This window comes from Micromys minutus (assembly GCF_963924665.1).
Source record: "Micromys minutus genome assembly, chromosome: 7".
NCBI lineage: Eukaryota > Metazoa > Chordata > Mammalia > Rodentia > Muridae > Micromys > Micromys minutus.
In genome coordinates, this window is record NC_137976.1 from 31705801 (window position 1) to 31994158 (window position 288358).

At 38.8% G+C, this 288358-nt stretch overlaps 4 protein-coding genes across 4 annotated transcripts; 2 read left to right on the forward strand and 2 right to left on the reverse strand.

Annotated features, from left to right (window-relative positions):
• Positions 1 to 7868: 7868 nt before the first annotated feature.
• PROS1 (protein S) lies at positions 7869 to 73531 on the reverse strand. Its single transcript, XM_080919028.1, has 15 exons — positions 73369 to 73531; positions 50414 to 50571; positions 47735 to 47759; positions 38606 to 38692; positions 37156 to 37278; positions 36894 to 37025; positions 33779 to 33904; positions 29827 to 29948; positions 27733 to 27848; positions 24502 to 24691; positions 20767 to 20934; positions 19359 to 19527; positions 14001 to 14149; positions 11811 to 12036; positions 7869 to 10096 (listed from the first exon to the last, which is right to left on the reverse strand). Exons 1-15 carry the CDS (start codon positions 73442 to 73444, stop codon positions 9936 to 9938), a joined length of 2028 nt encoding a protein of 675 aa, XP_080775154.1. The 5' UTR covers positions 73445 to 73531; the 3' UTR covers positions 7869 to 9935.
• Positions 73532 to 81812: 8281 nt separating this feature from the next.
• ARL13B (ARF like GTPase 13B) lies at positions 81813 to 140824 on the forward strand (the record flags this gene model as incomplete). The annotated part of the gene is made up of 10 exons (XM_080919147.1): positions 81813 to 81871; positions 101713 to 101783; positions 106376 to 106625; positions 120762 to 120867; positions 121977 to 122179; positions 128690 to 128795; positions 131240 to 131465; positions 132316 to 132432; positions 133324 to 133392; positions 138938 to 140824. The coding sequence occupies 10 exons, from the start codon at positions 81813 to 81815 to the stop codon at positions 139012 to 139014; spliced, it is 1284 nt and encodes a 427-aa protein (XP_080775273.1). The 3' UTR covers positions 139015 to 140824.
• On the reverse strand, positions 111884 to 112762 carry STX19 (syntaxin 19; the record flags this gene model as incomplete). The annotated part of the gene is made up of 1 exon (XM_080918997.1): positions 111884 to 112762. One exon carries the CDS (start codon positions 112760 to 112762, stop codon positions 111884 to 111886), a length of 879 nt encoding a protein of 292 aa, XP_080775123.1.
• A 10696-nt stretch (positions 140825 to 151520) lies between the features above and the next one.
• On the forward strand, positions 151521 to 209733 carry NSUN3 (NOP2/Sun RNA methyltransferase 3). Its single transcript, XM_080919655.1, has 6 exons — positions 151521 to 151642; positions 152440 to 152549; positions 162552 to 162895; positions 169840 to 169994; positions 171211 to 171332; positions 207050 to 209733. The coding sequence occupies exons 1-6, from the start codon at positions 151631 to 151633 to the stop codon at positions 207339 to 207341; spliced, it is 1035 nt and encodes a 344-aa protein (XP_080775781.1). The 5' UTR covers positions 151521 to 151630; the 3' UTR covers positions 207342 to 209733.
• The last annotated feature ends 78625 nt before the right edge of the window (positions 209734 to 288358 follow it).

Genomic DNA, 288358 nt, shown 5'->3' on the forward strand with positions numbered 1-288358 from the left:
TTAAGTTAACTTATTTATATAAATTTCAAGTAATAAATTGTGTATTTTGTTATTGTACCTATATAACTACACTATTAAACATGAAAGTAACAATAAAAATATAACCTATGGAGAGAGTCCCTGGGAAATACAGCATAGGATATATTGTGTACAAAAGTTTTTAAGTGATGTAAAGGAGAATAGACTTGGTTTGGGATGAATCTAAATAATGGTAGAGATGGCTGTTCTACTGGCATGAAAGATATACATAAAGTTTGATAGTGTGACCATGCTTATAATCTTGCTACTTGAGAGGATCACAAGTTCAAAGCCAACTTGAGCCATATAATAAGATAGTGTCTCAAACAAACACACAAATCAGCTTAATAAGCACAAGTAAGTTAAGACATGTGGACTGAAGGATACCCGGAAAGAACTACAACATAACGAAGTTAGTAAAGGAAAATCCCTGGTCTGGGAAAGTAAGCAGGAATATAACCAAGGTCATCAGAAACCCACCAGAGAGTGTGGGTGTAAAGCAGAGTGATTGGTGGCTGGGAAAACAGTGAACTTCTCAAATCTTGGACTGCAGGGCTAGCCCAGTTCTTTCTTGTGATGAGGACTTACCTTAATGACAAGAGAAGCTTCCCAGGTAATGGTAAAGGAAAACAACTGAGGGGATATAGCAGGATCTCACATTTGTCTGACTTATGCAGTAAATGAAGGAGGAAGTAGGAAGCCAGTGGATATACAACAGGGCTTTAAGATCAAAGTTATTCTTGTCATGATTCTCCAGGGACCGTAGGTAACCAATAGGAAATGACAGAGAAGGATGAGGGGAGATAGATGATAGTAAGATGGAAGTTGGATAAAAATGATATGTAGAGATAGATAGATGGACAAATAGATGGATGGATGGATAGATAGATAGATAGATAGATAGATAGATAGATAGATAGATAGATAGATAGATAGATGATAGATAGACAGAAGATGTATAGATGATAGAAGTTAGATAGATAACAGGCGATACATAAGTGGTAGGTAGACAAATAGATGATAAAAAGGAAGGAGAGAAAGAAGGAAGGAAGAAAGAAACAAAGAAAGAAGCCAAGTAAGAAAGATAGATTGTGAGAATTACCCCCATGAGATTAGGGAGGCTAAAGTGTTTCACTACTGTAATTGACCCTTGAGCACCAGTCAGTGTAGGTATCTCGAATGGTAATATAGAAATTAAAGGACAAGGATAGAGAAGAATGGAGCCAAGACAAAGTTCTGATCAAGGCTCAACTTTATTGCAAAGCAACAGGTTTATAGAGGCAAAAACCATAAGCCCAACCCCTAGAACTGACTGATGACATAAATCACCTCATGCAGGCAGCCAATGACGTAGGTTTCCATTTCTTAGCACTGGTCTCTCTTATTAGACCAAAAGCAGAAATCCCAACTTAGGGGTGGGGCGGGGAATCTCCACCAAGTGCTGTGATAACAAAAACAGCTGATGTGGCAACTCCTGATATGCAGGTGAGGGCAGAACCTCTACACACTACAGGTTCTCTGACAGCTTAAAAAAACGGGGTTATAGATTACCTCAAATAGAAAAGCCTCCAAACCAAGGAAGCCAATGGGCTCACTATCAGTCTGAGGTCAAAAGCCTTAGTCCTTGAGGGTCACTGGTAAATGTATCGAATCTAAATATCAGAAAATCAAAGCTCTGGCATCTAAAAGTCAGAGAAGAGTGTCCTAGCTGTAGAAAACAAAAACAAAAACAAAAAAAAAAAAAAAAAACAGAAACAAAAAACAAGCAAATGACAAAAAAACCCAAACTGACCTTCCTTTGCCTTTACCTCGTAGGATTTGCATGTTCACTGTCTACATTGGATAACAACAGATTTTCCTTATTCAGTTTACTAGTTTAAACTTCTGTATCTTCCAGAAATACCTTCACAGTTAGACTCAGCAATAATGTTCTCCACCTAATGATGGACCCTTTAGTTCACTCAAGGTGACAACTAAAACTAGCCATAACCTTCTATAAAAACCAATGAAGAGCACCTGTTCAAATTCACAAACACTCCTTCTATTTCTGAATAGTCACCTAAAGAGAGCAATCGGGGGACCTAGAAAAAGTATTAAGTGTGATATGTTTTTATAACTTTACTCATCATAAAATGGGACTATTTTTCAAGGGCTAATGGTCTGATACCTTCTAGTTCCTACTCAGTTTAATTAAATATAAGTAACAATAGACAACAGAAGTGGTTTCAAAATCCAGAAGTGATGGCACACTTTTTTAATACCTCACTCTCAGGTTGAGACAGGATGCATAGGAGAGCTTATCTCAAAAACAAGCCAACTGCAGCATTAACCACATAAGCATACCAACGTCCTAAATATCGTGTATTAATTGAAGATCATTTTGTTCTTATTTAGTAATTTTGTTGTTTAATAGTCTTTATTCTGCCCACTATAAAAGGCATCCTAAAGAAAAAACACAGCATTTTAGAATATCTGCTCTTAAGTCACTAGATCATGAAGTATAAATTTTATTCAAATAAATCTCAAAATAAAGCCCAAGTTGAATATAAAATTATATAAAATAACAACAGTAAATCAGTGCTTTAAAGTAATTCTTTCACAAAGCAATAAAGATGTCTTAATGCTTTCAGAAGAAACACATCTAAACAAGTTACACAAGTGCATCACTTCTTATTGTCTTAGTTAGAGTTTCTATTACTATGAAGAAACACCACAACCATGGCAACTCTTATATAGAAATATACTCAAGTGGGGCTAGCTTACAGTTCAGAGATTTAGTCCATTGCCATTTTGGCAGAAAGCATAGATGCAAGCAGACATACTGATGGAGAGTAACTGAGAGTTCTGCAAGAAGAAAGAGACACTGGACCTAGCTGAAGCCTCTGAAATCTCAAAGCCCACCCCCACTGGCACCCTTCCTCCAACAAAGCATCTATTCCAAATAGACCACATTATGCCACTCCCTGGTGACCAAGCATTCAAATCTATGAGGCTATGAGCTGGAGCCATGGGTCACTCCATGTGTACGTTTTTGCTTCTTAGTTTAGTCCCTGGGAGCTCTGGGGGGTCTGGTTGGTTGATAATATTGTTCTTTCTGTGGGGTAGTTTACTTGTTATTGTCTCTACTCATGTTATGCTAGTTTGAGGGACAGACACTTTTTGAATTGGGCTTAATTCAGTATGACTAGTGTCTATATAAGAATGGAGGGAATATGGAGGCACACAGCACAGGGAGGAGCTTGTGATGACAAGTAAATCCAAGTAATTACACACTGGGAGGAGAGACTTAAAGGAGCATTCCTCGGAGTGCTCAGAAGAGTCAACCCTCACTCAGATCTCAATTTTGGATTTTGAACCTCCAGAAACGCAAGTTCATAAATTTTGTTGCTTAAGTCATCTCGTTAATGGTTTTACGTATTACACACAAAATAGAGCTTCTCTAATTTACACAAGTTGATACCTGTTCACTCATTCCTTTATCTCTTCTTTCTTAGATATTGTTTGTGTCTCTTCCCTGGTCTTGATTTTAAAAAGGATTTTGTCTGACCCTCAAACTAACATAACATGAGTAGAGACAATAACAAGTAAACACAGTCTAGATTCCTAAAACTTATTATAAAACTACCAGAATGTACTTTAAATTGGAAATAGTTTAAGGAATTAATAGAAGAAGCTTTGTAAGTTACTTGTGTACGTTGAAGTAGAGAACATGCCCTCAATGGCCACTGACCACATCTATGATAAACTGAAAGTGATTCATGCTTTGTAAAACATAGAAAAGTAAAAATTAATGACAAATTTAAATATAAAGCACTAAGTTATGTTTTTTTAAACCAATAATAAAATTTACCTAATGAAGAATCATAAAAACAAATACTATAAAACTGAAGAAAAAAATGTTAGGATTATTATAATATTGTGAAAATCCTGGCCAATATAATAAGTAAAATAAATGAGGTACAGGTAAAAAATTACTAGTATCTTAATAAAAATGTGTTTCCTGGTCACTAAAGAAACCAAATGAATAATATTCCAATTAAATGGAACATAGTGTGAGGTGCCAAATTATAACATAAATAACAGAGGATAGCCGATATTTATAAGACAGAAAATTTTCTATAGCTTCAATAAGAAATGCAAAATATCCGATAGCAAAATGTACAGAGAAAATAAAAATTCTGAAAATGATGTACAATTCACCTAAATTGTAATAAATGGCTAAGTTGTAGCACAGTTATTGGAGTTCTTGTCTACCATGTATAACATCCAATGTTCTATCCTCAGTACCAACACAAACAAAACATCCTTCTCTCTCAAAATAGAGTCTTTCTGGAGTTTGGGATTTTGACATATGGATATGAATGTGACTTAGTTCAGAAAATACTATATACTGTGTACTCACTTTACATGTGCTTCTTTTCTGTTCTAAACCAGGTACTAAATAGATGGATACTTTCACAAACTAAGAGTGTGGAACGAGAGAAGGAAAAAGTAGCCACACATAGCTTGTGAGATCTTCTCAGTGAAGATCTCACTCCATTCCTGAGGTTCCTATTAAAACACAGACCCACAAAATTTCCTCCATCCTTCCATCCTTTTCTCCTTTCTTCTTCCTTCCTCCTTCCTTCCTCCTTCCTTCTTCTCCCACTTTCTTCCTTCTATCTTCTTTTCAGACTCCTTACTTTCAGGTTTGATTTTTTGATTTTGTTTGTTCTTTTTTTTTTCTTTTTTTTTTGAAACAGGGTTTCTCTGTGTAGCTCTGGCTATCCTGGAACTCACTCTGTAGACCAAAGAGGCCTTGAATTCAGAAATGTCCACCTGCCTCGGCCATTTTAGTGACAGAATTAAAGGTACATGCCATCACAGTCAGTCATATTTATTTTTTAAACAGTGACTCTGTGCTTTGTCAAGGCTGGCTTGAACTTCTGATAGTCTTACCTCTGCCTCCCTCTAGAGTCTAAAGCCAAGTACCAACAGACCCTGCTCACAAAATTTCTTTTCACTTAACTTTTATTGTCAACTTGACAAAACCTAGAGTCACATGGAGTAACTCAGATGAAGAACTGCCTAGTTCAGATTGGCATTCAGGCCTGTCTGTAGGGCATTGTCTTGTTTCCTAATTGATGCAGATGAGCTCAGCCTACTGTGAGCACTGTCATTTCCTGAAGAAGTGGTCTGCCTGTAAAAGAAAGCTAGCTAAGTGTGAGGCTGTGAGAAAGCAAGTAGCATTTCTCTACGGTTCTTGCCTCCAGGTTCCTATTTTGAGTTTCTGCCTTCAATTCCATCAGGGATGGATTGTGACAAAGATATATTGTAAGCCAAAACATCCTTTCCTCCTCTAAGTTGCTTTTGGCTATCCTGTTTTTCCACAGCAATAAATAAAAATAAGAGAGTCATACAGACGCAGCTGAGCATGTTTGAAGCTAACCATCCGACTGAACACCGGGACCCCAATGAAGGGCTAAAGAAAGAACTGAAGAAGCTGGAAGAGGTTGCAACCTCATGGGAAGAACATTATCAACCAACCAAATTCTCCAGAACTTCCAGAGACTAAAACACCAACCAATGAGCACACATTGAGAGACCTATGGCTCCAGTTGCAGATGTAGCTGAAGATAGCAGTGTCTGGCATCAATGTGAGAAGAAGCCTTTGATTCAGTGAAGTTTTCCCAATGTAGGGGAATGCCAATGGAATGGGGTGGAGAGGGTGATAAGGAGCTAGTGCACCTTTGTGAAGACAAGTGGATGGGGAGGGGGGATGGGAATTCACTTCTCCCTTCTTAATTCTCCTCTTCAAGGATAACATTCTCTGGCATTAATGGGAAGAGAGGCCTTTACAAGAAAAAGGCTTGTTTTCTTATTGTAGGGGAATGCCAATATGCTGAGGTAGAAGAGGGTGGTTGGGAGAAGGAGCACACTTATAGAGGCAATGGGAAGAGAGGGGATGGGATTGTGGGAAAGGGATAACAACTGAAATGTAAATGCAGAGAATTTCCAATTAAAAAATGAAACAAAATTAAAGAAAATATTTTGGAACACAAAAACAACCGTAACTCACATAAACAAATGTGTGTAACTTCCTGTAGAAAGGTCAGTTGCTTAAATAGTTTTTGAGGGAAGTAATTGATTTTTCTTGACAGATTTGGCAAAAATAATGAAGTCTTAACTGTCTTATCTGAAAGTCATGTTCTTCTCAGGAATCATCAGTGAACAACACACATTAAGTTGAATGCAAGCTGCCCTGTGATTCTTTTAACTGTGTGGATGCAATATGCAACCAAATGGTTTTAATAACACATACTAGCCACAGCAATAAACTGTAAGCCAACAATATATATCTATATGTGTGTATGTATTTCTATAAACATATAACAAAAGAGAAATGAGATATTTTAATAGGAGAAATAAGTCAGATAGTAAGACACACATTAACAATATTTTCCTTAGGGGCTGGAGAGATTTAAGATCATTAGCTGCTCTTTCAAAGGACCCAAGTTAAATTCCAAGTACAATGGGGAGGCTCATACCATTTGTAAATTTATTTCAGATCCGATGCTTGATTTTGACCTTCTCAAAAAGCAGGCATTCTTTACACAATGGAGTACTACTCAGCTATCAGAAACAATGACTTTATGAAATTCTTAAGAAAATGGATGCATCTAGAGAATATCATTCTGAGTGAGATAACCCAGTCACAAAAGAACAGACATAATATGCAGTCACTGATAATTGGATACTAACCCCAGAAATCTCTGAACACCCCAGAAACAACTCACAGGCTATATGAAGTTCAAGAAAAAGAAAAGAAAATAAAAGAAAATGAAAAACCATTTTAAAACCATACTTAATCTTTACACACCAAGAAAACTTTGACTAATTCCAGGTTACATCTTGTTTTACATGTACTTCATGCTCATCGTAACTAGTAAGATCTTAATGCACACTATCAAACCTTTAAAAAAAACCAAGTACTGACAAAAATGTATTCATATACTTTTTTGCAAAAATGCTTAAAATCTGTACATTTATCTTTGTTTTTTAAAATAAAGTTGTTCAATTAAAAAAAGAAGGCATTCATGTAGTGCAGAGACACACATGCAGGCACAATGTTCATACATACAAAATAAAATACAATAAAAAGAATGTCTCTCCTGACTTCCTAATTCATAAAACTTTTTTCATCCATTATGATTTTTGAAAATTTGAGACATGAAGTGTTTCTGGTATGCAGTAGAACAACGGATCCTGTTTTCACATTCATTCTGTTGGCCTGAGTCTTTTATTGTGGAATAAAGTTGAGATATATTAATGATCAAAAAAGAGATAAATAACATAAAAAAAATAATAGCCCTCCACAAAGGTTGAATTCTCTGCTACTGACCTCACCAAACTCAGACACATATGAGAATCACTTGTGCATGAGTCTGCTCCTCTGGACTACATACACCATAGCAGGAGTGTATTCTCAACTGTTTCTCTAGACAGTCTCTAGCTCAACTTTCAATTTACATAAGCAAGATAATGATGCAATTTGCTTAATTCAATTAAGTATTATCTGGGTTATATTAATATGTATCAACTTCTCACAGGACTCTGGCCCAGATAAGTCCACCCTACCATTATACTCTGAAAACACAAGCACAAAGTAGGTAGACACTGCTACTTCCGTAGTCAATCCAGTTTTCAAAGGTAAGGTCTCTGGAAGTCTGAATGCTGCTACATCAGGTAAGCTATGTGAACGATCATCAAAGCAGTCTTGTTAAGGACTGATATGGGAACCCTGAACAGAAGCTACACTGTTTTCATTTCCTAGGACAGCCTGAAAAAAATAAGAATTGAAACTCCAGTGACTGAAAACCAGAGGGCTGTTTAGCAAGCCCTGATAAGGGTCATTTCCTATGCACACAAATGGAGTTCTTCACTCCTTCTACCTCCACCAAGTTATTAAAACTCGATATTCCTATTCCAAAGCAAATATCTAATTTTATGGCCAAATCAACTATTCTAACTGAAAGTCTAGAACCTTTCTCTCTAGGTTCATGTGAATATCTCAAAATAGATGAAATTTAAAGTTTTTTGATCTCCTATGTACCTCACTGTGCATTTTCTTGTGCCTTCATTAAATTAGCATATTTAACTATTATGAATAATTCTGTGTTTTTTACATGTTGCACATGTGCATAATGCATTTTGATCATATTCACCATTTTCTTCCTCAGTGTTGAGCACATATCTGTGCCTGGTGGGTGGGGTCATGCAAATGTGGAGACACTGAGTCCCTTTCTTGATTGCCCGACATCTTAATTTTTGAGATACTATTTCTTACCGGACCTTGAGCTAATTTCTGCTGGATTGGCAGCCTTTGAGCCCCTGTAATCTACCCATTTTTGCTTCTCTCCACCAATTCTGTGTGTTGAAATATAAGGCACCACACCTGGTATTTTGTGAGTGTCAAGGACCCTAATGCAATTGGTCCACTTGCCTGTATGACAGCCACTTTATCCTCTGAGATGTCATCTCAGTCCTATCCTTCTCTCTTACACCAGCATAATCAGCAGTCTCCTATTCTTCATTGCCTATCGCACGTATCAGGAGGAAAGTTACACCCCGCAGTGACCTACACGATATCCAACAGGCAAAAGGTGCTCAGTGTGTGTTACTCTTGCTCTCCTCCCCTTTCTGAGCCCTGCTCTACAACCAACACAACCATCCACCAAGGATTTCTGATGTCCGGTCTTTCAGCTGGGGAGTTCTACGCTTCGTGAAGGCTTAAGCATCCTATAAGTTGTTTAAATAAAGAATGTGCTCATGTATTTTAAAAATATGTATCATTTTATTTTGTTTCATGTGATGCAAAATATCTACAGTAAAACAAAATTCGATTTCTCAAATGGCAGCAACGTGTCTGATGCACACCTGAAATGGTCCTCGATTCAGGAACAGCAAAGCAGCCTGCCACTTGCAATCCCCTTTCAGCAAATATTTGGCAAGTTTACCGCTGTACTTCTCTCTTTACAAAGACAGAGCATGTAACATTATCCAGCATCCCTCTTCTCATCAGCCTTTTGCTAAAAAAAAATCTACTCTACTTTCATCACTTTTTTAACTTCAACAATCACATTCAGGCCACCTACAGTAATTAAAAGCCAGTGTGAAGGACAGTTATGAATTTCCTGATGTGTTCTCCTTCCCACCAAGGACAGCTGCCTTTCTCACTCTGACCTTATGTGCTTTAAACAGCCTAGATTGAGTGATGTGTCCACCCAGTGATGCCCCTTACATCGTAACTTGATGTCTCTGATAGAAACCAAGGCCTCTGAGACTGCATTTATGTGCTCCTCCTGTGAAAATCTGCCCTTGTTCTCTAATTCGGTGAAGGTGTTGTCTCAAGCGTCGAGCCTGGTAAAAGAAAAACGAAGCCTAAACTAGGTGCTCCCCGCTCTCCCACTCCAAGGAGTTACTGTGAAATAAAGCTTTGCGAACTTCCGTTCAACTCTCATGCAGTAAGCATCAACTCTGCCGTTTTCATGGGCAAAAAGCAGCAACAAAAATACAGTGTCTCTCCGAAACTGTTAGCTTTTAGTCACATGAGCTTGTGCTTGGGTTTGACTGATTGGTCTTCCGAGAAAAAAAGGGGGCATTTAAATACTATTTCCATGTATTAAAATAAAAGACTAAAGCAGTGTCATTTACTAGGCAATACATTGAAATTTAAATGTTTCATGTGTTTTCATTATGTAATGTCTAGACAGCAATGAGTGCAAGACTTTTCAAAAATGTGACTTATAGAATAAAAATCTGAAGTACCACATTGTATTTAAACATTGCACATCACAGGTAACACCTGCCCGCTAGTGAGAGTAACATGAGGATAAGTACAGTAAGAAAAGAGAGGTGGTAAGCACAGGAGACGGACTTTAGAAGTTCTTCTGGATCTTCCTCACTGACGGGCACGAGTGAGCTCTAATGTCGTTATGTTTCGAAATGGCTTCATCCAGATCCAGCTGCACGCCGTTGATGGTCACTTCCATGCAGCCACTGTAAAAAGCGTTCACTGGGGTGGCACTGAAGGAAATATCTGTGGAAACAGTGTCTGACTATTAGTCTTATATCTCAGCGTCTTATTAATGGACAGTTAGAAGGATTACTCAGACTTCATAATTCCAAACAAATTCCTACAGGAAAAAAATAAAATAAAATCTCTCATGTGACTCTCTTCAGCAAACATGTTCTGTTGGGTGTGGAGCTTCTGATTTCAGAAATGCAATCATTGCCACCCAAACAGAAGGAAACTGTTCACACTTAAAGAGGAGAAGGAGCGTATGCTTATGATGTTCCACATTTACTGTAAAGTAATCTATGTTGATTTCTCTTAAAACTTGAGCAACCTTTCTGTGTGATTTCATCACCATCTTAACTTGAAATTGTGGTGTCTTAGAAATACTTTTTAAATGCCATGGCAAACACACCCTTGTAAAATTCCTGAAATAAAAACTGGTTTTTATATTTCCCAAGAAATAGTTTCTGGCTGAGCATAAAAGCAAGTCATAATAAGGGACTGACTTTTATGTGATAATATTGTCCCACAAAGTTTTGGATAGTTCCTTGGTGAGTCATTTGTGGCCATTGGTGCCTGTGGGCTTTGCTGCTCTGCACTCCCAACACCAAGGTTTGTTCTAGTTGTTTATGTAGCTTCCTTGTCTCTTAAAAAACTACATCTCCAAGACACATTCCTCTCTTTTAGCATTTCTTCTTCATAGATTTGAATTTTCAGTGGACATCTCTTGTGCTTCCTTCTCAAAACAGAGTACGCCAAAAATAGATACTTCAAAATTTCTACCTTCAGCTTTCCAAAACAGTAATGAAATCTGTATCTAGGAGCTAAATACATATTTTAGAAATCCTCTTCCAGTCTGGCCAATGTCACTGACAAATTTTCTCTTAATTTTCATCTATAAAAAGGGATTTAAACAATATTAGTTTGTAAATAAGTAATTTATGCAAGCAGTGGTGGCGCATGACTTTAACCCCAGTACTTAGGAAGTGAATGCAGGTGGATCTCTGAGATCAAAGCCAGCTTTGTCTACAGGATGAGTTCCAGGACAGTCAGGGCTACATAGAGAAACTTGTCTTGAAAAACCAAGTTTACAAAAGGAAGAAGAAATAACTTATTTATTTGGGAGTTTATATTCTTAAATATTTCAATTTCAGTCTCCTCTCAAGTTTACCTCATTTTCTTTAAATTCAACTACTGTTAGTGTTATTACAAATTTTATATTATTATATCTTTTTAATAAGAAAAGCAGTCAGTGCTCTTAAGCACTAAGCCATCACTGCAGCCCCTGGGAATATGTTCTTAATTGATGAATTTAATATAGAGTAAACAAACATTGGATTAGTGATGAATAAACTCAATTAAGTGTTTATCTTACAAGGTTATCATGAGACTGAAATTAAAAGACATTTGCCTTGGTATAGATGACCAAATTCAGCAAAAGTCTCACATTACTACTAAAATTATACATATTGATAAAATGCTGGTAATGCCTCCAAAACAAGTATAAAGGATATTGGCAGTTTGTCTTTACTTTCAATGCCTAGTTACTAAAATTCTGTGTTTAAGATATTATTGATTTGATTGGGCATGCCTCTAATTCCAGCACTCAAGAAGCAGAAGTAGGTGGATCTCCAAATTCAAAGCCAGTCTGGTCTAAATAGTGAGTTATGGGACAGCCAGACCTATATACAAGATATTAGATTCAAAACCCATTTGTAGAACTGAAAAAAAATACCTGGAATGCCACCCAGGTAAGTGGATACGGTTCCTTTCATTGCTTTGTCCAAGACGTCGAGTTGCCTTTGAAGATCTTTAGAGTAAATGACATCTTTTCTAAGTGGGGTCCAAAGTTCCAGTCCATTTCTGTTAACGTTACATTTCAGTTGGGATTGCTGCTCCGAGCACAAAGGTATGGCCTCTAATCGAGCCACCACTGAATTTTCAACAAAGACCAGAATATCCTAAACAGTAGAGCAAAAACTTTAAATAAACAACACTGAGGGCAAAGGCACTTAGGAATGACTTTGTGCTTTTGAAACTCAAACCTAAATTTCAACAATAGAAAAAAAAAATGATAGAGACTCTACATTTAAATTTAAAGTTTCTTACATTTTAACATTTGTTTTCAAGCATGGATTAGTTTTTTGAGCTCCAGGTTTAATTAAGATGCAATATGTACTGATTTCTGAAGATTCAGTTACATCAACTGAGTTGTCCAAATAAAAGAAAGTAACATGATGTGCTATGTACTGGCTGGTTTTGTGTCAACTTGACACAACCTGGAGTTAATCACAGAGAAAGGAGCCTCAGTTGAGGAAATGACTCTATGAGATCCAGCTGTAAGGCATTTTCTCAACTAGTGATCAAGGGGGGAGGGCTTAGCCCATTGTGGGTGGTGCCATCTCTGGGCTGGTAAACCTGGGTTCTATATAAGAAAGCAAGCTGATCAAGCCAGGGGAAGCAAGCCAGTAAGTAACATCCCTCCATGGCCTCTACATCACCTTCTGCTTCCTGACCTGCTTGAGTTCCAGTCCTGACTTCCTCTGGTGATGAACAGTGATATGGAAGTGTAAGCTGAATAAACCCTTTCCTCCCCAACTTGCTTTTTGGTCATGATGTTTGTGCAGGAATAGAAACCCTGACTAAGACAGCTTAAGTCATACTTTTGTCTCCAAGTCTCCCTAATTTCAAAAGTTGCATATGAAACAAAGAGAGCAAAAATTGTGTTGGGGAAAAGTTGAGTGCTTTAGTACACATTGAAGCTGAAAAGTTCCTCTCTGTTATCCAAGTAGTCACATAGAACAGGGACAATCTGGGGAACGAGGTCTGAGAAAGAGACCAGCATTGTGAGCAACTCTTACAGTGGGCAGCTGAAAAGTCTCAAAAAAGAGAAGTGTTTTATTTTGCTGGAATTTTCAAGATATTCAACTTGTGGGGAGTGCCCTCTGCTGCTATCGTATAGATGGTAAGGAGGAAATTAAACCAAAATAGATAGAGCTGCTATTGTGCTTCCCATACAGTAAATGGAGCCTGGAATGGCCCATTAGGTTAAGATATTTATGGTGAGGGGGAAAGTCTATACTTCCTGACTGCAGATTACTTAAGGAAATCTTTAACTTTACAAGTATTCATATCCTTAACTTATTAAAAGAGAAAGTCAAGTGGGGAATTTGGTGAATTCCTTTAATCCTTGCACTCTGCAATTGGGAGGCAGAAAGCAAGTGAGTCTAGCCGGCCTGACCTACAAAATGAGTTTCAGGTTAGCCAGGGATTCATAGAGACTGGTGGTATGGGTTGGAGTGGAGGCTACTTAATGGAAACTCACTTCAAATTCTAATTTGCAAAATGAATCCACTGTTTTTGTTGGTTACAGTGAAAACAAGGAATCCAATCTTGGCATAAATTTAAGCTGTTTTTAAAAAGTCACTGCAATGCATATGTGCAGGACATAAACAGGAAGCTATTGGCTATTAGCAGTACTGGAATGGCATAGGTCAAAGAAAGTTTGTTTTTCTTTGTATCAAACACCCTCCTGTTCTTCCTAACTTCAAACTGGAGTTAGCAAAAAGAACTCAAGCGGGCAGTTTCGGTTTTCTCTGCCTTTTTTTTTTTCCTGATTCACTCATAGGGTAAAAGATTAACAGGTGCGAAAGAGAACAGTTACAACTGTAAACAGTGCAGGGTGAGTGGAGTGTTAGCACATCCTTACTTTGTGTGCGGATGAATTCCTGTACTACCTACAGACTCTGTGTAAGGGTAGAGTTCCCTGTACTCTGTCATGTCTCCAAGCAGCCTGTGTATGTGTCTACGTATCCAAAGCTCCAGACGCAAAGGTTCCTCAGTACCCCACTATCGTCTACTACTTCAAAATCAGCCAACCAGTCAGGAAATGAAAGAGGTTCATCTAGGCTGGAAATAAGGTTACCTGAGAAGTTCCAGAGCCAGAATCCACCAAGGACAAGGCAAGGGGCACAGTGTCCCCAGAAACCAAAGCAAGCATGACTCCAGTGCCAGTGGACGGGCGAATATTCAAGGTCACATTTATTTGCCAACCCTCTGCAATAGTTTCATTATCTATTCAAGAGGATAAACAAAGTGGGACAGAAAATAATTGTTGCGATGACAATCAAGACAATAATTATTAACCATAATCTGGTAAATATTCAAAGGCACTTTCTGAAGCACTAAAAACTTTAACGCTTTCTGTCAATGACATGCATTACTTAAGCAAACCAAACATGGTCATTTCATTTGTGCAATGCAAGTGGTGTCCCCACATTTCCATTCTACCAAGAGACAAATTCTGTGCTGTGATAAGCAACAATCCACACTGCCATTTCCCTTAAACTACTCTTCGTCTCATGCAAATTCACTCTTCTTTCTGATAAAGAATTAGGAATAAACTCCTTCATCACTCATTCTAAAGCAATGGGAAATATATGTATATTCCCATATATATATATATGGAAAGGTATATAGTCTTACAGAAATACCATGAAGTCCACAGTTAGTTTTCAAATCAGGTTGGGGACCTTTGCTCTGTGATCACCTTGTTTTAATCTTTTAATCCTTTAAATGACTTGGCTAGTTATCTACCAAAGTGGAGTGCAAGCAATCAGATGTACGTGTTTCTATCATCGCTCTGTTTTTCAAAGAAGACAACAAATATTCACTGAATTTGTGTTTTCAAAGTACAGTCATGCACCACATAATTATAATCTGGCCAATGATGAAGACAGATATAAGTCTGTTTTGTGATGTTCACCAAATGCTGAAAGTGCTTGGAAATACTGAGATGCTTAGCTTTAATCATCACCTTGACATAACCTAGAATTAACTGGGAGAATTTATTTTTTATTTTAAACCATTTTAGTTGTGTGTGTGTCCTTTTTTTTTTTTTTCCTGCCTTCTTTTTATTTTTTAGTGAATATTTACTTTACTTACACTTCAAATGTTATTTCCTTTCCCGGTTCCCCTCTCAAATCCCACTATTCCATCCCCCTCCACCTGCCTCTATGAGAGTGCTCCCCCACCCACCCAACCACCCCTTCCCACATCCCTGCTCTGGCATTCCCGTACACTGGGGCACTGAGCCTTCACAGGACCAAGCGCCTCTCTTCCCACTGATGCCCAATCCTCTACTACATAAGCAACTGGAGCCATGGGTCCCTCCATGTGTACTCTTTGGTTGGTGATTTAGTCCCTGGGAGCTCTGGGGGTTCTGGTTGGTTGATATTGTTGTTCTCCCTGTGGGGTTGCAAACCCCTTCAGCTCCTTCAGTCCTTTCCCTAACTCCTCCATTAGGGACCCAGTTCTCAGTCCAATGGTTGGCTTTGAGCATCCACCTCTGTATTTTTCAGGCTCTGGCATATCCTCTCAGGAGACAGCTATATCAGGCTCCAGTTGGCATGCATTTCTTGGCATCCACAATATTGTCTAGGTTTGGTGACTGTATATGGGATGGATGACCAGATGGGGTATAACCAATCTGGAAATCAGTCAGGTGGTTCCTGAGAAAATTGGACATAGTACTACCGAAGGACCTAGCTATACCACCCCTGTGCATATACCCAAAAGATGCTCTAACATATAAAAAGCATGCATGCTCCACTACTATGACCTGGCACTGTAAGCTGAAGGAAAACCCTTTCTCTTCTAAGTTGCTTCTGGAATGAAATGAGGACAAACACATTTTTCAGGACATAGTCACTCATTAAAGATTACAAGTAACTACCTAAATTAACCTCACTTTTAAAAATTAATCTATAATAATAATTAAGTCTTCCTCATTTTTAGTGAAGTAATAAATATGTAACAAATTTCATATACTATTTGGATATACTCCATATGCTTTGAAAGGGTAAAATGAATGAGGGAATGTTTTCTTTGGCTAAATATTCTTTTATTTAACTATGTATAAAGAGAACATACTTCTCATTTTAACTCTTTCCCAAAAAGAACATATGGAATTACTGGGAAATAAATAAAGTATTTCAAATTCATATTAAAATGAATATTAAAATGTGAGGAAGTTATGACATTAAACATTAGTTATGAAGTTAAGTTGGCTTCAAATTATCAACAAAATAACTTATGAGAATATTTTTTAGCTACAATTTAACTTATTTAAATTTCTTCTTCTGGGAAATTTTCTTTAGCAAATCAGATTCTGGGAAGGGGCCCTCCAGGGATCATTTCTGCTTTGCTTTTTCCCTATAACGCCAAATAAAGAAGCTGGAAGCCAGAACTCACATAAAGCCCCAGAGCTACAGTTAATGACAGTTAATGTCCTACTCACGCAGATGCGCCTAAAATGAAATAGAGGACCTGCCTACTTTTCCTTGGGGCATTAGAAAGGATATCACCCTATTCAAACTGCACCTAGAATATAGCTTTTCTAACAATTACAAAAATAATACAAAGAAAACTCAATTATCATTATTATTAATGCTAAAACTAATTTGAATTCTAATTAGCAAGATTTCTAGTATTGGAGGCTAGGCAATTTGACCTCTAGTGACTAGAGTCTAGTTAAAGTTGCTGAGTTCTCCCTTATTTCCCTCCCTGTCTTGAACAAAAGGCCTATCACTTTAATCCCTGCCAGACTAACCAAATGCCAGCACAGGCTATATAAAACATTGATACTTTTAGGATAACTGCACAACAACTGAAGGTAATTGCTTAGCTCTGGATAGTCAGGCTCCCCTACCAGGACTGTTTTGCTATCACAGTCCTCTGTGAATGACCCTCTGGATGATCCTCTAATGATTTCCACTTAGACTAGAGTAGGGGCACTGACCCTGGACAGCCTACCAGAAAAACTTTGAAGGCAGGTACTAAAGAGCCAAACGCTGTGGTTGGTGGGAAGGTGTCTACTGTGGCTGTAAGTGCAGGCTGTTTGGCTCACTATGCTATCTCCTCTGGTGTTGGAACAAAAGGACTAGCAACAGACTATTCTGAAGTGGTCTTTCCTTGCCTACGCTTACCATCATGGGCTGAACTGGTATTATGAATAAAGAAGCATTGCAAACAACAAGGCCACCAGGCAGAGGTTGCTGAACTACAGTGGCCACAGGAACAACAGAAAAGTTGCCAGCAGGCTTAGCTGGAACAGCAGCTGCTTAACAGCTGACAAAGGAGCTGAGCAGTTAGCCTGTAGCAGCGAGGAGGGGCAACAGAAAATGGCAGATACAGAGAGGGTAGATAACTAAGAATGAAGATTAAAGGTTGTGAAGAGCCAAAAAAGAAGCCCTGTAGGCCATAGTTGCTGGAAAAGTTACAAAAGCTGTACTACCCTTAGGGACAAAGGTTTTCTGATAGCCCAGAGCCAGGAATTATAACAACATCACCTGCTGTTAAGGGTTGTGGAATTGTGAGATTTCAACTTCCTGGGCTGTGACACAGAACTAAGGTTCCTAGTTCTCAAAGCCTACAGAAGAGCTGTAATGCTAAAGGGTGCTACCCGCTGTGCTCCGTCTGCCACCGTTTACTATTGTCAAACACTACTGGATGAAAAGCTTCCTTGATGTCTATGCAGGTAGAACAAAGATCTAGGATAGTTGGTTGCTAATAAGATCTGCCTGCCAGGTACCTGCTTTATCCCAAGTATCTGAAGTATAAGCTGATCAGGAGTAATCCATCAACCACTGAGAATAAACATTACACAAACTGGTCCAGACATTCTATATATGTTTGAATTCCTAATTTGTACAAAAAGACCTCAACAGGAATTTCAGGCAAGAATCTTTCCTATACCAATAGACCTACCTATTCCTTTGTTCTGAGGGCTGCTACCTGGTTCAGTGATGGTCAGAATTGCATCTTCCATCCAGCTACACAGACATCCTGACAACACCTTAGTGTCCAGACTCCTATTTATTGGCCCTGGACCCAAGAACCTGATTAAGTCACTACTAATATATGAAAAGGTGTTCAACCTAAGCAGCAATTAGGAAAGTAATATTTGAAATGAAAAAATTTAAATTTGATCAGATTGGGAAACCATTTTGAGCATGAACTTTCTGCTTTTAGTAATTTTCACAATTAAAAATCTTTAGAAGAAAATATAGAAAGTCAGGTACAAGTAATATATCTGCAAGATCTTTGACAGAGAAAATTTAATTCTCTCATACAAACAAAGTGTAGGATATGCATGCACTCAGAGATGTTCACAGCAGGTGATTTGTAAAGGTGCACAAAGACTACACAGTGACCCCAATCTGATAAGACTTTCAACTCTATTGACAGAAATAAAAATAAATAAATACGTACATACATAAATAAAAATCTAAGCTCTAGTGAAGCAGCCCCGAACCAAACAAAACTGAAATTGTATTAGCACAATTTCCAAAGCTATTAAAAAAAATAATATGTGAAGCTGGGTGATATATTTTAAGCAGCAATTTATTTGGCTCACAGTTGTAAAGGTTGACCATCTAAATAGCATGAAGGTGGCTCTTGAGAGGCTTAGGGTAGTTGGTGGACCCATTATATGGGGGAAGATCTCAGGAAGGGAATGAATGTAGGAAACAGGGTCCTTCGTGAAAGGTTTCGCTTTATTATAAAATATACTCCTCAAGTAATAATTCAACAAATGCCTCGAATCCTCACTAAATTCAGCAAAATCCCTCCATATCCAAAGGAGAGCTGTACCTATTTCCAGACACAAGTAGTGTTCATTTCAGTATCTACTATTGCATATAAAATAGCCACCCCTGAACCAAAACATTACAGGACAGTCAAAGATGCATGAGAAAACAAAATAAGGAAGCACCATGACCAAGCTCACATGAAAACAGATGCTGCAGAAAGGATAGATAGATGATATTGATAATATTTTTAATAAATAAATTTATAATTATGAGGCTCAGAGTGAGCTATACAACATGTAAATACATAGGCAATCTCCTCAAAGCCAGAAATTTTTAACACAAATCAATAGAAATGATAGACATGAAAACCTTTGCCTTCTGTGCCTTGATTAGTAAACTCAAACCAACTGCAAAAAGCAGTGAACTTTAAAACGGGTCAATGAAATCTACCCCCAACGAACCAGGCTATATGCCAGTAAGCTTTAAATAATGATAAGCATATTTAACAGTCCATATAGTTTCCCTTAAAATACCTGAAAATTTTATAAGTAGCTAAGCACACAAATTGGATAATTCCTGTCTGTCCTAACAGCTACTCGCCGGGCAATGCTAACAGAATAAATCATCGCAGTTTTTCCAGGGATGTATTTACTGACTAATGAGAAAGGCAGAACATAGCAGAAATCACTTACTGTAGTCTATGCTGAACTGAGCAATTCCCGAACCAGGGTAGTAGGAGCCCTTCTCCACAGTGAGGAAGCAATGTTTATTTTGTTTTCCTTCAATTATTTCCTTCGCACCTAAAGCTCCTTGTTTCATAAGATTCCAGCCTCGTATACATCCATCCAGACGAGGGTTAATCTAATGCAACAAGATATAAGCCAAGAAGTAGATTTTAAACTTATACAGAAATGAAAAAGGGCTTTAACTGATTCTCAGTATAGGTTGCACTCAGAAGGAAACCCCTTTCTTTGATACCTTATTAAAATGCTTTTAATTGGATCTAATTTTTTCTTTCTGATAGACAGTACCTGTCAGTAAAATAGACCATATTGCTACAGGCTTGAAGTTGGGTCCTGATGTTTACAATGAGTTCCAACCTTCAGCCAGATCTAGCAGTAGTTTCTCTCTGCTTCTGGAGTGGTCCTATGCTCTGAGCTGCTTCCTGATTTTTTGGTTGTGCATTTACAATCAAGGTTCCAGTGACCCAGGAAGATTGCTTTGAAGCATTCTTTAGGCTTCACATCAAGGCAACCAGGCAAGTTTGAGATGTGTGATAGCCATTTTATAAATGGTTGGTTCTTCTTGAGTAATTTTCTTTCTCATTAAAGTAGTGTAATTTATCAGTTTCAGAAATTTGGAATATTCATCCTGGCATGGTTTAGCTAATCCAATTTAATACTACATAGAAATTTATTAAAAGTTACAGCAACTGCAAGTTGTGAAGACAGAAGGGTAAATAGATATAAAGTAGTAAATATTTAAATTAAATCAACTGGTTCATCTAGCAGGACCATGGATTCAGGTGACATTTTAAAACTCTTCAACGATGGGGATCAATTTCTTGAACTCTATTCAATGGTTATTTGAGAAGCATTGTATTCAGAACATTGTATTCATCTGCTGTTAACAAATATTTCTTATAAAGTGTGATTAATCCACCCTATGTGCTTGCTAGGCTTAATCCCCAAATTTATGTCTTAAATAAAGCTAAGAAACATGTTTGGCTTCTATTAAATTGTGTGTGTGTGTGTGTGTGTGTGTGTGTGTGTGTGTGTGTGTGTGATTAAATGTATGGTTTTGTATCCTCAGTGACTGAGTGTACAAAATTGTAATGAACCCTGAGCTGACAACTTGAGAATTTAGCACACCCACTGCTCAATGAACAATGCAACAATTTAAATGGACACAAACCACAAGGCTCATTTTCTTCTTTCCTTTCTATATTTCCAGTGGCCTAAAGTTCTCTCCCATGTTCAATACAAGTTATCACACCTGGTATGTTTAGCAAAATGACTTTCTATCAAGTGTCATGAAAACACGAACTTATGACAGGTAAAGGAACCCAGCCAAGATGAGAGGAGCAAACGTCATCATTACCGGTTTAATGAGGGCACTTTCCACCTTCCGAGGTAATCCTGCAAAGTATATTTTGGTGTCCAGAAACCCATCGGTGGGCTTAAAAAGACTCCCGAGTTTATTTATATTCATCACGGCCTCCTTAGCTATTTTAATGCTAACGCTGTCGTCTAATTCTTCCACAGACACCTACAATTAAAAAGGCAGAGCAAGCATCAGTGCACGGCCACAAGACATACTGGGAACTCATAGTATTCCATTACGTAATTTTATATAACAACTAATGTAATATGATCGATAGTGTGTTCAATCTCTCGTGGAGAGCATAATTGTGATAACTGTGATAAAAAAAACACATTTTAAGGTGATAGAACTTGATCTCAAATTAAAACTACATCTTACTTTAAAAAAAGAACTTTCTTAATTATAATCCCATATGCAATAAAGTAAACAGTTTCAAGAAAAAAAAATAACCCAAACAAACCATGAATCTCTTTACCTGAGGAAAAATTTAAGTACTTTTATTTTGTAACTGATGTTGAAAAATACATTGTACATATAGAATCAATAAAATAGCAAGTTTGTAATATAAATCACAAGAACTCAGTAATGTCCAGCATTCTGAGTAGCATATACAAATTGTATTTTTTTCAAAATAGAAAACTAGTTCTTAAAAATCAAATGCTTCTTTCCATTCATTTGTCTGGACCTCTGGAGTTCTCTTCTGTCTTCCCTTATATGTGGGAGACCTCTAGAAAGTCTCAGAGACCTCAGATGTGACAGGTACCTGGAACTCAATGGGGATGACCATAGGCATATGGAACGTGAGGAGATCACCTTTAGTAGATAGACAGGGTCCCCAGTGGAAGAAGGAGACACCAACCCACCTTCAAATTTTTTGATCTAGAATTGTTCCTGTCCAGAAGAAATGCAGGGACAAAAATGGAGCAGAGACTAAAGGAAAGGCCATCCAGTGACTGGCCCAGCTTGAGATCCATCCCACAGTTGGGCATCAAACTCTGACACTATTACTGATGCTGTGTTGTGTTTGCAGACAGGAGCCTAGCAGGACTGTATTCTAAGGGGCTCTACCCAGCAGCTGACTGAGACAGATGCAGATATGCACAGCCAACCATTGGACTAAAGTCAGGACCCCTATGGAAGACTTAGAGGAAGGACTGAGGAGCTGAACGGAATGGCAAACCAATAGGAAGATCAACCATATTAACTAACCTGGACCCCTAGGTGCTCCAAGAGATGTGTGACAGCTACAGGACTCGAGTGGCTAGCAATTAATTCCTAAAAAAATCAATGCAAGCTAAAGAGCAATGGAACAGTTTGATACTGTACTGTGTCCACATGCTATGCATTGCTTTCTGTTATTGATTAGTAAGCCTTTGCACCCCAAGTGCGGTTGTTATAAGCAACTTTTGGTTTCTGAGGTATGTAAACCACTTCAATATTTTCAAGATGTAACTTTGCATTTCTGTGTTTTTAAAAAGGAGTTGGATTATAACACGGAACACATGCTTCTAAGTCCTGTACCTGCACACGTGCCCCCTGTAAGTTGAAATTTGCATGCACAAGCTGGATGCACCTGTAACTAGTCAGACACTTTCTATGTCAAGTTATTGAAATAATTTTAAAACACAAACAGAATTTTAAATAAAGACGTACAATAAAAATTGTCCCCAGAATATGCCCACTGTTTCCCACACCGTGATGAGCACCCCCAGACAAAGCTACAGTCTTCTTTGCTCTGGGTAGCTGCAATGCTCTCCCAACCTCTGCCCTACTATCCACTGACTGGTTTCCAAAAGCCATCAGATTTTGATCAGCACCATTCTTTACAATGTAAATCCCATTCTGTCACTTTTCCCAACTATTGAGGAACTTCCCACAGAGCATAAAATCTAAGTCTTCACTATGGTACCCAGAGATCTCTTTCCAGATGGTCATGTATAGACCTCACTTCTGACTTTATGGTCTTTTTTAAACTCTTCTCTTCCATTCCCACACATCTCACTCATCTTCATGCTGTTGGGTCAAACACCCCGAACACATCTTACCACTTGATGCTGGGAACTTGTGGTTTATATTGCACAGAATCATTGTAGAATCACCCATATTTTTCACAGCTTGTTCTATCCAGCCTCTGCCTAGATGTAACCTTCTCAGGTTTGACCCTCTGATTTCACAAGCTCACTGATTATGTGCACACTAAGTATCACACCACTGCCTTGTCTTGATTTCCTCTTTCTTCACAGCATCAATATGCACTGGACATAATTTATGTTAGAATGTAAGCTTCATGTGAGCAATGACTGCTTCATACATCATTGTAGGCTTTCTAGGTAGGATAAGGATTAACAAATATAGGACTCAATAGTATCCACTGAACAAGGTATGATACCAGTACTGGGATTGTACAAAAGAGATGACAAGAATCACTTATAAAGCAACATTATTTCCTTAAGTTTTAGCCATGAGAGCTCTTTAATCACTACACAGCCTATGTAGTTCTTATAAATCATAAAACAATTCTGGACCATGTGTTAATTTTAATTTGTTTTTAAAATATATTTTGAAACTTAGAAATAATTTAAAATTAAGGAAGCAAATGCTATGGAATAAATATTCAGCTTGTAGACTAATTTAAATGAATATTTTTAAGTTAAAGTGACACACAAGAATGAGCGCCTCGGTTTCTTTCCCTAACACTACTGGTTAACATAATGAACACCAATGATTCCGGAGACAGACAGATGCCTGGAATTTGATTTGGCAGTTAGTCTTGCCAAATCAGTGGGCTCCAAGTGAGAGATCCCTGTCTCAAAAAATAATATACAAAGCAAGCGTAAGACACCAGACTCCAGACTAAACACCTATGCGGTAGGTTAATACACATGTACACACACACAAACATAGGTACACACAGGCAGGCGTGCACACACACACACACACACACACACATACTCACATATTATATAAACCTTATATAGGGTGATTTAAATTAAAGCATGAACATTTCACTAAATACTTGTTCAACAATGATCATATATACTGAATACAAATCAGGGAACTGCAGCTACTGCCCACCATCTATATTCATATCTCCAAGAGCCTCCCACCCCCGTATTTAAGTGGAGACTCTTGAAGGAGGGGCAGGACTCTGAAGAAGCTGTGGCTCTCCTACACTTCTCCCACTGTCAAAAAGGGGCAATCTTTTCTTCCAGAAAAGTCCCATTCTTAGTTAAACTGATTACAAAGATTAAGTCAATGATTAATAGAAAAGATATTGATAATATTATATGAAAATGTTAAAGTTCTCTAGTTACTAAATCTCCTAAGTATAAGCTACTTGTTCAACACTGGCTACTTGTCTGTACAGAAACTTCAAATTGAATTAACCTCTTTGTGTTGCTACTATATGCATTTCTCTAATTTAAAAAGTTCTCATGACAACTCAGAATGTTTTTTTTCATCAGGTATGCATTTATATTAACTATACCTGTTAAATGATTCCTGACCTACAATGGAGACCCAATAATTCAACCAAAATACAACTAGTAAAAAGAATAAAAATTTAAAAACAGAGCAGTTCAAATACATAACAGAACAATTTCTCAGATCATTTTCAAGATTAACTAACTGTGTAACATAGCAAGGGGGGTTTGCTCCCACTTGACAATCAGATTATAATTCTACAAAAAGTACATCAAAATGAAGAGATCAATTCTGAAATCCCAAACATACCATATTCCATATACCATTGTTAATAGCATTGCCTCCAGTTGTGATTTGGGTTGAAAAGTCATTCTTAAACTGAACTTCAATCTTTCCACCACGAAGTGCAATCAGAAGCCAATTTGAGTGATCGAGAGATTCTGCATACAGTATGATGCCCTCTGAATCATATGTCCGAAAATCAAATTCAGCTGCAAACCTAAACGAAAAGAAGGTCAATGGCTCCCCCAACATACACACCTTGGACTCACAAACAGTACTACACTAAAAGAGAGAGAAAACAAGGTTGTTTAAAAAGATATTTAAAGGAGCAGCATTAAATTGTTCACAGATACATATTTCAAAACCTAGTTATTTTGTTTTTCTTGTTTATTCTTGTAGTCTTTTTCTCAATGAATCAAAACTTTGCTAGCTTTTTTTTTTTTTGTTCATTCATGGAGTGTCTTTTAAAGGCATGTTTCAGATACTGATACATGTGTGCAGGAATATTTATACACTCTACAGATTAGAAGAAGGTGTGTGTGTGTGTGTGTGTGTGTGTGTGTGTGTGTGTGTGTGTGTACTGCATCCATGGGGAAAAGATATAAAAGATATTACAATGACATTCTTGGTTTATCTAGCAAAAGTGATATGCTTCCTATGACTTGACATAGACCAGAGAAGGATCACTCACAGGCTCCTCAAGACAGCTTTTAGATGTTTAAAAAAATATAAGTAACCTTTCCTGTAATCATTAAAAAGGAGCATCATGGCTCTGCCTTACCTCAGCACAGAACTGTGAGCCTCAAGGGTTGACAACAGAGAACCATTATAGGTGCCCTGAACAGTTTACACAACACACCAAGCTCATGAGAGACATGATCAGAGTGCCCTGTGACTTTGTTCCTTCAAAGAAGTATACTGCTGTGTCTCGAAAGGTTTCCAGAGACAATAAAACCCATGAGTTCATGAGAAAGAAGAGTGTAGGAACATATTGTGATGTCAAAAGGAAGCTAGAAGATCTAAGTACAGGCTTAGCCACTATTAGGAAAATGGCTGCCAGGAAAGTCTGTCCTTCCCCTCCTTTCAAGTGCATAAAAGGTTTCACAGAAAGGAACTGAAGGAGTGAAGGTGGGAAAATGAAGAGAGAAAGGAAGAAAGGCATTCCAAAGCTTTCCAAATGGTGAGATAGCATAAATCACTGAGGTAGGATGGAGGAGAGCTTAGCTGAAAAAATGTAGCCTAGCTAGTTCTTGGGGGACAGTGTACGGTAATAATGCTTGATATTCTCAAGATCTGGGCATGTGTCAAGTACAGCTATTACAGGAAAGGACAATCTTAGGGATGCTGTGTGTTGACTGCCTTAGAATGTGTTCCTGAGAATCAGCACGAAGGTCCTCAAGGCACTGGCTAATAAAGATTTGTTTTTAAACAAAGACAAATGGGAAAAAAGAAAAATAGTTGTGTAATGATTTATCATGTAACTAAGTAAAATAATTTGAGTTAAAGACTCAGGACTTTTCAATGTTCATAAGTCAACAACAACAACAAAATAATCCTAGATAAATATCCCATCAGCATGCATCAATAGTCCCAAAGGCAAGATTTGTAATGAAGACAGACTTTCTCAAAGGAAACAAAGAAAAGAAGGCAGAACAAATATTCCCTGTTGCTTAAACTTCTAAGAAAATAGCTGAAGGAGCTAGATTGTGAACTGTGTTGGATGCATAACACTATAACAGGAATACACTGGCCTGTTCATAATTATTTTTCTTAAAAAAGAACTATTTGCTTTGGCATAAGGACTTATGTCCTTCCGCACAATTGTCTAAGCATTTGGCTGATGGGAAAAATGAAGTATCTTGCCAAAAATTAAATCTGTGTTTGATCACGATCTTCCAGAAGTTGATCCTATTATGGAGATCATTTTCTTTTCCTTGAAAAATAAAGCTAAATGGTATTTCAGAGAGTCATGATCTGCATATGTTCTTTCTGGAATATATCACTGCATCCTGACTCATTACATTGGGGATAGATTTATTCTGTTTCAAAAGTATTGTAGAGTTGAAAAAAGACAGAATTTGTCAACATTTGGCAAGGCAAAAGGAAGCAGTTGGTTATGGAAAACAGAGGTGAAGAGATTTGCTTTAAGCAAACCACTTTATAAATATTCATCAAGCTGTGCCTTTAATATGTAATGTATAAAAGATATTACACTTCTGAAAGTGCAAAGTAAATAAATCAAGGAAGAAACTAAGAATACTGGGAAAATTGTTTTGCCAATACTAATCCAATGTTAGATATCAACTTAGAATGAGTTGTCATAAAAAAATAAATAATGACAAAGTAAATACAGATATATTTTTTAACTATTTTCCCCCTTTATCTCCTTGTTCTTATAGCAAAGTAGGATTTCCGATAACCTCAATCACTAGAAATAATACTTTGTGAAATGTTTGGGGTGAAACCAGATATTCAGGAAAATGAGATATCCAAGAAACTCATCCACTTAAGTGAATCTTAGAAAAAGGTTTAATGCTTGTTTGTGCTCAGACTTCTACACATTCTGTTAAATTGATTGGTGAGCAATCAATGTTTAATGAAACTTTAACATGCATGACTATATAATTAATAGAAATATACTTCGAAATTTAAGCTCTAAACTCAACTTTAAAAAAAAATTTCCTTCTCTTTATCACAACAAAATTCTAATTTACTGCTTAGACTTTGAACATGTATGCATTAAGATGTTAACATGTATGTATTTGACAAGTTAGAGTCATGACTGAGAAGTACTCACAAAAACACTCTCCCTAATGTTAATCGAACTAAAAGAACAAAAGTTGAGGCAATCTAATTGCCAAACTAAGTAACTATTTCTTTAGTCTATTATTCAAGCCATCTTGCTAATGTTTCTTATTACTTTTGAATGTAATGGTACTCCACCAATACAGTGATTTCTTCACTTATAGTGTATAAAAAAAGAATGAGCATTTCACAAGCATTTCTCAGCTTCTTAATCAGTATGTAACCACTGGGAAATAGAACCTGACTGAATAAAGGAAGTTTGCACTAGCTACGTCAGCCTGGGCAGATTTGAAAAGGCTCTAGTGTGAAAGCTGCATATGTGAAGATCATCTAAGTGGTAATATTCCCAAGTTATCACATTGATAGCAAATCTACAGCTGTCTTCTGCCTTCTGCCTTCTTTTATACTCGACTGTTAAATCTGCACACATTCCCGCCGACATTGGTTCCTTACCTGGTGATATCTGGCAATCGAAATTTCAGATATAAGACAACTCCTGCAAACTGCTCTGCCAAGTATAATAATTCATAATTTTTGTCCAGGTCTAAGGAAAGGCACACGGGAATACCCTAGAGAAAGCAAAAGGTATGGATTAATGTGTGCTGTTCAACTTCTCTCTTTAGCTCACAAACACTAAAATGGCTCTGCAACAGCAATGACCATCTTCCATTTCCTTGTAAACCTCATGGGCTAAGCCTCCAGAACACATGTTTGTGGCTTTAGATCTTCTGTATTACTTCTCTCACACACCTCAGTGCTACACACACTCTTTCTCCAGGTTCCAGCAGGTATATCTTCAATAGACTACAATGCCTTGCATTAATTATACCTACAAGCTATTCATTTGGTTATTAAAAGACTACAGTGAGGGGAAAATGTGAAATCTAGATACTCAAGAGAAGACTAACAACTCTGGAGGAAGGAAAACTAAGTTAGCAACTCAATCTCTGAGAAATTTACATGAAAATGACTTGAAGTCGTGTGATCTTTTAGCATGTATTTGTTTCTTAAAGCTCTATAGGAAAATTAACATAGAAAGTTAAGGAGATGAGAGTTTGGATACAGTGATGGGCTTTTACAGCTAATTCTGCAGTTATTAAACAGAGCCATTCCCAGGGGACTTCATACCCATTCCAATGTGAATGGTATCTTCTACAGGACATATGGAAATAAAAAGGAATTAAGCCGTAAAATAAGAAATCCTACCTCATAGCCTTTCCAGTAGCCCCAGAATTACTACTTAAATCCATAAACCTCCTGATCTTTCTCAATCTTTTCTCACATAGATAGTGTAATTTTAAAAATTTTTTCTGAGTATATATATACTGACTCATTTTTGTTTTGTGTGTGTGTGTGTGTGTATGTGTGTGTGTGTGTGTGTGTGTGTGTGTGGTGTGTATTTGTTCATGTGCTTGTGTGTATATATACATGTAGTTATATTTAGTTTTAGTTATACTCACTGAAATCAGTCTTTTAGGTATTTTAAACAGTCTGTCTCACAACCATATATAATTTCACCTTTACATATTTTAAAATGCATGAATAAAAAGAATCAGTAGCTCGTGTGCCTTATTATTTCTAAAAGAAATAAAAAGGAGGAAGATGAGGAGGATCAAATGCTGACTTATTTATTCAATAAGGAAAAAATTAAAACCTTCCCACCAACTGATTTCTTGGGTCGATTATGCATTAAACAGAAGTGTTGAAAAGTGTATTTGAGTGGGACTAGAGGACACTAGAGATGGACACCTTTATAATCAGCCCCTTGTAAAACCAGAGTCCCACTGTCAGACCTTAACTACCGGTCAGAGAAATGAGACCTGAATCCTATCTTTGAGACTGGGAGGAGAGACATGTCACACTGAGATGCAGAGAGCTCATTAATGGATAACTATCTACAGTGTAAGTGTTAAGGTTCCAGGATCTGAACACTTCATAATAGATAACTACCTGGCTTTCTGACAAAGAACAAAGGCATACCATTGCCCTCTCAAGTGACAGTTAACTGGATAGGCCTGTCAATCATGTGGGCAGGAAAATGACACTCAGGAGAGCTGTCCTAGAGATATTATAAGTCTTTAAAAGGATACAGAAGAAGAGAACGAGGAAGAATAAACTACATAATTGTCCATTCTCACCTTGTGAGAATGTTCTTCATCCTTATCCCTTGAGAGCCATCAGCACTGCAATGTTTTCTCCGGCTACTTAGAGCTTTTACCCTATGTGAGTATGTTTCCCTATTCTACAGTGAACTCACCAATCTTCCACACTGTGTTCTATATTTCAACTGAATCCTTTCAATAAAAATCATTAGGAAGGCCAAGGGCTAGAGATCTCAGTAACACCTGGATCTCGTTTCCGAAAACAGGGAAGAAGTTTGGGATTGTTTTCTTCTCACTTCTCTGTGTAGCTTGGCCGTCCTGGAACTTGCTCTTTAGACCAGGTTAACCTCAGAGATCCTCCTGCCTCTGCCTCCCAGGAGCTACGATTAAAAGCCTGCACCACCATTCCCAGTTTGGTAAGAAGTTTTGGATTTAGTAGGTTTACCTCACAACTCTTCTGATCTTGGGCAAGTTTGAATCCTTTCTTCCCATCACAGTAACAAGAGTAGCCTCCGGGGTAATTGACACACAGTTGAGCACACATGTTCTCAGAGCATTCGTCAACATCTGGGATAAAAAGAGAGAAACCCTTCAGTTCCCTAGAAAACAGAATAGTCACGACAGCATATGTGCACATTTGACCTAAAAATTTCATGGAGCTCCAAGTGCCATTTTTATGTATATATTTCAAACAAGTATTTGTATCATTTTCAATGATTAGTAATAGTGAAGTAATTATGCTAATTTACTGATTCTCAACTTAGGGTCTCCACTGTCATTTGTGATTAGAAGAATTTCATTAAAATCGTTTCCCAATTCTTTGTTTTGAAAATAAGGAATAAAAGAGAAGAAATGAGGAGGATAAAGTGAGGATGGGGAAGAAGAGGTAGAGAAGGAAGGAAAGCTGAGCTTAGTAAACTGAAAGTTAAATCTGTAGATAAACTGACTATAACAAATCATCAGACTCTTTCTAATATTATAATAAAGCAACAACAAATACTGGGCATATTTTTTTTTCTATTTAAAAGAGATAAGGGATTGTCTATATTCTAATCAAATAAGAGTAATATTGTCCCAGGACACAGATTATATGAGCATAAATCCCAGGTTCCAACATAGAAGCAATTTTACAGTTTTTATAGTAAGAGAACAAGGTACATGTTAAATACACTAGTGAAAACATTAAGGAGCTAAAGTAAAGTGGATAGGCATCAGATGTCTCTTTTTGTTTGTCAAAAACCAGGATTTCGTTCAGTTAATAAATTTCCATCTGTTAGTCACTGGATATTTAGTCTAACTCAGAGGTAGCTATTTAGAGAACCCGCCCAAGATAAACTGTAGTTAGGCTCTGGACCTGCAACAATTAGAACTCTTCATAGTCATTGCCATCTCCATTCATGGTTGCAGCTTCTGTCTGATAAGTCAGATCCACGGCGCTATCTTCCATACATATCTAGACAGAATTCTCTACCCATCCATTTGCTATCTGGTCATCCTCATGACTTTTGCCACTGACCTCTGACTTTCAGGTTCAGTGTCCTTCTATATAACCGATCAATGCATTTTCCTTATGAGCCTTCCTCTTCCTGGTGATTATGTTCTCATAGACAGCCTTTCTCGAACTCACGTCTCTTCCTCACCGAGATGCTTTGGCAAAACCACCTCTATCTCTCTCAGAAGTCCTTCATCTCCCAAAAAATTAATCTTTTTTTTTTTTGTTTTAGACTAACTATATTTTACTCTCTTACCAACTCAGACTAGAGATCATATCACATATTAATATGTGTTGACTTAATCTTGTGTCACCAGTTGGAATTTCTAAGTGGACAGAGTGTTGACATTTGACTTCTCATTTTGTTTCCTCTGTAGAATATGGCCATAAATAATGAATATTTTTCATGACCATGTTGGGTGATATTAAGAACTTTTGGCCACAAATTTAATGACATATATTAATGCTCTTTTTGTTTTTCAAACTTCAGTGTGCTATTATTTTCCATAATTTGAAATATTTTAACTAATCTATCCCCAACTCTCCACTTTGGAATAACATGTCTAAGCTAAAGACTGTTTGAGAGCTATAGAAAGTCCTTGAAATTACATTTCATATGCCCTATTATAAATTTATGGAGTTCTTATTAATGTAATCATGTAATACATGCTCTTCAAATACTTTATGATACATTTCCAGAGTTAATCATACTTTAAATGCATTAAAATTATATGATATAATATTAAAATAAGATTATATATGTGCCCATTTATAAAACATTTAAAAATCTGTCCTTTAGCAAATGAACTACTGGGCGATGAACCGCCTAATAATAATGAGGAGAGCAGACAACAGAAGCTACTCAGGTAGTTTAGGGACAAGAATTTTGATCCTTAGCCTTGGCCAGAGGCTGGAAATGTTCATGATTTGTCATTGTTGGAGGAACCAGAAATGCCAGTGTTTGGGAGTTTTGGTTTCCAGTCTGATGTCTTTATCTTGCCTATCCTTTTACATAGTTTGTGAGAAGCTATATCTGAGCGTGTGACCAAAACTGTATCTCTGATACCTGAAACAGACACTGAGACAGGTGACTAGGCTGATACATGAATCCCATTCCTCAACACTTTCTGCCAGAAGTCCTCCATTAAGCTCCTAAACAAGCATCTCAGTGGTACCCCAACTCTGGAGTGGCTGCTAGCTCATGGAGGCTCTGCTCATTTCCATCCGCTTAAACACCACCTAAGAGCTCATCATAAGTTCCTTTCTAAAATTTAACTTTTCTGTGGTCCATCTTTGTTAGGGTTAGAGTCAGGGATAAGGTTAGGGTTAGGGTTAGCATTAGGACTAGGGCTTGGGCTTGGGCTTGGGCTAGGGCTAGGGCTAGGGCTAGGGCTAGGGCTAGGGTTAGTGTCAAGGTGAAGACTAGGGCTAGGGTTAGGGCTAGATTTAGGGTTAATTAACAAGACAAGGACCTGACTTGTGGAGGGTCTGTGAATAGAAACTAAGACCCTATCTGTTTCATTAAACCAAATGAATTTAGAAAACCTCTGTTGTAATCAGGACTCTGTGTATCTCGGTTTCAGTTAGTTTGGAACTCCTAGGTTTCCTACAGAAATTGCCATGAGGAATAGTAGAAAGCAAAAGTGTATGAGTGTGGACGAAGAGAGAAGAAAACTGTCTACATTTCAACAGCACTATAAACAATTATAGGAAAATAACATATAAAATCACCATCGATTTATATAAATTTCAAGACAGAACAGGTTATTAGAGTAACAGATTGTCTGTAATAAGAAACCCATTAAGAGAGATTTCATATTCATTGGCATTTGGGGTGATAGAAAAGTTTTGAAAGCAGACAAGTGTTCTGTGGAGGCTGCAGAGGTATGGTGATTGATTAGTATCTCTGAGCTCTCAGCTTTAACATCATTACAAGCATACATTATGTTTTATTATCATGGATGTGATTAGTTTTAGTCATGCTAATAATTTGATTTGAAATTTTAATAAAACAGTTAAAGAAATATGTGAGGAAATTCTAAAGCAAAAGCAGACAGAATAATACATTTAAGCTACCCAAAGCATCCACGTTGATACTATGGCAACCTTAAAGAGAGAGCAGCATCTATAAGGGACTGGGCAAACCATAGGTCCTGGCATCAGGAAGATCAGCAATCCTCAGCTTTCCAGAGCTCCCTTATCACATCAATCAAGATAATAAATCTCTCACTTCAACGTTCTTCTTATTATTTACCTTATTTTAATTTATATGCATGTGTGTACACCGGAATGCATGTATGTATGTATACCATGTTTGTACAGGTGTCAGAAAACGTCAGACGAGGGGGTCAGACCCACTGGAACTGAAGTGACTGGTAGTTGGGTCATGGGCTCTGGGAACTGAATACAGATCCTCTGCAAGAGCCTCTGCAATGCTCTTAACTGCCGAGCCAAATGCTGAGCCATCTCACCAACCCCAGTTTTCTATGTTAAAATGACCTATGCATGCACTGAAAAAATATGGAATAAAACTTAAGGTGCTAAGAAGGCTCATGCTTTCAGTCCCACAATTAAAGCGTGTGCCATTTCTCCTGGTCTACATGGATTTCTCCTTTCAAATTTAAATTTTCTTTTAAGGCTTTCTGTAGGCTATAAAACTGTGTTCATCTTGCTTTTATGACAAGGGAGGATCTAGTTTTTATAAAGGTTGCTAGATTAAATGGGATGAGTAATATTAAACTGCACAGGACCATGAGTCTTACTTGGTACTTCTATAAGAAAGCCTGCCATCACCAAATCAACCAAGCCACATCAGGAGTCAGCGGAAGCACTGCTTTGTCTGGTATCAACTCAAGGTTCAGACCTGTCATCTCTACCATGAACAGTGACAGCGTGATCAGTCTACCTTTACAAGATTTTGATGAGGGGTCATATCTGTAGCCATCGGGACATTCACATTCGAAGTCTCCTGGAATGTTCTTGCACACGGCTGTGCCACAGACACTGGGCTTTAGAGAGCACTCATCCATATCTACAAATAAAATCAATATGTTGAAGTTTTCCAGTATCAAATAACTGCTTATTTGGCTTTTCAATCATATTTGATATTTATATCAACAGCCTTGGAACACCAAAATAATCACTTTATCACCATATTTGAGTTCCCTACATATGACTTTGGCATGAGTCATGGGAAATTTGCCTGATATTCCTTTATAGGAATAAAACAAAAAGAATTTTTTTAGTGATTTCTTTTTTTTTTTTTATCTACCAGGGAGAAGTATAAAAATGCATGAAAGAATTGGCTCGATTATATTCTCAATATTCTTTAAATATACTTCTAAATTTAGATTTCTGAAATTGGTTGAAATGTAGATTGACTGAATGCCTCAGTATAAATATTTAATAAATGTGAACTCATCTGTTTTATTTTTTATCTCCTTTTTCTACTTGGAAGTAGACAAATACCTAATTTTTTACCTGTCTTGCCTATAGTAATCAATAATCAAGATTTAAGGTAGAACTGGATAAAGTCTAAAAGCATTTCTAAAACTTCATTTATTCTAGTATCCTTTTTTTAAAATATTCTAGAAACTTCAGATGCATTTGCTGTGTTATTCTGTATAGTGGGAAGCAAAAGACAGGTTGCTAGGAGCAGAAGGTAACAATTCCAAGCAAACAAACAGAAGCGAGAGACAGTTCTACATAGACACAATGATTGTTCAGTTTTGATCATGTAGGTCAATGCAGACACACAAAGTCAAACACGAAATGCATTTCCAACTTTGAAAATTGGTGTGTTTATTTGGGCATATGAACAGATCAAATGTAGGCATCGCTGTGTTTCAACTAACTCACTCCCAAGTAATAAATTTAATCCCTATGATAAGAAAATGTTTCTACTTCCTAAGTATGTCTATGCCTGAGTTCTAAATGCAGATAGAATCTTACAAGAACTATGTTAATACTACTAATTAGGGAAACCACCTAATACTTATGATCTCTAATATTCCATAAAACTTAATTTGAATCCTTCAGTTAGTTAAAGAAAAATTAGGTAACATAAAGCCATTTAAAAGTCTCTGTGTAGAAGAAAATAAAACTGTGTTACTTAAATTACTTGGCTTTAGGCAGATTTGTAGAGAAATACATAGCTCTTGAGAATTAGGTGCAGTATGTTGACTCTGTATCCACATCTAATGTCTTCTGAGGTTTTAGACTTTCATATTTAGTCAATAACTGGCAACTGATTCCATGTTTTCCCATAGCATGGCCAAGGTCCTACTGTTAAAGCTTTCTAAATAATTTTCTGTAAATTGTGTATTCTGCTGAATATCTCAGATAAATCTCTATGTAAAGAAAGAGCTAGAAGCATATGTTCTGATCTGCAGAAACATTCTGGTGGTTGTTTAGTAGCACTGAGAAATGTACCCAGGGCTTCCATGTGCCAAGTGTGCACTCCACCAATGAACTATATTCCCAGCAAACAAACAAACAAACAAAAGCTTATTTATAATAACTGTACATGCATGTATTAACTCAATGTGAATATAAAAAAAATCCACAAAATTTGAATAAGGGTATTATTAAAGTAAGAACATTAAAGAATATTAAAATAGGAATGGGTACTGTCTGTATAATATATGTGGTATTGTGAATTATAATGGCTTCCTGTAACTACTTTTCTAATTATACCTCTGCTCTAATAGCCAAACTAAAACCTTTAAAGAGACAGACAAGAGAATTGTATAGTCACAGATTGGATAATGGCTTGGAAAAGACTGTTCGTAAATGCATTTCATTTCAGACTCATCCCACGGCACTTTAAATTACACTGCCATGTGTACTACATGATACTGAATACTACCAAGCCAATGAAAAGTTCCTGACACATGAAATCAGATGGGGGATTTTCTTTTTTTGTTGTTGTTTGTTTTTTTTTAAAGATTTATTTATTTATTTCATATATGCGAGTACATTGTTGCTCTCTTAAGACACACCAGAAAAGGGCATCAAATTCCATTACAGATGGTTGTGAGCCACCATGTGGTTACTGGAATTTGAACTCAGGTCCTCTGGAAGAGCAGTCAGTGCTCTTAACCACTGAGCCACCTCTCCAGCCCAAGATGGGGGATTTTCTAAGGCACAAATAACAGCTTACACAATGAAACTTCACACGTGATCTGATGAATTTTTAACCTCGTAACTCAACAAAGGAGGAAGAACAAAATCTTCTTTAAGGGTGTCTGCCTTGAAGAAAGATTTCACATCAGGATTAGAATTCTGGCTTGAGATGTATGTTTTCTCCTAGCGTCAATATCTGTAGATTTCTTACAGTAACTGGAGCAGTCCAATGACGTAGGATGTGCAAGGAGAGAAAAAGGAAAACAAAGATTCATAGAGAAAGCCAAAAGAAATACACTAGCTACATATAAAAAGATAACCTGACAGATGATTTAAATCCAAAGAAAAAAGAGTTAAGAGCAATAGTGATATAGTTAGGTATACAGAGAGTGAAAAGCAGAGTCTCCATCTCTCTCATAACCGTGATGGGAAATGGGCTTCAAAATAATGGGTTTATTTTGGAAATCAGAAAGATGGTTCTGAAAAGCAAAGATAAGATATAATAGTGAGGTTATCCAGCGCTGCAGGAGTCTTTGTGCAGCTGCTTTTCTTAAGGAGTAACAGAAGGAAGGTGCTGATTCTGAATACAGAACAATGTCTTTGGAAAGTCGCTAGCACCAAAGCCTCTCTTTTTAATAAACTACCTTTATTTATAACTAAATGGATCCTTGAAATATGCACTTGGGCATATGCACACACAAAAAGAGTGTGAGATACTCTTGTCATTGGTATGATAAACTGAGTCAGAATTGTACAGTATCACAAGGCTCCTGGACATAGAAGCACATTTACTGCAAGTGCTTTGAAACCAGAGTCTTTCGCAGGGCTTTCCCAGGGAAATTCCTCTACTGGCCTCACACAGCCGATACATTTGTACTCAGTTTCTGGGCTCTTACCTTTGCAGTCTTTCTTATTTGGGAGCATAGCAAAGCCACTTTTACAGGAGCAGTGGTAACTTCCAGGAGTGTTTTCACAAATCTGGCTACAGCCTCCATTGACATTTGAGGGATCTTTACATTCATTGACATCTACAGTGGAAAGACAAGTTAGTTTTAAAGAAATATGACCTTCAGATAAGTCGTCATGCAGCCATTCCAGAAAAGTTGGGGAAGGGGTGGGGGGGGGGAAGTTGGGAGGTGTGGATATTTTTATACATACCAAGCTGACACCTGTCTCCTTGCCAGCCTGGTTTACAGGTGCAAGTAAAAGCAGCTTGGCCATCTTTGCAGCTCAGATACCCATCTTCATTGCATGGCATAGGGTCACATTGGTCTGGGATGGCTAAAGGAAACAGAGCTCTATTTAATTTTTACCCCGGCAAAGGAAAGTGAATAGCAGACCTGGAAACGTACAACTGCCTAAAACCAATAGAGTAGGCTGCATTCTTCCGAGTGCTTTCAGTGCTTGCTCATTGGAAATGGAGAGCAGCCCGAGCGTGTAGCTCAGCTAGTGGAGTTGCTGTCTAGCACGTGTGGATTACTGGGTTTGATACCAACTACTGCAAATACTTGATGGTGTAGGCTCATGCCTGCGATCCCAGCACTCAGGAAGTGGAGAGGGAGATCATGAGTTGAAGGCCATCTTTGGCTGTACAGTCAGTTCAAGGCCAGCCTGGACTACATAAGACATTATCTAAAAAAAAAGAAAAGAAAGAAAAGGAAAGGAAAGGAAAGGAAAAGGAAAAGGAAAGGAAAGGAAAAGGAAAAGGAAAGGAAAAGAAAGAAAAGAAAAGAAAAGAAAGAAAAAAAACGAAGTTTAAATATGGAAGAAATTAAAAAGTGAGACAAGGCTCTGACTGTCCTCAAATTTACTATGTAGACCAGGCTGGCCTCGAACTCACAGAGATCTGGCTGCCTCTGCCTCCCAAGTGATGGGATCAAAGGTGTGTCCCAGCAAGTCAGGAAAATATTTCATTTGATTTAAGCCTTAAAACAACTCCATGAGGAAGACAGACGATATAATTTGATGATTCCAACTTGAAGCAAGATGAAATAAAAGGGACCTTCTTGCCTAAAATAAGTGGAATTCTTATTACAGTACATGAAACAAAGGTTTTAAAACACTGGAGAATGAGTATCAGAAAAATGAGAGAAAATGAGACCAACTAGCAAATGGTGATCACTGTAGGCTCTATACAAACTTCAGAGAATAAAGGTTGTTAACGTACACACATTTTCATATTTACATCATCAGTAAAAGAATGTGCACGGCTCTCCTCCGACCTACCAGTTAACCATAACATTCGCTTATACTATGTGATTATACAATTCCAGCCAAAATAAAGATGCTAGAAATAATATTTCTGATAGCCAGTAACTTGAAGCCTACTACCACTGATCACCACTCAGATGAAATGTTAGGGGAATTTTTTATTTTAAGTATAACAGAATGCATTTGCAATAGAAAATTAATTATGCTTCTCTATGCAGTTCAAAAATGCATTTCTGCTTGGCATAGCCCCCTTCAGGAGCTCACTTATTGCTTTTTAAACATCAGTTTTTATCAACACTGTGTATTTAACTTACAAAACTTCTATGGTTTTCTTGTTTGTTTGTTTTTTTTTTTTTTCTTTTTCTTTTTTCTATGTTGTTTATAAACAGCAGCTTACCATTGACACAGCTCCTGAGGTCAGGGTAAGCACTAGTTGACTGCCTCGCAGCACTGAATGAGCCAACTCGGAATGCGCCCAGACAACCTATGAGAAAAAAGATGTCATTGTATCAGAACAGCCTTGATCTGAACTCACAGTACCCTAAAGTCAGAATATTTCCATCCCTACTGCTTCACAAAAAAAATTAGTACCAATGGACCGCCCTAAAAGTTTCCACCTCTGCTTTTATTGTCAAAGTTCAAGACAACTTCTCAATTAAACCTAAGACACGATGTGCACCAGCTTGGGAGCACAGCAGGTTTAAGCTGCTGTGTTGTTAACAAGACAAAGAAAAAAGTCTTTTTATGGTTCCAGTACCCATTTTCCTCTTCCCCTTGAGTAACAGTATTTTATCTAAAGGATACTTTGGTATTGAGTTGTAAATGTTATATATAAATGAATTGGCAGATGTGAAGCAAATACAACATCAGTAGTATGAGGGATATGTTTTCTTAAAGGCATTTATTTAGTGTGTATGCAAGCTCATGTTTGCACACTCCTTACTAGGACAGAGAGAGAGAGAGATCAATCAGAGCACGTTTTAGGAGCCAGTCCTTTCCTCCTGGTGTTTGAGGCAAGAGATCTTGTTCTTTCTCCTGCTGTGATAATTTCTGAGTTTCTGCCAGTTCTCCTGTCTGTGTCTCATCTCCCTCTAGGAGTGCTGGGATTGCAGACATGACCCAGCAAGTCTCCCTGGGTTCTGGGCAAGACACTCAAGTCATCAGGGTAGCACACAAGCTCTTTGATCTGTCCAGCTATTCAACTGACTCGTGGATGCAGTGAGAGAAAAAGAAAAATTCTCGTTGGTCTCTCTTTAGGAGCCACACAGGTAAAAACAGTGACTGGGTGGCCACAAAAGACACGCACATGGCATGTTCTTCATTTATCCTCTCCTCTTGAGAGAAGGGATTACTGCTGTCTAGATCGAATCAAAAGAAGGGGAACTTTGGATCCTGACTATGATGGTGTTTTGTGCCGGTACATATTTGTAGGGATACTCATGAAAATACTCGGCTGCAATTAATAATTTTGTTCCAGAATGTTCCCTTGACAGCATCTGAAACTTGTTAGTATTGTATTGATGTAATCTGCTACAGCTAGGATAGGCAAATTTATTCTTTTGCCATGTAAACAACCCATCTCAAAACTTATCTCATTTGTATCATGGCTTATTATTTTGATCTGATTAAACTTTGTGATCCGGGACACTGAGCATTTAATGTGCCGGCTCTGTTCAGTAAAAATTGAGAATAAGTCCACTTAACACTTTTCCCTTTTATTTTTATTTAAAAGTTTTATATGACATGTTCACCCCGGGATACTCTGAGAATCAACTTTTTTTCGTGGCATGGCTTGGGTTGAAAAGCCCAGTGAAGCAGTTCTAAGCCATGGCATTGCTAATACAGCTGTTCTAAATCTGATCTAAAAATAAATTATATTTTTATGACTCTATTAAGAATTTCATGATTTTTCTTGAATACATTCTCTTTGCACTCACCCCAATTCCAGATCCACGTCATTTGTCTCAACATTATGTCCTTTTTAAATTCATTTTTTAAAAATCTTAAATGAAAATATAATTACACCTTTTTCCTCTTCTTACTCCAATACCTTCTATGTGGCTCAAACCTTCCCATTGGTTCCCTCTCAACATTATGCCCTAGATACATAAATATAGCCTACTTATCTGAGGTAATGTGACTTAGATGTATATAGTTTCAGGGCTGACCACTTGGAATTGGGTAATCAACTAAAGATTTTATCTCTGAAGACTTTTTTTCCCCCTCTCAGCATTTGCCAGTTGCTTTCAGTTCTTTGTCTATGAGTAGGGCAGGCCCTGTGAGATTGCCCTCTTCTACATTAGTATGTCTGTTGATGTTGTAAGTCTCCGGGTCTTGCTCTTCTACGTTAATATGTCTGTTGATGTTATATGTCTCCGGGTCTTATGCAGGCAGCCATTATGCTGAAGTGTCATGTATGAAAGTTCTCTAACTTCAGTTTGTTCTATCCATATTTGCCTTAGCGTGGGGCTAATCAATCTTTCTCCCTCTGTCTCCGTCTCCCTCTCTCTCCTTCCCCATACCATCATCTGTCCATACCTCCCTAGCTACAGGTGAGATCCTTTCCCCCCTTCACACTAGAACTGAGAGATTATTGGCTGGCTGTTTTTATACAGACATCCATAACTGCTGTGAATGTGTACATCACTCATGTCATGTACTCTGGTACTCCCCTGCCTCTCTGACTTTAACAATCTTCCCACCCCTCTTTGGGTGTGGGCCTTGATCCTCAGAAAGGGGATATAATAAAAAAAATAATAACCAACTGCCACTTCTGGCTGGCTGGGTCCCCCTCTTATCCTCTGTACTCTGAGTGGTTGTGTTTTCGAATTTATCACCATCCACTGCACACAGAAACTTCTGCTTAGGACTGAGAGCTGCTGGAAACTACAGGTAGAGAGAGCCGAGTTCAGAGGGCAGTTTGATACCACATCACTATATCAGAATACTAGTGGTAAGCTCACTCCTAGGGAGGATGAGCTCCCCAACTATGGGTTCCTCACTTGATTTACAGCACAAGGCACACGTTTCTTTCCATAGAACAAGAACTCTGAGTCTTTGACCAAGACGTTCTGAACACACACCCCGGAAGAGGCCAGCATGACGTAACTGAACTGTCAACTGTAAAATCTCCAGCACCAAACATTCTGTTGGCTCCCCTGGGCATCACAAAGACTGCCACCATTGTATCCTCCGAGTCGTACCTCTATGTGGTTAGTAGCTTCAACCCTGCAGTTTGTGGTCTGCCTGAGTTTACTTTCTATACTCAAATCTGTACATTTATTCTACCAAGGCAGGAGGACAGAAGTGAAATGAACAGAGAGTATCATGTGCTCCGTCAACACAGCAGTTCTCAACCTGTGGATCTCACAGATCTTTTTCTGAGAGAACTTTTTGCTGTCTTAACATCATTTGTTGATTCACTCTGTTTTACCTGCCAGTGTGCTTAGATCTGCTCAGACTATAGAACATTTGGCTTGTACTTCCTATCTGAAAATTAACTCTGTTCCAAAATCCATCCAGGTTTCCTTTATAATCATTCAGCCGCTATTGCAATTGCTTAGCCTTTCCTTCCTGAGGTTTTGACAACTGTTGTGTGAATACAGTTTTTGACATCACCTGGAATACCCAATTCTAGCTCCCCGTCTTACTCATAGTCACCTAAGTCAATGTTTGAGCCCCTAAAAGATAACTCTGATATGAAGCACATCATTCTGTGGTAAAGCCATCTGACCTTCCTTTATTTCACAGGATGGAACTTTTTTTATTCGAAGGCTATTGGAATTTCTAAGCAACCGTTTGATTTTTGACTTCCGGCCAATTCTTCACACCAAAGTGTTCAAGCAGTGGATCTCAACCTTCCTAATGCTGAGATCCTTTCATACAGTTCCTCATGTTGTGTTGACCCTCAACCGTCAAAGCATTTTCATTACTATTTCATAACTGTAATTTTGCTATTGTTACAAATCATAATGCAAATATCTGTGTTTTCCAGTGGTCTTACACAGCCCCTGTGTAGGGGGTCACTCCACTGCTATATTAAAGAACCACATCATCTTACTTTCACTGCACTGTCCTGGTTGGACACATTTTCAGATTGGTTCCTAAGTTTCCTTCAGTGTTTAACTTCTATTTGTTGTGAGCTTTTCTGCTTTCCAGGAGACATCAATTCTTTTTTTAAATAGGCAGAGTGCCTGGCAGGAAAGCATAAATGTGTATTACACTTTGAACAGTGTATATATGCAAATGTGTCAAGAACATGGAGATGATTGTGGGACTGGCTGTTGTTACTGAGCAGGTCTTCAAACTATCTAGACACTCTGGATGGAAAGGAATTCTTCCCTGAGATGTACAGTGTGTGCCTTAGATAAGCTTTATTTACTTTTATTTTTAAGACTTATTTTTACTTTTTAAATGTGTGTATATATTTGGGTGGGAATGTATAGGTGTCTGGAGGGTTTATAGGTATTCGATTCCCTAAACTCTGAACTGAACCTAGGTCCTTTGCAAGAGCAGGTAATGGTCTTAACTTCTGAGCCATCTCTCCAACCCTCTACTATTTATCCCATGTAGTATAGTTTGGCTTTGAACTCATGAAACTCCTGCCTCAGCCTCATTAATACTGAGGGATTCCAGGCATGCAAACACCACATCTGTTCTAAACCTAAACTTTCCATTTCAGATAAGATACCAAGACAACACATCCATTTGCTGTACTGGTTTGTGGATCAAAAAATTTTTCTACGATATCAATCTTAAAAAGAAATGAACTGGCCAGGTTATGTTCCCATTCCTTGTCAAGTCTTCCTTTGCCTGGTATTTTCTTTCTGTCTCATTAGCATTAGCATCTCTCACAACTAGCTTTTCTTTGTAGTACACTTATCTCTATGAAAAGGTAAAAATCTACAAGCCAGCTTTTGAGAAATAAGAGAGTCATAAAAAATAAGTTTATAAATGCTTCTTTTTGTGGAGAAGAACTTTAATCTGAAAAAAGCAATTACAAAAAACAGGACATGAGATTAGAAGAGAAATATGCACTGTCACATAAATTTGGTGTATGTTTGTTTGTTGTAGCAAATTCAAACCTGCAGACTGGATGAGAACCTGACTTAATGAGCATGAATAATTAAGTCAATAGGGGTCACTGTGTCTGGTTGGGGCAGGCAACTTCCAGGTCTCCTAGTGTTGCAGAGACTGACACAATAATATTTGTATAATTCCTTAATATCACAGAATGGCTGACCCTCTCCTTTTGTTCCTGACTACAAATCTATGAAAGTGATGACTTAAATGGCTAGCAGATTAAGAAATAACAGATGCCATAAAAACAGATAAAACATGCAGAGATTTTAATGTTATTAACAGTTCTTCAAACTTATGTCCTAACTGACATAAGTGACATGTATTACTTCTTTGCTCGGATACTCAGTCATTAGTTGCCTTCTGTAGAAGAGCAAGCCATCTCCACAATTCCTAGTTTAACTAATAGCTATTTAAAGTTGATTTGGGGGTCAAATATCTGAGAAGCAATCAATTCACCAAAGTAAAGATGTCTGTGACATAGGGAGTCAACCGGAGCACTAAATTGGAAGATAAGCCATTCCAACATGAGCCATGACAGCTCATGCTGTCTGACACCCACCTCCACTGGTCTATAAAATGTTACATGTAAGATTCTATTCATGGGACTGAGTTTTCTTCACTATGGCCCTTATTGCATAGCAGCTAGCATCCAAGTAAAAAGCAGAAATTGCAAGACCTTGGAAGGGATACCGTACTGCTGTCACCATGTATTATGATGTAAGCAATTCAAGGATCCACCCAAGGATGTGTGGGCATGGAAGACAGTGTCTACCTCCTGCTAAGAGAGTGGGGAAAATGACATATCAGAGGGTATGGCGAGCAGGAGACACTTCTGTGCCATCTTTGGAAAATGTAGTCAATCACAGAGAGATGGAAATGCCCACTGGAAGTCACTCTAGGCTTCAAATTTCTTGTTACTATAGGGACCCACAGACCTTTTCAAAGTATAAATTTTGCTTTTATCAATCTTCTTTGCTGTTTTCTATTTCACCTATTTCTATCTACATGTTATGACTTGCTATTTGGAGCTTACTCTATGGTGCTTTAATTTTTTTCATTTGAATACTTAGGCCTTTTTCAAGCCTTGCAGCTTGAATTCTGGCTGCTTCCCCAGCACTTAGTGACTGCAGCTCAGCCTCTTAAGACTTCAGGCTACTTCCTGTTTTAGGTTTTTCTTAACATTAGTGCCAAGATTCCTAGTGTTTCTTTAGAGATGATTTGAAAAGATGAAGTAATAAGACATTTGGCTAAATTCACTAGTATGGCAAGACCTGCAAGCTAAAGTGTGTTTGTTTGTTTGTTTGTTTGTTTTCTGTGTGTGTTTTGTGTGTGTGTGTGTGTGTGTGTGTGTGTGTGTGTGTGTGTGTAGTTTTAGCAATTAAACCTAAGGTCTTATGTTCTAACAATGAGCTGCATCTCCAGCCCTAAAGAATGATTTCTAATATTTACATTTAGGCTCACAGTTTACCATTCTCCAGAAAATTTATTCCCTATGAACAAAGTCATTTACTTTTCTGAGTGATGCTTTCCTAAAGCCTATATAGATGTTAAGCTTATTTATCCTATTTCCTGGGGGGGGGGCAATTTAAGTTACAATGACATCCTGTGGTTATAACTCAGTGGCAAAGTACAACCTAGAACATATAAGTACTGAGTTCAATCTCTAGCAGTTCATAAAAAGTTTATGAACTTGATTTTATAAGTTTATATGGAAACACATGTTTGTTTCATAAAACTTCTTTTTAAAAGTTCTTTGCAACCATTAATTGTTTTCATTTCTTGAAACAAACTAATGACATCAATTATGTCCATCTATGTGATAAATGTCAGTAAACCCAGGGTAATTCTGTTCTAAATTGCATGTTCTAAGGGCAGCAGATGGCAAGGATAACTACATGAAGTTCTTTATATGGTCCTGAAAATTTAAGTCTAGACACTGTCCAAAAAGTATTGACATCTGTGATCTAATCTGAATAACCTTCTCTCTTTATAAGGACAACCCAGCATAAATTGTGCATGATTAAATTACTATTATGTTCATTGTGAATGAAAATACACATTGCATTTTCTAGTGAGGACCATGGCCCCTCTGCATATCCAATGACAGAATATCTAACTTTGATAAGGGATTTTCTTTTTCTCTTTCAACATTGAAACTCACCACTTATACATACAAAACAAAGTATAAGATTTAAATCAAAAGCATTTTTGTTTCATCTAATGGATTAAAATAATAACACCTTCCATTAGAAGAAAGACTGACAATAAATCTATTATCTATCTCCTTAACAATCCAAGAAATCTAAAGTTAGAAAGTCTAGTGATATTCTGCATATAGTAAATATAAACTCTTCAAAGAGTTAAAAACAATAACAAAAGCAAAAATGAAAACATGTTGCCAGCTAAGAGTTATTCTGAAACAGAAACGCTCATCTCAGATTCCAAGTTTTGTTTGTATTTTAGACCTCTACGATGCTGCCAAGGTAGTCATAGAAAGAGCAGAGAAAAATGGATGGATTCAGAAGAAAAATTAGAAGAGATAGAAAGATAAAATTGTTATTTAAGGAACCTCTCTCAAACACATATTCTATATTTAAAAATTACTTATATTTTCTCAAGTATACTGTGATCAAAGAATGTTTATTATCGATGGTTTGTCCTGCGCAGTACCCCTCATTACATGGCCTCAAGAAACAAGGCTAATATAACCTTATAATTTTAGTTGCTTAGAAGTATCTCCTTTTATTATTAAACATTTAAATTGCCCTCTAAATATGAGAGGCTAGAATATGCTTGATAACTCATCCTTTCTCAATTATTTCTACAATGCAAATCCTTGGCTTCTGTTTTAGAAAGTGGTGACTCATAATGTATACAAAAATAGATGCTTTTCCTGGTTGAATGCTTTTATCCATTCTCTACCCTTTTAAATGTAAAGGCAAAGGGTTTTACTACTCATGGTGTACTACTGAAAGAAAACATTCAACACTGGTATTAGAGAAGGAAAGAAAGGAGTTGGCCTTACCACCCTGAATGTATCCCATCTCATCTGATCAGGGAAGTTAAAAAGGATCCAGCCTGGGTAAAACTTGGAAGGAAGAGAAAGAAGCAAATAGAAATTGCTCATCAGGAGAGAAACATGAAGAAGACAAAAGGAAATACATTTTATTAAGTGCTTTGGAATCTTGCTGAAAACCCACCTAAAGAGGTAACAAATGGGCTCATATGCATTGGGAATCTGAGATCTTGCTGTGCTCTCCAGAGAGCTACTATAGAATTTATCAGTGTCTTACAGGTGGTGAGAGGAGGATAAACTACATACATACAGTAGGGTCAAGTCACCAACTCAGCAGGTGGCACAAATAAAGGATCCCAACCATCATGTACACCAAGAACTCTGAAGAGCAGTCATGGACCTGTTTCACAAAGATCCTGTACCCAGTGGTCTTGGACTTTTAACCTACTAATTATCCTATAAGATAAATACAAATCCATGCCAATTTTTTGTATTTTTCCCTTAAGGTCCAAAGAATAAATAGTCTTCCCATAAATGTCTCTGGAATTGCTCCAAAAGCACACAGAGTAATATATAAAACATATAAAATAACTATACTCAAATTCCCAGAGTAATGAGCTTAATGGCTTAATCATTTGTAAGACTATATTAAAAATATAAAAGTTCATTTCTATATTTTCCCAAAGATTTCCTTTCTATTTCTAGTTGGCTAGAGGTAATAGGGTGAAACCAAGCATAGATAAGTGGTATTCTAAAAGAAAATGTGGGGAAAGGAGCATAATTCTGTTGTAAACATGGAGAATCACAAGAAACAGATGCAGCAATTAGAAACCCTAATATATGTAACCAGAACGACATTCCCAAGTAATATTAATATGAAACATTTCTACATTTGCTTTAAGAAAATAAGCCTTGTTACTTTGAAGTAGTATTTAGTTGAAGTCACGTAACATACAGGGGTGTCCAAATATTACCACATTGAGAGCCCAGCATCCAAAAGAGCAGGAACTGTAGACTGCAGGAAGTGAAGAGGTGACGTCACAGAGAGGATCTGTGAATGACTTTTACAAATTGGTGAAGGATAACTGTACATCATGTTATTGATGAGCTTAGAAATCTTTCATTCTGTGAAAGACAGCCCATGAAAACATATTTGTACACAGTGTCTGGGTGTCTGAAGATAATTGGCATCAGTCTAAAGATATTTTAGCAGAAAGACATGGAAAACTACCAGTGACAGTTCAGCATAGTAAAGAGGCAATCTAAATCAGTTGACGTGACTTTAAATACAAGAGCATCATAGCTCTTGTGTCTTCCCAAGGGTCGTAAGTTAGAATTGGATGGGTATACAGGCAGAAGGTGAAGTTTGAACATTTCTAGGTTCCCCTCAATTTCCAAGATTTTATGCTTCAGTTGCTTAAAACTTACCTAAATATTTTGGATAAAAATAATCCTAGAAAAAAAAATAGATATATTAGCAAACCTAAATTTTACTGCAGAGTTAAAGATTAATGTGTTAGTTATTTTCATACTAACATGGGAATAAATTACATGTTGTGTGTTTTTACATTCTAATTTTTCTATATGAAAATATTTCAAGAAAAGATAGGCAATACTTGAGATATATCTATATCATCTATATCTATATCAATCTATATCTATGGGCTTAAAACACCACTGGATATACTGTAACTCACTATGTAGCTCAGGTCCACCACAGACTCACAGTAATTCACATGCACCTTCCTCCTAAGTGCTGAGATTAACAGTGTGTGTCACCACATCTGGCCTTCATTTGATATATTTGTATATCATTATGATCAGCTACATTGTGGTCACAATGAAATAATTTGACAGGAACTAAACTGAGCACTTACCTTATTTTCATCTAATGCACACATACCACCTTCCTTATAAACTGGTGGGTACCAAAAAAATTAACATAAGGGGGAGAAAGAAATGTATTTTATGAAAGTGAACAGGTTATAAATTTCTGACAGTAAACTTGTAATATATCTCATATGTAGCATAAATAACACAAGAATATTTCATGCAAAACTAAAATATTCAAAGTTCTGGCTCAGACAGCAGGGAAGATGGCTTTTTCCAAGTCAACGTCCTCACTTTTTCCCACTACACAAAACCCTGCACCACAGGTTTCTCCTACCTTCTGAGAAAGGGGTCTGACACTGACTCATTCAGAAAACATTGCTGTTTATAGCAAAACCAAACAATAATGAGCAACAAATGGGGTTCAAGAATTTATGTTATGCTAATGACAAGAGTATCTTGAGAACTGGTGAGCAAGAGGGTAAACACCTGGAGTAGGAGCTAAGGGTATGAGGGGTACAGACAGGGAGTGGGTGGAGTGTCGACAAAACCAGTGGAGAAGGTCAAGAAACAGGAATGAGTCTTCCTTCTCTGGCTTCTTCCCACTTCCCTCCTTTGCTCTCCCTTTCCAATTACTCTTTGAAGTCTGACCTCAGAACATAAGTAAATTGCAGAACTATACAGTTAAGTATTTATTAATGACATAATCATATGACATGAATGCTCAAAGCATTCTCCCAAAGCCATCGAGTAGATATAGGGGACAGGCCAAATAAAATGGAAGACTTAATCATTATAGGAAGTAGGTGGTGTGTTTAGGGTTTATTGTATTATTCTTTCTACTTTAAAAAATTTTTCATAATGGAAAGGAATATATGAATCTATCTAATATATACTATAATTATATAAAATTATATATACATTCCTTTTTATTATAAAAATTTTAAACATGAAACTTTATATATATATATATATGTATGTATGTATATATATATATATATATATATATATGTATGGTATATATATATATACCATAAGGAAGTTTACTATATTGTATAGGATAGAAATTTTTGTATTACTATTGTTTATGTTGACTAATTTTATGTCAACTTGACACAAACTAGAATCATCTGGAAAGAAAACTCAATTGAGAAACTGCTTCTGTAAGATTGAGTTGTAAGCAGAACTGTAGGGCAGTTTTAGTGACTGATGGAGGAGGTCCAGACCACTGTAGGTGATGGTATCATTGGGATGATGGTCCTGGATTCTATAGCAAATCTGGCTAGCTAAGCAGGCCATGAGGAGCAGGCCAATAAGCAGCCCTCCTTCATGCCCTCTGCATTAGCTCCTCCGTCTGGGTTCCCACCTGGTTTGAATCTCTTACAGCTTTCCCTCAATGAACCTAAATTCAGGATATATGAGCCAAATAAACCCTTTAATCTCCATGTTGCTTTTGCTCTTGAAGTTTTTTCACACTTTGGTCCCAATCATAAGCAGATTAAAAACTAATTGTTGGGTATTTGTAGAAAACTTTCTTCTTCAAACCTATCAGAACATGTAGAGATTAAAGGGCTACAAGAACAGCCACAGAGGACAGGAGTGGCTACAGTTTGGGACAGATCTTCTAACTAGAAACAGTGTTCTTGCTCATTATCACTCAGCTACTGTCATGCTGGGAGCTGTAGGAGAAGCACAGGAGGACCCTTATACACACTGTCTCCCTTTTTTCTTCAGATTGTACAATTAGGAAAGACATCTGAAGAAACCCTTAAGGGTATGAGCTCTAAAGGTGAAGCTTATACCACTTGGTGACATGCATGGTGGTACACACCAACGTATAATCGCAGTATTTGGGAGGCTGAAGCAAAGGCAGGAAAGGAGTGAGTTTCAGGGTAGTTGGGACTACAAGTGAGACTATCTCAAATACAAGCAATCAACAAAAGCAAAACAAACAAGAAACACAGTGATAGAAATACCCACGGTCACATTTCACACACATCTTCTCTTGGAGTCTCAATGCTATCAAATTTGGGTTAGGATAAAATCACTACAAATCACAAAGTCAACACTAGTTGTTGACAAAGACTTAAAAGAAATCTAGTTATACCAGAGCACCTGTCCCTGGCAGTTTTCCTGAAATGACAGGGCAATACATAGAAAGTGGTCTACAGAATCATTAGCTTTCAAATGAAGCCAAAGAAACACAGCTGACAATGTTCTGTCTGTAACTGTATACCTAGGTGCGTGGACTCAACAGTTTGTTCCATGACTTCTTACCGTTTCAGGATGATTTTCAAAGACCTCCCTGGCCTCCTCCTTATTGCAGAGCTCTTCAATGCACTCCCTTTCAAGGTTGCCCTTTTTAGCTTCTTCAAGCATGCCATTTGCACGGCGTTTCCTCACCAGAACTTGTGAAGCACGCTCTTTTGACAAGACTGTAGAAACACAAGCTTATATAAATAAAACTTTTCATTTTTCCCAGAAGGTATATCACGTTACTAAATAATATAAGCTGAAATAATTTTCTGCCTATGAAAATGCAAGATATTTTAAATCAACAGGCTTTAAATAAGGAAATCCAGGACACAATGAAAAGACCGAATCTGAGGATAATAGGCATAGAAGAGAACAAAGATTGCCAACATCAAGGGCCAGTAAATATCTTCAGAAAAACTATAGAAGAAAACTTCCCTAACCTAACGAACAACATGTGTGTAAATATATAAAAAAAACCTACAAAACTCCAAATAGATTGGAGCAGAAAAGAAATTGTCATATCACATAATTGTCAAACAACAAATGCAAAATACAAAGAAAGAATATTAAAAGCAGTAGGGGAGGTCAAGTAACCTATGAAAGCAGACCTAACAGAATCATACCACACTTCTCAACAGAGACTATGAAATCTACAAAATCCTGGGCAGTTGTCATACAGATCCTAAGAGAATACAAATGCCAGCCCAGGCTACTATATCCAACCAAACTCTCAATTAACATAAATGGAGAGACCAAGATATTCCATGACAAAACTAAATGTACACAATATCTTTTTACAAATCCAGGCCTACAAAAAATAATAGGTGGAAAACTCTAACACAAAGAGAAAAACTAAACACTAGAAAAAAAAAATTAAAGTAATCTTCTTTCAACTAACCCAAAACAAGACAGCTACACAAAAATAATTTCACCTCGCATAACAAAAATAACAGGAAATAAAAAGCATTGGTCCTTAATATCTCTCAACATCAATGGACTCAATTCCCCAATAAAAAGACATAGACTAACAGGCTGGATACACAAGGAGGATTCAACATTGATCCTTTCTCATTGCCCTGTACAAAGCTCAAGTGGATCAAGAGCCTCCACTTAAAACCAGATACACTGAAGCTAATAGAATAGAAAATGGGGAAGAGCCTTGAACACATCAGCATTGAAAAAAAAATTTCTGACCAGAATACCAATGGTTTATGCTATAAGATAAAAAAATTGATAAATGGGACCTCATAAAATTGGAAAGCTTCTGTAAGACAAAGGATGCTGTCATTAGAACAAAATGGCAACAACAAAATAGGGAAAAGATCTTTGTCAATCCTGAATCTTATAGAGGGCTAATAACCACTATATACAAAGAACTCAAGAAGTTAGACTTCACATAATCAAATAACACTATTAAACAAGGGGGACTAGAGCTAAACAAATAATTCTCAACTGAGGATTATTGAATGGCTGAGAAGCATGTAAAGAAATGTTCAACAACCTTAGTCATCAGGGAAATGCAAATCAAAATAACCCTGAGATTCCACCTCACACCAGTCAGAACGGCTAAGGTCAAAAACTCAGGTGACAGAAGATGCTGGTGAGAATGTAGGGAAAGAGAAACACTCCTCCATCATTGGTGGGATTGCAAGATGGTATAACCACTCTGAAAATCAGTCTTGTGGTTCCTCAGAAAATTGGCCATAGTACCTCCTGAGGACCCAGCTATACCACTCTTGGACATATACCCAAAAGATGCTCCAATATATAACAAGGACACATGTTCCACCATGTTCATAGCAGCCTTATTTATAATAGCCAGAAGCTGAAAAGAACCCAGATGCTCTTCAACAGAGGAATGGATACAGAAAATGTAGTACATTTACACAATGGAGTACTACCCAGCTATTAAAAACAATGACTTCATGAAAGTTTTAGGCAAATGGATGGAACTAGAAAATACCATCCTTAGTGAGGTAACTCAGTCACAAAAAAAAAAAAAAAAAAAAAAAAAAAACAACATATGAGATGTACTCACTGCTAAGTAGATATTAGGCCAAAAGCTCAGATTACCCAAGATATAATTTACAGACCACATGAAGCTCGAGAAGAAGGAATACTAAGTCCTTCTTAGAAGGGGGAACAAAAATATTCACAGAAGGAAATATGGAGACAAAGTTTAAAGCAGAGAGAGACTAGAGCAAAGGCTATCCAGAGACTGCCCCACCTGGAAATCCAGCCCAAATACATCCAGGAAACCCAGACAATATTGCTGATGCCAAGAAGTATATTCTGACGGGAGCCTGATATAGCTGTCTCCCGAGAGGCTTTACAAGATCTTGGCAAATACAGAGGCAGATGCTCACAGACAACCACTGAACTAAGAACAGTGTTCCTAATGGAGGAGTTAGAGAAAGGATTGAAGGAGTTGAAGGAAGGAGTTTGCAACCTCACAAGAACAATAATACCAACTAGCCAGAGCTTCCATATACTAAACCACTATACAACGAGTACAAATGGCCATACCCATAGCTCAAGCTGCATATGTAGCAGAGGATGGCCTTTTGGGCATCAGTGGGAAGAGAAGCCCTTGGTCCTGCTAAAGCTAGATGTCCCACTGTAGGGGAATGTCAGGGCAGGGAGGCAGGATGGAATGGGCTGGTAGTGGGGCACCCCAATAGAAGCAGTGGTAGGGGAAATGGGATGAGGATTTATGGAGAAGAAATTGGAAAGGGGATAACTTTTGAAATGTAAATAAAATATATCCAATAAGTTACATCAAATTAAAAGTCATATTGAAAAAATACATAGAAAAAAATTGAAAATATTTTTAAACTGCTATTACCAATGAGATTTGAAAAATAATGAAAATGTAAACTATAATATAATATAATATAATATAATATAATATAGTATAGTATAGTATAGTATAATATAATATATAGACTGGATGATAATTTTTAGACTAAAAATTTTAAGCGTAAGTAAAATCTAGATTTTTTAGATTGTATGCATTAATAATTCTGTTTGCTATGAAGAAAAGAAAGTCTACAAACACGGGTTTATTTCATGTCTGTGTATCATAATTATATTAAGCAATATATTCTCAAAGCTTGAGAAAAGGATGGGTAAGGGGAAAAAGGTGGATTGATAAAGTCTGCGTGAACCACTGAAACTCTTTCAAAGGTGAAATATGTCAGGGGGATAGCAGGGAATACACAATTTAATTGGGTGAAGGTAAAAAGAGGGGGACCTCTGATTAGGAATAGGGGAGTGAGACGAACACAGGAGAGAAAATTAGTGAGGATGTCTGAAGCAGTCATAAGCATCATATTATTTACTATCTACCTAAAGGAGGTACTATAGTAGGTAAAACCATATAACAAGTAAAAATATATTACATATATATGTATATATACATATGTACATATACATACATACACACACACATATATATATGTATATGATACCAGAAAGTGAAATACAATTTTCCAAAGGAGAGAAGTAATCAAAAGTCCTACCCAACTATGATGTCTATGAACCACAACAACAACCACCATGGCAGGTTAACTCTAAGAGTAGACCAGTGACAAGGATACTTTTGCACTAATGAACAGCTCTCTAACTGGATTTCTTCAACAAAACAGAAACAAAACTTGGTTCTGGTAATCCAGCCAATTACCCAGGGCTAGCAAAGCCATGGATCTTGAAAGACAGCCTACAACCACCATTTTACTAAACCAGCACAGTCCATAAATACGATCTAAATATTTGTCCTTATGCACACAAGATAGTCTTCACCCCTCATCAAAGAAGTGCCTCACTGCAACAGATAGAGTCTATTACAGAAAATTATAACTAATCAAAATGTAGAACATGTGGAACCGGATCCCAGTGGATACACCAAACAAACTTCAGCACCCAAGGCTCAGAGAATATTGTGGGAGATGGTATGCAAAAGCCAGAGGATCAGAGAGACTGCTGTGAGATTGTGTCTCCTAGCAATGTCAGAAAACACATCGATAAAATCTCATCAACATGACTGCCTAAACATGAACCTAACAAGGACAACAATAGCCATGCCAAAGTAGACAGGGGAAGAGAGCCAAGACACCTTAACCCTCCATAAAGAGCTACGGTCAACTAAGAAGTGCTGAGACGGATGAAAATACTCTGCATCGTCAAAGAGCACACTAATTGGTTATCCAAAACAGTAAGCACTGAAACATACACACAGACCAGACTGGTTATACTTAGGAATATGTAGATATATACATGGGATAATCTTTAATAGAAGGGAGGTTATGAATTTGAAAGAGAAGAGTATATGGGAATGTTAGGAGGGAGAAAAAAAGGGGTAAGTTGTTTTATTATATTATAATCTCGCAAATAAGGAAATATTAAAAAATAACTGAAATAAGTAATACTGCTGTAGATCTCTTTCTGAAAGAGAAATGTTTGATGGCTGAGTAAATAGTTGTATTTATAACTCTTATCTCTGGTCATTTAATCACTGCTCATTAAAAGTAAAGACTCAAGGCTCTGTGTGCACAAAGGACAAGGATGAACGTGCTACCTGCCAACTGGATCACTGCCTGATAAACGGCAGCAATGTCAATAATGCCTGCCCTACATGAGCAGCCGTTTCATTACTTGGAAGTGTTTAACAATGCTATTTTGTAATACATTTCACACAAACGTTGAATTTTTGAACTTCAAAGCACATATGTAATTCGATCTGAGCAAAATGGTAACACAGAACAATAAAAATATTGGCTCAATAACAGCAACAAACATCAAGGTTAAATCCATTTTTAAATAACGTATTCACTTTCCAGCAGTTCTTCCGTTAAAAATACTAAGCTTATGCTTGCAGACGGGAGTCTTGTATGGCTGTCTTCTTTGAGGCTTCCACCCAGTAGCTGATTCATACAGATGCAGATACCCACAGTAGACGGTGCATGGAGACTTTTATGGAAGACAGGAGGAAGGATTGTGGTCACTAAGGGGACAGGAACCCCACAGGAAGTTAACTAATGTGGGCCTTTGGGGCTCTGAAAGACTGAACCTCTGACCAAAGAGCAAACATGGACTGGAACTAGGCCTCTCTTCACATATGTAGCAGATGTGCAGCTTGGTCTTCATGTGGGTCTCGAACAACTGGAGTAGGGGCTGTCCCGAAAGCTGTGGCCTGTACATGAGATGTATTCTAGCTGGGTTGCATTATTTGGCCTCAGTGGGAGAAGAAGCACTCACAGGAACTTGATATGCACAAACATTTGGGTGGGGGAACCCTACCTGCTTCCAGGAGAAGATGAGGGAAGCTGGGGAGAAGGATTGTGGGAGGCGGTGACCAGGAGGTGACCATTCTGCAGTGAGCAGAATGAAAAGTGAATAAGTATAACAACAACAACAACAACAATAAAAGTAAATTAAATTTGAAAACATATATTAAACTTGTATGTCATCCAATAAGATGGCTCAGAGAATACAAGGACTTTATATGGAAGTCTGATTATGTTATTTGACACTTCTCCCCGCCACCAGAATCTTGAAGGCAGTAGGAAAGAAGACTCAACATGTGTGCTGGCCAAACACACACAGATAATAAACAGTCACATGTACACACAATCACAATAATTTTTTTGAAAGATACTGATTTTGGGCTCAGCGAATGTCTCAGAAGATAAGGGCAGAATGAATTTACAAGAATAACCTTGGGGAGAAGGGCTATAAAATTCTAACTCAAGAGCAAGGCATGGGGGCTGGAGAGATGGCTCAGCTCTTCCAGTGGTCCTGCGTTCAAATCCCAGAAACCACATAGGGACTCACAACCATCTGTAATGAGATGTGATGCTTTCTCCTGGTGTGTCTGAAGACACCAACACTGTACTCATCCATAAAATACATACATCTTTAACAACAACAACAAAAAAGAGCACAGCATGAGCAAGGCACCCAGTAGTAGTATATATAGGATATTGTTCTATATGACAATCCAATAACAGTCAACTTCAGCTGTGCCCTCTTGCAAAACTTATCACAAGTGGGTTTGTTGACGAGCTTGAGGTATTTCCATACCCTACTGTATGTAATTCTCTCCAGACAGCTCTTGACCTTGGGGAAGAGCTAGAGTGTACAGGTCAGAAAGGGAATTGGGGCTCCATCTATAAGGCTACAGGAAAGTCATTATCCAAGTTGGGTAAAAATTTTTAGGGGAAATATTCACAGTATTACTGGTACTGTGCCTTATCAGTGAAGCTGATAAACTCATTGGTTCTCCCAATGAACTTTGATGGGATCATGCCTGTTTATCCTGGGAAACTTAGGATGAATAGACACTGACTGATTAAGTCTCCCAGAAATAAGAAATTTTTGTAATAGGTCTAAAGAAGATTGAGCTCTTATTTGGACCTCCTTGGACCATGCTGTCCGGTAGAGCTTTTGGCAGCCAATAGGGAGAGGAAGTCATTGTCTTCTATGCTGAATCAACTGATGATGGTTCTGTGCATTGCTCTTCATCTGTTTTTACAAGGAGCAGCCATAAGTAAACCCAGCAAGAGATGAAGAAAAGGGAAAGAGATAAAAGCAGAACAGAGACTTGCTAGGAGGAAGGTGAGAGGGAGATTGGGAAGTGGCAATGGATTAAGAGACAGTGAGGGACAAGTGTAACCAAGTGTCTTATGTATATGCATGAAACTGTGAAAGAATAAGTTAACTTAAAAAATATTAAGTTCGACCGTGAAGACTTTGATGGGAATGTGTCAAGAAGAATGTGGTTAAAGTGATTTTTTAGTATTTTCAAAGTCTTTCCACCCAAAACATACTCAATAGTCAGGAGGAGGTAACAGAATGGTGGAAGAGATTCCAACTTGTAGAGCACTTCATCTTCTACAGCTTTTCCACCTTGACACCTGGTCTTTATCAAAGACAGCTGTCTATTCCTTCTACCAAGCTGGTTTCTTATTTAGGTTTGCTTTCTGTCCTTCTCCCTGAGTCCTTTTTACTGGGCATCCCAAGAATTAAAAACTTCTTGTGAAAGAACGTGTGTAAGAGGAGAATCTTGGCAGTGTTGATGTCTGTGTTTGTGATTTGGTGTCTCGTGCAGGAGGGAAATGCCTTTCACCATGCAAGCAGACCAGCTCTTCTCATGGCTCAATGGCTGAAGTAGCTGGCTTTCCTAAAAGCTTATGAAAACCAAAACTGCATTAGCACACAACAATCTTGAGTTAACGATGAGGAATAGATGCGGAATTTTTCACTTAAAATAATTAGATTTTAATCTCTAAATATTTGGCAGTGTAGGGAACATTTTGAAACTGTGGCTTTTGTGGGAATGAAAAAAAAAATCCAAAGATAGACATTCTTAAGTGGGTTCTTCATCCCTTTAAATTATGACCAAATTCTGGGAAGGTTTGTTCCTCGTCCACAGTACAATGCTAGGTCTGTATGTATTTTGTGTTTTATTCTTGGCAATGACAGTATTTTCTTTGACTGAGGGGCATCGTACTTACTTTTGCCTAAACTTTATAACTTGTTTAATATTTTGCACCGTGGTGCTGGGATACCATTTTTTATGCCCCTATGCTAAAGGTTAGACAATGGTTAAAGAGTATTTTTAGAAATGTGAACTATAAACAAGGGCTTCCAAAGGATTAAACCATAAGCACGTTGATGAGAAATGTTTTTTAAAGGGTTAAGGATCATAGGATGGGTTTGGGTTAGGATTTGAATCTGGGATGTGGAGGAGAAATAATTACGTGTGATGTGCAAAAGTAACACTGCACCATATGAAATCAGTGAGACTGGGGTTCATTTAGAAGTAGAGGCACCACTGGTGTCGTTGAATAATTTGACCACTGACCTTCACTCTGGGACAATTCAGTTGCTGAACAGAAAAACAACCCTCTGGACTGTTTATCTACAACAAGAAGTGAGGTGGGCCTCTCCTGACTCCAGGATTTAATTACAGCTTTAATTTACAGCCCCTATTCTAGAGGGAAACAGAATAGACCACTGTCTTCCCAAGGTTGGAGCCTTTGATTTAGTCAGAGAAAGAAGAAGCAGTAAAGGTTATTTAAATCCAAAGTGGCAAACTTACCACCCCCCAAAAAAAAATCCCACAAAAATAAAAACAACTTAATGTCATCTTTTTCTTTAATTTGTTTCTTTTAGCAAAGACACACATGGAGATTCTTTATTGGACAAGGCTTGATTGAGGTTTGATATATGAAGTTCGATATTTGGCAAGGTAAGACAGAAAGATTTTCTAGGCCTTGCTGTTCTCCCAGTTGCTATACTATATAACTCTGTGAAGTTACACCAGGGGCCCCTTTCTCAGCTAGAGTAAGATATTTACACAGTCAGCTTCCCGCTCATTCTAATCTGCCCATCGGGAACACCAAATCATAACCTGAATTTGACGTCATGTACCAAGGAATGAATGCAAAAAAAAAAATTGTCTTTGTTCACTTTGACCTATTTTGTTAAGATGGCATCAGCGCTAATAGTTCACTGGCCTGTGTCTGTGCTTATGTCTGGAAAAATAACTGGCTGGCTGTCTGGGGACAGCAACACTGAAGAGCTGGCCTCATTCAGTAATGTCCCCCCTCCTTGCAGTCTCCCCCAGACCTCTGAAATCAACAAAGTGGAAGTGAGTTTAGAGGCTTGCAGTGGCTTATGGAGCTGCGGGAGGCCCAGCATGCCCTTAGCAGTGACATGTCCTCCTGAGTCCACTCCCCAGACCAGCTCATGAAAGAGAACTCCAACCTAACATGCAGTCTCTGAGCTCTGTGAGCGACCAAAGTACATACACAAAAAGAGATTATGAAAAAAAGAACTACAGCGTTCAGTCGGTTCCCCTTTGACTCAACATATTCTCGGCTGCTTAAGATGTGTATATGCAAGTAAAGTTTTCAGGATACTGATGGGTCATGTGCTACAGGTTTACTCTTCACTATTAATTTGTATCAGCCTCTCAGAAATCTTTGTGGGATGGCCAAAGTCTAATATAAGTAACGATAGAATCAGATGAAAACTTATTAGAGAAAGAAAGGGGGAAGATCGGGTTAAACGTTCAGAGAGAGGGGCTGGAGAGATGGCGTAAGAGCACTACTTGCTCTACAGAGGTCTTGAGTTCAAATCCCGACAACCCTGTGGTGGTTCACAACCATCTGTAATGAGATCTGATGCCCTTTTCTGGGGTGTCTGAAGACAGCTATGGTGTACTTAATATGTAATAAATTAACAAATCTTTTATAAAGGGAAAAAAGTTTCAGAGAGAAAGTCCAGTGCAAGCTTTTTATCCACTTGTAAATAGAGGTAAGATCACAAATTTGGCCTACCCTGCACCACATATTGATACCTGATCTCAAATAAAGTAAAATGAAAGGAAAATAAGGAAACATCAAGAAAACTGACTTGATCTGGAAAAACAGATACTTTCCAGAACTTAAAAAAAAAATTAAAGGTAATGAACATCATCAAAATGACTTAACAAGGTAATACATTTATGGGGGGTGGGGGAACCAAACATACAACCAAGTAAAATACAAAAACCTACAACAAAATTACCAAAACAGAAAAGTGCTAAAACAAAAATTAAAAATATTTTCTAGGACCTACCTAAAATAAAATTTTACAGACAGAACATTCAGAGATCAGAACCTGCGAAGGATTCACTCTTTAGACTACCGGTAAGAGAGAGGAGAGAAGAACGGAAGTCATCATAACAGTTCACACAGAGACACTGGGTGATAACTCAGCTGCAGGGTTCGTAACATGTAAGTATAAGATTTCCAGCATGAGGAGAAACACTATGATTCATATAAAGACAGAAAAAGCAACGAAGACATCATATGATGGTCTAATCTGGAGATAATAAAAGTAGGCATTGACCTTAGATGTGAAGGCAAATTCCTCCCAAGCACTGGAGAAGTTGAGGCAGAGGACCCAGGAATTTGAGGCCAGTCTAGGCAACATATTTCCTTTCCTAAGGAAAAAAAATATAACTATGTAATTATCAAGTTATTAAGATGATTGTGTGCAGAATAACAAACAGGTTGGGTTCTACCTTTCATCTTTCGATCCAGTGGCCTGAAGATGAGCATGTCCCCAGCCCTGTGTCGGTATAATTATGAGCAAAACCAAAATATCCTTGCAATAACATGAGTGATTACCAGGAATATCCAAAGAAAAAGACTGAAAGCTAATTAGTGCTAATGACAATAGTCTAAAAATTCTAGACAGAATATAATCCTTTAAAAGAATCCTAAATGAGCGATCTTCATCAAATCCCTTCCCTCAATGTGTGTCTTGCTTTGGATCAACCTATGTTCACTGGACCAAACTCAAGTTCACTCCTGTCATTCAGACTAAAATGTCATGTGTTCACCAAAACGCATGATCTGTTTCAGTAAAACAAAACATCTCATTGTGATGTGTATGTGTGTGTGTGTGTGTGTGATGTGTACGTTCTGGATTGTGTATGTATTGTATGTGGGTGTTATGTAAGTTGTGTTTGTGTGAGAGAGAGATGTGTATTGAATGTGTGGTATGAGGGCTGTGGTGCTCTGGATCAAATAAGTTCACTGGATTGTGTGTGGTGTGGTGTGTGTGTGTGTGTGTGTGTGTGTGTGTGTGTGTGTGTGTGATGTGTGTTGAATGTGTGGTATGAGGGCTGTGTTGCTCTGGATCAAACTAAGTTCACTGGAACAACCACAGTTGAGTTCTGTCATTTAATCATCTGCCAGTTGGTGCTATTGATTTCTGTAACATCGTGGGTTTCTACTGTTTTACCACAGCATTTTCCCAAGTCTCTATTTTATTGAAGTATGGGGTATCCTTTTATAACTCAAATCCAAACCAAAATGGGAAGCCATATAAACATAGAGTTGGCTTATAAATCCTAAAATGCCTGTTCACTAAAACACAGAGGCTGTTTCAGTAAAGCAAAACTAAACAAGCCCCAGGGATGTGGGGAAACAAACCTTGCAGGGAGGAAGGATAAGCTACGGTGATGCTGGAGCACTTGGGGGCGGGGAGGGGAATCAGAGCTTCACTTACATCAATGAAATTGTCAAAGAGCAAGTGGCATAAAAGTTCACAGAAAGCCAAGATGCAAACTCGGAAAAAGCAATGAAAAGGGCTTGAACATCTTAACATATAAATAGAACTTACACATTCATAAGAAGAAGAATATAAACTGAAACAGCAATAGGCATTTTAAAATAGATAACACAGGACCAACACAAAAATGAAGTTGAAAGCAAATGTTATCAGAATTCCTGAATCCTCCCCAGGAAGAGGATAAACTGAAAGGCTACATTACCAAACATAGTTGAATAGTGATTAAAAAGAAGTTTAAAGTCAAGTTAGGATTAAAATTCTATCTATTCCTCTACTTCCCCCGAAATCATCTCCTCTTATTGTTCAATTACTGCATGTCCAAAGATTTTCCTTACGTTAATGTTTATTGTTGGCAACTATGAAGGCAATATCTGCTATTTAAAGCAGATTTCCCAGGAGAGATTCACAATTTGTATCTGAAACCTTCCAAACAGACATACTATTTAGATATTCAGCTGACAATTCTATTCCCAGGAAATCAAGCCCATGAAATTAATACGGTCATATTTTTAAAAATGTCATGAAAATGTGTCTCTCAGTATCATTGAGATAGGCAAGAGGTTGGAAGCATGCTAAATATTCCCAAATACTCTTCTTGCTAGATAATTACAATGAACACAAAGTAAGAAAAAAAAGTTAATTGTATAGTTTGTTGTATCTAAAACAAATAACATTTAAAATTTTTGTTTTTATTTTGTTATTTATACTCATGTGTCTGTGTGTCTGTAAAAGACCAAAGATGTCAGGTGCTTTGGAGCTGGAATGGAGCTGGTGTTTGCCATCTGAGGTGGGTGCGGGGAACTAAACTCTAGTTAACTGCATGACTAGTACCTGCTCGTAACTACCCAGCATCTCTCCAGCCCCATGTATCAAATAAGCATCATTTGTTTATGTTTTGAATATCTCAAAATGCATATTGAGAAAATTATGGAACAAATGTTACATTATTGTTGGGTTAGGTATTTTCTTGATGAGAATGTAGATTACTTTGGAGAGAAAGTTTAGGCTTATGAAGTTGCTGGCTGCCAAGACTGAGGACCCAGTTTTCTCTCTAGGACCCACGTGAAGAATAGAAGCAACTCCACAAAGTTGTCCTTTAACCACTACAACTGTACTGCATAGGACACACACTCACACATAAGGACTTGTGCACCACACAAAAGTAAAATATAATAATAAATAAAACCTTGGAATCTCTAAAAAGAAGTTTAAGCAAGTAAGCTGACCAGTTCCAAAGGAAGCCCCATGTTATTAATGGCATACTGAGTTTTTAAAAAAATATTTAAAAAGAATTTTAAATGCTCTCACCACAAAGAAATGAGAATCACTAAAATCCATGATTTAGTCATTTCTTGAGTATATATGCACTAAAACACACTGTGCTTTCCAAATAAATGATTGCTAATTTAAAAAAAAAAAAAAAAAAACAGTACCTTGGTGAAGCCTACCATGAAAGATAAAGAGAAGGTCTAAAAATGCAGAAACTTAATAGCTGAGCGTGTACACACAACAGCAAAAACTGAACCATGAGTACATTTGTCTGTGTACTTAGAGACACAGCGGTGTGGAGAGATTTGGGGGCCTTTCTAGGAATTTGGCAGGAATTTGACTTTGGGTTAGAAGTAGGGTCAAGATGAATAAAAGCTTCGGAATGTGTTCTTTGTATCTTGATGAGTCTTGTTAAGACCCGAGAAGACAGTAATCATGGGAGCTTTGTTTACGCTTTGTTTGTTCCTTAACTACTGTTTATACCTTAGGACTGACCACAGCCTTTCTATGCACCTAGAATGATAGAAAACAGACTGGAAAAGCTTCAGCTTCAGAACTGGCTGGAGTCCTGTTACAAGGTTGTCCAATTGTCCTTTTCCTGTCCATCCACATTCCTCCCCAGGCGACCCTGTTGACTTACTGAGCTGCCTTGGTCACAGGGGGAAATAAATGTTTGGCCAAGAGACAATTTTATTGTATTTTGTTATGTTTCATATTTTTTTTTTTGTCTTGACAAAGCCTCACAGTATAGCGGAAGCTCCCCTGGAAGTCTCAACAATCCTTCTACCTTGGGTTCCCTGAGTCCTGGAAATAGCAGGTAGGAACCATAATGTTTAACTGATGAAATCATTTTAGAGAGAGTAGCAATCTAGAAAGTGCCAAAAAATTATTTTACTTTTAAAATACAAGAAATTATCTTAAAAAGATTAACAGTGTAGAAAGTACCAAAAAATATTTTATTTTTAAAGTACAAGGAGTATTTATGTTAACATGGGATAATTGTAAACCACACCTATTATTACTACCAATGGGGAAGGGAGAAGAGAAGCCAGAGTTCTCATTATAAGAATAACTTCAAAATCAGCTGTTTTGTGAATTCATTCTGCCATATCAACACAAACTCAGTGTAACGACTCTTAAGTCCCCATCTGGTGTTTGTTCTGGACACAGTTAATTATTCTGTCTACCACAAATTATAAGCAGATAGTTAAATGGTTTCAACTCTGTATAAAATGCTGACAAAGGTTGAGTAGGTAATGGGTACTCATACTCAGGCAAAGAGGCATCATCACTTTTAACCTGAGAGGGAAAGTGGATCTGACAGAGAGTTGACAAAGTTCACGAAATATGACTGGAACTTCCTTGGAGTGGAACTGTTTGAATAAAAAGAAAAATGTGACTTGTTACTTCTCCGCTAAGGAAGGCACCACCTCCATTGCACACCTCACACAAGTATGTTGGACTTCATGTGACCCGATGGGATAAGAGAGTTACATAAAACACAGCGGACTTTATGTGAGAATCTGTGTACTTTGTCTTTGGTCAGAATCCTTGAATTTTTATTGCTGCATCTGTCAAAGGCATTAGTTTAAAGTTTTATAACCTTCTCTTGAGATCGGATTGGCTACGGAATCATAACAGTCACTCCAAAATCTCCAAATAATCTCCAAATATCTAATTGTAAGTGTTTTAGAGTTTGTTTGTTTCTGTTTTTCCTACATAATATTTTCGTTGATTCTTTGGGAATTTCACATCATGCAAACTGTCACATTCATTTCCCAGTCCTCCCATGTCTGCCTCCACCACCCTCATGACCTCCCCTGCCTCCCCCAAATTATAATTAAATTTTTTTTAAAGAAAAAGAAAAACAAATACAATTTGTGTTAGCCCTATGCTTCATAAACAGAAGGAAGTGGTTCCCTCATCAGAAGCCGTCAACTGTGGAGCGCTAACTTCAGCATCCCTTTCTCACTTTATAAGAGTTCACTCCAGTGGCTTCCTGTTTAGGCTGCTACTTTTTGGAGACAGAAGTGATGAGTTACCATGTGCCTTTTTCTCAACTGTGGGTCTACAATCGTATCACTGCAAAAGCAGTTTTCTCGTTCTTTACCCTCAGAGCGAGCATGGATCATAGGCTTCCACATGGTTTGTGGCAACAGGACAGAAGACCAACATGGCTCCTGGGTGCGGCAGGACCATGAGCCTAGACCTGGCCTCAAGTGGCAGAGCAGCAGCTGCAAAGCCCATGGACATTAACATGGCTTCATGCTGAAGCAAAGACCATCTACATGGCCTATCACACACTGATACCAGCACAGACACTGGCAAAGTCCATCAAAAGGCATGCTAATGGGAGAATACATACACACACACACACACACACACACACACACACACACACATGCACGTAATCACACCTGCAATAATAATAATAATAATAATAATAATAATAATATAATAATAATAATAATATAACTTTAAAGGCAAAAGACGGGCAGAAGACAGTCACAAACATAATGATGGTGACATAGAAACACTGCCATGTAAGCTTTTGTACATCGAGGCTCACACAGAAATAAAAACACTAATGTCACCAACAAGGCCTAGTATTCTTTATGCATTTGCAAATTAAAGATAATGCAATCAGCAGATTGTTGATAAGAACCGAGGTTCTTCTGCTGTGGACAATTAATAGCTTATACCCAGAGACATTTATTTTGGTTTATTTTATCCATTATCACCAGTTTTAATAGACTTAATCAGTGTCCTATACTCATATAACATTAACTCTAACTGAAGAATAACACCAATATCAATGGGAAATTTTCATAGTTTTCACTGTTCTTATTGTATACTCAAATACTGAGGAAGTAGCCTTATAGAGTGATTGATTGATCTAATATTGGGATCCCAAATAACTGGGAGTCCAATTTCTAAGTAGTTACCAGATAAGAGTAAGACGTTATGCCCACCTAAACTCATCCTGCTGGGACAAGGAAAGTTAGTGTAGCCCCTAGTGCATGGAACATACTCCAGTGGACAACACACAAGAGTATATGTTTAACACAAAATGGATTTCATGGGTTTTTCTGTTTTGTTTTGTTTATTTGTTTGTTTTAAAGAAACACAAAGTTAGGTGGGTATGGAGGTGGGTGGATCTTGGAGGAATTTGAAGAGGGGTATAAATATGACCAAAATACACTGTATGAGATTCTCAGTGAACTAACAAATCATTATTTGCTTGTGTTTTTGAGACAGGATCCCTTTACATAGAGCCCCAACAGCCCTAGAACTCATTATACAGACCAGGCTGGCCACAAGCTCAGAGATCTGGCAGCCTCTGCTTCCTGAGAGCTGGTGCTAAAGGAGTGTGCTACCACACCTGCCCTAGTAACAATAATTTTCAAACCACAGTCTAAAATTCTCAAAGAATTTTAAATGTGTGTGTTAAAGTTAATATACTTTGTGCATCAATAATTATTACTAGATATTGCTTCTTCCAGCAGCAGATAGGAGCCGATACAGAGACCCCATAGCCAGACATTATGGAAACAGAGTCTAAATTGGAGGTTTCGTCAGGTGCCTCCTCTCAGAACCCAGGGACCCCTGTAGAAGTGGAAGAGGAAAAATTGCAGGAGTAAGAAGGGATAGAGGGCACCAGGAGAACATGACCCACCAAATCAACTAAGCAGGGTTCACATGGGCTCACAGAGACCGAAGAGCCAAGTACTGGCCAGATGGGTCTACACCAGGTAATCTGCATATATGTTATGGTTGTTAGCTTAGAGTTTGGGGGGGTTGTTTGTTTGTTTGGATGGATGGTTGGTTGGTTTTGTTTTTTTGGGGGGGTTGGGTTGGATTCATACAAGTAGAAGTAGGCGTGTCTCTGACTGTTTGGCCTGTCCTTGGAACTATTTCCCTCCTATTGGGCTATTTTGTCAGCCTTTTTGTGAGCACTTCTACCTTGTCACATTTTCTCCTGTTTTTGTCATGTTTGGTTATCATCTCTTGGAAGCCAGGTCTTTTCTGAAAAGAAACAGAAGGGAAGTGGATTTAGGGAAGAGGGGAGAGAGGAACCCTAGGATGAGTGGAGGGAAGGGAAACTGTGTTCTGTGCTGGGGATGTTTCTGATGAGAGAAAAAAATATCTTCAATTTAGATAGAGTAAAGAGAAAACGACAATACCAAATACAAAAATATGTGTTCCATGACAAAGACTGCACCGGAGACCTTGCTGACAAGTAGAAGCATGCCAGAGACGCCTGATGAACAGATAAAGTGCTTTATGTGCACAGAAAGGGACTGGAAATGGCCTGGGGGAACTTTAAAGAACGTGTTCAGACAAGTCTACTCAATTGCTAATCAGCTGCTTTTCTTTCCCACTTTTATTGAAATGGATACCGATAATGCCTCCCATTTATTTTATTGCTGAGGTCTTTTGTTCAGGAAACATAATATTTGCTCACTCTGTAATATCACAAAATTAAAATGTCTATTTTCCATTGTATTAACTTGCAATAAAATTCCAATTCAATGATGAAAAAAAGGTGCTATACTATTTGTATCAGCAACTGTTAGTAGATATTGCTGCTTTACTACAGTTAAACAATTTAGATCAAGAATTAAGGAGAAAGAGATGCAGTGATGTAATATTTTGTGACTACTAAAGCCCCATTTCTCCACTCCCATAAATATTTACTGGTTTAGAAACAGGGTTTTAGTAGATGATCATACTAAAATAAGGCCACTAAGGCTATAACTCATCACCAGTAATATTATTTTTAAAAAGGACTGTGGAGGAAGAGAAATGCACAGATGTGAATGTGAAAACATAAGAAGAAAGCAAGGGACACCTGAGGCTATGTGTTACTAAGTAAAAGCATGGAACAAATCTTCTTGCATACTTTGAAGAAGAAAGAATTTGATTTGAGACTTATACTCCAGATTCTTAGGACTATAAATGTCTTTTGTTCAAGTCTTATAACTTGAGGGACAAATTAGTTAGGACAGTACTGGGAAACTCATACAGAGACTTGTTTTTATGTTTTTGCTTTGTTTTCCTATACCTAGGTTTTACTCACACAGAAATTTGGAGACTTGGAAGAAACACTTTCGCAAGAGAACCTAACTATCCTTTCCCCCTTATTAAATCTAGGACTAGAGTATGGTCACCTGATGTTCGTACTACTTGGGAGAGAAAAACATCATTATGCTGAAGTCAAGACAGCAAACAAGAAAAATAGTGCCTTTGCAACATAAAAGTCAGGGTTACAAGAAGATGGCTCACCCACAGGCAGGGAGGCATAGACACAGGAAGTGTAGAATTGTTCTTACTGAAACAAACACTGAAAAAATATCCTGACAACAAGACTGATTTAAAAAAAAAGTGCCATAATGGCATGTTTACCAAGTTCTACCCACTAAGCAAGAGAGATTCAAAAGAGGCTTAAAGTCACTGCCTGTACTCCATTGTGTACCTTTCTTTGGAAAGAAGGCAGCATACTGCGGCAGAAAGTACTTTTCTTCCATCTGCTTTCTGCCTCAGTAGCCTTTCCCTGGGAGAACCATTCTTCTGATGCTCTCTGTGACTCGATGCAAGCTGTCAATCATAGAGCTTCAGAGCCAAGCTAAGCCAAGACCTGATTGAGGTCCCCCAGGCATTTAAACCATAAGACTAGATATTGCTCCTTTGCTACAGCTACAAGACTCAGGTGAAGAATGAAGGAAAAGGAAAAGCACCTGTGATGTGGTGATATTCTGTGACTGTTGTGGTCCTACCTCTCTCAGCTCCTGTGAATTCTGACTGAGCTGAAAGAAAGGTTTCAGCAGATGATCAAAGTATCATCATGTGAATATCAAATGACTACATTACTCCTATATTTTAATAAGGTAAAAGGTAGTAGTTTCTCTTGAGTGCATTCCTTATAAGTCTCAATATTTCTGTACGAGCAGAACCTAGCTATAGGACAACAAAGCAAAAATGTAAAAACAAATCCCTGTATGAGTTTCCCAGGATTGTCCTAACTAAAGTGCCTCAAGCTATATGACTTGATATGACTAGAAGCCATGCGACTTCTAGTTGTCACACAGGACTAAAGACAAATAAATTTAGTCCTCTTAAGGCACTCTCTGAGGAAGAGTCACATGAGTTCCTCTGTATAGATTAACTAAATGCTCGTGGCTTTGCTTTCCCTATCTGTGGCTGATCATAAACCATTCTTTGGTTCAATCTATATCATTTTCCTAACCTCCTCTCTAACTTCTTCTTTGTTATGGATTAACTCTCAAGTATACTAAAGAAACTCAAATGTTGACAGTTCCATCCCCAAAGCAACAATGTTCAGGGTGGAGTCTATAGTAAGTGGTTTGGAGAGAGAGTGTTCTGTCTTCATCAAAGGAGTAGCCATAAGATGGATTGAGAGGGAGGGGGCAATGTATGAAAAACAAGCACTTTCTTCTGCTTTGTAACCTCAGTAAGGTAAGAGAACAGTGCTTCTGTAAGATAGCAATAGCATATGGCTGTACGCACAGAAGTCACACCAGTGACCAGACTAAAAAAAGCCTGAAACCAGGAGCCCAACTAAATCTTTTCTTGTCTTGACTGACTTTCTTGAATATTTTTTCCAAAGTAGTGTCAAGATGACAAGAAACTTGACATTGGGATTGGCTATTTCTGTGATTTTTAAATGATGCAGTTTAGAACGGTTTGAAGTAGTCTTGGGAAGCAGGCTAGAAATGTCGTACAACGCTTTCAGTGGAGCTTAATGGGTGATTCTGGAAGACCCTTAAAATATTGGAGCACTCATCTAATGTAATGACAATACTAGAGAAGTTTTAAATGAAAGTAAAGACTGTTTTGGGAACTGGACTAAAGGCTATATATACTGTAGCCAGACAAATAACTTGTTTACATTTTCTTCATATTTTATAACTATATGTGAGGGGAGGCTTTAAAAGTGATATACATGGTAGCCCTTTGGAAAAAATTCCAAGGTATCATACCATCCAAATGTGGCTTCAACTTTGCTGTTTGATCTTAGCTAGATTTACAGAAAGAATTGGGAAGAAAAGTCAGAGCAGAAAGACTGGAGAAATTTGCTGTTTAGCCAACAAAGAAAAGTCTGTAAGGTTAGGTTCATGCCCATGCGGACACCGATAGAACTGGTAATACACAAAGACTCATAAATATGGGCTAGGGAATTCTGATGCATTCTGCATTGTGAGGAGGGCTTGCATCTTTGAGGCCCTGGAAGACAGTTATATTTCAGCTGTCAAATGTCCTTAAAAAGCTCATGCATTGAGTACTTAGGCATTCTATGGCTTTCCAAATCCAAAGTCCCGAATTCCACATTCATCCAAACAAAAACATGGTTAAGTCTATTACAGAAACATCCCACTCCTGGTACCAACTTTCATCTTAGTTAGGGTTTCCATTGCTATGAAGAGACATGATGACCAAGGCATTTAATTGGATCTGGCTTACAGATTATATGCTTGGCCTAGGGAGTAGCACTGTTAGGAGGTGAGTTCTTGTTGAAGTGTGTATGGCCTTGTTAGAGGAAGTGTGTCACTGTGGTGGTGGGCTTTAAAACCCTCTTGCTAGCTGCCTAGAAGATAATAGTGTCCTGTTTGCCTTCAGAACAAGATATAGAACTCTCAGCTCCTTTTCCAGCACCTTCCTGCCTAGATGCTGCTTTGTTTCCCACCTAATTGATAATGGACTGAACCTCTAAACCTGAAGCCGGCACAATTAAATGTCCTTTATAAGAATTTCCTCCTTATAAAGACCTTCATGGTGTCTCTTCACAGCAATGGAAACCCTATCTAAGATGCCTGGCTATAGTATTCCTTCCTTTCCTTAGTGTGCAAAAATTCATTATTGTTATTCTTAGATAAATCTTAGATAAAGAGTATATATTCTCTAAATATACTTGCATATATTAAATTTCATATATATAAATATATATATATTTATGTGCATATAAATATACAAAGTGCATTTATGATCTGAAATATACCATTCTCTTCCTGGGCCTCAAAGGTTATAGCCATCTTACAATGCATTTAATAATTAATGTATATATAGAATTTTCATATAATTTAAAAGCTGACATATTTAAATAGTTCCCTCAAAATGAAATGAAGATATGGAACTTAGTGGACAGAAAATGTCCATGTAAAGAACATGCCTGCACTTGCTGGCATGGAGTTTCTGGCAGAGGAATATACCATAAACTTCATTATTGTCATTGCTATATAAGAAACTAACTCTTACAGCACAAGCCCTAAATGTAAGCTAGCCATTTGAAAATCGCCCCAACAGTGTAGCAGTGTAGATTTTAAAGCTTAAAAAGAAAGAAAGAAAGACAGACAGAAAGAAAGAAAGAAAGAAAGAAAGAAAGAAAGAAAGAAAGAAAAGTGCTTAAGGAAACTTAAGGAAAGACAAGGATAAACTCAGGGCAAAGGGGAGAGTTAGGAAAGACCAGAGCAGATACAAACCATATACTAAAGAAGGGTCAATGAAGTACAGAGAAGACTGTTCCACCCAAAAGGGAAGTCTGGATAAGGCCAAATGAGCCTACCCAAAATAGATATCCTCCTCTTCCCTTTTCCCTCTACACCACACGCTCTGATGAGTGATTAGCAATAAATGCAAGTTTGTTGCGTGTATGATCCTTACTTTTTTTTATTTTTTGTGGTTTTTATTTATGCAAATCCATTTGGCAAGTCAGTTGATAACTGAATACTTTCTTGCTAAAGGAAGCACATGAAAGTCAGGCATGGTAGCACATGCACGTGATCCCATCACTTAGAAGGTCAAGGCAGAGGAAGCCTACATGCCAGTCAGAGCTACAGATCGGGACTCTGGCTCTTGGTCGTGGTGGTGTTTGGTCTTGTTCATGCATCTTCTCAAAAAAATGTTCTGGAAAGGTTTCCCTTATTCCAGTATATTTCTAGGACCATATAATTGATTATGCATGAGGTGTTTAAAATTCTAGTCATATCCTAAATGTCAATTCTTCTGTAGCTGGGAGTTTGGGAATGTAGCTCACTGGCCTAGCATGCACCAACTCCCTGAGTTTCAATTCTCAGTACCACAATGAAACCCCATGACAACTAAGACCCAAAAACACAAAGTCAAAATTTTAGGGAAGAGGAACAGCGCATAGGTGTCTGTTTCTTCATCAATAATCCATAGATAATTTTTAATCCAGGTAACAAGAAAGGATATGGCCATCATACATTCTGTAATGTCCTTGTGGAATGAACGAGTCTAGTCTCCGTGTGGCCAGCCAGCCACTCTTGTCTCTTGCTTTATTCCCAAACTCCATCTTGCTTTGTTTTCTGTTGTGGTTTTTTGTTGTTTTGTTTTGCTTCGTTTTGAGACAGGGTTTCTCAGTGTAGCTGGGCTGTTCTGGAACAGTCGAATAGGTTGGCCTTGAGCTCAGAGATACGCTCACCTCTGCTTAGCTAGCAAGTGCTGGGATCAAAGACACCGCCCTGCTGCTGTGCGACAACTTTGGATTGTCCTAAAGAACAAGATAGATCATGTGCAAGTCACATGCATCTTTGTTATAGAAACTTGAGGGTAGTTTTGTAACTGTAACTTCTTTATCTTCAACATAAAACAAACAAGTTACAGTCTGGTCTTTAAGTTAGTTATAATTAAAAAAATACCTGCCTCTCCTTATCTCCTTATTAATAAAAATTTGGAATTCTAGCAAACGCCTATCTTATTACCATCCTTGAAAGGTTTCTTTGGTGCTCTTAGTAGCCTAAATGTTATTTGTTATTATTGCCTCATGCCCGTTTCTGGGAATCCAACAGAGCAGAAGAAAGCACTGTTGGTTACGAACATATTTAAACTTTTGAAAACAATTTAGTTGACAGTTAAGACTTACCAAACCTTTGTTATTCTATATATATATATATATATATATATATATATATATATATATATATATATATATATATATATTCCTAAGAGAAAACTCGATAGTCTCCCTGAAATCTGGGAATGAAAGAGGAAAAAAAAAATCAAGAAACACAAAAATAAGGTGCCACCACCTCAGATCAGTGGCAGCCAGAATCCTCAGTACAAAACGATCCTCGCTACAAGATAATGTCCAACAGCAACTTCTTACGCCAAGGTTAGTGAATGATAAGTAAAACCTCAATAATCCTCAAACAGTTCATCAATGTGAAACAAGCCGATCAAGTGCAAAGTCCAAAAGTTGCAAAAGGAAGGTTAACTGTAAGAGGTTGCAGGATAGGACCGGAGGGAATCAAGGGTTGACTTAGTTTTTCTACCAATGTTTACAACTATGTTCATCCAATTCCTGTGTCCACTTAGTGTCACCCAAGGTTCTGGCATCAGTCCTGTGGACAATGACTCTCAAAGCAAGGCAAGCTTTTTGATCTTGTCCCACCTTTACTCAGTGTGCCAGACTAAGGCTGGCGCCACTCTCTGAGCCGCTGGGTACTTACTGGAAACTTAGGAGGCAACAAGCAGCCTAGGAGAAAATTCTACCAGCCAGGACACGAAAGGACTGGAGAAGCGCGAAGGTATGGATTACTTACAGTTTGTCTCTGAGACAGGGAGCACCAGGGCGAGGCAGGCCAATAGCACCCGAAAGCGCGCGCTCAGGACCCTCATTGCTGAGCGGGCGGCCGGGGGTCAGGGCTGTCGCAGCGGGGACCGTGCGGTCACTCGGCGGAGGGGAGCTGCGAGCCCGGGCTCTGCTCTCCCGGCTCTGCTCTCCCAGCTCTGCCGCGGCCCAGCCCGAGCGCGGGCGGAGCAGCCAGAGGCGGAGGGGACGGTCCGCTCCCAGCCCCCAGCCCTGGAGGGGAAGCGGTGACTGGGACATTTCCTGGAAGCTCTTCGCGCAGCTGGGGGTGGGGTGCGGAGAGAGGTCAGAGGCCTAGGAAAGCTTATCTGAGGTCCTTTGTCAGTGTCCCCAGCCCTGCATCATTCACTTCGTTTCTTTAGAAAGTAAAGTTTTTAAATATTATGTCTCTCTCTCTCTCTCCATTCCTCTCTCTCTCTCTCTCTCTCTCTCTCTCTCTCTCTCTCTCTCTCTCTCTCTCTCTCTCTCTCTCTCTCTCTCTCTCTCTCCCTCTCTCTCCCCCCCCTCTTCCTCCCTTCCCCCCTCTCTGTCTCTCCCTCCCTCCCCCTTCCTCCTCCCCCTCCCCTCTACTCCTACCTTCTCTCCATCCCCTTTCCTCCTCTACTCGCCCCTTTTCTCCAAATCAAGAGACTGTCAGCTAAGAAGATGTCAGGATGTCAAATTAAACTGAAAACTGAAGCCAACTTGGACTTTAGAAAGAAGAGTGCTCAAAACCAGAAATAACGGGAAGAAAGAAAATTGAATGGTTTTATCTCACACCATGTATTTATTTCCTCCCAATAGCTTGTTTTGGTGGCAGTTACCCACTACTTTTTTTTTTTTTTCTTTTTGGTCAGGCATATATGTGTAAATCAGGTTAGTGTTGTTACTAGAAACTAAACTGCCTGAGTTGAAAATAGTACTTGCTCTTAACACAGCAGTGTAACTTTAAGAAAAGAGCTTACTTTGAAATGTAAATAAATAAAAATATCCAATAAAATATTATTTAAATTAAAAAAAGAAAAGAGATTACACTTTTAAGCCCTAGACATATCATCTGTAACAGATAACAGAATTTTTCTCTCTCTTTTTTTTAAAGATTTATTTATTCATTTAATGCATATGAGTACACTGTAGCTGTCTTCAGACACACCAGAAGAGGGCATCAGATCCCATTACAGATGGTTGTGAGCCACCATGTGGTTGCTGGAGATTGAACTCAGGTCCTCTGGAAGAGCAGTCAGTGCTCTTAACCACTGAGCCACCTCTCCAGTCTGGACAACAGTTTTCCTAGGTTGACGTGAGACTCTATAGATGGAGTAATAAGTCCATATCAGCTAGTAGCACTCAAGGCACCTATAGTATTGATCAGTTTCTTGCCCAATTAAGACATTAATTGATTTTATTTTTATGTGTGTGAATGAAACTTACTAGACAGAATCATATTTTAGGGATCACTTTTTTTCTCTCACTTTATTATTATTATTTTTTTAATGATTGTGTGATCCAGCTGGATGCAAGATGACTAAGATTGGAGTCAGTATTTTTTTCTGATAAAAAATTGTTTTGGGAAATTTCCATTCACTCAGTAGAAGGAAAACTTTATCCTTCTATGTTCTGTGCTGTGGCAGTAAATATTAAAAAATAGAAATCGGTTTATCTCTTTACCGGCCCTGAGGTCTCACTCCTCAGGCTGACCCTGATACAGAGCCCCACACACCTCTGGAGCCCAGTCTGAGCCACCAACATGGCTCATCAACACGCCAGCTCATCCGCACAACTCCCTTCCTTTGGCGGTACTACCGCCTGTTCTCCGCCTCTGTCCCTGGGTATTTCTGTACCTCAAAGTTCCACACAAACACAACTCTACAGCCCGATAGCTTTTCATACAGGTTTATATATTCAACTCCCACTGTGCCTTGCTAAATTAGTGTATGAAGAGAAAATAATTAATCACATGCATATACAGGGGAATCTCACCAATTTATGAGATTCAAGGAGATGGCCAGATGACTGAGACATATAGTAACTTAAACTAAGGAAAAGGAGTTTGATGCTTACAGCCAAGGGGTTGAATGTGGGGAGAAGAGAAGTTAAGAAGAGACAAGGAGTAAAAATATATAGTTAAAGGGGGTTGTTTGCCTTATTGTCTCTCCTGGGCCACTAAAGTTGTCTCTAGGGCTGGTTCTTTCTAGTATGGTAGAAATGTTACTAATCAAAATAATTGATGGGTATAAATTTCTGTTGGACCTTGAGCCTTTCTTAGGATTACTTTTAAAATATTTATTTTAATGCATGAGCTTTGCCTGTAGATGTGCCAGCAGAGGTCCACTGAGCTCCCTGAACTGGGGTTACAGAGGTTTTAGGTTACTGGGTGAGTACTGGGAATTGTACCCAGGTCCTCCGGAGGAACAAGTACTCTAACACTGAGCATCTTTCCAGCACCTAAAGCTCCAGTCTCAGCTATTTCTCAAAGGTTCCTGTGTTAAGTTGTCATCGGCCTGTGGTAGTGTTAGAGGTAAAAACACCAGGACTTGGGACCTAATGGAACTCTCTCTCCTCTCCTCCCTCCCCCTCCCTCCTCTCTCTCCTCCCTCCTGCTCCCTCCTCCTCCTCTCTCTCTCTCTCTCTCTCTCTCTCTCTCTCTCTCTTGCTTTGTGTGTGTGTGTGTGTGTGCCTATCTCTGTCTCTTACCTTAGTAGCCAAGTAACCAGTAACTAGAGGCTGAGCAGCCCTTATAGGCTCTTCCTTCCAGCCCAGCACGTACATCTTCCAGTATGCACTGTGCCATCACAAGGGCTACATTATAGAAACAACTAAAGCCATACGGACATTTGCATCATTGACATTTATCCTCAGATTTTTTGTTTGTTTGTTTGTTTGTTACTTTTTTCCAATTAGGGCAGAAATCTGACTGACACAATTTCCTTTCCAAACTTGGGAGCCTGTCTTTTAATTGAGGCAGTTGATATAGAATGAAGAGCCCACTACTTCTGCTGGAGATGATTCGCTTTGGTTTGAAGTGTCCCAAATACCACCAGCGTCCATTGAAAACACCTGCAGGCCTGGGCTGCAGCCATAGATGGGATTCCTCACTACAGCTTGAACACCTTCGGTTCAACACCTACTGCTCCAGTCTGTGTAAGGCCCACAGACACTCAGTGTCACATGTTTTGTCTTCTGGCTTCTGTAAGGACCCCTTCATCTTTTCACAAGGTCCACTAGAACTGCAGGCCATGGTTGGGAAGATGGTAGCACTCAGCTATTCACATTTTCAATTAACATTTTTAAACTGAAATATACATTCATTATATGGCAAACTAGTAAATGTTGGTGTATCATGTCCTAAATCCTTCAGTCTATTAGACTAAGAACTATCCAGTTTGTCTGCCGCCCCTCCCCCTTTTAAAATATTTTCTTCCCTAGAAAGGGGGAAGGTTTGTAAGATCCAGAGGGGTCAAAGGCACCACAAGAAAACCCACAGAATCAAAGAACCTGGGCCCATAGGGGCTCACAGAGAATATGCATAGGACAGACAGACATCGGCCCTGTGCACATTTGTTACAGTTTTGTAGCTGGGTCTTCATGTGAGACTCCTAAAGTGAGAGCAAGGGCTGTCTCTGCCTGTTACTTGCCTCTGAGACTCTTTCCCCTACTGGGTTGCTTTGTCTAGCCTCAACAAAAGAGGAGGTACCTAGTCTTACTGCAACTTGATATTCCCCTGCTCACTGAGGCTAGCTCTTTTCTGAAGAGAAATTCTGGAGGAGTGCAGGGTGGTTGGGTGGGTGAATGGGTAGTGACTGGAAGAAGGGGAAGGGGAAACCAGTTGGGATGTAAAATAAATAAAATTAAAAAATAGATTCTCTTCCTTTTTGGATAAATCTAAACCCTTAGGACTGTTTGGATGATATAAAACAAAAGTAGTTTAACTACTATATTTAATCTTCAGTGTGTTAATGCACATGTGCCACAGGTCTTCAGTGAACAGCTCCATTTGCGAATCTCTTCATGCTTGAGGAGAAATTTTAAGGTTATTTGAGGTTTCAAAATTTCTCATGGAGGGAAAGTTTCTAAGTTAAAAATCAACAGCATGTTGTACCATTTCATCTTCAATACAGACGACAACAACAGAGAGATCATGAGAAGGGACCATTAAAGAAACAGAGGCATTTCCAGCCTGGTTTCCGTAGTGTCAGAGTAACCGTGGAATAACTGCCTTCATCACTGTAAAGTCACACTTAATGACGTCTGAAATGCTCTAGAAGCAAATTGGAAACTTATAAGTTCCGTCCATTTTCACTCAATATTAATATCTGGGTTTGACTAAATATTAACACTTTGATAGATTTAGGCAGCTAAAATATGATTTGTGTATACTTCAATATATACAAACAAAACTTACCCAAATTTCAGTGTATTATCTAATCCTATTATCATACCGTTATACATTTCTCTGTATCATCTTTTACTAATAAAGGTACTAATACATTGAATAACCATGATTTCTATGTACTATCTTTTCTGAACAATAAAACTTATGAGGGCAAGATTGTTTTCTAATGTTTGATTCACTGGTAGATGTCCATGGGTAGTCAAATGAACAGTTGGAGCCTGGGAATATTGCTGGTAGTATCAAAGGTGATCATGAAGTGACAAATGCTTTTTTAGTGATATTTTTGCTTGCTTATTTGTTTATAGTGCTAAAAATTGAACTCTAACAAACACACATACTAGGAAAATGCTTTACCACTTAGCCTCACCACCAGACCTCTTTTCTTTCTTTCCTTCTTCTTCCTTCCTTCCTTCCTTCCTTCATTTCTCTTTTTCTTTCTTTCTTCCTTCCTTCCTTCCTTCCTTCCTTCCTTCCTTCCTTTCTTTCTTTCTTTCTTTCTTTCTTTCTTTCTTTCTTTTCCTTATTGATGGGATCTCCATGTGCAGCCGTGGATACTCTGGAACTCTCTGTAGACAAAGCTGACCTTAGATTCATAGAGCTCACCAGCCTGCTTATGCTTTCTGGATGCTACGATATTAGCCCTGTGATCTGAGTCTTATTTAGGATGATAGTAGTGTACTGGCTGGTTTGTGTCAACTTGACTCAAGCTGGAGTTATCACAGAGAAAGGAACCTCCCTTGAGAAAATGCTTCCATTCGATCCAGCTGTAAGGCACTTTCTCAACTAGTGATCAAGTGGGGAGGGCCCAGCCCTTTGTGGGTGGGGCCATCCCTGGGCTGGTAGACCTGGGTTCTATAAGAAAGCAGGTTGAGCAAACCAGGGGGAGCAAACCAGTAAGTAATCTCCCTCCATGGCCTCTGCATCAGCTCCTGCTTCCTGACCTGCTTGGGTTCTAGCCCTGACTTTCTTTGGTAATGAACAGCAATGTGGGACTGTATGTTAAATAAATCCTTTCCTCCCCAACTTGCTTCTTGGTCATGATGTTTTATGCAGGAATAAAAACCCTGATGAGGACAAGTAGCGATACTATTTTGTTCACTCACTTTGCTAAAATATTCACCAAACCTCAGTGATTGACTTTTTGGTTACAGGAAATCTGAGTCTGCATGACTTTCCATGTAGAGGTACTCCATGTTGGCAGAACATGCTAACAGCCTCTTACAACTGCTTGCAAAGGAAGGAAGAGCAGAGCCCGTTGAGAGTCATGTTTAATAAATGACCAGCTGTACAAATATATCATTATCAGAACTGAGGAAGGTATGAAGTGGGGCTAGTGTGGAGGAGTACGGTTTTGAAACAAGTGGGGTTGTATATGGTTTCTGAAACGCTAAAGGAACACACCCACAGCAAGTGTCTTCAGGCACAGAGGGAACAATTCAGTTTTCAAAGAGTATGTTTTTAAAAAGATTTATTTATTTATTATATATAAGTACACTGTAGCTGTCATCAGACACATCAAAAGAGGGCATCAGATCTCATTATAGTTGGTTGTGAGCCACCATGTGGTTGCTGGGATTTGAACTCAAGAACCTCTGGAAGAGCAGTCAGTGCTCTTAGCCAGTGAGTCATCTCTCCAGCCCAAGAGTATGGTTTTAAAAATGAAAGCAGAAGGTTAGGGGACTCTTAGAAACATGGGAAGAATTTTCAGGGAGAGAGGGAGAAAAAAAAAAAAGAATAGTATACAGCCAAAAAAAGCAGAGGACAGGACAGAGAAGGGTTTTTAAAAGCATTAAAAGTGGATGAAACGCATTGAGAACTGTAGAAGAGTTGCTTCCTCCTCTATAGTAACTGCCACTTCTTTAGTGGCATTAGGGCTCCTCTCTGGCTTCTGGTTCACCAGTATAATAAAAAATAATTATTGAAAGAGCACCATGGGTGACCAATAGGGTCTATGATCCCAGTGCCAGGCAGTGCTGCAAAGAAAATAAATGCATAGCTCATGTGCATAAATAAAACCTCAAAAAGGAGGGGAGGGAAAGGGGTGGAGACAGAGAGGAGAGGAGAATTGGAACGAGATAGGTTGCCTGGTTTGATGGGGTAGAGGAGAGGGGAAGGGGTAGAGGCAGAGAAGAGAGAAGAATTGGAACAAGGTAGGTTGCATGGTTTGATGGGATAGAAACTCATAGACTGGATGAAAGTACCGACATCTACAGAGTGATTTGTAAAATTGTTCAACCCCAAGTTACAGATCGTGGATGTGAACACTGAGTGTGCAACAGCCTTGGTAAAGTGACTGATAGTTAAGGAAGACCCTTCTCCTTATCCATCTCTGACCTTCCATACCACTCCATGGATAAGAAGATAGGTGGTTATGGTGTCGCATAAAGGCTTATGAGACAGGTGACAGTAACTTTAAATCAGGCCATTGCTTATCAGAAACTGCCTTGAGCTTTATCTCTCTCACTATCTCAGTAATCTTGTGAAAGGAAAATGTTTTTATTTCCATTTTAAGGAAAGGCTATAGAGATTCTGAATCAGCATGCTCTTGGATTAAAAAATAACTACTTTAAAATTCCCATCAATCTTAGTTCTAGACTAACATTTTCCTTAAAAACTGTGACTTTCCAGTGTTCTCTTCTACTATGAACTGAAAAGTCTTTTTCATCTATCTATCTATCTATCTATCTATCTATCTGTCTGTCTGTCTGTCTGTCTGTCTGTCCATCCATCCATCCATCCATCCATCATCCATCCATCATCCATTCATCTATCATCCATCCATCCATCCAACCATTATCCATCCACCATCCATCCATCCATCCATCCATCCATCCATCCATCCATCCATTCACCTTTTAATCAAAAATTGAATAGATAAAAGCGACTGTATATATTATTGCACTCATTTTGGGTGAGGTATTTGCCATTTTTCCTGAATAAATATATTATAAAGTAGTCATTAAATACCTCTTTTAAAATAAAACATTATAAAACATTCAAAATCTTCAAAAATCAAATGATCATGATTTTATATAGGTGAAAGTCCCAGAAAAAAAAAAAAACACATTAAAACAACACTACTTTTTATTTTGAGTGGCAAGTGCACAATGCTTTCATCTTGTTCCTATTCTGTTGGCAAATTCCTCCACAACTACATATTTCTTTTGTAATTGTAACATTTTCTTATAAGAAATATAATTGCCGTTCACGTTTTTACAGATTAAAATAGCATTCTCATTTGAACTGTTGAAACAACTCAGCAAACGAGTTTTCCTCGTTTGTTTTTGATTTATAATTGCCTCAGTGTGTTGTTCATGAGTCTTTGAGCCTAAGTTGGCCTGAACCCAAGAGGATCACCATCCCAACTACATAACAAAACAGAACAAAACAAAACAAAACCCGCAGACGATCAGAGGTCTTTAGGTCTCATCTGAGGTACTGGAGATTAATAGGATACAGAAGGGTTGGCAGGCAATGCAATTTGATTGTGTATAGACAGGGGATTGCATGAGATCTCTCTGGGAACCGAGGATTTAACTACAGACGCTTCGGTTGCCTAGCTACCCCAGCCCTCTTCCGCGAACTCCGCCCAGTTCCTCTAGAACACGCCCACTTCCTTTTTCCGCCCTTTGACAGGGGGCGGGGAGTAAGGAGTCTTCGGCCAGTCAGAAGGCCCTAATGTAGGTCTTCAGCCTCTGATTGGAGAAGCGTGTGGTAGGCGGTTCCAAGGGCGGGCCTTCGGAGCTTCAGGAACGTCAGCACGTCGACGCGGGGGTTTTCTCTGGAGTCCCACTAACGCCACTCCGGGGTTCCTGAGCCTTAGTACCGGCTGTCCGGGGCGGCGGGCGGACACGGTTAGGGGCCGGACCCTGCGATCCGTCCCGGTCACTGCCCTCCCGGCCTGCCCTTTGTCCAGTCCACCCTAGGGGAGCCTGAGGACGTGGGGCCCCTGAGCCGGGCCGGGGAGCTCGGGACTCATCCCTTCCCGAAGCTCGGATGGGAGGTGGCGGGAGGAGAGACCTGGGATGTTCAGTCTGATGGCCAACTGCTGCAACTTGTTCAAGCGGTGGCGGGAGCCTGTCAGGTAGGCTAGGGCGCGGGCCCGCTGCCCAGAGGGATGGGGACGACCGCGCCCCTGGGCCTGGCCGGGCGCCGCCTTTTCCCTAGGCGTGGGAGGAGTCGGTCAGGTCTGGGGGGGATGCCGCCCTTCCCCGATGGGACTGTCCCTGGCTGGAGTGAGAGCTCAAAACTTCTAGCCCCTCTCATGTCTGCTCGACTAAGTTTTTATCTTAGGCTTATACAAGTAGTACGAATAGCTTCACATTTCTTAGAAAGATGTGTGTGGGAGCGTGTCTGTGTGGAGAGGGGAGGGAGGGAGATAATTATCCCTTGTAGTTTTCTTCAAAGGCTTTGTAGTAGAAAGTTTTTGAAGAGAGGTGTGAAGTACAGCTTTCCTAATAAACACACATCCCATTGTATGTCTCTCCATCCCATCTCTTTTGTACACATCTGGGAACACAACCGTACTTTATTTTGTTTGGCTTTTTGGCTCTATTCCTTACTAATTATATGATTCAACCACATTTGGCCCACCTTCCTTATTTATTAAATGAGGATAATATCTGTGCCTAAGAAGTGTTGGAATCAATTAGAGTGTGTGAAGGGAAGTGTTTTCTTAGCTGTAATTTCGCTGCAGTTTTCATGTACACTCTAGTGACACCTCATTGAAAGGTCTCTTCGTGTTTTTTTTTTTTTTTTTTTTTTTTTTTTTTTTTTTTTTTTTGCATCAGTACCTGTATGAATGGCCAGTGCATATTACTTGGTGAGTTATTCAATAAATGCTGTCAAGAAATATATACCAGGTACCGTGCTAGGATGGAGTCAGGGAAATTGATGCTTCTGAAACCCAGAAGCCCAAACTAGAGTGTGTTTCTGTTTGTAACTATTGACTTTTCCTACTTATGCCTTGGAATTTGACCACAGGCAAAATCAAGGAAAGTGGTTTTTAAAACCCCAGACTTCACAGATATGTGTCATAAAAGTGAGCAGGTCTTTAAAGAATGACCAGAAAGGCTACACTTCATGCATTTATAGGGAAAAAAAATGTGCTTTAAACAAAACTTGGACTCTTCCCCACCTCCTTCAACTCTGGCTTTGGATGTTTTAAGAGTAGGCAATGGAATCACCTGTAGGAACCAAAGGTGTGTTCCACACTGTGATCTGAGTTTTACTATTTTGACTGGCTTTACTATTTTGACTGATTTTATAGCTGCTACTCAGACTTGAAAACCATGTCGTTTTCCCCATTCATACTTTCCTCAGCTGACCTTTAAAGAACGGTTTTTGTAGGAACATATTGGAGTATGAGTATAATCAGATGTTTGAAGTTCATCCTTTGTAGTAGTTGTCACTTTCTCGAAGTAATGGCAGCATAGTCATTGAGCTTTGTTTAAAGAACAAACCGTTTAGAGAGGGAAAGACACTGAATTTTAAGTACAAGAGGTGACTGGATTCTTCACGAAGACTCAGCCTTATAAGTCAGGTGGGTTATCTTAATAAGCAGCACTTGGATCTGTGCTGCCTAAATTGAGGTGCTGCAAGTGAAGAGGTGTATGGAGCCTGGGAGGTTTTGTGGTGCTCTTTAAAGAGCACTGCACTGCACGTGGGTAACTCTTGCATTACCAAGTTAAGCAGTTACACCCCCATCCCCTCATGGGCATTAGATAATTTAAACAGTTTAAGACCCGCATTATCTGTCTGTCATCCCATGCTACTCTAGCTTGTATCTCCATCTGTCTCTCAACTGTGAAGAGCATGAGCGAGCTCTACGGCTATTTAAAGTGAACTTAGATTATGGCTAAGTTCAGCATCATTGCCAAATGCCTGATTCCCAGTGGTGGCTTAAGAGATGCGTACCAAATGTTTTCTACAACTTGCTTGTCTGTTGCCATTAGCTAGGTTTACATAAATAATCTTACCATGAGTTCTATAGGAGAAGCAAGTGAACTAGTTATAAAAATTAATATGCGTTGCTTTTATGACTTACAGTAATTCATGGGAGATTGGTTCTATTATGCTTATGTTTCCTTTTTAGTCTTTTAAGTTTTAGATGTGCTACTTGATGTTGAGGTGCTTTATATAATTCTCAAAATACATTTGCAAACGTGAGAGGAAAGTGTCATGATTATTAATATTCAGAAAATGCAGAATAACAGATTCTGTACTCTTCACTGGAAGTTCTCTCCTAAAGCTCATTTCTTTATTTGTTTGATGATAACCCACGGTTCTCTGAGTGAATTGGATTTACTTGATATGTAGCAGGCAGGAGGCTGAGACCCATTATTAAGGCACCCGTCTGGATTAGTAATGAGGCCCAGGAACCCAGCCAGTTTTCAAAGGATACTTACCCTACCGTACGAGTCAGAACCTGAACCTAGGCTTTCAAGCTGCATAAATCAATGTTCAGTTGACTATAGTATGGGACCCACAGACTTGCCCCATTAGAAACTGTATAGTACAATGTTGTATTTTTCATTTCAATGTGCCTGAGATTTAGAACAAACAAGAAAACAATATTAGTGTAATACTGTTAACTAAACTGTGTATTGTAGTTCAAAAGTGCCTGCTTTCCCACATATAGTCTTCATCGTTTTTGTGGTGTATGTGTGTGTGTTTAGGGTCCAGTATAGTGTTCCACACACTACATTTGCTCTGATTCTTTCACCTTCCTCAGTCTCCAAGAGTCAGCATCTTAGAGGTTCCTTTGGAAACCATTGCTTAGGGCTTTTGAGGTTGTGGTTGCTTGCAGAATACCCCTTAATTTGCTTTTTAGTTCCTCATAATTTGTGTTAGGTGGTGCATCTTGGGGAAGAATACTGCAGAGACAGTATGTCGTTCATCATAGGCAAGTCACTCTACAGTGCACATAATCACAGCACATCATATCAAGTGTGTGGGTAGTGCCAGTGCGTTTATTGCTAGGAAAGTAAGGTTAACCTTGACACTTGGTCAAGTTGTGTCTTCCTCGTTTTCTCGGTATAGTGTTTGAGTTTGATAGATTAGACTTGGAATCCTAAAAGTCTTAGCATTTTCCCATGTCCAAGTTGTTGATGATATATTTGTCACAGTATCTTAAGAGAGAAAAATCTGTGCAAGAAGTTGAAGCATAGCTGCTGAGGTTATTTTTTCCATTGCTGTTGTCAAAACCCAGCAGACAAGAGGAATTTATCTGGGTCCAAGTTTTAGGAGAACACCATTCCAGGGAGGAAGGCAATCAGAGTTGGTGGTGGAGGGAGTCTGCAGCCAGAGTGCCCATATCTGAGGAGTCAGGAAGCAGTGAACAGAGAATGCTGCGCTTCAGACGCTTTTCTCTTTCCCCCTCCTATTTAGAATGCCTAGTTTCATTCATATTCAGGGTTGTGAAATCTGCTTGGGGCATCCTCACAGAACACACTCAGTGGTGTGTCTCCTAGGTGATTCCAAATTCTGTCAGGTTGACAATGAAGAATTCCTATCACAATGGTGCCAAGCTGTCACTCGGCAAACTACTACCCCCCTGAATGGCACACACTTGATATTAATATACCCTCCTCTGTTGATAGCTGATGTTTTCAGGATATAGCTTTCTCTTTCCCACCTATTGTGTTGAAAAAGAGCATTCTATTTGTACCCGAGGTTATTTCCTATGCCTGTGCCATTCCTGGCTTCTCCTTACTCTGGTCGTTCTACCTGAGAGTTCTTCCCTCAGTGCCCTTTCTCTATGCCACAGATGGGGCTGGTGGGATGAACGTGTGTAACTCTTGCTGTGAAAACCGGAAGTTGTTTTTCTCTTTAGTCTTTTGAGTTTCTAATACATCCTTTTATAAAGAATAAGCTTTCAGGCTTTTCTTGCCTAACCAAAGAAACTCAGCGTATTACTTTCCTGTGGTTGCTGTAGCACATCTGTAAGGGGAGTAGCTAGAAACAATACAACATTATTACCATTATTTTCTAAGATCAGAAGTTAAAATTGTTCTGTTGAGTTGTATACCTTCTAGAAGCTCTAGGGGAAGAATCTACTTTCTATTGCTCTTTTCCACCTCAAGAGGTTACCTGAATTCTTTGGTTCATGGTCCTGTTCTTCCCCCTTTAAAGCTTGTAGCATAACCAATTACAATACTATGTTCCAATGTTCTTATATGGATCCTGTGAGCTCATCAGACCTCCTTGTACAGTCAAAGGCATACCCGCCATCATTAATCATGTCCAAAATTACCTCCTCGTAAGTAACTGCACATAGAGGTTAGGCTGAGGACATCCTTGGGAAGAGAGTGTTCTCTACCATCCTCTACAACCCTCTAACCTTGCAGCCACTAGTGTCTTTTTCTTTTACCCTGAGATTCTCAGTTCATAGTGGGTTATGGTACTGTTCCCACATCCTTCTCGCTCATGGATTCCATAACTCACTGTATAGAGGACTTCTGCCCCGTCCACTTGAGAGTTCTAAAACCAGTTGGTCCTCATTACTAAATGGTTCCGTTTTGACTTTTGCCTGAAATGGACTCTTATCATCTTTTGAAGCTTAAACCACTTTTAAAATTTTCAGAATATTCTTTTCCTATTGCCTGCTTCCTCGATCTTACTTTACCATCTTTGCTCACCTTTATCTGTCTTCTAAAGTTTCCCCAAGGTTTTCTTCTCTTTTCTGTAACATGTCCTCACTATATATTCAACCAGATGTTTTGTTAGCCTTTCAGCTACACACTGACCATATTCCTGGTCCAGAGGGACTTGTCCTCTGCAGAATTCTGAGTCTTGGCACATCCATGATTGAGCCTGTGCCCTGCGTTGTTTCCCAATCACAAGTTCCTATTGAATCACCTGTATCTCATGTTAGTGAATTTATTTTGTTGTCTTCTTACCCAAATTAGAAGCAAAGAGTAATTCTAAATACTAAGTTATATTTTGTTCTCCTATGCTGGTTGGTCCTGGAAGGCTCTCTAATAGAATATTTCTCAGGTATTAGTAAGGGATACTTTCAGAGACCCCTTGTGATGTCTGAAACTGAATAATACTGAAACCCCGTATAAACTGTAATATACAGTGCTACACACACAGACATGCACACACATGAACACACACACACACACACACACACACACACACACACCCCAATCATAAGGTTTAACTTTTAGATTTGGCATTGTAACTAATGATGAAATGGACTGATTATGCCAAGGTACTGTAATGATAAGACAGGTATGGATGCCCTTCTACTTTGGGACTTCTATTAAGTAAGATGAGAGTGACTTGAAAAAGAGCAGCTAACTGACAAGGTTACCAGATAGCTAATGAATGGGTAGTGGATGTTCTGAATAAACACATGGCGTGATTCCTATGATTCACACCCAGGCATGACAGAGGGAGTGATGCCTTCATTGTACCAGGAGGACACACAATAGAAGAGTTAGGATTCCACTGTAGAACTTTTTAGTAAGTTTTGAGCACAGTTAATCACATGCTGTGGTGTGGCTGATTGCCCCACAGTGTTCTGCATGCTAAAGGCTTCATCCCTAACATGGTGGCAATCAGTAGGTGGTTGAAATTTAGAGATGAAACCTAATGGGAGAGGGTTAGGTCACCAGGTATGTGGCTTCAGAGAACACTGTGGAACCCAGTCCCTTCTTTCTACTTTTCTAGCTTAGATGTAAGTGCTTTTCCTCTGGGTGCGTGCCCACCATGATATATTGCCTTTCAATAATAAGGACTTAGAAGCTGCTTTTGTTTCAAGGTACTGAATATTTGGGGCCCATTTTAGTTGCCCTGTGGGTAATTAAAAGTGGGAGTGAAGAGTAAAAGGTTGTCAAAGGACACTGATTCCTTGCCCTAGGGATTTCCTCTGCCGCTCCCAGGAAATCCCACTTTCTTGAGATTTGAGTTCCCAAAATACCACAGAAGGTCCGGATGACCTCTGTGGAATGTTCCAACGCCCTAGGTGTGCCTGGGGGTGTACTGATAAAAAAAATGTATGATTCTTCCCCTTATGAATTTCCTCATTCCCCCTGTCCTCCCCCTCCTTTGTGATTTTTGCCTTTATAAGCCTGTTACAAGTTCAGGCCGGGGTCGAACTCCTCTACCCCTGCGTGGTGTATGAGTCTCGACCCCAGCATGCTGGTCTGAGATCTCACTCTTTCACTTTCAATAAACTTCCTCATGCGATTGCAGCAAGTCTGGTCTCGGTGCCTCGCTGGGTGCACGCCTCTCCTGAGATTTGAGTGAGGGTCTCCCTTCGGAGGTCTTTCATTTGGGGGCTCGTCCGGGATTTGCGCGACCACCCAGGGGCCCTAGACCTACTTGGAGGTAAGGATTTTCTTTCCTTTCTTTCTTTGTTGTCCTGTTGTGACTCTGTGTTTGTGGATTGTCCAGATTGTGATTCTGTGTTTGTGGATTGTCCAGATTGTGATTCTGTGTTTGTGATTTGTTCAGAGGTCTGGTGCGATCGCAGTTCGGTATTTGCAAACGCTCTAACCGAGTCTGCTCTTCCAAGGGAGGAGTGGAGTGGACGGGGATAGACGTGTCCAGGGTCCACCGTTTGCTCGCCCTGGGAGACGTCCCAGGAGGACAGGGGGAGGACCAGGGACGCCTGGTGGACCCCCACGGGAAAAGTCGGGAGATCAGTTTTTCTCCTTGACGATCTGTGTCAGAGGGCCAATTGTGGGCCATCTGGCTCTTTTCGGGATTTCAGGTCGACTCGAGGTCGGCGACTGACTTTGTCTCTCTGTTTTGTAGTATCTGTGAGTGTTTTGTGTGTGTGTGTCAGAACTAGAAATGGGCCAGACTGTGACAACCCCACTAACACTGACTTTGAACCATTGGACGGACGTTAAGACAAGGGCCCATAATCTTTCTGTTGAAGTCAGGAAAGGACCGTGGCAAACTTTCTGCTCCTCTGAATGGCCGAGTTTTGGCGTAGGATGGCCTTCGGAGGGAACTTTTAATCTATCTCTTATCTCCGCTGTTAAGCGAATTGTTTTTCAGGCTTCAGGGGGACACCCCAATCAGGTTCCATACATCATCGTGTGGGAGGACCTGGTCCAAAACCCGACATCCTGGGTGAGACCCTGGACAGCGGGGGCAGAAACGGCAACGGTGGCCGTGGCCTCCAACAAGCTGGCACCTGCTCCATCGGCCCCCATGCAGATCTATCCTGAAATTGATGATGGTTTTCTTCTCCTCGATAACCCTCCACCCCCATACCCTCAACCGGCTTCTCATGCAAGTCCCCCACAGGCGCCGACTCCCACTGACTCCCAGACGGCCTCTGAAACAGGACCAGCGGCCGGGACCCGAAGCCCCCGGGTTCGAAGCCCAGGGGGAGATGGCGCGGGGCTTGGCTCTGCTATTGCCCTACCATTACAGGCTTATGGACCCGCCCCAGCTCCGGGAGAACTAGTCCCGCTACAGTATTGGCCGTTTTCATCAGCCGATATGTATAACTGGAAAACTAACCACCCCTCTTTTTCAGAGGACCCCTCGGGCCTGACGGGACTCCTTGAGTCCCTGATGTTTTCTCATCAGCCCACTTGGGACAACTACCAGCAGCTTTTGCAGGTCCTCTTTACTACGGAAGAGAGGGAGAGGATCCTCCTGGAAGCTAGAAAAAATGTTCCAGGACCAGATGGGACCCCCACCAATCTCCCTAATCTTATAGATGCAGTTTTTCCCTTGACCCGCCCTGACTAGGATTACAACTCTGCAGAAGGTAAGGAGCGTCTCAAGGTCTACCGCCGGGCTCTAGTGGCAGGTCTCAAGGGAGCCGCAAGGCGACCCACGAATTTGGCTAAGGTAAGAGAGGTTCTTCAGGGACCTGTTGAACCGCCGTCTGTGTTTCTTGACAGGGGTTATACCTTGACCCAACCTCTGAGGGTCAGCAGGCAGAGGTGGCTATGGCCTTTATACAGCAGTCAGCATCAGATATTAAGAGAAAGTTACAATGGCTAGAAGGGTTCCAAAACTATACCTTGCAGGATTTGGTGAAGGAATCAGAGAAAGTGTTTCATAAGGAGGAGACTGAGGAAGAGAAGCGAGAAAGAGAGAAGCAGAAGGCAGAGGAAAGAGAGGACCGGAGGGTAGTAGACAAAAAAGGAATTTGTAGGATTTTGGCCACAGTAGTGAAGGGCCAGGGAGTTAGGAATCAAGTCTGGCACTAGGAGGGAGCCTCTTGGCAAAGGTCAATGTGCTTACTATAAAGAAGAAGGCCACTGAGACAAAAATTGCCCCAACAAGAAAAAAAGGGGACACCAGCAACAGAAGCCCCGGACATGTGGCTCCAAAGTTTTAAATATTTATGGACTACCCGAAGATCTGTGGATCTCGGAGTGGGCCGGGTATCCCACTTATTCATTGTAATGCCAGACTGTCCCTGCACCCTGTTGGGGAGAGACCTCCTGACTAAGATGGGGCACAGATTCACTTCCACTCTGATGGACCACAGGTTAGAGGTCCAGAAGGGGAGCCTGTGCAGGTTCTAACCATCCAGTTGGAGGACGAGTACCAACTCTAAACAGCCTGCCTCAGATCAGACGGACTGGTGGCTGCAGGCATATCCACAGGCCTGGGCGGAGACTTCAGGAATGAGGAAGGCTAAGAACCAGCCCCTGCCCATATGGAGCTGAAAGTACAGGCTAGTGGTGCGTTAGTACCCCATATCAAAGGAGGCATGTGACGGGATCAAGACACTCATCATTCAGTTACTCCAACAACTTCGTATGTGTCCATCATCCTGAGGTGTGCCTCTCCTACTGGTGCAGAAACATGGAACCAACGACTGCTGGACAGTTCAAGATCTCTGAGAGGTAAACAAATTGGTGGCAGAACTCCACCTCACAGTACTTAACCCCTATAACCTGTTGAGCTCATTGCCCTATCCAGGACCTGGTGTACAGCACTGGACTTGAAGAAAATGCATCAATGGACTCATCTAGAGGTAGACAAACTTGTAAAGACTGTCTTGAGGTCAAATTCTTTTGTGCCAGATTTGACTAGATAACTGTGTGCCATGTTAGAAAGCAAATGTATGTAGAAGGCTGGGAGGAGAGAAGATAGACCTGAGGTTTACTGAGAAGTGGATTTTACAGAACTGAGCCAAGAAGATATAGATATATAAGTATCTATTAGTCTTTATAGATACATTTTCTGGGTGGGTAAAAGCCTCCCCACAAAGAGAGAAATGGCAGCAGCGGTCATAGCTAAGAAGATTCCAGAAGAGATCTTCCCTAGGTTTGGCACCCCTAAGGTAATTGGATCAGACAATGGGCCATCTGTGTTGCCCAGGTAAGTTAGATATTAGCTTGTTTATTGGGGACTTATTGGAAATTACATTGTGCTTACAGACCCCAGAGCTCAGGATAGGTAGAAAAAATGAATAGAACTCTAAAAGAGACCCTTACTAAATTAGCTATTGAGACCGGCGGTAAAGACTGGGTGACCCTCCTCCCCTTTGCGCTTCTTAGAGTCCGAAACTCGCCGGGGCGTTTCGGCCTTACCCCTTATGAAATCCTACATGGGGGACTGCCCCCCTTAACGGAGTCATGCGGGATATTGGATCCTGGCACTAACTCCTCCTCCTCCTCTGCTCTATTTGCCCACTTAAAGGCCTTAGAAGTTATTAAAACACAGATCTGGAGTCAAATAAAAGAAGCCTACACTCCAGGAACCACCGCGGTGCCCCACAGGTTCCAGGTCGGAGACTCAGTCCTGGTCAGACGACATCGCGCTGGCATGCTTGAGCCCCGGTGGAAGGGACACTACCTGGTGCTGTTGACTACCCCCTTGGCAGTCAAGGTCAACAGGATTGCTGCTTGGGTACAGTGGCTGCTGGTGACAATTCTCTTAAGCTGTGCCTTCGTCGTAGCCCCAACCTTGGGTAATAACCCTCATTCCCTTCAAAAATTAACCTGGGAAGTGCTTAATGAAGTGGGCGACGTCGTGTGGTCAACTACCGCAGTGCACCCCCCTTGGACTTGGTGGCCTGATCTTGCACCCGATGTCTGTAAGTTAGCAGCCGGCTCTATGGCCTGGGATCTTTCCAGTTATACCAATTTAGAAAAGCCACCCCCAGAAGAACAGTGTGTCCCTCATGGCATAGGGATCACATTGGGGTGTTCAGGACAGTTTTACCAAGCCAACCTTCAGGCAGCAGACTTCTATGTCTGCCCCGGACAGGGACACACCAGGGAAATGAAGAGAGGGGCCTCAGACTATTTTTGTAGTAAATGGGGATGTGAGACCACGGGAGAAGCCTACTGGAACCCTTCCTCCACTTGGGATCTAATTATAGTTAAAAAGGGTCATAGGCCAGGGGAGCTAGAGAAAGGGGAAAGAGATCCATCCAAATACCTGGCTTATAGGACTGGGTGTGCCTCTGAAAGCTCCGCTAGCCCTCAGGGACCGTGCAAAGACAGTTATTGTAACCCTCTAAATATCAGCTTCACCCCACAGGGAAAACAAGATCGTCAGTGGGTAAGAGGAAACCGTTGAGGATGGAGAGTCTATACTGGCAGAGGGGACCCTAGATTCATTTTTTGTTATTAAGATAAAGATAGAGAGTCCACCCACATGACCCGTAGGCCCCAATTCGGTGCGTGATAACCCTGCACCCAGGCCTGAGAGTCCTCCTTGTCTCACTCTGTCACCAAAGGAGGACTCGTATCCCCTTGTGACCACACCCTCCTATCTCCCTATGAGAACTGAGGACCGCCTGTTCAATCTGCTTGATAGTGCATTTGTTGTTTTAAACTGCCGCTACTTTGACCTTAGCTGTCTTGTTAGGACTTGGAGTGGCAGCAGGAATTGGAACAGGAGCAGCTGCCCTCATCCAACAACCTTACTACTATAATGAACTCAGAGCAGCTATGGATGCGGACCTGGGAGCATTAGAACAGTCCATAACCAAACTAGAAGAGTCATTGACTTCATTATCAGAGGTAGTGCTACAGAACAGGAGGGGATTAGATCTGCTTTTTCTAAAGGAAGGAGGGCTCTGTGCTGCCCTAAAAGAAGAATGTTGCTTTTACGTAGATCATTCTGGTGTCATAAGAGATTCTATGGCAAAGCTTAGAGAAAGACTAGAAAACAGAAAAAAAGAAAGAGAAACATACCAAGGATGGTATGAAAATTGGTTTAACTGGTCACCCTGGTTCTCTATGCTAGTCTCTGCTTTGGTCGGGCCTTTACTCATTTTAATGCTAATCCTAACCTTTGGGCCATGCATCCTCAATAGACTGGTGACTTTTATAAAAGAAAGGGTGAGTGCTGTACAGGTAATGGTCCTAAGACAACAATACCAGATATTACAAGAAGCTGAGGGATCGCTCTAAGATTAGAGCTTTTTACAAAAAGAAAAACGGGGGAATGAAGAGTAAAAGGTTGTCAAAGGACACTGATTCCTTGCCCTAGGGATTTCCTCTGCCGCTCCCAGGAAATCCCACTTTCTTGAGATTTGAGTTCCCAAAATACCACAGAAGGTCCGGATGACCTCTGTGGAATGTTCCAACGCCCTAGGTGTGCCTGGGGGTGTACTGATAAAAAAAATGTATGATTCTTCCCCTTATGAATTTCCTCATTCCCCCTGTCCTCCCCCTCCTTTGTGATTTTTGCCTTTATAAGCCTGTTACAAGTTCAGGCCGGGGTCGAACTCCTCTACCCCTGCGTGGTGTATGAGTCTCGACCCCAGCATGCTGGTCTGAGATCTCACTCTTTCACTTTCAATAAACTTCCTCATGCGATTGCAGCAAGTCTGGTCTCGGTGCCTCGCTGGGTGCACGCCTCTCCTGAGATTTGAGTGAGGGTCTCCCTTCGGAGGTCTTTCAGGAGAAAAGTATGTTATCTCTGCCTTCATTTTGTTTGTGTCAGATTCCACCATTTACAACCTCAAACTCCTGCCTGTCAGGGCAGGAAAGAGACGGCTGGGTTTAGAAGAGAGGCTTGCCATTTTATTGGTATATAAAGAAATATAGATGCCTTATGCTTTTTATGAGTCTAATATCAAGAAGGGCCCAGTTAAAATTAGAAAAGTAACACTAATTTAACAAAATCATCTTGACACTAAAAGTTATATAAAATAACAAACAATTGTTATTTTAAATCTGAAAACCCAAGTACATGGATCAGCTGCTCAAGATTTTCAGATAGTTGCCTTTGGTAACACACAGAAGTTTTAATCTCAGAGACATAGGGTCACTCATTCTTAAGTGTCCTGCACGTCCTGTTCATCTCCCTTCACTTCTCCCACAGGTCCTTGTTACTGGATAATAATTTCTCTCCCATCTTGACTTTTAGAAGCTTCATTTTCCAAAGCCCTATTCCAAATGTTTGAGTCAACTGCTGCTCACGAGCCCATCCAGACAGGAGACTTTCAGGGAGCACACAGAATGCATCTCACTGCATCTCTATACCAGTGTCCAGGAAAGCTGATTGGGGCCTGCTTTGTCTTGCATGCTGTCTTTGTTTCCCTGGAGGGAAGAGATCCCTCCTGTCACATTATTTTTTATCCAAATGAATGTAAATAAATCTAGGCCATTTATAGAAGTTGCTGAGTTCTTAATTTCTTAGTTAAGCTTTACATACAGATTAGCAAGGATTATCTAGTGTGCTGCCTGCTAAACTCAAGTGTCTAACATTCTTTTTGCCTGTGTGCTTCTTGTTTATACTTAATAAAAGAAGTGGGATTTTGGATTTTAAAAAAGTACCAGAGATATATTTGTATTTATGTTCAAGTTTTAGAACTTGCTGTATGAAGTTTAAAATATTTTTAGTAATGTAGTTGTAGTGTGTCCCGCTTTGTCCTTCAGTTTTTAAGTAAACGATTATATCTTTGAAATGTATAATATTTGTAACATTAGAAATCTTTTTTATGTAATTATTTCAGTTTAAGTATTATCTTAAGTTGACAGATGTATTCATTCTATGACAGTTTCATAATACACAATATATCTTAATTATATCTATAACTTGAGTTCAAGTTATAGGTGGTTTTGACATAGTTGATGTGGGTGTTTTGAATCTAATCTGACTCCATGTGCTCTTAAGTGCTAAACTATCTCTCCAGGCTCCCTGGTATTATTTTTGACATATGTTAGATAAAAAGGAACCCTCAAGTAAGATGTCTTCATGTACTCAATTTGGGAGTAACATCAAATATTGGTGCTCTCACTGCAGAAGTCTTCACCTTGAGGCAAATACCTTGAGAGATGTATAACCAGGCTTTTAGTGTCTCCATCACTTCCTTTTGTTTCCTGATTCCTAAGAATTGCTTTAATTTTAAAATATTTCTGTTTTTTACCTTTTGTCCATGAACATGAACTTTTTCCATTAATTTTTAGTCAGTTGGACATGGAATATACAATTAACTGATGAAAAGGTGTCTATGAACTAAGTTCAGGACAGTACTTTCACTTGCAATCTTTTGCATTAGCTTCACTTCTTCAGTATAGAAGAAATAGGAAAGTAGGCTTGTGAATTAATGACGACAGTCTGGCACCGTCCTCACAGGTGCTGTCCAGTTGATGAGGACAAGGTCTAGCTGAAAAGACTATGAGGGCTGCTTGGGGTGACCATGTGGGGCAGAAGGTGTTGTGGCCATTGTACTTGGGGATGGCAGGAAGAAACTACCAAGCTTGAACTTGATTCTGTGTTTTCAACCAGAAAATACCCTGGTTAGATTTAAAATAAATAAATAAATAAATAAATAAATAAATAAGTTTTTGTTGTTGTTGTTTTGTTTTGTTTGTTTTGTTTTGTTGTTTTAGGGTTTTTTTGGCTTTTTTTTGCTTGTTTGTTTTGTTTGTTTTTTGTTTTTGGCCTCTAGAAGGAAGGTTGAGACAGTGTCTCACTATATAGCTTTGGCTGGACTAGACCTTTTTATATGGCTGGCTGAAAACTCAGAGAGCCACCTTTCTCTGCCTTCCAAGGGCTGGGATTAAAGCCCAGCCACAGATGCAGGAGCTAAGGTGTGAGGGTGCTGGGTAAAGGAATGGGGGAAAATTCAGGCTGTATTTGTGAAAAGGAGCCTTTGTTCCTGGCTTCCTAACTTGGAATGCATTTGCAAAAGTGGGTAGATAATTAGGATAAATGTGGTTCAGGTTACTCTGTAATGCAGTAGTGTCTGCTCTTGTTTTGATAATACTGTGTGATAAATATTCCCTTGAAACTGCTGTGGGCTAACTTCTTATTAGCCTAGAGTGTCCTGTACCTCCCTTGCTCCAGGCACAGCATGAAGATAAATGATAGAAACACCTTTGAACTTCGGAGACCTGGCATTTAAGTCAAAGCCTTAGTTATTGCAAAGCTGAGATGAATGGAGACCATTCAGTTCTGAGGTACTTAATTCCAGGTAGTGAGTATCAAGACACCGTATTTCCTTCTTTCTTTACTGAGTACCAAGATACCTCCCTTTCTTCTTTCTTTATTGAGATAACTTCTCACAAGTACCCTAGGCTGGACTCCACTAATCTCCTGCTTAGTGTCCCTAAGACTGTGATCACATGTGTCTGTTACTGCTCCTGGTGACCCACTGAGAGTCACAGAATTTTGCAGCATTTGATACTGTTTCTCTCCTAACTTCTCTAGAAACTTTTTTCATTTCTCCCACGCCATCCCAAGTTTAAAGTGTTCTTATCTTTCTTGTCTTCTGGCCTGTCTCTTGTGCATTTCCTGGGTTGTTGTGATGGGTTACGCTGTCACTTATGTGACTGAAATACCTAGTCAATATCTCTCAATTTCAGACGTCGGCCATGAGAGCAAGCACCTGTCAACATGTGCATGTGGAACTACTTACCCCTCCTAAAGAATATGGACCAGTTGGAGGTTTCCTGGCCTGGTGCTCAGGCCTGTGTTGAGAATGGCTTCAGACGGAGCATCTATTGTGTGCTGTGGTCATGCACAGACTATTTGCATAGTATAATTTAAATTTCACCTTATTCACAGGCATGGTTGTTGTACACATTGTATTTTATTGATGAAATTATGATCAGTAATATGTACAAGGTCATACTGTGTGGAAATTGCAGAATTAGGACTTAACTGCAGGCCTCTATGACACATTGGTGCCGACTTATCTGAGTGCCTTGAACCTTGTTGTGTGTGTGTATTAATAGTATAAAGATACCTAGAGCCGAGTGATTATATATATTGGGGATTGGTCAGATGATCTTTAATGTAGTCAGTTCTCCATCTCTAGGTGGGTGGCAGGGATTGAACTCATGTCACCAGGCTTATGCAGCAAGCACATTTATTTACCCCAGAGCATCTTATGAGCTGGTGATCTTTTTTTTTTTCTTTTTGTTCCCCAAGACAGGGTCTTACTATATATTTCTGGCTGACCTGGAACTCAGTATGTAGATCAGGCTGGCCTTGAACTCACAGAGAACCACCTGCCTCTGCCTCCCAAGTGTGTGCCACCTATGTCTGGCTTTTTTCTTTTTTTTTTTTAATATGAAAATTTCACTGCATTTTTTATTCTGAGATGTGTTAGTTAATGCTTTGCTTTGTTTCTTTGTTTTCAACTACAGAGCTTAGGATGCCCTCTCATGCTGCCACCAGTCTGTAATCTTTAACTTGCTCCCCTACACTCCCCTCCCCATGCTTGGCACTCTCCGCTTTCACAGTCTAGCCCAGGCAGAACGTGGTTTAAGGACATTCTTTTACCCTCATCTCTGTGGGCTGTATAAGGCCCCTTTGCTCAGTCTATCTGTCTGTCTGTCTGTCCCTTTGTTTCTCTCATTAAGCATTTGATTTTATTATTCATATTTCATCTTTTAAGTTATAAGGGATCAAATTGTGATTCATTACAGAACCTGGTATGTATTAAGGACCTAATTCACATTAGCAATTAGAGAATCATAAAAGAAGTCAATGAACATTCAAGTTATCATAGTGCCCCGGGATAGGAATATTAATGCTTTTGTCATTGTCACTGGAGAAGCATTATATTTAGGGTAGAAATCTTGTTTGGACAGTTTTATGTCCTTAATGCCTAATGATCTTATTGAGCTCTTGTCTGAACAAATGACAAAATGATTGATCTTGTTGCCTGTGGCAGCTTTCCTGGACTCTGCCGGTGCAGAGTGCTGAGTGCTGTGTTCTCCTGGGTAGAAAGCTGGGCATATGGCCAGTGCGATCCCAAGGCCATATTAAAGATGATCCTTAATTTCCTTCTTGTCATACAGCACCACAGCCAAACTGTCCCAGTGATAATTTACCATATTTTAAAAAGCTATAGTAACATGTGCTTTTTAAAGTGCAAAGTACTGTGTCCCTTCATTATTCTAAAAAGTTGCAGAGACTTTCATTTTAGATAGCTGTTAACCTTTAAAGAAATCCCAAAAACCACCAAATGTTACGGTCAACTCATGCTATGATTCTTATCTGTATTAACACTTATTTTATTCACCATGTCTTCAGGGAAGCCTCTTTTCAAGTATCTTAAATCATAATCTTAAGAATTTCAAGCGTACTCCTAAGTGAAAATAGAATGTCATAGAGGATTATTTTGTGCCTGGCTGAGTATTATATTTTCTAAAATGTTTTTTTGAGAAGGACACTTTGGTTGTTTGTCTTGAATAGATTTATAATGTACAGGAGTCACAGGACAGCGAGTGTAGCACAGTGTAGTGCTTGTCCAGCATATATAGGCTTCTATGTTTGATTCCGCATTTCCCTCCCAGTGAGTACCGTTCATAGGTGTATGGCTAGTTTGAATTGTCTAGTGGCAGAATGTAGACATCCTCTGCCTGTGAGATGGACACCTCATTGGGCAGGAGCCGGTTATCTTGACTGCACTGATTAAATGCAGTTATATTAGTAAGGCTGTGTGGCCAAGTATCATAAAAATCACTTAAGAGGGAGCATTATTTATTTTGGCTTAGGATATCGGAGGCTTTATACACAGTTTCATGGTCTCAAACGTGTGAACAGAAAAGGGTGACTTTGTGCTTAATTGCAGCTCATGTAAAAAAGACTAGGATTCTTGGCTAGCAAGGGAAACTAACATACAGAATAAATTCATTTTAGCCATGTAAGAGCCAGTTTTGTTAGAGCCCATCGACCGTATGGAATCTGACTTCTGATCAGTCCCTGACCTGTTGTCCTTTTTCTGTCCTTTGCAGTGTAAATTTACCTTGTAGCCTTCCCACACAGTCTATTAGCTGCTGTCTTTACACCAGCTGTGGTTGCTTGTGGGGACATGTGTGTAGCTAAACATTTCAAGGCCTTGCTTCTATCTTACCTTCTTATGCCTTGATCACTCTGTGTGACACCTTCCCGACCTCCATCTTCCACTCTTGGGTCACATTTTCTTCATCTATGTTATTCTTTTTCCCCATAATAGTTAACAACTTTCTAACATACTACATAATTCATACCTATTCAGTTTATTATACTATTTTTCTTGCCATAAAATGTAAACTTAAAAAGAAAAATGTTATTTATGTGTGTTTGTAGTTTGTTATGGTGAAAGTTGATAAATAGGTTTATTTTAAATACCTCAACATTCATGATTAATGCATAGAATCATATCAATGGTTTTATGATAATTGACCAGCTTGCCTTTCGGAAGACTTAGCCTGTGATCTCTTCCACAAATGCCTGACCCCTTCACCTCTGTCCTTTGAGTGGGGGGGGGGTGAGTACTGACTGTGCACTGTGAATATATCTAGGATTTGAGAGAGGGCAAAAATAAAAGTACAGATCCAACAGAGCCACACATAGAAATTAAAGAACACCATTGGCTGTTATCTTAATTCTGATTTTAAGCATCCTTTAAGATCGTTGTCAGTGAGAATTGCATACACCTGCATTCCTTCCTAATCCAGGCAATGCCTGGGTTTCCTTTGGCCTACTTGGGGAGTCTGGGCAGGCAGCTGCAGTGTGCTTTGACGCAGGCCTTTGAGTGCCAAGTGCACTCAAGCTAGGATAGACTCAGAGATGTATAGATCCAAGTGCTAAGAATGAGGAGATTAGGACTCCAGGAGCCAGAGACCAGTTAGTAACAGCCCTAGACACTGAGATTGGAGGTGTTGCCCTGAGCGGTAGTGCCTAGGCAGCTAGTGTAATTCTTAGCTTTGGACAGCAGATGGCAGTAGTAGATGTAAAGGCTTGCTAGCCAAAGGTCCCAAACCACGTCCTAGGACTCACCTGTCGCCACGCTGTGGCCCCTGTACTGAGATCTCTGGCCTTTACAGTGGCTAGTAGTGTTTGGAGCATTGGTAACTTCAACTCTTAGGGATTGGGAGGTTCCTAGAACTCTTCTAGAAACGGCCTTCATCTATGTCTACCTACTTTCGGCTTCCTTCATCCTCTGGTGCCCATCCCTGCTGGCCTTTCTACATGTTCTGAGCTTTAGCCTGCTATACTTTTATCAAAGAAAACACTATCTGAAGAAGCTGTTGATTGGGTCCTCCCAGTGGACTCAGAAATCGACCAAAATACTGTGACTATATAGCTGGGACCAGGGTGTGGCATGGGTGTGGAATACAAACAAAAGGCTCTATCTGCAGCAGAGCCTACACAGACCTTGTATAAGCAATTGTACAAGTCCCACAGTGTACCAGTCACTGGGATCTTGCTGAGTTACCCAGGAAGTCCCCCCCATCCACCCACATGTCTTAGGAAGAATAGCTTTATGATCATCCAAAGTACCCTGAGGCTTGTCTAGCTTGCAATGCCTTCTCAGGCCAGTAGAGGGTGTCTGGAGCTCTTCCATGTTCCGTATATGGCATGTATACATAAAGAATTACAAGTCAAAACTAACATTGCGGGCAGCATTAATAATGTTTTGCCTCTGTATCTGTGCCCTCCAGAGCTCTGAATTCCTCCAGTCTTGCTCATGTTATGTTCTATCCTGTGGTCTCAATGTGACAGACATGCTATGCTGTAATTTTTTTCTCTGTGTTCTCCAAGCAGCTTCACGCCTAGATCCACAATGGTGATGGGCTGTTCCATACTTTACATTGTGCAGAGATCACCCTGGCCAGGGATAAGCTTTACTAGGGGCCTGAATCTCCATGTCAGTAGGACCAGGATATACCTTCCCCAGGTTTATGAAGTTACTAGAAGTTAGTATTAGGTGTTGGGTGTGACTGCCTAACAGATTCATGGCGTTCGTGATCTTTGACCAATTATGTGCTTTTATGGGCTCCACTGCCTCCACCTGTGAAGCTGAACTAGAGGTTTGTTGTTCTCTTCATTCTAGGGAAGGCAAATGTTTTATCCTTTGTAACATTAGAAAGCTTCTTCCTAAATATGTTAATAGTTCAGTTAGTAAGCATGCTATTATGTTGTGTTTAAGATTTTATCTGACATGGCCCTGAAATCTCAGAGATGAGAATTCTTCATGTGTTTTGTAAGACAGACAAATGGCAGAAATTCCTGGTTCACTCACTAGATAGCTGAGTCCTTTATGCTGATTGGCCACTCCCTTTTCATTCTTTCCTTTGTTTCTTCCTTATCTCCTAGACATATATTTTATAATATCTGCATAGAGGACAATAGAAAGATATTGTGGCATCTTCATAAACTCTGTTTTGAAACATTAATCTAGTCATTCTAGCCTCTAGAACAGGAGTTCTCAACCTGTGGGTTGCAACCCTGTTGGGTGGGTGGGTCAAAAGACATTTTCACTGGGGTCATAAATCAAATATCCTGCATATCAGAGAATTACATTATGATTCATATCACTGTCAAAATTATACTTATAATGGAGCAATGAAAATAATTTTGGTTGTGGGTCTTCACAACATGAGGAGCTGTATTAAAGGGTCACTGCATTATGATGGTTGAGAACTGCTATTGTCTGGTATATAGTATATACTCATTAAATTTTGCTTGAATGAATAAACACTTCACACAAAATGAACAAAGAAAATGATCTTAAATTTTTATTATTTTAAGAAAGGTGACACTTGTGATGGTCGGACTTGATAATGCTGGTAAAACAGCCACAGCAAAGGGAATCCAAGGAGGTGAGTAGAAAATATTTGCTTTCGGAAGTCTACATTTTCCAAGTTGTTTATGTTAAATTGCTTTATTGCATGTTAATTAGATGGAGACAGTACACTTCTTTTTCTTGTTAATATATATATGCTATGGATAGACTCAGGCTTCCCAGTGCCCCTCTACTCCCAAAATCCAGATTAGAATAGGTGTAGTTTCTTTGATGTTGATGATCAGCAGGAGACGGGATGTAACCCAAGCTCGCCTTGAACTAGCACTCCTCTGCCTTAGCATCTCAGTTGCTAGGATTACACACTTGAGCCACTAAAGACTCATTTTTGCCTTGTAGACTTCTCTTCCGTAAACACTGTTCTCCGCCATGACCGAGAATGAACAGGGTGTAAATGCACAGTCTCCTTTGGGGCCCACTTCTACTAGTACCTAGCACGTCTCTGAGTTCTGGTTTATCTGCTTCTTCAGCCTCTGGGTCCTTTGAGGGCGCTTTCACTCATTTGGGTGTCCCAGTTGTAAAAACCACACTTCTTGGGAACAGTAGACAGCCTCTGAAAACTGCCCTTCCATGACGCCTACTTTACTCTCTCTGCTCATCTCCCGTTTTACTTTTCTTTCCTTTTCTTTTCTTTTTTCTTTTTGAATTTGCTAGCTTTTTAAAAAATACACTGACTTCCTCTATATAGCTATTTCTCAAATCCATACCCCATTGTTTTTCATCTATTATGTCATGAAGGCTTCTAAAAGTCTCTTTCCTGTTATGAATGTTGCTTTTTTTCCCCACTGGGCTGTTGTTAATCTTCCTGACCATCAAAACGATTCGTTCATTGGAAATAGGTCTGACTGGTGCAACAGATCTGAAGTCATAGTGGTCGACAAAATTGAAATTTATTTCCCTTTTTGCATACAAACGTCATCTAGGTCTGGGATGGCATTCCATGATACGAGGGATTCAGCACTTCTCCCCATCAACTTTGGCATCCCTACTGTTTTCTTTCCCCTACTTAGCTTCAGATAGCTCTGTGTAGCTTGATTTGCGCTGGAAGGAAGTGGTAGAAGAGAAGGGGAGGACATTCTTTTCTCCCTTAGGACCATGGACCAGAAGCTGATGCATCATTTGGTTCACACGCCGTTGCCAAGAAGCAGTGGTGTTCTGGATCCCACTAATGCTTCTGTATAGTAAACCAGACACAGTAGCAAGAGACAGTGTCTTCTGTCTGCCCAGTTCTCCTCCTGGGTCTCTTCCTAGTAGCTAGAATTGGTTTGGAATCAGTCATAGTGGGAATTTTTTCATTATGGAGATGGGCAAATAATAGATGTTAAGAGTTCTCCCACTACTTCCCGGTAAGTTGTTAAGTACTTAACAAACCACCACTCCTTAGTCTACATGCTCCTCTCATGGCCAAGTAGCTGCCACTGAGGTTGGGAATCAGTGTCTTTTGTAAACATCCATATGCCCAGTCTAAAATAGATTCCTAGGAATTTCTATCCAATACTGTTTTCTTATAGCAAACTATGTTATGTTGAGTAGCAAGTTTCATTTTCCTGTGGTTTATCTCTTGCTGTGTATGGTATTAAGATATCTACACTATATTAGAGTCACATATTATATACACATATGCGTATGTATATGATTGATACAATAGGTCAAGCACTGTACAGATCAGAGGAGAAATCTGATGAATAATTATTTGGCTTATATCTTGCATATGATTTGATATGTAAGAAACACCATTTGTGTTTTGTCTTTTACTTACTGGGTCTTAACATACATGTTACTGTAGTCTAAAGACTGAGGGCCACGTGTGTCGATCTGTAACAGCTCACCAGTCAGTGATTACAGAGATGGATAGACTGTACTGTGTGCTAAGCATTACAGCTGCACAGACATTGATCCACCTCCTGGGACGATGTAGAAGATAGGCTGTAATGCTAGATGGTGAAGCTGGTATAGGGAATGACGAGAAACCATTAGAAAAGGATTTGTCGGGAGAAATGTATTTGAATATTGTGTTGTATTAAAGCACAAATCTTTTTTTTATTGAAGATTGCATTTAATATACCTGTGTACATATTTAAAATTTTACTTCAAAATCAAATTTGAAAACTAGTGCTAGGATAGCAGTTGATAAAAGAATTTTTTATTTCTGAAAGAGAGAGCAGAGTTAAATGGAAGTCAGTCTTTGCTGGTATAGTGATTGTAAAGAGGTTAAAGCACAAATCTTGAGTTAGGGAGTTCCTTGCCCTGGATATCCTTTCCGGCTTTGTAGTCCTGAAAGTCTAATTTCATAAGTCAAAACTTTTAAAGTGCTGAAGGCTCAGATTAGGGTCCAGGCTCCACTTGCCCTATAACATTGGACATGCTTTGTTGTTTCTCTCTTTGACATAGGGCTGGTCTGAAGCTCATGATCTCCCTGCCTCACCCTCCTTGATGTTTGGAATATAGGTATGCATTACTCTGCTGAAATAACCATGAAAACAGTTTTCCTGCTCCCACTCCTTTCCCCCTTCTTCCTTTCTTCCTCTTTGCAACCCTCTTTTCCTCTTCCACCCCCATCTCCCATTTTCCTTCTCTCCCTCCAAATGGAGTCTCACACATGCCAGGCAAGTGCTCTACCACTTAGCTGCAGCCTCGGCCCAAACGATTACTAATACTGACTAGTTTCTAGGGCTGTTCCCACCACTGTCTCTGCTTACTTCATTCTCTGCTGAGAACAGTGCTCTCGCTCTCCCTTCTGTGCCACTCCCCATACTCTCCTCTTACTCTCCTTAGTCTCTGAAACTGCTCTTGACCTACTTTTTCCTTCATCTTTTTTTCTGAGTTCCCTCATAGGATCTCCTCAGTCTTCTCACAGGACATAGATATTCCGTGTGATCTGTCTATATTTTTTAACAATTAATTTTGCCTGGTGCCCACAGAGTCTAGAACAATGCATCGGGAGTTCTAGAACGAAAGTCAGTGATAACTGTGAGCTGCTGGCTTCATGCTGGAAGCAAACCCTGCTCCTCTGGAAGAGCAGTTGGTAATTTTAACCCCTGAGCCATCTCTCCAGATCCATGACTTCTGTGTTTTTCACTGTCTGTTCTCTGATGATGGTAACCATAACTCTATCTTTGTACCTTGGTCCCTAATAAAGTTATTTCATCACCTTAGCATTTGCTCCAGTCTTAGTTCCCTGGCCCATGCTCCACCATAGTGACTTTGCTTCCACTGCTAATTTCCTGGGGTGTCTTTTAGTTCATACTTAAAGACAGCAGTTTTTTTCTGGCTGTGACTTGCCCCATCATCACCATCATCATCGTCGTCATCGTCATTGCCTTTATTAATTCTCCTGCCTATGCCTCCAAAATGCTAAGATTATATTCAAATGACACTGTGCCTGATTTATGTAGTGGTGTGGCGCTTACTCAAGCTGCAAGGCAGGGACTCTGCCATTGCTTCAGGACCCTGTTCAATCTGGCCTCTACCTGTATTCACTGAAGCCATTTGCTAGGCATGGTAGTGAATCCTTGATGTTTAGGCAATGGGAAGACTGAAGCAGGAGAACCACAAATCGGAGGCCAACCTAGGGTGCAAAAGAGAACTTGTCTCAAATGCATATTGAAACTGAATAAAAACTGTTGGGAATTTGATCCAGTGTAAATGGTCAATGTCTTTTTGCCTGTTTGATTTCTCACTTGTCTTGCTTAGGTGTCCTTGCTCCCAGCCTTGACCTAACCCATCAGCTGTAGCAAGTCTTTGGTGTTTCTCTGGGCTCTTTAAGTCTCTTGTGATCATTGCCGCTCCTTGGCCCGTATGGCAATGTGTCCTATAGTTTGTGCTTTCAGATACACAATTCCTCTTTTCATCCCAAACCCTTCAATTATAAATGTATTACAACATAGAAGTGATATCTTTCTAAAAAAGTGAATTTGAAATCTCTTTGCTGGATGCCCTTAAAAGTATCTTTATAACAATTGTAGCTTTAATTTACCTGATTTGAAAATAATTGTCTTATTCTTTGCAGCTTTTTCCATTTTTGATTTTTCAAATTTCTTTTTTTCTAAATATTCCTGACTTCCCTTATTCTTCTGTAGAATTTGTAATAGATCCCTTGATTGTCATGATGTTGAAAGATTAAACTGATTGGAAAATAGAGAAGTTTATCATAAGAACTCATCCATTCCACATGTAACTGTTAAGTGCCTATTTTATGTTAGTTGCTAAGATTATAGAAATTAAATAAAACAAACAGCTGGGCAGTGGTGGAACATGCCTGTAATCCCAGCACGCAGGAGGCCTGTGGATCTCTGAGTTCTAGACCAGCCTGGTTCACATACCAAGTTCCAGGGCCACCTGTGCTACACAGAGAAACCCTATCTTGAAAAACAACAACAAACAATAGTACAGACAAAGAAGACCCAAATTCCTAACTGTGTGTAGTGAAACTTGTCATTAGCCCTTCTCTCACAGAAGTGTGTTCAGAAGTAGTGTTTATTGCATCAGCAAGTGATCTTTCCATTTTATAAGGCCATGAATAAGTCTTGTTAGGGGATTTCTGTAGTTGAGATAAATTGATGCTATTAAAGCCTAAAGATTCTTTTTTTCTTTTTGTATCATTTGCAACAGAGCATCCTGAAGACGTGGCTCCCACTGTTGGATTTTCTAAAATCGATCTGAGACAAGGAAAATTTGAAGTTACCATCTTTGACTTAGGAGGTGGAAAACGAATTCGGGGAATTTGGAAGAATTATTATGCTGAATCCTATGGGGTAATATTTGTTGTGGATTCCAGTGATGAAGAGAGAATGGAAGAAACAAAGGAGACAATGTCAGAAGTGCTAAGACACCCTAGGATATCAGGAAAGCCTATATTGGTGTAAGTAAGAGTGCTGCTGGAAACGCAGACAGGAGCATTAGCCAAGAGCTCTTTGTCTTCTAAGTGAGCCTAGGTGGTCACCTATTAGTATAATAAATATGTACAGTTGCTTGTAGTTAAATTATTGTGTTGCTTTTGGTCGGGAGTAGAGAATGAGGCTGTGTTATGAGCAAACTTCTAAATTTGCTCAGCGGTATCTGCATGACTCTGGCAGAGCCTCTAAGGAGGCATCCATATCAGGCACCTGCCAATAAGCACTTCTTGGTATCAGCAATCGTGCATGGGTTTGGTGGCTGCATGTAGGATGGATCCCCAGGTGAGGCAGTCTCTGGATGACTTTTCTTCAGTCCCTGCTCCTCTATTTGTCCCTGTATTTCCTCCTTTCTGAGCCTTCTTTTGTTCTTAAGCCTGAACATTTCTAGACACAGAGAAGGGACTTTGGTGTTCATAGCATTTGTGCACCATGAACACCAGGTGGTGCTATAATGTGAGACAAAGCCAACAAAAGTCCATCGACTCAGATTGTGCTTCAGGGCAAGTTACTATTTGCTCCCATTCCTGTAATTCATTATTAAGTACAAAAAACATCAAGCCAACATGGTTACATTGCAAAAAATAGGAGTTTCTTTCCTGTGCTTCTCAATAGTAGATGAAGATTTTTAAAGCAGATAATTTAAAGCTTTGATTATAACAGTTGCAGTTTTATTGGGTCATTTATGGGTGAAGCTTATGCTTGTAAACGTTTAAATGTTTGAATTAAGAAGTTACCTCACCTCTAAAGCTGAGTCTCACTGTTATTGAGACTGAAGTAAAATGTTAACACACGTATATATGAAAGGGAACCTTGGTGAACCCTACAGGCTAAAGTAGTCTTTGAAAAAGTTTTAAGCAGAAACTGAGCAGTTCTAAAGTAAAAATAAAAGAATAATTAGTTATCATGGCGGGGGAAGTTCATGTCTTTTTATCCAAATGGTCGTGTATCTGTTTTTCTTTGGTTTTTTTTTTTTTTTTTTTTTTTTTTTTTGATTTTGTTCATCTATATATCTATGCTTATATTAATGGTATAAGACACTATTTGGTTCCCTATGAAATAAACTGAATGAAAAAGTTTATTACAAAACCTAATATACTGACATTTTCGTCAGCCCTAGTTCATAGCAATGTCTTCAGAAGACAGATACTGTTTGTGGACATCCTTTCTCTTGTGCAGTCTTAAAAGTTATTTTTAGAGAGTTAATAAATTACCCAGTCCATCACCTTTTTGAAGTTTGGTTGAGTAATCTAATACTTTTTATCCAGAATAACTCTGGAGCTACTGTGTAAAATTTCTTTTCAGAATAGTAAGAATTGTACCTGGGTTAATCTAGTTTAGAATAGTGAGCTGTTATACAGTAAGGAGTCTTTACTGCAGTAGAAACTCCTGAGTCGCATAACCAGCCATATCTTAGACATGGATGTGGTTGTCTTGACTAGCTTTATCCTGAGTGCTCTACTGATGGGCATTATTGGGGCTACTGCCATCAGCTCTGTCTTGCAGTATATCCCTCTCAGCTGCCATTGTCATTACTTCCACTGAGGTCTTACACTCCCAGCTTTCTCCAGCTGTATGTCACAGACTTCTGTTCCTACCACACTCTTGAAAACTTAGAACAAATACTCGGCCGTGTTACTAGGCATTAACATGTTGCCATGAATCTTTGGTATCACTGTTTTTATGGCAGACCTCCAATATTTTGATGAGACCGTTGGAATCGGATAGTCCAGAAGAAGGTCCAGTCTCCTCCCCTTTGCCCTTTCTTTTCTGTCACCTCATTTCCATTCAATTCCCTTCTTACTCTTCCTTCCTTTGTTTCCTTGGGACAAGGTCTCACACTGTAGCCTAGGCTGACTTTGAACTCGCAGCAATCTTCTAGCATAGAATGGGGATTACAGATGTGCAGCCACCACAGTCCTGTTATTGCTTCTTGTAACTCCGCTTGAAGATGAGGATTTGATGCTGTGCCGGCTGTGAATTCAGATAATGGAAGCATGGTGTGCAGAGTGTTCCTAATGTTCTGTGAATGGACTGGAATAGTATTGCCAATGACATCATGTTTCCAAGTGTTACATGAATTCAAACCACTTAAACCAGCTTAGTGATATTGGCATGCACCAAAATGTCCTTAATAGTTTTCTTCCATTTGTTATGTTTGCCTTCTGTTTGCAAGCTAGCAGTTTTCCAAGATTATTCCATTAACTCTTTCAAAAATTAGATTTCTCTTTCAGATAGTTATATTAAGAAAAAATGTATTGCTTTTACTTTGTTGAAGTATGGAAATAAAGTAGGCAATATTCAACAATTGATTAAACATGTTGTGCTTGTTGCTTAGGTTAGGATAATACTAAGCAATTGAATATATAGCTGTATGACATTTATCATAGCATGTTATGGCATGAACCCAGGCGTCCACCAATACAGAGCTATGGATAACACAATCAAGTCATTTGGAAAAAAATGGTATAAGTAAGTGTCAGCAGGTTAAGTGACATTATCCAGAGACAGAAAGCAAAGATTATTTTTCTCTTGTATGTAGAATCTAAAATCTAAGGTGGGACCCAGGATGTGGGGTGGGCAGCGGGGACAATGACCTAAGAGTAGTTAAAGAGCTACCAGAGAAAGGTAAGAGAGACAAAAAATGTCAGTATGCTCACGCACAAAAATGCATGTGTGGTAATTTCATTGTTGAACCTATCAATATGTACAGCATACTAATATGATGAAAAGAAAATGTGGCAATGAAAGATATTATTATTCACTGCTTTTCAACAAGTCTGTCCTTAATTTTTACTTTAAGAGCATGATAAAATGCTAACCAAAGAAACTTTTATAGATTCATCTGGGTATAATTGAATTAATGCATATTAAATAGTACTTAACAGTCTTAGTTTTCATTATGAATAACTTATGAACAGCTGTAACCAAATATCAGTAAAACTAAATAAAGATGTCAAAGGAACAGTGGAGAAAATTGACATAATTATCTAGTCAGCTGTTGAATTTATCATTCATCTTAAATGAACCTTTTTTATAATATGCTCCTTTAAGCATTTTAAACTAGAATATGAAGCATCTTTTCCACATTGGATGCTTGATAACTGGCATAGTAGAAAACAATTCAACTTATAGTTTAAATTAAAATTACTTTACAGCACTTATGACATCATGTAACATGACATTTTAATCCTTTGAAGTTCCCCAGCTCCCTCAACATACATTTGGCCATTCCACAGGACGAGCCACTGCCCAGAGCAGACAGGCATCCCCACAATCTCTGCGAGCAGTCAAGCTGCTGGACATTACTAGGTTAGAAGCACGTGAGTGTACTGATCACATTAATGTTATCCCAGCACATTTCCCGTGGGCCTGGAGGGCTTCCTGGCTATCAGCCCGGCATCTCTCAGGGCATTTTAACCCTTCTCTCTTATCTCATAGTTTCAGTTCATCTTCTTCCTCCCCTAACTCTGCTCTTCTTAAGTGACAGTTCTGTCTTCGGGTTCTTTAAGGAATTAGACATTGCCACACAAGATTTCTCTCACTTTTTCTACCATCCTAGCCGAGAGTTTGAACAGGTAGAGCCCTCCAGTGCGGAGTCCTGAAGCGATGTGGAATGAAAGGATTCTAGGATACCTAATAGCAAGAAACACAGAACTCTGCGCTAAAGGCACTGGCCCACAAGAGGAACTCTTTATATACCGCAAAGAGATGGAAAAAGTGCAACAGTAAGGGCCAGGATGTGCGGGACAATGGAGGTGCCTGGGTTGGAGCAGAACGGCTGCCTCCCATCCTCAAGGAGGCAGGCAGGGCATACAAATCAAAACTGAGAAAGTCTGGGGTAGGAAAAAGCACTGTCACAGACTATGGATGTTGGCTGCACTCGCACAGCAAATCAATCAGAAACTTGCACTCTGGCACATAAAGCATGTGATAAGCAGATTCGTAAGATGGTTTAGTCCAGCTGACACTTACAGTAAGGCCGATGAGACGAGACAGTCTCAGGATTGCTAGGATGAACAGTGGGGAAGGACTTCTCAAAGGCGATTATCTTTTTCTAACAACAGCAGTGGCACACATCTACTGGAGAGAAATATTACTCTATAATAGCAATAGAAACAAAAACATATGATTACCATGCTGCTTTCATAGGTGAGAAATGATTAAGTTTACTAAAAACAAAGCCAAAAGAGCATAAAGTAATGAAGAAGCATGGTATTCTTGAGTAGGAAACCTAAATAACTTTTTGGTGTCTAACCCCAACCCACTGACCCTTGGCAATGTTCAAGTGAACATAAAATTGGTGACAATAAGAATAGGTTATTTCAGCATAAGAAGCAGAGTTTAGAAACTCCAGAAAGAGTGACCTACTCCACCAAAGAAACCAACAGTACAGCTGGGGCACAGAGAGCAAAACCAAGCAGTGAAATAAAGATGGGGCTTAAACAACCAAGGGGCAGACGGGCTCGGACGTGCATCCTGTGTATTTCCAAGCACTCTGGAGACTGAGTCAGGCGGAGGTCACACGGCTGAACACAGCTTAGGCCTCTTTATTAAGTTATACTTCCTTTTTTCTTTAGTGCTTGCTTTATCATAAAGTACTATTGCATATTCGAGAACACAGTTGCCTTTTTCTTTGACTTTCTCAAGCCCTTTCTCTGATCTATATGTAATTCAGTTTCTTGTCCAGATCCAAGTTCACAACAAGCACTGTCTTACCTCACCTTAGGTCTTACATCTGATGCTCCCCAGTTAGATTCTTCACCAAGTTTATAACTGAGTTTTCCCAAGCCCCAGTGGTCACCAAGTTTACTCACCTATCTGGGTATAAAACCATTTGGTTTCATTGTGATGCATTGTGGCATCTTTTGAGGTCTTATTTTATACAACTCTTAATTACCAAAATATTGTCAAGTAAGCCAGGTTAATAAAATAGTTATCACTTGGTTGAATATTTATCTTAAGAGTACAGAAATGCCCAATAGAAGTTGATATTTTTCCAGAGATGTAAGACCTTTCACCTTTCACTTAAAGCAGTAAATCTGTCTTGTGTCATTGGCTTCAGCAGGTCCTGTAATGTCAGTGGGTAAATATTGGGGGGTAAAACGACCATTTTAGCAATGATAAAACATATGTGCCTGGACTCATGAAATGAAGACAACTAAGTCAAGACTCTGAAATGTGGACACCTTATCCCTAAACTCTGAGAGTTTTTCAAATAGCATCTTTATTTGGAGCCACAGCATGGGCAGCAGCAACAGCACAGGGCCCGGCAGGGGTTTCTTCTCTTGTATTTCACAGCGAGTCCAAATTTCTCTTTGGTGTTGTTAACATAATCTTTTGTGCTGTTCACCATTACCTCGATGTTGTTGATGCACTCTCCTTGTTCCTCCACCAGAAGAGATATCTGAATGAAAAGGTCCCGGAGGTCCTTCACTTGGTTCTCCAAATTCACAAGTTCCTTGTGTCTCTGTTCAATCTCTGAGAGCTGTCCTTTAGTGATACTGGTCTCTGTAAGTAAGCTTTCATTGAAAACTTCCCATTTGCCATGGTGAAGCATGTCGTTCACTTCCTCCTCAGAAACTTCTCTTCCCGCCACTTCAAGCTGACGGACAATAAATGTTTTGCACTTTTCTTGCTTTAAAGCTATTGTGTCGTTGTACAGAAACATGGTTTGCTGGAAGCGGCGGAACATCGCAGCATACTGTGTCTTCAGTATCCTTGTGATCACCGATGATGGACCATTTTCAACCTCTGACCTTCTCACTTCTTTGACTACATCACCCAGTGCTCTGTTTATCTGTTCTGCTTGGATCTTTATCTCCTTTGCAATGGTAGAGTCTCTTTTAAGTAGACTAAACCTTCTCATGGAAGCCACTAGACTTTTCTGTTGCTGTCCAAATCGTTGAACATCATCCACAAAGCTGTTAATATTCTCCTGTAGTTTTTGGATCTCATGTAGGTGCCTCTCAGCCACAGGCTCTCTCTCATAAATCACAGCCTGCTGGATGAGCACCCCTTGCTCCTCCTCCGAAAACACCCGACTGTCCCGAGAGAGCTCTATTTCCTTGGTTTTCTGTTTTAACTCTTGAAGTCGGTCTTTCATCTTCCTTTGCCCCCTAAGAAACAGAAGCAGTGGAATTGAACAAAGGCGTTGCTGTTTTTCCCAGTTGGCAGTTAGGGTGAGAGAGCTATGTGTCTCTTAGCAAAAGTTGTTCTAACTTTCTAACAAGAAATTTTTACAATTAGGATAATGCCAATATGTGATGGCTAAGGCAAGAGTACATATGGCAAAGTCTAGGCTATCCTAGGCTACATATGACATTTGAAGCTAACCTGAACTATATAATAAGAACTTGGCCAAAAAGAGAAAACAAGGAAAATAAAAAACAATTTCCTCATAGACATTACCAAAATAGGGAAACTAATGTAAGATGATTTAGGAATTATTTTGGATGGTTGCTCCTGCTGCGCATCATTTGAGTGTAGTAGCCGAGGAAGCAATGGTGAGGGTACAGTTTCCCTCAGATAACTTCATCTGTGTCATCGTATTGTCTGCAACATGATTTTCTCTTAGAGAAGTTGCCTTGATTGTACTGTCAGTTTTAGGGCTGACCCTTACCCCCCGAAAATTCCATTGGTAATGATAGCTTTCTTACTTAATTTAGTGTATGTCATGTTTGAAATAGATGCATTTTTTTTCTGGGATTGGGGATGTGGTTCAACAGTTGGAACACGTGCTGCTCTTGCAAGGACCAGGACTAGGTTGCTCCTTTCCCAGCAAGCATATGGCAGCTCGCAACCATATGTAACTTCAGTTCCAGGGGATTGGTGCCCTCTTCTTGTCTTTGTGGGGACCGGGTATGTATGCATATGGTATACGTGCATACATTTAGACAAAACACATATATACATAAAATCTTTAGATATATTCATTTTGCTAAATATGCATACTTCAATTAAAATCAACATAATGACAGAACAAGTTTTATATGGATTTTAAGCAGCATATATAAAATTAGATTTTTGAACTAGCATATTTTATATAGCCTTGTTTTCTATCTGTTACATATATAAAAAATACTGTTGATTTGATTATGCCTTCCTCTCATTCCTAGTTGTTTTCAAGGATCTCAAAATTTCTAGGGCAGAATGTGCAGGAATCACCTTTAGATACTTGAGAACATGTTTATAAATAGTTGTACCTGAGAATGCTGATTATATGTTAAAATAAAATTTACATTTTCACCTAGTGCTCCTAATTGTCCACAGCATCACATCAAGTGAATATGTTATATAATGATAAGGTAATAATAAACACGCACACACAATTAAATGAATCAAAGCTCTTGTTAATAAACCACTAAATTATTTTCCTAATTCTAGAACTTAGAAAGGTACGTAATGCTGTCATGGTTTTGAGAAGGCAGAGTGGAAATATAAAGAGCTCACTGATCGCTAGGCATTTTCTTAATATTGAATAGGTAAAGCTCTCATAGGATATGCCACTGTGAGACTCAGTGTTTATACAGTTTTTTTTTAATCAACAATTTGGATCTTTTCACATGCACATATAGTTATCGGATATATTCATGATGCTTAATGCAGAATTATTTTTAGTCTCTGAAACTGTGCGGAGATTCAGACATTAAATTAACACCAAGTATGTACTAAATGTAAAAGTAAAAAAATATATTCTTGAAAGCATTTGAAATATCAAGTACTTTAGAAAGCATCTTTATATCTACAAAACAGACTTGGCTGCACAGCAGTGATCTATGACAAAATGTTGGCTTTCAATCCATGCTTTTAATCAGAGCCACCGGCATAGTACTAGTATAATAAGCCAAGAAACATATTTGTACCATGTAAGTTATGCTATCTGTGGCACATTGAGTATAGAATGCTATGTGATGGAAACACATAACTTAGGAATTCCCAGCGGAACACAGAGTGTAAATAGAGAAACATACAAAGAGGAAAATCATTGAAATAGATTGAAATCATTGCTCTGTGTAATAAAAGAGCTCTTTCTAGTAAGTATATTTATAATTTTTATCTTGAGTCACACTATAGAATTAACATATATTTTATTTACATGCAGGTCCAGTAAAACCTGAAATTTAGTAGAATAGGCATAACAATGTTCTCCATCAATTTTTAAATTGGATTTATTGGTATTGTTATTTCTCTGTGTGGCTGTCTCTGTTTCTCTCTCTCTCTCTCTCTCTCTCTCTCTGTCTTTCTCTCGGTCTCTGTCTCTGTTTCTCTGTCTCTCCCTCCCTCCCTACTCCCTCCTTCCCTCTCTCTCCCTCTCTCTCTCTTTCTCTTTGTGTTATTGATGCATGCCACAGAGGTCAGAAGACCATGTACAAGATTAACGCTCTGTCCCCAAAACTTAGGTCTCAGAGAATGAACTCAGGTCATCAAGGTTGGCATGTGCCTAATTTACCAACTGAACCATGTCGCCAGCTCCTCCATCAATTTTGAAATTTAACAATAGGACAGAAAAATCTTAGTAGGATTTAATAAAATTTTTTAAAAAATCTTCAAGAAGGAAGTGGTTTTTGGACAGCTCAGCAGGGAAAGGCATTTCTAAGCAGGTCAGGGAATCTTTGTTCAACTCTGGAATTCCGGAATGAAAGTCTGTCCATACAACATGGTTAAACATAGCATCATTTTAAAGATCTTTAGTGGGGAGCATACAGGAGGAGTGTTAATCTCTGATATATATACACGAAACAAATTGGGTAAAAGCTGAGGACATGGTTCAGTGAGAGCACTTACTATAGAAGCATGAAACCCCAGTGCTGGGGAGGAGGTGAGAACGGGAGGCTCACTGGGGTTGGTCAGCTCGCCAGTCTAGCCACAAGCCAATTAACTCTTGTTCACTGAGAGACCGAGACCCTGTCTCAATAGGGTGAAGAGTGACAGAAGGAAACACCCAATACATTTCTTTGGCTTCTTTAAGTGCAGAGGGGTATGCAAATGGACACATATGTATACTCATGTGTCAAGTGTCCATATAAAATGCACATAAATATTAGAATATTTCTCTTTATCACCATGTTATTGGTGTGAAAATGCAAGCATGTCAATAGAATTAGGTTTCTTCTTGCTGCTCAGTGCCAGGACATGCATAAAAGTAGATGATGTTTATGTGGTCAGCTATAATGTACATATGGTGTGCATCATTGCTGTTGGATACTGTTATAGCTTGTATATGCTCAACCCAGGGAGTCACGTTATTAGAAGGTGTGGCCCTGTTGGAGTATTGCTGGCCTTGTTGGAGTATGTCTGTCACGGTGTATGGGCTTTAAGACCCTCATCCTAGCTGCCTAGAAGTCAGTATCTACTAGCAGCCTTCAGATGAAGATGTAGAACTCTCAGCTCCTCCTACATCATACCTGCCTAGATGCTGCCATGTTCCCAGATTGATGATAGTGGACTTAATCTCTGCACCTATACGCCAGCCCCAATTAAATGTTGTTCTTATAAGAGTTACCTTGGTCATGGTGTCTCTTCACAGCAGTGAAACTCTAACTAAGACGAATAGTATAGTGTCAAATTATTTCCTTGGGATATTGAATATGTACATTAAAATTCTTTATATTATTAGGTTATCTTTCTTGGTAATAAGTTTTTTCTCTCAGGTGGTCATTAACTTTTGTCTATATTCTTGAAGGTAGACAAGTATATTTATTGTGCCATTTGGAGTATTAAATAATTTGGAATGCCTTTAGTGTCCGATTATGGATTCATTTTAATGTTGTTTGGTTGTTCCCATGTGGAGCCCATGGGGTTTGTCCACTATTGTCCAGGTAGTAGATGTTCAGATCCAGAGGCTGAAAACTTTGCTCTATGCTAGAAATGCATGCTACTCTATAGCATTACAAACAGACACAGCAACATATGCATTTGTGTTTATGTGTAGATAAGTAGGTAGTTAGGTAGAGAGAGAGAGAGAGAGAGAGAGGTCTCAGTTTTCTGTGTTTTTTTGCATGTCCAGATATAATCCTGGGCAAATTAAAATTGATATTTCTATGTCTGTACAGAATATGTTTTGTTTTTAGTTCATCTAGGAAATTTAGTCTTATTTCCTGTAATATCTGAACCCTAAGTCCTAGCCTCTAAGATAGACTATTTTCTTCTAGTCCAGTGTATTTGTTTTTAATTCCTGCATGTAACTGTGTCTGTTGTCCCTCTGGAGTTGTAGAACTGGTACTTTGTGCTATTGTAAAAACTATTGGTATAGTTTTAAATTGATATTTTCTTTTTTTGCTTGCCTGCTTGAGACTGGGTTTCCCTGTTTACCACTGGTTTCTGGCACTAGCTCTGCACACCAGGCAGGTCTTGGACTCAGAAATCCACCTGCCTCAGCCTCCCGGTGCTGAGATTAAACGCATGGGCAGCTATGCCTTAAATTGATAGTTTTAAAGTTAAGGTTATACCCAATGTTCCTCTGTATTTCAGAAAGAATGGAGTCATTTCTAAAATGGCTGTGTGCCTTGATGAACCATAGTGGTGACCTTGGCAGTGGTAACATATTTAGCATTCTCTTCCCGTTCTTGTGTCTGCCTAAAAGCTCACGTAATGAAAGTGCTCAGCTGCACTGCCATGCTGACTGTGCATTTCTAGCAGGTGATGCTCATAACTATATGTATCTCTGTGTCCTGTTTCATTTTACATCCACCAGTTAGAATCTAAGCACACTTGAATTTAAATTTTGAGTGTAGTTCAAGAAAGTATAAAGTATGAAACTCATAAGAATATTAATTGGCTAGGCTAGATGAAATTTATGAGATCATTATTTCATGGAGTTTTCTTAGTGTGGTAGCAGTCTGTCCATGGAAGGTAAGATTATCTCTGATTATATTTAATTAACTATCGTATGGTTTTGAATTTGCTGTGTGTTTTGAATTTGACCCATAATGTTGTATATCTGAGAGCTTAAACATAGGTTTGAATAAAGGAAAAAAAATAGTGTGATGTGGATACATATGGAAATAACTGGTAGTAGTTTCTTGTGAAAGAGAAAAGCAAACTGGAGAAACTCTTTCCACCCTGTTACTGAGAATGCAGATTCCTAGAGACATACATGAACATTCATTACCTAGAGCCTTTACAAATATACTGTTAGTATATGCCTTTAATCCCAACACTGAGGGTTGGGGAGATGCAGGCTCTCTGTAAGGTCAGAGTAAATTTTTCTTTCTGTAGTTACTATGAGTAATCACTTTAGCAAATGCATTTTCTTTCTGTCCATAAAGGCAACATTCATCAGTTGCCTAGCTCAAGGTTAAATGAGGAATTTTACTATATATATTCTCTAAGTTTGAATTAGCTTACATTCTCAATAATATATTCTTTTAGTAATCTTCAGATTCAGTGTAGATGTGTTGTCTTGTTGAACTAAGTTGTTTTGTAAAACCATTTCTCTTTTTATTGAGTTTTAAAATAAAACAACTTTTGCTTATCTGATTCAGGTAAGTTGAGTGTATATGAAGTAATCTTCATATTAAATTTCAAAGTGCAAAGTCTTGAGGAGAGATCCAGTTATAAAAGTTATATTAATTTGAATTGGTATTTATTAAATTCAAATATGGTAACAATTACAACTTAGGAAAATATATTTCATTTAAATTGGGCCTGTATAAATGTTAAGCTGGTCTAATAGCTTGAAAAACTATAAGTTTTATAATTTCAGTACTTTCAATAAACTGTCTGCAGCATTAAAATGCTTGAGGGCTTTTGTATTTTACAGTAGTCCCAACCAAACTATTTTATAATTTCTTCAAATTAGTTTTAGCAGATCCTGGGAAATAAGAATGAAGAAATCAATATTTTTCTGTCAAATTTGGGTTCAAAGTTCAATATTAAGTTTGAAAGTCCTGTCTAAAATAAGCATAGTCTCATTAATTTATTGTCTATAAAGAAAGAATTTTAGGTTTGTTTCCATGGGATCTGTTTTCTAATTTTTCTAAAACAAGTTGTTTTTAGAGATTAAAAAGTAGTGATTTTGTTTATGGTTGGTAACTATACCTCACTTCTCTTCAGTTCAGCACAGCAAGAACAGATCAGCTGCTTGTAGCTCTGTTCTGATCTAAACAAGAAAGGAACTAAACCACCAGAATTATTCTTTCCTGTCACAAAATTGCGGTTTCAGTTAGTTTACCATTTCTACTTAAACAGCATACACACACACACACACACACACACACAGAGACACACACACAGACACACACACACACACACACATAACACACACACAAAGAGAGAGACAGAGAGACAGAGACAGACAGACAGAGTCAGAGACAGAGAGACAGACACAGAGAGAGAGAGAGAGAGAGAGAGAGAGAGAGAGAGGGAGAGGGAGGGAGGGAGAGAGAGAGAGAGAGAGAGAGAGAGAGAGAGAGAGAGAGAGAGAGAGTGAGAGAGAATAGCTCACTTAATTCATTTACCTTGGTTTCTTGTTCTTGTTGTTTTCCCACCTGGGGTGTTAGAGTTCTTAGTCTGAGAGAAAGTCCAAGTGCCATGGAGTGTAATTCTTGATCAAATGTTGGGTCACTCTAAGCCACAGGCTCTCTTTATGGTTCTCATACAGTTAATTGAAAGCCAAACAGTGAAGTCAAATAAGTTGTAGATAAAGTACATTTGCTGTAACTATCAAATGAGAAGGGCAGATTGCTTACTTCACACCTGGAGAATCTGGTTCTGCCTGTTCCTCATCTGTTCCTTAGATTAAAGGAAGATCATTTTCACTGCAGCTCCATGGTAACAGGAAGTCCTTGTTAAATTGTCCACACAGAGGTTGAGTATATTCCCTGTCCCCAGTCTATATTACCTTCAGAATGCCTTACTTGCAAATAATGCTGCCGTATCCAGACAGAGGTTTGTTTGCAGATTTTAAGACTTAAAAGCACAGGATGAAGTAGCCATATGTAGAAATGAACAGAAGCATAATGTACAGATGTTTACATTCCTATTATGATTAAACTCTCTTCTGTTTGAAAATCCAATAGAGCTTAACTCACAAAATTAAGGAGGATTGGAAAAAGAACAGTCAAAGAGGACTTGAGCCTCCTACCTCACTCTGTTTGTATACTGTTAGTTTTACTTTGAGTAAGTTTCTCTAATTTCCATTGTAGAATCGCAAAGTTATACAGTACTTTTCTTCTATTTATTATACCAATATAGAAATAGAAAATCAATTCAGACCAAGAAGAAATACTTATAAGGAAACTTGGGAATAAAAGTTCTTTCTTAGAATCCACTTTCTAAACATAGTTTTTTTTTATGTTGCCACGCCCACTGTGGATAGTGCTTCAAGGTAGGATGAACATAGCAGTAATCAAAGTGAAATTTGGATTGACTCCTTGAGTCTGCTCCTTTCCTCCTCCCTCTCCTTCCCCACTGAGAATGCCTGCTTCACAGTAGGAGAGCATTGCTCTGTGAGAGCCAGGAACAACCCCTGCACTGCTAGATTCCTGAAAGAATGTGGACCAGCTTTGTGATGAGTCCTTTTGCAGCTTCCAGTGAACTCTGTAGATTTCTTACCAAGTGTCAAGATCATCCTTTCAGGATTGATTCTGTGTTAAAAAGATCATGGCACAAAAGATACATGGTATCCATAGCAGGCAGTTGTAAACTTTGAAGTGCTGCCTACACATATGCCTGTTGGTATTTTAAAGGGAGCAGTATGAACCTGAACTGAGCGATAATGAAATGATGGTGCATACAAAGACGGGTGGAATAGGAGAGACCTCTCCACACTGATTTCCACAGTTGCACCCCCAGCATTGCTTTTAAGGAGAAGGCCCAGGTTTTCTCTTCAGTCCTCTGAAGGAGGCCTGCTTCTTCTTCTCTGGGTAGTTTTCATTACTGGTCTCTTGGTTGCTTGTACTTTCTTGCTGGTAGCTTTTTCTTTTAGGTAGCAAGTTCTTCCACACTAGATTTTAGAACAGTAACTCTGTAAAATTATAACGTCTCCAGTATTCCCTGAACTGGCCTGTTGTAGAACCAGTGGGAACAGACGACCCTGCCTAAGACAGATCAGATGCCATATGACTGTATTCGCTGTACAAACACTTCATTTGTCCTCCTAGGTTGGCAAATAAACAAGACAAGGAGGGGGCTTTAGGAGAAGCTGATGTGATTGAGTGTCTCTCTCTGGAAAAGCTGGTCAACGAGCACAAGTGCCTGTGTCAGATTGTAAGTTGTATTGTCATTATCATTACCACTTCTACGTTTTTATTATTGCTTCTCTAAGTTTGTTCAGAAAACTTGGCTTCTAATAAAGTGATAGTCGATTAGAAAATAATTCTCAGGAGCCTGGCTTGTCATCACTCTGCCTGACAGCTGTGCAGTCCCTGGGATCCGTATGGTAGGAGGCAGCAGACTCCTGCAGGTTTTCTGCTGACTTCTTGTATTGCTCATGTTTGCTGCACACCCCATATTAATAAATAAATGTGAGAGATAATGAAAAAGATCTCAGAATCATTTTTACTCTATACTGTCTCTTGATTTTTTTGGTTTTCTTTTTTGTTTGTTTTTCTCTAACCTTCAGAAACTTTCTACATGGTTTCAAAGATTTTATGTTTACTCTTTGTTTTAGTTACTGCTGATTAAATCAGTTTTCAGGTTACAAACTTTGGAAATTAGAAAGAAAAAGAACTATACAATTTTAGCTTAAGAGACTTAATATGATTTTTTAAGTTATAAAATTATGTTAAAATTATAGTGTGAATCATCATACAGTTTAAGGAATGTGGCAGAGAATTTATTCAAACTTCAGAAAAAGATCATTACGTTGTAAGAATTATATGAGTGTCTGCTGCTGTAAATTTATTGGCATCAGAATTTAAAACTTTCTACTTCCCTCTGGTATTTATTTATTATTTATTTACTTATTTAATTTTGACAAAAAATTAAATACTTATTTATTTTAGTTCTGTCTCTGTCACCCTGGCTAGCTTCAGACTCTTGAGAGGTTTACCTGCCTCTCCTTCCAGAGTGCTGGAAATAAAGACTTGTGCCGTGCCTGGTCTTTCCAGGTGCTCTTGATAAATACAAGTACTTTTCCCCAGCCAGGTCAGTTTGTCTTCCAGTAGATTTATATAGAACTTTATCTGAAGTTTTCATATATAATGTAATATAGCATGTATAATTTTTTCAACTTCTGGTAATACTAAATTTAGTTATTGCAAAATATTACAAAAGGCTATGTTTTGCTTTTCCAAATAATTTTATATAATGGTTAATGGCTATGTTTGTGTAGAGAAGTTTTATTCCTAATCATTGAATCAACTGATTTATTTTAGGAACCTTGTTCAGCAGTCTTGGGATATGGAAAGAAAATTGACAAGTCCATTAAAAAGGGGCTTTATTGGCTACTGCATATCATTGCAAAAGACTTTGATGCCTTAAGTGAACGCATCCAGAAAGACACAACTGAACAGCGAGCTCTTGAGGAACAAGAGAAACTCGAGAGGGCTGAGCGAGTCCGGAAGTTGCGGGAAGAAAGGTAAATAGACTAAACTCACCACACAGTTCATTTGAATACCAGCGAGGGCAGCTTTAGCCTGTTTGTTTTGCTTATTGGTCTATATATTCAGTTTTATCTCTTTCTGCGTGAAGAAAGATTTTATGTACGTTTCCTATTTCTATGAATCTATGTACAGACATGTAGAATGTACTTTATTTTGTGGTGCTAGAAATTCAACTCTGAGCTTCGTGTATACTACTAGCCAAGCAGTCTACCATGGAGCCCTATCACGAACACTTATATTTATTAAAGTGTTGCATTGTCTTGAGGTGCTCTTTTTATAGATTGACTTTATTACATACATGTGACATACATGTGTGTATCTTTGTGGGATTGTACGCAGGAGTGCAGGTGTCCAGGGAGGACAGCAGCCTGGAATCCCCTGGACTGCACTTACATGGGTGATGAGAAATGAACTTGGGTGTTCTGAAGGACCTTACTCAGACTTTTTAACCACCAGACTGTCTCTCCAGGCCCTAGCATGAGTTCTTAGTCTCTTACTATCTTTCTACTGTATTTTGTCCAACCATCTCTGGGTCTTGGCATTAGGAGGTATCATATAGATGTCCTGTTGAAAGTTGTGTGTTCCACATGTGGCAAATGTACAGCTTGTGGGTCCCCCAACGACTAGATCAGGAGCTGTCTCTGACTCCTGTTTGCTTGTCTGTGGTTCCTGTTACCTAACTGGGCTGGAGTATCTGGCCTGAGTGAGAGAGGATGTAGCTAATCCTATAGTTGGTAGGATTAGTTGGTACCCTGTTGGGCCTCCCCCTTCTCAGAGGATTATTGGAGGAAGGATGAAGGGAGGGGCTGTATGAGGTTGGACTGGGAAGAGAAGAGGGACTGAGATCAGGATGTAAAATGAATAAATGAATAAATAAATAAATGCAGAAAAGATATATTAAAATGCTCAGTCTGAAGGAGGAAACATTTAAACTAAATTCATCAAGTTGGAAAATGATTGCAGAAATACTATTTCCCAATCATTTATAAATTAACTTAATGCTATAAGAAAGTGCTGAGATTATTTTTCGAGGCTTGCATTACTTTTGATGTTTTCTCGACTACTTCAGTTTGAATATTGTGCACTTCATACCCTTCATGGTCATTAAAATACTCTACAACATTTTAAGCTGCAGGTAATTGCTAGCAATGAAAAATAATTTTCGTCTTTGCATTTGCAGATAAATTCTGTCATGCAGAGATTCAATTGACCTGTTTGCTCTGTTCTGGAGAAGATCTGTTTCATGCCATTTATAAATTAATTTCAGAATTTCTGTTCCCAAGTTTCTCTTAATTTTTTTTTTCTTTATATTGTTCATGATATTTCCTTGATCCTTTTCTTGGTGAAGTAGTTAATAGAATGCTGAACCCATCAACATCACAATTAACAATAATCTTGGTAAAACTGAGTAAACTAAAAAAAGTTAATGCTAAATTCAGTTTGTAGTTTCATGTTTAGAAATTGTATTAGATATTAAGTGAAAGCAAACTGTCTATGGGTTTAATTTAGACTTTGATTCTTATATGCCCCTTCTATTTATTTTATCTCATTTTTGATTTGCTTTATTTCCCTCTAGATAAACAATTGTAGGACATATAATTTAACGAGAGCTGTGAAATTTTACCTCCCAAGCACTGTTTGGATTTTGCAGAATGTTTAGACTTCTTGTTTCTACTCTCTGTAGAACTGTGCAGAGGGGCAGGACATGCCAGGACTCCATCTTAAGTAAAATGCTGAGATTTTAATAGAGTTACTTGTAGTACTCAATCTTAAGTTTATTACATTTTGATTCATGTGGAAATAGGAGAAAATGAGAAAGAAAAAATTTTAACATAAACTCTTACAAGACTTATAGTTGAGCTGCCTTTGTAATATAGGTTTTACAAGCTACCTCTAAGTTGTCCCCTACTCTTAAGACTTTGGGAGGCCTTGTTAACATTGTATAGGAAGCACTCTGGTGGTACCTTTCATATATTTCAGAGACTTATAAGGGAGAAATACGTGTGGAAATTACTCTCCAACCACCAAATTCCAAGTGACATAATGACACCTTTTCTAGGTTTCTCCTGATACCAGAAAATGGGATGAATGGTCTTTTTTATGTTTTTCTTGTTTTTAAAATTACTTCTTTTGAGAGTTTTTTCCAACTTATTTTGATCTTCTTCACCCACCTCTTGAATGGCGTGGTTAGGTATCTACCTGGGTCTTCAAGCTCTGTGCTGGATGCCTGAGGAGCCTATGTAGTTTTCTGAGCTGCACGCAGGATGAGTAGGAGGACTTCCTGGGTATCTGCTACATGCAGTGGGACCAGATCCTGATGAGAGAGTGTGTGGGAAACTGTTGGTATTTTTATTAAGGAGTAGAATATAGTATTTTAATATGAAATGGGATGCTATTATTTTAAACTTACAATTGTTACTAATGGACGAGTAACAGCAGTGACTGTTTTATAAGTATGCTCATTTACAGAGCATGTTCAGATGAACTACTTTCTCTGGTATTGAAAAATCCCTATGAAATGTCTGTTGTAATCTCACTTGCAGGAAAGCTGAGGCTCAGAGTTCTAGGTTAAAAGTCATAAAAGGTAGCAAAACTAAAATCTCTGTAGCTTGACTTTCTAGGTTCAGGATGAAAAGGTAGACTTTTTCACCATGGAATATAGCTAATTAATATAGCAATGAACTGTACTCTATGTACAGGCTGACTGGAGAACCATTTCTTACTCTTATAATTATTAGAACATATGAGTGGGTTTTGAGACATTTCCATGCACACATGTAATGTGCTTTGATCATATCCACCCTTCTTGATAATCTCTTTTGTCCTGTTCCCTTATCTTTCCTGGTCTTCCATAATACTTCTTTGGTTTTCTGATTGATAGCCCTCTTCCCTTCATTTCTTCCCAACATATTACAGAAAGTATGAAATCTCTTACTTTCTCTAATTGGTTTTATTCATTGTTTTTCAAATGGCATAATTTCTTTTATGGATGAATAAAACATTACTGTATATATGTGTTCATGCAGAATACAGTATAGATAAAACCTTTATTATTCTGGTGATGAGCATCTAGGCTGATTCTATAACTTGGTGAATCTGAACAGTGTTGCAGTAAACTTGGGTCTGCAAGTGGATCTTTTGCGTGCACATTTTCTCTAGGTATATATTCAGTGATATAGCTGGATCATATGGTATTTTTAGTTTTAGGGGGTTTTTGTTTTGTATTAATAACTCCCATATTGGTTTCCACTGTGATTATACAGATTTGCATTCCTTCCAGCTAGAAGTATTTCTTGTTCTCTCACCTCTCATATCCTTGCCGGCCACCATTTTCTTTGTTTTATGATGGTAACTATCCCAACTGTAGTGAGATAGAACTTTAGCATAGCACTCATAGTCCTGGTGTATATTTCTGTGAGCATTGAATATCTCAGTACTTTATTTGTATATTTGCACATTAGAGAAGTAACTGGTCTGAGAGTTTGCCTGTCTGTTTGTCTAGTAGATCACTATTACTGTTTTTGTTTCCATTTTGAGTTCTTGGATACCAGCCTTCTGTCAGATAAAGGCTGTCAGGGTAATGATTCTCTCCAGTTCTGCACATTTTCCTTCCACGTTGTTTATTGCTTTCTTTCATCTGTACAACTTTGATGTAATCCTCTTTGCAAATTCTTGCTTTCATTCTCTAAAACATTGGGATCCTGTTTGGGAAACTGCTTACCTAAGACCTTGAAACATTCTCCTGTGACTGCCTAAAGTGGTTTCTATTTTTTTTCAAAGTGATTACTAAATCTTTAGATTTTTTAAAAATCACAATCAGATAGTAGTAGAGGCATAGACTTGTTTTTGAGTGGTCTACACTGTCCTGGGGCTCACGTGCTTGTTTACTATGGTATACTCTCTGTCTGTTTTTCTATGTCACTTGAATTCATTTTGAAATTCTGTGTTATAAAACAGCTAGAACTATTCCTCTTGACTTTGGTTTCTCTGGCTATTCTGGATCTTTATGCTTTTGCGTTGATTTGAGGTTTCTTCTAGTTCTGTGTTTGAGTATTGATGGGGGATTGTGCTGACTCCGTAGCCTGTACTCCACGGTATGGACATTGTCACATCATTCCAGCAGTCTCTGAGTATTGAAGCTCCTTCTCCTTGGATTACTTCTACAGCTTCCTTCTTCAGTGTGATTTTCACTGGAGCGCTTTCCTGCTGACCTACTGTTGGCTTTAAAGGTCCCTTTCCCAATCTTCATGGTTATATAGTAGCTTCTTTACATTTTTTTCTTTTTATATCTAGTTATTCTGTTATCTTTCCATATGCATTCACAGGTAGAATATTATTCAGTCATGAATGAAAGAAATCATGTCACCTTTGCAAAATGAAATAGATGGTCATTGTGCTAAGAGAAATATGCCCAATCCAGTCAGTTAAGGACTGTGTATTTCCTTGCATATGTGAGTCCTAAATAAAAAAGAAAAGCTGATCTATCTGAAAGTCAAAGACGGACTTAGAGATGTGTGACAAGGACTGAAGCGGTTAGTAGGAAGGGTGGAAATCATCAAACACACTACACGTGTGACACTTGGGAATCTCACAGCAAAACCCATTAATGCTTGTGATAACACAAAGAAATGCTTCGTCAGTCCATGTGTGAGTAAATGTGGGAAAGCAGTGTTCATTACTGTGACAGTTATTAATCCTGTCCTACTGTGGACATTATGTCTTTGGAAAAATGTACCCTGGCATCTGCTCTGCTGACACAAAGACCTATTCTTGAACCTAGTGTTGTCCCTGAGCAGCCTCTGAGCGCAGGACTTACATGCTCTGTCTTACTGGCTTTGAATGACAGGCTCTTACAAAAGCCTTTGGCCTTGTTTTTCATAGTTATATATATATTTCTGTGTTGAAATTGTTGTATTTGTTTTCATGGAAGTATATTAGCCAGTTGGAAGGAACAACTACCCTAATAATGGGAACACCAAAAGAGGAAAGTAGTATAAACTAAAAGGTTAATGATTAATAGACGTGAAGGTGCTGCAAGTAGTGGAGGATTAAAGATTTTAAAAAGGAAAAAACATAGATGAGAAAAAGAAAAAAAGACCCAGTTAAAGAATACCACAGTAAGCTAACGTAATTAGAAAAGGAGAAAACCTAACAGGCCTCTTAGCCAGTCCTGGGATTGGAACTGACTCCCTGTGGGGTATGCTAATGGAGTCCACCAGGTGTGAAGGGCCAGGGAGTTGTAGCTGAAACCAGTTGTCAGTCCTCACTGCTTCTGCCCTAACAATTTAGGTCAGTATTCAGGCTGCTCCCCAGCTGGTTCCTGCCACACAGGTTAATTAGTGGTGACTCTAAAGGGCTTATTGTATGCATAGCAGAGGTGTGGCCAAAGTCTGGCTGCCAAGAGCACTTACAGCACATGGGTCCTCAGCATTATGTGGAATGGCCAGGCAGTACGTGCTGCCTTCACAGGCCCTCAGCCTGCAAGCCTGCAGGGCATGGCAAATGCCCAAGCTGTGGTGGTTTTGGAATGTCCCTTGGCAGTGAAGGAAACAGTGAATTCTGTGAAACAGAACAAGGCAGCCTAGGATTGCTTCATCTAGTTTCATCCCTCACAAAGTGGGGTCATCCTACTGAGCATCTTCCTCCCTGCTTAAACCTCAGAGGTGATTTGTCACAGATACCCTGAGTACAAGTGTTGTCTGTGGTGCCCCATCTCATCACTGTTACATAGGGTTCTTAGGACCCTCAGCCGTGATCCTTCACTTTTTTTTTTGGGGGGGGGGCTGCTAGATCAGTTTAGTTCCTAGAAATAGAACATTTCTCTTAGTGGCTTCTGGTTGGAGCCATTGGAGTGTTTGCGGAGCTGAGCAATAGGCACAATTTCCCTGATAGTAGGGTTTGGGGTATTTTTAGGGACCAGTGTTACATTGAGACCGAACTCTCCTCTGGATTCACAGCTGGAGAAGCTTGGGTCTCTCCTGTAGTGAGAACTTCCAGTCGCCTGCTAGTCTGTGTGTTGTGGGTAGAACTAAAGTCAGCTGCTGTTACATGTGTAAGTGCCTTCACACCCTATGGTTGCAGCTTCTAGCATGGTGTTCTCTTCCCACTAGAGCCAGCGAAGGTTGACATCCAGAACAGTTCTGTGCTTGTCTGAGCCCTTTCCACTTCATATTGGTTTGCTTTCTCCTCATGCCCTGCTGCTTCCCAGCATCTTCCCTGGCCTTGTGTCCTTGGAGTGGCCGTTCTTTGTTGCACCGACTTCTCACTCAGACTCTGAGAGGCCACTCTGTTTAGCCAGGGTTCTTCCTCCTCTGAGGATTTCTTTTATAATTCAAGTGGTTCATTTTTATAGAAGCATGGCATCCTATTATCAGCATGTCTTCTCGACATGCTGCTCTAATTAAAAGCCACGAGTAGATATTTGAAGTAAAAAATGGTTCCGCACTTTTTCAAAAGGAATTTTTATTTTTTCCTCCCACAAACAGAGATCGAGAGCAGACCGAACTTGATGGGACCAGTGATCTGGCTGAGATGGACTCAGGACCAGTTCTTGCAAATCCTTTCCAGCCCATAGCAGCTGTCATCATTGAGGTAGAAGTTGTGGCAAGTGGGATTTCTTTGTGTTAAATAATAAAGCTAGAACTTAGGCAAGGTGGTGGTTAGGTGTTGGGTCAACAGGCAGGGCAATTGAGGACTCGTCCAGGGAGCTCTTCCAATGAAGTTCAAAGGCATGCAGATGCATGCACAGTGACCGCGTTCCACTCATGCTTCATACTGGGAGCTCGGGAATGGAGCACAGTGACAGCTTATGCTACACTTACATGACCACTTGTAAAAAGAGAAATGACTTCAGAAGATCCAGAATAAAAATAGAAGCTGAATATGTCATAGTTACTGTTTTTGATAACATCTATTTTGCCAGAATTTTTATAGTTGTAACATTAGCTCTTTTTTGAAGCAGTATTAATGTTATTTTTTTCTTTGTGATCATAGAAAATAGAATTTAATGTTTATATTTTAAATTATTATTGCACTCATATATTATATATTGATATAACTTTATAATGCAAACCACTCAAGCTACAAACTATAAAGTGAAAAATAGCTGTTATTACGTGTATATTTAGAAACAGTTAAAATGCACAATGGAAACTATAACTAATTAAGGAAGTAAATAAATAAGTAAACCCTAATGTGAAGAGACACACCAGACGCACAGTTCTGCGACTATTTACTAGTACTAAAAATTCCTATGAGAACAAAAATCCTGGGCATTGAACTACTGAAGGAAGCACTTGATTCCCAAAGGTGGAATGTCCATAAGGTGTTTAATAAACTTATTTACTAATAACAAAAGTATAGTCATGTCAAAGCGTGTTTGTTATATAACTGAGCAGGGGCGGGCTAAGGCTTGCACAGGAACAGGAAGCAACTTCACTGCATACTGCCAAGCAGGGAGGCAGGGTTAGCTACTCTCAGGGGCAGTCTCTGTAGGGAGCAGTCTCCCAATCAGAAACAGGGCAGGAGACCTGGCATGTACATTTTCTGTACACACTGTCAACATTCTTGTTTGGACCCTGAGGAAGGCTTTTCCATCCCTCTGAATCTCTGGCTAAGAAGGTGATAGGGTGGGGCCAGGGTGTCCTTTTGTCATTCTATAGTCTGAAGTACTCAGTCCTGACATGGCCATGTCAACAATAGACATTCACTCTCTTTCTACAGTGATACAGCCATTGAAAATTTAATATAACCAGGGGATTAGGGAGAGAGCTCGGGATAAATTAACTTATCTAGAAGCATAAGGACCTACGTTTAAATCCATAGAACCACGTAAAAAGCTGGGCGAAGAGGAACGTGCCTGTGACCTACGTGCTGGGAGCTATGGAGACAGAGGACCTGGGGTGCTCATTAGCCAGCTGTATAGCCCAGTTGAGCTTTAGGGTCACTTAGAGACTGTCTCAAGCCTGCTGTTGCCAGTCCCTAGACTCCACAAACACTTGTACTCACACACACATTAATAAATATATATGTATAACATTTGTAATAATATATGACATATATATGTAGTATTATGTGTGATATTATATACAATGTTATATGTATGTGTCATTAATATCAATATTATATATTTGTAATGTATGTCACAAACACACAGAGAAATGTTAATTAAGTTGATAAAAACAGTAGGAACATATATTTGTGCAGATATGGTTCCATTTTCCTCCTCTGCCCTCCAGACACTGCTGCACATGAGGCTGGGAAGGCTGAAGCAAAGTCTAGACTGGGTCTAGTTGGTCAGCAGGATCCCTATGGAGGCAGGGTTGGGCTTCTCTGAGGACTTTAGTGTTTCTGCTCTCTTGCATTTAAGGAAGCAGCTCTCTTAAAGGAGGTTCAATGAAACAGCTTGTGGGCATGCCGTTGGTTCTTCAGGGGAAATCAATAGCTATGCATGGAGAGTGGGAAGGGGTTCTTCTTAGGGTGCAGTTTCACTGACTGAAGTGTAAGTTTCTTGGGATACCTCATTTGCATGGAGAGGCATTCTGGGAAATCAAAGCTATAATTTTTTTTCCAAGGATTCCATGGCATTTCTCAGGTAGAAGATTGGGGGTTGGGATCTCCAGATCAGGCAGATAAGGAAGCCATGCTACAAAAGGCAATGAATCAACTAGGCTCCGAGCTCAGGAAAACTGTTCAGACATGGTTGACCACAACCTTAGTAGTGAGGTATAACATACAGAGTCGCATTCATGTATGTATGTTGGTGTGTGTCTTTATGGATATGGGAGAAGCTGAAAACATCTCAAAATGTCAATGGAATATGATCATTTCTAGATTACAAAACTACTGTATTTTTATATAGACCTTTTTGTCTGTAGTAAATATTTAGCAATTAATATGTTTTAATGATAAAGTCCCAGTTCGGTGTACAAATGACAGTGACAACTGAATTACCAAAACTCTAGCTTAATTGTTTTCCTTGCAATGATCTTAAATGCCACTGTTGTGTAAAGATAAGTGCACTTAATTTCTGTTAGAATGAAAAGAAGCAGGAGAAGGAGAAAAAGAAGCAGACTGCGGAGAAGGACAGTGAGGTCGGCTACCCAGAACATAAAGCAGAGCAGGAGGGAGCAGAGTCTCAGAGGGAGGCAAGTGGCAGCCTCGGAACACCTGGCGGGGATGTGGTGGACAGGTACAAGGAGCCACTGTCACAGCAGCTAGACAACGAGGAAGAGCAAGAGCAGCGAGCGTCAGAGTCAGGTGGTAAGTCTGTCATTTCATACTTTCCATGTGGACAGGAAACTTGTACTTGATTTCCTTTTTATCATGTTCACAGATATGTATTTAATGGGATGCATGTATATTTAAACATGAAATAAATTTTCTGATTTTATAATTTTAACTAAAATATTTTTATAGCTATGTTCTAAACTTGTTTAATATACTGTAAAATTTTGCTTTTATATTATTAGAATTTATACATTGGTAGCCTTAAAATGTTGATACATATTTCTGTGAGAGTCTGTAATGTTTCTTTTTTTGTTTTTTTAGGAATAAAAATTCTCCTAGCTCTACCAATGTGATATTGGTTACATATATTGAACAAATATTATGTAGGGTTTATTTAATGAGTACTGTTTTTAGATCTGATTAGACTTTTAGTCATATTTCAAATGGTTATTTTGGAGCATTTTTCCTTAGAATCACTCATTCTGCATATCTTTCCTGAGGAGAGTTACTGTCTTTCTCTATTTTGTACACCTTTCTGAGTTTTATGGAAATTCCTATACTTAGACAGTTATAGTTGTTTAAACTGAAGTAGAGTTTGGAATAAATATCAGCTAATTTTGGAACTGAAGACCTCTCATGTTGAAATTGAAACAGGCTTTTGGCTGTCTGTGTTTCATTTATAAATCATATACATATTCTGTCTGCATTGTAAGTGTATTCTTAGTATATGGAACTTCATTTTCTGTTGTTGATAGTAATTCCCAAAGTTGAGTAGAAGCAGTTATGGTGGTAATACTGCCAATACTCTCATTTTATTGTTTATTTTTACATGATAGAAGTTCACGTTTTCATGGTATAATGTACCATATGTATATTCTTCTAGATAACAGTAAGAAGAAAGCCAAGAAACTAAGAATGAAAAGGAGTCATCGGGTCGAACCGGTTAATACAGATGAGTCTGCTCCTAAGAGTCCCACACCACCTCCGCCACCCCCTCCTGGTGAGTACAGCCATCCTGACACTGCAAATACAAACACTGCTTTAAGCATGACAGAGGAAAGAGAAAAAGGAAAAAGAAATTAGCTGGCTTTCAGTTAGCATTTTCATTTTTTGTCAGGTTGTGAGAAAGAATCTTTTACTGTCCATGTTGTACAAAGTTTGCTAACATTTCAGTGTTATTTTAAGAATGAAATGGTAAGATGTATTACATAGCTTTATACAAGAATTCCTAGATGTGATCAGAGTCTCTGTATTTCACATTGTATTGAAGTTTAGTGGATCTTTAATCATTTAATGCTAAAAGTTCTATGAGTATGTGATTTTCTCAATATAAACCCAGTATGCATATCTACCACCTACAGTGTTGCAGGGTTAATACATGTAAAGCTGTGGGTTACAACTACACAGAAACTGTAAGTAGCATTCAGCACTGAGCAGAGTGTCCAAGTTTAGAGTTGTTGGTAAATACGTGTCAACTAAAGAATAAATACATGCATTCATAATCCCCTTGAAGTATTGTTGCCAAAGCTTTACATGGTAACAGTTGTGATTATGAACTTTTACAAGATGCATTTCTAGTGTTCCTTTTAACAACACAATTCTTTTAGTCTCTGCTAAGCATTAGAATGGCAGTCAATAGACATTTGTCGTGGTAACAAGAGGGGTGAGCTTGCAATTAAGAGTGTGTTAAGAGTTAAGGTGCATGTTTGCTAAAGCCCATGTTAGCATCCAATAGTAAGATGGTGCATGGAAAGACAACGGAAAATGTATACATGACTTGTGCACTGACATGGAATGGTAAATATATTTTCTGTCAATGGAGGGAATCCTCTGAAAAGACCTTTACAAGTATTCATTTAACAGAGCTTCTAAATGTTTTTCTTTCCTTTAGTTGGCTGGGGAACCCCCAAAGTCACTAGACTTCCAAAACTTGAGCTTCTTGGTGAAACACGTCATAATGGTAATGCAAAAGGATCAGTTTTCAAATGTCATCTGTGCATGTCACACCCACTTTTCTTTATCTTGTAGCTTCAAGTTTTCAGTATTTATTTTTGGTAGCTTTCAGATCCACTGCCATCTTTTCCATTATACTTTTAACTTTCATTTTACCTTATTTTTTAATTTTTAAATGTACCTTACACCTATATAATTTGATTTTTAAATCTCAGTACAAATATATGAAGATTCATTCTTGTGTTTATTCATGATAATCTTTTATAGAACCAAGTATGAGAAAAGCTTTCCAGCAACTGCAGTTTTACTTCCTATGCGAGGAAACTGGCAGGCCATGCCTATGTTCAGTACGCTGTGATGATGAACATAATTGCTTTCTTTGCTCATAACAAAATGTCCAGTTACTAAACATTAAAATGAAGTCTACATCAATACAATGTATAAAATAAGAGACCAAATTAGTAAACCAAATAAAATTAGGCTAAACAAATTCTCCTGAAGGCTTTATTGAATCTAGATAACACTTCTGATGAAATCATTGTAGCTGTAATCCATTCAGTGCATTGCATTAGAACCCCAAGAAATAAAGCCTGGGAAAGGTAGTTGGACTCACAGGTAGGTGTCATATCTGACCAGACATCGAGGTTTTTGTTTTGTACCTAGAGTACATAAGGATAAGTCTGGTTGTAGCTCCATGCACTTGCTCATTGAGAACATCAGAACACTTCATCTGCTAACTTAATAGAACTTGTTTCCTAAAAAGATTACTTAGAAAAAAACACTCAGTCCTTAGGAAAAGCATTGCCAAAATCTCTGCTCCATGTTAAACTGAAACATAGTATTCAAAAGAACACTGTGCAGGTCACTAATGGTTCTACTTAATCATCAGTGGATGTTAGAAAATGTGCGTTTATAGATGGGTCTCCTCTTAACCTGTATGAGAGTGCCTGTTTCTATTTTATTTACTGATTTTTACTCTGTAATATTTTTTTAAATAGTAGGCTAGATCCTATTTTATTAGATAATCTGACTTTAGTCATATTAAAATACACTATCAATTTACATATTAAGTATTAGAAAATAGTATTAGAGCTTTTTTCACTTATATGCATTAATATATGTATATAGTAAAATTTTTCACAAGACCAGTATTTTTTTCTTACTGAATTAAAATTTTAAGCACTTTTCTTAGTCATGATTCCCAGCGCTATGACAGAATACCAGGCAAACAGCTTACGAGAAGAAACCGTACTTTGATTATGGCTATGAAGGATTTTTCCCCATTGGTGGCAAGTCATAGCAGAATGACTCAGTCTGTGGAGTAGAGAGCTGGCACTGCAACCTGACGGCGTGGCAGCAGACATTGAACAAAGATGGCTCGATCAAGAACCAGATCAGAGGTGGCCTTCAGAAGCTGTCCCTAGTCACTTACTCCATCTCCTGATGGTGCTAAAACAGTGTCACTGGCAGGGGTCCATGGACCCAGGCACATAAGGGCAGTTCTGAGTGCTGCTTCTGGACCTTGCTAGTTCATGTCCGTCTCTGCAGATACACTCCTCTAACTTGAACAGTCGATATAGTCTGACAAGTCCCAGCACTATGCAGATTCCACAGTTCATAGTTTCTTATGAAATACAAGACAGTCTCGTAGTTGTGAGCCATCAAAAATACAAAAGAAAGATACATATTTCCACTATAAGATAGCAGAGAATAAACATTCCTTTCCCAGATGGATCTGAAGCAAGAACAAAGCCTAGTAGGGCAAATACAAAATCCTTCAGGTTCCTGTACATCATTCAGAACACACACTCTGGTAACATGGCAGCTCCACTGGTCCTGCTCCTCCCTGTACTTTGGCTTTGCCATTTGCAGCAAGTATGACCTTTGTCTTGAGGTAGGTCCCCAATGTCTGCAGTGTTGTTCAACAGACATCCTGTGTTCTAGCATTTCAGTGTAGCAGCCGAGGCTTCGCCTTCATGGCTTTGTGCTCCACACTGTCAGAAAATCTGCCATTGCTAAACATGCTCTTGCCTCAGGCTGTTCTCTGCACTTCCACAGAGCCTTCAATGATCCAGTAACTCTTGCATCCTGTATGCCTGTAGTACCTTTACTACAAGGATAGTGACAAGTTCCGTCTGTTGCCATCTGAGACAGTGGACTTTTATACACTAGGACTGTAGTACTCAGAGTGTCTCTGCCTTGCTACAAAATGTTTCTGAAGGTGGCTTTTAACTGTAGGTCACCTTTTCTGTTCTCCTCTGTAAATGAAATTCTTTCAAGTAAGTTTGCCCTTTTACATTCTAGGACCTTCTGTATAGCTATTGGCAGCAGTTCACCCTTTCTATTGTTATAGTGCAGTGTATGAAGTGTATAGCTTCTCTTTCATGGTCCTAATCCCTTTAGCAGTCAGGCCTACAGTGTGTACACTTGCTCTGTGTTAAAAGCACTCCTTTCCTCCTCCAGGCCAAACTGCTGCTTCTGTCTTTCTGTTCCACTCTGCTCTCTGTTCTTATATAAACTGGCTGGAAGCATCTAACAATAACCGTTTCTGAGTCTGAATGTTAAACAGCAAATACATTAGTCTATTATGAATTCAAGATGAAGAGGATGTGGTCAGATTCTTTGCTTGTTTCTGCTGAACCCCCATGCCCGTGGCCTTCATGGAATGCATCATTGTTGCATTATTCCAGATGTTTTCCTCACCTTGCTGATGTCTAGCAGAATCTCCATTGATCTGTATTTATATTATTCTAGGGTTTCTTTAGCCAGTAGATTCCAACTCTTTTGCGTCGATCCTAAAAATTAAATATAAAGGCCTAAGAACTAGATAATCATACTCATCACAGCAAGGACTCCATTTCACTGTTAATAATTTTCTATATGTTCCAGAGCCTTAAAACGGCAGTACCACTGGTCCATGACTAATACATTGAAACAAATGAGCTGGGGCAGGGCAGGGTTGTCATTTCAGACCTAAACTATAATAGTGCATATTTTATATTTCACATCAGCTAAAATGTCCTATGTCAAGATGAATAAGATATGCACTTTAACCAATTTAATATAAAAAACAGACCTCTGATATACTGCAGTAGCCATTTAGTACAGAATTCAAGTCATATTCAGAAGCTCATGAGCAGTTATGGAACATGGCATAAGAGCTGGGAATTCAAAGAGTAAGAAGGGCAAGGAGAGATGGGATTCCAAGTAAGCACACCTATAATTCTAGTACCACTGAAGCACAGTTCCAGGTCAGCTTAAGCTACATGAGAACCTGTCTAAAGAAGAGAGGCCACCACAACAAAACAGATAGAAAAGAACAATAGTTTGTTTGAAAATGGCTTAAAGCTACTTAATGGGCAAGAAGGGAAATTTTAAATGGTAGAAAACATTGAAAATGGAATTTTGGCCTTTGGCTAAATACTGAAAGTCTTTAAAATATTAAGGCTTACTATTAGGAAATTTTCAATAGCTAATATTTATTTACTACATGGGAAAAAATGTTCCCTTGATGTAATTTATAAAGCAAGTACTTTATGTGTATGAGTGCTTTGCCTGCAAGTATGCCTGTGTACCGTGTGTGCGCCTCTGGTAGTCAGCAGAGGGCGTCAGATTCCCTAGAATTGCAGTTACAGGGGTTTGTTGTGAGCATTCTTATGGTTACTAGAAAATGAACCCCAGTCCTTTGGAGGAACATCTACTGATCTGAGCCTCAGAGCCATCTCCCCAGCCCCTCTTCTTTTTATTAACATTGAACACATTTCTTTTCCCACTCTATATAGAAGGATGTGGACAAAAGCCTGATCAGATACACAGTAGCTATGTGATAAGTGGTGATGAGCTAGTGAATGATTAAAATCAAGTGCCCGTAGTTTGTGAGTTCAACTTTACTGACTTGAACAAATTGCCATAATCAGGCTGAAAGCAGTGTGAGGAAGATTCTAACTTTGATTATAGTCATCTGCTTTGGAGGAGCTGGATTGTTTCTATATCACTTTGATCACTTACAAAGCTTTCTTTGTGTAACAGGTAGGACAGAGGCATCTAAGCAGACATGAAATGAGAATCTGTGTTTGTTTTGTAAACACTGTATTTTATCAATGTGTTATATATGCTTTATGAAAAATGAATCAGTTTCTGGTGGCCAAAAATATCAGCTATTATGAATTAAAGAATATTCTCAAAGTTTTAAATTCTGAAGGATAATTTTTAAAAAATGTATAATTCTTTTACCACTTTCCAAATTTCATTGTAAAAGCATTTGATGGCTACTATAAAAATGCTTAGGTAATCAAAATCCCCTGTCATGCAGAATGATTCTGATTAGGCAAGAGCCGAAGCTTTTGTGCCACTAAGCTACAGAATTAAGATGTGAACTTAGGACTGCCTGTGGTCTTGAATCTGTACCTTTAAGTTATTACAGATAAAATATTGCATTCTTATTGGTTTAGGGACCATAGCAGCTTAATTTTTGTTTGGAATTTACAATTGTCTAGAAAAGGATTCTCCCATTATGTTCTTTAATGTGCTTCTAAAGTAATTTGAACGTAATACACTAGAAACTTTATGATGACTTAAATGTGACGTTAGGATTATAATCTAATTTGTGGCATAGTAAGAGATAGAAATTTGAGCCCACGAGTTGTCTTAGCTTGTTAAGTTATATTATGCTGTCAAGCCTAAAGATCTGAGTTTGATCCCCAGGACCAATACAGTTGAAGGAGAGAACCAATTTCAACAAGTTGTTCATATACAAAATAAATAACTGTAATAGTTTTGAAAGACTATAAATTATTGGGCTGGAGAGATGGCTCAGTGGTTAAGAGCACTGACTGCTCTTCCAGAGGTCCTGGGTTCAATTCCCAGCAACCACATGGTGGCTCACAACCATCTATAATGGGATCACATGCCCTCTTCTGGTATGTCTGAAGCCAGCTACAGTGTATTCGTATAAAATAAATAAATTCTTTTAAAAATGAAGAATATAAATTATTATAAATGAAAGGAGAGTGTCTGGGAATATGGCTCCATAATAAGAATGCTTACCTAGTATACACAAGGCTCTGAATTCATTTCCTAGTATTTCACATACTCAAAAGGAAAGACCATTTTATACAACATAGTTACCAAACCACAGAACTGTACAAGTATTAGGTATAGAAGGCCAGCTTGTTTCTGATAAATATGTAGATGTAATGACCACTACAAAGAATACCTGGTATGTACTAATAGTGACTGACGAGGTCTTAGCAGCAGATGGTGTAGAGCCTCAGTATTTTATATTTCTTTTCTAATGAGAATGTATAATAAAAAAACTATGCCTATTTGGTACAACATTTTACCTGTCATTTAGAATTTACTCTGGTTATGCTTTGAATTTGTTCAAATGTTCTTGTATTTAGTTTGTTTCTGTTTTCTGTCTTCCCACCTATCTACTCACTTGAGAATTGCCCGACTCTCATTCTTTGAAAGATGATGGATGGAACAGAACTAGCAGTGAAAACCTTGAGTACCATACTGTCTCACATGTCTCATTTTCCCTCTCTGTGTAGATTTCTATGGGAAGCCGCTGCCTCCCCTGGCTGTGCGACAGAGACCTAATGGTGATGCTCAGGACATAATCTCATAACCAAGTTGGATGGGTTGGTCATTTTAATATCAGTCAGGTGAACCGAGACCTTTCCCCAAAGCAGAAAATCCCTGAATGCTGATGCAAGACAACCATCATGATTCCAGGGAGGAAAGAATACCCAAGAACTTGACCTGATAATTTACTTCTCCATGTTCTGTGATAAAGCAGAAAGGAAACAAAATGACCAGTAGCTGACAAGAACATCTGGCCAGGCTAACAAGTCATGGTAATACTGGTTCTTTGGTTTACACATCCCACTTTCGGACATACTCCTGAAGAAACACCTCGGAAGTTGAGCCAATGGACTCTACATACCTGATTATTTAATAATCTGTATTTCTATGCATTAAACATGTTTTATAAGGTACATGTATATGAAAGGGGAATTCCTGGGAATTTATAATCTAAATTTTAACTATTTTTATATTTTTTCTAAACCTTTTGTTTAAGTTTGCTATTTTATTGACTGCGCACTTTCTACAGATGCTCTGTTTAAACTCTCTAGATAGAAAGTTGATTTACTGAACACACATGAAGTGTACAAGCAGGTATGGTTTGTGATAACACTGTTTCTAAAATGTACACTCTATCTTATGTAATTTTACAGTAGTTACTGTTTTAAAAAACAAATTCTCAGATCTTTAATCCACCATATTACATGATTTGAAAGTGGCACCAATGGAGAGAATTTAGTTCTGTTACCACTGTTTGTTTTCCTTAGTGATGATCTCAGTGTGTGTTAAGACCTGTGAGATACCTTCAAGAAAACAGCTTAACTTGTTACATTAGTACGAATGTGTCCTGAGAGATATGATTCAAAGTCCTGATAGAGACCACGAGGGACTAGACATTTGCTGTTACAGCTTTATTGACGGCTTTGGGTTGTTTCCCTTTGTCCGTGCCTTGAAATTAAAAGGGAGCAGACTGTAAAGGCTCCTGCAGGTCTAGAGACTTCAGGTTTACAGCCAGTACAGCTGTGCGAATGCAAATGTTGGCTCAAGTCCTTTCATAAAGAACTAGTTCTAACGTGACTTCTTAATTATAGATGACAATACTTGTTCAGCTCTTTAGGGCCATTCACGACACTCTCTTTCCATCTACCCTTTACCGGATTTGTAGAGATAGTTTAGTGATGCGTTTGTAATGGACTGTTCAATGGAAGGCATGCCTTTAAGTCAAGGTGAAAATAACAAAGATGAAGTCCCTTATGACCCTGTTAGGATTGGTACCACACAGGCAATGGACATACATTGGTTTCTGAGTAAGTCCACCTACAGCAGGTATATCTGATCATTTGCCTCTGAAATGTTTGTGATCTATTGTGTTCACATTTTAGTTCTTTGGACCCGGACCAGTCAGGTCACATGATGCTATTCAGCACTGGTAGAGTTTCTGAGTTTGTGCATGGCACCTACCTCTCACACTGAGGAAAAAAAGGTTGAATTTCTATGCAAAGCCCATATGCAGAGTTAGCAGGTGGCTCAGACAGGAGAATCACAAGACAGGATGTATATTCTAAACTGCATTTTACATGAAAAAGTGCTCATCTTCTTGTTTCATGTTGTAATATTTAAATTCCCTTTTAAAACTAAATGTATACTTTTGCTATCTTTTAATGCTAATCTGGTTTGAAGATATTCTTGCTTCCTACCAGTGTTTACTGTAAAGTACAGTAATTACCGACTCCATTTCGTGATAACAGTTTTGAAATTGAATGTAACATAAACTGGAATTGATGTTTTCTATGGCACTCTCAAAAAATTAATATGTTTTCTTAAAGTTGTGTAAAAACTCCTTTAAAAACGTTTTATAAATCCTGTCAGATTTTAATATTTCACTGATTATTTTGTTATATTACACATTTTAATTCTTATTCATCATGAATTATAACATTTCACACAATAAAACTATTTACAACAGTGTACCACTTTTCTATTTTTTAAAGATTTATTTATTTTACATATATATTTATATGAATACACTGTAGCTGTCTTTAGACATATCGGGAGAGGGTATCTGATCTCATTACAAATGGTTGTAATGTGGTTGCTGGGAATTGAACTCAGGACCTCTGGAAGAGCAGTCAGTGTTCTTAACTGCAGAGCCATCTCTCCAGCCCTCCATTTCTCTTTTGATTTGGTTCTTTTAAGTGGTTTTCTTTAGCTAATCAGATAATTTTTTTTTTGTTATTACTGTGGAAATAGTTAAATTGGTACATTTAAGTAGCATACTTTTTCTCATTTTATATGAAAGCTATTTAAAAGATGTATGAAACAACATTGTGTTTTGTTTTTATTGCTAGTTTTTGTCAACCCTACTGCCCAAAAGATACATTTGAACTTATTTACAAGGCAATTCCATGCCCTCTTCCTGGGTAATCCATGTATGTGTACTGCATATATAATATTGTATGTAACTAGTGTCAAGTATGGAACTGTGTGGAGTGTGTGGTGATTTGACTATGCTTGACTCAGAAAGTGGCACTGTTAGGAGGTGTGGCCTTGGTAAGGAAAACTGTCGCTGTGAGGGTGGGCTTTGAGACCCTCATCCTCCTAGCAGCCTGAGAACAATCTGCTCCTGGCTTCCTTTGGATAAAGACACAGAATTCTCAGCTCCTCAGGCACCATGCCTGCCTAGATGCTGCCATGCCTCCTTGCCATGATGATAATGAATCCCTCTGATCCTGGAAGCCAGCCCAATTGAATGTTGCTCCTTATAAGAGTTGCTTTGGTCATGGTGTCTGTTCACAGCAGTAAAACCCAAACAAAACACAGTGCTAACTGAAATTTCAAGAGATCTTGTGGTTTATGTTTTCCTTGATTTTCAACTCTTTTTGTACCAAGGAAAGTAAATTTATAATTTTTATGAATTAAGTACTGTTTTCTTTTTAAATTTTAATTTTTTATCTGTATGAGTATTTTGCTTGCATTGAGTTCTTTGGAATTAGAATTACAGATGGTCATGAGTTGCTGTGTGTGCACTTAGACTCAAACTCAGGAACTATGAAAGAGCAACTAATGCACTTTTTAAAAATTAATGATTTTATATATTTGCACCCCAAATATTATTCCTCTCTTGGTCCCCTCTGGAAAATTTGCCCATCCCCTTTGCCTCTGAGAGGGAATCCTTCTTTACCCTGCTACCCTAGGGCATCAAGTCTCTACAGGATTAGGTGCATCCTCTCCCACTGAGGCCAGACAAAGCAGACTTCAGCAACATATGTGCCCAGGGTCTTTGACCAACCCATGTATACTCTTTGATTGGTGTCTTAGTCTCTGGGAGCTCCCTTGGGTCCTGGTTAGTTATCACTGTTGGTCTTACTATGGGGTTGCAATCCCCTTCAGTTCCTTTAATTCTTTCTCTACTTCTTCCTTGTGGGTCCCTGACCTCCATCCAGTGATTGGCCTGTATCTGTATCTGTCTCAGTCAGTGACTGGTAGAGCTTCTCAGATGACAGCCACACTAACCTTCTGTCTGCAAGCACAATATGGCATCAGTAATAGTGTCAGGGTTTGGTGCCTGCCTGTAGGATGGATCCCAAGTTAGCTGGTTACTGGATGGCCTTTCCTTCAGTTTCTACTCCATTTTTGTTCCTGCATTCCTTTCAGACAGGAACAATTCTGGGCCAAAAATTTGAAGGTGGGTGGGTTGGTGCCCCTGTCCCTCCACTGTGGGCCCTGTCTACTTACTGGAAGTGGACTCTTCAGGTCCCATCTCCCACTGTTGGGCATTTTGGCTAAGGCCATCCAACTATTGAGTCCTGGGAGCGTCTTGCAACCCAGATCTCTGGGGCTTTCTAGTTCTCCCCACCCCTGGGCAGCTGCATATTTCCATTCATTCTATTGGCCTTCTTGACCATTCTCTGGTCTCTCCCATACTTGAGCCTGCCCTGCTTCTCCCCACCCTCGGTTCTCTCCCACACACTTCCTTCCCTCTTCCTCCCATAATTATTTTATTCCAACTTTCAATTGGAATTTAAGCATCCTCACTTGGATCTTCTTGCTTAACTTTTTAAGGTCTGTGGAATAGACCATGGGTTTTCAGTATGTTTTGGCTAATATCCACTTATCAGTGAGTATATACCATGTATGTCCTTTTGGGTCTGTGTTACCCTATTCAGGATGATATTTTTTAGTTCCATCCATTTGCCTGCAAAATTCATGATGTCCTTGTTTCTAGTAGTTAAATAGTATTTCATTGTGTAAATGAACCATGTTTTCTGTATCCATTCTTCCATTGAGGGATATCTGGGTTGCTTCCAGTTTCTGGCTGTCAGGAGTAAGGCTGTTATGAACATAATGGGTCATGTGTCCTTGTGATATGGTGGAGTTTCTTTTGGGTATATGTCCAGGAGTTGTATAGTTGTGTCTTCAGGTAGACCTTTTTCCAGTTTTCTGAGGAACTATTTGATTGATTTCTAGAGTAGTTGAATAAATTTGCTGTCTGACTCACAATAGAGACCGTGGGAAATAGCCTTGAACACATTGGTACAGGAAAAAATTTCCAGAACAAAATACCAATGCCTGAACAAAGCACCAATGGCTTAAGGCTCTATGATCAACAATTATAAAATGGGACCTCTTGAAACTAAAAAGCTTCTGTAAGGCAGTGGACGCTGTCAGCGAGACAAAGAGTAGGCTACAGATTATGAAAAAAAATCTTCACTAACACTACATCCAATAAAGGGCTAAGCTTATAGGAAAAGACATAACTCAAGAAGTTAAAATCCAAAATAATAATGACTCAATTTTAAAAATTGGTTGCAGAGCTAAACAGAATTGTCAACAGAGAAATATAGAAAGGCCGATGAGCACTTAAGGAAAATGTTCAACATCCTTAGTCATCATAGAAATGCAAATCAAAACGACCCTGAGATTATACCTCACACTAATCAGAATGGCTAGGATCAAAAACTCAAGAGACAGACAGTACATGCTGGCGAGGATGTAAGGGAAATGGAACACTTCCATTGCAACTCATGCTCTTTACCACCAGCTTGCTTCCATCCCTCCAACCCCATGCCACGTTTTCTTCAAGCAGAAAAAAATACATACTTTTTATTGGACGTTTAGAATTTACTAAACCTCCAAATACCCTAGGAAAGTTCACCTATTGAATATTTTATCATACTACATGGTCTCTTAAGTATGAAAATATTTTGGGTTCTTGGAGATTGTTCAGAGGTTTGGAATATGTACTGATTTTACAGAAACCTGTGTTCTGTTCTCATCTTCTATGCAGACAGTTCATAACCGGCTGTAACTCCAATTCCAGTGATCTGACACCCTCTCTAGCTTCTGAGGGCTCCACACTGCTCTCTCTCTCTCTCTCTCTCTCTCTCTCTCTCTCTCTCTCTCTCTCTCTCTCTCTCTCTCTGTGTGTGTGTGTATGTGTGTGTGTGTGTGTGCACGTGTGTGCGCATAGTGGTTTTCAAAAGTTATTGTGAAAACAACTGGTTACCCGCTATTATTATTGGATTAACTACTCAAGAGTTAAGTATTTTGCTTTAAGCCCTGCAAATTTAAACATTCTACAAAAATTTAAACAGCTGACGCAGAAAGAGAATTGGTGCAGGTACAATAGAGATTACAACAGGCATATGTGGACAGATTAGACCCTAAACATGACTATTTTAGCTAGTTTAACCTTCACTCATTCTTATATTGGAATAGTTCATGAATATAATATTTTAGAATGGATTTATTAGCGTAAAAGCAGACTAAAAGATTAAAAACCTACATAGAAAAGGTTTCTGAACTATTAAAGGCAGAATAAGACTTTGTCAGGTAACAGGAATTCATCCAACAGAGATTATACTCCCATATGCAAAGGCTCAAATTACACAGTTATGATGATTGATGAAAACTGGCAGTTTGCAGTAATTACTAAGGAAAAATTAACAATAACTAGACTTCAATTTATAACAAGAACATAGTGGATTTTCCCACAGATAGTTAAAAACAAATCACCAAATCCTTTGAGCTTTAACATTTAACACTAATCCAAATAAATTAGGAATGGCAGGTTATAAATCAGGAATCATAATTAAGGTAATTCAAAGTCTCTATTCTGTTCAAAATCAGAATTATACAAAATTCTTATAATATTAAAATTTCCTCAAACTCTCAATATGAGAGATAATTGTTTTACATATAAAAGCTACTGAATATTTTTCTGATAACTCAGAATTAACCTTATTATTTATGGAATTGCAACAGGCAATTAGAGACAGAAATTACCCATTGTATATAACACATACACACTCTCATACTTGAATGCTCAGATCAGTGATATATATGAAACATTAATTATTAACAGAAATATATCTGATACACTGACATTACATGAAATGCACAACATTAATAGTAAAGATTTAAATACAGTTTCTCAGTAACATGCAAAAAGCTAAAGAAATTATTTTTTAAACTCTGTCCTAACCATTCCTTTTATAATCAGATTCTTCTACCTTCAGGCAGTAATCTTTATAATCAATCAAGAACAAAGAAATGAAATTTTGCAAATGGATGTATTCCATTTAACAGAATTTGGGGAGCTAAAAACATACATTGTACTACTGACACTTATTTAAGTTTTCAATGGGCAACTGCCTTAAGCTCTGAAAGGGAAGATTCTATAATCACACATTTATTAGAAATGATAGATATCATGGGATACCATTATAAATTAAAACTAATAATGCAGCAGCTGAGATTTCTTTTAAGAAGCTTTTACATGCTATAAAACATATTACAGTTATTCCTCATAATCCTACAGGACAAGCAGTTGTGGAAAGATCTAATTAAATGTGATGCTTTTAAAACCAAAAGGGGGAAAGATAAAGACTCCCAGAGATAGACTGAACAATGCCTTATGACCTTTAAATTTTTAAATGCTAAGGAAACAGGAACTGCTGCTGAAACACATTGGATTATAGAAAAACAAAATTGCTTAATTAAATCATCCTGTATAGTACAAGGATGTCTTCAATCAGAATGGAAAGATGTCATCGAGGTTATGTTTTGTTTCTACAGGAGAGGAAAAATTCTGAATCCCACCAAAACTAATTAAAATTCAACCCAAGCAAGAGAACCTGCTTGGCTATTGACATGAATAGCATCAGAGGTAGTCATGGAGTTTTGGAGAGAGTTGGTCATGAGAGTGTGTGTGTGTGACAGAGAGGAGATAGTTTGGCTTTGGTTATGTTTTGTAATTAGGAGTGCAGGATTTGTTGATACTATGTAATGTTGAGGATTTCAGGACAGTTAATGGATTCATAAGGAATCAGATGGCGTTGGATGTGTGACAGGCATTTGGACAGAATAAAAGAAGGAATGTGAAAGGAGAGATGAGATTTGTGGAGAACCAGTCATCTTGAGAGAACAGGAACCAGAGGATGAGGATGAGTATGAAAAGTAGGGTGGCAGCTCAACAGTCTGTCATGATGATGTGACTTGTCTTTGCTGAGAATGGAAGGCTCTGTTGATGTCCAGATTCTGTGGGATCATTTAATGCTAAAGAAAAACAAAACAAAATTTGAAGCAGGTCGTTCATGCTCCTCCTACGTGGTGCTGCTGTAAAACCACGAGGAGTCTTAGCTCAGGAGCACAACCCTCGGAACACAATTAGACAATAGACCACTGTAATAATGAGACGTTTTTATTCCATGTACATGGGGTTGTTCATCCTCGTAGGGAGAGTCAACCCTGAAGTCAAAAAGTATACATCTTCTATACTTTTTGTGAGGAGGATGAACTACTATTTTACTATTGCTCAGCAGTATAATTTTCAAAAAAAGAGAGGAAGGGGGGAGGAAAGGGAGGTGAAACTTTGGCAGTAAGAAGGTTGACAATTTGCATTCTCCTTGAAATTCAGTACAGGGAGGGGTAGGGGAGCTGTTCCTAAAGCAGCCATTTTTGTTTTAGCTTAACTTAGCTTGGCCAGTATCATTTGACCTGTCTACTAAAACTTTGCTTTTACATTTTCAGAACCTTGTTTATATATTTTAAAACTTGAAGGGTTTTGTCTTTGTTTTGCTTCTCAGAATTGGGTGATTAGAACATGAGTTAACTATGAGTTAACTATGACATGCATTAGGACCCTATCTAGGGCTTTCTAGGGGGCCAGGTGGCTATCAGTCAATACAATCTGTGGTTTTTGTTTGTTTGTTTTTTGAATTACTTTGGGCCATTGTTTTTATTTGTCAGGGACAGGTGGGATCTCATAGCCTCTGGATGGCTGGAAAATCTCTGAGTCTGATTTTAACGATATCTGTGTCTTTAGGGTCTCACATTCTAAGAATGGGGTGTTTTGGAAAAGTCTCAGAGCCCCTAAAACTTTGTCTTTTTACATCAGGACAGCTTAAAAAATTGGCTGAGGAAGGAGAAAAATAGTTTGAGTGTCTGGAAAATTTCTGAACACTTCTTGTTTCTTATCATACTATGTGTAATAACTGTACATGTATGGACAAATCATACTTATTGGGATTGTATTGTTCATCCTCCAATTAATGTAGAAGTAAGTTGGGGAGACATTGATATTCCTGTGGTGGTCAATAACTCTTCTTGGCTACCTGGTCCTTATTAACATCATGGATCTAATCAACCTGCACAGGAGGGTAAGGAAATTGTAAATTATACTGTGAGAATAAAAGAAATTCCTATCTCTATGGGTAATGAAATTTATTGCTTAAGTATAACTTCTTGATTTGGTTATCTAGAATTGATCATAGTATTACCTGTAATTCTTAAAGAAAACTACATGTGCTTCCTGCATTTAGATTTGAGGGACAAAAGATTAATGCCACTGGTTCCATAAATTTACCATCTTCCAGATTGTGGATTACTAACAAGGAGTCTGATTGGCTATATTGGTGGCCATGTACAGACAAGAATTCTTGTGTGCTTGTTAAGCAAGAAGTCATTGACTGGAGCCCTTATAGATTCCCTTGAGGACTAGATTCTCACTCAGAATTGAAATGGCAGTGGTCCATCTCAAACAAAACTGTGAAAGTTGTCTCTGCTTTTAGAGCCTCTAATGAGCTGCATGAAGATGGTTATGTCAGACCCTCTATCACACTTTTGTCATTCTAATCAGACCAGTTTGTGGAAATCGGCCAGTGCCCTTCACTGGTTCAAAGCATGGCATGGAAAGTTGAAACTTTAATAAAAATAAATTTCATCTGTCCTTTAAATTAGAACCTTTATGTCGTACCTTTATGGCTTGTGTGCCATTAACTTATCTGTCACTGAAAGGACCTGTGCATGTTTCCCTAGTGATTATAGCATTCCTAAGCAGGATCTGCTCTCTGCACATGTGTGGAAGCTAGCACATCTTCACACCTTACCTTTGAAAGCTTAGATGCTGTCAGAGCAGGGCCTGCTGTCTGGATTCCACTGAGGTCAAGACCATGGTAAGACTCACCTCTGATGGCACTAATACGGAAGCGTCCTGTAAGAATGTTAAGAATTCAGATGGTTGGGTTGATAATTTCCGTAGTCCTGGGAATCATCACATCAGCCACGTCTGGATTTGCTCTTCACATAGAAGTTCAAGCTGCTTATTTTATTAAAGATTGGCATATGAATTCTCATAAACTTTGGACTCAAAAAAAAAAAAAAGAGATAGACCAGGAAATAGTTGAATTGAATCAAGCTCTGATGCTCTTTGGAGCTCAGTAAGAACTATTGAGAAAAAATGAACTTGAATATGATTGGAATATTTCTTCTTATTATATATGCCTTTCAGATTTAATGAAAAAAGATGTGATTGGAGAAAGGTTAAAATGCATTTGTTAGGGGTCCCTCCAGTCCTTCTCAGGTGACTTATGGTTTACAGCAAAAAAATTGTAGAAACGTTTTCGAAGAAGCTGCCTGATGTGACAGGAACGGGTGGTACAGGTCTCACATATGTTGTAGATTCATTTATTCACATAAACCATTTTAATATGTTTCTCGCTCTTGTGAATTTTATAATCGCTTTGTTGTAATGGCTTTACACATGCATGAATGCTGATTTACTTACATAAAACTGTTGCACAGCTACATAGACAAAGGCCATGTTTATAACTCCATAATCCCGACATTAATTGTTTTCTCTAAAGATAGGGGTGATGCAGTGATATGTCTACTAAGGCCTTTGTATCTGGCTTTGAGTGACGTGTTTTACCAGTGCCTTTGCTATGTTTAGACTAATCAGTGGAGGCTGTAAAATTGTTTTGAGACTATTTGAACCTTGAAGAAATTTTGTCTCCCTGGAAATTCTGCATATACGTACATATGTGATCTGCACGTGACATATTTTATGTCCCCCATAAGGGAAGTTTAAGACAAGAAAAGTAATAAAAATAGAAGTCATATCTACTTGATCAAGCAGTGGATTGTTGGCTTGAATTTTATCTATACATTCCTGGAGGCCCCTGAACTAATGGAGTCGCACCTGGACTGATATACCATAATTGCCTGAACTGTTTGCTAGTCTTGATACTGGGCATCTCTACGGTTGTTTTTATTTGTTTTTGCCATTTGTCCTAAGGAATGAAGAGCTCTCACAATATCAGACAGATTTTAATACCCAGGGATCTTTACCATTTTGACAACATAAAGAAGAGGCGTTTGTGACATGGTTTTATAAATATGAAAATACATAAAATTGCTAGAATTTAAGAAATGGACTACATAGTATATCCAAACCACTTCCTATATAAAATAACTCAATGACAAAAAAATCCTACCTAGAGGAAAGTTATTAGTCTTTTAATTTATTAATCAAGTTTTTTACACTATTTTTGAAAAAAAAAAAATACCAGGGCTGGAGTTCAGTTCTTTTGGTGTACTGTTTGCTTAGCATTCACAAGGTCCTGGGTTCAATCCCTGGAAACCCCATAAATTAGACATGAAAACATACCACAGATACTCTCAGTACCTTTGAGGTAGAGGCAGGGGGAGCAGTTTAGGTCATCCTTCACTACATGGTGACTTGGAGGCCATTTTGAGCTACCTGAGATGCTACTTCACAACACTATTAACAAAGATACAACAAAGTGCATTCTCATATTTAGTGTAGGTTGTTTCTTATGCCATCAGTATCTCAAAATGAGTTACTGATAGATCTGACCTTTTGAAGTTTAACATCCTAATATGAGTCTACCTTCTATTTTCTAGGTCTTCCTTCATTGCAAATATAGAACTAGTACATTTACTACTTGGGGCATTTTATAATGAACATAGAAAACACACAAAATGTCTATTACAGCTGAAGTGTAAATGAATTACTTTCCCCCCAAATATAGAACAGGTGTGTATTCATGTAGTCATTTGCATATTGATTATTGTATTTTATTTTGTACTGAATCAAAATTCTAACACGATACTTCATAGATTAAAAGTAACAAAAGAAAAAAAAAAAACCATACTAAGCTTTAAGTCACAGTGTAGAAGACCTTTTCTTTGCATAGGATTTACAGAGACCAGCACCTACTTATCATATATCCTATACTGATATTTTGAGCATTGAGTGCCACCTCACCATGGGGATGTCTATTACAGGAGACCAAATCTTCTCTGAGAAATGTCTGATTACCAGAGAACAAGGCAAATGCCAATGATTGGTTACTCCTAACAATGTCAACGTTGATGCTTGTTGAAGTAGGCTGGGGGCTTGGTGGGTCCTAGTCCTTGGAAGTGTGGTCTTGGTGGTTGATGAAAACAGGCATTATTCGAGTACCAATGATGTACCAGTTATTATGTCAAGTCCAGCCATCTATAATTAATAAACCTATTAAAAAATTAAAATGGGAAGCAGAAAAAGGTGGTTTATTCAATGTGACCATATTGGGAAGAAGAACAAAGACACTCAGTGGAACCCCTTACCCAACCGCCACCCATGTCTGTCTTTGGGGTCCTGATGAAGTCTGTGGTCCCTGGGACTAATTGGCCATCATCATCCGGGTTCAATCTCATCCTGTTAGGAGATGCTCTGACATTTTAAGACTGTTGGAAATCTCTTTCTATAAGACAAGTTTCCCTTATGGCTGCCCCCCTTTCCTTCTATCAGCCTGATACTCGTGGCGAAATTCCATTTCAGAGGTTGATGCCTATAGACATAAGCATCCCTGGAAATATCTTCATACCTGTCGGGCTGGATACAAAACCTGCTAACCGCCAGCTTTCAGCATATGCCCTGTAGTCTCTATTAAGAGCTCTAGTGTTAAATGTTACACATTATCTCAGGCAATGCTAAGGAAAGGCGTAATTTAATCTTTTTTCTTTTTTACCGGTTTTCTCAACGTGATTTGTAAATCAGCTTTGCCTCTGGTTATAAAGCACTGTATAATAATGATACAGATCTTGTCTCGAGCATATAGTCAGACCCAGACTGACTCCTAAGATGGGGGAATGCACACAGCAGCTCCAGAGCAGACAGAGCGCTTCGGTTCGGCTTCTCGCGGGAACTGAGGCTCCGGCGAGATTTCGGTAGCTAACTACAATCTCGCGAGAACAGAGAAAAGGAAATGTGAGGCAGCGGGTGACCTCCTAGAAGGACCCCAGAGTATGGCGTTTGTGTTCCTTGGCGAACTCTTAAGGAAGAGCTGTAGTTTGCGAGCTCAGGCGGGACCATGCTAACTCGGGTGAGGCCCTCGGCGGTCGAGCGCCCGGGACTGAAGCCGCGGAGAGACAGGGCGGAACTGGGGTGGGACCCACACTGCCCAAAGCCCGGAACCATGCTGAGTGTGTTCCTGGTGTTTCTTCTGTCCATCCGTTTTCACTGGAGGGCCAGGCCCCGGGGGTCGGTGCTGAGATACCAGCGACATTGTTACTGCAAACTTTCTCGGCTCTGGGTGCACCCGGCTGATGAAGGGAGATCCAGAAAGTTTGGGCGATGCTTCTTTTCGTAAATAAACTTTAGAATACTTTTTTACGTTGACTCCAAGGTTGCCGAGGTGTTAAGGTTACTTAAAATTTTTATGGCTTCTGAGTTTCCCTTAGCATAGATTCACCTCTAACCTGTGCTTTACACTTGGCTAATTACCACTTCATAGAAACGCCGGTGGCGGGGGATTGTTAGAAGTAAGGAATTGCTCCCAAAGCAGGAAGCCCCACTCCTAATTAGCTAGCTATTGGCAGTAGCTGGCAGGGGCATCGGGAGAGTTAGTTCTCTTTGGGATCTGGCTCCACACACCCATGTCCTTAATGACTACAATAACTGGTCTGAGTGGATCTTATAAAAGGACTTGAAGTTTGAAGGGGAAATCACTTGGGGAGTCAGGGCGGAGTTGGAGTGGCGTAGGGGCGTGGTTATCAAAGTGCATTGTATCTAAGTATGAACTTCTCAACGAATGCTGATGTAAAGAACATTTTAATGTCACATTTCAATAAACTTGTGATATCACAGTATGTTGTGAGCAACTTTTTCTTATCATCTTAGCTGAAAACAAAATCAGAGGGGAAGCTTGCAAAACAGCTATGCAGAGTTGTGTTGGATCAGTTTGACAAACAGTATTCGAAAGAACTTGGGGATTACTGGAATACCGTAAGGTCAGTATGATTCATCCCTTGATATTTTGTGAGAGAACGGTGGAAGAACGTAGTAAATGTCCCCTTGATAAGAGCAGCAAGAGTTTAGTATATGTTTTAGACATGAAAGAATCCCTCTCCTGCTTGAGCTGTAGAGATGAGAGATGAATTGATAAAGAAAACATTATAGTGAGAGTAAAATTGGATGCCTTCTCAAGCAGTTACTTTTATTTGTAAAATTGGAAGTCACTACATTTTTAAACAATACTGTAATAAAAATCCTAAGTTTGAAAAAATATAACTTTCTGAAATTCAGAAAATAACAAGTCCGTAAAGTCAGTGTCCCTCTACTTAGCTAAAGTTATGCTTTATTTGGCAATTATAGCCACATCTGTAAAAGCAGAAAAGGGGCAAAGTGGCCTTCCTGATGCTGTAGTTGAAATGGCAGGTGGGGAAGGCACTTGACATTAATTTTGGCAACCAGAGTTTGGGGGTTGTCTTTTGACCTTCATGCTTAGCCATACTCTATCCTTGAAATAAATTCGATAACATTTTTAAGTGACAAATACGATTTGTGTTTTGGTGAGTTTTTGCTGTTGATTGGCATGGTAGTGAATGGCTTTTGTGTGGGTTTGCATGCTTGGGATATATGGTGCCCTGTAAAATACAAAGAGCAATATAGCCCTGTTTAGTTCACATGACTATTGATGAGAGAGGTAAATGGGAGGGGCACCTTAAACATTACAGAAACATTCATCAACAGTAGGGCATTTTCTTTTTTTCCAGTGTGTGGGTGCCAGTAAAAGCCACTGGTGACTTTGGAAATAAACGTGGCAAAAGGAGCCAGACATTCAGGGCTGAGTGAAGGTGGCCAACCTATTTTGCACAGCAGAGATGAAAAAGTGGTATGACTGGATAGTTTGGAAACTGAGCTCAGACAGCAGTGTCTCATGATTGTTTTCTACCATCTCTTCTGAGATGAGCTCAGTGTGTATATATTTTCATACAATAACTTTAAGCACATTTTGGAACAAAGATGAAGTCTTATTAATAAAGATAAACTGAAGTAGGTCAAAGATGATTTTAGGACATTAAGATACTTAGGAAACATTATAAAACTAAAAAGGCAACTGTTATTTCAGCAATGCTACATTTTATGAGTTTTCGGTCAAAACATGAATAGTGACATATAATGAATTCATGAGGATTTTAGTATGCAAAGGTATTTGTTCATAGGAATACCGAAAGAACCACATACTTGTAGGTAGGTATTGTGTTCAAATAATACCTACTTAAGTACTTTGTGTTTCTTCTGAGGCTATAGCATAGAGGTGAAGTAATTTGCCTAAATTCATTTAGCTGGTTAGTAAGTAGAGTTGAACTTTTGCCTAGTCTGTCTAGTCCGATTTTCCCGCTACTGACAGCGCTGTGCCTTATACCTGGGGTGTAGTTAGCATACTTGGATGATTTAAAACAAAAGATTTACAAGAAGTATTTTGTCCGAAGGCTTCTTAGTAACTTGGATATTCAAAACCTGTAATGAGTTGATTTTCTACTTGGTATACCCAGAAAGATTTATAAATTACTATTTGATTCTGAACAAAATGAGCAGTGAACCCAAATCCATGTAATTAGCTGTGTCTTCTGCTCTATCTACATTTTTGGTAGGATTTCATGATAATTTAAGTTTTGCATATACATGTACTAAATGTGCCATAGGCAAAATAAAAGCTTTCTTAGAAAGGCAGACTATGGAAGGTAGCCTAGGGAAGGAAGAGCAGTATTTTGTTTGTTTTATAGCCGTCTGCAAACTAATGTTACACTTCATTTAAGTACTTTTATTATCAGCATTCTTCTCTCCTGCTCATCTAGAAAGGAATTCACTCTCAGATTTCTGTGGCAGTGGGGAAGGCTTGGTTTCAAGGTTTCCATAATTGAGCTTTTGCTGTACTTGCTTTCAGCTTGTTCCCTTCAGGGAAGTGTGTAGCAGAACTTTACATTTGCATTCCTGTGATGTCATCTTACACTATGTAATTCCTTACCAGCCGGTGTGTATTGCTTCTGTTTCTGAGCAATTACTCTTAGTTCTCCCAATTAGGATACATCAGTGCATGTTATTATTGTCTTAAACCCAGGATTTACTTGGGTTCTCTCCTTTGGATGCATCAGTATGAGTCTCCTTTCTTTACTCCATTAGTATCTTTGTAATAAAGAAACTTTACTGGGAAGTAGGTCTGGTTTTCTCTCACCCCCTTAAAGGTGATCTTTGAGTCCTTGAAATGTACTGATAATACCCTGATAAGAGGTTTACCTGAGGATTTGTGCTGCACCTACTAGTCTAACAAGGAAGCCGTAGACCACAAATAAGGGAACCTTCAAGGAAGGGTTGGGGTGTAATTGAAGTTGGCTGTATGAACAGTTAAGTTCTATGACAATCTCCAAAAAGAGTTGGGTACCTAGATTTTGTGAGCATCCTTGCTTGGCAGTATTACCTCACATTACTGAAAACTGTGTTCCCCAGTGTCACGGCACTTTGTTCCCTCCCTTCATGGCGTTGTGTTCCAGGTGATTCATCATTTTAAAACCAACATCAACCCTCTGTGCAGCCCCGTGAGGTACCGTAATTTCCACTCCCAGATAGTAGATGGAGATGCACAGAGGTCAGCTAACTTGTGAATGAGTACGTATATATCTGGGGAAGGCTTGTGGATTATTCTTCATCTCTGTTATGTTGCCTCTCAGTGCTGCCATGCTTCCCATGGTGTGTCCACCCTGGGCTCCCTTCCATCGTCTTTCTAAGGAAGGTTCAGTAATATGAGCAGTGTTACACCTGAACCAAGAGTCTAAGAAGTGAAGAGGATCCTCTGTGCCTTTGGTATTAGATATTCTGCCCCCTCCTTCTTTATAGTAGTTAAGAGTCTGGGTTCAAATCTTTCAGCATCTTGTAGCATATAACCTCGGTAAGTTATTGAAAATCTCTACCATACTGTCCTGATCTGTAAAACAAGCAAAATAGTATATATTCCATATAGTTATTTCAGAAGAGACTATACATTTCTGTAAATACACTAGTTCTCAACCTTCCTACTGCTGTGACCTTTCTAATACAGTTTCTCATGTTGTAATGAATCTTAACCATAAAGTTACTTTGTTGCTACTTTATAACTGTAGTTTTGCTACTGTTAAAGATGATAATGTAAATATCTGTATTTTCCAATGGTCTGAGGCAACCCCTGTGAAGCATGGCTAGGAAAGGGTGAGGAGCAGTCAGTTCCTTGTTAAAACTCTATGAAGAAAAGACAAGAATGCCTTTGAAAGGACTTCAGGGTTTCCATGAGTCCTGTTTCTGAGCCCAGTGCTCAAGGTGGTCCTGTGGACACCCTCTAGTGGACAGGGAGGACACTAGTATAAGGATTTGTTATTTTTTTCAACCTTGGAAATTCAAACTAATAGTTACTGTCAGTTTACCTTCATCAGGAAAGAGGAAGGTTTGGTAGGAAACAGAATAACAGGAGAAAAAGTGTCACACACTAAGTAAAGATTGTATTACCAAATATATCCAAATATGTTATTTTTCAACATTTTCATGTGTGTGTATTTTTCTTTCTTTTTTAAAAGACCTGCTTATTTATATAAGTACATTGTACCTGTCTTCAGACACACAAGAAGAGGGCATCTGATCCCATGAATCTCTTACAGATGTGAGCCACCATGTGGTTGCTGGGAATTGAACTTGGGACCTCTGAAAGAGCTCAGTGCTCTTAACCACTAAGCCACCTGACCAGCCCCATTTTCATGTTTTAAGTGCTAGACTTTTATTAAAATAGTAAATATAGAACTTAAGGTATAACTCAGTGGTAGAATGCATAAGGCATCAATGAGACCCTAGGTTTCATCATGGACAGCAGAAAGAGTAAGAATGGGGATGAAATCTGATTCCTTTACATTATCAAGAAGCATCAGCAAATAGTTATTCCTACTTTTATGGACCCCATACAACAAACAAGCAGACCTAATGACTTTCTCAAAGGTCAGTCATTCCTGCACACAAGTTTAGCTTACTATTTTTTAAAGACACTTTACATAAAATTTAAACAAAAACCTTATATTGTAAATAGATAATGGCATACTGCCAATGCAAAGTATTTCTTTAGAGAATGAATGAATAGTAAATAAAGCTTAGCAGGATGATAATAATGACTTGGCATGTTAGAGTAAGAGTAAGAAAGGCAAATCACAAACACTTTCACAGGGACAGGCAGTCACAGTAAGTCCCAACGGTCTCTGAGCCCTTTCAGAAGAGTACCCACCCAGCTCCCCAAATGTTCCTTCCCCAACTTGCCTTTCTCTGGTTCTCTTATGTCCAGAAAGAAACAGAAACACAATAAAACAAACACACAGTTACACAATGTACTGTTTTGACTTCTGTATAGCATTTATTTTTTTAAAATATTTTTAGATTTATTTAATTTGTTTTTTTTTTTTGTGTATGGGCATTGCTTGCATTTGTGTTTGTATGTACCGTGTGAGTGCTTCCTGCCTGAGGAGGTCAGAAGAAGGGACATCAGATCCCTGGAACTGTAGTTGTGAGCCACCAAGTGGATGCTGGGAACCAAAACCTGGGTCCTCTATAAGAACAACAGATGCTCTTAATCTCTTAAGCCATTCATAAAATATTTCTATAGAATGTCAGAATCCACAGATGCCCAAGACCTTGGACATCAGTGTCAAGGCTCAGAAACTAAATGGAAATTTGTTTGACAGCTAAGAGGTTTCCGGTGCTGCATTTCCACACAGCCAGAGCTGCAGTTGACAGCTCATTATTATGCTTTGGGTGATGAATCAGTAACAATTTGAGAGATGTTGAGACATAACTCAGAAGAACTCAAGGTGGGAAACATGAAAAGTATTGAATTTAACTAAACATATTGAGTTTTAACTGACTTAAGTTGTAAATTTTCTGTTTTATAAAAGTCCAACATAGGCATATAATTGATACTGAAGCCTGAGTTATTCTAGCAAAAATTAATCATATATGGATATGTGGAAACACAAGCTTCTTCCTACAAAGATGCCAGTTTCCTATACAACCTTACTCTAATTCTTAATAAATATTAAAAGTTAAGTAAATATTGTTAAGATTATTGATAATGGAATCTAGAATTTGCCAGTTTTACACATACAGATTTAAGAACACAGGGAAAGAAAACATAATAGTACATGTGGAGTGCAAGTGTGGGTGTGCATGCCAGGCAACTGTGAATAAAATGGTAAAAAAGAATGGTTCCCAACCATAGAAATATATTGAAGAAGTATTAGTACATGAGTGTTAAGTGGACAGTGACAGGTGTTAAGTCGCCCCAATACGAATATTCCTCTGGGTGCACTCATTTATATTTGTTTATGTTTGGGTTTTTTTTGTTTTTTTTTGTTTTTTTTTTTGTTGTTGTTTTTGTTTTTTGGAGACAGTTTTGTGAAGCATAGGCTATCTCAGACTTTGGAGCGTTGGAATTAAAAAGTCATTCCATACCTGCTCACAGATGCATTTAAATAATGTTGGAAATTTGCATATATTAATTATAATAGGCTATAGAATATAGCATTTTCATGCATGTACGTAATGTATTTTGATCAGATTTATATCCTTTGTTACCTTGTTCCCCTTTATACTCCTGATAATAGTATTTTTCTTCTCATCTAAGCCCACTTCTACTTTCATGTCCTGTATCTGTGTGTTTGTATGTGTGTGTGTAAGTGCTTGTTTGTGTGTGTGTGTGTGTGTGTGTGTGTGTGTGTGTGTGTGTGTGTGTATGTGTCTGTGTGTGAGAGACCTACTCAGTATCATTAAGGTTGACTATTGGAGCATGGGTTACAATTTACAGAAGTGTGGGCAGCTTACTAGTGGCTACAGTGACGTAGAAAATGTTTATCTCCCTTTAATCACTAACTGTATAAGTCTCCATGAGTTTCTTCTCCTTTCATGCCAAGGTGCTGACTAGCCTGATCTTGTGAAGATCTTGTGCATGTAATAACCTTGCTCTCAGTCCAGGAATGCAACAGCCTCTTCATGCCCAGAAATCAGCAATCCACAACTACTCCCATCTTACTCTCCAATTTTTTCTTCCAAAATGTCTCTTGAACCTTGGGAAGAGTGAGATAAAGATGTGCCATTTGTAGTGGACAGCCTATAATCATTTATTCTCCATCCTCTGGCTCCTTGTGTATGACTTTCTGCATTCACTGCTGACAACCAAAGAGATTGAACTTCTCTATCGGAAGATTGTAGCAGCACTATTCTGTGTCTAGGACATAGACTTTGTAGGTTTCCAGTCATGTTGGCTTCAGATACAGTTTTTTTCTCCTGACCTTAGACTATAGTTGTAGTCTTCTTCAGACTCCATAGTTGTGAACCTTGGAAGGGGGCCTGGAACCCTGATGTGTCAATCTCCTTAAACTTTCTAATCCTACCTGTCCATCTATCAAAGCTATGTTCTAGAAATAGTAACTGTCCTTGCAGCAATGAAGTAGCACATTCAGTGTGTGCCGCCTGTGTGTGCGTGTGTGTGTGTGTATGGGGTTTGATGTATGTGTCATGACCCTGGTTGCAGTAAATATTAAAATATGGATGGCTTATCTCTTTATCGGCCACCACGGTCTCACTCCGAGGGTGCTGCTTTTTGTATGAAGCAGGGTGTACAGACTCTGTCACCTCCACTTCCTTCTCTGACAGTTTACTCTGCCTTCCCTACTGCCTTCGTCATGGTCGAATTACCGCCCCGCCCAGCACAAACATGACTCTAAAGTCTGATAGCTTTTTATACAGGTTTATATTTCAAACTCTCAATCCACAAATACGATTACATCAAATAGGCAAAGATCCAAACTGCCCTTCTAGATGAGATATAAGACCTATAAAATCCTTAAAACGTTCCTAGTTACCTAACGCCAATTAAGTCCACCTGGATCCAATTCATCTTTTTCTATGTCCATTTTGGTCCTCCTCTCCCTTTCTCTCTCCCTTCCCCTCACCTCTGACCCTCTCTCTCCACCTCCCTTTCCCTGCCCAATCACGGGCTGTCACCTTTATTTTATTAATTCAAATGGGAAGGCTCAGATGAAGTCATCTTCATGACTATGTGACTAGGCAGCCCTTCTTGGGGAAGTGGAATTAATATCAAAATACAAACGGCTCCAGGACCATTTACAATCCCTGCATTACAAATTCTTTTAACCTGATCAGTTGATTCCTAAAACTGATAATAAAGTTTCAAGAATATCTTTGTGATTTCTGAAGCAAAGAAATACTGTGGCCTAGGCCAAACCGTTGAGAAGTACCCCTTGTTTGTTAAGAGATCTGTGGTTGATGTAAACTAAGTTAATCCAGACTGTTGCACATGACTGTCAACATTGAGTAAATCTTCATTTAGTTTGGGGAATATGAGAGGTAAACACATTCAGAAAATTTATAATGATTTCCTTAATTTTGGTTTGGGGTCTATGTTAAAGCTGTAGTTTCCAAAGTGTGGTCCTAAAGAACAGAGATCATTGTACAACCTGAAAACTAGTTAGAAACTAGAATTTCTGACTCTGCATGAGGTAGATAACTCATGTGTTTGTTTAGCAAGCCTGATCTCAGTTTAGATCCTCTGAATGCTACTGCACACATCTACAATCTCAGTAGTGCATGAGCAAGATGGAGGAAAAATTGCTTGAAAACTGCAGGGCTGATCAGCATAGGGTACTAAGTGCAGCTGCACAAACAGGAGAGCCTGCCTCCAGTAGGGTAGAATGTGAGAGAACTAGTCCTCTGGCCTCCACACAAACAATAAAGTATATAAGCACCTTCACTTTTGCACACACACACACACACACACACACACACCATATATTCACACACATATAAACAACTCACCAGTTTTCTTTAAAAGAAATAAAAAAAAAAAAATACAGAAACTCAAGGCGGCATCCAGTGGCAAAGGAAATGAAATAGCTGTACGTCTTTAGTAGTAAGCAAGAGGCAGTGAAAGGGAAGGCACTCCGCATTACGGGAGTAATTGAAATTCACATGGTGTGGATGAGTCACAGCTGTTACATTTCAATCCAGCCATTTCTCACATAAGCAGCTTCAGGGTGAGTAGCAGCTGGAATTTATTTAATTGACTATGGTTAATGAGGCCCCCAAAAACTCAGCAAGAAAGGTCAGCTAGTAAATAAATTAAACGTTTCCTGCTGCATCATCTGTCATTTGATGTGAGCTTGTGGTGTCAAGAGAGCTAATTGTTGGATGGAGCGCAAAACTAGGAAGGTGAAGCTGCCAGGGGAAACCTGTGCCATTAGTTCGTAGCGATGTTTAAATCATCCTTGGATCTGTGTCTGAGTCTCTTATCAACTCATTAATTCTATTATTGCAGAGTTCCCCAAAGTTAACCTTGCAAACCTCAGTTGCTGGAGAAGAGCTTAATGCTTATCCCTTCAAACACACCACTTTTGTGATAGTACTTTTCCCTCTGCTGTAAAGAATCCTTAGCCTTAAATTTCATAATTAAGGAAACCCTTTCTTTGTGCAAGTACTGACACACAAAAAAATTCCTTTTCTGGATTTTGTTTTTTGAAAGATTTATTATTATTTAATAAATTTGAGCCTGCATAGGCTATGCACATCACCTGTGTGCAGGAGCATTCGGGAGCCAAAGCAGGGCATTGGATTCACTTTTTGAATGGACTGTTGTGAGTTGTCATATGAGTGCTGAAAACTGTGTGTGTGTGCTCTCCAAGACCAATAAGCACTTGTAACCATTGCTGAGCCATCTCTCCATCCCCAACAAAAGTACTTTCTGGCAGATACAAAGCTATGTAAATTCTAGGCATGTCGCTGTTGGAGGGCAAGACTTCAGTGGTATGGAAGCTAAAGTAAGTGAAACATTCCTCTATGGTGTACAGTTTAAGACACCACAGAACACTGTGTGCACACGTGTGAGTGTGTGTGTGTGTGTGTGTGTGTTTGTGTGTGATATCTTTGCTTGGTACATGTGTATGAGTATGTGATTGCACATGCTTGTACAGGTATGTGTATCAGTGTACTTATATGTGGAGATTGGAGCAGAACTTCAGGTGTCTTCCTTTATGGCATTCTGTTTTACAGCCTTGAGAAAGGCTGTCCCTCCTTTTTTTTATTGGATAGTTTATGTATGTACATTTCAAATGTATCTCCTTTCCCTGTTCCCTCCTCTCCCACTTCCCTCCCCCTGTGTCTATGAAGATGCTCCCCCTCGCACCTCACCACCTTTGCATTCCCCTACACTGTGGAAATGAGCCTTCACAGGACCAAGGGCTTCTCTCCCTTTGATGCCAGACAGTGCCACCCTCTGCTACAAATCCAGCTTGAGTCATGAGTCCCTCCAATATGCTAAGATGAATAGAACCATATTTTTCAATAAAGCCGGTGAACAACACCACAGCCTCATGAGGCAAAAGTAAAAGTCAGAAGACCAGTCTGAATTAGATTTTTGTCTTGTTGTCCCAGAGTTAGTTATGAAAATGATACGAAGTGATAGAAACAGTTTGCTCATAGATTCAGAAGTGTCAGTTCATGAGTGGGGAGAATTTATGAAGTCACCCACATTGTCAGGGCCTGGGTATGGAAAAGGAAATGGGAGGGGCTCAGGCAAAATTTATGTCCCCAGGACACAGCCCTGGTGACTATTAGCTCCCAACCAGGCCCCACATCTGACTTTTCATCATGTCCACTTACGGTACAGGGTATGAACCCATCAGGGATTACTGTATTGATTAGGCAAAAGCCGCAGAAACTAGTCATCTCAGAGAAAAAGCCAGAGGCCTGCAGGACTAAATGCATTTGTTTCTCAGCCCAGTCACACTGGCAGTCCAGATTTACCATCACAGTTCTGTCTGAAAACCACAGGTAAATGACGTGTAAACCTATGGCCATATTCACCCCATTCATCTTTAAAATGTACTAGTTCATGATGCTAATACTCATTTATTGCTCATTTTCTGTCACAGGGATGTTCTGATATCTCCATCACTGTGGCAATATGCCATCCTCTTCAACCGATTCAATTATCCCTTTGAACTGGAAAAGGCCTTGCATTTGAGGGGCTATCACACAGTCCTTCAAGGAGCTTTACCACATTATCCTCAATCAATGAAGTGTTACCTCAGCCGAACTCCAGACCGAGTGCCTTCAGAACGACATCAGACTGGAAGGTTGAAACAGTACTACCTTCTTAATGCTGCATCTCTTCTCCCAGTTCTGGCTCTGGAACTGACGGATGGGGAGACAGTCCTGGACTTGTGTGCAGCTCCTGGAGGCAAATCCATAGCTCTGTTGCAATGTGCATATCCAGGTACTGTCTGCTTTGTCCGCACCTCACATTGTTCCACGCCGCCATACCTCGGATACCTAGGTGGCAGATGAAGAATGAGAGTGCAGGGTTAGGGATCCTGAGTAACTGGAGGGCCCCATGTGTCGGAATGAAACACAGCTGAGAAGGGATCAGAACTCCATTCTAGGAGCACACATCTTGAGAATGTGACTGAGTGCTTAGAAGCTAATTGAGAAGGGCTTTGAGATTTTCATTAGCTTTTTGTGCTCAGTTTTGCTGGGGATGGCCCTCAGGGTTTCTCTCAGGCTAAGTAAGTGTTCTGCCACCGAGCTCCGTATACTTGAGAGGTTTGTCTGCATGTTATTGTTTTCGGTCTTTGTAAAACACACAAAAATCCACTTAAAACACTTTCATTGTGTTTTTCCTTAGACTGTACAGTTCTGTTCAGCAGATGTATACAATGCTATATGTACAGTTTCAAATTGTTTAATATTCTCATCTGAAAAAGTAATAAGAGGTAAAATTAATTTGACAGTTTTCAGAGTACTATGGTAATAGAGCAATAGTCACAACAAAGGTGCTACATATTTTATGCTCTCGCTGTTTAAATTATTGTCTTTAAATTACTTTATTCCTAGAGCACACGTCAAGTCCTCATGACCACATGTAGCAAGAGAAGATAGAATTAAACAGTGCAGTAAGTTCTTCTACAGTGACACTGGTATTGTTAATGTTGCTGTAAAATGTAGGGGTTGGGGATATGCCTCAGCCAGTACAGTGTTTGCCATGTAAACATGAGGGCCCAATAAGCTTGTATTCACAGCGTCACGTTTAAAAGAAAATAGTAGGAATATTGCCTTGTACCTATCATTTTAGCACTGAGGAGATGGAGAGACAGGAGGCCCTGGGAGCTGTGGTAGAGAGTCGAGAACAAACACAGATACCCCAAATCAACCTCCGCTCCCTCTATGTGCTTGTTCAACCAAAATATGCTCTCTCTCTGTCTCTCTCTCTCCCTGTCTCTCTCTCTCTCTCTCTCTCTCTCTGTCTCTCTCTCTCTCTCTCTCTCTCTCTCTCTCTGTCTCTCTCTCTCTCTCTGTCTCTCTCTCTCTGTCTCTCTCTCTCTCTCTGTCTCTCTCTCTCTCTCTGTCTCTCTCTCTCTGTCTCTCTCTCTCTGTCTCTCTCTCTCTCTCTCTCTCTCTCTCTCTCTCTCTCCTCCCCTCCCACCTCACACACACACACAAAGTCCATTTCATTGCAAATTGTATTAATACAGGTGATCATTTCACAGCAAGAGTTCTTACTAGCTGAGCCTTGTCTCCAGTCTCTTAGTGTTTTAAATTGAACTGTTTTGAAGTACTGGAGGCTTCTAAATTGTAGCACTTTTTATTTTTTTAAGATTATGGATGAGAGAAAAGCTTGCTTTTATTTGCAAACTTGGTCAATGGCCATGTGGAAGGAGATGTCTTTAGGAAGTGGATGATCTAAAAAGTGATTTGTTCAGATTCTCTGAGCTTTCCTATTTCTTAGAAAGGTATTGTTTTCCCCAGGACATACATTCTGTAGCTTGTAGACTGCAAATTTCTTTCTTTCTTTGAGAACATGTGCTGCTGAAATTAAAGCCTTTTGGAAACATTCAAAATGTGAAGCCATATTTTGGCTTGATAGAGACATATTGGCTATGGCACAGATATATTGATATTTAGGGAAAAAACCCCACCCAAACAACTGATATGTTTTACATTTTGGATAGGACTTTGAAACGAAAATTTTCCATATTTTGACATAAGAAATAAATATAAATAGCAACGCTAGATTTCAGCAAGGCTACATCATTATTTTCATAATCTGAGCTGTGCTTTTTGGAATCATTTAAGGAGTATTTGTTTTATACCTACTCTATATATGTTCCTTGGTGATGATCTTATATTAACTTTTACAAGATTATTAATTTTAGGTATAGAATGTTGAATATTATAAAAGATGGAAGACACATATCTGAATCTATTTCCATTTTGACAAGTGGTGTTTTACTCTTAAACTGCTTCATCTGCAGGTTGTAGATACTTTATACATTTGTAGTGAGAAGATGATTGGCTCTGGGGCTCAGAGGTAGATTGGTAACATTCTGGCCGTCTTACATCAAGGGCAGTGAACTACCAGCAGTGTTCCAAATGAAGGGGCTTTCCATCTAAATGAGACTAATGAGAAAAGTTCTCGTCAAGGCACTGGTGTCCTCATGCTGCTGTTAAAGCCCAAATTAAGTTAGCCATGGTATTTACCTGTGGAATACAAAATCAATGCTAGTTGCTGCTTATAGAAAAGCAAGATTTAAAATGATGGTGATACTAAGTGTGCAGTTTATACGGCTATTTTTTCTTCTTGAAACATCCATACTGGTCATTGCCCTAGGCAACAAGGTTGTGTCTTTTATTAAAAAAACGGTTTAAAATGATTGAAGAATTCTACTTTTCTATATGGCAATCCACCTGCCTTCACCTGTACCCCAGTGCTAGACTGCCTTTCCTCTTCCTCTTTTCCCTCCTCTTCTTCCTCCTCCTCCTTCTTTATTTAAATTAAAGCAGATATTGCAGGTTTGGAGAGATGACTCAGCAGTTAAGTGCACTGACTGCTCTTCCAGAGGTCCTGAGTTCAATTCCTAGCAACCACATGGTGGTTGCCAGCCATCTGTAAATGGGTTCTGATGCCTTCTTTTGGCATGCAGGTGGACATGCAGATAGAGTATTCATATACATAAAAATACATCTTTAATAAAACCCAGCTATTGACAAATTCTAGTTGTGATTCTAATGTAAACATGAAGTGCTAACCAGAAACAAAGCAACTTAATAGAGTGGCATGGTCCCACTTCTTCACACAGGCTAGAGTGAACTTCTCTTACTGCCCATAGTACACTTTAGACATCTGGTTAGAATTTGATAGCAGGAAATATTATAATCTTTGATCATGTTTGCCCTTTAAGCTATGCCTTCACACCTGTAGGCATTTTTTCACATTTCTATTATTTTTAGTATTTGTCATTATTTAACCTTTCAATATTCGGTCATAATGTACTTCAAGGTAAATTTTGTTGTATTGGATCTAATGTGACCATTGACATCTCTGTGTCTTTATTCTTAAGTCTTGCTCTACATGAAGTGAGATTTCTAGTGAAGTCTATTCTACCCATTGTCATTTTTACTTTCTTCTCAAATCCCTGTGTCTTAGTTAGGATTTCTATTCCTGCACAAACATCATGACCAAGAAGCAAGTTGGGGAGGAAAGGGTTTATTCAGCTTACACTTTGACATTGCTGCTCATCACCAGAGGAAGTCAGGACTGGAACTCAAGCAGGTCAGGAAGCAGGAGCTGATACAGAGGCCATGGAGGGATGTTGCTTACTGGTTTGCTTCCCCTGGCGTGCTCAGCCTGCTTCCTTGTAGACCCCAAGTCTAACCAGCCCAGGGATGGCACCACCCACAATGGGCTGTGTCCTCCTCTCTTGATCACTAGTTGAGAAAATGCCTTACAGCTGGATCTCATGGTGGCATTTCCTCAACTGAGGCTCCTTTCTCTGTGATAACTCCAGCTTCTGTCAAGTTGACACTAAACCAACCAGTACACTGAAACTCATATATTTGCTCTGTTGATGGTGACATCAAATTCTCACAGGCTGTCTTCATCCCCAGCCCCCTGCTTTTATTTATTTATTTATTTCTCTAACAGTATGTTTTCAAATAATCTGTTTTCAAGGTAACTAGCATTTTTCTTGTTATTTGGTCGGTTCTGCTGTTCTTGTCTTCTATTGCATTTAAGCATTTGTCAGATGTTTTTAAGAGTAGCTTTAATTTGTTCTTTCTCTGTTTAGGCATTTAGTTGCCTCTCTATGTTTTCTTGAATCTTACCAAATTTCCCCCAAAATACTACATTTAGCTCTCTTCTTTATGCTGCTTGTTTACATTGTTTTAATGTCAGTCCTTCTCTTATTTTGAGATGTGTTCATGATTCTGTGAAGATTCCTAGGACCCATATGAAATGGTCTGTCCATAAACATTAGGTATTTCTCCCAGATTTTATACTACAGCTGTATCTGTGTCTGCTCTAAAGTCTGTGGGCCTTTCTGGTGCTGCAGCACTAGATGGCATCCTACGTCCGGATTTATTACAGCTCCACTGTTGGGTTTTTTGTTCCTGCTGCTGGTTCAGCTCCCTGATTCCCCAAGCCACATTTTTGTCACATATCTTTAGCAGGTATTTAGTTCAGAATGAACCAGAGGAGTGCCTAAATGAGTAGTTTGTCATTACAAACCTCACCCCATATGACTCACTTCCAGTCACTGGTTTATGGTCAGATACTAGAGCTAAATTTGGTTTTGTGCCACACAGGAAAGGAACGAGCTATGCTTTTATTTGGTGGCTTGATGCATCTTGATATATATCTCACTTCTCTTTGCTTAAAAATCAGCACCCCCTTTTACATTCATTTTTGTGTATGTGTGTGCTGGAGATGCACACACACACTTGCCAGGACACACTTGCGGATGTCAGGCTATGACTTGCAATAGGCAGCTCTCTCCTTCCAACATGTGCATCCCAGGGATCAATTTCGGAAGTTAGTTGTCTTCTTCCTCAATGCCTCTATGGCTCAAACGCATGCTGTTAGGCTTTGGTACAGACTCCTTTACCCACTGACCATTTCGTCACCCCAGCACCTCTCTTTACTTGCCTTGAAGTAGATAGCTGTTCACTCTTGACTTATAGGGAGAAAGTAGAATTGAGAGTTTCATGGTTAAAAATACTGGAAACCAAGATTATACACATAGCCCACAGCCTACTGAGACATCATAGAAAAGGGACACCGAGACCTGCACTGTAATACAGTGTCTGTTCCTTAGGTGGATTTATGTCCACTCATGGTCCTGGACATCTATAATCAGCCACAAGAGATACTGGCAAGGTTATAAGTTTAGTTGATGGTGGCATTAAGGCAGGTGTAGGACCTCAGTTCATAGGCACTGGCCTATGGACTGGGATTGCTAGAATGTGCCCACTTTTATCAGCCTGGTACTGAGTTCTTGTATTAGTTTTCAAATAATATTAACAACACCAGCATACCTCAAGTGCATTAAGGAAAAAAAATCTAAACACTGCCTTGGGAGCAGTTTTACCAAGTCTGAGCCCAGATCTGAATTCTCTCTTCTCTCTCCCTGTTTCTTCCATCATTTCTCCTGTCTGTACACTGTGTCTGAATCTGTGCTTGCCTAACTGCTGTCTTTTCTCTCTGTGCTTGTGTCCGTGTCTGTATCCCTAATGCAGAGCGTTGTTCTCTATTTATTTGAACAGCAAGGAAAACACATGGGAAGGGACGGGGAATATAGAAATTTGGACAGGGTTTTACAAGGGATGACCCCAACAAATGGTGCTGCAACCATCATTGCAAACAGAGATACCAGCCTACATTCATGACACTTCCAATGTTTATTGGGAATAATTGCTTTATAAGGTTGCTTTCAGCCTATGTATATGTGTAAGTAAATAATATACACACATATGCATTACTTGTGGGTGAGGGACATGGACGTACATGTATTTTAAGATTAAAACTATAGATTTGCTTAAACTATAAAAGATGATGACAAAGGAAGCCCACAAAATAATTAAGGCTGGTTATTACATTTTTTTCACTTAAAGGCAAGTCAAACAGGCTGAGTACATAGTACTAAGTCTTAAGTACTTATCTTAAGTTACCAGTTCTAAGTAACCTTGAAGTGTATTGTTAACACTGCCTATGTGGATTAGCAAAAGGTAGTCTCTTTCGCTGTGAGAGATATGTCCATAGTGTATTGCCAGACTTCTAAGACAAAATTCTGTGCTCACTGTTTTGTCGTACCTACTAGTGGGAGGGGCCCTGCTTTTCATTTGTTTGTTTGTTTGCCCTCCAAAGATGTAGGAGTGGAGAGTCAGTCTCTGCACTCTCAGGCTTTCTCAACACTGCGCCCCAAGGCAAAGCCCTGTGCTCAGTTTTCCCTTTGATTTCCAGGGCCTTGGTGCCTCACATCTCCAGCTCTGCTTCCCAAGGGTGGTGGAGGAGTGGTGGCAGCACCTAGCCTAGCTAGCAAGTCACCAAGTAGTAACCTAGGTGTGAGGGCGGCAAGACTATCTGGCACAGAGTGTCACTGGGGTAGGCCATGCTGCTGGACTTCAGGTCAAAGTCTGGACTTTGTTCCTTCACCTGCTCCGAGGGGCATCTCTCATCACACTGCCCAGAGCTGGAGGGATGTTGACAAGAACATCTCTTTTTCTGTTTCCTTGGTGCATCTTCTTGCACCTCTCCTGGCTCTCCAAGTCCTTCAGAGCAGTGTTTCTTTGGGAGACTCTCCACTGAAGGGTCTTCAGCCACCATCCTGTCCTCAGTGTTTTTCACATTTAATGACAACTCTGCAGGTATGATCCCCATTTTACCAACGCCCATGAGGACACCAACACTGTCACAGAACTAAGTAACTTTTCTAGGCTCAGTTTGAATCCCTGTTTCTCTTACTGGGAGCTCATATGATTACTTAAAAAAAAATCACTTTATTACCTTCTTTCATTTAAAATGAATGCCCTCTACCAGCAAGGAACTTTATATACCTTTCAGAATTTATTGCTTACTGTCGACAGCTGGTACTTGAGGGTGAAAACTGTATGTGAGCTTTGGTTGGTAAGCATCTCTAGGAATCTGTAAGCTTTCAAATTAAACTTGATTGAATAAATGTGAGCGCTTCTAGGTGGGTGTGAGGCACAACACTGTATAAATATTTTATAAAGTATGTATTTATTTTTGTTTTGAAAGTTATCATAATGTTTACCTCTGAGCCATATCTCTGAAGCATTGATTTTTCTGCAGTTTATTTGCTAAAAACTAGAATTTGCCAATGACATTGCCTTGGAGTACTTTGGAACTTTTTAATCCTTTATATTTAGGTTATCTTCTCTGTAATGAGTATGATCACCTGAGAGGAAGGTGGCTGAGACAGACGCTGGAATCCTTCATCCCACAGCCTTTGATGAATGGAATTAAAGTGTCTGAATTGGATGGCAGAGAACTGGGAGGTGCCCAGCCTGCAATGTTTGACAAGGTACTTTTATTGTGTTGTGAGAAACTGACAGACTCCGGTGAAACGGCATTGTGTTGCTCTGTTGTTCTTTTCCTTCTGCTTCCACATGGTTCACCTTCTCAGCGCTCTGGGAGATTTCGATAAAGTGGATGTGGAGGCATTTTTCATTTGATGGTTACTATGGTTCAGTGGAAACAGTGATGCTGGGTTTGGGGATTATAGACGGTTAGTTTTGGGACCTCAAAGTTACAGTGGAAATGATCAGTTATCTTTTGAACCATCACGAGGAAAAAAAATGTACATTTTACTTTAATTCAATAATATTTTATATCAGGACAATAGATGAAGAAAGTCCATTTCAGTAAATTAAAATTCAATTTTTAATTCTTAAAAATAAACACTGACCCTGGTTACAGTCCTCAACAATGTAAAATTTTACAAGGGTAGAGAAAATAGTCTTATTTTCCAAAGGTGAGTAACTTCTGTAAGTTTTAGGTGTAGTCATCCAGAGTATTAAATAGAGCCTGGTATGATGGTGCATGTCTTTAATCCCAACACACAGAATTCAGTCAGCACACAGAATACAGTCAGCACACAGAATGCAGTCAGCACACAGAATACAGTCAGCACACAGAATGCAGTCAGCACACAGAATACAGTCAGCACACAGAATGCAGTCAGCACACAGAATGCAGTCAGCACACAGAATGCAGTCAGCACACAGAATGCAGTCAGCACACAGAATGCAGTCAGCACACAGAATGCAGTCAACACAGAATGCAGTCAGCACACAGAATGCAGTCAGCACACAGAATGCAGTCAGCACACAGAATGCAGTCAGCACACAGAATGCAGTCAACACAGAGAATGCAGTCAACACAGAGAATGCAGTCTCGCAGATCTCTGAGTTCTAGGCCAACAGAGTTACTTCCAGGATGACCAAGGCTAAACAGAGAAACCCTGTCTTGAAAAACCAAAATTAATGAATAAACAAACAAATAGAATAAAAAGGAATATTATTCAATTCAATTAATAGCACCAAGTCTGCTCATGCTCTCTCTCCTCTGAGACAAACACTGATACTGCACAGAGCTTTCTGTGAACAGGGACAAATATATAAAGGACTTCGAATGTCATGTCTTGGGTCCCTAAGGTGCGGGTGTTAATTATGCACTGTTTGTCATGTAGCACTTTAGCATACCTCACCCTGAGTATGTTTGCTCTTTGTTTTCTCTAGGTGTTAGTCGATGCTCCCTGTTCAAATGATCGAAGCTGGCTGTTCTCATCAGACTCTCAGAAAGCTGCCTATAGGATTCATCAAAGGAACAAGTTGCCTGTCCTACAAGTAGAACTCTTACGGTGAGGACTGTTTGTTCAAAAGCGTATTTGGGTTCCCGTTTTATTTTAAATAGCTCCAGTCAAGCATGTCTAGTGGGTAAATAGAAAACTTCCTGGCAGGTGTTGATTAATTCCCCTAAAGGTGCAAGCAAAAGATTCCAGGCCATCATATTAAACTCTCCTGCCGGTTTGCTTTCTTTCTCAATGTGTCTTTCAGAAGCCATGAAGGATTTTGCTGTGATTCAGAGTTGTTCTCTGTCTAAGTTTGTCCCAGGCCAAGGGCTTAGCATGCTATTTAACCAAAATTGGACCAGTCTTCCTGTGGAAGTAGTTTTGGACCAGATTCATATTTTGGTAATTTTCTGGAGAATGAATCTCCTAGGAAGATAGAAATACTTCTTCACATTTGTCTCCCTCAATTTTTCTTTCTTTTTTCTTTTTCTAAACTGTGAGTAAGCAGTGAGGCTTCCAGGGACTATTTTATTTCACCTCTCAGGAAATTTCCTTCACTATTTTCTCCTTTTTTTTACATATGGTTATTTATTTCATGTATATGAATATACTATAGCTGTCATCAGACACATCAGAAGAGGGCATTGGATTCCTTTACAGATGGTTCTGAGCTACCATGTGCTTGCTGGGAATTGAACTCAGGTCCTCTGGAAGAGCAGCCAGTGCTCTTAACCACTGAGCCATCTCTCCAGCCCCTACTATTTTTATAATTGTTTTAATTCTACATTCTAAATGTCGTCCCCCTTTCTGGTCTCCCAAGAGTTCTTTACCCCATGCCACCTCCTCTTTGCTCTGAGAAGATGTTCTCCCAGCCAACCCACCCACCTCCTCATCCACCCAGAGACTAAGCCACCAGCCAAAGAGCATTCAGAGGCTGGTCTGTGGTTCCTGCCACATATGTAGCAGAGGACTGCCTTCACTATTTTTTATTTCTGCCATTACTTAATCTTTTTGGATTTTCTATTTTATTTAATAATTTAATTTTGTCTCAATTTATTGTTTTCTGCTTGCTTCATTTTTTTTCCAATTTTATTGACTATTCTCTGTATTTACATTTCAAATGTTATACCCTGCACCCCCACTCTCCTCCCTCCTCCTCCTCAACTTGCTTCCACGAAGGTGCTCCCTCTCCCAATCACCCTCCACCTCGGTGTCTTGGCTGGTTGATGATGTTGCTCTTCCCATGAGCTTGCAAACCTTTCAGCTCTTTCAGTCCTTTCTGTAGCTCTTTCATTGGGGTCCCCGAGTTCAGTCCGATGTTTAGCTGTAAGCATCCTCATCTGTAGTTGATTCATTTTTACAAACATTTTCCTATTAATGCTCTAAAATATCTACTAATTGTTTAATGAATAGTTTTCTATCGTAGTTTTACTCAACTCATTGTACTTTTTAAATAAATTTGTCTGGAATTTGAATTTTTATTTGTGTGTGTGTGTGTGTGTGTGTGTGTGTGTGTGTAGGCATGCACACCATTATGCATGGTACATTTATGGAGGTCACAGAACAAGTTTTATAAGTCAGTTCTTTCTACTTTAGGTTTGCATAGCAAATGCTTGTGAGACAACTCACCTGCTCAGACGTGTTGGGTTTTAAGGTTCCTTCCTTTGTTTCTTTCCCTTCTCACCATTTTTTTTTTTTCACACTATGTTGCTATATAAACCAGTCTGGCCTCCATTTTTCAAACCCCTGCCTCAGCCTTTCCAGTGTTCAGATTATAGCCATGAGCCATCATGCCCAGCTGAAATGTAATTGTAATTATAATGTCTGGAAACACTGATATTATAAGATGATGTTGTAAATGATATAAGCCTCTTGGCTACACATCCAAGCACATACCAGGTTTCTTTAAGACAAGACTAATCATTGGGCTTAAGTTTGTTTTAAATGCCTGTAAACTTTCTGCATTATCTCTCTGTATATAAGTATATGTAATAAATACATTAAAAATATCCAGTGTTATTATGTTGTATGTGCTGTAACTTGTACTTTTATATGTAGTATTTCAGAGCCTCAGCATACATCTACTTTCTCAACTTCTGTGGACTAGGGGAACATTCTGCATTCTGCTTTCTCTGTCATTCAAAACAGTTTCTTTCTATACTGTCTTTTGTCTCAGTGGACTGCTATCATAGTGTTTTTCTTGATTGTATTGGAATTATCTTCCAAAGTATATGATGCCAGTATAATTTGGTGACTGCTTACATCTTAAAATACTTCTTCTCTTGACATTTGTGATTATGTTTTCTTCTCACTTGTGATTGTATATTCTCTACATTTTACCTTGCTCATCTCACAAAGTGTTGTATCTTTAATCAGCTAATATCATTTTATGTCTTATGGGTTCAAATGATATGAAGTGCTCTATTTCAAATATATACCTAAATTGATATTTCTTTCTAGCCATGCATTTGTGCACTCAGTAACCTATCAGAGGGTTCTAGAATCATTTGTCTCAGTTAAAACTCATATTCATAATGCTTTATTGGTCCCACTGCCAAAGTCAACAAAATACAAAATGAGAACAGCTTTATCAGTCTGCCTGTTTTCTTTCTTAGTTAATGCTCTGCTGCTATGTCTTTGCCTAAGTCAGAAGCCTTCCTCAACTACTTTATTTCTCTGTGTCCAATCAATTGCTAAGACATTTCAGTTGTAAATGTTACATGTCTGTCAACTACATCCAGTTCTCTCAATTCTTCAGAGCCTCGCCTGGATGCTGCCAGTATCCATCACTGAGTGATTTCAGCTGGCTTCTGACCGCGCAGAGAAGCCACAGTGCTGCATGTCACATGGAACTTGAGCTCTCCCAGTCCAGGCAGCGGTCTAGTGATTCCATCTAAGCAGCAGGACTTTCAGCTCCTTAACACAGTAGTCAGGGCCACTCAGAAGTAACTTTCAGGGTCTTTTTTATCTTTATTGGATATTTTCTTTATTTACATTTCAAATGTTATCTCCTTTCTGAGTTTCCCCTCCAGAAACCCCCTATCCTATCCCCTCTCCCCCTGCTTCTATGAGGGTGCTCCTCTACCCACCCACCCACTCCCTCCTGCCTCCCTGCCCTACACTGGGGCATCCAGCCTTGGCAGGACCAAGGGCCTTTCATCCTACATATGTGGCTGGAGCCATGAGTCCATCCATGTGTACTGTTTGTTTGGTGGTTTGATCCCTGAGAGCTCTGGGGAGTCTGGTTGATTGATTTTGTTGTTCCTCCTATGGGTTTGCAAATCCCTGGAGCTCCTTCAGTCCTATCTCTAAGTCCTCCATTGGGGACCCTGTTCTCAGTCCAATGGTTGGCTGCGAGCATCTACCTCTATATTTGTCAGGCTCTGATAGAGCCTCTCCGGAGACAACTATATCAGGCTCCTATCAGTGTGTACTTCTTGGCATCTGCAGTATTGTCTGGGTTTGGTGACTGTATATGAAATGGATCCCTAGGTGGGGCAGTCTCTAGATGGCCTTTCTGTCAGTCTCTGCTCTACACAGTGTCTTGAGACTCTCTGTGTAATGGACTTCTGTGGAGCTTTCAGGGCTGAGGTCCATTTCCTGTTTATTTTGTTTGAGATTTCTAATTCTAACCTTTTCTTTTACCTACTGGTCCTCAGGAATCAGCTTTACTATCCCTTTATCAACTCACTAGGACTGGATTGATACTCTAATAATATCTTCCCTTTTTTGAAAAACAGTGTGTGTGTGTGTGTGTGTGTGTGTGTGTGTGTGTGTGTGTGTGTGTATATATACATAGCTGTTTTCCACTAGACATTTGCCTATGCTTATCTCATTCTTCCAACAAGACTGTAAGCATCTTGGAGAACAGAGTTTTTATTTTCAACATATTTCCAACATATAAAATAGCTCAATTAATATTTTTTTTGAAAAAGAGTCATTTGCAAAACCTGAATATTTGGAATATACAGGTATAATTACTCTGGGCAAAGCCAATCTGATCAAAATAACTATTCAATCATTATTGAGCTAGAAGGTAATAGGCATAAAGGTAAAGCATTTTACATAATATATTGATTATAGTTTCTACATAGGCATACATGCCTTTGGTTTGACTTTAATGTCAGTTTTTCCATGTACTGAATTTTGATTATGATGATATAGCATTTCAGTCATTATGAAGATCATTACATCCTTCCTCTTCTCGTGACATAAGAGCTGAAGCCCTTCCTCAGTAGGCAAACTGCTCTTCTGTCTTCTTAACTCTTTGAAGAAGACAGCATATGGTAAAGTAGATTGATGGGGCACAAACTGAGCGCCAGTTTTCATGTCCTCATGTGTCGCTGAGAAAGGCCATCACTGCAGCCGTCATCCACCCTCTGCTGGGCACTCGTGCGCAGCTTTGTATGCCTTGCCTCCGATTCTTACTGCTTTGGGGGCAGACTGACTGGAAGCAGCTGATACTCATATCTGGCTAAGTGATAATGATGTAAAGGGCAGAGAGTCAAATACATAAGCCATGGACACATTTAAGAATTTTAAATCTCATTTACTGATACAGAAAAGTCTTGGGGTTAAAATGATAAAGTATACCAAACAATCTTTCGTTATCTCTCATTTCCTACTTCAGAAAAAAAAAAAAAAGATTATAGTATTTTTAAAATCAGAGACTACTATCACTTACAAAGGAGGTTCTTTGGCTTCCCTGTTTTAATTTTTCTTGCACACTTATTTTTTAAAGAAAGGTATAATTGTTTTCTTCTGTAATATGAGATAAATGGGTTGCTATGCAATTTACAAGAAGGTAAAAGGATAGTCTGAGTTTAGGTTAGCTGGAAGGAATCAGTAAGTCCATGGTTGCATCTGTGAAGAGCAGTTAGATAAACAGGAAGCACATGTTGCCTGGCTTCCAGACGCTGTGGATGAAGGATGGATGCAGTGAATTTGCCATGTGCCTCAGGCTTAGAGAACTTAGGGGGCTGAAGAAGGAGATCTTTCCTTGAGCTATCTGTGGATCTTCCCAGAACTTTCTAAAAATGATTCCTTATATGTGCAATATTCATAGAGCAGAGAGCTTGTACAAGTTAATAGTCTCCAGCCATATATTACTATTGTTTTTTGTTGTATATAAATGAAAAGTGGTCTTTCATTTAGTAGAATATTTTTATCTTAATTTCTAAAAAGAACTATTAGTAGATGTGTAAGGTGTTTGTTGTTGGTTTGTGTGTGTGTGTGTGTGTGTGTGTGTGTGTGTGTGTGTGTGTTGAAGATATCTTTTGGTGCCAAGATCAAGCCCAGAGCCTTGCAGATGCTAGAAAAACCCTTCACAACCGAAGTGCTGTCTTTAGCTCTAATATTCTCTTATAAAATCTTTCAAAAGCAAATCTATATGCAGTCTTATATGTAGTCATGACAACTTACTGTACCGCTTCTGGCACTGATAGCCAAAAGCAGAAGAGCTGAGTGATGACAGAAGACAGGTCTCAGGGCATGAGCTCCCTGCAGACTGAGAAGGGACTCTGGCTTCAATCCAAGCTATATAAAATTCCACCATACAAATATCCCCAAACCATTCTTGGACTGTAAGAGTGAAGAGCAGGAATTAAAGGAATAGTTGAACATAATTCAATTATATTTGTAGAATACTGTTTAAAGTATACCTTAATGGTTGCTTCTCAAAATAATTGCCAAACCAGTCATTGCCGGTGTGTGCCATGTGTATGTGTATCTACACAATAGAATTCTGTCACTCTGATTACATGTCAGTGTATTCAGAAGACTAGAGAGTGAAGAAATATGCTGAAAGTGATAAACATGGCATCTTTTTTAGAAAGTGGTTCTGATATTTGTGCAGAAGTTTACATGATTTGAGGTTGGGAAACTGCTAAGGGAAGAGTATGATTTATCACAAAAATAGAGGTATCTTATTGCAGTAATGTATCATGTCATCTAGTTCCTAGAAGAAAATCAATCACACAGAAAATACTGACCCCTTCTGGTTTTCTTTTCTTACTGCTTGTCAAGTAAAACTGAATTTAAGAACTCATTGAAAGAGGAAGCTTAGATTATTGGGTAATGTTTTGAAAATTTATATAAATCATCCAGGTAACAAGTCTTAAAAAGTGGTACACTGACAGCAAGAATTGTGTTTTAAAAGAAGCAATAAAAATCACTAATGTTTATTCTCTGATGCTCTTTAGCTGGGCTTAGGACTCCTAGTGGCTTGAGAATATGGGCCTTTATGTTTTATCCACATGTTTACGAAAAAAGAAAGAAAGAAAGAATGAATCAAAGAAAGAAAGAAATCCAGATATTTGAAGAATAATCATAATCATATGCAGTTACATCAGTGTGGGAGGATTCTTTCACTATTGCTGTTATATGCTGTTCTCTATGAGTTCCTATTGGGCCAGTTTGTATGTTATCAGCACATTCTTAGTCATACTTGTTTAGAACAGAAAAAAGAAGCAGAATATTCTGCCAATAATGGTAACACCGAGTTTCTCCTTTCTCTTTTTCCTGTGTCTTTTTCCTCTTTTCTCTTTCAATTTTTAAAGTTAGGGTAAGAGACCAGAGGTTGTAACCTGTGATTTGGCTATGGTTCAGGCTCAGGAATGTATAGCATCTGGGTCCCTTGCACTCCTCCTGATGTCTGCCCCCCCCCACATCCAGCCCTTTCATTTGTCCTTTTTAGTGATAGTGACCAGAATTCCGTAGTAAATGAAATTATAGAAAGTCCAGGAGCAACCACCCCCATCCTTATGTAGCTCTTATGTTTTACTCACAGATGACAACTTTCTGTGGAATTTATCACTAAAAGTGTCTGTAGTAATAGGAAATAAAATCTTAGTATAAGGTTTTATCAGTATTTATTAATTTATCAAGCATCTGTTAAATATCTACATTGTATGGCATTTTGCCAATCATTGTAAATAATAAAACGTAATTTTAATGTCCTGAGGAAAACATAAGAAAATATCTACTAGAGAAAGTAGCTAGAGAGCAGATAAGACAAGACAAGCAGTACACACATGTACACACACACACACACACACACACACACACATGCACACATGTGCAAGTAAGTCTAATTTTGAAAAGAAAAATGGGGCTGCATTACCAGTATTTACTATTGGTTTATTCTTTTCCCCATTTGCTGGCTTTGTGCCACATGTGCATGTGTGGGGCAGACGACAAAGCTGGCTTCTAAGATAGGCCTGAGGCTATCCAGCTTGATGGCAGCACCTTTGCCTCAGCCATCTTACTGATCTAACACTTGATTATCTAACACTTTGCCAAACGGTTTGTTCTTGAGCCAGACTGTATACAATTCTTTTTTTATTGTTAAGGATTAAACCCAGGACCTTGCCCATCCTAGGCAAGTGTTCAACCACTAGCCCTTACTCTGAGCCTCTACTTATATAAGTTTAACTGCGCCTTTGACTAATATTTAGTTTAAAAGTTGTATTATGTAACCGAAAATACCTCATTATTAAGGAATTACTGAAGTAATCTGTTTATGTGATGTTATTTCATTTTTAAAAAATATCTTTGGTAATTCGTTGAGAATTTCGTACTTTTGACCATATTCAATCCAAGTTCTCTTTTCTCTTCCCACACACACCTCCACTTTCTTCCATCTAAGAGCTTCCTGTCTTCTTTTTGTATCCATTACTGACTTCAATTTGTGTTGCCCATTTACTTCTGAGGTCATCCACTGGAGCTTGGTTGACATACTAGGAGCCATAACCTTCTGTAAAAACTATCACTCTGCGAAGCCATCAGGAGTCCATAGCTCCTCAGTTAGGAGTAGGGACTCATGAATCCCTCCCCATACCAAGGGAGAATGTTAACTAGCTTGATTTTTGTGCAGTGTTCTGCATGCCCCCACACTTTGTTTTATGTTTGATTTTTGGGTTATTGTTTAGTTTTATGAGACACAGGGTTTCTCAGTCCTGAAATTTGATGTCCGGGAACTTGTTGCCTCCTGAGTGCTGGGATTAAAGGTATGTGCCACCCCGGCAGCAAGAGTTTTTTGTTGTGTGTTTAGGAGTGCAGTGGTCATAGCAAGTCCAGAAGGCATTGTTTAGCTATGGTCCTCCTCAGCCTCTAATTCTCACAGTGCTTGCATCTCTTCTTTCATGATGACCCTGGAGCCTTGGGGAGACAGATCATATTCATGGTTGAGCACTCTCTAGTACTTACTTACTCTCTGGACTTTGACTATTGAGTTTCTACATTTCCTATTCTCTGTTGATGTCTGAGAGCTACACCAGTACATAGATATAGAAAAGGGAATTTAGAGGCAGCTTGATATTATTTCCATCCAGCAAGTGGAGGCAGGGATGGTTGCAAATGGAAAGCCTTCACTTACATTGGGTGGGAGTACAAATTAGTGCCCTTACTGTGGAAATCAGTGTGGTGGTTTCTCAGAAACAAGAGATTGGTCTACTGCCTGGCCTAACTATAACACTCTTGGGCATATCCCCAGTGGACTCTGTTTCTTACTACAGAGGCATATACTCACCCATGTTCACAGCTGTTTTATTCACAATAACTAGTACCTACCTAGATATCTATCAGTTGATGATTGGGTAATGAGAATATGTAAATACAATCAAATTTTAATTAGCTATAAATAAAAGTAAAATTACAAAATCTGAAAGTTAATGGATAGATCTGGAAAAATTATATGGAGATAATACAGACCCAGAAAGATAAATGTCACGTTTTCATTCATATTTAGATATTAACATCTAACCTGTCAATGTTTAAGCTTAATTTGGAGTACCTGTTGAATAGAGAAAAACTGAAAAAGACGATATTGATGGTGGACGAAAAAATTCTTGTTTGTTATTGCTTTTGGTTTTGTAGTAAGAGACTAATAGAACACTAGTGATATTACAGGAAATGGGAGCAATGGTAGGGCAGTTTATGTGGGGAATGGGATGGGAAGAAGTGGTGGATGGGATGGTAGAACCGAAAAGGTAGTTGAGAGGAGAATAATTAACATTAAGGATGTTTGAAACCTATTATTTTATAGACTGTATGTGTGTGTGTTTCTCCCTCTCCCTCTCCCTCTGTGTGTGTGTTCATATAGAAGAGTTTAATTGAAATTACCCAGAATAGGGGATTATGCTAATCTCAGAAGTGTAGGTTACCCAGTAAACATCTCAGTGATAGGTGTGATGCCTCCTCTTGAGATTTTCGTCATAGGTATCCAAGAGAACCCCACAGTAGAACAGGCTATTGCCATTGCTCTTGGCCGTCCGCCATAACTTGATGCCAAAACCATATTGCTGAAGACACTATACACACTGGTCACAAGATATGTAGACATCAAATGTGTACTGACCAGGGACTTCTCTCCCTATGGGCTAGCTCTTAGAGCACTGGAAAGTGCTATTCAGGCAGCCGTGTGTGGGGGGGAGGGCATTGACACTGTTATGTAACTATGAACTCTGTGAACTGCGATAAAGACGAGCCTGACAAGGGATGGCCATGGGCATAGTAGTTGTACAAGTGTGTGAGTGGCTACTTGTATACTTCCTGATAGGATTTAAGGCACAGAAGGAACCACATATCTGCCTCTGGACTGGCTGGGGCTTTCACAGGCCCCATGGGTGAACCTATTATTGTATTGTATTTATTTTAGAAACATTTGTCCTTCCATGTAGAGGGTAGATACTTAGGAGAAAACATAGAAGAAAGTTAATTAGGAAGTATGAAAACTTTCCAAATGAGTGAGCATAATCAAGCTATTAAGGGAAAGGACATGGGTCTTGTGTGCTCATCTATATCTGTGAATGGGCATGCATGTGTGTCCTTATATGGAGAGGACAGTGGTTAGCATCGAGTGTCTCTCTATTGTCCCCACTTATTTTGTTACAGTATTACTAAATGTAGACTTTATCAATTCAGTTAGGGTGGCTAGCCATTGAGCTCTAAGGATTTACCCAACACTTTTTCTTCAGCCTCGAGATCACAGGGCCATGCTGCCATCCATGGTTGCTGGGGATAAAACTATGGTCTTCGTGCATATATGGCAAGCACCATAGCAGCTAAGTCATCTCTCTATTTCCACAAAGATTTTCAAAGTAGGATAGTAATTATGTAACTGACCTTAGTTTATGAAACTTGTAAGATACTATTGGTATTAACAGAAGTTTAAGTTGTATTTCCTTGAATGCAGCCTTTGAACTTGACGTCCTGACTCAGCCTTCTGAGTACCTGGGAGTACAGGTCTGAACTACCAGTATATGAGTTTGCATTTTCTGAACATTCTTCCAGTTAGTTCCACTTCTGGCTCTTTTATCCTCCGTCCACTTTATTTTGAGACAGGGTCCTTCTGAGTTGCCTAAGTAAGCCTTCTGAACACAAGTGGGAATTCTACCTGTGCTTCTCAGTGTTGGCATAACTGTGCTGTACTCTACCAGGCTTTGAGTATTTTCGAGTGCTACTTGGTACCCCATTTTCTTCTTGAAACATTTCTCTGTTAGGAACAACTATTTCTTTACCTGATGAATATGAGTAGCAAACTGCTAATCACAGCTCTTTTAATACTTCTTCCATCAGAGTCAGGCTATGGCACTTGACCCCATTCCAGCCTTCACTATGGGTACCTAAGTTTTCCATGCTATTGACCTAAATGGGTTCACTAAGACACCATCACTAAAACTTACGGGCTTTTAATTATCTTATAATCTGGCCGCTGCAGGAGTCAAACGACTTCTTTCTTTAAGAGGAGATCAATGTTTTTCTCTAAAGAATTATTCAGGTCAATGTGACTCTCTGTCTGTAAAGACATAGGGATTTCTACAGCATTGATTCAGGGAATGTCTTTAAAGACAGTGTTCTACAGCATTGGCTCAGGGAATATCTATAAAAACAGGAATTTGAAGCACTATTTGAAGGTATATCTATAAAACCATTGGGTTCTACAGCACTGATTCAAGGAACATATATAAAGACACAGCACTACAGTATTGTTTCAGAAAATGTTGAAGTAATATATAAGATGACTTTAAAAGTCCCTTAATCTATGTATTTCTGTCCAGATGGAAGGGTATCCTGGGACTTGGAAGCCCAGGAATCCATACAGCTCTGAAGGGAAAACATATCCCAGTGGAAAGGCATCCTGAAACATTGGGGGAGGGGGTAAGAATCACACAGCTCTGAGGTGGAACAGTGCCCCAAAGGAAGGGTATTCTGAGACATGGAAGCCCAGGAACCACACGGCTCTTCGAGGAAGAGCTCCCAAGGGAAGGTATCTCCAGCTGAGCTGAGGAGCTCAGAAGTCTCAGCCCTACTCCACTTCTTTGCTTCTTCTCTTTATTGCTTCTTGGGTTCTTTCAATTACAGAGTCACACCAGAAAACGAATCTCATGAAAGAGATTAATTGGAGTAACAAATCCAGGTATGGCTGCGCTCTGTTCCCAGGAGCAGACATCCGGGAATTGGATGGAAAGTGGGGCTTATATAGGATGTCTTAGGGGGCAGAGCTCTTCATGACAGAGAATTCCTCATTATCCCCATTGACAACTAGTGTGATGTGAAATCTTGACCTTAGGGATTGTGTGTGTGTGTGTGTGTGTGTGTGTGTGTGTGTGTGTGTGTGTGTGTGTGAAGGTCAAGGACTGGTGAACTTTTTCTCCTCAGGGATTGGTGCCTTTCTTTCATCCCATCCCCACCCCCTTTTCTGCATTGGGTTGTGGGGTAGCATTGGTGAGGTGCCATCTCTGTGAAGCTGCTAGGGTAGCTGAAAAAGAGGTGCTGCCACAGTAAACAACTGCTGTGGGACATCTCCTGCTAATGCAGGAATGGAGATGCTCCACCCACCATGGACAGGTCCTGTGACTATTGTAGGCTAAGGTGTCCTGGTGCCCTCATTTTGACTGGAGTCAGCCATTTTTGACAGTTATGATCATCTTCCCTCTGTGAAGTCTGGGGCAGGAAGGAGGGGCCTACCGCTGCTTTGACTACTCTTGAAGTGCTAGATGTGATATTCTTTTCTGGGTAAAAGCATGGCATTTCATTTAAAAACCTTTTCTTATTTGAAAAATAAAACTGGAAAAAAATAGTATTTCAAATTATTGCTAAACAGTTTTGTTAACAAACATGGTTTGTCATGTATCTAAATTGGATTGGTTCTGATGTTATTCTTTTTCTAGACTGTTATGTATGTTTAATAAGTGAATTGATCAAACCCACACCATTGTCTTCTCTGTCCAACTCTACAGAAACACCTACACACACACACACACACACATATACACACACACACACAAAACCAGATTTGTTGATTTGATTAAAGGTTTTTGTTTTGTTTTGTTTAATTTACTTTCTTTGAGTAAGTAAAATTTCATTTGGTAGATCAAAGACCCTATCTTGAAGTTAGACAGACTTTTTGGTGTTCTGCCTCATTTTGCTAATTTTGGTTGTGTAATCTTACATTTATTATATTTAGCCTTATGCAGAGAACTTTTAATACTTATCACCTCTCCCATACACATATTAATAAAGTAATTAAGTTCCCAAAATAAACAAAAGTTGAGATCTTTAAGTGGAAATTGGTAATAAGGGTTGAAAAGCTTGTCCTTTATAATCTAACTCAGGGATATCTGATGCCATTTCTCTGTTCTACTAACACTATGTAAGAAATACCCATTCTTCAAGGTAAAAACGTACTGCCAGAAGAGAGATGAGAATTATCAGTGTGCTTTCCTTTCTTATACTAACAAAAGTCTGGCCAGTGGGCATGGTGCTTTTGAAAATAGCAAGGTTGGTCATGTTACTTTATCTTGAATTTACAGAACGTCTTTGATAATAAACAGTTTCCTATATAGAAATTTGATTAGTTTCTATGCACAGGGAAGAGTACCCTCAAGGCTTGTAAAATAATACTTTTAAAATTGATGCTAGCACTGGATAGCTATCAACTAGAGATCTCTGTGTTTTGATGTTTATAGTACCCGAAACATAATTTCAAATCTGCATTTATTTGACAGATTGCAATGCTTCTGTGGTTGCAGTGCACAATCACACAGGGAGGGACATTCTTTCCAGCAGCAGCCGTGAATTGGTACATGGGGAATTCAGGTGATGAGAAACAGGCAGTGGGAAAGGAAAAACATGATAGCCTCTGAAGACGGACAAAAGCAGGGAGATTGGAAAAGAAAACTAGAGGCTGAGGGTGCACCATGAAAAAGAGGCAGACCTAGGATATAAAGGAAAAGTAAAGGAAAAGGCTCCCACCCCACAGCCAGGGTTAAAGAGATGGATGCAGAGAAATTAGACACTGGAGGAAGGAAAGGCACAAAGCACAGATTTAAAGGGCTTATGAGAGTAAGTTCTATTGTTTGACAGTTTGTCAAATTATAGAATAGTGATTAAATTGGTTCTGTTATTCCACCAACTTAGGTAAGTATCTTTCTTGAAAATGAATTTATTTTTTCCCTTTTAGACTAAATTGCCCTCCCCCACCATTTTAAAATATATTCTGTTAGATGTCTCCTTTTTAAATAAAAAAGCAAGACCTAAGATAATTGGTATTTAAAGTTATTTAATTGTATTTTTGGTATCACATATATCATTTTAAAAGAAATAACCATTTTTTTTTAAACTGGGGTCAAGTTACTTACCAGAAGTTACCAAATAGGAGCGGGAGGCGTCTCTCAGTAGTTAGGCATGAGTACTGCTCTGGAAGAGGACTGTGGTTGATTCCTTGCACCCATGGCAGATGGCTTACAATTCCTAGTAACTCCAGCTACAAGGGATCTAATGACCTCCCAGGCCTCCATAGGTACTACATGTACATATACAAACCTACTAAAAGACAACCACGTAAACACATAATTAAAAATAAAATCTTTTAGAACAGCAACAATTCTGCTTTACTGGAGTGAGGCCACGTTGCTTTAAGTACAGCCCTCCCTCATTGCTCGAGGTACCTACTGTAGGGCTCATCTGAAACCTAGCTTAGCTTGAGGACCTCTTTCAGTTCATATAAATTGTTAGGAAAACCTTTATTTTTTTCCCCAGGTGAAGCTTCTTGTCCCTCTCAGAGGTTGCATTAGCCATGTTTTACTCTGAATTTTATGAATGTTTTGCTGAAATTAAATTCATTCTTATGTTTGATGTTGAATATTTTCCTCATGCCCTCCCTCTTAAGATAAAATCCATTCATTTATTAGGTTATATTTTAAAATTGTAAGTCAAATTTAGTTGGCTTATACCTGCAATATCAGTATTCAGTAGCTTGCATGAAATCTATACCAGCCTGAATACATAACAAATACTAAGCCAGCCAGTTTTGTAAAGCAAGATGCTGTCCTGAAATGGAAACAAAACAAATGAATGGGCATGTGCAGAATGACAATAACACGAAGGGAGGCGCTGGTAATTAAGGCCGCAGTGCATCATGATCACACAGGATAGCTCCTCTGAGCTCAGCACAAAATGGAAGCCTCCCTTTACCAGCAGGGCTTCCCATTCTCCGACCTTTCCAGGGAGCACTGCCTGGAATTACTGGGATGCTTCTCCATACAATTGAGGCATCCACAGTACTTTAACCTCCAGCCAATGATTTCATTCACTGTGAAAACTCCTTTCAACTCTCCAAACTTCATGTATAGTCTTTTCCACACCTGTTCTAGACTCTGCTTCATCCGTCCATCTTTGTTTGCAGTGGTGCCTGAACACCCTGAGGAGGAAATGGAGGATGCGAAACCACAACTGGTCCCCCCTCCCACACACCATAATAATGTAGTTATTATTTTAAAAAAGCTGAGGATATATTGCTTTGAGGAAATATACTAGGGAATTTTATGGACAATAAGTTAAGCTTTCATAGACTGTTTACTTTGAGTGGGTTATGACAGATGAGTCGGGGTTCACCTGATTCAAAAAAGAAGCATTGTTGGGGGGATAGGGTATATAGTTACAGAACAGTATCTGTCTGGCTGCCTGGAAAAAGAGGAATTCTATGTTTGGTTAGAGGTTAATCTTCCCAAGTCTTTCTAGGGATGTAGTCTGAGACTTAAGTCTCATCCAGCTACAAAATACTCAAGCTGAGCAGGCTGACAGCATATGAGATGGGGAGTTCCCATGATGGAGAAGAGAAATATATCTGTCGTAGTTATGGTTTCCATTGCTATGAAGAGAAACCATGACCACAGTAACTCTTACAAAGGAAAACATTTAATTGGGAATGGCTTATGGTTTAGTTCATTATCATCATACAGGAAACATGGTGGCATGCAGGCAGACATGGTGCTAGAGAATGAGCTGTGACTTCCACATCTTTATACAGAAGGAGACTGTGTGTCACACTGGGTATAGCTTGAGCATAGGAGATCTCAGAGCCCATCTCAACAGTGACTTATTCCAACAAGGCCACACATCCTATGGGCCAAGCATTCGAATATATAACTCTATGTAGGCCATATGTAATCAAACCAACACGCAGTCTCTGTATTTCTAAATGCTATGTAGATCTATTGTTCCTCTTAATCTTCTACCTTTAATGGTGTTAGAGATCTATAGAGGATCTCTCTCTATATTGGATTCTTCCTTGAGGTGAATGATCCAGAATTAGAAGTTGATACTCTGTGATTTCAAGGGGGATCATGCACAGGTGCTATCTTCCGCATACTGGCTGAACTAGTAGATTTATAGCCATGTGTGCATTTTAAGGAGTCATGCCCATTAGACAACACTATCAAGAGGTAGAGAATGGGATTTTTAAAATAAAATTATGATGGTATAGTCAAGGTCACTGGCCATATTAGCTAAGGTTCTCCAACAAAACTGTGTGCAATTATGGAGGTTAATAAGTCCATAGTTCACAGGGTAGACCAGCAGGCTGGAGACCTAGAGAAGAGCCCATATTGCACTTTGAGTCCATCACAATCTGCTGTAGCGTTTCTTCTTTAAGGGAGGTCAACATTTTGTTCAACTCAGTATTTCAACTAATTGTTCAAGTCCCACCCATATTATGAAGTGCAGCCTGATTTATTAGTCTCTCAATTCAAATGCTAATTTTTCTAACCTCTTCACCCTCATAGGTATGCGCAGAATAATATTTAACCAAACACCAGAGCACAGCAGTACAATGAAGTTTTAAAGTCACCAGTTATCTACTGTAGCATTGGAAATTGTAGTTTTATAATCTTTTTCTTTATTACCTGCTTCTTGTACCATTCTTACACTTTAGATTCTGCTATTGCAACTCCAGGGTGATACCTAATTAAGCATTAATCAAGGTATCTTTTTCCTTATGTAACAGAGAAGAGTTTATATAATAATGACTTAAATAATAACATAAATAAACATACTAAAGTAGTACTGATAATCAGTAGACAGCTAGGTTCTTAGTCATCAGGTCCTGAGCCTACCTGTGCAGTCAGGCCCGTTCTTACTGGTTAATTAGAATTCTACTTGTAGGAAAGAGTAAACAAGCATAGGTAGCTTTGTGTACACTCTGGTTCTCAGGGCATTGCTTCAGACCTGCCAGCTCCTGGGTTCTCTGGGTTAAAATGCCTGAGGGCATGCAGGTTTTCCTTTCCTTCCAAAGCTTTTGGTATGATAAAATGAATGTCTGTTGCATCCTAGGTCTTGTTGCCCTAGATTCCACACTTAGTTTAGCTGTTTTAAAAGAGCTGTTTGCTCTAAGAAGCCGTGGTGAGCTTTTGGCCCTTCTCTCATTTTAGCTTAAGTTGGCAGTCTGTGCCTCTCTAATTAGCAGTGTGACTTAGTCAGGGTTTGTGACCCTTGCTTTAATAAATAGACTCTGACTTTTTACCCTGTAGACTTTATAAAGTCTTTATTTGTTTATTTATTTATTTTTATTAGATACTTTATATATTTACATTTGATATGTAATTCCCTTCACTCCCCTCCCCCTCCACTTCTCTTCATCAAGGTACACTTGCTCCTAATCACCCTGTCCACCCCAATTGCCTTGGCAATCTGCTACATTGGGAAAAACATGCCCTCCCTGGACCAAAGGCCTCACACTGATGCCAGACACTGCTCTCTTCTGCTACATATGCAGATGGATCAATAGGTCTCTCCATGTGTGCACAAAGGTTGGTGTTTTAGTCCATGGGAGTTGTGGAGGGTTTGGTTGGTTGATAATGTTCTTCCCATGAGTTTGCATCCTCTTCCAGCTCCTTCAGTACTTTCTTTAGCACCTTCATTGGGGTCCCTGTATTGAGTCTGAGGGTTAGCTGCAAGAATACTCAACTGTATATATATATATAACTATGGCAGAGCCCCTAAGGAAGCATCTCTATCTAGTTCCTGCCAGTAAGTACTTCTTGGCATCAACAATAGTGCATGGGATTGGTGGCTACAAATGGGGTAGATCACCCAGTGAGGCAGTCTCTGAATGATCTTTTCTTCAATTCCTGTTTCTCTATTTGATCTTGTATTTCCATCCATGTGTGCCTTGTTCTCCCTTCTAAGGACTGAGGCATGCCCATTTTGGCCTTTCTTCTTTTTGAGCTTCATCGTGTCTGCGAATTGTTTCTTGGATTTTCAGGACTTTCTGGGACTAGTATCCACTTATGAGTGAGTGCATACCATGTGTGTGTTTTGTGACTGAGTTACCTCACTCAGGATGATAGTCTCTAGTTCCATTCATTTGCCTAGGAATTTCATAAAGTCATTTTTTTTTTTTTAATAGCAGAGTAGTACTCCATTGTGTAAAGGTACCACAATTTCTTTATCCATTACCCTGTTGAGAAACATCTGGGTTCTTTCCAACTTCGGGCTATTATAAATAAGGCCATTATGAACATGGTGGAGCATGTGTCCTTGTTATATGTTGGAGCAACTTTGGGCTATATGCCCAGGAGTAGAGTATCTGGGTCTTCTGGTAGTACTATGCCCAATTTTCTGAGGAACTGCTAGACTGATTTCCAGAGTGGTTGTACCAGCTTACAACCCCACCAACCGTGGAGGAATATTACTCTTTCTCCACATATTCGCCAGCATCTGCTGTCACCTGAGTTTTTTATCTTAGCCATTCTGACTGGTGTGAGGTGGAATCTCAGGGTTGTTTTGATTTGCATTGCCCTGAAGAATAGGGATGTTGAACAGTTCCTTTAGTGCTTCTTATTTCTTATTTCTTATTTCTCAGTTGAGAATTCTTTGTTTAGTTCTGTACCCCATTTTTAATGGGATTGTGTGATTCTCTGAAGTCTAATTTTTGAGTTCTTTGTATATATTGGATATTAGACCTTTATCAAATGTAGGAGTGGTAAAGATCATTTTTCAGACTGTTGGCTCTGCTGTTTTGTCTTCTTGACAATGTCTTTAGCCTTACAGAAACTTTGTAATTTCACATGGTCCCATTTGTTAATTCTTGATCTTAAGACAATAAGCCATTGGTGTTTTGATCAAGAAAATTTCCCCTATGCTATGTGTTCTAAGCTCTTCCCCACTTTCTCTTCTAATAATTTCAGTGTACCTGATTTAATGTGAAGATCTTTGATCCACTTGCACTTGAGCTATGTACAAGGAGATAAGAAAGGATCCATTTGCATTCTTCTGCATCTGACTGCCAGTTGAACCAACATCATTTGTTAAAGAGGCTGTCTATTTTCCATTGAACGTTTTCAGCTCCTTTGTCAAAGATCAAGTGACCATAGGGTTGTGGTTTCATTTCTGGGTCTTCAATTTTGTTCTGTTGATCTATCTGCCTATCTCTATACCAACAACATGCAGTTTTTAATCACAATTACTTTGTAATATACCTTGAGGTCAGGGATGGTGATTCCCCTGGAAGTTCTTTTATTGTTGAGAATAGATTTTGCTATCCTAGGTATTTTGTTATTACAGATGAATTCACAAATTGAGCTTTCCAACTCTATGTAGAATTGGGTTGGAATTTTGATGGGGATTGCATTGAATCTGTAGATTACTTTTGGTAAGATGGTCATTTTTACAATGTTGATCCTTCCAATCCATGAGCATGGGAGATTTTTCCGTCTTCTGAGATCTTCCTCGATTTCTTTCTTCAGAGATTTGAAGTTCCTGTCATACAGATCCTTCACTTGCTTAGTTAGGGTCACACCAATGTATTTCATATTGTTTGTGACTATTATGAAGGGTTTCTTTTCCCTAATTTCTTTCTCAGCCTGTTTATCCTTTGATTACAGGAAGGCTACTGATTTGTCTGAGTTAATTTTATATCCAGCCACTTTGCTGAAGTGGTTTATCAGTGGTAAAAGAATTTTTTAGGCCACTTAAGTATACTATCATATCATCTGCAAATAGTGATTATTTTTACTTCTTCTTTCCAATTTGTATCTGTTTGACCTCTTTTTGTTGTCTAATTGCTCTGGCCAGGCCTTCCAGTACTATATTGAATAGATAGGGGGTAGGTGGGCAGCCTTGTCTAGTTTCTAATTTTAGTGGGATTTCTTAACGTTTCTCTCTGTTTAGTTTGATGTTGGCTACTGGTTTGCTTACATTGCTTTTATTATGTTTAGGTATAGGCCTTGGATTCCTGATTTTTTTAAAAAAATTTAACATGAAGGGGTGTTGAATTTTGTCAAATGCTTTCTCAGCATCTACTGAGATGAGCATGTGGTTTTTTTCATTGAGTTTGTTTATGTAGTGGATGACATTGATAGATTTCTGTATATTGAGCCATTATTGCATCCCTGTGATAAAGCCTACTTGATCATGGTGAATGATTTGGTTTAATGTGTTCTCTTATTCAGTTTGCAAGAATTTTATTGAGTATTTTTGTATTGATGTTCATAAGGGAAATTGGTCTGAGGTTCTCTTTCTTTTTAGGTTCTTTGTGTGCTTTAGGAATGAGCTTAATAGTGGCTTCAAAAATGCGTTGGGTAGTGTTCCTTCTATTTCTATTTTGTTGAATAGTTTGTAAAGTATGGGTTTAGGTCTTCTATGAAAAAATGATCGAATTCTGCACTGAACCCATCTGGTCATGTGCTGTTTTTGGTTGGAAGGCTTTTGATGACTGCTTCTATTTCTTTAGGTGTTATGGGATTATTTAGATGGTTTACCTGGTCCTGGTTTAACTTTAGGATCTTGTATCTGTCTAGGAATTCATCCATTTCCTCCAGATTTTTCAACTTTGTGGAGTATAGGTTTTTGTAGTAGGATCTGATGATTTCTTGAATTTCCTCAGTTTCAGTTGTTATGTCTCCACTTTCCTTTCTGATTTTGTTAATTTGTATACTCTCTCTTTGCCCTCTAGTTAGTCTGGCTAAGGGTTTATCGATCTTGTTGATTTTCTCAAAGAACTAGCTCCTGATTTTGTTGATTCTTTGTATAATTCTTTTCGTGTTTTCTTGGTTGATTTCTGATCTGAGTTCGATTATTTCCTGCTGTCTCCTCTTCTTGGGTGTATCTGCTTTTTTGTGTTCTGGAGCCTTCAGCTGTGCTTTTAAGCTGCTAGTATATGCTCTTTCCAGTTTCTTTTTGGAGACTCTTGGAGCTATAAGTTTTCCTCTTACCACTGCTTTCATTGTATCCCATAAATTTGGTATGTTGTGCCTTCCTTTTTTGTTAAATTCTAAAAAGTATTTGATTTCTTTCTTTATTTCTTTCTTGACAAAGCTTTATTGAGTAGAACATTTTTCAGCTTCCATGTGTATGTGGGTTTTTTGTTGTTTTTGCTGTTATTGAAGACCGATCTTAGACTATGGTGATCTGATAGGATTCATGGGATTATTTTGATGTTGTTATATCTGTTGAGGCTTTTTTTTGACCAACTATATTGTCAGTTTTCGAGAAGGTGTTGTGAGGTGCTGAGAAGAAAGTATATTCTTTTGGTTTTGGATGAAATGTTTTGTACATGTCTGTTAATTCCAACTGGTTTATAACCTCTGTTAGTTTCACTGTGTCTCTGTTCAGTTTCTGCTTTTATTATCTGTCCATTGATGAGAGTGGGGTATTGAAATCTCCCACAATTATTGTGTGTGGTGCAATATATGCTTTGAGCTTTAGTAGAGTTTTTTTTATGAATGTGGGTGCCTTTATATTTGGAGCATAGATATTCAGGATTAAGAGTTCATCTGGATAGTTTTTTTTTTTCTGTAATGAGTAAAAAAGTGTCCTTCCTTCTCTTTTTTTGATAACTTTTGGTTGAAAATTTATTTTATTTGATACTAGAATGGCTACTCCAGCTTGTAACTGGGACTGTTTGCTTGGAAAGTTTTTTCTCAGACTTTTACTCTGAGGTAGTGTCTGTCTTTGTCTCTGAGATGAGTTTCCTATATTTAGCAAAATTTCCTGTATGCTGGATCTTGTTTACGTATCCAGTCTGATAGTCTAGTCTGTGTGTTTTCATTGGGGAATTGAGTCCACTAATGTTAACAGATATTAAGGAATAGTCATTGTTTTTACCTGCTTTTTTTGTTTATAGGTAGAATTATGTTTGTGTGCTTTTCTTCTTTTGGTTTTCTTACTTAGTTATTTTTTTGCTTTTCCTAGGGTGTAGTTTCCCTCCTAGTGTTGGAGGTTTTCATCTATTATTCTTTGTAGGCCTGGATTTGTGGACAGATATTATGTAATTTGGTTTTGCCCTGGAATATGAATATCTTGGCCTCTCTATCTATAGTAATTGAGAGTTTTGCTAGATATAGTAACCTGTGCTGGCATTTGAATTCTCTTAGGGTCTGTCTGATGTCAGTCCAGTATCACCTAGCTTTCATAGTCTCTGTTGAGAAGTCTGGTTTAATTCTGATCAGTCTGCCTTTAAGTGTTACTTGACCTTTTTCCCTTACAGCTTTTAGTATTCTTTCTTTGTTTTGAACATTTGGTGTTTTGACTATTATGTGTCTGGAGGAGTTTCTTTTCTCGTCCAATCTATTTTAGTTCTGTAGGCTTTTTGTATGTTCATGATCATCTCATTCTTAAGGGTAGGGAAGTTTTTTTTTTTTCTATGATTTTGTTGATATTTACTGTTTCTTTTAATTAGAAGTCTTTATGCTCCTTTATACCTATTATCTTTAGCTTTGGTCACTTTAGTGTGTCCTGAATATCCTGGATGTTTTGGGTTATAATCTTTTATGTTTTTGCATATTCTGACTTTTGTGTCAGTGTTTTCTATGTTGTATTCTGCCCCTTAGATCCTCTTTTCCATCTTTTGTAGTCTGTTGGTGACTACATAGATGCTTGCATCTATGACTCCTGATTTCATTCTTAGGTTTTCTACCTCCAGGATTGTCCCTTTTTGTGTTTTCTTTATTGTTTCTATTTCCATTTTCAATTCCTACACTTGTTTGGTTGTGTTTTCCTCTTGTTCTCTGAGTAATTTTTGTGTTTCCTCTTTAATGTCTTCTACTTGTTCATGTGTGTTCTCTTGGTTCTCCTGTAATTGTTTAAGGGAGCTAGTCATGCACTTCTAGAAGATCTCCATCATCATCATGAAGTATGATTTTAAGTCTAAATCTTGTTTTTCTGGTGTGTTGGGAAATCTATTACTTGCTGTGGTGGCAGAGCTGGGTTCTGATATTGCCAGGTTTCTAGGGTTTTATTGCTTATCTTCTGGGCTTTCCTCTTGCCATCTTGATATCTGTGATTATACGTGATCTTTTTGTCTCTGACTGGAGCTTGTCTCTCCTGAGGGTCTGCGGGCCCATGGGCTCAGGAAGTAGATTGTTCCTAGGTGTTCAGCTCTTTGAGGGCAGGCTGTGAGTTTTGATGGCAGTGACTTGGTTCTGTCTCCATGAGCTCAGGTGGAAGAGCACTTGTGAGGCTGTTCTGGGTGCTCAACCTTCTGCGGGCAGGTCCTGAGTCCTGATGGCGCTGAACTGGCCCTCTCTCTATGTTGGAAAGGACCCATTCCCAGAGAACACCACACTATCTGAGCTCCAAGAGTTCCTGGAGTTTCCTCCCTGGATAGCCGGTGGTGGTGAGTGGAAGGATCTATGTGTACTATGTAGACAGATCACATGTCCTTTCCACAGTTTAGTTACTGGTGGTTGGCACTTGGTGTTTAGATTGCATATTTCCAGGTTCTTGGCATCTGAAAATGAAATGAAAGTGCAAACAGACTATAAAAGAGCAAACATACTTTATTCAGAAAAAGTAATAGCACAGATCAGATTTGCTGCAAAAGAATAGAGGACCACCTCAATGAAGATATGCCAAGGTCTTGATTATTCTGTGGGACATCCAGGAGAGTTTTGTTTGCAAACTCCAAGTTAATTGGAGCCAAATCTATGTTTTCTTTTATTCTTTTTTTCCCAAAATGTGAAATTATCTTCATGAGATGATATATGCTAAGTGCTTATTCTCTGGAAAGAACTGTCATATCTTTACAGTTTAGCTGTTATTTGGGCAGTAGGACTAGGAGGCTTCTAGTTTTCACATGATCCTGGTCTATCTTCTTGGCAGCACATGTTGCAAGAGCTATAAAGTACAGGGATCCAGAATCTAAAGTAATGATTAACATTAACACAATTGGCTCATATTTACTTTAAATGCTTAAAATGATTGTACTGTTTCTTGATTCTCTTTGTGTTTATTTTTGCTTTTGGACACAGGGTTTCTCTGTATAGCCTTGGCTGTCCTGGAAATTGCAGGATGGCCTTGAACTCCCACAGATTAACCTAGCTCTGCCTCCCAAAGACCAGAGTTAAAAGGGTGTACCACCACTGCCACGTTTACTTTATTATTAGAAAGGATTGCTTTTATGTCTAAGCGTGTGTCTATTTGCCACATCTACAGTGGCAGCAGAAGCCCCTGAGCTGAGGCTGGAGATGATTGAGAGATGCTCAGTGTGTGGAATTGGAACCAAATGCAGCAATTGTAGAAGCTGCAAGTGTTCTTAACCACTGACTCTTCCTGAATTGATTCTTTTTTAAAGTTTAATGCTAAGTATCTAAGGTAGTGTCTTAGGGGTTTATTGCTGTGACTAGACACCATGACCAAGGCAACTCTTATAAAAGCAAACATTTAATTGGGGCTTGCTTCAGTTTTTGAGGTGTTGTTCATTGTCCTCATGGTAGGAAGCATGGCAGCATCCACGAAGACCTGGTGCTGGATGAGCAAAGCATTCTAAATTTTGATCTAAAGGCAGAGAGGAGAAGAATCTGTCTTGCACAGGCAGACAGGAGGAGGCACTTAAAGTCGATTGCTACAATGACACACCTCCTTTAACAAAGACACACCTACTCCAACAAGGCCTCTTAATAGGGCCACTTTTCATAACAAGCATATTCAAACCACCACCTTCCACATCTTGGCACCTTATAGACCTGTCCAAACATGTGGGTCTATGGGGGCCATATCTAGTTATAGCATAATACAAAATACATCTAGTCCAACTTCCAAAGTCCCTATAGTCTATTACAGTCTCAAAAGTCTATCACAGTTTCACAGTTCAATGTCTCTTTTGAGATTCATTCAATCTCTTAACTGCAATCCCCTGTAAAATAAAAGTCAAAAAGCAGATTACATAATTTAAACATCAAGGATATATATTACAATTCCAAAATATTATGGTGAGGAAATACTAGACCAAAGCAAGAAGAAACAGCAGCTGGGCAAACTCCATACTCTGTATCTCCATATCTGATGTTCAACTCCTTTTAACTGTGATAAATGTAACACACTTCTTTCTCTTGATCTGTTTCTTTTTCTTTTTGAACATCTTTATTTTAAAAAACAAAGATAAATGTACAAATTTTAAGGATTTTTGCATAAAAGTATACGAATACATTATTGTCAATGTTTGGCTTTTTTTTCAAAGGTTTGATAGTGTGCATTAAGGTCTTACTAGTTACAATGAGCATAAAGTACATGTAAAACAGGATGTAACCTGGAATTAGTTAATGTTTTCTTGGTGTGTAAGGATTGAGCATAATGATTTTTTTTCTTTTCTTTCTTTTCTTTCTTTTTTTTTTTTGTTTTCTCTTGAGCTTCACACAGTCTGTGAGTTGTTTCTGGAGTGTTCAGTGCTTTCTGGGGTTAGTATCCCGTTATTAGTGACTGCATATTATGTCTGTTCTTTTGTGACTGGGTTATCTCACTCAGGATGATATTCTCTAGATGCATCCATTTTCTTAAGAATTTCGTTAAGTCATTGTTTCTCATAGCTGAGTAGTACTCCATTGTGTAAATGTACCACAATTTTTGTATCCATTCACCTTCTGAAGGACATCTGGGTTCTTTCCAACTTCTGGCTATTATAAATAGAGCTGCTATGAACATTGTGGTGCATATATCTTTGTTGTGTACTAAAGTGTCTCTGGGGTATATGTCCAGAAGTGGAATAGCTGGGTCTTCAGGTAATACTATGTCCAATTTTCTGAGGTATCGCCAGACTGATTTCCAGAGTGGTTGTATCAGTTTGCAACCCCACCAACAGTGGAGAAGTGTTCCTCTTTCTCTGCAACCTCGCCAGCATCTGTTGTCATCTGAGTTTTGGATCTTGGCCAATCTGACTGGTGTGAGGTGGAATGTCAGGGTTTTGATTTGCATTTCCCTGATGGCTAAGGATGTCGAGCACTTCTGTTTCTACTTCCTGTTAGCACCTTTGCTTGTCAGTTATCCCACAGCTCTGACATCTGTAACATCTTGGGTTATCCAAGGCAACCTCAACATTATAGCTTCTTGTCCTAATGTCTGGAATCCATACATGATTCTTTGATCACTTCTCCAACTCTGCCCTCTGTAGCAGTATAGGCTCTGGTTGACTCCACTCCACTGCTGCTGCTGTTCTTGGAGGTCATCCCATGGTAGTGGCATCTCCAATTTGATGGAGTCTTCCACTGTAACTAGGCTTCACCTAACATAGGCTCCCTTCATTGTGTCAAGCTCCAACTTCTTTTTCATGACCTCTTCAGTTGTAGTCAATCAACTGTAACTGAGGCTGCATCTTTACCAGTGGCCTTTCCTAGCTTCTTACAATGTCAACCCTCAGCGACTCTTCATGACTCCGTAATACTTTCAAAACCAGTACTACCTAAGTGATTCTTACACACTACCAATACAGCTGCCAGAAGAATATCTATTTCTGGTACACAGCTTCTTTGTGGTCCAGAAAACATTTTCCAGAAGATTTCACCTCAGTGATGCTGGTCTCCTCTTAATCATTGCTACTTTCTTAGCAGTGATTTCTAACCAGCATCAAATGTTCAGGTAACCCCTTCTAATCTTGACTATGCTGCACATGGCCTAAGATGCTGAGTTCTGTTGCTTTCTGGGTATAGAACATGGCCCCCTCATTCTACTACATCCTTTACTGCCTAGGCTTGGCTGTCCTAGAACTTGCTTTGTAAACTGACCTTGAACTCAGAGAACTGCATGCCTCTGTCTCCTGGAATTAAAGATGTATATGACCATTCCTGGACCTAACCTTTTAATGCCCACCATGCCTTAGGATCCAGATCAAAAGCCTGCAACTTCCAGCCTTCAAATTTGGATCACAGGTATGCCCTCCATTTCTGAAATGTAGTTCATTTCAAATTAAAAGGACAAGTGAAAACAATCACCAGGTAATAATAATACCCTAATGCTATAACTGTCCTTTGTTCACCTGCAAATACATAAACAATTAGTTTAGCTGTATAGGATCTTGCCCTGAGGTCACCAGTCTTAATCTCATTTAATAACCTTGAATACTGGTTTTAGCTTCATTCCACCTTCTGGTGCCTCCTTACTCTTTGAACAATACATATGTATTTTTTCTTTCTCAGCTGCCTACATTTGATTAAAAAGCTCTCCATAAGAGTAAACCATAAGGCATAATAGTCTAAACTATGCTTTTTAAAGACTTCCCCTGTCTGTGCAATTAATCTAAGCCTTAGCCTTGGGTAGACATTTTAGACAAGGGCAAAAAACAGCCACATTGTTCATCAAAATAGAAAACCATCTCTAGGCTATATACTAACGTTCTTCTGCTCTGAATCCTTTTGAGCCAGGCCCTCAACCTTAGCATCACTGTCTCCTATGTTTCTACTCCTGTGGTCCATTAAGCCCCACTTAAAGCATTCCACTTCTTCACGAAGTCCCCAAATCTACCTTCCTCCAAAGAAAAGCATTATCAGGCCTATCACAGCAATAGGTACCAACTTCTGCTTTAGTTAGGGTTTCATTGCTGTGAAGAGACACCATGACCAAGGAAGTCTTAAAAAGGCAAACATTTAATTGGGGCTGGCTTACAGTTTTAGGGGTTTAGTCCATTATCATCATGACAAGAAAGCATGGCAGCATCCACGCAGACATAGTGCTGGAGATGCTGAGAGGGGAGAAGACTATCATCCACAGGGAGCCAGGAGGAGGCTCTCAAAATCCACCCCCACAGTGATACACTTCCTCTAACAAGGACACCAGTCCTAATAGTGCCACTTTTCATGGCCATATTCAAATTACCACAGGTGAATAAGCTTGCTAAGACTGTGTTCTATCTGCTTAATTGAATACGTGAGTTTCTTTTTTTTTGCCCTTTGCTTATTCTTATGTCCAGTGATATGGCATAGTTGCTTTAATGCTACAATGTCAGTAGAAAGACATGAATAAATATGAAAATAAACATACTGGTTACAGTATTTTTCAGTCATCATCTACATTTTCAAGAGTAATTTATGATTTTATTACCCATGCATCAAAAATTGGAGATGAAGCAGTATATACATCTTAACATACATTACATTATAGTGATAACCTAAAAGGAAGTCACGTACCTCCTGGCACGTCTTGAGGAATTAGTGAAAGAGGAACTAACACTATTTTTTTCTTTATCTTCTTTAGTCAAAAGATGGCACTGTTGCAGTGCTGATTGATTTTGTTTTTCCCGTATAATGTGATTTTTGGTCCCCTTTAAATGCAGAAAACAGTTAAATGTACTGATATAATTAACAGTGACCCTCCCCACTGAATGCCAAGTTTTCTAATCAGGCAGTAGAAGAATAGATGAAAAAGGGGAATTTATAGCTTTTAAATATTAGGTGGACTTAAAAGTATTTTCATATACAGCATTCTCTGAGACTGAGATTTGTCATAGCGAAACAGGACATCCATCCTGTGTCACTTGTTAAATCATGGCTGGGTTTTCCATTGGTATTTTGTTGCCTTGTTTTCCTAGCTGTTAGGCTTCTAAGACTTGCTTGATTTTCTAGTTCATTTCAGCTTTCCAAGTTCATGAAACGTGCTGTTATGAAAGCATATGATTTTCCTTTAAGGATTTAAACTCAGGTTGCCTTTTGCTTTTCTCTTTGTTTTTTGTAAATCATGCACTGGTAGTTGGAACTCTGTGAGCCAAGCTAGTAACTTAATGAGGGACTCTCTTGTACTGAGAAGCGCATTCTCATCTTGCTTCTGAGTCTCAAAGGGTCCTTGATGGTTGAAGCTGTTCTGTTAGTAGAGCCTTGAAGGATCATAAACTTCAGTGAAAAGCAGAGAATTTAATTTTTGGAAAGGAAGAACGGAATGCCTTGATACTTGGCTTCATTTAGTACCTATAGGCAAAGTTCTGATGATTTGTTTTTGTTTGTTTTGTTGTTCAGTTTTTGTTTGCTTTTTAATAAAAACACAGAAATTAAAACACTTTGATGCCAAGGGGATGGAACACTTGATAACTTGCAAAAACAAAACAAAACAAAAATCTCTAGTTTTTATTCTTATATTAGGATAAGAAGCCATTGGTGAGCATCATAAACGCTTATTAGTAGATTTTCCTGTCTGATGTTCTTTAATTTCCCGTGTGGACTGGAGATTGAACCAGGCTTCCTGCATGCTAAGCAAGTGTTCTATTCCAGGACACATGCATCCACATGTCTTTCTGATGCCTTTCAAAATTCAATTGATTACTTGTACAAAGTCTTGCATAAAATGCTCAGTGGATAACTATGTGGCTATTTGTAGATATATTACAGATTCTATTTTATAAAACTTCAATGAAGCTTATTTGAATATAAGGCAGAAGCTCAAAATCTGATTCAAACGCTTGAGGTGTTGGTGTTTTCAGAACTTAGACATTTAAGTGGATGCTGTAAAAAATACAGCTCATATTTGGCTGTACAACTGCTTCTTCCTTGCAGAGTTTGAAGGGGGCACTGTGTAATCTAACCAAACTTGCTAACACTCAGCAAAACATAGAAATATGCCATATAATATAATAAAATAACACCATATGCCAGAGGTCTTAACTGTAGATAGATTTATGTAGATAGATTATTACTTTTAGGCTAAAGAAGACTTTAAAAACAAAAGCCTATACATTTTAGTGCTTTTTAGCTTTGGCAATCTAGTACAAGGGAGGAGTCAAGTATACTTTGTAAGCTTCCAAAAATACAGTAAGGATTTTGTTACATTAAGAACTCAAAATGTTCTACTGAATAATGGTTTCCATGGTAGGAATATGTCTGACTTTGTTTTCAGATGCTTCATTAACTAGATGCTTAGGCACTAGATGCATTTCAGCTTTTTCTGTAAGGCACTAAAAAGCAGTCAAAGGTTTGAAGAGAGCTAGATATTCTAGATCTGCTGTAAAGTACCAGGGCAAGTGGGATGCTCTCTGTTACTGTGTGACCATTCTTTTTCTGTCAGCAAATTTTATAAGGCATTTCCCACTGCAATTTATTCGGTTGCTATCAACCATGAGTGGCTCTGTTTGCTGTAACACTGCTCTGAGATAGAATTTTACTTTATATTTCAAATAGAGTTTAATAAGCCTGATGAACATTTATATAGGAAGCTTCTGGAAGACGATAGATGCTTTAGAAAAATGAGAGAGATTATTTTGGGTGACATTTTGCTTCTTTGAAAAGGACATCCCCAAATTTTATGTTATATTTGGATATTGTATATATATATATATATATATATATATATATATATATATATATAATATGTATACACATGATATATTGTGTGATCATATATATACATATGCATATATATGCACATTCATATATATGTATATACATACACACACATTCACACACATCTTTCAGGATAATGTATCAGTTCTCATTTTAGAAATGGAAACTCGTAACTGTTTTGAGTATTAGATAAACACCTTTGATTCTCTTGTAGTTAGCATGGTGCTATGATGTGTTTTTCCTTCTTACTTTAGCTTGTAAGTAAGCTTTCCTCTACTACTTTTCAGTATTAATGCAACATTATTTGGGATAATCTCATGCATCATGGTTAGTGGTTATTGTACAACTACATAATGTTATATTTAGCAAGCTCTCATTAACCTAGAAAACTTAGGGTAGTTGAGAATAGAAGACCATTGCTCCTTTGAGGAAAGTTAGCATGGTAGTTTAGTTTCCTTTCCTCTTAATAAAAACAAAAAACAATAACTATACACCAAAGAAGCTCATGTTGGAGGAAGAATGGAGGGAGAAGCCTGTTGATTTCACTCAGGGTCCTTTTGTTTGTTTTTAATCTGTTCTTCCTTTGTCTTTTTATGTGCCCAACATCATACTGATTTGTGCAAATTCATTACACAACTTTCTGGTCTTTAAATGCCTTCCCAAATTTTGCCTTTGTAGTGCATTTGTTAAGGCTTGCTAAACTACGTTACTTAAAAACATACCTGAGGATTGCCTGCCATGGAGGACCTACTTATGCTTTATACATGCTGTCTGTTCCTGAAAGTTGTTTATTTATATTTTCTTTTCTGTGGTATGTACACATACAGTGTTGGGAAGGTCTTTGTATTTGACATCAGAGATGGGAATTATCAATAAGATAACACCTGTGTGGTAAGAACAGCGGTGACTAGTATCCTAACACCAGAATAGAGGAAAAGTATTTTAGATTTGACTAAACTATGATTCTGACATGAGGAGATTATCTCAGTGGGCCAGAGTCACCACATTGGCCTTACAGATGAGAAGGAAGCATAGAGGTAGACTAGAGGCCATGATGACACACTTCAGGTTGGAATGACATCATCACCTGGCCAAGATACATGGATGCTAAAAAACAAACAAAAAGCAAGTATTTCTCATGCAGAGATCCCAGGGGTTATGTAGTACAAAAACATACTGATTGGATTCAGTAAAGCCTGTTATAAACTGTGGGCTCCAGAGACCTGAAGGAGATTTGGCTCCAATACTTTAAGGCATTAGTTGTGTTTTCATTTTACAAAAATTTTATTAGGCTCATGTATATTTGTGATCATTTTCTACTAACTATGGCAGTAGGAGTTCAATTTTTAAAAATCCATTAGATAGTCACTGGGCACAAGATATATGCAATGCTGAATGCAGATTATCTTTAAACTTGCATTAAAAGGACTATTTAGTCTTAACTCAAATGGGTAACAATGATCGTACTTAATCAAATAAGTACGAATTCCCCTCCTCTCATTAATGTTGCACAGGACACAAGCCTCACCATTTACAAACAATATGTTTCGGGCTTGATACAAATTTAAATTAATTTCTATAGTGCTGTGGTATTGGATGCTTCTCCTGCTTTGTTTTCATTCTAGCATCCATAATTTATCTTCTAAACTTAGGTTGGCATAACACTACTGGCCATGGAATAACACAAAGGTTTCTTTAAAAATACAAATCAATCTCAAAATCTTAGACAGAACATTGGAGGCTCCCATCAGATGCTCCTTGTCATTTGCCACTGCTGTTTGTTACTTCATTTCCCCATCTCTATGTGTACAGCTTACTCAGCAAAAGCATGTTCCCCAAGTCTAAAGTCCATGTGCTAGAAGATGGTAGCTGTCTGGAGAGTAAGTCATCCCCTAACAATCAAAATTTATATAAAACTACCAGTGACTGGGGAGAAATTAGGTACTTATCCTTCTGGGAAATCTCCCCTGTCATTTGCTGTACCAAAGCTAACCATATAGGTAAAAATCTAGAACTATGATTAAGTATGTAGAAATGTGCTCTGGCCTCCTGCCACTTTTCCTCCTATGCTTTCAGAAGCAATGCCTTTCCCATATTTCTCTTCTTAATTTATTCCCAGATCACTGCCAAGTCTCAAAAGAACATGCTGTATCTCTAGATAATATGTTTTTCTTTTGGAGATTTTAGGCACTGACTACTAACCTGCTGCTAGTATTTTTTGCACTTACATGACTGTCTTAGTTAGAGTTTCACTGCTGTGAACAGGCACCATGATTAAGGCAACTCTTATCAGGACAACATTTAATTGGGGCTGGCTTACAGGTGCAAAGGCTAAGTCCATAATCATCGAGGTAGGAACATGGCAGCATCCAAACAGGCATGGTTCAGGTGGAAAAGAGTTTTCTACATCTTCATCTGAAGGCTGCTAGTAGAAGACTGACTTTTAGGCAGCTAGAATGAGGTTCTTAAAGTCCACACCAAAAATGACACCCCAATAGGTCCACACCTTTTAATAGTGCCACTCCCTGGCTTAGCATATACAAACCATCACAATGACCCTGAACCCCTTGTCTTTAGTCATCCTGTGACTGTTGATAGTACAGACTTGATTTGATGAGTGGAGTTTACATGGGCACCAAATTAAGTTTCTCCCAGAGTCAGCTCTAAGACCTTCATTTCCTAGGCTAGCACTGGTTAATAGCTGTCTGTCTATCTGTCCATCAAATGATCAAGGGCAGTGCCTCTTCTCTTTTCCTACAATAAGCACATTTGTATGCCGATGTTGCCACACGTATCTTCTTCTCAATTATTGCTCAGGACCTTTTGATGGTGCTTTCATTTTTATGGTTGTACTATCCAAAACATTATCCTAATGATGGTCTTGAGTGATTCTGAACACTGAAGATTAGTAAAGGGTATAAGTTGTTTAACTGTATAAAAACATCATTCATTATAGACTTGGGTAATGTGTTAAAATAAATTTTCTTTTTCTGTAACTTCAGTTTTATGAGAGCACTGAGAGATTTTTCCTGAAAGAATAAGAAAGGAGCAGCAGCTTTCTCTACCCAGCTGTGCATGGTGCATCTGAGCTCCAGGTTTTCCTCACCTGTCTGTCATTTTTCAGAGAGACCCCCCTCTCCTTGCAGCCTAAAGGGGCTTTGCTCCAAAGTTCACACACTGCTGTTTCTCTGAGGCTTCCTGCTCTTCACTGTTTCATGATGTATTTACTGTGTTATGGGTTCTATTTCTCCTCCCTGACTGATCTATTTTGTTTGCTAGAGGAAAAGTGAGAGGCATCACAGAGTTTCTGTATTCATTTTGGATATTTTTAGAGGGTCAGCTGCAAATGGAATTCATTTGATATCCACTGTCACCAGCCCAATTTCTGAATGATAGAATGACCCATTTCTTAGTGTTCCTTTTTCCTTCTGGAACATTTATTGTCTTCCCGTATTCTCAGCATTTTAGCCTTTAGCAATAATGTATTGCAGTACAAGTATACATGGGGAAGTTTATGCAGCAGTCACAGGCCCCTTTGCACCTCTGTCTGATCTCATCTCAGGATAACCCCCTCTCTTCCCTGCCTCTAGCCACACAACTGTCCTCTTTCCCTGGGCATGCCTTAGAGACTTTGTAATGGTTATATCTAGAGTGGAAAATGTGCATCCTTCACACATCTGCTTAGCCCAGTTACTTAGTCTTACTTAAAGTTACATTTCCCACCATGGTACACCATGCGCAGTGCACCTGACTGAGTAGCCCTCAAAGTACTTTATTTCTGACAGGTGACAGGCAGGTTACACATGTGCCAGACACTGATAGGACTGGGTTCTTCTGAGGCCTCACTCCATGATTACAGAACTTCTTTTCTCCTTGCTTACATTTTCCTTTCTCTGTAACTCTGTATCTAATTTCTTCCCATAACAATATCAGCTAAGTTTGATTAGTGTATCTTCTCCAGTGATTGGGTTTCAACTCAGTTATCTCATGAAAGAGCCAATTTCCAAACTTAGTTCCATGGAAAGACAATGTGTGTTTACACACCATTGTATAAGGGACTCAGTTCATTCACTACTAGTACTCAGTTTTCCATAGCCACTCTCCCTGAGATAATTGTGAGAATGTGTTATTTGTGAAAATAAAGGTTTTCCACACCAGGTCTCACATTTTTTGTTTAAAAATTCTTCTTTCATACATTATATCCCAACTTCAGTTTTCCCCCTCCACTGAGAGATGTGGACAAAGGGAATTTTTGTTTTTTACTTATTTTGAGACTAATATAATGATAATATATATAATGTAGACTAATATAATAATCTAATGACATTACCCCTTTCCTTTTCTTCCTTTCACATAACCCAATCCTGCTCTCTTTCAAATACAAGGTCTCTTTCTTTAGTTGTTCTTACATATCTGTATGTTCCTAAATATAAAAACATAACCTGCTCAGACTATAGTGTTACCTGTTTATGTATGTTTTCAGGGAAGAACATTTGTTATTGGATATAGTGTGTTTTTTTACTGGGGCTTTTTGAAGCATGGTACCCTGTCTTTATAAACCTAGCTTGCTTGGTACTTCTATGTAGCCAAGGCTAGCCTCAAACTCACAGCAATTCTCTTTCCCCAGAGTTTCCAGTACTAGAATTAGAGGTTTAAGACATCACTCCTGGTAGAAGGTGTTTTAAATTGTTAGTGCTTACATTGTTTTGTTTTATTCACTGATACATGTCCATCCCTAGACACTAACAGCATATAATAGGTGTTACATGAAATAAAGAATGAGGTAGCATCTTGGATGAGTCATTTCCCTGTCCCATTTCTGGAAAGTTATATCCATATTATATTCATTCAACTTGTATTGTCAAATTTTGCACATTATTTTTCCAATTTTGTTAATTAAATTTTTGAACAAGCTTGATTGATCTTATTTTGACTCTTTTGTTCTGCTGTAAAGATGAGGGGTGGGAGAATATGTTGACCTTTAACTTCCAAATGGTTTTACAGAATCTTCCTTATTTGGGCAAACATGTATTAAATGTCTATGTCTTCTTTCTGTTTTTGATACTATTGAGTGATCCCTCTTTACTAATTTTTCTGTGTTTATTGTTTTATTTTGTTGCCTGAATTTAATTGTCAGTTTCTTCCTAGGCCATATTTTTGCTGTTTTTGTATTTGTTTTCTTATATGTTAATTAGTCTTTTCTTGGGTAGCCTTGGTTATACATTTTTAAATTTATAATAGAACAACACTATAATGGAGGCTTATTGTAAGGGTGGGAGCTTTTTCCTGCTGATATCACATTATGATAAGCTGAGGCTTATAACCCTATAACAGTGGTTTTCAGCCTGTGCATCATGATCCCTTTGACAAACTTCTACCTCCAAAAATACTTACATTATAATTTATAATGATATAAAAATTACATTTATAAAGTAGCAATGAAAATAGTTTTATGATTGGGAATCACCATAACACAAGGAACTGAATTAATGGGTTGCAACATTAGGAAGGTTGAGAACCACTGCTCTAGAGGATTCCTATAAGGTCGAGTGCAAAGGTCATTGGTTTGAGGAATGTTCCACCACAGCTGCCCTTTTTCCCTTGTTCCTAGGTGAACACCTTCTGATTTTACCTGATAAGCTAACGTGGAGTATATAGGAAGATCAATGATTGTTTTCAGTTGAGTCTTTGTTTCCTATCTTATTTCCATGACTCAAAAGGCAAACACATTATCCATTTTCTTTTTCCCTTTCCCTATTTTTAAAAGAACAAACCATCAGCCAAACTCACTTTTTCTGACTTTTCTGTCTTGATTTATCTTGTTGCCATTTCCCAGTCATCGGTGATAAATGCAACCAAACTATGACTATGGTCATGGTGAGCCAGAGTAAGGCTGGTATGTAGTTTCCTTGAGTCAGATTCCCTACGTGGCTTCTTATACCTAACTTATCTCTTCATTTTCCCCACTACACACAGGTCTGCCATTAAAGCCTTACGTCCTGGAGGGCTCCTCGTGTACTCTACATGCACGCTTTCCAAGGCTGAAAATCAGGATGTGATCAGTGAGATCTTGACTTCCGACAGTAACATCGTGCCTGAGGATATTAGCGGGATAGCAAGGACTTTCTCCCAGGACTTCACATTTGCACCCACTGACCAGAAATGTAGCCTTTTGGTGATTCCTGAAAAGGGCAAAGCTTGGGGTCCAATGTATATAGCCAAACTAAAAAAAGGCAAGAGCACAAGAAAATGGCAGGGAGAATTTTGATGTGTTATTGTATGCATATGTTCTGAACTCACCACATGTTAGTTGTTATATATAGCTTTTCGCTACTCTTGGCACAATTGCTGGGTGCTACTATCTCCTGCCTGGAAAAGCATGCCCTTATCAATACTCTTGGCTCTGCATCTCCCACCTGCCCTAAACTTTAGTTGCTAAACTCCCCTGACCACCACCTGTAGGAGCAACATGTGAGGCCACTCAATTGAGATCTCAAATGGCTGGTCAACTTTTCTTCATCAGAAGCCTGGCAAACTCTGCCTTTCCTTCCTTGCATCTGTCGCTTTTCCTCCAGGGACCTGGAAGTTCCACCTATTCCTTCCATCCAGCAACTGGCCTATGGCTCTTTACTGATAAAGAACCATTATGGAGCAGGACTGCCTCTACAATTAGTATTTAAATACTCACAAAGCCACTTTCCCGAGGACCATTTGGATCCTGTTTAGTTAGTATTTCGGCCTTACTGAGCATAGGCATAAGAGATTTTCAGGTATAATTTTGCTCCTCCAAATATATGTATAGTGATGATTTAAAGAGGGACAGATGGTGTTGGTTCACTATAATAATTTTTCTCTTTTAATTGGGATTTTTATAGTTAAATTAATTAGAATACTGAGTTCTGTGCATAAAATGTTTAGTACCGTATTCTATGTGTGTTTTCTTAAAAAAAATGTATATTTGCCAATGCTTTTACTGTTTCCTCATCAAATCTGCAGGGTTTTTTTTTTTTTGTAAGAATAATTGGCATTCCAAGGCTAACTTCTTAAGCAGCACAATTTCTAGTTCTAGCAAAATGGTTTCTTATTTGCAAAGTTGTTTTATGTTAAGGACTGTCTTCTGTTTACTGCAAAGGTCAGCGACTCTATTGACACCAGCTTCATTTCTCCCCATTTTCTTTTATTCACAAATACAAATTGAAAGGGTAAATTATGTTGAAAGGCCTTTAGAACAACAGATTCACACGCACGTGTTTGACTTTCAACATTCAGCTTGAAGAATAATGGAGTCTATCCAGCAGGCTATAAAGCAAGCACTTGAAACAAAAGCACAATGATTAATAACAGCAATAACTGAGCTATATTTGGAGTGTTTTGTTACATAATTGCAGTTATAATGAGTACTACAGAGTCTGATTATCATACAGTTGCAATCTGGAGGGGCTCTTTATTTCACTTGGATATAAGATGTTATATGACAGTGTGATGTCACATAATAATATAGAAGAGGAAGGTGCCTAGGAAGAGTCAATTATTTGTTACCAAGACCCCAAATCATTCAAAGTGGTCTCAATTTACACATATCCCAAAAATTTTGTGTGTTCTTTCACACACACACACACACACACACACACACACACACACACACACACACTTAGGATTTATTAAAAATCAATTTTCAATCATAAAGTTTTCTTTAGAAATGCTTCACTTAGATCCAAATATATTTTTCTAACTACTAAGAAAAATCATAGTGGCAGGCATGGCAGTGCACACCTGTAATCACAGCACTTTTGAGGCTAAGGCAGAAGAGTTATAAATTCAAGTCATCCTTGGCTGCATAGTAAAACCCTCCTTAAGGAAAATTTAGGGAGGACAGAGGAAAGAAGGGAAGGCTAGAGCAGGAGAGGAAATTACAATGCATACTTGAATTTAGAAATTAGGTTTTTATTTTTAAGATTAATTTATTTTATTTTATATGTATGAATGTCTTGCCAGCATGCATGTCTGTGTACCACGTGCATACCTGTCTGAGGAAGTCAGAAGGGAGCTTCAGACCCTCTAGAACTGAGAGTTAGATGGCTGTAAACCACCATATGGGAGCTTGGAGTCAAAGTCTGGTCTTCTGCAAAAGCAACAAGTGCTGCTGCTGAGCCATCTCTCAAGCCAGAAATTAGCTTTAAAAAATCAACTGTGGAAGCACAGAATTCCTCTGATGTAGAATGGTACTGTTCTGTTCTAGTCATTATGTATTCATTACACATGTCTTGTTTTATAAGTCTTTGTAACTGGAGGCAAGTGAATGGACAAGGTAGGAACAAGTGGTCCTTCTACCTTTGTTCTCTGCAGTATCTTAAAACCTCTGACCTGTGTGTTCATAGTAAATGCTTATCTCTTGGACGCATCAAATATATCCAATTAATACAAAAGTTTAATGACAGAAAAGGGTTTTGTTTGTTTTCGTTTGATATAGTGGTTTTTCTGTTTTCTTTGGATTTTGTAGTTTTAGAAGTGCTTTTGTGTAAGTTAACCACAATGTGAAATTTAACAGTACAAGTGCTGAATGTATTGAATGTCTTCGTTTTTCCAGTATAATGTGAAACTTCAAATGAACACTAGGTATGGTATTTGACCTGATTGTCTTGGGATTGATGAAAATATATGTACTCATTACATGTATCCATCAACTTTATTATGTAACAAAACAGCATACAATTATTGAGCATTAAATGCTTGATTGAAGTCTTTATGATGCCTTGTTTGATCTTTCTAACTATGGCCACAAATGTGGTGATGGGCAAAGGCCTCCCAGTGACTGGCCACAGAGGGAGACAGCATCTCAAAGCAAGCAAGCAACCAAGTGAATAGTTGCTGATAATGAGTTTGTATTCCTCTCTGTAAATGAGGGAAGCAAAGCCCAGTGTGATCTGTTTGTCAATGACACAGCCAACTTAAGAAGGGAACCCAGATGCGAGCTGGCTCCATTGCCAGCCCTTCCTCCTGTCACTGTGCCTCTCACTCAGTATGGATTGTATTATCTTCAAGATTAGTGGCTGCCTTTATGGCTGTTCTGCACCAGTCAGTTTCCTGTTTATGCACACTTCCCTATTCCCAGTGCATCAAAGGCTTGATCAACACTTGGGAAAGAAAAGCCTTGGAAATATGTCAGTCCTGCTCTGAGGAAGTATGGTATGCCTTGTGATTGTAATACTAAGGAATCTCCCATGGAGGTATTTTGTGCCTTCCTCTCGGTTACAGATGATGAGTTGAATATTTGGGCAGCCTTGCAATGTCAACTGAAAACTGAGGAATAATAGATGCTGCTTTCTATGGGACGAAGTCACTTTCAAAACAGCTTAATAAAATTTAGGTCACCTACCAGCACATGAACTACACCCTGCCATCAGCACACAGAACAGCTCCTATAGTTGCACAAATAGACTGAGTATAAATGTAATGCATTTAAATGGCTTGTACTGAATTTTTAAAGCATAAGATGCTATTTGTGGTTTGCAGTCAAGGTGGCCTACTATTCTTTATCCCATTACACATATCTACTTAGCCTGATACTGAAATTACATATTATGCCCCTAGTGGAACTCTAAAAAATATGCCTCCATATAATGTAGGTAGGTATAAAGATGGCTACCTGAATACATGTTACATGAATACATAATCCAGGCCTAATAGACCTTTCTTCAAGAAACCTGAAACCTGGGTGAGAAGCACCAGGTCATCTGCATAGGCTAATGTAACTAATCTAGAATACAAGAGAAAATTGGAATGAATGGTGAGAATTGTATTACATGCCAAGAAGTCCTTTGATGCAATTGAATGGGACTACTTGCATTATATGTTAGGTATATATGACTTTAGGGACAAATAGAGCAGATAGCCCAATTTATTTTCAACTTGTTTATACGGTTCAAATCAATGGTTTACAATCTCCCATTCCCACTTTATTACTGCACTGGGGTTGGAAGCAAGGAAGAGGCCCATTTCTAACGTTCCTCTACAGACTGACAATGGAATTTATGATATCACCCCATCCCGGGGGCACCTACAGAACACTCAGATGATGCTCAAAAGTTAAATACTGCATGCTGATTGTCTACTAGTGCTGAGAGGTGTTAACCTTCTGTCCCGAAAACATTAACTAGAATGTCAGCATTTGCAGTGGTGTCAGGCTGCAAAGTCAGTGGGAGAAAATCAAAAAAAAAAAAAAAAAAAAAAAAAAAAAAACAATATTTTGACACTATAGATTCTACAAACATGACAAGTGTCATTTTATAATAAAATTTCAACTAAGCTCGATTTGGGATTCTCATAAGGGACTCCAGCAATCAAGCAAAACATAACACTTAAAAATTGACCTGTGATCCAGTGCTGATTTAAAAAAAAAGTTGTTCAAGTGAGTTTCATTAAATCTAAGGAAAATTAAAGCTTAGTAGAACATGTACGTCCTTAAAATTTAATTCAGTAACTCTAATATTAAACTTCATACCTCTGTAACTTTTTATAAATGAAGAAATTGGTTTCCTTAGGCATGTAATACCACATAGTCATGATGGATCCCTAGGATAGCATTTGCCACATCAGGGAAAGGATTCTTTGCCTCATTGGAAGCCATTTAATGGAATACATCATGACTCAATTAAGGTTGCTATGGCTTGTCAAAAGGAATTTTCCACTGCATATTGCTACAGAAGAGCTTATTACATGTGACTAACTACATCCCACAACAGGATAAACAGAGACCAAAAACGTATAGTTCACTAAAGAATAAGAAACAGGACCATAGCACCCAGCTTAATCTAGTTTCTAAAAACAGAAGGAAGTAAAATTGCAATAGGCAAACGCCAAAGGCATTAGTGAGTCTAGGAGGGGGAAAAAGAGGGACTAATCTTGTATTAGTTTGTAATTGTTTTTATAGAAAATGTCTTATTCATCTAGACAAGGTATTAACCACTTTCCCAATATGCTACATGAGGATGAGGGCTGGAGAAACGAGGTGGCTAGAGGCTGTGGGCTGCCTCATGGAATGCTGGTAGGGAAGGATTGCAGAATTTACTGATCCTGACTCACAGAGTAGGATAGGGGTATGGTGATGACTGTGTGGCATTTTTGGTCACAAATATCAAATGTAATTAGTTGTGTTGCATGGCACAGGATAGATACTCCTCTTTAATTGACCATAACAAAATAAGCTTGATTGCAAACCCTCGACTGTACCAAATATGTTTCACAAATGCAGGAGGCAGACACAAGTCTAACCACATGTGTTCTTCAGTAATAGGTTTCTCTGTCAACGAGGTACAAGAGACCAACACAGGACAATCATCTGAGCTTAAACCAGCTTAAGCAACAAAGATGCTGTTTCAAAAGCAGATCTCTTTGTATATTGGTTCATCTTAGATTCCATTACAGATATAAGTTTTTCCTCCCTATGAGGCTGTAACTAGCGTGCACATCTTATTTTTTAGGATGCAGCTATTTATATATCATATATATATATATATATATATATATATATTATTTAATTAAGTATAGTGCATTTGTGAGAGAGAATATGGCTATGTGTGTTTAAGTGACAGTACCCATGGAAGCAAGAAATATGAGATCACCTGGAATTAGAGTTATAGAAGGTTGTCAGCTGCTGAATGTAGATGCTGGTCACAAAACTTGGATTCTATGGAAGAGCAAGTAAGTACCCTTCACCACAGAACTGTATCTCCAGACATGCATGTACTCTTTTGAGCTACCTGGTTAACCTGTAGCTCAAATATACATTAATAAGTACATATACAGCTGGTAGGTTTCTTCTCTAACCATGTTATTGAGTTGACAGAGGCAATTTGATGTAATGTGTAAAAAGGTGTTTGCTGTAACAGATTGAGGATCTGACTGTCAGTCTGGGCAGAGTCTTATTTTGAGTTGGTGAAAGGAAGTCTCAGCAGCAAAGGAAACTGCAATAAAATAGCGCTTGACACAATACCAGAAAGCCATTACAGTTTTCTATACAAGTTAGGTGTTCTCTTACAAATTGCATTGCTGTAAAGAGACACCATGACCAAGGCAACTCTTTTTTTTTTTTTTTTTTTTTTGTATTTCAAAAGCTGTAATTACCAAATAAAGTAAATAACCCTCAAGTTAGTGTGCAAAATGAAACATCTTATTGCTTAAAGGTACAAAAGAAAAAGCATAAACACACCACATTTTGGTTTTGTATGGTTAGTATATGCCATTTAGAACATTTTAATAGAAAACTCATTTATAAATGAACTTATAGAAGATCAAAACAAAAAGCAAAGATCAATGTTTATTACTCTTATAAGGACAGCATTTATTTGGTGCAGGCTTATAGGTTCCAAGATTCAGTTCATTATCATTAAAGCAGTTAGAATGGCAGCATCCAGTCTTAGGTAGTGCAGGACCGGAGAGATCTACATCTCCATGAAGGCCATTAGAAGACTGGCTCTTATGTGGTTAGGAGGAGGGTGTCATTGCCCACTTACATACCTTCTCTAACAAGGACATGCCTCCTAGTAGTGCCAGTATCTGTCTGGACCCCGGTATTTGATGAGGACTTTAATATCAACCTAAAATCTGAGCGCTCCTGGATTTAACACCTCTCTGGACAACCCTTTTAATATTCTACCTTCCTGATTCCTAGATTTCATCTCACTCTTGGCTTCTGTCTCCACAATCTTCAGTGAACCATGACTGGGCATCCCTAGAACTTGGTATTATCTAAAACCATATTGTCCAGTGCCCCTATCTGCATTCTTAACCTCTCACCATCCAATATGCTGCCTTCTGCCTCACAATCCACCGTTTTCTTTTGCTGTGGTCAAGGTGTCCTTTCTACAACAAAATTCTATTGGCGTTCCTCAGTGGTGGCCTGTGATTAGGATGGGTAAACAAAATGAACCCTTTCCTTCTTAAGTTGCTTTTGGTGGTTTGGTTCAGTGTTTTATTACAGTAATGGAAAGCAAGTGACATTCTCTCCAACACACACGCACATGCACACATACCACACCAACACAAACCACACACAGATATACACAGATTGCATTCTTTTACATTCTTCAACAAAATTTGAATAATTGTACTGAAGATACCAAATTATTACAATTACAATGTTTAATGTTCTTGCTCAGTGGCAGTGTTGCCCTTTAAACAATTATCCATGTCCTCTGTATGTATTAGCTAGACCTCTTGTAGGAAGCTTGCTATAATTTTTGCAAAACAAATTAGATCTTTTTCTTTTTTTAATAAAAGTAAATAATTACCTATTTTTACATTTTTTGTAATTTAATTTTATGGGATATTCTCTATATTATTTTCACATCTTTATATACCACATCCTGACTATAATTTCTTATCCCCTACACCTCCCAGTTTTTTATCACCTCCTTTTCCCCCTATATTCACTTTCTTTCTGTCTCACATTAGAAAAGAACAGGCTTCTTAAAGACAACTACACAAGTCAAAATAAAATATAAGATTATGCAACAAAAAGCTTATCATATCAAAGTTGGATGTGGCAACCCATCAAGAGGAAAACAGCCCCAAGAGCAGATACAAGAGTCAGAAACCCACTTGTTTTCACAGTCAGGAAAATACTAAATCAATAGCTATGATATATATGCAGAGGACCTGGTGTATACTCATGCAGGCCCTGGGCTTGCTGTTTCAGAATCTGTGAGCTCATGGGCACCTTGCTTAGCTGACTCAGAGAGCTGTATTCTCTGGTATTCTCCATCCCCTCTACTCTAGAAATCTTTTCTCCTATTCCTCAGGAGCACTTTACCTCTGAGAGGACGGATTTAATAGAAACCTCCAATTTAGGCTATCCCACCACAATGTCTGGCTGAAGGTCTATGCAGGATCAAACATTTTTTAAATACATTTTTTCTAATGTTAGTGCTACTGTATGTCAATGATGTAAATGTCAATATTTGCTTCTGTAAGGCAAAGGGCACTGTCAATAGGACAAAACAGCAAGAAATAGATTGGGAAAAGATCTTTACCAATCCTACATCAGATAGAGGGCTAGTATCCAATATAGACAAAGAACTCAAGAAGTTAGACTCCAGAGAATCAAAAAATCCTATTAAAAATGGGTTACAGAGCTAAACAAAGAATTCTTAGTTGAGGAATACGAAATGGCTGAGGAGCACCTAAATAAATGCTCAACATCCCTAGTCATCAGAAAAATGCAAATCAAAACAACCCTGAGATTCCACCTCACACCATTCAGATTGGCTAAGATCAAAAACTCATGTGACAGCAGATGCTGACCAGGATGTGGAGAAAGAGTAACACTCCTCCACTGTTGGTGGATTTGTAAACTGATACAAGCACTCTGGAATTGAGTCTGGCAGTCCCTTAGAAAATTGGACATAGTACTACCTGAAGACCCAGATATACCACTCCTGACCATATACCCAAAAGATGCTCCAACAACTAACAAGGACACATGTTCCACTATGTTCACAGCAGCCTTATTTATAATAGCCAGAAGCTAGAAATAACCCAGATGTCCTTCAACTGAGGAATGAATACAGAAATTGTGGTACATTTACACAATGGAGTACTACTCAGCTATTAAAAACGAGTACATGAAATTCTTAGGCAAATAAATAAAACTAGAAAAAAATCATCCTTAGTGAGGTAACCCAGTCATAAAAGAACACTCTTGGTATGTACTCACTGATAAGTGGATACTAGCCAAAATCTCGGAATACCCAAGAAACAATTCACAGTTCTCATAAGGTCAAAAAGAAGGAAGTCCTTCTTAGAAAGGAGAAAAAAAATACTTATGGAAGGAAATTCAGGAACAGAATGGAGCAAGCACTGAAGAAAATGTCATCTAGTGATTGCCTCTTCTGTGGATTCATCCCATATGCAGCCACAAAACCCAAGCACTATTGCTGATGCCAAGAAGTGCTTAATGGCAAGAGCCTGATATGGATGCCTCCTCAGAGGCTCTGCCAGAGCCATATTGATACAAATGAGGATGCTTGCAGCTAACCATAGGGCTGAGCATGGGGAGCCCAATGGAGGAGCTAGAGAAAGGACTGGAGGAGCTGAAAGGATTTGCAACCTCATAGGAAGAACAATATCAACCAACCAGATCCCCCTAGAGGTCCCAGGGATTAAAACACCAACCAATGAGCACACATGGAGAGATCCATGACTCCAGCTGCATATGTAGCAGAGGATGGCATTCTCTGGCATCAATAGAAGTCCCTGGTCTTGTGAAGGCTCATTTCCCTAGTGTAGGGGAATGCCAGGTTGATGAGAGAGGATTGGGTGGATGAGAGTGGGAGCATCTTCATGGAAACAGGGGCAGGGAAAGGGGAGATGTGGGGGGAGGGGATAACATTTGAAATGGAAATACATAAAATATCCAATAAAATATCAGTATTTAATTTTCCCACAATGAGTTAAAAGAATAGACTACTTTCAAAATTATCTTCACTGATCTGAGAGATGCAAATCCAATAAAAGAATCCAATCTATTAAGGGCAAGCTTATGCAAGTATATAGTGTGGAAAATTTTCAGTGTGAAACACGTTCAGTAATAAGATTAGGATGCCAGTGCATAAATCCATAATGTCTTCTGGTTGGTACTTCAAATCTATGAGGACTATCCAAGGACAGAAATGACGATGAGGCTGTCTCAGTTTAGAAAAGAAAGCCATTCCCAGGCAATCAAGGACAGTGGAAAAAAAAAAAGATCTTAAAATCACATATGAAAAAAGTCCTACTTTTTGTAAACAAATGTTATTCTAGAACTATTTTTTAATGAAAATTGCTATGATAATGAACTTCTTTTGTCTATAAGTTGATTGGTAGCATTAAATTGTCTCCAAACCTACTGAACTTTAGTTGTCTAATCTTTAAAGTAAAACAGTTTATCTTCAATAAAACTGAATATATTTTGAAGTGTTCCTATGTTCCAGGCTTTTTGTTTAAATATTTGTGTTGGCTACTTTGGTGTCTTCTTGGGAATGGTCTCTGAACTATACCTCAGGATGAGGCAAATGGATAGTGCTATATACAAAAGTCAGGAGAGCATGGAAGTAGGACAGCAGCAAGGATTCAAATTAGCTCCAGGATATGATGAATCAGTCTATTGCAGTCTGAACAGGTACTCTGGTTGACAGGAGCCAGTACAGAGACTAGTGAGAGGACAGCCCTCTAGGCTAGGTTCCCGTGACAAATACATAAAAAGATGTTCTCATTACTTCATCGAGGTAGATGGTATGGTTGGTTCATCTGTGTTTGCTTTCCTCAGTAGCAGCAAACCAGACTTTGTTTTCAAGGATGAGGTTTTTCTCCCCTTTGTATCTAAATATTTGGTTATATAAATCAACCCACTTTTAAAAGCAGAACATTATCCATCCCCTCCCCTATGTTTAGTTCTATTACTACACTTATAATAAGCAAACAGCTGTGTGAAAAATGTCTTATACATTGTCATTTTGTATGGCCCTAAAATATGCAAAGGCCTGTAGAAACATTTTAAAGGTTATATAAGATAGACATAGATAGCATTAGATTATCTGAGTGTTCTATTGAAAGGATATGGCCCTGTGAAGTTTTGGAGTGTGTTTTTAATTTTTTTTTAATCTATAGAGTACATTTAGATTAAATTTTTTCCCTACCCTCAGCTACTGCCAGATCCTCTTCTTTCCCTACCCACCCAGCCTCATGTTCTTTCTCTCAAAAAGAAAAAGCAACACCAAAACACACCCATGTACACACACACACACACACACACACACACACACACACACACACAAGCAATAAAATCATACAGTCCATTTTGTACTGGCCAATTACTCCCAAGCAAAGGGCCTGCCCTCTATAGCTGTGGATATACCCATTGTCCCCTGTGGAGAACTAATGTTCCTTAGTACGTCATCAATTGCAACTAGCTTCTTGGTTAGGAGTGAGGCTGTGCAGAGCATGTTTATAACAAGTAAGAAATGGAACTTTGTAATCAGCTGTCTCCCCTATTCATCCTAGGATTTCTCGGTTATTTCACTAGTTATTTCAAACTTATTTCTTGTTTATTTTTTCTAGTACCTATTACATTATTTTGTTTCTGAGCTAATATCAGTACAGGATTTATATTTTGTTTTCGAATTTGTTTACAAATATTAAAACTATGACCTGGGTGCTGGAGAGATGGCTCAGCAATTAAGAGCACTGACTGCTCTTCTAGAGGTCCTGAGTTCAATTCCCAGCAACCACATAGTGGCTCACAACCATTTGTAATGAGATCTGATGCCCCTTTCTGGTGTGTCTGAAGACAGCTACAGTGTACTCACATACATAAAATAAATAAAATCTTTTTTTACAAAGGTATGACTCAGTTATGTTCAATAATAACAGAAACACTAGTGATTATTGAAAAAAAAATCCAGATTATACCAGCGTTCTGTACTTTAAGATATAAAATAAGCACAAAGATAAAACGGACAGTACACGGATGTTTATTGGAAGCTCAGTTAGTTAAGAATTCTTGGGGATTTTGCAAGTCCTTGAAGTTCATCTTCCCAACATTTCACTGTTCTAATACTCTTGAATAGGAAATCACAATCTTTCTTCCAATAAGTGTATCTTGGTGGTTTCTCAGCAGAAACCAAAGCACTAGGAAGAAATTTGGAAAAACCAACATAGGAGATATTTTGTACACAGCCCTACCCTATAAATATTTCTCTCTGGGACACATAATGCTTTATCCTCATAAGAAATAATGATTGATCTGCCACCCGGTCTGGCAGGCACTAAAGGTTTAAAAACTGGTGAGTAGGAGATTGAGGCAGCCAGGGAGCAGAGAGATCTCTGCGGAGTGTGCACAGAAAGCACACCCCACCCCTGCCCTGCCCTATCCAAGGACCAGGAACACAACTTTGGAACTTCTGTTCCCACCCAGTGACTCTGAGGCACATAACAGGGCTCGGTCCATCTGCCATCTGGACCAGTGGAGATCCAGGGACACAGACAAGATAGATACAAGGGAAAGGCGAGAACATATCACTGACAACAAGATGGCAAGAGGAAAGCAAAAGTGTATATCCCAAGGAAACCAAGACAACCTGCAAACACCAGAACCCAGCTCTCTCATAACAGCAAACATCGGAATGCCAAACACTCCAGAAAAAGAAGACGCAGACCTGAAATCATACCTCAAGATGCTGATAGAGATATTTAAACAAGAGCGGGAGGAAAAGCAAAATAATTCAGAAGCTTTTAAAGAGGAAACAAGAAAAACACTCAAAGAACTCAAAGAACTAGAGGAAAACAGAACCAAAGAAATGAAGGAATGGAAGAGGGAAATTAAAACAGAGATTGACACAATAAAGAAAACACTAAAAGAGATAACCCTAGAGGCAGAACACCAAAAAAAAAGAAATCAGGAGTCACATAAGCAAGCATTTCCAATAGATTACAAGAGATCGAAGAGAGAATCTCGGGGACAGAAGACAACAATGTAAACATAGACAAAACAGCCAGAGAAGATGCAAAAAACAAAAAGCTCTTAACCCAAAATGTCCAGGAAATCCAAGACACAATGAGAAGACCGAACCTAAGGATAATAGGAATAGAAGAGGGAGAAGAGTATCAACTAAGAGGCACAGTAAATATCTTCAACAAAATCATAGAAGAAAACTTCCCTACCCTCAAGAATTAGATGACCATGAGCATAAAAGAAGCCTTCAGAACTCCAAATAGATTGGACCAGAAAAGAAATACCTCCCGACACATAATAGTCAAAATTTCAAGTGCCCAAAGCAAAGAAAGAATACTAAAAGCAATAAGGGAAAAAGGTCAGGAAACATATAAAGGCAGACCAATCAGACTCACACCCGATTTCTCAACAGAGACTATGAAAGCTAGAAGAGCCTAGACAGACATCATGCACACCCTAAGAGAGCACAAGTGCCAGCCCAAGCTGCTATAGCCAGCAAAACTATCAATCACCATATATGGAGAGATGAAGATATTTCAAGACGAATCAAAATTTACACAATATCTGACCGCAAACCCAGTACTACAACGAATTTTAGGAGGAAAGCCCAATACAATGAAGGAAAATACAGCCTAGTGAAAACAAGAAAACTAAACAAGAAAACCAAAAGAAGAAAAAGACACAGACACAACTCAACCCACAAAAGCAATAATGGCAGGAAACATAAACAACTATTCCTTGATATCTATTAACATAAATGGACTGAACTCTCCAATAAAGGGACATAGGCTATCAGACTGGATATTTAAACAAAATCCAGCCTTTTGCTGCATACAGGAAACTCATCTCAGAGACAAAGACAGACACTATTTCAGAGTAAAAGGGTAGGAAAAAAACTTCTAAGCAAAGAGCCCCAAGAAGCTAGCTGGAGTGGCTATTCTAATATCGAATAAAGTAAATTTCCAACCAAAAGTTATCAAAAAAGATAAAGAAGGACACTTTTTACTCATTACCGGGGAAATCTGTCAGGAGGAACTCTCAATCCTTAACATATATGCTCCAAATAAAAAAGCACCCACATTCATAAAAGAAACCCTACTAAAGCTCAAAAAATACATTTCACCCCACACAATAATAGTGGGAGACTTTAATACCCCAGTCTCTCCAATGGACAGATCATGGAAACAGAAACTGAACAAGGACACTGTAAAACTAGCAGCGACTTTGAACCAAGAGGAATTAATAGATATCTACAGAACATATCATCCTAAAGTAAAAGAATACACTTTCTTCTCACCACCCCATGGCACCTTCTCGAAAATTGACAACATAATTTGATAAAGAACAAGCCTCAATCGATATAAGAAGATTGAAATACTCCCATGCATCCTCTCAGGTCACGATGGTCTACAGCTGGTCTTTAACAACAACAAAGACAACAAAAAGCCCACATACACATGGAAACTAAACAACGCTCTGTTAAACAATAGCAGGGTCAAAGAAGAAATAAAGAAAAAAATTAAGGACTTTCTAGAATTCAACAAAAACGAAAACACAACATACCCAATCCTATGGGACCCAATGAAAGCAGTACTGAGAGGAATCCTCATAGCCCTAAGTGCTTCCATAAAGAAACTGGAGAGAGCTCACATCAGCAACCTGACAGCACAGCTAAAAGCCCTAGAACAAAAGGAAGCAGATATACCCAAGAAGAGTAGATGGCAAGAAATAATCAAAATTAGGGCAGAAATAGACCAAATAGAAACAAAAAGAACCATTGAAAAAATCAACAAAACCAAGAGTTGGTTCTTTGAGAAAATCAACAAGATTGATAAACCCCTAGCCAGTCTAACTAGAGGGCAAAGAGAGAGTATACAAATTAACAAAATCAGAAAGGAAAGTGGAGACATAACAACTGAAACTGAGAAAATTCAAGAAATCATCAGATCCTACTTTAAAAACTTATACTCCACAAATTGGGAAAATCTTGAGGAAATGGGCGAATTCCTAGAAAGATACAAGATCCTAAAGTTAAACCAGGACCAAGTAAACCATCTAAATAATCCTATAACACCTAAAGAAATAGAAGTCATCAAAAGCCTCCCAACCAAAAAAAGCCCAGGTCCAAAAGATAGAATCAGATAGAATTACCCAACTCATTTTTTGAGGCTACAATAACCCTAGTACCTTAACCACACAAAGACCCTACAAGGAAAGAGAACTTCAGACCAATCTCACTTATGAACATTGACGCAAAAATACTCAACAAAATTCTTGCAAACCGAATCCAAGAATACATCAAAATGATCATAGACCATGACCAAGTAGGATTCATCTCTGGGATGCAGGGATGGTTTAATATATGGAAATCCATCAATGTAATCCACCATATAAACAAACTCAAAGAACAAAATCACATGGTCATCTCCCTAGATGCTGAGAAAGCATTTGACAAAATTCAACACACCTTCATCTTAAAAGTCCTGGAAAGAACAGGTCCATACTTAAACATAATAAAGGCAATATACAGCAAACCAACAGCCAACATCAAACTTAATGGTGAGAAACTTGAAGCAATCCCACTAAAATCAGGGACTCGACAAGGCTGCCCACTCTCCTCCTACCTATTTAACATAGTACTGGAAGTCCTGGCTGGAGCAATTAGACAGCAAAAGAAGATCAAGGGGATACAAATCAGAAAGGAAGAGATAAAAACATCACTCTTTGCTGATGACATGATAGTGTACTTAAGTGACCCCAAACATTCCACCAGAGAACTCCTACACCTGATAAACAAGTTCAGCAAAGTGGCTGGATACAAAATCAACTCCAACAAATCAGTAGCCTTCCTATATTCAAAGGACAAACATGTGGAGAAAGAAATTAGGGAAAAGGTACCCTTCACAATCGTCACAAAAACTATGAAATACCTTGGTGTGACTCTAACTAAGCAAGTGAAGGACCTGTATGACACGAACCTCAAACCTCTAAAGAAGGAAATTGAGGAGGATCTCAGAAAATGGAAAGACCTCCATGCTCATGGATTGGAAAGATCAACATTTTAAAAATGGTCATCCTACCAAAAGCAATCTACAGATTCAATGCAATCCCCATCAAAATTCCAACCCAGTTCTTCATGGAATTGGAAAGATCAATGTGCAATTTCATATGGAATAACAAAAGACCTAGAATAGCGAAATCCATCCTCAACAACAAGAAAACATCTGCGGGAATCACTGTCCCTGATCTCAAGCTATATTACAAGGCAATTGTGCTGAAAACTGCATGTACTGGTACAGAAATAGGCATGTGGATCAATGGAGTACAATAGAAGATCCAGAAATGAACCCTCATGTATATGGTCACCTGATTTTTGACAAAGGAGCTGTAAACATTCAATGGAAAAAGGACAGCCTATTCAACAAATGGTGATGTTCCAACTGGCACTCAGTATGCAAAAGAATGAAAATAGACCCTTTCTTATCTTTTTGTATAAAGCTCAAGTGTAAGTGGATTAAAGATCTCCACATTAAACCAGATACACTGAAACTATTAGATGAGAAAGTAGGAAAAACCTTAGAACACATAGGCACAGGAGCAAATTTTCTGAACACAACACCACTGGTTCAATATCTAAGGTCAAAGATTAACAAATGGGACTTAATGAGATTGCAAAGTTTCTGTAAGGCTAAGGACATTGTCAAGAAAACAAAACGGCAGCCAACAGAATGGGCAAAGATCTTTACCAACTACACATCAGATAGAGGCCTAATATCCAAGGTATACAAAGAACTCAGAAAGGTAGACACCAGAGAATCAAATAACCCTATTAAAAAATGGGGTACAGAGCTAAACAAAACGTTCTCAGTTGAGGAATATCGAATGGCTGAGAAATATCTGAGGAAGTGCTCAACATCCTTAGCCATCAGGGAAATGAAAATCAAAACAACCCTGAGATTCCACCTCACACCTTGGTCAGATTGGCCAAGATCCAAAACTCAGATGACAGCAGATGCTGGCAAGGCTGTGGAGAAAGAGGAACACTTCTCCACTGTTGGTGGGGTTGCAAACTGATACAACCAATCTGGAAATCAGTCTGGCGATACTTCAGAAAATTGGACATAATACTACCTGAAGACCCAGCTATTCCACTTCTGGGCATATACTCCAGAGACACCTTAGTACACAACAAAGATATATGCACCACAATGTTCATAGCAGCTCTATTTATAATATCCAGAAGTTGGAAAGAACCCACATGTCCTTCAGTAGGTGAATGGATACAAAAATTGTGGTACATTTACACAATGGAGTACTACTCAGCTATGAGAAACAATGACTTAACAAAATTCTTAAGAAAATGGATACATCTAGAGAATATCATCCTGAGTGTGATAACCCAGTCACAAAAGAACAGATATAATATGCAGTCACTTATAATGGGATACTAACCCCAGCAAGCACTGAACACTCCAGAAACAACTCACAGACTGTGTGAAGCTCAAGAAAAAAAAGAGATAGAAAAGAAAGAAAAGAAAAAAATCATTATGCTCAATCCTTACACACCAAGAAAACGTTGACTAATTCTGGGTTACATCCTGTTTTACATGTCCTTTATGCTATTGTAACTAGTAAGACCTTAATGCACGCTATCAAACCTTTGAAAAAAAAGCCAAACATTGACAGAGATGTATTTGTATACTTTTATGCAAAAACCGTTAAAATTTGTACATTTACCTTTGTTTTTTAAAATAAAGTTGTTCAAAAAAAAGCAATAATGATTATGTAATTTATGATTCAATACCATGTTTTTTTAGTAGCAGGCTAATAATACTCAGACCTGGACAAATATATGACTAGCTTGGGGTGCAGAGAGGAGAACAGGGCCTTGTGCATATAAAGAGATCAAACAAAAGTCATATACCAAGCAGAACTCATTCCTGAAAAAATCCTTTTGTCCTTCCTATATACTTCCTTCAGTCCCTCTTCTCAGGAACCGTAGCCCAAATAAATTTCTATTTACAAAAAGAACTGCTTTTCCCAGTTATCTTCTTAAAAGAGCAAGGGGCCCCTGTAACCAGCTCAAATACATCCAAGAACTATGTGAGGACATCAACCTGCTGTCACTCTTGATGGGTACTTTTCACAAGCTGAAGTGAGATTGTGAAGATGAATGATTATGCATCTTCACATTGGATTTCAAGTTTAAAAGTGAGACATAATTATAAGATGAAAAAAATCATAATCTCACTTCTGTGTTAGTTAGGGTTTTACTGCTGTGAACAGACACCATGACCAAGACAACCCTTTTAAGGACAACATTTAACTGGGGCTGGCTTACAGTTTCAGAGGTTCAGTCCATTATCATCAAGGCAGGAGCATGGCAATGCTCAGACCACCGAGGTACAGGAAGAGCTATATTAGACTTTGTAGACATCTTAGATGTCTGCCAAACACTGGAAGTAGTTTTAAGACACTCTTGAGAATGTGTTATCTTTGGGAAGCATGTGGCTAAAGAATACAAGAACCCCATTTTATACCCCAAGTCCACATTTCAGTGACTCTTCATTCAATGTGTGCCATGGGTGATCTGTGGCTGATGCTCTTTTATTGTCTGCCTTTGTTACTGTAAACCCCTTACCACACTATGACTGCTACTCACATGTAAATTACCCTAATCTGATTTTCTGTTGCTGTGATAAAATGTACATCAAAAGCAACTTGTAGTGGGAAGGTTTTATTTCATCTCACAGGATACATTTCAGTATTAAAGTAAGCCTAGGCAGAAGGGGCTTGAAGCTAAGGCTACTGATTTTACAACCTTGGCCCATCTGCCTAGGAATGGTAGTGCCCACGGTAGGATGAGTCTTCCTACACCATATAGAATTATGAAATTACTTCACAGATATGACAACAGGCCAGTCTAAAAGAGGCAATTCCTTAACTGGGGTTCTTACTTGCAGTGGGGCTTTAGTTGTATGAAGTTGACAGAAACTAACCAACGTGGCCAGCAGGACCTTACTTTACCAATTATCATATACACCCCTGTAGACATGTTCAGAGGTCAATCCAATAAATACAATCCCTGAAACTATGTCTCTCTTAGAGGGCCATGTGGGTAGCCCATGCCTTTAATTCTAGTACTTGGGAGGCAGATGCAGGCAGATTTCTGTGAGTTATAGGATTGCCAAAGTTACACAGGGAAACCTTGCCTTGAAAAGCCAAATCCCCTTTAACCCACAAAATACTTCCTTATGTACCTCTGAGTTGTATCAAGATGACAGGTAAAAATAACAAGACATCTCTGTCCCTTGCCAACTTGACACATTAATCTATCACATTAAGCCATAACCTTGTCTTTCTTGTTTTAAAGATGCTAAAAGCAAGTTACAAAGGTTAGAGGAAGTTGTAAATGGGTGTTTTAGATCGGTGTCTTAGTCAGGGTTTGTTTCCACTCACAAGACATCATGACTAAGAAGCAAGTTGGGGAGTAAATATTGCACCTTCACATTGTTGTTCATCACCAAAGGAAGTCAGGACTGGAACTCAAACAGGTCAGGAAGCAGCAGCTGATGCAGAGGCCATGGAGGGATGTCACTGGCTTGCTTCCCCTGGCTTGATCAGCTAGCTTTCTTATAGAACCCAGGTCTACCAGCCCAGGGATGGCACCACCCAAAATGGGCTGCCCTCCCCCCTTGATCACTAATTGAGAAAATGCCTTACAGCTGAATCTCATATAGGCATTTCCTCAACTGAGGCTTCTTTCTTTGTGATAACTCCAGCCTGTGTCAAGTTGACACACAAAGCCAGACAGCACAGTTGGTAATACAAGTTAGTATAAAAATTGAGTTAAATACAAAATTCTAAACTCACCAACATAGGATAGATAATAGAGTTCTTTCTCCAAAGATTACTAAATACAAATGCACTAGACATTATGAGTGTAATTCTTACCTGATAGTTCTTATAATTCTTTTTATTCTAAGAGAAAAATCCTTTATTAAAAGGGGGAGGTGTTGGAGTAAACTCTGTGAATTTGTGTCACAGTTCCTCTCTTATCTAAGGTATTCTCTGATAGGCTTTAATAAAAATTTTATGACCAATTGGCTGGGCAAAAAGGCAGGATTTCCTGGGGAGGGAAAATGGAACTCTAGGAAGAAGAAAGAGTAAAGCCCTTTTGCTAGGAGACATGAGAGGAGATTGACCTGACTGTGGGTCTGGAAGGTAGAGTTAGCCATGTGACTGGATGGGGCTAGGTGATCAGTTTAACTTAGAGGAGCTAGTTGAGAGTCTACATAGCTAAAGCCTAACCTTTGAAATATTAAAAGGTCTCTGTGTGGTTATTTGGAGAGCTAGCTAGTTAAAGAATACTGTTGTATTAATTTCCAGCATTAATTAATATATACAGAATATTATTTTTTTTACACCTTGGTGACCATCCCACAGTCCTGGTATTTTTAAAATGTTGGAATCTCCATGACAATTTCATCTGCAACTTCAGTAATGGCCTCTTCTTGCTTTTTTCTGAAACATTGATCCTGAAACAGGGTGTAAAGCCTCAGCTGCTCTTCATGACCCATTCATGCCTCAGAAGCTTTATTTGTCAGTAGATCTTGTATAGTATATGCCAAGTTTTGCTGCCACCATCTACAGTCTTGATACTGCCACCACCAGGACCATATCTTCTGCACACCTCACCCTGAGTAAATGCTTCCAGGAGGACTTCATCTCAATGATATTGATCTTTTTATTAATTTAACAGATATTTTCAGTCCCAGCCAACTAACATTCATTGTGCCAGTGAAGCACAAAAGGGTTCACTTTCATAGATTCTTAATAATTGAATAATAATTCACTGGTATCACATGAGTACCCTATACAGTCTTTGAGGGATAATTGGACTTCCCTCTGAAAATTCTCAAGCCAGGCCTTCATCATCTGCATTGCCTTTGACAGTTTTCCAAACTCTCAGAGAGCACCACAGTGGGTTCTAAGCACTCAATGGCTTTTTTTTAATCCCAAACACCAAACAATTTCACAGAATGGTCGGGTCTACCACACTACCAGTTTAATGCAAATTAAAATTTCTGTTTTCTATGTTAAAACACTGAGCAAAACCAAATTATTGGAATGAATGAATGAATGAATCTTACAGTTCATTATTTAGTAAAACCAAGGCAAAAGAAACCACAGTAGAATGTTACTTACTGGCCTTTTCTTTCTTGAACTCACAAGCATCCAGCTTTCTTCTATATTGCAATACCCGACTGCAGGGTACACCGCTCATTGTGAACTGGATCCTCCTACATTAACCAAAAGTGCAAAGAAAATGCCCATTGTTCAGGCCTAAAGACCACTACGACTTAGGCAATCTCCCAGATGAGATGCTCTCAGATAACTGTGAGACTTGTCCAGGTGACAGCTGAGATAATAAGGAGACACATAGAATATGATCCTCAGCCATATGACAGATGCTCAATTTTAGAAAATATGAAATAGTACTTCTTTTTTAAGATTTGGGTTTTAACTTCTGAGGAGTTGGCAGATCTCCAATATAACTATTTCCCCAAGAGACCTTTCAAGATAATTTCAGAGTTTCTGTTTTTAATAAAATTTCAAAATATAAACCATTAAATTCAATTTTATTATTATTCTCATTTAGGAGACCTTGAGATTACTCAAGCTTTAAAAAATGATTCATTAAGGAACCACATTTAATAGACATTTTCTTCCAATGATAAACAATCAAAATAAGAAGGTATTATGTTGCTACAAACTGTACATTAACCAGTGGCATGTGGTTTTATAACAAAATCACATTTATATTTGAATACTATGATTACATCATTGGAGTAACATTTTTCTTCAACAGACTTGGAGTTGTGGATAAAGTGATCAAGCGCCTTTAGATTTTTTGAACGTTTTTTAATTGGATATTTTATTTATTTACATTTCAAATGTTATCCCCTTTCCCAGTTTCCTCTCCAGAACCCCTTTATCCCATCCTCCCTCCCCCTGCTTCTAAGAGGGAGGTCCCCAAGTAGCTCATCCACTTTTCCCCTCTCCCTCATCCTGACATTTCTCTACACTGGGGCATTGAGCCTTCATATGACCAATGGCCTCTCCTCCAATTGATATCCAACAAGGCCATCCTCTGCTACACATGTGGCTGTAGCCATGGTTGCCCCATGTGCACTCTTTGGTTGGTGGTTTATCTGGGAGCTCTGGGCATCCGGTTGATATTGTTGTTCTTCCTATGAGGTTGCAAACCCCTTCAGCTCCTTTAGTGCTTTCTCTAACTCCACCATTGGGGACCCTGTGCCACCCAGCCACTGGACTGGGCCTTTAGATCTATATAGTTATGCAACTCCAATCCAAACTGCATAAGGCTTTATTGGGATGGAACTTAGGTTCCGGAACCTCTGTTCACACAGTCAGACTGACATGGTGCTTAGTGTGACAACTTGCCCACACAAAGGAGGTTGGGGGCTGTCATAGTTTAACCTTTTGAGAGTAGGAACGATTTTTCTAATACAAACCCCTTATTTTGTATGTAACAACACTGAAGTCCAGAAGAACAGACTGACCAGGGCGATGTTGCACTGAAGGCTCTTTACTTTTTGTATTCGTTTCCATGTTTAACGTGCGGTCTGTTTTACATAAGGTTTCAGATAGTCCTGGGACCAAGGAACTCTCCCATCTCAGCCCTCTGAGTACACCTAAATGTTCTCGACTTGAAATGAAAAAACTCCAAATGCAACAAATTTACCTAAGCACAAGATGAATAGGAAGCTAACATATCCTAAAAGACACACACACACACACAGGCTTAGAAAGACATTAGCTCTCTTTCTCGTTTCTCTTGTAACAACTGAAACAAAAATGGCAATAAATTTTTCTATTGTGTGGGCCAGCACTCAAAATTTTGAGGAACATTAACAAATAATAAATCATTTATCTTTAATGAATTTTGAATCTATCTCCAAAAATAACATAAATATGAAGGCTTAAATAGTGCAAGGAGGAGGTGCATAATTCTATCCAAGTAAAGGGTGACCATTATGTGAAAGAGTTGGAATTCTGAGCTGCAAGATGTCAAGGACCGCTATGTGAAAAAGAAGAAAGTAGGGAGCTTGCAGAGGTGGGCAGAGTGTGGTCAGAGTGAGAGAAGGTGAGAGGACATGAAGGCGGGAGTGGAATGAAGAGAAACGTTAAAGCACATGCTTTCCCCTTAGAGTGATGTCTGTGACCTAACACATTTAGACTCTGCCTCCTAGAGGTTCTACAACTGATATAAAAGAGATGGCTCAGCAGGTAAAGACATCTGTTGTCATCCCCGAGAACCCACATTCAAGTACCAGTAGAAGGAGAAAACTGGCTCAGAAAACTTGTCGTCTGATCTCTATACTTACTCTCTGTGTCACATACTCTAGCACACAAAGCAAAGGGTCCTAGTATAGAGAATGAGGGACCACTATGCTGAGCCCATCCCCAAATGACTGGGCTTACACCCAAGGGGCAGGTAATACTCTAAAAACAAGGGCAGGAGGAATACAACATAGAGCTTGGGCTGCAATGGAACAGTGTCTACTGGATGGGAAAAGGATGCTGCTCCCACGAGTTCGCGATCCTATGGCTGCTGCACAAATCCATGCCAGTCAATAATGGCAGCACGGACAGAGAAAGGATGGGCAGCACCCCACCCTTACCGAGCAGCTATAGAAGTAGTACACTGCTGCAGAACGAGGGAGGGGAAGCCTTTCAGAGGTACACCTCCTCACTGCCCATGCCAGAGAGTTCGGCTCTACGTCTAAGTACATTTGGGAAGTAAAAAGTGGACTCGGTAGGTTTTGCATAGAGGAAGAAGGTGTGTGTTTGTGGGGGGTAAAGGGAGACAGAAAGGTTTAGAGGCTGAAGGAGATTCAGATATGATGAAAATACATTGTGTGCCGCCATGAAATTCTCAAAACACTAACTTCTTTCTTAAAAAAATATAAAAAAACATAAGTTCCAGAATCTCTTCACTCTGTGACATTAGTGAACACACCTCCAGTTGATGAGATTGTGGTGAGTGTTCTCATCCAAAACTGGAACAAGCTACAAAATTAGGACTTCCAAGATGAGCACTGACAGAAACGAATCACTAGATGATGAACTGTGAAGAAAGGGATGAGAAAGAAAATGAAATCATTCAAAAGTCTGAGTTATTAAAAATATTAAAAAGTGTGAAGCATCTTATAATTTTCTTTTGTGTGAATGAGGGAATAAGTATTTTCAGGTCCCGAAGTGGTACATATTCTATTACCATTTTTTATAAACACAAATGTAACTATCAGTTTTCAGGGAATCATTTGTATCTCAACATTGTTTTCATCATTAAGATTTTTACCATTAATATTTCAATATGTAATATAAAATATATACAACTCCCAAAATTATTGTTTGTTTTGCTTTATGTTTATGACACTCATTTGTCTAACCAGCAGTGTTTTAGCGAGCCCTTACCTTAACCAACTGAGAAGGTATTTGTACTTGAGTTTACTCTGTAAATAAATGTGCTCTGCTGCATAATACCAATGTATTTATGATGAGGCAAGATACCTGGTAAAAACTCCTAGCACAGGCTTAACTTTCTAGCACATTTGAAGATCTACCAGTAACCCTCAAAGGTAATTGAATAGACCAGGCTGCATACCAATAGACATGAGCAAATTGTAATGTGTGACACACTTTCATAACATGTTGTTCTTCCAATATTCAATAACCACCTTTTTTCAATTTCCATCCAGCTCCAGAAGTCTGGATAAAGGTTGGTGAAAATTTTGATGGAGGAAGGAAATAAACAGTTGGTTTTGGATATGCTGAGTTTCAGACGTGGGGAACCAATCCTGGAACAGCTTTCTAGTCAATTGGACACATTTAACCAGAATTTCAGGTATATGGCAATGGGGCATATCTAAATGTAACTGCATCATGAGTAGGAACGAGTCCACAGACACAGAAGTAGGAGGAGCAGTGGTGAGTGATACTTGAGGTATACATGACCAAGAAGTTCAGCATACTTCTCAGAGGGCTTAGGGCTGTAAATGAGACTGTAAGAATAGGCTGAGATGGCTGAGAAACAGGCAAGCACAGTGCTTGGCCAGGAAGGAGGTGTTTGCAGGAATCATTAGAATTAATAATGTAACAGAAACAGATTGGGTTGAGTCATTCTAGCAATTGAGAGATGAAAAGTGAATGGTAAGATGCTCTCATAGTGGCACTGGAAGAAGATGCCTTCGAAATTTATGTACAAGGGATAGCTGCAGCCTTTGTGTGTGTGGTGGCATTTACATGTTTCTAGTTGACTCAAAGTATCACAGAACGTTGCAGTTAATCTACTCACGCATTCTATCTATTTTGATTTCTCATTCAGAAAATCTATGCCTCCAAAGTGTTTAAGATTCTGAGAGTGGCCAGAGTTAAAGTGAGATTGTGAGAATAAGACCGCCCTATTTAGTGCTGTTTCAGTTCCAAATATACAAAAATGTCCATAATGTACTATTGGGACAGTAACTGCTGTTGTTCTGGTAAAGTTCTGGAAGACAAGTTCCAAACCAGCTCAAGAATAAAAGGGCTCCGTGTGTGTGTGTGTGTGTGTGTGTGTGTGTGTGTGTGTGTGTGTGTGTTAGTGCTCGTATGTATGCATGTATGTGCATAAATGTTTCATACAAATATATCTTTCTTGGTACTACTTTGTTTCTCACACAGTTGACATTCTCTGGTATCTTACACATTTATATATTGAAACTTTCAGTTAACCCAGTGAAATCCTTCATTGTCTCAGTATCTATGGCTCTATCCATAAACTTTCAGTGTTTTTTTTTTTTTTTTTTTTTTTCCATAGTCTTACTTCACTCTAACAGAATTCCAGTAGCTCTGATAAAGCACTGTCCTTGGTGGACTCCTTAAAGGCAGGGGTTGTTTCTTAAAACTTTATGTCTGTTATTTAAATGATGTCAGATACAGTCTGTTCAGTGAGTGCTTGTTTATTCTGTATTTAATAACCTTACTTCCTTGTTCAGTTGCATGCAGTAAGCCCACTTCTGTGTTCAACTCTAAAACATGCTGTGCTTCCTGAATGATGGGAATTCTCCATCAGGAACCCAGTGCAGTGAATTCACTGTGTCTCTCTTTTCTCCTTTTCTGCCCCAGTCAGTCAGGTTAAGTTCCTGGAGCTATTCAAGCCTGTAGTAAGACTATGAAGGGAGGTCATGAAGGATGTGGCAAAAGGAATTGATCCTGGCCCTTTAGTATACTGGGCTTATACATTTTTGCATTGTTTGAATTGTCTATTCAGGGGCAAAGGAATATACCAAAATCTACACTGATTGGATCTCCATAGAAGATGATATATCAATTGTTAGCATGGTTCTAAGTGTAATAAACAAATATGTGTTATATACATATATGCTTAAGATTGTAATGGAATTTACCTTATATTATGAGAATAAACCAATCTCTCTCTCTCTCTCTCTCTCTCTCTCTCTCTCTCTCTCTCTCACTCACTCACTCACTCTTGCTCTCTCTTTCTCTGTCTGTCTGCTTCTCTGTCTCTGTCTGTCTGTCTGTCTCTGTCTCTCTCTTCAAAAGATGTTGTCCAATCAGCCCATAGCGTGCAATGTCATGAATTCCCAGCACTGCCACATTGAAACACTCTTGTATTCTCTCAAGCGTGATATTGCTGTGAAAACCCAGGTATGTTGCTAAAGGAATCTAAAGAAGCACACTAAGCTGAATCACACAGCTGTCTCACTGTTGAGTTACCTCTACATTAGGTTATCAACAGCAGCCACTTTCTTCCCTTAGAGCCGTTACTTTCTCCATTCTCCTCTACTCACCTTTCCGTATGTAAGTCTCAATTCTAAAGCATCAATCATGGAAGTCCTAGCTAATAGCTCGAGGGATCTATCTAAGGTATCTTACACTCCTTCATAAGTGAACACACATCTTCCTGGGTTGCCTTGCAGCCTACCCAGAGAACACTCTCCCTTTGCTCTATTTTTTTTTTACAGACCAAGAAACCAGTCTTTGTACCTTCCTGTGAAAAAGTGTTTACACACTCAGAAGTCAACCTGGCAAACCAAAGCTGAATAAGTGTGGAATAAACACTGTCTTCTTTTCTTCTTCTTCTTCTTCAGAATGAAGAAGGCAGAAGAGCAAAGATCTTTGTCAAAGGGATGGAACAACAAAAGACAGCACCCGTCAACAGTGTGGCCTCCATATAATTAGTACAGTTTGAGACTTAGAGGCTGGAGAGATGCTTCTCATTTCTCTCCTTTGTTTCCTAGGCCTGCTAGAACAGAGACAAGACTTGCACAGCCTACCTGGCCTTATTTTAAAGACACAGTGCAATTAAATTAAACTTAAAGTGAGGGTTTTGTTTAAGCAAAAATGTTACCATTCTCTTTTAGCTATCTAGAGGGAAAATATTGGTTTCAGATTGTGAGGTTGAACTTAGTAGGTAGTGTATCTAGGTCAGTATGACTTTCTGGGCAGCAATCATGTAGTAACTATAAAAACAAATACATATTTTTTTGATAAAGAACATCATGAGTTGAAATATCATTTATTAGGCAGTATATCCCACTCATTTCTCCTGCCAAAAATCTAAATCATTTTTACCTGGTACATTTTCTGTTTGTTCATTGTTTTGGGGAGCATAGTTGATCATTTGCCATGTTCTTTTGTCATGCTCCCTATTAGAAAAATAGCTTCAGGGACTGATCAGGTACAGGCCACCCTAGTGAGAACAGATGAGTGATCCTCCTGCCAGCTGAAGAGCCTCACTCCCTAGATTCAGTTCCCAAAGACTCATTCTACTCTCCACCATCATACTTTCCCACCACCCACCCTGATGCTGTGTTTCTGCTTCCAACCCCCGCAGACTTCAGCTGCCAAGGTGCAGGCCACACCAAGCAGAACTAACGATGGCCACTTTGAAGAGCAGGTGGAGGCCATGCAGGTAGGTGAACTCAAGCAGAGACTCCCTGCTGGACCAGAGATCACACAGGATTCCAGCACCAAGATAGAAAAGCCACCAGTGGATGTCCTCCTCTCATTCTGTGCCCATAATGCCTACTCCATAACTTGGGGAGAACCTTCCCCACCCCTCGACTGCACTAAAGACCAAGCTAGCTACCAAAAATCTAGTCCCCAACTTAGAAAGATACTTTCCCATATCAAACATCACAGAAATACTGACTACAAAGACTATAAGACCATAGAGGAAACAGAAACCAAAAAACAAAGCACCCATCCAGTAGAGACACACTAAGAAATCAGCACCCCAACCTGTGGTCATTCCAAACCCAAATGCCTAAATGCCAACGTCAGAATACAGTCACCAATAGCAAGGGCAACATGAAACCACCAGAGCTTAGCTATCTTATGACAGCAAGATTTGAATATTCCATCACAGCTGAACTAGAAGAAAATGACCTTAAAACCAACTTTATGGAGACGATAAAAGTCCTTGTCTTAGTTAGGGTTTTTATGGCTGAGAAGAGACACCATGATAAAAGCAAGTATAAAGGACAACTCTTAAGTGGGGATAGCTTACAGGTTTAGAAGTTCAGTCCATTATCATCATGGCAAGAATTGTGACAGAGCTGGCATGATGCTAGAGATGGGGCCAAGAGTTCCAAAGGCAGTCAGAAGACTCACAACCTCAGGCAGATAGGAGGAAGCCTCCTTGCTCATCCCCACAGTGACACACTTCCATCAACAAGGCCACACCTTCTAACAGTGCCACTCCCTGGGCCAAATATATTCCAACCACCATAGCCTTTAAATCAGAACTGAAAAAAATCATTTAAAGAAACCAAGGGGGAAAAATGGGAGGAAAAGTTCTATGGCAAAAGAAAACAAACAAAATTCCAAAAAGAACACAGGTGAAGGACAAAATTGGTGAATACATGAAAAGGAAAATATAAGCAATAAAGAAAACACAAATGAAGGGAATTCTGGAAATTCTAGGTAAAATTCTAGAAAAATCTAGGTAAGTGTACAGGAATTACAGACACAAGCATCACCAACAGAATATAAGACATTGGAGAGAGAATCTGATAAAAGAAATGAATTAATTGTCCAAAGAAAATGTTAAATATAAAATGTTCCTAGCACAAAACACTATGATCAGGCAAAATATAAAAATAACAAATAGAAGGAAGATTGTTTTTAGTTAATTTTGTTTTCAGCCACTTTGCTGAAGGTGTTTATCACCTTAGGTGTTCTCTGTTAGAATGCTTAGGGTTGCTTATGTTTACTATTATATCATCTGCAAATAGTGATGCTTTGACTTCTTCCTTTTCCATTTGTATTCCCTTGATCCCCTTTAGTTATCTTGTTTCTCTGGCTAGAACATCAAGAACTATATTGAAGAGTTTTGAAGAGAGTGGAATGCCTTGTCTTGTCTGTAATTTTAATGAAATTGCTTTAAGTTTCTCTCCATTTAATTTGATGTTGGATATTGGCTTTGTGTATATTCCCTTTATTACAGTTAGGAATATGTCTTGTACTTCTGGTTTCTCCAAGATGTTTATCGTGATGGTGTGTTCAATTTTTTCAAAGGCTTTTTTTTAGCATTGACTGAAGTGATCATGTGGTCTTTTTATCATTCGGTTTGTTTATTTTGTGGGTTACATTGACATAACTTTTATGTTTAACCATTTATATATGTCTGGGATGAAGCCTCCTTCATCATGGTGGATGAATTTTCTGATGTATTCTTGGATTATGTTTGTGAGTATTTATTGAATATTTTTGCATCAATATTCATAAAGAAAATTAGCCTGAAATTCTCTTTCTTTGTACTTTGGAAATCATTATGCCTGTTTCTCAGAATACTGGAATTTGATCTACCTCAAGACCCAGCTATACTCTTCCTGGGTATATACCCAAAGGGTGCCTCATTCTACCATAAGAACTTTTGCTCATCGTAGCTTTATTCATAATATCCAGAAAGTAGAAACAAGCTAGATGTTCCTTAACTAAAGAATAAGTAAAGAAAAAGTAGCACATTTATACAATGGAGTATTATTCAGCTGTTGAAAACAATTACATCATGAAATTTGCAGGCAAATGGACAAAACTAGAAAAGATTATCCAGAGGTAACCCAGACCCAGAAAGCCAAATGTTGTATGTCCTTACTTACAAGTAGATATTATCTGCAAAATTAAAGATAATCATGTTACAATCAACAGACCCAAAAAGGCGAAGTAACAGGGAGGACTTAAGCAGGAGATGCAAGGATCTCCCTAAGAAGGGGAAACAGAACAGATTTTTGTGTGTGGACTCAGGAAGAGTAGAGTTAGAAAAAGGAGGAATCAGCTTGGAGGGAGAAAGTACTGGGTGAAGTGATTGGAACTAGGGATATTTGTGGGATAAGGTAGAAACCTAGTGAAATGGAAACTTCATGACATCTATGATGGTAACTCTAACAAAGACTTCTTGTAATAGGGGAAGAAGAAACCCGAACCAGCCATTTTTCTGTAACTAGGCAAGGTCTCCAATGAAGTGCTTGAGATGCCAAACCAGCACACCCCCCAAAAAAAATCAACCTACAATTTATCCTTCTCTCCCAGGGTTTTCGGACTGGAGCCTAGCAAAAGAGTCATCAAAGTTCCCAGAGAGACATCACTTAACACCTATAGGAAACCAGTGCAGAGTACTACAAATATTGGGAAAGCCCATGGAGACCTAAAGAGAACGGAGAGGAAGGATTGGAGGAAGCAGGAAGATCATGTACACTACAAGAACCAATGGCACCAACAGAGTCAACTGACTGGGACTCATGGGAACTCAGAGAGATCAGGTAGACTGTATGGGTCGGACCTAGGTCCTTTACATATATGTTATGGCTGAGTAGTTTGATGTTCTTGTGACGTTTTTTAACAGTTGGGATTGTCTCTCACACCTTTGCCTGCTTGTGAGATTCTAATCCTTCTACTTGGTTGCCTCATTTGAAAGCACCATAAGGAAAATGGAGGCTCATTCAATTTCTATGGGTTATAGATATACTATTGTTTTATCATGAGAGTATCCTCATCACCAACACCACTACCGCCATCATCATTATCTTGATAAGTAGTCTCTAAGAGGGCTCCAAACGTTCCTGACTTTCCAACATTGATACAGTGTATAGCTGAGTAAAGAAGACCTGTGCCAGCAGTGGGGTGTTGTGAAGATAATCACGTGGTGCTTCAGGTATTGATGTACCTTGTTATGCAGCAGCAGACAGCAATCACAATCCTCACCATTGTCCATGGGTGGCTCTCAGATACAAACAAGCATTGCAGTTTTTCTCTTAACCCAGCTAGTTCCCAAACAATTGAAACTGGAGTATTATATTAATTCAACAACCTTTAAGGACATAACAACTGAGCAGTATTATTCTATTTTAATCCTCTAAATTAATCTGGCTACCTCCAAGAAAAAAAAAATCCCTGAAATACTTGCATTTCTTTGTTTTCTATGCTCCAGATGTTTTTTTTATGTTACCTCCTGAACTCTCTCCCACAGGCAAATTCCCAATTTCTCTCTCTTTCGCCCTTCTCCCAGGCTGAGAGGAAGACCAACCCTATTCTCTTCCCTACTCGGTCACTGGTTGATGAGCTAGCCTTATTGACCCATCAGGGAGTAAATAATAGGAGAGCAATGTTTACACAACACTGAGACAAGACATTCTTAGAATAAGGATTGTAACCAGATATGTGGGTATGAAGTCATCATTTAAATATTAGCATAATCTTTTTCACCATGCACGAGAACATTAGGCATTCAAACATGTATATGATTTCAATCTAATGCCAGACCTCTGAAGTGATAGTCATATCCTCATTTTTAAAGAGAGAAAAATAGGCATTTAAAGAGGTTGGCTTACAGTGTGGAGAGATGGCTCAGTGGTTAAGAGCACTGGGATGCCCTCTGTTGGTGTGTCTGAAGACAGCTACAGTGTACTCATATAAATAAATCATTAAAAAAAAAAAAAGGTTAGTTTACCACCAACCAAAGAGTAGACATGGAGAGGCCCATGGTTCCAGTAACATATGTAGCAGAGGATGGCTTTATCAGTCATCAGTGAGAGGAGAGGTCCTTGGCCCTGTGAAGGCTCAATACCCCAGTGTAGGTGCATGCCAGCACAGGGAGATGGGAGGGAATGTGTGGGTAGGGGAACACTCTCATAGAGGCAGGGGGAGGGGGATGGGATAGGGGGATTCCAAAGTGGAAACCAGACAAAAAGTATAACATTTGAAATGTAAGTAAAGAAAATATCCAATTGAAAAGAAAAAAGAATCACTGGCAAAAAAAAAAAAAAAAAAAAAGTTGGTTTACTTGTCTAGGGTGTGGACAAGCTAGAATCTGAATGCTTTATTTTTATTTGATTTTACTCTTAAGGATATTGTTTTCTTAATTGTTTAGAGTTTCATACTGCTTATGCTGTGTTTTGATCAAATTCACTTCCATTTCTTCCTCTCCGATTCCTATCACAATTCTATTACTTGTCTTTCCCAACGTCATGTTCTCTTTCTCTATTGTTGGTCCATTGACTTCACTTGGAATTTTCTGTATGTGCATGAATGTAGGACTCACTAGGAAAGCTTGCAAACATTTTATTTTTAAAGGCTGTAACACTAATGGTGCTTTTAGCAGTATTCAAATGCAGTACCTGAGAAACTTGACTATCATGAGGCACTTTTCCACAAATCTTTAAGATACCACATATGAATTTTCCTACAGTTTCTTAAGATAAGTATATTCTTTAACACAAAATAGCAATCTTTAGCACGAGCCAAGTTTTTAATTAGCTAGTTTATAAACTTACTGATTCCTGGTTAAACACAAGAAGGTTTACATAGAAAAAACACCAGGAATATTAAAAGAAATACCAAGAAATCATGATTAAAATTATAAAAAATAGTCTTCATATTTTCAAATACTTTAGGTCTGATCTGCAAAGGAAAGGATGCTTCTTCAAAAGTATATGACAAACAACTTTGTTTTTCTAGATCAGCTGCTATAGTATCCTATCCTAAAACTTGGTTCTGCCCAGTAGCACAGGAGAGAATGTAATAAGAATATAATAGGCACACAAGAATATAAGAAGCCCTTGGCCTGAATGTGATCCACATCCATTTTCCTGTTATACCAGAATGTCTATCTGATTGCACTGAATATAATTATTCTTCCAGAAACACTCCACCAGTGACATAGACATATATTTTGATGGCTTAAAGAGCTTCTATGAAAACCAGAAACTTTTCTTTGAAATGTCTGTTAGAATAGACAGTTCTCTGTGAAACAGGTGCGTGATTAAAATCTACTGGATGAGTGCTTAATGATGACAGCCTAATTTCCCCAAATTTATAAACCACCTTATATTACTAGGTATTTTTTTTGTGCTCAATACTCTCATTGTCCTTTGTGTATTAAATCCTTTTGCTGACTCCCTTCCTGTGTCAGTTTTCCACAGTCAGCAGCCTTTAAAATTGGCTTATGATTCTGCCAGAGAAAATGCTGAAAAATCCCTCGCTGATTATATGTGGCATGGACCCACATAAAAGTACACCACATCACATTTTATTTTTGAACAGTGTTTCCTATAAGCATGAAATCACATTGGACTTGGGAAAGCTATCTAGAGATGAACCAATTTGGAGGTGTATAGTACATTCTTTTCTATGGGCACTAACATTATGTACAAACTTGAACCTGACTCTATAAAAGGAGCACACAAATGTAGGAAAGAGGAGGCTGGGTGTCAGCACAACTGGTAAAACGGGACGTATATCCAGCAGAAAACTTAATAAACCAAACAGGGGGTAGTGACAGCCCATGAAAGTAATGGACACTAACAGAAGGATGTTTATCTAGAATGAGAAAGGTGTCAGCCACTGTCCACCAAGACATTTGCTAGGAAACTGTACTATTTTCTATATAAAAAATTGTTGAAGAGATAGAGGAAAGTAAGAACGTTTTTCCTTTTTTTATTGGATATTCTCTGTACTTACATTTCAGATATTATCCCCTTTCCTCCAACACCATGCCCCTCCACTTGCTCCTCCCATTGCCTCCATGTAGGTGCTCCCTTTTCCAACCACCCTCTCCTCTCTCAGTGACTTGGCATTCCCCTGCACTGGGAAAATAACCCTTCACTGGACCAAAGGCCTCTCCTCCCATTGATGTTGAATGCTATCCTCTGCTGCATATACACCCATGTGTCTTTCTGTACAAATTCATTGGTTGGCATTTTAGTCCCTGGGAGCTGTGGTGGGTTTGGTTAGTTGATAATTTTGTACTTCTCATGGCATTGCAGACCCTTTCAGCTCCTTCAGTCCTTCATTAATTTGGGTCCCTGTGTTCAGTCAGATGGTTTGCTGAAAGCATCCTCCTCTGTATCAGTATGACTCCGGCCTCTGAGAAACCATCGGTATCAGATTCCTGTAAGTAAGCACTTGGCATCAGCAATAGGGTTTAGTGGATCCCCAGGTGAGGCAGTCTCTGGAAGTTTTTTCTCAAATCCTTACCTCTCTATTTGTCCCATTATTCCCTCCCATGAAAGTTTTGTTCTCCCTTCTAAGAAGGATTGAGGCATCCACCTTCTAGCCTTCCTTCTCTTAATAAGGTCTGTGAATTGTTTCTTGGGTATTCCAAGTGTTTGGGGCTAGTATCTGCTTATCAGTGTGTATATATCATGAGTTTTCTTTTGTTACTGGGTTATCTCACTCAGGATAATAGCTTCTAGTTTCATTCTTTTGCCTCGGAAATTCATGAAGTCATTTTTTTTAATAGCTGAGTAGTACTCCATTGTGTAAAGGCACCACAATTTCTGTATCCGTTCTTTTGTTTGAAGGGCATGTGGGTTCTTTCCAACTTCTGGCTATTATAAATAAGGCTGCTATGAACATGGTGGGACAAGTGTTCTTGTTATATGTTGGAGCTTCTTTTAGGTATATGCTCAGGAGTAGTATATCTTCTGACAAACAGTCAGACTGAATTCCAGAATGGTTGTATCAGTTTACAACTCCATCAACAATGGGGAGTTCCTTTTTCTTCACATCCTGGCCAGGATCTGCCTTCACCTGAGTTTTTGATCTTGGCCATTCTGATTGGTGTGAGGTAGAATCTCAGGGTTGTTTTGATTTGCATTTCCCTGGTGACCTGAGATGTTGAGCATTTCTATAGGTGCTGCTTCTTCATTCAATATTCCTTAGTTGAGAATTCTTTGCTTAGCTCTGTACCAATTTTTAATAGAATTATTTGATTCTGTAGAGTCTAACTTCTTCAGTTCTTTGTATATATTGGATACTAGCCCTCTATCAGATATGGGATTGGTAAAGATCTTTTGCAAATTCGTTGGCTGATGTTTTGTCTTCTTGATAGTGTCTTTAGACTTACAGAAGCTTTGCAATTTCATGAGGTCCTATTTGTCAATTCGTGATCTTAGAGCATAAGCCATTGGTGTTCTGATCAGGAAATTTTCTGCTGTGCCAATGTGTTCTAATCTCTTCCCAACTTTATGTTCTACTAGTTTCAGTGTACCTAGTTTTATGTGGAGGTCTTTGATCCACTTGGACTTGAGATTTGTACAAGGAGATAAGAAAAGATTCATTTGCATTCTTCTAGAGGCTGACTGGCAGTTTAAACAGCACCATTTGTTGAAGAGGTGTCCTTTTACCATTGAATGTTTTTAGCTTTATTGTCAAAGATCAAGTGACTATAGGTGTGTGGGTTCATTTCTGGGTCTTCAATTCTATTCCATTGATCTACCTACCCATTTCTGGACCAATACCATGTGGTTTTTATCACAATTGATCTGTAATATAACTCGAGTCAAAGATGGTGATTCCCCTGGAAGTTCTTATATTGTTGAGAATAGATTTTGCTATCCTGTTTTTTTTTTTATTATTATTCCGAGTAAATTTGGAAATTGCTCTTTCTAACTCTATGAAGAATTGTGTTGGAATTTTCATGGGGATTGCATTTAATCTGTATATTGCTTTAGGCAAGATGGCCATTTTTACTTTGTTGATCCTTCTAATCCATGAGCATGGAAGATCTTTCCACCTTCTGAGGTTTTCTTCAATTTTCTTCTTCCGAGACTTGAAGTTCTTGTTGTACAGATCCTTCACTTGCTTGGTTAGGGCCACTCCAAGGTATTTTATATACTTTGTGACTTTTGTGAAAGATGTCGATTCTCTCATTTTTTTCTCAGCCTGTTTATCCTTTGAGTAGATGAAGGCTACTGATATGTTTGAGTTAAATTTATACCCATCCACTTTGCTGAAGGGGTTTATCAGCTGTAAAAGTTTGTTGGTGGAATTTTTGGGGTCACAGAAATATATTATCATGTCATCTGCTAATAGTAATATTTTGACTTCTTTCTTTCGAATTTGTATTCCTTTGTCTTGTTTTTCTTGTCTGATTGCTCTTGCTAGTATAACCAGGGGGAGATTGGGCAGCCTTGTGTAGTCCCTGATATTAATGGGATTGTTTCAAGTTTCTCATTATTTAGTTTGATGTTGGTTAGTGGTTTGCTGTATATATTTTTTACTATGTTTAATATCAGCCTTGATCCTGGCCTTTCCAGGAGTTTTATCATGAAGAGATGTTGAATTTTTTCAAATGCTCTTACAGCATCTAGAGTGATGATCATGTGTTTATTTTTCTTTTAGTTGGTTTATGTAGTAGATTACACTGATAGATTTCTATATATTGAACCATCCTAACATACCTGGAATGAAGCCTACTTGACCATGGTGAATGATTGTTTTAATGTGTTCTTGGTTTTGGTTTGCAAGAATTTCATTGAGTATTTTTGCACTGATGTGTATGAGGAAAATTGATCTGGAGTTCTCTTTCTTTTTAGAGACATTGTGAGGTTTAGGTATGATTGTAATTGTGGCTTTGAAGAATGAGTTGGTTAGTGTTCCCTTTGTTTCTATTTTTTGGAATAGTTTGGAAAATATTGGTATTAGGTCTTTATTAAGTCTTCTATAAAGTCCTGATAGAATTCTGCACTGAACTTATCTGGTCTTGGACTTTTCTTGGTTGGGAGGCTTTTGATGACTGCTTCTATTTCTTTAGGGTTATAGAGCTCTTTAGATGGTTTATCTGATTCTGATTTAACTTTGGTACCTGGATCTGTCTAGTAAATTGTTCATTTCCTCTAGATTTTACAGTCTAGTTGACTGAAAGACCCCCAGAGGGTATCTTCCGCCTGAGGAGACCCCTCCCAAGGAGCAGGGAGACCACTCACTTCGGATGCAAACAGCAAGAGGTTTATTTAGATACACAGGTACCTGTGGGCACACAGTCTCTTGGAGGACTTGCACGCTGGACAAAGGGGCAGTCCCCTTTTTATAGGGCTTGGGGGGCAGAAGCAAGGTACAGAAGCAGAAGCATAGCAACAGGGTTCTAATTGGTTAGTTTAAATGAAACCAGGGTGAACTGGGGACAAGCCCCAAGTTTTTCGGAAAGGGCGGCCTTGGCCCCTCCTCTGGGACAGGGTGTTGTTTTTCGTCCTTGCCTCAGCATGTATGGCAAAATATTGTGTCTTTACCCCGGTCCAGGTGGTCAACCTCAGATATCTTGTTTGGCAGGGACTGTGCTATTTTTTGGCTGACTCTCAGTTCAATATTTTTTCATCCCTGTCTAGCTTAAGCCTTGCACAAAATGGCGTTACTGCAGCTAAGGCAGAAGGGGGTCTTTTCAGACTATAGGTTTTGTAGTAGGATCTGATACCTTCTTGAATTTCATCAGTTTCTGTTGTTATGTCTCCCCTTTCATTTCTGATTTTGTTAATTTGGGTACTTTCTTTGTCCAGCTAAATGTTTATCAATCTTGTTAAGTTTCTCAATGAACTGGTTCTTGGTTTTGTTGATTTTTTTATAGTTCTTTTTATTTCTATTTGCTTTATTTCAGCTCTGTGTTTGATTATTTTCTGCTGTTTACTCTTTTTTGTTGTCTCTGCCTCTTTTTGTTAGAGCTTTCAGGTGTGCGGTCAAGCTGTTAGTGTATGCTCTCTTCAGTTTCTTTTGGGAGTTGCCCAGAGCTATGAGTTTTCCTCTTAGCACTTGTATCCCATAAGTTTGGGTATGTTGTGCCTTCATTTTTATTAAAATCTAAAAAGTGTTTGATTTCTCTCCTTATTTCTTCCTTGACCAAGCTGTCATTGAGTAGAGCATTGTTCATCATCCATGTGTATGTGGGCCTTTTGTTGTTTTTGTTGGTATTGAAGACTAACCTTAGTCCTTGGTGATCTGATAGGATTCATGGGAGTATTTCCATCTTCTTGTGTCTGTTGAGTCCTGTTTTGTGAAATGAATATATGGTCAGTTTTTGAAAAGGTGCCATGAGGTGCTGAGAAAAAGGTATGATCTTTTGTTTTAGGATGTAATTTTCTATAAATGTCTGTTAAATCCATTTGTTTCATAACTTCTATTAATTTTGCTGTGTCTCTGATTAGTTTCTGTGTCCATTACCTGTTTATTGATGAGAGTGGGGTATTGAAGTCTCCCACTAATATTGTCTGTGGAACAATCAACTGGTAAGATGGCCATATTGCTGAAAGCAATCTACAGATTCAATGCATCCCCTTCAAAATTCCAAATAAATTCTTCATAGAGTTAGAAATAGCAATTTGAAAATTTATTTGGAATAACAAAAAAGCCAAGGATAGTGAAAACTATTCTCAACAATATAGACAAAAAGAACTCTTGGGGAAATATCATCTTCAACCTCAAGCTGTTTTACATCAGTTATGATAAAAACCACATGGTTTTGGTACAGAGACAAGAAGGTAGATTAGTGAAACAAAATTGAAAGCACAGAAATGAACCTACACATCTATGGTCTCTTGATCTTTGACAAAGGAGCTAAAAACATTCAATGGAAAAAGGACAGCCTCTTCAACAAATGGTGCTTTTTATACTGGTAGTCAGTATGCAGAAGAATGTAAATGGATTCTTTCTTATCTCCTGGTACAAAGCTCACGTCCAAGTGGATCAAAGACTTCCTCATAAAACCAGGTACACTGAAACTATTAGAAGAGAAAGTGGGGAAAAAAATTAGAACACATAGGCATAGGGAAATATTTCCAGAACAGAACACCAATGGCTTGTGCTCTAAGATCAAGAATACATAAATGGGACTTAATGAGATTTCAAAGTTTCTGTAAGGCTAAGGACACTGTCAAGAAAACAAATGGCAGCCAACAGATTGGAAAAAGATCTTACCAATCCCACAGCTGATAGAGGTCTAATATCTAGTATATACAGAAAACTCAAGAAGTTCAGCTCTTTGTCTCCTGAGCATATACCCAAGAAATGCTCTAACATATAACAAAGACACATGTTCCAACATGTTCACAGCAGCCTTATTTATAATAGCCTGAAGCTATAAAATACCCAGATATCCTTCAGTAGATGAATGGATACAGAAAGTATGCTACATTTACACAACAGAGTACTACTCAGCAGTTAGAAACAATGACTTTATGAAATTTCTAGGCAAATAGATGGAACTAAAAGCTATCATCCTGAGTGAGGTAACCCAGTAACAAAAGAACATACATGGTATGCACCCACTGATAAGCAGATACTATTGCCCAAATGCTCTGAATACCCAGGAAACACCAGACTGTATGAATCTCAAAAAGAAAGAAGGCCAGAATGTGGAGAAAGGAGAACAAAACAATCATGGGTGGAAATACAGGGAGAAATAGAGGAGCAGGGATTGAAGAAAAATAAAAACCACTCCCCTTCATTTGGGGATCCATCCCATATACAGTCAACAAACCCAAGCACTGTTGCTGATGCCAATAAGTGCTTACTGGCAGGAGTCAGATATGGATGCCTCCTCAGAGGCTCTGCCAGAGTCATATAAATACAGTTGTGTATGTTTGCTGATAACCATGGGACTGAACACAAGGACCCCAATGAAAGAGCCAGAGGGGAAAAAAACTGGAGTAGGTGAAAGCATTTGCATTTCCATGGGAAGAACATTATCAACCAACCACACCTTTCATTACTCCCAGGGACTAGAGCACCAACCAATAAGCACCCATGGAGACACCCATGCTTCTAGTTGCATATGTAGCAGAGGATGGCATCTGGCATCAGTGGAGAAGAGGCCTTTGATCCAGTGAAGTCACTTTCTTTAATGTAGGGCAAGGCCAAGGAACTGAGATACAAAGCGTGGTTGGGACAGGGAGCACCTTTATGGAAGCAAGTGGAGGTAGAGGGGGATCGGAGTTGGGGCAAAGGGGATAACCTTTGGAATGTAAATACAGAGAATATTCAATAAAAATAAAAAAGAACAAAAAAGAAAGAAACCCACAAACAGACAAAGTATGTGGGAAACAAAAGAACTGATGTGTACACCTTCTGCAGTGCGTGTATCAGGGGCAGGGGATGTGTAGCTTCTGTAGGGGTTTTACTTGATGCAAGGGTGTGTAGCTGATACAGAGGTGAGAGTGTACATGCTGCTGGTTGGTGTGCCATGTGAATATGATCACTGGAGTCTACTGTAGAGAAGATTCACAGAAAAATCTTCACATTTTTACTAGCCAGTACCCTTTCATTGCCATGTTTTGCCCAACCAACATTATGTAGATCAGTTGAATTAACAAGGCCTTGGTTCTCAGGAAAGATGCTATCTTGCTGTTCTGCAGAGGAGCACAACTATAGAGCAAGTCTAGCTGCTAAATCTTTTGTCTCCTTTTATGCACTGTTGGTCAGATTTGTCTAGGGGAAACTTGAATAACTCAATAAGTATTAAGATGATCCAAACTGATATCAAGTGTTGACTGAACTGTTTCACTTTGAACAGTATGAAAGAGTTAAATTACAGAAAGACCTAGTACAAGATTATTTACAAGATTAGTAAGAACTGAAGAAATGCTTTTCAATTCAGCTGATGTTCCTAAATCATTTGCTCTGAAACAAGGTTTGGAGAAGCCAACAAACAAAATATTTTCCTTCTCCCATGCAACTACAGTCCATGGGGAAGGATAAAATAATGTAATGTCATAAGTGGTTAATCATACAACAGATTTTATTGGGCAGTAATGTGTGCTGCCAAAGAAAATTGAAAAGGCAGAAGAAAGGGTGGGGTTGGACTTCACAGCTGTGGAGTGGTGAAGCAACAGTTCCTTGTGAAGACCATAGGACCAAAGATTCGGTGAGGACCTTAGCCATGCAAACCAACGGAAAGGAAGTTAACTCGTGAACTGATAGCTGTCAGTCAGTAAAGAGTGAAAAAATGTTGATATAGAAATTGTTTTTAATGAGCAAAAATTTTCATGGTATAATATCCAGTGTAGCATAGCATAAAGTTTGATGCATTATGATTTATAATTATGTGCACACATATTCATCCCATAAATATTTCTAAATACTTATTTGCTTACATTTTATAAACATTCTATAGTATTTATTATTCAACTAAGCGTTTCTAAATATTAACATAATGTAGTCCTCATCACTATATTTTAATATTAAAAGTACTTCATTTATGTGTATTTGTGTGTGTCTGTATGAGTGAGTGCATGTCATATGTGCAGATGTCTAGGGAGGCCATAAGACAATGTCAGATCTTCTGGAATTAGAGGGTGTTTTGCTTGACATGGATGCTCAGAAACAAACTCAGGTTTTCTGCAGGAGCAGTAAGTGCTCCTAACCATCAAGCCACCCCTGTAGGCCCAAGGTCTCATAATTTTGTTCAAAATTACTTTGACTTTATAAGTAATAACATTGCTAATTATTTATCCAAAATCACGTGCTCATCAGGGCAGAACATGGGCTTTTCTTTGTGCATTTAACCTTCCATTAGTTCTTTCTCTTTTTTTGTGGAAAAATATTTAAGTACTGACAAGAAAACAGACATATAAATGAATTTCTATACAACTCTGGAAGGAAATTTTTCAAATGTCCACATTGATTTTTCCTTTTCGATTATACTTATAGACAACCTTATTTTTCATGCATTTTGATGTCATGGGCATTTTCTATAACAAGGCCATACCTGAAAAGAGTTGATTTGTGTAGTGCCCTTCAAAGTGTTTATCAAAATCAGAACATAAATATGGGATTTATTCCACTTGTTTAAACATGCTTTTTTGGTATTTATTTTCTCCTTCTCAGTGATCCTGGGAGCTTAATAATCAGTCTAATGTATAGAAGGAAAACTTCTGGAAGCTAGGCTCTGGTCCTTCATGTGAGACCAACATGCTCTGCACCTCTAAATGAGTTGTTCAACTAATCCACGGTTTAGTTTAGACTTTTTTAAAATTTAAGCAGTGGGATCAGTTGATATCTAATACTTCTGTCTCTGGTTTTCTATGGTTCTTTGAAAATTATATTGTCTTATCTTAAAAGACAGATAATTCAGACATGAAAGTTGGATTAACAGTTTATTTGGTTACAGGGAGCCGCATTGAAATATGTTATTAATTCATAGTCTAAATGTGGTCACAGGAAGAATACCTTATTTCACACTTCTTGGTGTGAAGAGACGCCATGGACACAGCAACTCTTATAAAGATAAATATTTAATTGATGCTGCTTTATAATTCAGAGATTTAGTCCACAGGCAGACATGATGCTGGAGAAGGATCTAAGAGTTCTATGTCTGGATTGGCAAGCAGCAGGAAGTGAAATGAGAAGCACCTCCTCAAACAAGGCCACACCTACTCCCACAATAACATATCTTCCAGGAGTGCCACTTCCCATGAGTCTATGGGGGCCGTTTTTATCCGAACCACTGCACACTCATTTGTGACTCTAGTTCTAAAGAATATGACTCCTCTCCTGGCTTCTTTGTGCACCAGAAATGTTCCTAGTGCACAGACATATGTGCAGAAAAAAATACCCACAGATATCAAATAAAAATAAAACGCTTAAGAATGAGAAAGGGAAGTGATTCACAAAAACCCCAATAACTTTTTTTGGAGCAGCATACAGCTATTGGATCTAGGCTGAGCAACTCTTTCTCCAACTTTATGAGAACAAATAAAATTCACCTGCAAAAACAGTTAGGTATCTGAGCAGGACTTCCTCACAAAAATGTTATTTGTTATTTTGCTGCCCCTAAAAAAAGAATAGCACCAAATACAATCACAAATCAGCTCCATAATTCACAGATGGGCATTATTAACAATGTGCACCATCTGGCAACTCCCCTGCTTTTGACTAATTTGTCTTGCTAACTAGGTGCAGCTATGGTTCATGCTGCTGAGGAGATGCTATGTGCTGTCAACATGTATATACACTGCATCTGAACACCACATGCCCTTAGCATCGTTACTTGAAAATTTCTTCTAAGTTTCAGTTGCCATTCCCTAGGTATCATTTTGCTTTTCCTCATGTACCCACCCTTTTCGTGGTGGCTTGAGGGACTTGAGGGGTTCTTTTATTTATCAATGTAATGCAAACCTATTAAACATTGGGATGACCCAAAAGCCCCCAAATCTCAATTTAGCTCTATAATTCTACAAGCTGCTATATGAAGAGCATGGGAGAGTTCATGGGGATATGGGCACATGCCTGTTTCCAATCCAATTATTTTGCACAACTTTGGAAGACCCTCCAGAGAAGCCTGTATACCTTTTACTACAGTATGGGCTATCTATTCTGAAGATAGCACCATGCCATTAATCACCCTTTGCTTGCTGTTCAGTATCTCCTTCAGTTTACCTAGTAAGGGGAAATTATATCATCCTCCAGTTCACGATGTTGTAGAAATGAAATTGTGCTCAATAATTTTCTCATTATGGCCAGCCCTCTTACTCTTGCCTATCGACAGATTGTCAGATCTTTTTAAGAAATACGAAATAGACATCCATCTCCAGGCAGCCTAGAGGAAACACTGGTCTATTGATCCAAGCCACATCAGATATGACCAGATCCTGGACTCAGATTGTGTTTTTATATCTGTACTCTGGCCTGTTCAGCTCTGCCTCTTTTTGCCTCTCTCTGTCTCACTCATTCCTGTTGGTGTTCTGTATTTTCTTGCTGGCATTAATAAATAGCTAATGAGCTGCCTCCCAGTCTGAAGCATGCCAGCTTAGCATCTCCAGAGAAAAATGAGCCATTTCCCCCACAATGATCATGTTGCAATAAAAGACTTGGCTCTATTGGGCTTGATTTGGTCACTTATCTACCCCATAAGCAACTATAGTGTCCACACTGTTCTGGTAATCTCCCTTAATTAATCCTCTACCATTCTTCTTGCAGAAAATTGCTTACATTTTTTTCAAAGAAAAAGAATGCTTGCATATTAAGCATATACACAGTGGCTCTGATGGGTTGACACACTGAGAATAAAGCATTTATACATATGTTAGACAAGTGACATGACTTTCTGGAGTGGTCATGATTAAAAATGTTTTGTGCCATTGAATGAGAGAATACCTTTGAGCCCACAATTTTCTATGAGAAGTGAAGCCCTTTTATTCTTAGGCATACAGTTATTGATTCCTCTCAGCGACTATTTGAATGCTTCTTATATGATTTCACCAGCACACCTTTTTAGTTAAAACACACTAGAGGACAAATTTAAGAGAAACATGATCAACGATAAGAGCATAAAAAATTTTAAGGTGCTATTTATGAAGGAAATAATAGTTCGAAGGTTTTGGTGAGCCTTCAAACCTGGCTAGCAAATATTCCTTGCCATACATAAACTTGTAAACTTTCAGAACTGACATTTCTGCTACTATTTTCCTGGCATCCTTCAGAGGCTCACTCATTATGCTTTGAAATTCACTTTAAAGACTATTACTTCATAGTGAAGGAGCTCATTATTTCTTATTGGAAGTAGTTCGTTGCCAAATGCTGCCATTTCGTAGGAGGCAATGCAGACTTGAATCCATAAGGCTCCACTACGCCTTTCTGTTCCTATTGCCCCCAATCTCCTGTCCTTTCCCCTTCTTGCCAAAATAAACAATTCTCCCCACCAAGCATACACTGAACACTTGGAACTTGCTGCAATTATGGGAAGACTACACATTAATCTGTTCTGCCTTCAAGAACAGATGCCACACAGACTCTGGGCACCCAAGCAGAACTCAAGGGGTTTTCAGTGTAACCACAAATGCTACAAGCACTCAAAAGACTCTGACTTTCTAATTGACTCACACTTCTTGGAATGTTAGTAACAAGCAGAGAGATGACCCCTTTCCCCCCAATCCTCACCTATGGAGCTACAGCGCTCTTTCAATGAACTCCAAGTAAACCCAACAGCCAGATGTGACCAGGAAACGTGCAAGAGACTATCACATGGAACTGTCACAAAATGTCACCTACAGTTCTGGTCCCAAGAAATTGTTCTTAAAGTCACTTGCCTACTGCTCTGGTACTGTATAGGAACTGTGAAAGAAGGCACAGCAATGGGTAGATAAGAATAGAGACTGCTAAGAACACTTTTGGGGAAGATTTTCTTAAAGGGACATATTATAGAAATACCTTTAAAATAAGAGAATGTTTCTTGCCATCTTTATGCCTACAAAATGGTTAACAATATCCCCTTAAAAAATGTCCATCTTTTTCTTACTTGTTTTCATTTTCTGAGGCTGAAGCAGGAAAGTACTGCTTGATAGGCAGGTGACACATCATTTTAACCATTCAAGTGGTTTAGTCACACAACCATTTTTTTTTTCCAGCCACTTAAATGAATCTCAGAGATGGATGGAGTGAGATTTTCCTAAAGCGCTCAAGGAAGATAGTGAGAAGCTGAGTCACAGTTAATTTCTATGAACTAATAAGAATTTCACTCCCTCCATTTAGGTGATACTTGTGCAGTATGGAGACTAATGCCAGACATCTTATCAGCCTGCTAGAAAGGCTGCTTAAACTCCTAACTAATGAGTCTCGGAAATGTTTTTAATGAATGATGGGGGTGGGGAGGAGAGTATGAAATGCCCTCATGTTTATTCATTTTCTCGTAATTCTGGCTGATAGACGGGCTAAAAGATTGGGCACTTAAATAATTAACTCATTTAAAGTGTGAATTATGTGCATGATTTGCCTGACATGCGATTTGTGAAGGGGAACACAGAGTGAAACCTCTCAGTAAGTCAGCTGAGGTGGGAGAGAAGAGTGTTATTTTAGGTTTGCCTCATCTGGAAAGGAACACTTAGTACAAAGACATTACAGGAGGGAATGGGTGCTCAGTTTTCCAAAAGCATTGGCAAAAGTTTTTCTATATAGAGCAAAACATTAAGGAGTCGGGGTTTTGCAGGCAACATGGGACTATCTCACATACTGAAAAAAGAAGCAACCGCAGACAGTGTTTAACTGAGAAGACATGGTTATGCCACGATCAAACACAGTCTACAAAACATCCATATGGATGTTTGTGCTTATGTACTTTGATGTGTTTCCAAATAGTATTTTTTTTTCTCTTGACCTGCTTAGCTGCTTGAAATATAACAGCATCCTTAGGTTGCAGGCAGGACAGAAAACAGACCATGGTCCTGCAGGGGGCAGTTCACCTTCTTTCTATAGGAGGCTGGATATAAATTTCTCGATTTAGTTATGGAATTGGGCTTGAAGTACAGTCATAAAACAGTACAGCGTTAGGTTGCAATGGCCTTTAGAGAACATTTCGTCTAAGGAGCTAACTTTAATAACAGCACTGGCCTTTCTAGATTACATCCAAATGCAGAAGGGTTTTATATAACAGTGCTACCTGAACAGCATCATATACTTGGTTATTTTCCTTGTGCTAAGATTTGTTTCTTGACTTTCCAAGTCTGTTAATACTTATTAGTTCTTTTTGTTTTATTAGACTAGGGACTCTGGTTCATGGCTGTGTTCAAACTTTTCTAAAGCCTCATTTTTTCTCGTCACAAGCTGGAGGAGCCTAGAGATCTCTTCTCAGAATAATATATCAAAGGCAAAGCATGAACTATTTTTTTGCATGCAGTTGTTTACAAAGAAAACATACAATACAATGCAGTTATAAACTTATGAGAAATTTATGCTTTGGCAATATATGTGTCTTTGTTAAGCTCATAAACAATAAGATCTAGTAAAAGAATGAGGCATATAGACCATTTTCCTTAAACTTTCAATTTTATGATTTGATGTGAAGATATCTTTGGATTATTTTGTATACTTTTGAAATCTCACAAAGTAATGATACCTATAAATGGCTTAGTTTTTTTCCCCCCAGTTGCTATGATAAACTACTCTGACAAATGCACCTTAGGAGAGGAAGAATTTATTTTGGCTCACAGTTTGGGGTGTAGCTCATCACAGAGGGGAAGGCAGTACTGCAGGAGATTAAAGTAGCTGCTCTTATTTCATCTTTAATCAGGAGGAAGCAGAGAGCAGTGGATGCTAGTACTCAATTCACTTTTTTCTCTCCACAATGTACAGACTTCCATCTTAGGAATGGTACCATCCACACCAGGCATCTCATCCTGCTTTAATATAATGGACATATAGATAATATATATGATATATAATATATAATATTTATAAAATATAAATATCTTAATAATAAGATAACCCCACAGGCATGGCCAGAGTTCCATTTCCCAGGTGATGTTTCATCTCATTATCTTGAGAAGTAATATCAATTATCATAATAAAATAGAATGTTAATGGATTACTTTTCAATGAGAAATGCAAATGTGATAAAGATTATCTTTCCCTTTTTTAAAAAAACTGCACTCTCTTCTTTATGGGTCAGATGCTAAAGTCATTACAACAGAAGGAACTTGCTTCATAATCAAGAACTTATTTCAAAGTGGTAAGCCTCATGATTTAAATGACCTGAAATTTTCATCTTTTTAGGCAGAGAGACAAGAACAAGATTACCTGCTTGGGTGTGCTCAGCATCCACTTTGGGGACTCAGTGTTTGCCTGAACATTTTCTGGATCAGAACTTCCGTATCACTTTGAAGTGGTTACTCTAAATGACACAGTCTTTATTTACATCATGGCTCCTCTTAGGAAAGACTTCCCTTGCAATCCCAACAACTTTGAGAGTCCAATAGATAATGTCAGTGTCGAGACCTTATATGTTTCTCCAAAATCACTATGCTAAAGGCTTGCACTTCTGAGTGGCACTATTGGAAAAAGACAGCACCTTTAAATGGTGAGGCCTAGCAAGAGACGTTTAGGTTATTAGAGGCATGTCCTTAAAGAGAAGTATAGAAACCTACCTCCTCTTCCCCTCTTTGCTCCCTGGCTTAGGGTGAGATGAGCACTTTTGTTTCTCTATCCAATGATGCTGTGCTGTGCTAAAAGCACAGTAGAAGTGTGAATCCTGACTGGAAACCATAGAGCAAGATAAAGGAGATGATAATCTAGGATATCTGTTACAGTAAAAAAAAAGTTACTACAGGCACCATGAATTACTCACTGAAAACAACCCTTCTTGTGCTACATAACAAAAATAGCCACCTGTACTGTAATTCATTCTCTTTCTCTCTCCCTCTCCCTCTTGTTCTTCCCCTCCCTTCCTCCTTTCTACTCCTTTACCCCTCTTTCTGCTAAAGTTGGTGCTCTACTACAATGGCTTTTGGCTTAATTGAATGATCTTTTTTGGCTAAAGGTAAATGAACAAATGGGTATGAATAGCACTTCACAACTTGCCTCTTTGTGTTGGAGCTTGCCTCCTAGACTGTAGAAGATCCAGTTCATGTTGTAAGACCTAAACCTATCATACAGAATGCAGCCTCTGCTCAGGACACTCTGGAGCAAGACTTCCAGAGACACCACAGTGGATTCTCTCAGCTGATACACAGTCTCCAGAGTAGCAAATACTCATTGCCTCAAGCTGCTGTGACGTGTGGCATTTTGTTCTGCATCCCAGGTAAAGTACTTCTGGTGCAGTGCCTTGTGTTCCCCTGTACCCTGTCTTTCTGGTAGTATCACCTCGAAAGATTATATAAACGCCACTATATCCTGAATTCATTTGACAGAAATCCAAAACTACTTCCTCACCTTTTCTAAGTATTATGTTATTCTACTGTGATGCCAGAGAAGCTGACTCAAGCATACCAAGCCTAATACAGATATTATGTGTGCACACCCCGGTGCTTTGATTCTAAATGTGCCTCTCCATTAAGAGGAAAGAGGATAACATAGAATAAATTCTCTCTCTAGAGACGCTGAATACAAAAGAGTAAAGAGAGCTTCCCACAAAGGAATAAAGGCTAATGAGTAGATTTCTTGAGTCAGTTGAGATATCATGGAAAATATTAATTTGCAGCACATGCCCTAGAAGAAGAAAAATAAGAGTTTATTAAGCTAAATGTCACATCTGTAGGTAAGCCCATGTCCAGAGTGATGTCGTTGAGTTTGCTACTATGTGGAATTTAATGTGTTTTTGCCTTAAGTCTCAGTTCAAGATTGGTTCTTCCAAGTCATGCCATAATCTCAACCCTGATCTACACCTTTTGCAGAGCACTGTACTTATCATTTTGTTAGGACTGACACATGACACAGTCATTATTCTCCTCTTTGTCTTGTTCATACAGCACAGATGGTTGCAGTACCCACAGCCATTGTTCATACAGCACAGATGGTCACAGTGCCCACAGCCATTACTGTCTTTTTTGTCTTTTGTCTCTTTGATACAAAATGAGTTTCTTCTATTTTTTTATTTTTGAGATTATGACATAATTATAGTATTTTCCTTTAGTTTTCCTCCCGCTAAATGCTTCCATATACCCTTCATTGCATTCTTACACATTCATGTTTTTTTCTTATTGTGTGTGTATGTGTGTGTGTGTGTGTGTGTGTGTGTGTGTGTGTGTGTGTGGCTATACATATCTATTCTTATACATAACCTGCCCCATTTTTATATCTTACTTGTATTATGCTTTAAGGGCTAACCATTTGGCACGGGATAGCCAACTAGTGTGCTCTTCCTTGAGGGCAATGATTTCTACTTCTCTCAGCATTCCTTATGCAGGGTGTGGTTCTCACTCCTTATCTAGGAAACTTTTGTTCACAACAGAAGCCATTACAGAAAACCACAAGCAATCAAAATGCAGAGTTGTGGAGCCCGGTCCGAATAGATACATCTACAAAGTAACTCCTAATCCTAAAGCTCATGGAATTTTGGGAAAGAGGAAGCAGAAAGAGTATAAGAGCCATAGGATCAGGTAGTTTGGTGTGCAATTATGTTTCCTAATAACAACAGAGGTATATTAAAAGTATTGCTAATATCACTACTATCTAAATATGAGTGATACAGAATGAGATTTTTTCTGGTTACAAGAAGGAGATATGTGTTTATGAAAAGGCTCCTATCTAAGCCGGGGGATGAATCCTAAGTGTTTGGAATCAAGAAAATCTATGTTCACGGTGGCATTCTCATGCCCCTTGGCAATGATTGGTGGCTACAGGCAGGTGATGATGTTAATTAGATTTCTCGGCTCATGCCTGAACAAACCACACCAAACCAACACAGTTCCATGTGGAGAGGTTTAATAGAACAGGGATGGGACAGGGGTCAGGGTCAAGGAAAGAGAAGAGAAAAAGAGGATGATGGGGGGGGGGTTCGGTCTTTTGTAGGGGTAATGGCATCACTTGCTCCCAGGTGGAGGTGGGTTTTTGAACTGACATCTTCTGGGAAGGCTTTGGCTGTTTCCATGAGGATGGATGTGCCAGGTTCCTGTCACCTGTGGGTGGAGCCATCATGGGGGGCAGAAGGGGCTATCCTAATGCCAACAGATGAACAGGAATTAGGGTTCTCCTGGGAAAGTTTCCTCAGTAACAAAAGAAAAATCCAAGAGGTCTCTGGTGTAGCAGATCCCTGTTTGCAGGTGGTGCACAGCCCCACTCAAACCATGAGAGATGGATTGCTGACAGGCAGGTAATGCCATACTAACACACGGGTCTTTAGTGCCCCACTTTGACCTGCTGAACTAATTATTTGTGAGCCTTGTCTCTGGATTTTCTAAATGTGAGGTAAAAATTTCAGCTACCTTTTGTCAAGTTTTTGTTACTTGCTGCTCCAAGTATCATAAACAATAATGCAACCCAGAAATCTGACTTTGCAGAAGAATTTTGCCTGGGGACTCTGTGAGTTTCTTAATGCTTTAATTAAACAGCACAGAAATATCTCCTTTCATTTCAAGCATAGTTCAAGAAACAGCAAACACGTCAGCAGACCTGCGATCTTATGAGTGTACATAATTCAAGTTCTGTGGTGAGCTTCCACAGCCCCAGGCTTGATAGTAATGAATGTAGAAAGGAGCCTCCAACTTCTTGTTATGGAGATGACATCTTACGACATGGGACGGGAAACATGTGTACTAAAATGTATGTGCTAATTAATCAGAGGGCCAGCACTTTACAGCTTGAGAGCAAGAAAAGCAGGAAAGAGTTACAGGAGGAAAGTAGAGCTTATTCCCTTTCCATGGACCAAGAGAAAGATTCAGAGTCAGGACGTGAGAAAGCTTATCAAGAACACAAGGGACTGGAATGATGTTTAGCTGTTAAGAGTATACACTTACTGCTTTTGCATAGGAGCTGAGTTCAACTCCCAACACCCAGGTTGTCAGCCTCACAGCTTCCTCTAACTCCAGCTCCAGGAGATGGACCCTTCTAGGGTTCTCCAAGTCTATCTGCACACTCCAGAAACAAAATACACACATATGCACCGTAGTAAAAATAAAATAAAAGAACAGGCAAAATGTTTACTGAGCTACAGATGCACATCAAAAGAGATGTACCACTCACAAAAACTTTACTTTCAAAGAGCTATGAAGAAAACAGCTATCAGACTGGTGCATGCTTTAGAATCCAGGTTTCTTGACATGGCTGTTCCCGTTCTCTGTGCTAGAAGAGAAAACTGGGAGAAAGGCACTGAGCTAGAAAACAGAAAGGCAGTGTTCTAGAAGACCTGAAAACAGGCAGAACATAGCAAATACATGGCTAAAATACCAGCACTTGTGAGGTTGAGGCAGCAAGATCCGGAGTTCAAGATCTGTCTGTGACACAGTAGTGAGCTTCTGTCTCAGAAATGAATAAATGAATGAGGACAGGAAGACAGTTAGACTCAGAAGCACAGAAAGCTGAAGAACACAGATAAACTGTAAGGGATGTCCTGTAAGAGTGACAAGGAAGAGAAACGCTGTTTGTTGGCTGTCATACTGCAGGACTGGCACTTTAAGATCACCCCGATCTTTAACAGCCATCTTGAAAAGGAAATACCTTTGTGTTCCCATTTCCAGATAAAGCGAGCTCACCTGATTTAACTCTCCAGAAGACTGTGGCTCAAATTTAGATCAGCTTGGCCACAAGTAAAATATTGTTGAATTCAGAAATTGTGTTGTAAAGTCAGTAAGGCAGCAGAGAAAGGAAAATCTGACACCAAGTAAAGCCTATCACTAGGATATTTTGAGAAACACATACCCAAGCAAGATGACATGTAGGGGAGTACCTGCCATGATCAAGGAGATGAGGAAAATGATGTTTGGGGGTATCCATTTCATTGCGGATATGTCCTTAATTAATTTGCTTTGATTGGGAATGGCTCTGTCATGAGATGGTGGGATAGAAACATCACGTGCTACATATGTGCTCGCACTGAAGGTGCTGATAAAGTTGGCATTGCAAATATTTTAGCCTCTGTAATGCTCCACTTGCTCAGTAGGCAGAAGTAGCAGATCGCAAGCCTTGGAGGTACCATGATTTTTATGTAGCACTGCCCCATCAACCTCTCTTGGTCTAGCATCTGTTAAAGCTGAGAGGTTTTTGTTGAGAAGCGCAATCCAAATACAGGAGGGGGTATGCTTCAGCGTATATTCTCTGGGTTAGTGCCTCTGTCAGCAACTAAGCAGCCTTCAGAATAGCAAAAAAAAAAAAAAAAAACAGTCAGGAGAAACCTAGTACCACAGGCTTCTGTAGCCTTCACCTACCAGGTCATCAAGTCCGGATACTTCACAGCAATCCAGGATTCTGTTCATCCCAATCTCATTTCCTCTCTCCTTTCCCTGATGTATCCTATATCCTTAGCTAGAAGTAGTGACATGAATACATCCATACTGGAAACCATGGTACCATTCTAGATTCTTACTTTCTGATGCCGTCATTGTTCCCCGAAGCTAAACTTGACAAGCATTCTAGCATCTAAGAGGTCCCATGTGTACTGGTACTGCAACTCTCCAAAACTCATTTTACTGCATCTAGATCCTTCTAGTTGGCCTTTTCCTTCTAGTCTAGTCCATTTTAAGCTCACACTTTGCATTGTTTGACATGAACTTTGTGCCGCCTTCTATTAGCAGCTTTGGGATGTACAGAATTAATCCCACGCTCTTGAGCAACTGCACAGAATTCATGTGTCTATTCAGCAACTGGTTTCAAGAATTGTTGCCTCTTTCTACTTTCTGCTTCGACTTCTCTATTAAGCAGTATTTAACAGCATCCAGTGCTCAGATGTCAGTAGTCATTTTCTACACTTGGAAGCTTCTCACTCATTACTACCTTCCTAATGCGTTTTCCAGCTTTTGGAGTACATTAGTCTGTTTCTGTGCTCCAAGTAGAACTCTCATTATATCTCTGACTTAAAAATTGAAATTATCTGTTTGTGCATTTACAGACAGTATGAATGCAGACAGGTGAACTGTTTTTCTCTTCTGTTCTCTTTAGTTCTCTTCTGTTCTCTTTAGTTCTGTTCTGTTCTCTTTTCTCTACCTCTTTCTCTCCCTCCCTCCCTCCCTTTCTCCTTTCTTTCTTTCTTTCTTTCTTTCTTTCTTTCTTTCTTTCTTTCTTTCTTTCTTTCTTTCTTTCTTTCTTTTTCTTTCTTTCTTTCGTTCTCTTTTTCTTTCTTTCTCCTCCTGCTCTTTCTCCTCTTTTTCCTCCTCCTTTTCCTCCTCCTCTTCCTCCTTCTCCTCTTGCTCCTCCTCTTTTTCCTCATCTTCCCCATCTTTTTCTTCTCCTCTGTATTCTTTTGCTTCTATGTAGCAAACAGAGTTTAGGGGCCTATGGTCTAAACCACCATGTGGGATATACTGCAAATAGTTGTTTATTAAATTCTTATCTGTAGATTGAGCTCAACTACACAAAAATTATTTTCAGAGTGTTTTTATTTCATTTTGTTTGTTCACTTAAAAGGGTAGTCAGAACTTTGCTCATTGCAGAATAAGTTTAAAGTCGATGTGATAAATGTGAGGCTTGTATTAGTTTGCTTTTCTGTTTCTGTGATAAAAACTCTGAACAAAAACAACATGGTGGAGAAAAAGATTTGTTATATTTCCAGATCACAGTCCATCTTTGAGAAATTTCAGGTGGAAATCTGTAGGGAGGAACTGGAGGAATGCTGCTTCTTGGTCACTGTCTAGTTCATGTTTAGTTGCTATTTTATATTGTCTAGAGTGGGTGGCACCCAGAGTGGGCTGGTTCTTTTCACATCAATCATTAATTAAGTCAGTCTCCTACAGACATGACCACATCTGGTCGAGGCATTTCTTTGATTGAGACTTCTTTTTTGGTAACGCTAACTTTATTTTAACCTAATGAGAAAAACTTACCAGGACAAGTCCTTTACGAACATGTTTTATTTTATTTTTTTTTGTTTGACAACATCAGAAGTTGATTTTATTATGTAGGATTTTTTGTGAGGCACATGATTCTAGTGTCTAAGTATCAGAGCTCATTTAGCAGATGACATACAATTCCTATACTCTTCATGATATCAAAGATAACTGAAGAATTGAATTTTTTTAAATGTATACTTAAATTTTGTGGATTCTGTTCTGTAGGCAAACACTAAGCTGTTCTCATTCCATTTAGAAGGGCTGGTATATGCTGATTTACTTCTGACTAATTTAGTAGCACATATAAAGCATTGTATAGCAAACAATGACTCTGCACACAGAGTAGTGAGCATCCTGAGTTTCTGTGGATCTAATAAGCAGTAGCTATTGATACTGTTGCTTCCATCAGAGTGAGTGGACATGTCCCATGTCCTAGAGATGGAAGACCTCATTGTAGGCCCAACTCTACAGTTCAGTAGACAGGTGCCCTTAAAAAAGTCAGATGGATTCTCTGGGCCTTAGGTTTTCTTTCCTTCTTTCTTTCTTTCTTCCTTCCTTCCTTCCTTTCTTTCTTTCTTTCTTTATTTATTTTTTTCTCTCTTTTTTTTTGTAAAACCAATTGATTTTGGTTTGATTTATGTTCCCAGAATTTTTTTTGGTATCAACTTTTATATTTAGTACCAAAATATTAAGAAAATTAATACTTACATGACAGACTCTTGTTTATCACTTTTCCTTATAAAATTTCTACATTTCTATTTTTTATATTTTATGAGCTCAAAACTACAGTAATTTATAAAATTGGTATTACTAGTCTTATTTATATATCTAGTATAGTTGCCATGATGTCAAGAATAAACATTTAAATGATTTCATTTCTTGTCAAATGTACATGGGACTTAGAAGTTATTACTCATGCCACTTGGAAGAAAAAACTTAGGGCACACAGAAATGAAGTAACTTTTTACAAATTAAATTTTAGCTTAGCATACAAAGCAATGGGCTTTGACCTTGAACCTTACTGTTCCCCTCTCCTGCTTTTCTCAAGAGGCTCTCCAGCTAGTTCTCTTTAACAGTTAGGCCCAATGGTGAAATAACTTTGAATGCACGTCTATAAAGTACTGAACCAAGATATTAAGCCTCATGTATAAAGTAAGAGTCAACCATGTTGCTTCTTTTGCTGAATTGACTTCAAGGACTTGACCATACTGTGTGTGTGTGTGTGTGTGTGTGTGTGTGTGTGTGTGTGTGTGCGCGTGTGTGTTTAAACACAAAGCAAGAGGATCTTCAGAATAAAAAGGACAATTTTGGGCAATTAGGTGGATAATTAAGACCAGTGTTAGAAAAGGCCACGATTAAAATGCTTCCAGGAAGCTTCTATATTCTATTGGTTAATTTCTAAAGATGCCAGTGTCATCACTGGCTGAAAGTCCTGTTGCCATCTGTTGTGGAAAATCTCCATCTTTTGCTGCCTGTGTGCAACCACATAGTGTATGCAGGTGGCGTTCTAACTGTTGCAAGCTGAGATTCTTCGGACCACCAACCCACAGTCAGTCTAGCTTCACTCCTCACTGTTAACCAGTGTCAATAACAGATTTCCAGCAAAACTCTGCAGTCTTGGCCTCCTACCAATTCATGCTGCCTGACTTTAATTGCTTCTTAATCCTTTCATTAATCTCTTGTTGATCCTCGAAACGTCTGCACACGAGCAATTCCAAACCTGGTCTCACTCTCAGTTTCTGCTCTCACTCTTGCCTCTCATTTTGAAGTGGACAATCTCCCTTTTCTTTCAAGATGCAGAGACTGAGCATAATTATTTATATTTATTATATATAATAATATTTAATATATATATATAATACAACTTTCTTAATATGCCCCTTTGTCCTTGTGTCTTGTTTTTGTTTGTTTGTTTGTTTGTTTTGAGGCAGGTTCTCACTTTTCAGCTATGTCTAGCCTCCAGCTTGCTAGGTAGACCAGGTTGGCCTCAGAATCACAGAGATCCGTCTGTATCTGCCTCCGGAGTACTGGAATTAAAGGCAGGTGCTATGATACCCAGCTTTGGGTTTTATTACAGAATGAAACACATTTCAATGCTAGGACTGCTGTTTCCACTTGAGCACTAGGTGTCATATTTTAGTCACCTCTCTTTCTCTGCCTCCTTACTCTCTTCACTATTGGGTCTTTTTCTTATGCTAGAAACCACTCTGTCCTGTCTGTATCTCCTATTTCTCACTAAACATGTCTTATTTCTCTGCGTACCCCAAGCTGCTACTAAATGCCTACATATTTGTAATAGCCACCAATGTCACACCATATTGATTTGGATGGTTCATATCCTAATAAAGCTCTTCTCATCAAAATCTAACAACCATTTTCATGTCTAATAAATGACAATGATATTGCATAATTCTTTTAAACATTATTTTACTGGATATTCTCTTTATTTACATTTCAAATGTTATCCCCTCCCCCCCACTCCCATTCCCCCTCCACTTGCTTTTATGAAGGTGCTCCCTCTCCCAATCTCCCTCTCAACCTCAATGCCTTGGCTTCCCCTACACTGGGAAAACATGCCTTCACTGGACCAAGGGCCTCTTCTCCCATTGATGCCAGACATGCTATCTTCTGCTATGTGTACAACTAGAACCATGGATCTCTCTTTGTGTGCTCAGTGGTTGGTGTTTTTGCTCACTGGAGTTCTGGAGGATTTGGTTAGTTGACAACATTGTTCTTCCCATGAGGTTGCAGACCCATTCAGTTCCTTCAGTCCTTTCTCTGACTCTTTCATTGGTGTCCCTGTGTTCAGTCCCAAGGTTAGCAGCAAGCATCCACAACTGTATTTGTATGACTCTCACAGAGCCTCTGAAGAGGCATCCATATCTGGCTTCTGCCAGTAAGCACTTCATGGCATCAGCAATAGTGCCTGGGTTTGGTGGCCGCATATGAGGTGAATCCCCTGTCCCTGAATGATTTTTTTTTCTTCACAACTTAAACCCCAGCCTTGGATGATAATGCCCTTTCTCAAAAAATGTTTTTTCCCAAAAATTTCACAACTCTTTAGAGTTTTTGTTTCCAAATCCCAACCACAAGCCCTTTGACTTCGCAGTGAGTGACTTAACTATGAGACAATAAGCTCATGCTTCTTCTGTTTTAAGTGTAGGTTGTCCGGATATTGTGTTAACTGTAGCACCACAGATACATTCCACCTGAAAGGAGTTTTATTTCTCTTTACAGTTGTTCTATTTTCTTATAGCTTGCACAATAGAACTGTAGCACCAGCACCCTGCTTGCCTCAGTTTCTCTTCAACCGAATCCAAAGCTGAATCCAATCAAGTACTGTTTATCCAAATACATTAATCTTTATGTTGTATAAGAAATTAGTACAAATTTAGCTATTACAGCAATGCAGCGTCACTGTATAACTTTTCCTCTGTGCCAGGTACCCATTAATGACATCTTGTGTGTGTGTGGTCTGCAAAATGACCGCAATAGGGATGTTGGCTAAGTTAAGTTATAAGTTAGATAAGTTAAGTCATGTCTAACAGCTCAATGGGAAAATGACCTCAGATTCTTTACATCAGTAGAAGAATCTTCAATCTAAAATATGTTAGTTTTCTAAGTAATAGTTTGTCATTTTCAGGGGGTCTTCTACACTTCTAAAAAATTGATTCTTCACAGTTCTATTTTCCACATTGTATCTATATTGGTTAAGAGAATAAGGTCCAGTCACTACTACCAAAATTCTTTAGCAGGAAGAAAGTCACACACCCTGTTTATGTCATAGAACAGTAACTATGTTCAAGAAGGGCTGTCTTAAAATTTTACCTACCACACTATTTTTTTTTTTTCTATTCAGTTTGGGCAAGCAAAAGGAATAATAGGACTTCTAGAGATAAGTTGAATAAAAATAAAATTGAAATGGAATTCAATTATCTCACTATCAGATACCACATTACCTTTGTTTCTATTGCTAGGAACTCAAACATGAATCCACAGGAAGAAATGAGAATAGAGACCATACAGAAGGTTGCTTACTGACTTAAATGCCGTGGTTTGCTTAGCTTCCTTTCTTATACGGTACTATGAGTGGTATCTCCCAGAGTAGGCTGGAGCATGTCAATCATTAATAAGAAAATGCCCTACAACCCATTCTGATGGAGAAAACTTTTCAGCTGAAGTTCCCTCTTCCTAGGTAACTCTGATTTGTGTCAAGGCAACTAAAACATAACCTGCAGAGATGTTAAATGGAGCAAGAGTTGCTTTATAAAAACAAATAAGAGAAAAGCACAGGAGGTGGGAATGGTCCTGATCAAGACTTCTGCAAACATCTTCCTCCAGTGGTTTCATTCTGTGCTTCAACCACCTGTCATCCAGGCCCTAAATTTTTTATTGGTCATCATTGTTTTAAACATATCCAGTTTTTACAGGGCCTGGACTTTATATGAAGTTAGCAAATGAACAAGCAATTTCTTGGACTTACTGGAAAAGAAGAAGAAAAGGAGTCATGTAAAGCATAATGCAGGTTTCTTATGAAAACAGAAACAGACATAAGATTACTCAATCGAATGCTGTAAAAATTTCTAACCTGTTATTTAAAGTACCCATGTTTATTTCATTGAAGACGGATAACAGTGTTCAGACCAGCGTTCTCTAATGTCCTTATTTTGAGCAGAATTGATCTAATTCACTTTCTCATAACATAAATTCTCCAATTCTATGATTATTATCCCTTTTTTCCCCCCAAGATCAGGTTCAGACCTCTTTTCTAAGCAGTTTATTTATTCACTGACAAATGCACTGTGGAGTGTTTGCTGCAGCCAGTTACCATATTATATGAGAAAATACCAGATGACTTGATGACTACTGTTTGTCCATTATAGCCTCAGTGTTCAAATAATTCAAACTCATTGCCTTTTCTCTATCTTGCATCCTTTAGTTATATGCTTAGGCACTTACAAGCATTGTCTGCCATACTCAGAGATCTGCTTATCTATATATTATTCAGATGTTTTCTTCCAAACTAGCTAAGCCAGTGCTTCGAAACCTGTGGGTCATGAAACCACAGGGATCCCATATCGGGTATCCTGCATGTCAGATATGTACATTACAATTCATAGCAGTAGTAAAATTATAATTATGAAGTACCAATGGAACAATTTTATGTTTTGGGATCATCACAACTGGAGGAACTGTATTAAAGGGCTGGAGCACTAGGAAGGTTGAGAACCACTGGTGTCAGTTATCTACTTCCATACGTCTCCACCCCTCAGTGCTGATTTCCAGACCACACAGATGGCAGTTGTTCAAAAGACCCTTTCTAAATAGGTCAACTTCCCCCGTATCTTTTCTTTTCCACTACCTCTGGTGGATGGTGGGCTACGAGGGAGGCTAAAGGATTTAAGAACAACCATGAAAAATAGGATTAAAATAATTAAAGTTACAATATTCACTTTCTAAAAAGTAAGCCAAGTCTTGGGAAATAGATAACTGGAATGATGATGTAATTAAGTTCTGTTGCCAAGGTGACAGCAAGATCAGAAGAATCAGATCAGCTTAGGCATACACACACACACACACACACACACACACACACACACACACACACACACACATATACATAAACCCATTCTCTAAAATTTTTTCATCTTTCCATCACAAAATATCAACAACAGCTTTTAACTTTTAATATTCAGTTTCATTGTGGGCATGGGGATGTTGGGTAATGCAATCATCTCCATTTTACAGCCCAACACAATGGCTCTATAAAGCTCAACACTGAAACCCAGGAGAATATTGAGAGATAGGACTAGGGGAAGATGTAGGAACTAAGAGAAAGAAACAGCAAATGTATAGAGTTTGAGACAGGAAGGATAACAAGTCCAAAGCACTGTAGACAATTCTGTAGGGCTCCAGCTACTCGAGAAAGGGAACTGATCACACAATACACTGAGTACCATGATCAATTGTCAGGTTTACTGATATCCTTTAAACAAGGCAAGACCTAACAAGGCCTAGAACTTAGAAATGTTCTAAATGTGCTGTGGCCTATGGTGAAGAGCAAGGCAAATTTCTAGAGTGGTTCTAGGAAGAACTGCCTGAATTAATGTGGTGGCACTGAGGGGTGGAGATATATGGAAGGAGGCTAGCAGCAACAGTTTGAACCACTCACACACTTCAGAGATACACCAGCAGTCCAGTTTAGCAGTTGGGACAGCAAACACAAATTAGCAGTGGTGGTACTACCAACTGTAGACAACCAGGCCTCAGCCTCAACATGAGTCCACAGGAGGGAGAAGGAAGAATTTCAGGAAGAGTTCTAGACAGGGATTCTCTCAGCGAACTGAAGATCAGTGAAAACAAGAGACCAACAAGCTTTGTAAAGGTAGCTTTACAAACAAGTCTAGCTCAGCCTCTGTCACTGTCCTATTTACATCCCTCTATACATCATGTGTCCTCCAGGGATCTTTCCTCAACATGTGTCTTGCCTCAGATGACTTTGCCAGTCAGTCTCAGTCCAAGAAGCAGCAAGAAACTGGAGCATACAACCAGAAGATTTGTGTGTGTGTGTGTGTGTGTGTGTGTGTGTGTGTGTGTGTGTGTATGTAGTGTTTATCTCTATGGAGTCCTGACAAAGGAAGCTGAACTAAGCAATGCTAAAATTGACCGATACATGCATGTAGTTAGCAAAGAAACTTTCATCTCATGTTTTTTCAAGTGTTTGTTTTTACCAGAACATCCTCCATCCTGTGTCTGCTTCAGCAAAATATTCCTTCATAAGTCCGCCTTCGTATTTCACTTGTGTCCTCCTCAGCTAAACATTTCTTGATTTGTTTGTCACAGCAAAACACCATCTAACTGACTTTCCAAAAAACCCGTAATCTTCCACTTCAGAACTGAAATAAACTTTGAGGTTATTATATCTGTAAATACATCAAATACATCTTTGGTTAAATGCTTCTTTTTTAGGGAGAGTCTCTTCCTCTTCTCCTTTTCCTTCCCCTAATCTTCCCCTGCTTTCTCCACCTGTGTGGGGTGTGTAGTGTAGTGGAGGTTCTTGGTACTTAAGCACAATATATATTTGTTCACAATTGAACTACCCCACAAGCTCCAATTGTAGACAGTTCAATAATCTCATTACTGATGTATTGACATTATTGATTGGGTGCCTTCTACAAGCCTGTGAGGCACTCCAGCATATATTTGGCTCTTTTTTTTTACCATGTTATTCTAAACATTTTCTTTTATAAAATTATAATTCATAAACAAATGCACAGATTAATGGTTTCTCCATGTTATGTATTTCTCTCCATCCACATGTGTTTTCTTTCAATATTTCATTCCTAATAGCCTTCCTTGTAAGGTTCTCTGCTGTCTTCCACTTCCTCTTTTCTTCTTCTCTTTGTTCCTCTGTTTATGGGTAGATTATCAGCATTCAAAAGAAGTTTAGATTCCACATAGGGGAGAAAATATATGTTTATTTCATTTCTATTTATTACACCTACCATCATGGCTTCTAGTCTCACCCATTCTGCTGCAAATGTCCTGATTTTGCTCTTATTTATGGGCATACAATACTTCCTCTTCCCTCCCCCCTACTTACCCACCTACTATCTTTATATCTATCATTTATCTATCTATCTATCTATCTATCTATCTATCTATCTATCTATCTATCTATCTATTATCTATCTATCTATTATCTATCTATCTATTATCTATCATGTTTCTATTATATCACTTATTACATTTTCTTTATTCATAAATTTATGTGCTGACAAGCACCTGGGCCAATTCCATAACTCAGCCATTGTGAAAATAGTGAGCACATCTATTCTATCTACTGGATTCGTTTCTCTTCAGTGATATCACAGTGAGTCTTTTGGCTGCACCACCCTTTGTTCCTGGTCAGTCACACTTGGATACAAACCCATGAGCTAAGCTATCTCGGTTCCGTGACTGGAAAACACACACACACACACACACACACCAGTTAATTTAAAAGATATTGACCATCTCAAAGTCTGGGCACCCCTAAACCTATCCCTGTCACTTTAGGCCCAATTGGCAAAGTTCAATGGCCACTTACCCAAAACCTTACCTGTCTGGTTGACTTTCTTTCTTGCAGAGACATTCTGTGCAACTCTTAGTGTTTTGGCCTGTGCTTAGCCGTTGACCACTGGCATCTGTATGGATAGATCAAAAGCCAATTGGGGACAAGGATCTTTAGCATCTGGACATATAGATTCAAAACATTAACACCAATCTTCAAGCCATCACTACGTAGCAAAGCTCATATGTTTCTATTAATCCAGATGGAAAGAGGCTACCGTCTTGGTATTAATAGTAGGAGAAGCACTGTCTTTACAAGGAACGAAACTCCATAGTCTTCACCAGGCTTCAGGACTCTCAGTAACTTAAGCTCCAGGTCACCTCCCTGGAGGCCAACTGAATGTAGATACTCTCTTACTGGTGAAAGGAAAGTTTCAGCTTTAGCAGCCAAACTGCTGTCCTAATGTAAATTATCTTTCTCAATTTATAATAAATGAAGGTGGAAAGATAGGTTCTGGGTACTCAGATACACCTATTCCTCAATAGGGATTGTGTGTGTATGTGTGTGTGTGTGTGTGTGTGTGTGTGTGTGTGTGTGTGTGTGTGTGATTTAAATGGAGATTTGTCCTTTCCCTGCCTTGAGAGATACTTAACATTCTCCTTTCTGAGTCAAGAGTCAGCTCTTTCTAGGGCCATACACTTCTATTATAGACTTTTGCCTTTGACTACACTGTGTTTTAAACTAGAGATGCCAATTGGTAAGGATGTTGGGATCTTGCTTAGGACAGCATTCTCAAGGTTCCTGTTCCTGCCCACTTCTTGTGTTTATTTTTATTTCAGTCAGTATTTATTGCTAAGGGAGAGGACTTAAATTTTTAATGGCTTGAGTTTCAAAGAATTTTTATTTTCAGTCTTTAAGATTTATGTTTTTCCCCTTAGTTGAAGTTGGAACTAAATTAATTTTGTTTGAAAAAAAAAAACAATAAAACTCAGTGGCTCAAAAGAATAATCTCATATTATTTATCATTAGTCTCAGAGTCAGCTGGTCACTTAATTTTGCTGACAGAGATGAAGCTCACTGATCCCAGCAGGCTCACTCACACAGCTGTGAAAATCTGGCAAGTCTGTGAGGGCTGCTGAGTCTAGGCTTAGCTTACTTATCTCTGGCTGAGTACTGATGGTTTGGTTGTTATGATGGAAGGGACATATTCATCTGGCTATATGTCACTATCTAAACATTTGTCCTGGGTTTGTTCACGCACTAATGATGGCTCTCAAGACAGGGAGTGGAGAGCATAAGAGATCACAGCTCTTCAGTTTAGAATGGGCACATTGATCCTTCTGCAGTTGCTTAGCTAAATCAAAGGTGACCAAGATTTAAGGAGAAAGGAAACAGAAACTACCTTTGGAAAGGTAGAATTTGTCACATTGTACATGTATAAAGGGTTAAAAACTATGTCAGTTACTGTTAAGAATGTTGGTTATCCCAAAAGCAGTCACACTGAAAAGTCCATTCTCAGCATGGGTGATGGTTCCGCTGTATCTGAAACAGACAGGACCCCCTTCAATTACCACCCAAAGACCCCATGCAGTTAACGTAGAATTATGTACCAAAGGCTGGAAAGAATGTCTAAAATCTCAGGTTCAGGGTCAAAGACCCTCCCCATCTCTTCCTGCCTTAGGAGTCAACAAACCCCATCATAATGGACTCTGCTAGTATACAAAACTGATTTGATGAAGATGGTATTTGTTTTTACTCGAAGGACCCCAGTCTACACCATAGAGTTTGTGAATTCTTTCAGAACAAAGGAGTTGCCTTTTCCAGTCCAGCCTCCATCACATGTAGCCAGGGCACTGCATCCAACAGGCCCCAGAATACTTGATGGGTGAATTATGTGAACTGACAAGGATAGCACAAGGAGAATCATGCTCAGATGTCCTCTCCTTCCTATGTGGCTTGAAAAAAACAGGAAAGCACGAACTCCCATGTTCTCTTGATGTTATCTGCATATTACTTACTCACTTGATGTAGGGAAAGAGTTGAATCAAATTATAATTCAGATAAATTGCTAACAGTCATCTGGCACTTCTAGGAAAGAAACAAAGACTGCTTGCTCCAGATAGTTAGAATTTTGATCATGAGATCACAGAGATGAGACAATAACATTAGTCAAGGGCATTACAGAAGCCAGAGGTCCTGCCTTTTCTGTGTCCTATGACCGAAGCAAAAATAGCCAGAGCAAAAGGTATGTCATCCATGTGTGGGGAAAGCAATTGCTCATTAAACAGTTTCGTAGTTGCACTATATTAAACAATGAACAAAGGGTTGAACGCTCCTGTCCGTGAAAGCATTTAAATCAATGCTGAGTGTTCCTAACTATCCAAATGTAAAGCACAGATTAGAAAAATATAGGTAAATTGTGAGATAACCTTCTGCTAAAAAAAACTTGCTTATTTTTTCTCTCTTACAACTTTATTTTTAAAAAGAGGAATATATATATATATATATATATATATATATACACATACAGGTTTTTAAAGGCATTTTGGCATAACACTATATGAATATTTTTTGTCAGCACTTAATTCTTTTAGAGGTTTGATAGCATGCACTGAAATCCCACTAGTTACCATAAGCATGCATAAGCATGAAGTACATGTAGGACAGAATGTAACATAGAAACAGTTTTATTAGAACAGACATAATATGTAGCCACTGATAATTGGATACTAACCCCAGAAAGCTCTGAATACCCCAGAAACAACTCACAGACCATATGAAGCTCAAGAAAAACAAAGGCCAAAAATTAAAAAAAGAAAGCATCAGTCCTTCTTAGGGAAAAATATAAATGTATAGCACCTTCTCAGAGTCTGGTACACGTGGACCTCATATCATTAACAATCCAAGAGCTAAAATAATAGCCTTGTGGCAATTTTTGGTATTCACAGATCATTATGCTTAATCTAGACCCAAGAAATCTGTTTCCATGCTACGTTCTGTCCTACATGTACTTCATGCTTATGGTAACTAGTGGGATTTCTATGCATGCTATCAAACCTCTGAAAGAATTAAGTACTGACAAAAATATTCATATGTTATGCTAAAATGCCTTTACAAATCTGTAAATGTATCCCTCCATTTTTGTTTTTAAATAAAACGGTAAGAAAAAAAAGAAACAGTTTCTTGGTGAGTATAGATTAAGCATAATGATCTTTGAATACCAAAAATTGCCACAAGGCTATATTCTTAGCTCTTGGGTTATTAGTGATTTAAGGTCCAGGTGTACCACACTCTGGAAAACTTGATTATTAATGTGAATTTTTCCTTTGTCCTTTCCACTCAGGGTGTTTTATGTCTGTACAAGTAGAAAGTTAAGGTGTAAGAAAAAAAAAAGAGGAAAGCTGAGTTCTTGATATTTGCCTTTTTGCTTCTCAAATGTATTTCTGTCAACATTCAAAAGCTGGAAGGAAATGAGATAGATGTATATTTTAAAAGAAGTGTCTTTGGAAAAATGGCGCAGAGGAGCAGGCTTTAGTTACATTATACTGTATTGACGTGTCCTTTGTTTGCTTTAGGAGATACTGTATTTCCTTCCATGCTACTTTCCTTTCAGTGAAAGGTGATTAGAATCGTTTCAATTAAATTTGAATGTGAAAACTTTAATTTCAATGAAGCACAGCACACTAAAGAAGAAAAGAAAAATCTCCTTTATGGACTATATAATTATTACAGGATAGAAATGCAATCCAAACAATCTAGGATCTGAGAGGAATAAAAAGGTGATATTGATGTAAACTACTGTACTCAAAACAGTTCCTCTCCTGTTTTTTTTTTTTTTTTAATAAAATAGGCAGTCAGGTTTAGGTCTTATAACCTCAAATTCATATTTTGCTCATGCAATCCAGATCTTATTACATTAGGCAAACACTATTCAAGGGAACTGTGGATCATGTAAATAGCTTTAATATTATTCATGAATTTCACTCCTACTGTATGTTGGAAATATGCTACAGATACTCTATTATAAATGACCTTTTTTTAGCTTCTAATATTGCTTTTCTTCACCTTTTCATTACATTTTAAAGAGGCTTTGATTTACCTCCTGACCATGGGCATAGTGTTCTGTTCTTAGCCTTTGCTCTATTTTTTTCTTCTCTGTTTACTGTTCTGCTTTTTGTCTCCCGTTGGCACCAATTCATATCCACAGTCAGGACTGCACATGAAAGTTAATACCTCTAGCTGTAGACAGCATGAGGATTATAGTGGAAGTGTGTTTTTAATCAGTCTGTAGTTAATGGCTACTACACAGTGTGTCTGTCACCCACTGGCAGAAAGACGAGCTTCAAATACTTGTTCAACAGGGCACACTTGCTAAACAATGCAAGCTCACATCAGAGGACACACATCTCAGGGGAATAATGGAATCTCAGAAGAATTAAAATAATATACAACACTAAAAATGAGGTGAAACCACTTTAAGCCTTCATATATTATATTAATATCTAAAGTAGTTTCTGTAAGTAATGTTTCCAGCTTCCTATAATAATATTGAAGCAAGCTGAGCACACATTAAAAAAAAACTGGGTCAGAAATTGGAGTAAATATCTGAAAACAGGTTTAAAAATTCACCTGGGCAATCTGTAATGATATATGTCCATTTGTATTTGTTTAGGTATTTAATAAATATTTATTGAGCATCAAGAAGGTTCACATTGCATGGAAGATAGGGCTGAACAAAACATTTTTTTAAGATCTCTTTTAGTAAATGCTAGAAGAAAAATAAATCTGTAGGAAGTTACCCACTGGGAGATATGATTTTAAGTACTTTGTTGTGTCTAATCACCCAGTAAAAAATGAGGAAATGGATGAAGGACTTTGTGGAGGAGACAGTGTACTTTATGAAGAAGTATGCCTGGCATGTCCAGTGAATGTTAGGGTACACTGTGTGAATGAGTGTCTTTGTATATTCAATTGTTAATTCTGTACCATCAGAGAGCTAAATGCCAGCAAGATCTCGGTATTGTCATGTCCATGGTCTGTTACTAAGTTTTCTATTTGCAAATATATATTTTTTTATTTTACCTCATATGCTTAAGGAGATCTAGAATTGAATCTGAGTAGCTGGTGTAGAGAACTGATAGACATAGATAGTGAGAAAGTGGAAGTTTGAACTGAGGGGGGGAGAAGGGAGGGATGCAGGGAGGGAGGGAGGGAAGGAGTGGGAGGAGGAGGGAGCATGAAAGGGAAAGGGAGAGGGTGTGGAAGAAGAATTAGAGGTGAGAGAGTTAATCAGTGCACACTGAGGTCAGCTGATGGACCAGAGGAGAGCAGAGAGGTTGATCTGGCCACTTGACAGAAAGTTGTGCCAGAATTCATTGGGATAGAATGGGGGAGGGGACTGCCTTTGGGTCATTATTTATATTGTTGGTGGGTCTGAGTTAGTCCCATTATAAGTGAGGCTTAGGAAACCCAGTTTAACAGGAGAGCTTGAAGGAAGGAGGGTTGGGAAGAACAGGAAAGCAGGCTGCACAGTAGTGCAGAGCCTTTAGCGAGAAAGGGAGAAAGTTTCTGCTGAGTTTTCATGGGCTATGGAGAAGGCTCAGCACTTCATTGAGTGCATCTGAAGTCCTTGGTGTCTTTAGCACAGAGCAAGATTTGATTTACTTTTGAAAATGTTTTGAACTGGGTAGCACTGAGTAGCATTAATCATAGCCATGTTGTCTCAACAAGTTGAAACTTTTTTGATAAACAGCCTTCCTACACTCTCCCAGCTCCTTGTCCACCCCTATTTTACTTTATGGAGCAGAGAGCTTTGGATATCTTGTCTAAATGGAACCAAGTAGTGTCGTTTTGTGCTTGAACAAAGTAGTAGTTCAGTATGATGCAAATTTTACAGTTAACTTATTATGATATCTTTATGTTTTGGCTTCCATGTCTAGAGCATAAAACCAAGAAGGAGCAAAAGTGGAGCAGAGATATTACTTTGGATACTGTTGCACTATTAAAGATAAACTATTATGAGGAAGTCTTCAGAGATTGGTACAAGTAGAAGGAATCTGGGAGATGATAAAGTTAAAGCTGATGTGACTTGTGAGTGCTTTGGGTGTGCTATGTGAGGCAAAGTTTGTGTTTTGATATATAGAGAAATTTTTCAAATCACCGAAGTCTTAATATTTATTAATCTCTATAATGATTTTGTAAATGCCAAATAAACAATCATGTTTTCTATAGCTCTGCAGAAGCCAATAGCTTACTTGATGAGTCAGGGTTACATTTTTAAGCTCAAGTTTTTAACACTGGGAATGTATGTAGCTCATGTGGCAGAGTGCTTGATGTGTATTCATGAGGGCCTGTGTTTGATGCCCAGCATCCCATACATTGGTAGGATAGTGCTTGCCTGTAATCTCAGCATTCTGGAAATAGGGGCATAAAGATCAAAAGTTCAGGGTCATTCTCAGTTACATATCCACTTTACAAATAGCCTGGAATTCAAAAATCCCTCCTCTTGAGTAAAGCAAAATCAACAACAAACCAATGATGACCTAAGTATTTTCATCTACCCTGAAGATAGAGATGGCTGTTGTAGAATCTAAAGTATGGGCATGTCAAGGTTTATAAGAAATAAGAGATATGACTGGATAGGGCACAGAGATAATGAACATTTTCTTAACAGCAAAAAAGGTAATCTGTTCTCACTACTAGTCAATGACACGCTACATGATATTTTGAAATATTATATGGACTATATGCTGCTTCCTTTTTTCCCTAATGAGGCATGCTCATTATTTTTATAGGTGGAGATGAGCTTGTCCAATGAGGTCTCAGTGAAACTACCTGGAATTTTGGGGAAAGAGGTATTTGAAAAATAAATTCTGTGGATATGTGTGTGGTCCATGTGAGCATGTGCGGTTGTGAGTGTGGAAGACTGGATTCCTTGGAATAAGAGGTAGTCGGGTGGCACCTAAGGTGGGCGCTGGGGACATGTTCCTTAACCACAGAACCACCATTCCATCACCAGACACTTCTGTATCGCTTGATTTTTAATTAAAGATTAGAAGACAGGGGGAAAAAAAACAGAATTCTCTAGACAGAAAACTCTCAATACACAGAAGTACTGAGAACAGCAACTGAGGAATATCTTAAGAGCCAAAACTTCTAGTGCTTCTAACGCCACAGTGAAAACCCAGTTATCTATGACTTGAGGATTTTAAAAAGAACTGATTATTGCAGAATGCCACATACCTTATGAGACTCCAAGCAATATAATGACAGGACACGTGGTCTTCTAAGCTGTGCTTCTCAGCTTTTCATCCTGTCCTATAGTTTGCTCACTGACAAGAAGACAAGTAGCCATGTGTGTTGTTAGCTGATGCTGGCAGTTCTCTCTCTCTCTCTCTCTCTCTCTCTCTCTCTCTCTCTCTCTCTCTCTCTCTCTCTCTCTCTCTCCTGAGACCCCTTCCCTCTTCCTGACCATTCTTAAAGCATGTCAGGCAGAATTATTTTTTTATAATTAACTGGAAAGGCACGCAATTCAGTTTCACTTTGCTGAACCCAATCTGGAGGATTGGCAACGCGCCTTTAATAGATTCCTTCAGTAGATAATTAAACCAGTTTAACGCAAGCGCTGCATGAATTAACATTTGCACTTGGTATGAATATTCAGGGCACCGAGCTTTCTGGGGTGTGAGCTGTTTGCCTGTTCTGGGATCTGCAGAAGTGCCTGTTCGGGCTTGTAACGTATTGATTAGTGCCGAATTGCACAGATTAGAGGGTTGGGACACGCTACTAGAGTCAACGATGAGATGCTTATGGGTGGTACTTAGGTTTTTTTTTTTTCCCCACTGTAAACTCTAAGCAAGACAGCAGATTGCCTGGTTCCACTAGTCATGTGTTTGAATTTTGCTTGAACTTGCTCTCGGAAAACTATGAAGTTTCCTGGAACCTTGCCATTGGTTCATGCTCCACCCTCCATGAGGTTTTTCACTGTAAGACTAATCTCAAATGTTATAAATATGATAACAATGGTTGAATAAATAAATAAAGAATTATCAGCCCAATAGAACTTGCCTTCTGTGGTGATATGAATTGCTTGTACTGAGCAGTGATGCAGAAGTATATTTTTGTGGATCTAGAATTCTCCAAGAACTTTGTGCCATTAAAAAGAAAAAAAAAACTTTGAGATTATAAAAAAACTTTGATGTGTGTGTCTTTATAATAAAATACTTGGGGAACTTGAAGGTGTCCAGGGCATTAGATCAAAGAGAATAAATCAAGTTAATATTTTGATGTCATGACTTAAAGAAAAAAATAAAGTTTAATATCTTCTGGAAACAGAGAGTGTTTATATTGTGGATATTAGGTCATGAACTGTGAAAGAAGTGTTTGGGTAGGAACTGCTCTCAAACATGAATGAGCAGTGTGATCCCCAAGGATATTTCTGTTCCTGAACTGTAAATGCTGGTAAAAATGGCACCTTCTTTATGGTTTTTGTTATGGGGATTATTGGAGTATATGAAAAAGCATTCAGAAATACCACACAGCACTGAAGTTTTGCTCTTCATATTGTGTATGTGTGTGTTTGTGTGTGTGTTTGTGTGTGTGTGTGTGTGTGTGTGTGTGTGTGTGTGTATGTGTATGCATGCTCCAACATTGAGTAGTGGTTCATTTTAAAAATGATCTCTTCTAAAATAAAGAAAAGGGCTGAGAATGAGCTCATTGTATTCTGTAAACTTCCTGCTAAGAGATGACAGAAATTCCCAGCAATGCAAAGATCCGGTCTTGCTCCTTGTTCAGTCTGCAAGCTTCTGAGTCTCCCTCTCTGCTCTGCCTCATCTGAGGTCACAGGCACTCAGGAGGCCACTGTCAGGTCTGGCTCACAGTTTTTATATCCTGGAGAATAAATTCATGACACCACATGCACTTTTTCCATGACTAGCCATGTTTAAAACCTGCATTTGGTGGTGTGGCCAGAGTATGTGAACAACAGTTTCTACACTGTGGGCTGGGTCACCTAGGAAACCTGCTGCTGTGTCTCCTGACAAGAGTGTTGCTTTGTGGTTAAGCATCCTAGATTCAGAAGGTAGGTTGTTCCTGTGATCAGAGTTAAGTAAAGCACTGCAGTATTTTCCCACCTATGAGTTCTGCGTCATCAAACAGCCTGAGGTCTTTATATACTGCTTGATTTGTGGTTCTGCCACTTTCCTTGGTAAACTTTCCTATACAACCATTTGAAGGACTATTTCTAAAAGGAAGATTTGGCTCACAGTGCACTGGAAAAGTAAACAGGTCCCTCAACTCTCACCCCATAAAGAGTAATACAAGTGTTATTTTTTTTAATTCATAATTTGGAATTCAGGGTGCCACCGTCCAGTTTGAGGCAGTCCACACGAAGCTCTCTTTAGAGTACTTTCTTCGCTTTGCTGATGAAGCTTATGTTTAAATTCTATACATCCATTGAATGAATTCTTCCTATCAAGGAAACAAGATCCTGTTTGAGATTGACGGGTTCACTGACAAAAGGTGTTTGCTGCCAAGCCCGATGGCCTGAGGATTCTCATGGTAAAAGAGACAGCTGACTCACACAAGTTGAACACTTCCATGTGTTACAAATAGCACACAAATACTACATACACACATATACAAATAAATGTAATTTAATAAAAAAGAAGATACAAGCTAAAAGATCCTTGAAATAGGAGGAAAACATAGGCAGTACTTGGGAATATTTGTGTTACTCTACTTGCTTTGTTATAAAGATGTGTTAAGGAGTATTCTTTTTATTTTTTTTTAGAAGTAAATTTCACAGAAATTTAACTGGGGTTGTACCCTTTGGCATGAAACTTCTTTGGGTGTTATGGGGAGGGCTAAGTCTTTGAGAATGATAACTTTCTGACTAAGTTGCAGCATGAACATATCTGGTAGTGAAATCAACATACACTGTCTGAAAAGTTGGAAGAACTGGAGCGCCCCGTTCCGCTGATATAAACCATGTGTGTTCCCCTTCTGCTCCAGCTTCATTAACACTCGGTGTGAGAACAGACATGGTAATTGACAGCTGAGGCTTTACTTATGATAGGCCTCTCATATGGGCGAGTGGGATGTGATTATGCATCAGAAGTTTTCACTGTAGTTCTTCTGAGCACATCCCCTGGGTGTATCATCGCCTTCATAGCCCTCGTCTTGCCTTGTTTCCTTCAGCTGTCTATGGCTCAAGGTACACACTAAGTGTACCTTAGTTAGACTAAGTCAAACTTAGTGTCTTTGTTAAACTAAGAAATAACTTAAACCAAGTGTTTAGCTAAAAATACCGTTTCCCCAAACCTATGAAATTCTATGGCTAAACATTTTAATTTTAGAGAATATGTGGCTAGCTCCTGAATTAGAAATTATAGAAAAAGTGCTATCCAACCATAATCCAGTTCCATTTGAGTCTCTAAATTGTTTTATGTATTTTACTGTGAAAGATGTAGAGGATGACGCATGAGTTTTTTTTTTTTTTTTTGTTTTTGTTTTTGTTTTTTCCTCAATATATGAGACAAAGAGTGGCCTGAGTAATGTGGAACTCAGCAAGGTTGTGTGTCTACTACAAAGTAAACAGTTGAGATTCTTCTAGAGAGTATTAAGTCTGACTAATAAATGAACAAGGTGTTAGACAAGCCTGCCTTCACTTTTCAGGCCCCAGTATGAGAGAGGTTAATTGTCTAGGTGTATTCAGTGTTCTCTAGAGTAATATATATGTATGTATTCATGTTTGTATGTATGTATGCTTGTATGTATGTATCTGTGTCTGTCTATCTATCTATCTATCTTTCTATCTATCTATCTACCTACCTATCATCTATCTATCTATCTATCTATCTATCTATCTATCTACCCATCTATCTGTGGAATTTATTGGAATGCTTATGGAAAGTCTAAGAAGCTAGTAGTTGCTCAATCCTACAAGTCTAGATGTCTCAACTGGTCCTCTGTATACACTGGAATGCTGAAGAATTAGGCTCCAATGCTAGTGAAGAAATGGATGTTCTAACAAGGTGAGGGTAAGCAAGGAATAAAAGCTTTCTTCATCTATGTTCTTACATAGACTTCCAGCAGAGATGTGGCTTATATTAAAGGTATGTCTTCCTACCTCAAGATCTTCCTGCCTCAAAGTTTTGGACTAGAAATGGATTCACCAGCTTCAAGCCAAGCAAAAGTAATCTCTCACAGGTATGCTTCCATTTCTGGATTGTAGTTCATATCAGATATAGTCAAATTGACAATCAAGAATAGCCTTTACATTAGGCAAACTCATCCCAGGCATCCATCCTTTCTGAACCCCAGCAGTCTTATCAGTAGCATCAGAATAATGCATATACCTATGTTCTAAGGACATTGAATAACCACAATGCTCTCTCAAACGTCTGGTACAAGGTCTCATTGTAAGCTTTCTGCATATTATAGTTTCTTCTTTAGTCTCAGGGAAAGGAATCTGAAAAAGATGACATCTTTACTTCTTTTTCCTTAGCATATTTTTACTAACCATAAATTTAAAAATTCTTGTGTGCGTATGGAACGGGGGTACTTATAAGTGAGTGAGTGTGCACATAAGTGTGAATGCAGTGGTCCAAAGTGTCCTGCCTTCCTCTGCCACTCTTCTTATGCTTCCTTGCCATATCTGGTTTATACATGGGTGCTGGGGATTAAAAACTAGGAACTCTTTCTTGAAAGCAAAACATTCTTATCCTTTTCACCATCTCCCAGATTTAATGCTGCAGTGAGAAAATAAAATTTGGTGGTGTCATTACAAAGGAGAGAATACACATTAGTTCGACATTTTTCAACAGGCTAATAAGAACTGTTACATCCCTTCAACACTATTATGCTCATGAACTAATGGAAGAAACACATAACTTTTCCATAACATTTATTAGAGCCAATGTCATTTCTAATATTTGAAAGCAATGTAAATGTAATTATTTAGGGTGTTGATTATAGATATTAAGACATACTGAATATTTTCCAAGTTGATATTTCTAGGTGATGAGATTTCTCTTTACTTTGTAACTATAATTGTTTGTATTCTTAGAAATGATTAGACACAGTTTATGTCTGCTCTTTTGAAAGGATGCTCATGATTTTAATATTTATGTGAAATCAGCATACAATTTTTGATAATTTCAACAATCTAATATGTATAACCTAATAAATAAGATCTTGCTCTGTTTCCCCTGTGTATTTCATTTACAAGCAGTACCAAAATATTTCCAGTAATAAAAATCATCAAACTTTCCTGTGCCAACTCACTGTCCTGCCAAGAAGATGACTCAGAGCATAGAGCAGCAAGTCAGCTCCCTGGATGGTTTGCTGGACAAAGCGTGAAGACTGTAAGAACCATGACTGTCATTGTTACCTTTTTCCCCTGTGATGTTTACCATTGTTACCTTATTTGAGGCTTTAAATGGATTCAGAATAGAAAGTCCTTTCCATTGGCAGAGAAGAAAAGCTGCTTCTAATATGCAGAACACACGTGCCCACCCATTGTGTGAAATTGCCCAAACAAAGCTCTATTGGAAGCTTGTTGTGCCACAATAAAGTGAGCGGCATGCCCAATCTGCCTGGACCAGACTGAACGGTGCTGGGTGGGAAGAGACCTCGGGAGATTTGGCTAAATGGAGCCAGAAAAATCACACCTGTTTGAAATACTCGTGATCGTGACTGAAGTCACTTTCTCTTAATTAACGCAGAACCACCTGAAAGGTGTCGATTAAAAAGTCTGGCTGAGCAGCAAGTGCTTTGAAAGTCGGGCTCCTTTTTGTTCTTAGGTATTAAGTAAAATGGATCCCCAGGGATCTAATCACATAGGAACAGAAAATTTCCGCCTTTAGTAGCCTGAAGCAGAGACAATGGTCAGAAATTTCATTGCTAGTTGATGCTGGATCCTGGTCTGTAGACAGATCTTCACCACACTGTTCCTCACTAATAAGATCTCACTTTCCATAGAGAGCCACTGGATCCTACAGTCTCACAGCAAGTCACCTAAGGGGGAGCCTGTAAATGAGAACTGCCCACCCCTCACGATGGGGAAGCTCAAGTGGAGAACCAAAGACATGAGGCCTGGGACTTGATTTAAATAAACAAAACCAAAACTTGTCTTTTACTTTCTTCGTATGAGTGTTTTGGCTGTATGTGTGTCTGTGCATCCCGTGTGCTTCTGGTGCCCCGCAGGTCTTGAGAGGGTATTGCATCCCTGAGAACTGGAGATACAGATTATTGTGAGCCACAGTGTTGGCTTCCTCATTTCCCCTTCAGATCACTTATACCCTGTTGCTTTCCTCTGACTCAATCCCCAGTATGTGCAAAATGGTTTCTTTCACTTTCTTGGTTTCTGGAATTACTCTAGGTTATAAACTCATATCTGAATGAAATAAATTAGGAATGTCACGATGCTTGCCTTTCTTCTCTGGGCTACCTCACTCTCTGATCTTTTCTGGTTTTACCCATTTACATGATCTCTAACTGCATTCTGAGTGTGTTTTCCTTATGCCCACATATAAGTGTAATCCTTACTCTTCATCTGGGAAATTTCTCTGTGCAACAGAGGGAGACCAACAGAAAGCTGTAACTAATCAAAATGCAGAGTGTGTAGCCCAGGTTTAACTGATACAGCTACAACACAGTTGCTGTACCTAAGGCACAGCGATCATTGCAGCAGAGGGGGTGGGAAGATTACATGAGCCAAGAAACAGGGAGTTTACTGTGAAATTATGTCCTTTAGAAATGTGTGAGACTCGTGAAGTCTCATGGCATGGCTACTTGAACGAAGATGACACCAGCAGACATGCTCATGTGGAAGAGGGGAAAGCTCAGGAGGTCTCAGCCCTAGGCCAAACTACAGACAAGTAAAGAATGCTGAATACAAGGGAAATTGTCTTCCCTAGGAAAGAACACACTGATTGGTTATCTTATACAAAATCATCATGGAATTATACATACAAGCAATGTTAGGACATTGTAGATTACACACACACACACACAGAGAGAGACATACAGACAGACACACACATACATACACAAACCAACTGAAAAAGAAAGAGGTTTTGAATTCAAAGTAGTGGAAGAGGGGTCTTTACTCGAGGCTGGAGGGACAAAAGGGAAGAGGTGGGAATAATTTAACTGCATTAAAAATAATAATAAAAATAAAACAAAAAGAGGGAAGCAAGCCAACAGTCTGTTGGATTTGGGACATTGAGGCTGTACAGCCTTTGGTGGGGAGGAGGGTGACCACACAGGAGACAGCTCACCACAGGTATCATAGATTTGCAAGGTTATTAGCAACGTCTTCCAGTAGATGGCAGCTGTGTCCCTTAAGGAATGGTGCCTTTTCCTAATTCTTTCCTCCAAAGGCGACTTGTGCTGTGATGCCTCTGGAGGCTCTGCAGGCTCTGGAGGCTCTGGAGACTGGCTGGATCGGAAAGGAGTGGAGCTCTTCTGAGGGTCTTCATGTAGAAGATGAAGATACCTAGTCATTTGTTTTATTACTATTTTTAATATTTTAACATAACTGTATTGGTTATAACCTAAAAATGTCTCTCATTGAAAATGTATATCTTTTAGTGATTTTTTCTTTAGTACTAAGGAGAGGTACAACCTTCATCAAAATGTATTTGGGATGGGTGTCAATGCATACTGCTACTGCAAGGCTTAGTTCTCTTCGATCCTTGTTCCCCTGCTATGTTGCAGTGTTCCTCTATTCAGCATCAGTATCAGACTCCACACACTAAAACACAGCAGAATAGTACTGTCATGTCAGATGCCAGTCATAAGCCTTAAGATACTCTCAGACTTCTGGTGACAGTTAACTCAGGTATTCCCATAACTCCCTCAGGTTCAATTATTCTCCAGAATGATTTTCAAAATTGACTGAAAATATTATGATTTTGGCTTTAATATAAAGGTCATACACAGGACAAGATATGAAAAATCCCGGGTGCCTAGTTTCCATGTTGTCTCTCTGTAGGCTAAGTGAGCCACACCCTCACTCCACATCAGAGAGTTCACCTATTTGGAATTCTTCTGGCTTCAGTGTGCAGAGGATTCATGGGGTAGTTCTGACTGATTATATCACTGACCACATGACTGAACTTAACCCACATCAAAGTCTTCATACTCTCTCCGTGGGTGCTCTAAAGCCTGCAATCTACAGAGAAAGGGTTTGGGTTTCCAGGAACAAGTACAAATTCAACATCCCAGGAAGAACCTCTTTTCTAGTAAGGATCCCTGAAGTTAGGACAAAGTAGGGAAGGAATAGGGGCTCAGGGCCTGGATATGTCATCATTTTGAGTACCAGCAAAGCATTGCTTCTTTTTAGTAAAGAACTAACCAAAATAAATGTTATAATGTGTGTGTTTGTGTGTGTGTGTGTGTGTGTGTGTGTGTGTGTGTGTGTGTGTATGTGTGTGTGTATGAGTGAGTGTGAGAGAGAGACAGACACAGAGAGACAGACAAAGAGAGAACCCTGAAGATACTCCATTCTTTAAAACAAAGAATTTTCCCACGGAACAGTGACAGTGGCACACATCTGTGAACATGGTTGGTCCGGAGGCATAACCTGGATGATCTTGAATGTGAAGCCAGTCTTGTGTATGTTGTGAGATTCTGTCTCAAAATAAAATAAAACTCACAAAGGACTTTGAAAAAAAAGCAAAGAATTTTTAATGATTTGTTCTTATAAATTCTATTGGTTCATAAATTATAATAAAAATACCCCCAAAATATAATAAATCATTTAGAAATTGGATGCTCACTATTCCATAAGAGTCAGTAACCTCTAAGGCTATGGCTGTGACTGGACCTCAGCGGTATAACCCTTGACTTCCAGTACCAAGCCTCTGTTTTTAGCACGGAAAAGAATTTGTAATTTGTCCTCTGCCATTTGTCATTTCTTCATTGCAATTACATCTCTTTTCTAGGATTTAAAAATAGTTTATTTAGTCACTTATTTTTCTAATATATATATATATATATTTCATAATTAAAAGTTTGGTCTATATTTTCCATGTAACTTTGTATTTCTGACAGATATAAAGATAATTGTAATTCAAATGAAGAGTGACAGATCTTAGGACTATTCTGTCACAAGCTACTATGTTGAGGGCAAGGCCTCTGAGGCAAAGGACAATGGTGCTTTTTCCTGGTCTGGTTAGTTTTTACTCTTTTCAGCTTGATACAATCTAGTCACCTGGGAAGAGGCACCTCATGTCAAGAATTATGTATATTTGATTGGCCTATGGACATGTCTGTGGGTATTTTCCTGACTAGTTGACACAGAAGGGATCAGCTTCCTACAGAGAATACTGTAGGGACTACTATGCCTAGACAGGTGGAACTAGGCTGTATCTAAACTTCAGCTTGGCAGGAGTCAGAGATGGATCAAGAGAGCAAGTTTCCCACAGTTTCTGCTTCATTTCCTGATTATGAGTCTGCTCTGATTTCCCTTAATGATGGAATGTGGACTGGAAGTGTAAAACAAATTAATGCTTTCTTTCCTAAGTAGCTTGTTACCAGAGTGATTTTTCATAGCAACAGAAAGCCAGCTAGAACACTGCCTTGACTCCCTCCCTTCTAATACACGAGGCTTATTCAGTCTTGAGACATCTCAACTCTGCCCCAGGAGGACAGAGCAATAGCCCACCAATGAAAATTAGAGAAGTCAATCAAAGATCTGGCTGTTTTTCTTGAACACATTTCTCCACGGAATCCTGTGCTCTTCCTTTTCCTTTGTGGTGAATCAACCTGTGGGCAGCCTAACAACAAAACTGTGAGACTGGTCCTTGTCTTCTCTGCACCAACTTTCCAGAGAAAGAATGCGGGATGCAAAAGGACTGGTCCTTCCATTAGGCTTTCTTAGATTTGAGTTTAGTTTCTCATTTAAGGATGAAAATCTAGGCTTTCCTTTGCTGTAATGACTCATGTACTTTCAGAAAGTTTTTCTGTTTCTGCATCACTTGGCATTTTGCTTCTTGACTGGAACTTGGTTTAATAACTAATCCAAGAACAGGAACCAGATAGAATACTGTGATCTGCATACCCAATTTCTCCAGGTTTCATCTGTATCTGTACTGAGGAGGAAAAGAGGATGCCTTGAGGCATTCTTTCTATTTCATCATTTGGGGAATTTGTGGGTACATATTTTCCTTACAAATTTAGCTTTTCATTTTAGTGCCAAGTTTTATTCCCTTTGGTTTAAGTCATTATGCTCTAAGAAAACTTTGTCTGTTCTCTGAAACTCAGGGAGACCGTTCTTCCAGGGGCAGGAAACATGACAGCTCTCATAGTCAACCAAATTTTCAGTATTTGGAATTTGTTAGCTACCTTTCTGAATAATAAGAAACACTGTAACCCCCAGTTATTTTTCAATAGACATGAACTCCTTTGAAAATTATCTGCTGGAGAATTTCATACAATATATTTTCATTCTACTTACCTCAATTTTCCAAAATTCACCCTCAACCACTCAACTCTCATGTTCTTTGTCTTTTTATTTTATTTATTTTTATTTTTTAAAGATTTATTTATTTTATTTACATGAGTACACTATTGCTGTCTTCAGACACACCAGAAGAGGGCATCTGATCCCATTACAGATGGTTGTGAGGCACCGTGTGGTTGCTGGGATTTGAACTCAGGACCTCTGGAAGAGAAGCCAGTGCTCTTAACAACTGAGCCATCTCTTCAGCCCGTTTGTCTTTTTAAAATACCTCAGTCAACTCCAATATGTACTGCCTGTATACTCCAAGGTCTAGGGTCATTCACAGAAGTGTGGTCCATCTATCTTAAAGATAATTGATTTACCCTTCCCCAGAATCTATCAATTAATTTTCTATAGTTCTTCACTTAGGGGTAGAAGCTCATGAATCTTTTTCTACTCCATGCTAGAGTGCTGACTGGCTAAATATTGTGTAGGGAACTACAGTTATTCTGAGTTTCATGGATGCTTGGGTTCAGAAGACAGTTTCTTCTGAATTCTAGTTCTCACAATCTTTTTGCACCGTTTTCTGACATAGTACCCTGAGCTACTGTGATAGGATGTGATACGAAGGTCCCATTTGTGGCTGAATAATATACTGGCACATGCTCTCTGTCCTTTGACCACTGTGAGTTTCTGTGTTAATCCCCATCAAGTGCACAAAGAAACTTCTCTGATGATGTCTGAGAGCTTCACTAATCTACAGATAGAGAGACATGAATTTAGAGTGCAGTTTAATACTAGCAGAATAATACTAGTACTTTCACTCCTGGGGCTTCTGAGCTTTTCAACCAATGGTTCTTGGCCATACTTAAAGCAGTAGGCATGTGCTTCCTACAAAAACCTTTAAATTAAAAGCAAATTTATTTTATTTAATGTGTGTGTGTGTGTGTGTGTGTGTGTGTGTGTGTGTGTACATACATGTACTTACCATGGATTATTGGTGGAGCTCAGAGGATATTTTGTAGAAGTTAATTCTCTCCTCTATCACATAGGTCCCAGTGATTAGTTTCAGGTCATCAAGCTTAACAGCGTGTACCTGTACCCACTGAGCAATCTCACTGGCCCATATCTAGAAAATTTAAAAGAAAATTTTGTTTTCTTAGTACTGAGTAATAGTTCACTGGATTTATGACAGTCAGTTTATACATTTACCTGTTGAAGGACTTAATTTGGTTACTTCTATGCTTAATCAATCACATGCAAAGTTGTTTAAACTTCTGTGAATAGGATTTGGAGCATGGATAAAATTTTCAAGTGGGTTACTTAAATGTCAAAGAGCATGATTACAGTTAGCCTGGCTGTGGTGGCACATGCTTGTAATCCTAGCACTTGGGAGGCAGAGCAAGTGGTTCTCTGTGAGTTCAACGCCAGCCTGGTCTACAGAAAGAGTACCAGGAATGTAAAGACTACATAAAGAAACCCTGTCTTGAAAGGACAAAAAGCAAAGCAAAGCAAAATAAAACAAAACAAAAGCATGTGATGCTAGACCCCTTGGTAATGACTGAAAACCTGCCTTCCACAGAAACCATAGCTTCTTGTTCCTCTTGTCCTACATCCTCTCAAGCATTTGGTACCGTGATTTTTCTTCATTCAGGCAATGGCAGCCATTGAGTAACAGCACTTCATTGCTGTCTTAATGTTTTATTCTCCAAGTAAATGTGATGCTGAGCACTTTTCATGTGTTCACTTACTA

Excerpts from the sequence above, each read along its gene's own strand:
- NSUN3 (XM_080919655.1), top strand. Across the intron at positions 162,896-169,839 it reads GTTGCAATGTGCATATCCAG|GTTATCTTCTCTGTAATGAG; the intron begins GTACTGTCTGCT and ends CTTTATATTTAG. Across the intron at positions 171,333-207,049 it reads CTACAAGTAGAACTCTTACG|GTCTGCCATTAAAGCCTTAC; the intron begins GTGAGGACTGTT and ends CACTACACACAG.
- PROS1 (XM_080919028.1), bottom strand. The coding sequence starts at position 73,444 with ATGAGGGTCCTGAGCGCGCGCTTTCGGGTGCTATTGGCCTGCCTCGCC. Across the intron at positions 19,528-20,766 it reads AAAGTGCCCTCATTAAACCG|ATTAACCCTCGTCTGGATGG; the intron begins GTAATGATGACG and ends TTGTTGCATTAG. Across the intron at positions 12,037-14,000 it reads CTGGCTCTGGAACTTCTCAG|GATATTCTGGTCTTTGTTGA; the intron begins GTAACCTTATTT and ends TCTACTGTTTAG.